The sequence below is a fragment of the Camelus ferus genome, chromosome 21, assembly GCF_009834535.1.
Source record: "Camelus ferus isolate YT-003-E chromosome 21, BCGSAC_Cfer_1.0, whole genome shotgun sequence".
Taxonomy (NCBI): domain Eukaryota; kingdom Metazoa; phylum Chordata; class Mammalia; order Artiodactyla; family Camelidae; genus Camelus; species Camelus ferus.
Genome location: NC_045716.1, coordinates 13098707 through 13387064, shown reverse-complemented (window position 1 = coordinate 13387064; position 288358 = coordinate 13098707). Strand labels below are relative to the sequence as shown.

General features: G+C 39.4%; 4 protein-coding genes and 2 non-coding genes across 17 annotated transcripts; 1 reads left to right on the top strand and 5 right to left on the bottom strand.

Annotated features, from left to right (window-relative positions):
- Window positions 1-5626: 5626 nt before the first annotated feature.
- Window positions 5627-72231, bottom strand: ADCY10 (adenylate cyclase 10). The gene is made up of 32 exons (XM_006193970.3): window positions 72084-72231; window positions 71300-71404; window positions 69241-69279; window positions 68893-69036; window positions 66944-67149; window positions 64977-65073; window positions 61535-61623; window positions 58941-59132; window positions 56721-56839; window positions 55629-55705; window positions 53617-53806; window positions 51169-51224; window positions 47138-47291; window positions 44838-45030; window positions 44214-44300; window positions 40257-40531; window positions 38515-38651; window positions 35020-35148; window positions 33554-33832; window positions 33127-33417; window positions 26125-26194; window positions 25624-25855; window positions 23408-23515; window positions 22720-22901; window positions 19612-19768; window positions 17041-17245; window positions 16866-16962; window positions 16247-16362; window positions 15308-15425; window positions 13190-13385; window positions 6716-6904; window positions 5627-6140 (listed from the first exon to the last, which is right to left on the bottom strand). Exons 1-32 carry the CDS (start codon window positions 72229-72231, stop codon window positions 5979-5981), a joined length of 4839 nt encoding a protein of 1612 aa, XP_006194032.2. The 3' UTR covers window positions 5627-5978.
- Window positions 39558-39630, bottom strand: TRNAA-UGC. The gene has a single exon. It is a non-coding gene; the product is annotated as a tRNA-Ala (tRNA).
- Window positions 72232-81852: 9621 nt separating the features above from the next.
- On the bottom strand, window positions 81853-100913 carry MPC2 (mitochondrial pyruvate carrier 2). Its single transcript, XM_032463801.1, has 5 exons — window positions 100502-100913; window positions 90943-90983; window positions 84434-84518; window positions 83929-84040; window positions 81853-82170 (listed from the first exon to the last, which is right to left on the bottom strand). The coding sequence occupies exons 1-5, from the start codon at window positions 100608-100610 to the stop codon at window positions 82134-82136; spliced, it is 384 nt and encodes a 127-aa protein (XP_032319692.1). The 5' UTR covers window positions 100611-100913; the 3' UTR covers window positions 81853-82133.
- Window positions 85195-85266, bottom strand: TRNAV-AAC. Its single transcript has one exon. It is a non-coding gene; the product is annotated as a tRNA-Val (tRNA).
- A 549-nt stretch (window positions 100914-101462) lies between the features above and the next one.
- DCAF6 (DDB1 and CUL4 associated factor 6) lies at window positions 101463-219393 on the top strand. Of its 7 annotated transcripts, none has more exons than XM_032463789.1 (22): window positions 101474-101791; window positions 118495-118556; window positions 129907-129999; window positions 138793-138978; window positions 143808-143921; window positions 145278-145413; window positions 147055-147269; window positions 153433-153526; window positions 154831-154950; window positions 156841-157101; window positions 166088-166258; window positions 173301-173360; window positions 186029-186146; window positions 190688-190803; window positions 191949-192032; window positions 192262-192589; window positions 197658-197699; window positions 208938-209076; window positions 210188-210344; window positions 210955-211043; window positions 212951-213056; window positions 218929-219391. In XM_032463789.1, the coding sequence occupies exons 1-22, from the start codon at window positions 101695-101697 to the stop codon at window positions 218991-218993; spliced, it is 2853 nt and encodes a 950-aa protein (XP_032319680.1). In that variant the 5' UTR covers window positions 101474-101694; the 3' UTR covers window positions 218994-219391. The 7 variants fall into 7 exon arrangements, with proteins under 7 accessions (XP_032319683.1, XP_032319680.1, XP_032319679.1 ...); XM_032463788.1 differs by having other exon boundaries at window positions 191946-192032; XM_032463791.1 differs by lacking the exon at window positions 166088-166258 and having other exon boundaries at window positions 101475-101791; window positions 191946-192032.
- GPR161 (G protein-coupled receptor 161) lies at window positions 219112-271204 on the bottom strand. Of its 6 annotated transcripts, XM_032463799.1 has the most exons (8): window positions 269351-269815; window positions 268698-268822; window positions 255638-255794; window positions 244932-245349; window positions 238466-239190; window positions 231920-232024; window positions 229169-229288; window positions 219112-227245 (listed from the first exon to the last, which is right to left on the bottom strand). In XM_032463799.1, exons 4-8 carry the CDS (start codon window positions 245303-245305, stop codon window positions 226980-226982), a joined length of 1590 nt encoding a protein of 529 aa, XP_032319690.1. In that variant the 5' UTR covers window positions 245306-245349; window positions 255638-255794; window positions 268698-268822; window positions 269351-269815; the 3' UTR covers window positions 219112-226979. The 6 variants fall into 6 exon arrangements, with proteins under 6 accessions (XP_032319690.1, XP_006194036.3, XP_032319686.1 ...); XM_006193974.3 differs by lacking the exons at window positions 255638-255794; window positions 269351-269815 and adding an exon at window positions 271087-271204; XM_032463795.1 differs by lacking the exons at window positions 255638-255794; window positions 269351-269815 and adding an exon at window positions 270487-270770.
- Between the last annotated feature and the right edge of the window lie 17154 nt (window positions 271205-288358).

Genomic DNA, 288358 nt, shown 5'->3' with positions numbered 1-288358 from the left:
TCTCAGACAGCAGGCTGAGCTCATGATTTAATGTTGGCTAATTGAGGTGGAGTAAGAGAGAAAAAAGCCCAAGGGGGAAAAGTGAAGTAAACCTAGGAGCCGAGCTAGCACTTGGCTGGAAATAACCGGCCTCCTTCCATGTCCTCTCTAAAAAAATAACCATAAAAGAAAGTGAAAGATTTGGGTTCGTTGTAAATTTTCTATTTCAATGCATTTCAGGCTTTTAGATTATGACTCTTCCAGGGCCACCTGTCAGGCCTCCTCCTCCCTGTCAGCCTGCTTGCATTAAAGTCATTGCAAATGCAATCCCTTCCTGTAGAGGCAAAGGCCTGGTAAAGCAACCGAGCTGCTGTATGACCGGGGCATTAGACTAACATCTGCTTGGTTATGAAGCACTAGTTTGACATCCTGGAATCACATTAACTGGAGAAATACATATTGGCAAGAGGTTCAGCCTAAGTGGCCTGCTATAGTTTCTCTTATATATTAGTAATTCCCCTTTGATCCAAGCTGGTATTATTTTCTGCCATACTAATATCCCAGTTCAAGCTTCAGTGGATCTGTTTTCGCATTTTAAGGTTAAAGCCTTTATTGTACTGTCCTATTATAATAGCCACTGGCCGCATGCAGCCATTAATTTAATTAAAATTAAATTTAAAATTCAGATCTTCACGCTAACCCCATTTCAAGCACTCCGTAGCTATGTGTGGCAGTGGACCGTGCAGATAGAATATTTCCCTCATCACAGGAAGTTCTGTTGGACAGCAACAGTGTAGACCAGGCAGGAGTTGTCAAACTTTTGGATAGTTGTGCCAGGTTACACACACACATGCTCACAGCATCTCCCCACACCCTTCTGAGGCATGGTGGGTAGGGAAGGGGCTACACCTCCCAGTGGTGGTCCTGGTGGTCGCTAGTCTCGGGCGGGTAGATAGAGTTACACTCCGTCACTCTCTCAGTCAACCTTTATTACCTACTGTGTCCCCTACACTGAGGGTGTGTAGGATGCAACTGTGAACAAGACAGAACATGCTGTAGCCTTCTAATGCTTGGCCCTATGCCAAGTGGGATACCAAGATGATGGGAGACAGAATCCCTGCCTTTGATGAGCTCAGAGAGGAGACAGCCCCACACCAACAGGTCCAGGCAGTATAGTGGGAGCAGCTCGGAGGAGGAAGGAGAAATAGCTGGGGAATAACAGGGAGAAACGAATGCACCTAACCCAGTGGTCAGGGAGAAGGTGCACTGGGGCAGAAGCATTTGAAAGCAAGATGGGAGAAGCCCACATGACTCTGGGAAAGACCATGCCGGTCGGAGGGACCAGCCCAAATCTTCAGGGTGGAAGAGACTGAGGCCGCTGTGATTGCAGCATTGGATTTGGTGGGGAGCCAGGCCTTGAAAGCCTTCCACTCCAGGCTAAGAAACTGGGATGTTGTCCTGAAGGCAAACAGGACTTTCAGCAGAGGAGCAACAGATGGGGATTTGCAGTTCGGCTAGCTTAGCCTGCCAGCTGGTGGAGGAGGGACGTCTGAAAGTGAGCGGCCAGTGAATGACGTGGCTGCTGCCAAGCTCAGGCGGAGAGGACCGACCTGGGTTTTCAGCAGTGGTGGGGATGGAGACCAAGCGGAGGGGTCTGAGAAGTGTTAGGAAGAATGGTAAAGGGCATTGGCAGAAAATGATGGGCTGGGGGATTAAAGAGAGAGGAATCCTGCTGAGCAGTGACTGGTACCGTCAACAGAGATGGCAAACTGGGCCACGAGTAGGTGATCCGAAGGGGAGGCGGGGTTGAACGGTTGGAGCTGGGGAGGGCTGGGGTGAATATGATAGGCTGGATAGTCCAGGAAGCACGCAAGTGCTTGAAGGGTCCCAGTCCTTAGCTTACAGGACCTCTATCTATGTGTTTGTTCCTTTCGAACAGCCTCCTTGAAAAGCCAATCTCTGATTTTTTTTTTTTTTTACCTCCTTTGATATCTTTCAAGTCAGAGCCCTTATCTCTATCTCCACTGTCCCTTCTTTATTGCAGGACATCCTATTCCAAGCTTGCAACAGCAACCATCTCCCAGCCTTCATCTTGGCCCAATTTACTTCCAATCCATTCTCAACAAGAGAGGATGGTCTTTCTAAACAGAAATGTGGTCCATGCACTTCCTCAGTAAAACCATTCAGTGACTCCTATGTCACTGGCAGGATAAGGTCTCTGGCCCTAAACCGCCTGGCCCTCAAGGCCTTTAATGATCCAGATCCTACTGTCCCCATGTCCTCATGCACACGCCTCCCCTCACCTACCAGAGTTCTGTCCAGACCACATGGGAGAAGCCGGGCTCTCCATGGCCTCCAAACTTCTCCGGCACTGAATACCAGGTCCCACCATGGAAAGTCGTCACCTGGCTAAATCCTATTTCCTCTTCCCGGAAGCTTTCGAGAAACTTCTAAAGCCACATGAGGGTGCATACCTCTAGATTTGCTCTCTGGCTAACCCTGTGCAATGTCCTCCATAGCTCTGCATTTTAATTGTCTGTTTGTCCCTTCAGCCCCATTCTGAGTGCTTTACCTGAATTAACTCATACCTACCTTACAAGGTAAACACTATCATCGTCCCCATCTTACAAACAAGGGAACTGAGACACAGAGAGGTTAAAGAACTTGCCCAGGGACACAAATCTAGCATCTGGTAGTATGGAGATCCAATCCAGGGAGGCCTCAGGTCTGTAACTGTGTAAAGAAAAGAAAAACATTCCCTGCCATTCATTCCTGTTCTTCAAGGACTAAGCCATTAGCCATTGCAGTCGCCCATCAACAGTGAGCCTGGGAGGAACTGAGGATGGAGGAAAACAGGAAGCACTCTGTGCTTTGGTTTCTGGCCCTGGATGGTTAAGAAACATATTTATAGAAAAGTTTCAAAGACCCCCAGATTCTTGCATCTTCCCATACATAGAAAAGCACTAAAATCATTAATTTGAAATGTCTGTTCTTTGTGATTAGCAGTAATCTTTTTATGTTTGACCACATGTTTTTTTTTTCCCGCAGGAAAAAAGTTCTTATATGTCCTGGCTCCTCCCTTACCTCTCTGTAACAATTTCTCAGAGCTATCTGAGAGGCTGTCTCCTGCAATGCAGTCCTCGGTAAGACACTGAACAAACTTAACTCACAGCTCTTATGTTTTTTCCAACATATTAGGGGTGGGGTGGGGTAATTGGCTTTATTTATTTAGTGTGTGTGTTTTAAAAATCGACACCTATAACTACTTTGCAGACTGTTTCTTATTCATTGTTGTAACCCTAGTACAAAGCCTGGCTAGTACAGGTGGATAATTAATTTTTGTTCATATAGTTTATTTGTTCCATTAAGTATTAGGTTCCTGCTTTTAAGAGTGCCTGTAAGAATTAACTTGAGATGATCAAATGAAACTATTCTTTAATTCACTAATGCACACTTTCTGAGCACTTACTACATGTCCAGGCACTGATCTTGAGATACAGAATGAGGAAGGAGGCTCTGCCCTCTAGGAGTTCATAGACTTGGGGAGGAGAGTTAGTTCAAAGGCTTATGCTGAAAGAAAGAAAGAAAGAGAGGGAGGGAGGAGGGGAGGAAGAGAGAGGAAAGAAAGAAAGGAAGGAAGGAAGGAAGGAAGGAAGGAAGGAAAGAGAGAGCAGAAAAGAAAAAAAGAAAAAAAGATCATCACTTCTCCATCACTCTCTGTTCCTGAAAGCTTCATGAATTATCTGCCTTCTCCTAAAAAGAATTCTAGCCAGAATCTACTTTCTCAGTGATGTTCTTGACAATGCTAGAAGCTTCCTGTAGGTAATGAGGGGAGTTGCTGTGGAGGCTGATGCGGTTCTAAGCACTGAGGCTGTGGGTCTGAAGACAAAAACCTGCAGAGCTTGACCAGAAACTCTTTCTTCAGCACAGCCATAGCCAAGAGCTGGTGCCGCCACCTGCTGGCCACAGAGATGCACCCAGGCCCCGCCGGCGGATAGGAGACTGAATGGCAGCCTGATGGGGCAGGAAGGGAACCTGTCACTACCCGCTGAGCTTAGAGGTGAGGACACCGACAAAAAGGTCCCATAACTGGTTTGTTTTGTAGTTGGGGCCCGAAGCCAAGTTCAGGATTCCCGTAAAGCCTGATGCCCGCTCCTCTGGATTCAGACCCATGGAATGTAAAATCTTTAAATTTCAGTTTGGCCTTTTTCCTCCTGCTTCCTCTGTTCTCTCTCTTTGCTCAGTCCTTGGGGAACGACCTCACTGCACTTCCAGTAACAGCCTGTCCTCCCGATGCCTACCTCCTCCCAGTCTGAGCTTTGGCTTGGTCGGAAGCCAATAAAGTGACGTGAAAGAACTTTCTGAAGTTTTGGAGGATGGAGGATCGTGGACACAGCCCAGCCCCCAGCGGTCTCACTGGAGGACTCCATCTGGGAGGAGCTAGGAGTGCAAGTGGGAGGGTCTGCCCGGGAAGGGGGTGTGGGCTGGGGGTCTGGAGGCAGCTCCTCACTTCCAGGACAGCGCCGCCTCTGGAGAGCGGACCCCCAGGCCCTTGGCCTACATCTCCTAGGAGCCCCATGTCACACACCTCTCTGCTAAAGGCCAAGCGTTGCTCACACTTGTCTCCTCGTGTGCACACCCACTCTCTTACACACTCACCCATTTGCACCCTGCTTGCACTCTACTCACACCCAGAAGGGACAGTGTAACCGAAATGACTTCAGGGGCAGTTCAGCCAAGCTTCTGCGATGCCTGAGTTTTGTATGTGTTACTCTCTTCACCATGTTCCGTTCGCTGTGTCCACACCTCTATTACATGATTCCAGTGAAATACGGACTAAGTAAGGTTTAGTTGTGTGTCTGTTTCCTCTCTGGACCTACGGGCCTACCAAGGTCCAGAATTGCGGCTTTTATGTCTTTGTATCTCAATCTCTGGTACCTCATCAATGCCTGATACATGGTGATTAGTCAAAAAAAAAAAAAATGTTAATTGAATGAGTAAATAAGTGAATGAATAAGACGAATGATATACAAAATAATGAAGGTAATTAGAAAGCAAGGAGTTTTTTATGTAGCACATGGAACAAGTATGCAAATTCCAGGATGACAGCTTTGAAGGAGACAATATTTACATGAAGTTTAATATATGATGTGTTTATGTTTAAAATCAGTCATCTGTCCTGGGTAAAGAAGTTGCGGTGAGTGGTATTCCACTGTCTATATATTTATATACATATAATGCAGAGAGGGGCTGAATCTAACATGTTCCACTTGCATCCTCAGAATCACAAAATACCTACAAAAACTGTTCTTTCTGCCAATGAAGAGAGACAGTAACTGCAGGTGGCTCTGGGGGCAGCTTCTCCAACATCTGGGAAATGAAGTTGCATGCTATCACTTTGCTAAATACAGAAATATATAAACTCTCAGCATGCAAAAGATACCTACATGAAAATTACTAATATTTTCATTTTTTAAAAGTTTATTTCCATAGATATTTGATGCATGTGGTTACAAGGGCTTTGGAGGCTGCAGTCAAGCAAGATGAAGATGTGTCTTTTCAAATCTTGCCCTTAGGGACCATGATGAGAATTTGCTATTTGTAATCTCGGGCTACATACAAAAGATTGAACAACTGGACATTTAAAAATAGCCATTTTCAGTTTAATAGATTAACTAGAAGGGCATCAGTTGTACGATGTACCATTTTGATATTAATATTTTTTGATCTGATACAATTTTGCATGGGCAGAAATCAACAGGTTAAGTGAGAACAACATGAAAGGCAAAGGGAATTTGTGTAAAGCTGAGAAAGTAGAGCATGGACACTGCTGACCCTTTCCGACCCTCCGGAAAGAGGAGAAACCATGTCTGGTTCTGTGTCTGGAACTGAAGGGAGTATGTAAGGACCCAGAGGATGCTGGCTACAGAGACAGGTTAATAACAGATCATCTCAAGAGAAGGAGTCTTACTAAAATCTTTGCTCTCTTTCACGAAACGTTAGAAAGGATTGTCCAGGATATTAACTCGCATCAGGAATTTGTTTTTTTGAATATCCTGCATGTTGACCTTGCCTGATACAACTTTTTCCCATGAGGGGAGATTCAAGACTGTTTGAAGCCACTGGTCTTCGGTTAACTCAGAGCTTGAGTACCACCATTCCTGAGAGGAGAGACAGAGAACACAGAATTCATCAGTGCTCTTCACCTTGCGTGGTCAAGAGTGGTCCAATACCATAAGTGGACAGATGTCCTTGAGCGTTTAAAACCAGGGGAACCCACAGACAAGAAAAGAACTTTGTTGCCCAAACCAGGATACTGACACATGACTCTAAATAAACACATAAAGTGTACATCCATTCACTAATTCTGCAAATACTGAGTAGAAGGCACTGTGTGAGGGACTAAGTGGTTTCTGCCTTTTAAGAGTTCACATTTTCAAGAGGAGACGAGACACGCACACGAATGTAACACACAGTGGAAAGCGGTGAGGGCCACAAGAAGGCAGAGATCCTGCTAAAGGGGGTTTGGAGGAGGAGGCGATCCCACGGAAACTCAAGGAGGAGGGGAGGTGTGACTACCCGACCTATGGACATGTCATCCCTTTCAGTAAGAGCCCAGAAGGGCCCACGATGGCCTCCCACATCAGGTGAAACCCAGCAGGCAGTGGGCTTCTGGGGCTCCTTGGCCTCCCCCGCGAGCACCCGCTTCCCCAGCTTGCTGGCTGATGGTACATACTTTGCTCATGTTCAGCCAGCATTTCTCCAGCACATTCCCCTGTGTTTCACAGAGCTGTAAGGCTGTGCTCAGGAAGAGGTTGCAGTTCTGCCCATCCCCCATCAGTATGCAGACATAGGCCATCAGGTGGTAAAGCCTTGGGTAGAAGACAGGCCCGGTGGTGTTTTGAGCCATCAGACTCTCCAAGTTCTAAAGAAAAAGCAACACATCAGAATCAGAAAGGGGACCCTGACTGCAGAGATTTTTAACTTCTCAGATGATCTGGGGTCATTTCAAACATATAAGCAACCAAGTGAAAAAAGCATATGACAGAGACATACATAGAAAGTAGTGGAGACTAGATGGTGAAGGTCAGGTGGAGTAGCCCCCTGGTCTACCCAGACCAAGAATGTGATATGGGTGGGCTCATTAACCCTTCTCGGTAATTACCTTTTTTTTTTTTTTTTTTTTTTTTTGGAAAGCCCTAATTAAAGAATTGTTCTTCCCTGCTGGTGACATTTGCTAGCTTGGGTCTTTAGCTAATGATACATCTACCTGTCCTTCGGGGGTCACTACTCTGCAGCTGAGTTCCTGTTCCTTGTGTTGACACACTCCACCATTCTAAATCAACATGTGCACTTAACAGTGTTATTTAAGATTTAATAAGTATTGTATCAACATTCATGGGATGAAGAGGGATGGGAGCTGGTGAGACAGGGGTTTTACTTATCAGGCCTGTGGTATGCATATTTGTCAAAGAGCTGCACACAAAAAGGAAAGAAACTTTTCACAGAGACACTTACAATGTCCTTATACGTTTCCTCGGGAATGAGAGAAAAGCCAAGGGCTTTCTAGACTGTTCAGGGCTCAACCTCCTGGCCCCAGGTAAACCTGCCTTAATCTGTCTCCTTCAGCAATCACTTTTAAAAAATGAAACTGAATCCCCCTAAAACTGAGTCCCCCTGCTGAGTTCATGGTCACCCTCTCTATCCCAAACTTCATTCTCTTGCTTGTCCTGCCCCCTGTTCCCCTCAGGATTGGGGAGTATCAAAGAAAGTTGGGGGTGGGGTTGAAACCAAGCAGGACCCTCCCACGTACAGAAGCCCATGTGCATCCCCGTTTCTTGTTTGTAGAAAAAGGCTTTGGTCTCCTAGGCTTTCTCTGAGTTCCAAAGAGCAGACTCAAGCAGTTACTAATTACAGAGGTGAGAGAATGCAGAAAAGCAGTCAAGAAACCACAGTTCAGTGATAAAACTAGTTTCTAGTTCCACCTGAAGGGATATAGATACAATCTGATGCAGATCTTTGAGTTGTTCTACAGGAACTAAGACCCTGCCCAGGTAGAGGATGGTGACTACATGCTGACCACAAGTGCATAGACCCCAGACTGGTCAGAAGGTTGATGATTAAGATTCCCCGAAACACCACCCTGTTACCTCATCACTAGCCAATCCAAAGAAAGTCATGCACCCCACCGGCCCTCACTCCAAATGTTACCTTAAAAAATCCCTCCCTGAAAGCCACTGGGGGAGTTCAGGAGTTCTGAACATGAGCTGCCCGTTCTCCTTGCAAGGCCCTACAATAAACACTGTACATTCCTTCACCACAACCTGGTGTCAGTAAATTGGCTTTGCTGCATGGCGGGTAAGTGGACCCAAATTCGATGTGGTAACAACAACAAAAAAAATTTTTTTCTTTTGATTACCAAAGCAATATAAGTTAATTTCCAAAATGTAAGGAATTATACTTCAACTGTAAAAAAAATGTAGAGACTGGAAATGGGAGGAAAAAAGGAGAAAGAAACAAAACTCCCAGAATTTAGGGAAATAATGAGGATTGGAAAAAAAAAAAAAAAAAAAGAACCACTCATAACCCTAACACCTAAAAAAGAAATACTTTTGGCTTTTGGATACACACTCTCCCACTTTTTAATTTCTCTGCTGTGGGCAGGGAATATTGCCCACCACCCCAGCTCTACAAGAACCAAGCCATTAGCCACTGCAGCCACCCACCAGACGCATACTGGCCCTAGACAGTTAAGATGCATATCTAAGGAATAAATTCAGTGAACCTAGATCCTTGCCTCTTCCATACATAGAAAAGCGCTAAAATCATTAACTTGAGATGTCTGTTCTTTGTGATTAGCATAGGGTCCACAGACATCTGGCAGATCCTTGCTCTAAGACCCCTCAAACATCCAGTGCTGCCCTTTAAAGGTAACAAAGAACGTTCCTTTCTTAATACCTACCTGCCTTAGCTGAACTAACTACTCTAGACAATGATCAACTTCACAATGACCGGAAACCAAGCCACCAGGGGTGGTCACAACCCCCTACCAAAATCCCTAGCCCTACCCTTTCACGACATCCTCCCTTCCCTGTTACTTCAACATCAGCCTGATCACGCACCCGCACCCTGTGACCCTCTTCGTGCCGATGTCATGTAAGCACAAGGATTTAAAGGTCACCCTCTCTTATAAAAGACCTCAGCAGCCTACCGTTGGAGTGCACAGATATCTCTCGCCAGTGGCCCACTGTTGCCTATAGCAGCACACTTAATAAACTCCTTTTCTATTTTCATCCTTTGTCTTTGGTAAATTCTTTTACCATCTGTGCACTGACCCACCAAATCCCAGGACAATTAGTTATCTTCTGGCGTTTTCCCCAGCAAAAATCTCCTCCATATCCTGGCTCCTCCCTTACTTCTTCAGAGCAGTTACTCAAGAGTTAATCTGAGAGGCTGTCCTCTGGGCTAGAGCTGTGGTCCTCGGTAAGACCCCCAAATAAAACTTAACTTGCAGGTTTTAGGTTGTGACACTGCCTGTCACTTACACACACACACTCACACTCTCGTGCTCATACCCACCGTAAATGGGGTCATACTCATCACCCATAGGATAACATTTTTTTCCCATTTAGCATCATGTTATGAACATTTTCCAATGACATGATTATTTTTTATGAGGTTTCATAAATTCAAATGCTGACAGAAGCCAGGCAAGTAACATAAACAAGAGGCTGAATGTGACAAGATAAGAAACAGAGGGGATTATGTCATACTGGAGGGGGCATGCCCTGTCACCCCTTGTTAATTCCAGCCAATAGCTGACCTTTAGGATTGGGGCCTGGAGTCACCAGATGCTCCAATTTTTAAAAGAAGAGTCAGAAATTCAGATTTTTTAATGTGAAAATATCCCAATATTTAAACATACCATTTCTGACTTAACCAGTATTTTTGAAGGGCATATAGTTTTTATTTTCCTTTAGTTTTTTTTTTCTAATACTATAAACCTGAGATGAACATCTTTATAGATAAATTTTTGTTTGCCATCTGGTTATTTCTTTAGGGTAATTACTAGGAGAAGAATTACATGATGTGCAAAATTTGAAGATGCTTATGCATTTTGCCAGAGTGCTCTCTAGAAACTTTACGAGAGTCCTTCAGAGCATGAATGTGACATCTCTCATATCTTTGCTAATTTGATGGTTAACAAAACAATGCCTTATTCTTTTATTGCACTTACTTCAATATCATAGAAATGAAATTGAAATGTTGAACTTTCCTGACAAACCTATTACGTGTTTATCTTGTCTATCATTATTTATTCAGGAAATTAAACATCTCTGTGCATCCAGGCAGGACCTCGTGGGGCCTTCCCAGAACAGACCCCTCCCTCCATGTCCTCTGCCTTCCCCTTGTTTGTAGGAAAGCTGTAGTTTCCCAGGGCTCCCCTGAGTCCCAAAAGCCTGGCTGTAGAATTAATGATTGAGAGGATGTGAACACACAGTGACAAAAATGGCAGTTGGGCCAGGAGAACTGGTAAGAATTTAAACAATAAATCAGCCATGTGGCAGTCACAGAATCATTAGTTCCTCTGTGAAGTACCTAGATAACAGTATCTGATGCACATTTCCTGAGTTGCTTCACAGATGCTAAAACCCCCACCAAATGGAAGATGTTAACTACTTGATGATCAGGAGCACGTATCCTCCCCACCCCCATCTCCTGGAGCCTGAGGATTGATCACGTTGACCCCTGCGACACCGCCCTGTTACCTCACCATCAGCCAATCAGAGAACGGTGCACGAGCTGATCACATACCCTGTGACTCCCCTCTCTCACCTGGCATTTAAAAATGCTTTCCTGAAACCCATCGGGGAACTGGGGTCTTTTGAGCACTGGCTGCCCTGGACTCCTTGTCTGGCACCTTACGCTGAACACTGCACTGCCCTTCACCACAACCCGTGTCAGTAGATTGCCTTTACTGCACACGGGCAAGCGGACCCAAGTTTGGTTCGGTAACGTGTACAAGGCACTGTTCTGTGTACTGTGCAAGATACCAAGTCTGATTTTGTGTTCTTGTATTCTTTTGATTCTCCACTCCCACCACTCCCTCCCATTCCCGGGCTTCCCACCCCCACCCGCTTCTGGAATTCAAATCACACGTTCCTTGAGTACAGTGTCTTACTCATCTTTGTTGTAATCCCAATAGCACGTATTGTGTTTTTCACCTGTACTGTCTTTGGGAGAGGTGAGTTTTATCACTTTACTACTCATTAAATAAAGAGGCGCTTTCTTTTAACTGCCAGCTAATCTATCTACCTAGATTTTCATATACCAGTTTGTCCAAAAGTGTGGTACCCCTTTACTAGACCTCAATCAATATTTAAAAGTGATGATGACAGTCAAACTCACTTGTCATATGTAACAGGCCTGGTATTTGAAAGAAGAGAATGTTGGAATCAATTAAACCATATTTAAGATGACAAAAAAAAAAAATCTGCTTTTTTTCTGAACAACAGAAAGTGAGGCGTGTTTTAAGTCCCTCATAAGTCATTTTCTTAAGGAAAGACCTTTGCTCTATCAAATTACATGAAATAAACTCCATAATACGTAATAATCACATAAAACAAAATGACATTTTATGCCACCAAGCAATTTCCGTCTTCTGAGTGAGAGCCAGCAGAATGCTTTATGAATCAGAAATATAAAGACAAGTTCTATGCCAACGAGCACATACCTCCAGGCAGTGACGACAATGAACTTGTGTGTTTTGGGGGCAGGGAGGTAAGCTGCTGTGAGCAAGCCGCAGGAAGAGGTGCTGAGGCTGAGCGTGGTGGGAGAGTGGTAGAGAGTAGGCTCCCACCTGGGCAAACTGAGGGCTTTTCTACCCAGCGGGAGTGAAAAGGACCCACCCCATAACAATGCCTCAGACAATTAAATGAGCTGCTACACGTCACTGGGCCCAAGATGCCTTGTTTCGAAACATTTTAACAGCTCTGAAACAGGGATGTGCCTTAAAATCGTCAGCACCTGGATTCTGCCAACAACCTGAAGGAACTTAGAAGCAGGTTCTTCCCTAGATCATGAGAACGTAGCTCAGCTGACACCTTGATTTTATCCTTGTTAAGATCCTAAGGGGGAGGGCATAGCTCAACTGGTAGAGTGCATGCTTAGCATGCAGGAGGTCCTGGGTTCAATCCCCATGACCTCTTCCAAGAATAAATAAACAAACCTAATCACCCACTTCCCGCAAAAACAAAGACCCCAAGCAGAGCGCTCAGCCAAGCCTGTCCAGACTTCTGACCTGCTAAACCGTGAGATAGGAAGTGATGCTGTTCAAGCTGTTTGTGGTGCTTGGAGACACAGCAATAGAAAATGAATACACCTGCACTCAGCCTTTAACAGGACAAGGCAAACAGGCACCAAGGCGACCAGAGAGGTCCAGCCCTTCATTCTCTCGGGGTGGGGGGGGGGGGTTGCCCATGCTGGGCTATGAGCTCTGGGAGGCAGGCACCAGGATTAATTTGCTTTCCCTTGTACCCCAGCACCTAGTACCTGGTGCTTACTATCTAGCAGTTGAATATTTAAAATTTCTGTGCACAGAAGACTTCTCTTCCAAGATATTTATCTCAGCAACAGCAGCAAAGTACTACAGAAAAGTTCTATCTAAGAATACCTTGGCAAGATCATCTAACAGTACATCTACAAGATAAAATACTATGCTTCCTTTTAACTAACGGTGTAGAAAGCAATTTAACAACAGGAGGTTATTCATAAATACGTCTCATTTAGTAGCAAGTTTAAAAAATGGAAATGCATGCACACACGTAGAAGAAAACTTGAAAAATGATTCCTCAATATGTAAAAAGTGGTTAGTAACCTCTAATGGAAAATAATCTGAGAAAGGAATATGTATGTATGTATGTATGTATATGTATAACTGAATCACTTTGCTGTACACCTGAAACTGACACAACACTGTAATAATCAGACTTCAGCCAAAGAAAAGGGAGAGAGAGAAAAAAATATGTAAAAAGTGGTTGTCTCTGAGTAGTAAGGTTATGGGCAATTTATATTTTCTTCTAATTTGGGGGAGAGAGTTGCACTATAAGCGTGTATAACTTCTGTCATCAGAGAAAATAACTGTCAGAGGCGGTAGAGAAAAATCCACATGAGGAGTGACTTATCCTGGGGACCAGAGAATAGGCCTTACCTTGAGTATGTCGACTCCAATGTCCTGAGCATTCTCAGATTGTTCTTCAATTTGCTTTTGAAGGTAGAGAACTTGCCCTTCCATGTACCTACAGATGCTGACGCAGTAAAGAGCTGTGGGGGTTCTTCTTGACACGAGACTTTTGGCTCTATTGGAAAAGACCTGAAAGTTGTCCCATTCCTGAAGTCTGGCATACCTGTACCACCACAGAAGAGTAAGAAAAATCAGTAGCATCCTTGGAATGGGCTGGATTTCTGAAATGGGTCTCTCTGGAGGTACCTGTGCCTCTGGAAGCCTGCCACTGACCAATTCAGGGAAAATAAATAGTTTTTTGATGATTTGATGTGAATAGAATTGGGGGGAACACTTGGGCAATGTTAGCCATCATTTATTCAACTCTTTGGACTCTTTAAAATGTGAAGCAGATCAGACACTTGGAGCTATTCACTCTGAGGCTTGAAGAAATTGCTCTGATTCCAAAGAGAGAGCACCTAGGCTACACTAGACTACTCAAAGTGTGGGCCACTGCCTGGTGTCCTCAGTGTCATCTGAGTGCTCTTGAGAAATGCAAACTCTCTGGTCAAATCCAGATCTACTGAATGAGACAGACTCTGGGGATGGGGCCAGGAAACTGAGTTAATAAACTCCGCAGAGGATTCCTACGCCCATCAAATGCGACCAGCATTGGCCTGGGCCACAGCTGTTGAGAGAACTCCTCTGGTGAGATAGAGCGGAATAAGAAATGAGGACGCATTTTGGACTTTACATCCCTTGAACTTTTAACTCACACGGGCAAGTTAATTTGACATTGAACTTTACTTTCTTTTGACTTTAACTGGCAAGGGCAGTTTGAGGACTTTCATTTCTCCCAATGAATTTTATAGTAAGAGGAGATTTCTGTTCAAATTTGGAACTGCTCTAGTTTGCAGGACTTTATATTGGAATGTTTTCATATTGTCATTGAATCTTAGCACAAAATCTCTAAATACTGGACAACACAGTTGCCTGTACAATTTGAGGTGTGAAGTAGAAGAGGGAATGACTTAAGTCCTTCAATTAATGTTCTGGAGCCTGACTCCTGACCTACTTCCTTGAAGCTGAGGCCCCAGCTGCAGGCTTATTGAGTTAAAAATGTAACAGGGTAAAGATGCCAACACCTTGATCTTGAACATCTCAGCCTCCAGAACTATGAGAAAACAAACTTCTGTTGTATAAGATACCCGGTCTATGGGACGTTGTGATGTACACCAGAAATTGACACAGTGTAACTGACTGTACTTCAATTAAAAAAGAAAGACAGAAAGAAAAAATTTAACAGGTTAGAGAGATTCAGCCTCAAGCTTAATGGGTTCGTGAGGTACAGGAGGCCTGCTTCTCCCACCCTCCTGAAGTTCCCCTCTATGTGAGGTAGCTCCACGGGGGCAAAGCACCTCATCTCTTTCCCAGTCTTGCTCCCTCCCCCAACGATGAGGAGTGACTCAGTGACTTGGATGATGACTTTGGGGGAGGAATTAGGCAGCTGCACCTTGGTAGCTATCCCTCTTCTTCACTTTGAGAGCCAGAGAGACCAACAGAGGGCATGGCACTGCCTGCCTTGAGGGGGCTGGGATGGGGATGGAGTTTCCTAGAACTGCCTGCTGCTGATGGGTAAATCTAATCCTGGGATTCAATATTAGGAAGCCCACCTGCCTGCAGATCTAAGCCATATCCTACAGCATCAGCTTAATCACCAATGATTATGATTAGATCTTGGGGGAGGGGGCAAGTAGTGCTAATTATGAGTCTCCCTCAAACCCCAGCACTTCTCAGAAGCAAGGACTCCTTTTTCTTATTCATCGCTGTATTACCTCAACATGATACACATGTAATAAATGCTTGTTGCACTGAATACAATGGAAGTGGGATGGCTTTTCTGGCCTTGGTTGAGAGGGATGAACTAGGTGACCCTTAAGGTGTCTTTCAGTGTAAATCCACTCTGTCACCTTCAGTCTGCCTCACGTATAAATTTAAATTACTTTTCCTTTCTTTTCTTTTAAAAAAAAAAAATCTCAGGAGATTCAACATTTCAGGATTCAACATTTCCAAGTTTGGGGACTTGGGGTTGTAACACATTGTTACCAGATAGCAACACACGAGTAAAGTCCCAGGAGGATTCCACTCTGAAACTTGAGGATCCTGTTGTCTTCATTTTGATATACGAATTCCAAACATTCTTCAAATGTCCTATAAACAAAGCCTGAAAAAGAGAGAAACAGGAGAGCCTGGCTGGTGGATGGAGGAGAATTTTCCACCGTCTCTGATGACTTTATGTATCCAAAGGGTCCCCTGGATTACATCAACCAGGTGACTGCACTGCCCTGTGTTGGCGGAGTCCCTGCTTTTGTGGAAGCTGACACATGTACGATAGAATGCCACAGTATTAACTGAGCAGGAGTGGGCTTTAAACCAACCCTCCCTGCCTGAGACTGAGGAATCAGCCTCAGTGCAGGCTGGGACTTCGTCTTCCCACCCATACTTCCCTCATTGGCAGTGATACCTGCATCCCCTTTGAAAATACCTGTCGGAAAAAGAATGCTCAGGTTGGCCCCTCTGGTTTATTATGTACCCTGAAGCCTTCCTACCCGGTGTCACCTGAAAGTTACCAGGGAAGAATTTGTTGTCCAAATCACCAGCAGCTACCAGTGCCTGGAACCCTCACATTAGCAGCCCAAACCTTCATTTTAAAGCATGAAGTCTCCAAGTCTATCCTGCTAAAAATTAAATTAAAAAAAAAGTAGAAGGCACATACTGACAATATCAGTCAGTGTCTCTTGTGTGCAAATTAATCTGACACTTTTCTAACTGGCAGCTTAAATTCTAAATTCTCCTCCTTGCTGGTCCCTTAAAATCCTTGCACCTTCTAGACAGCTTCCTGAGCTCCAAACACCAGGCTCTTCCCCCTTCCCTGTCCTAGCCAGAAACCCAGTGGTCTCAAAGCCCCCACCCTGATAGTTGCCACCCCACACCTACACAAGTGTCATGCCCTCAGTTTCTTATCAATTCCAAGGCCGCGCTCACCAGAATAAAGCATGATGTCCAGGCAGATGAAATAGAAAAAGGCCTTGCTGAAAATGTGCTCTTCTGCTACAGAAAGATCCCACAGCCACCCCAGCACCTGGATCAGCTGCTTGTATCTACGGGAAAGGAAAAGTGGTGGGATTAAAACGTGGTGTGCGGGAGGTGAGGAAGTCCAGTCCTGGTCTCAGTCCTGCCCAGTGATTCGGGACCAAACGCAATCAGTTAAACAGACTTCAAACCCACTCCTAAATCTCAAATGGGCAATTTGTTCAAACTTTTCTTTCACAGACTTCTCTATCAGAGTGACCGCAGTCAGGCCATGTTGGCCTGGGTCTCTGGTCTTGGTTGCTGTCCTCGGGGCATTTGCCTTCCCTGTGAGACCGTTCCCTTTCTGTCACCTGTGACGGAGGCCTGATTTCCGCAGTGGGGGTGACTGTCTGACTTTCCTCCAGTCACTGGACCAGAGCGGTGGTTTCCAAAGGATGACGGTCATCAGTTACATCAGCTTAGGGTAAACTGTGCTCCCTCCCCCACTCGATGCCAGGGTGAAGTGAACCCAGAACATTCCACTAATATGGCTTTCTTTCCCTAATTTTGGAACACACCTTAAGATAAATACCTGTTTTTCAAGAATAAGGATTTACTAAGCCAGCAGAGGACCAGACAGTGTTTGCTGGGATTCTGAAGCAATGCCCACATCTTGTGGGCTCGAGAGCCTGGGAAGAAAACAATGCCAGTCTATTTCTGGGCATTACTTGCGTTTGCACGTCCCTTCTTGACCAGCCAGCCCTTACCTAAGTCAATGGCCAAGTCCAAGTCACCCATTAGGAGCTTGATGTAGCTAAGCGCATGGGCCACGTAGGTCACAATTTCAATGCTCTTGCGTTTCTCGGGGAGGTTGAAGATGTGCTCGATGGCCATGATCTCATATTTGAACCATGTGCCCTGGTAGCCAGCCAGATGGTGGTGCAGCGAATAGTCCAGGTAGGCCTTAATGATCTGAAATGGCAGCAGTGAGAGAAGGAGAGCAGGGCAAGACTGGGATGGAACCCAAAGCAGAAAGTCCAGGATATCATCCAACGCCTGCCAGTAAACAGGGATTTACGAAGCTTGGAAATGGAGCTGGACATTTGACCAAACCATGGGCCTCGACACAGAAATTAAGTTGAGTTTCTGCCACCTATTTAATGCATGATCCAGGACAAGCTCAATGGCCCCTTTTGCCCTCAGAGCATCCTTAAACAAAACAGAAGAATTTTAACTTGGAGGAAAAATAAAAGCAATATGTGGATATATGACTGCATAGCAAAAAGCCTGGAAGGATTCACTCCAAACTGTAAATAGCAGTTACATATTTGCTGGGGTTGAAGGAGAGATTTAAGAAGAGAAACTTTGCTTTTTACTGCATGTATTTCTGTGATGTTTAATTTGTTATAACAGCATGTGTTACTTTTGTTATTTAATAGCAAAGGAAGGTTGGTTTGGTTTTGTTTGATTTAAAACTATATATAAGGACTAATTCTAAACCTAATTGGGAGATTCAAGAGAAGTTGGTTACTCAAACAACTCTTTAAAATGATAAAGTTGCTTGGGGAAGGATGAAGGGAAAACAGTTCTTGCTAAAGTGACAGTTCATTATAAAAAACAAAAACAAAAATAGAATACATAGAAACTGCAAACAGGAGAAATACAGAATCCCTCATGGTAGAATGGTGGGGGAGGCATTTTGGAGAAGGGAACTTTTTTCTTGAAATTCCTCACATCGCAGAAAAGAAACAGTCCGAAAATTCTGTGTTATAGGCAAGTCTGTGGGTGCTTGTTAAACCACAGAGTGAATCTCAAGGAATTCCTTTATTCCTTGATTAAAACATGTTTCAGATAACCCTACCAGGAGGGAAGGAATTGTGGTGGAAGACAGGATCATTGGGCAAATGAAAAATCAGAGCTGAAATGAAGCCTAGTTCTTCTGGTATTTGGACCAAGAGAATTGAACCCAACTGAACTGCTTCACTTTATGAGAAAAATATAAAGCTCAGAGTTCTATGATTTGCCAGTGGTCACACCACATATAGGTGGAGTCCTAGAAACTTCCCTCTGGGCACTCATTCTGGTTCTTTCTCTAGGGAAGCATTTTCCCCAGCTCTTCTGACCTCAGTTACAGCCCTCTTGTTAACAAGTATCTTTTGATTCACTTTCCAATTGTGACTTTTCCATTTTAGTCTCCCTTGCGCCCCCCAACTCCATCACATTTTTAGGAGACAGCCCCAAGGGTGGAGGAGGAGTAAACCATTTCATTCAATAAATATTTGTCGAGTACCTACTATGTATTAGACACCATTCTAGGAACTCAGGGTGTAAACGAGAAAACAGGAACCCCCTTGGGGTCCCTGAGACCCTTTCAAAAACTACACAAAGAAAGCAAAGCTAGTTTCATGACATCAAGCGATTATTTGTGTCAGGAAAAAGACTGAAAGATCTTGAAATGGGCCAAAACAAACCAAAAAATTCAGTGGGTGTCCTGTCTAGCTCACTCATCAAGGTTGTCTCTGCCTTTCATTGTCTTTGGGCTGCTTTACAATTCTGCATGCAGTAGAAACCATAATAATGTAAATTATTCTTTTTCATAGAAACATAAGTGTTCAGTAGAATAGATTCTTGCCCTGTGACTAGTTATGCATCCATTCATAAATCAAATTCTCCTTGGGACCAGCTGTAACATCTTACTAGTTCTCTCACTAATTTTAATGAGCTCAGTAAAATCAGTTGACGTGTTCTTTTTGTATTTGTGTGAGTCATGATTTTATCTTTTTAAAAAGAATTATCCTTTTACCTTTTCCTTTTTCACCCTCATTGTCTCAGAAGTACAATAAGGAGTCTTCCAGGGGAGAATTAAGTACAAGGGAGTGAAGGTAGGAGCAGATGGAGAATCCAGCTGTCTTCTGTGAAGTCAGACACTAAGATATTTGCAAAAATGAAGTACATACAATTCTCACTAAATTTTTTGTTTGGGGAAAATGAGGTTTTTTTTTTTTTTTTTTCAATGAAGATGTTTATTATATTGATATGTAATGGGTTTATTTTCTTTAACAAATTATTTTTTTATTATCTAGTTTTTGTTTTTTATATGATAGTATCAATAGCTACAACCCATAGAAATAAAAGCCATGTGAGGTCCGCAATCATTAAGAGCATAAAGGGATCCTGGGACCAAAATGTTTGAGAACTGAAGGCTCGGCAGAACCAGCCAGCCAGGAAGGCTTTTATTAAATCTTCATGGTTTTGAATTTCCACTGGCTTTCACTAACTAGGCTTTTCTCTTCAAATGAGATTCAGAAATGTAAAAAGCAGCTACAAAAACACCCTACCTGGAAGTCATCTTGAGTTTCCAGTGCAGTGTTCACTTGCATCATAGCTGCCAAGTGGCTATAATACTTGTAGTGAAAAAAGTAATTTAAGCTATAGATCTGCCACAGCAAGGAGAAGCAGGTGGTTTGCTGGTAAAGTTGCGCCAGCCTCTTCTTCCTATTAGAGTATACACAGGGGACATGAAAAGAAGGTATTGTCACCAGCATGCTTGAGGAGAACGCAGGTGCAGAGTTCTCACTACTGGCTTGGGCATCAAAACAGGCTTGAGTTTGAGGTCTGTTTCCTTTATATGGAAATTAACATGTACGTTAATTTTTATGATGCACATTTTCTCCACTGCACAGTGGGGACCATAATACCTACTTTGTGATGATGAATTAAGATAATCTATGTAAATCACCTGTCCCCTGTCAGGTCATTGCCATTTAAATGAAGTTATTTTAAAAAGCACATTTATATCCTTCATCACATTTGATTCTGACGACAACCCTGTAAGAAGGGAAGGAATAATTAACCCCAATTTACATAAACGGAAGGTGAGACTCAGACGGGTTAAGTAATTAACTCAAAGTCACACAGCTAGAATGTGGTGGTGCCAGGACTCCAGCCCTGTCCACCTCCAGCCTGGCCAGTCCAGCGTGTGGTTTCCTGCATTACACATTGTTGTCAGGAGCTAGGGTCTCAGCTCAAAAAAGGAAATGAGCATTTTAAACAACTCCAGTCTGCTGTGGTCTGAATGCATTTTCCCCCTCCAAATTTATATGTTGAATTCTAACTCTCAAAAGTGATGGTAATAGTAGGCGGGGTCTTGAGAACATAATTAGAACATGAGGGTGGAAACTTCATGAATGGGATTAGTGCTCTTATAAAAGAGATTCATTCCACAGAGTTCCCTGGACTCTTTTCACCATGTGTGGATACAAAGTCTGTGACCCCGAAGAGGGCCCTCCCTCCCCCAATCATGCTGGTGCTCAGGCTTCCAGCCTTTCAGAACTGTAAGCAATAAACTTAGCTGTTTATAAGCCACTCAGTCTGCGGTGTTTTCTTCTAGAGCCCAAAGAGACTACATTCCAATGATGGAATGGGACGTCACAGGGGATGGTGAGCTTCCTGTGCTGGAAGTATTCAAGGGGACGATGGCTGAGCACCTACCAAAAATGCTCGGGGTCTTGGTCTCAGCCTCAACAAGTCATTTAACTGATAATGCAGCCCTGAATCCTCTCTACTGGTGATAAAAATGGAATCCTGAACTGATTGCAATATTAGTGATTTAACAAAGCCAAGAAAACAAAATATCATTAGAAATAGCTATGAGGGGTGGGGCATACCTCAGGGGTAGAGTGTGTGCCTAGCATGCATGACGTCCTGGGTTCACTATTAAAAATAAATAAACCTAATTCCCTGCCCCCCACCAAAAACCAACTGAAAAAATCAAGAAATGGCTATCAAATGTAGATTTTGAATAAAGATGAGAAGAAAGAGATATCCTAGAGTTAAGAATAATTCCAAGTACTTTAGACACTTATGACACATATTCTGTTGTGGTAATTTTTTTTTTTTAAGATTCTAAAGGAAACATGGAGAAGGTAAAACCCCTTATAATATAGGGAGTTCATGAAGTTGTAGAAACTCTGACATTAAATATTCTTTCCTATTAGCCTCATTCTTGAGATGAGAACCTTTTGATCTGAGAGTAATTTTAAGCCAATAGTTCTGTAGTTTCTTTCTCATGTATCACTTTTTCACCTTCTCCCTTTGTGAGGGTACTTCTTATTCCTTTTACAAAGTGTGGTTGTAAATTAGGCTTGTCAGATTTAGGGATGCCCAGTTAAATCTGAATTTCAAACAATGAATAATTCTTCTGGAATGCATATGTCCTAAATATTTTGTGTGATATAATGTACACTAAAAAAAGAAAATCATTCATTGTTGATCTGAACTTCAAATTTAACTAGGCCTCCTGTATTTCACCTGGCCATCCTTGGAGTTGTAATCCAAACTCCAATTGTCTCTTACCTCTCAGAGAGATCACTCCTGAACCTCTCCCCTTTCCTCCCCATCCTGGTGTCTCCCGAGGCAGCAGGCTTAGATTCCTGGGAGCCTGTCCCCGGTCCACAAAGGAGCTCAGCTCCACCTCATTTCCACCCTAGGCTCCCCCACAGTCAAGGGAATGCTTTTGGGAAACTGGGGAAGGCCATTTTTCATGGGGTTGCAAATGAATTGCAGCAACTTGCTTAAAGAAATAGATGTTTGTGTCTCAGGCAGAACCTGTAGGAATATTGCTGCTGGCCTCTCCCAAGATGGAAGAGATTTCTTCTGCCAGCTCTCCAGATCCCCAGTTAGGTGGCCTCTCCCTTGGTATGAATTGCTAGGTAGGTAGAATATATTTTAAAAACTTTTACTGTCGGAAATTGCAAACATGCATACACAGTAAAACAAAAATATAATGAACCACATGCACCCAGCACTCAGCTTCAACAACTATCAACATTCTTACTGCACCCAGTCCTTATACTCACTGCTTCCCTCCCCCACCCCACCTCATTATTTTTTCTGTTGTTCTTTTATAGATAAAAAATTTACATACATTGAAAAGTACAAGTCCCTAATGGTATTATCTTGACCGATGGATACCGACCACCATTTAACCCATATATCCTAAGAGACACAAAAATGGGTGGGCCGTTTTGTCTTTTGGCAGATGTCTTGAGGGCCTGCCATTTTTCTTTGGGGCTAGGGACCATACCCAGGGTTTCAGCACCTAATTGAAAGAGGGCTTGTGATTGAGGCTCTAGGAACAGGTGGTGCAGATTCCCACTGGAACATGGATGGCCAGAGGGGTTAGTGGGTGAGATGAGTAGGAAGGGGCTTGGAGCTCACCTTGAAAGGGGCTCCCTGAAGTTTTTGTCCCCTGAACTCCACTTGGCAATAGCTATCTGTTAAGTTGTTCTGAGGTAACCCAGCCCTGGCCTGGGAGCCCCGCCCCTACTTACTCCCTCCCCTACCCGTGAGCCACAAGGAGTCCTTGCGCCCCCTAGAGGCCCAGACTTTGGGGACTGACTGTTGGACTACGCGTGGTGAGATGAGACACTCAGCTTCCTCCTTACCCTGGAGGTGAGCTCTCTTGGGCCTGCTGATTCTTATTGATATAATGAAAGTGTCTGTTTTTCTCAACATGTGTCTGGAGAAACAAGGAAATTAAATTGTAAGGAAAGATTCGATTGAGGAGCTTCAGGGCCTTCCTTAGCATCTTCTTGGCAATCACCATCTGGCCCATGTTGAAACAGACCTACAAGGAGAAGAAAGGGGAAGAGAGGAAAAGAAGAAAAGCAGTGATTCCAGACTTGGTTGGTATGTTCCAAAATCACGTAGTTTTGGAATCTTAACAACAAAAAAGGTCATTTAAGGCCCAGGAACAAAATCCCCCTGTGCCTAGCACAATCGTAAATATTTATTGGATGTATACATGAAAAATGTTTAAATGGCTATGATTTAGCATCCTCCTTGTTCATCATCCTACCCCTAAGGAAATGTCTATCCATTCATGTCCATTTTGGGAGGTTGATAGAAAAATATTTCATAAAGATGTCAAGCAAGAGGATAAGGAAGATCTTGCTGTTGGCAAATGATGGTGAGGAGGTTTGAGTCCTGGGGCTTGGGGTTCTGGAGTCTTGGAAAGGATGTGTGGCAGAGGATGGGCGGAGGATGCAGAAAGTATAGGGATGACTTCTACTTCTTGTATGTAAAGCCTCAATGGTAAATAACAGAGTAATCATGTTTTTAATGGTTTCTTACCTGACCTTTGAGGGTATAAAAGGTAGCTGACTCAAAAGTCTTACTCCAAGATTTTTCCTTCTTGAGAGTTTTCAGCATCCTCTCTCCCTCATTCAAATATATGTAAGCCTGCAACCAGCACAAGGAGTAGAAGGTGTTGAGTCAGCAGGGATCTGGACCACAGAGGGGCCATTGCCCCAGTCTCTACTGAAGGAAGAGAAGCAGGACGACTCCAGCTCCCACCTCCACCTCTCTACCTTCAGCTCCTGATTATAAAGGGCCTTCAAGCTCTAGACAGAGGTGACAGGGAAAGTTCCCACTGAAGATGTAGGCCACCTTCATGCCCATCTTGGTCCACTGAATCTCTCACGCTAGAGGATGAATCTAGAAATCTCTCCCTTTCCTCATGTTGTCACAGAAGTCACCTCTCCTGAAGCTTTCTCCAAGGCAATTTCCTCCTTAAAGTAATTCCACCCCCAACCTCCCTACTTCCAACACTGTACTCACAGCCCCTGAGAACATCCCCACATCTATGGGAAGCCAGCCTCTACCTTTGGAGTGCGTTATGAACCACCCCATTTCCTTTGCCAGGGCCATCTTTGGGAGGTGGAAGAGGAAGGTAAGGCCCCGGGCAGCCTTCCTCACTTCATCTTCAACGTTCTGTGACATCGTGAGGAGTGTCTTGGTAATTGGGAACACCAAGGTAAGGTCAGAATTGAAGAGTAAAATAAGGTGAGGCAGTCTAGCACAGCCTAACGAGTATGTGTGGGAGGCAGAGAGAAGGAGACATGAGTTGGCCACCAGCGCTGGTCCTACCAGATTTGTTTCAGTGGGAGAGGCATGTTTTGGGACCTTTTACTGGGGCTCTGCTTCCAATCATTGTCTTCCTGATCATTCACCACCCCCTTCAGAGCGAGATGGGGGTATGCAGAGGTACAGCAAGTTGCCCTCCAAGGCTACTTAAACCTTCTTCTCCTGGGACCCGCTGGCCACATCACTCCTTTCTTCACATGTGTGTATAAAGTATGCACGGGAGACTTTCATCCTTTTGGGGGAGGGGGCGGATAATTAGGTTTACTTACTTATTTATTTATTTTTAATAGTGGTGCTGGGGATTGAACCCAGGACCTCCTGCATGCTAAGCATGCGCTCTACCACTGAGCTATACCCTCCCCCAGCTCCAAGGAGACTTTCATTCTTAACACAAAGACTTGAAAGAACCAGGGCTTACTGACATTTTTAATGGTTTTATTTCAAAATTTTATATAAATCTAAGGTGCGAGGGTTGATTAGGCTTTTGTGATCAACAGCAACTGTAAACTATGGAACCACCAGTGCAGGAATGAAGGATGGTGGTCCTGGCTACCCAGGTGTGCGAAGCTCTTCCTGAAGCTGGCTGGAGTCAGATGAAGCGAGGCCCAGAAAGGCATCTCCTCAAGTGAGTTTCATGGAAGCTTAGTCCAGCCAGCTGCTCTATGAAAAGTGATCTAACGTCAAATACATTTGAGAGAAACACTGGCCCAGTCCTAGCCCGACCTTCTGGGAGATTTCTATGTACCTCAGCATGTGAAGGCCCTGAGATACCTGTAGTACAGAAACCTATTTAGCTTTATTCAGCTCAGCACTTCCCAACTTACTTACCAATTAATTATTTTTATTTCATTATATGTATCAAATCCCCCCCATTTCTGAGGGCATGTTGCCCTGGAAACCTATTTACAATTATCCTGGAGAAACTTTCACTAGTGCTTCAGTGGCCTAAAGGGATGTATAATAATTTAGCACAAATTACACGAAGACCAGAGTGAGTGAGCACCTTTGGGGATCACTAGGTTAAATCCAGATCTGTGCTTATTCAAAGACCTATGGGAATTTGTGCTCACAGGTATCTGGGAAAGACAGAGGGCAAATGTTGCTGGGATATTTCTGAGAAAGACTCCACTGAAACTGAAGAGCTGAGGCCAGGGATCCCATATTGGTAGACAATTCACAGCAAGTTTCTAAAGGTGGCAATATTTTAAATGATGTATAATGGTAGTTTTGCAGTTTGTTCTGACTTTCTTTTCTCAGTCTCAGGTCATTTCCCTTCTGAGCAATTTGATTTTCAGAGGAAAGGGGTGTGCTGGTAGGAATCAAGAACATGAAGCTATAAAAAAAGCACACTAGAGCTTCTCTGCTGGCTCTGGGGTCTGAACGTTGTTTCAACGGTGAAGGGAATCTGGGTAGAAACAGCTTACCATATAATTATCACCCAAGATGAGATAAGCAGATGCGATTTCTAGGAAGTAATACAAGGCTTTGTTGTTTTCTCCCAAAGCCAGAAAATGGTGAGCCAGAGGAATGATGACAATCTCCACGATCTCCTCACACTGGCAGTTTTCCAGAGGAGTGATGTCTTCCTCAGACGTCCTCATTCTTGTTATAACAATGTCAAAGAAAGTCAAGATCTTTTCTCTTACTTCTTCAAAACTGTCCAAATGCAGAAATAAATAGGGGTAATAACTTGTAGATATAGTATAGCTTTTGCTATGAAAAGATCTTCAAAAACAAATAAAAGAGCAAGATAAGAAAACCTAATGTAGGTAACTACTGAAGAAACTCACCATGCCTACCCTCCGGCATAGCCCACTTGTACCTAAAAGGCCCAAAGGACTGACCAGACAAATGAGTCTAACAGTGTTCTTACTTAATGCCAACTATTCATGCTCCACCCCCTAAATAATTATCGGTGCATGTACCTGGGATTTCCAGAAAATCCTTCAGATTTCTTAAGAGTCTCTATTCTGGAAAAGGTGATCTCCTCTTCAGCTGGAAAACAGACACACAAATGAGTTGTATAGGTCATTGGCTGAGATGTCTGGTATTCACCAAGGATTCCTTGTTTTTTTTTTAAATGGAGGCACCAGACATTGAACCTACGGTCTTGTGCATGGTAAGCATGCATGCTACCATTGAGCTATACCCACCCCCCAACAGGGATTCCTGTTCCCCTTCCATGATAAAGTTGTTGCCCAGCCAAGATCTACATTTCCCATTCCCCACTGCATCTTAGGTAAAGCCACGTGTTTAGTTTAAAAAAAAATGGGATTCAATCAGAAGTAATATATGTCACCTCTGAACTGAGGCGGTTATATATCTTCACCTTTTCCTTCCAAGAAAACAAATCACTTGTGGGGACCTACGGGATAGGAGCAAATCCACAAAATGGGAGGAGCCCGGGTCCCTGAATGACTGTGTACAGGGCCATTTGTCAAAACTCTCACTGCATCATGACATGGGCAGGAAAACGCGATCATCCTATTGTGTTAGCCACTCAGATGCTGGGGTTTGTTATAGATGGTAATACTATCCTAACTAATTTACCCTGCAATAACTCAAACTATGAATTAATGATGCTGAAGAAAGTGACGTCAGCTTCTAATGGCGAAATACAGACATTTAAATGTAACATCCCCAAAAAGCTAACTTAAGGGCAGAGAGCTTTGAATTTAAAAGCTTCAGTCTATCTAGACTTCAATAGGTTAGAAAATTCCATAATGATCTTAAGACAGAAAACAAATGAGGATTGTCGAATCTAGCCACTTCTCTATTCGGGGAGAAGGAAGAACCCTGGAGAGAGGAAGGGACTTGTCTCAGATAATATATCTATTAGTGATGAAGTAGGACCAGAACCTAGGTCTCCTGACTCCAAGGGGAATATATTACTCCACAGGTCCTCTAATTCATAAAGTGCAGTTTGAGCATTTTGTTATCACCATCTTCTGAAAGCCTTCTGTGCCCTTGCCCCATAGAATTAGTGCCTCAACTCATGTGTGCCCACTGACCCCATGCAGACCTCTATCACAGTCCTTTATCACACTGCATAAGGATTAATTTGCCCACCTCCCCTAGTCTGTAGTCTAGTTCATCTCTAGTGACTACAAGTTGAATAAATTGAATTATGCCTTTAATCTCCTGCTCCTCTAAAACTCATCTTGTCAGGCTTATCGTTGACAACCAAATCGCCAAATCCAAAGGTTACATCTCTGTCCACATCTTATTACACTCCTTGGCATCATTTACTATATATAAGGGACCATTCCCTCGTCTACCAGCTTTCCTAACACCCATTCCCTTGGTTCCCTCTCTCACTGGCTGCCTACTTTGCCGGCTCCTAATCCTCTATCAACACTTCAATTGTTGGTAAGCCTCAGTTTGACTGTGGGCTCCCTTCTCCATCCAGTTTCTCCCTAGGTAATTTCATCTGCCTGTGACTTTAAATTCTATTCATATGCCAATAACTTTAGGTTTTACATTTCTAAGACCTGACATCCACCCTTAACTACAGACTCACATATCCAAGTGCCTCCTTGGCAACCGCCACTTGGATGCCCAATTTCAAAATTAACACGATCTAGACGGAACTCCTGAATCTCTCTTCCGTAAACCTATATCCACCAACACTTCCCCTAGCTTAGTAAGCGTATATATCCATTTTCTCAAGGCAAAAAAAACTAGGCAATGTCCTTGATTCTTTTCTTTCCTTCATTCCTATCCCCATCTGGTCCATCAGAAAGTCTCACTGACTCTACCCCAAAGCATACCTCGATCCATCTTCTGTCCATCTTTATAGCACCACCCTAGCCCATTACCAAATTTTATCTAGACGAGTGTGAAAAACTGCTCTCCCTTCTATTCCCATCCTCTTCAATCTGTTTTCTATTGAGAAGATAGAATAAGTTTTTAAAAAAACATGATTCAGATCTCTATGGTGGAAACTTGTTTTTTTTATCTCAACCTCCATTATCCTTTTTCTCCTTAGTAAGAGAGTTCAATTTTACTCATGGCAGCTACATTTTCCAGCCTTCCTTGCAACTGGATATAGCCATGAGACAAAGTATTGATCACTGACCTATAAGAGGAAGTATTGGGTAGGAATCTAGAAAATTTCTGAAAAAAGAATTTTTTTAATTTCATTTTTTGGTTTATTTTCTTCTCCTTCTAGTGTTAGATGTGAACATGATGGCTGGAGCTCCAGCAGCCATTTTGGACCAAGGGTCTTTGATGATCATGAAGCCTCCATACAGTCCCAGTGATGAGACATAGAGAGGATTTTACATACAGAGAAATCAATTTAGCAAATTTAATAATAAATTTAAGCCACTCTAGCTTGGTTCTTGTTATATGTAGCCAATGCTAATTCTAATCAATACTTTCCCCATGTATTCTAATCCATTTAGAATAAAATTCAGACTATTTCTCCAGGCCTACAAGCCCTGATGCTTTTATTAATGAATTTGTTTATTGACTATCAGCCTCCATTAAAATTCAAATATATAAGAACAGACACGTGTCTACCATTTTCATCACTATATCCCCAGTGCCTTGATCACTTCCTGACACGTAGAAGATATTCTATAAATATTTGCTGAATAAATGTATGTTTGTTGAAAAAAATCAATTAGTAAAAACAAAATTCTATTCCTCCTTTAACACCTTATATAAAAATATATATATATTTTTTACATTTCAAATTGTAGTAGTGATAGAATGAGATTCTGAGAAAAACAATGTTGGTTAAATAAAGCAAATAAAGTCAGGGTATACAAGATATAGTTTTTGTCATTAGATCATGTATCCGTTGGGAGAATCATATTATTTTTAGCTCTCCATTTTCTTCATTTATGAAGGAAATATTAAAAATTCCTTCTTCAAATAGGATCTGTAAACACCAAAAGAAAAGAAATATGCAAAATTCTTATAGGTTCTCAGAAGAAAGAAGAAAAGTAGATACTACTTGCTCACCTTGTGGTTTCAAAGACTCAGAAATAAGACTTAAAGGTGAAAAGCTAACCTCTTTTGTTTATCTCCTGACCTCCAAGACCAGGACATTTTACCCATTAAAAAGAGAATAAAATAATTTTTAATTAAGGTACAGATTGGAAGGGGTCAATTCCTGTCTCAGGGTCGTTACACTGGCTGTCCCCTCTGCCTAGAATGCTCTTCCCCAGCCATCCATCCAGCAGCATCTCTCACTTCCTTTGTCCCGCCTTCCACTGAGGGCTATCCTCATGGCACTGCATGCTGAATCCCCCTTGCCCTACCCAATAACTCTTTTCTCATTTTCTCTTTGGGATCACTTACACATACTACAGAATTTACTTCTTTGTTAGGTTTTTTTCTCCATTGTCTACTTCTCCCCAGCAGAATGCTGTTTTGTTCCCTGGTGTATCTCAGGTGCCTAGAGCAATGTCTGGCACATGTCAGAAACCCAATAAATACTTGCTGAACGAGTCAATGAAACGTGGGGTGAGAAGGCATGTCCAGAAGATAAAGGAATGAAAGAAGTGGTCACTGAAGACATAGGTGGAGAAAGTGGGAGGAAGGAGCCCAGGAGGGAGCCTGTGGGCTACAGATCCTTCGAATGGACCAAGACTCAGACAATAAGTTTTCAGAAAGGATGTGAGGATTGAGAGAGAATTGAAAAGGGAATCAACTTCCTCACTATCTGATTCATATCTAATGCTGTGTCCCTGAACTTTTTACAATTATGTCCTGTTCCAATATTACCGAAAAGCATATCCCACACTTTGGGAGATTCAGGGGTAAAGGACAGAGTGTCCAACCAAGATTGAAGTAGGATCTTATAAGGAAGACATTGCAAAAAGAAAAGTTTCCCAAAAAACAGTTTCCTAGAAACTCCAAGAAAAATAAGCTTTTGTTAAGAAATCTATTTACAGTATATTACTTGGTTCTCTAAAGGACAGCATTTACACAGTCTTAATGCAAACACTTGATTGATTTATCTAAGGTAGTACTATAACAATATTAGGGGAGAGGTGCCGAAGAGTGGTATAACAGCGTTACATTCTCATCTACCATGGCAAGACTAAAACAGATAATGTCACAATTTGAATTTGTAAAAAGCAGCGTAACACACCACTTAGTATGTGGAGGTAATGACCAGAAAGAACAGCTAAGTTAAAAATGTTCGCCCCAGAGAAAAACTCCCAAAGGTATGCATGGCAGTCAGCCATGGGATTATTGCTTTTATGGCAGAACTTTCAGGAACTCTAAAAATGTCTCTATTTAAAGATATCGAGTTGATAGCCTTTTAAACAGGTGAAAAATTCTGATAAGGGAAATAATAGGGTCCTGGCCTCACTCAGGTGGAGGTGCTAAGGGAAGGGTGTCAGCAGACATGACTCAGAGACATCTGGTCACGTGGGCTCCAGAGCGAAGCTGTTAAAGTACATTGGAGAACCCAAAATAGTGAGTTGGTTTCTCTGATGGCCCTAGCCAGCCTGCTTAAGATCACCCAACTGCTCAGACTGACCCGTCTGCTAGCTGTCAGCTGATTTTACCCCTCACCAAATAAATCAAACCATGTATAATATTATACGTGTATTTTATACATAGATATGTATTTTATACATATATGTGTGTATGTATTTTATACATAATTATATGTGTATTTTATACATAATTTAATATGTATTTTACATCACATATATTATTATATATAAAGTAAGTTTCATGAATCCCACACAGTCTGGAATATCCTTTCCCTTTCCTCTTATCTCTGGCAGTCTACTCTCTACTGTTAATGCTTTCATTGGTGCTTTGGCTATGGCCCTGTGTTGGATCCTTCACTGAAGCTCCCTTGATCTAGGCATGCAGCCTCTTTCGCCCTCTACTGCCTGCCTTCTTAGTCCCTGTATTTTAATTTTAGCAGGCCATTTCTTGGGGTCTTCTCACACTCCCAAGGGTACTTTTGAGAACAACTTAAAATGGCTCCAGGCTGGCTTTTTCTCCCAGGTGAGTTATATCTGCTCTATGGGAAATCCTCACACATCCTTTCCCGAACTCAGGGAGGGCAGCCACAGGCCCCTTTAGCCATCTTAGGCATGAGACCTTCGGTGTCCTCTAACCCATTCCAAGGAAGACACCTTCCTAGGGTTGAGGTATGAAGGAAGCCATCCACTTGAGGAGTGTACACAGTACCTCTTCAGTTCTTGCCAAATCACCCCACACATCCTGGCCCGCTCCACACTCTTCCTCATTGTTATGTCTTGAATGTGGATGAAGGATCCCAGATTATAACTGATTCTGTATATCCAGCCATTTCCCTCACTTTGGATTACAACATCCATCACATCTTGGTGCTTGGTATGAATTTCAGTTTCAGTATCATGTTACACGTATACTACTAAAAGTATAATGATGATAATGTGTTTCCAAATTCGGAAAAACATAATACATGAGGGGAATTGTAATAAATACTAGCAGTAAACACTGGGCTCAGCCACGTGTCCAATCCCCTTACTTCTTCCCTGCCCCAGGGGAACGACTGCTGAAGTCTCACTACTTTTCTGCCCAAGCCCTCAAGGACTTGAAAGCTTCACGTATAGACTCTCTGTATATATAGGCTCTATAAGGCTCTGAATTTAAAGCCTGGTTTCTCTTTTTTAAAAAGGGAGATTGGCAAGTGTTAGTGTAGTGTCAACGACAGGCTTACACCACAGTACAAAGCTCCTTTCTCCCTGATCAAGCACGGGGTCACCTTCCTCACTCGCTGATTCATACCTAATGCTCAACTATGGACCTCTTCCAATCTCCTTGGCCAGTATTACCTGGAAATCCAGTCCTGCACTTTGGAAAGCTCAAGTGTGACAGGCAGGGCATGAGCTAAGGGGTTAGACTGACCTGGGACTGAATAAAGTCTATTACTCATTCTGTGGCATTGGGCAAGGTATTTAATCTTCCAGAACCTCAATTTTCTTATCGATAAAATGAAAATAACCCTCCACCTTGGAGGGTTGATAAGAGAATGAAGGGAGAAGGCAGGTAAAATAGAGAATAAGTGAGAATAAATATTTGGTACCTACTATGTGCCAGGCACTTAACATACATTTCTGCCAAATTTTTAATATCCTTACAATACAGGAGGCCTCTACTTGCAGCCTCTACTTCCCCGACCAGATTTAGCCATAATCACCGAGGCCCTGTGACTAGGGCAGGCAGCTCCCTGGCCACCCACAAATGAGGGCTGGAGTTGGCATCGCTGCCCTAAGTCTGGCACCCACTGTGCCCACCGGTGAGTCCCTGGGCCCTTACACCCCTGAACCCTCTGTTGTGTTGTCCCAGATCTTGTGGCCGGTCTGTGCTATCGGTTTGTAACTTTTTTACTTGGGTCTCAGATTGTCTTGAATCTCTAACCTGAACCCAAGCCCTCTTTTCTGGGGCCCTGGCCTGCTTAGTACCTGCCTAATTCTCTTCCACCCACACTCTCTTTCCACTGGAACCTTGTTTCAAACAAGACTGACTGAGCAACAACATTCTTACCTGCCAAGAATCACCCCTCCCTCTTGGGTCTTACTCTTCTTCCCAGTTCATGATGTCAGACCGCACTCCCCACCCCTGACCCTCCGTGGATTCCATCCCTTGGTGTGAAGTTAGGTCTGTTTTATCTCTTTGGACATTTTAATTTGAGCTCTGGTCACACCACATGTTTCCAGAATCCTCATCCCCAAATCCTCCCTGACAGTCTCAGAGGGTGACTGGTTCTGCCCACCCAGCTGCACATTACTCCCCAATCTCCTCCAGCCTCGGGGATCTATGCTGCTGAAGGCCCACCGCCCACGGTGCCTGTGCCCTCAGGGGACTTGAAACCCTCATGGTCCAGACCCACTTGTTCTAGGTCTTAAGTCTCCACATTCCCCAGGAATAGTTAGGACTAATTAGGAATGAAGTAAATTTACTTTGAAATCCATGGAACCTAGCCATCTTCCTGATGGTATCCAAGTCCAAGGTGTTGAGCCGGATGTCCACCGTGAAGTGGTGAAAGGGGACAAAGTCCCCACTACGGCAGTGGTCACACCTGTGGGCATTTTCCTCTAGGAAGCGGGCACATTTCAAGTGCATGGCTTTCTTCTGGTCCTTCAGCCACAGCTCGTAGGCTGTCTTCTGCATCATTGGCCTGCAGAATCGAATGATGTGGCACTCAATCACCTCGCTCTCCAGCTCCCGAAGCTCCTCCTCCTCACCAAGGGCTGGAGAGGACAGAGAGGGGTTTTCAGGCAGGCCGTGGCCAACAAGTCAGCCCCCGCTACAAAACACAGATCCGTTCTTTTCTCGAGATGTGCCTTTAACTAAAAGAAATAGGGGTCACTTCCAGGCTCTACTCACCCATTCCTTCAGTGGGCCTCAGAGAGAGGGAGCGATAATTCACCTCAAAAGAAGTTGCGTTCTGCTTTAGGGCCACCTGGAGCTCCTTGCGATTCCGGAAGCAATCGAAGACATTGGATTCCACGAGGGTTGCCAGGGCGTTGATCATCACCTTCATGTTCCAACAAGGGAGAATCTCAAACAACAACTCAGTAGTGAAGGTCAGGCCAGTGATGGCAGCACATCTCACCAACATCTGGTGGGATAGGCTCATGCTATCCAGCTGGACCAGAGAGATTTCTGCAGGTGGAAACCAGTCATCCATCTTTATCATAAGCATTCTAGAGATGGACAGCTGGCCTGCTCTACAGCTCTAGTTCACAGAACAGTACCCAGCCAAGCTAAGCCAAAAGAAGTGTTTGCTTAGTACCTACTTCACAGAAAGCACTTGCACTGGGAGCACAAAAGATGGAGACACTATGACCTAAAAATACACGTGTCCCATTGGCCAGGCAACAAGACTGATTTCAAGGTGTTCTGCTTTTGTGTTAAAGTGTGACAAGGGTGTGTGAGGAGAGGAGAGGCCACAGTGGTCAAAAGGAGTAGGGCCTGCCATCCACGTTCTGTGCTGACTTCTCCAGCTGGTCACCCTCTGTCTTATTCACTGGCTACTCTTTCTCCTGGAAGCTCCTAGCCGTTGCTTCTCTCTATCTGCCCCAGGGACTCATTCATTCTTGTGACACCCCACTACCATCTCTATGCTCATGACCAAGTGTCAGAGAGTTCCTAGCTCCGATTCCATCTTCTCATCTAAGCTCAAGTATCGTAGCTCACGTGGCTTCCTGGACATCTTGACCAGGATGTCCTCCTATCACATCACCCTCATCGGGGACACAATATGAACTTCTCAGCTTGTCTGCAGAACACAGCAGGAACCAAGCGAGTCCACTTTGCTACTTGAGTAGACATAGTGAGTGAAACACACATGATGCTCTTTTGAAGACTGAGAACTTGAGGTTTCTACATCATCCTTCTACTAAACATTTGATAGCATGGATTGGAGCTGAATGCATACTAGAACATTACTTGAAATTCATTTTTCTTGAAATGAATAATAATAGTACATCTCTGATATAAATTCTGTTTGTCATTTCTTATAGAAGTAGATAGCAGAAAAGACATCAGTGTTAGATTTTCTCTCTCATTATTTGATTTCTGTTTAATTGAAAATGTACTATACCTCATTCTTTCATGCAGTTGAATACAACTTTGTTCAAATCAGACTCCAGAATACGCCCAGGGGGAAGGTGGCTCCTACTTAGAAGCAGAAAAGCCAAGCCTACGATGGAGACTTCCCACCATCTGGGCAACATAAAACAGACAACAAGCCATGCCTATCTGCCTTTCTCCTTTGTTGGAGGCATCCTAGAGAAAGCAAAGGGGGATCTAGGTCCTGGAAAATGAACATCGGGTCAGATTTTCTTTACCTTTTAACGACGCTGGTGGTGACAAGTTTTTCAATCTGACATCACTGGTGAGGTTACAGACTTCTTCATTTCCCTTATTATAACCAAAAGCAAGCATTTTAAATTCCTCTGTTGGCATGGCAAAATTCCCTAGAGGGCGATAAAAGGGAAGAAAAGTTGAGAGCCATTGCCCTATTATTGTCTCCATTTTCCAAAAACCTTAAGTTAGGTCTCACACAAAAAAGAGCAGGCAGAGATGTCTGCTGGCTCCTCAAATATTCTGGAATACTGTGTTTTAAAGAAAACTGATGTATGAAAATCTAAATTTACTCAAAAAATGTTTTTTCTCTCCCTCCCTCCAGGAAAGAGAGGATTGATAATAACTACTGGATGCCTTCCACAATACATGCAGTTTTACAAAAATTTGATTTGAAGATTATCAGGATGTATCTTATAGTATATAGTAACATATACTTGTATGCACATTGAAATACCCACACTCAGATGCAGATACATTTTGAGGGAGACCGTACTCTCCATGTGTGGTTATTGTCAGAAAGAGATATTAATAATGGTAAAGTCTGAATAGTAAGCTTGCCTCGTAGTTTTTTCTCCTTGTACTCCAAAATGCATCACTTATTTGTCCCTTCAGTCATTCATTAACACCTGAGTTGAAAGACACTGTGATAGGTGATGTGGATGAGAGCGAACATAACTAAGCTCCTGACCTCCTGGAAAGATAAGGTGTATCTACAAAGAGCTAGACTGCCAGGCAGTAAACAAGTGTCACATCAGTAGGCACAGACAGTGAGTGCTGGAGCGCTCAAGTCAACCCAGTACAGACTTTTTATGCACCATAACCTGTGAAGGCTATAAACGTGGCTAATGCATGCTTCCAGCCCTCACGGATCTTCAAATTTATGGAGACAGATATTTAAGTAACTGATCATAATACAGGAAAAGCAACCTAAGAGCTAAAGAGCAAAGAGGAATAGAGGAGAAAGAACAATGAATTCAGTCTTGGTGGATTTAGCAAGGCTTCCTGGAGGAGGAAGCATTTTGATGGAACCTTAAAGGATGAAGGGATATTCCAAGTGGAAAATAGAGGGATGACCAATGCACAGAGCACTCTGCAAGTTAGGGAAGTGTAATGAGATCAGTGTGGCTAGTCTATGGCCATACCACCCTGAACGTGCCCAATCTCGTCTGATCTCGGAAGCTAAGCAGAGTCGGGCCTGGTTAGCACTTGGATGGGAGACCAGTGTGGCTAAACCAGTGTATGGTGTGCTGGAGTGCTACTATGGGACATATATTTGGAGAGAGAGTTTGGGAGCAGAGTATGGAGGGCATTTAACATCACACTATGAAGTTTGGACTTTATTCCACAACAATGGGGAAATACACCAGGTTTCTGAAGAGAGGACAGTGGTTATCCATCCAATTACTTTTAGAAAGCTAATACTGTAAGTAGCATATAGGAGAGGTGAGAGAATGGGAGAGGGAAAACGGTAAGAAACTATAACAATGGAATATCACGAAGTGACAATGGACAGACAGGTCTAGGCAAGTGGTGGTTCAAGGAATACTAACAATGTTGAGAAAAAGGGGCCCAGGCAAGATAGTGATGGAGGTGAGAGAGACATGAATGTTGCCAATAACCAAGCTGGGAAATATAGGAGGAGATGCAGTCTGTTATATCCTTTGTTCTCTCTCCAGGTACATTATTTTTTCTGAAGCACTTCATTTGGTAAGTGGTAAGTTGCATAATTCTTGCCTTTTTACTCCCAAATACTTTACTCTGAAATTCCCCAGAATAATGACATTCTCTTACATCACTGGAGAATAATTATCAGCTTCAGAAAATTTAACATTGATACAATAATTTATTGTCCAGATTTCAGTTTTGTCAACTGATTCAATAATGTTCTTTAGCAGTATTTTTTGGTTTTTTGTGTGTGTGTGTGTGTTTTTTTTTTTTTTTTTTTTGGTAAGCAACACAGATGTCTTCCAACAGATGAATAGTTAAACAATCTGTGGTTTATCCACACTATGGAAGCCTACTCAGCAACTAATAAGAACAAACTATTGATAAACACAACAACCTGAATAGTCTCCAGTGAGTTATGCTGAGTGAAAAAAAAAAATCTCTCAAAAGATTACATAAACTGTATCATTACACTTATAAAAATTATTAAAATGACAAAATTATAGAAATGGAGAACAGATTAGTGACTACCAGGGTTAAGAAGGAAGTAGAGATGGGAGAGAAGTTGAGGGGGGCAACATGAGGGATCCCTGTGGTGACAGAAATGTTCTGTGTCTTGACTGTATCAATATTATATGCTGGTGGTGATATTACACTGTAATTTTATTGATGTTACTACTGGGGACAATTGGGGAAAGGGTACATAGAATCTCTCTATGTTACTTGTTACAATGGCATGTAAATTTATGATCATCTCAAAAAGTTCAATTAAAAAAAAAACCCAATGAGGCAGCGAAGTCTTATTGTATTCCGTCACTTCATTTATACTCCAAGAGGTCCGTAAAATGCTTACTGTGATGTTAGACACAGAGAAGATGCTCAGTAAATGCTTGTTGAATAAATAAATAAAAAATGATTTGAGTTCCTTTACCCCCCATTTTATAGCAGATACCTGGCAATAAAGGTCATGACTAATCCCCAAATATCAGCTATTAAATGGCATATGTGGAACTGAAACTCCAGATCCCTAACTTCAAGTTCAAATTTTTCTTTTGGTTACATCTTTATACTCTCTCTTTTCATGAAAGAGATGCTATCCCTTAAACCTTCACATCTCCTTTGTGTCAAAACATAGCGTCTTTCTTCTTTTGTTTTTGGCTAGCATATGAATTTTTCTTCCCATTACTGCTACCTCCCTAAACAACCAGGACATCCACCACAGACATTTTCTTATCATTCCTGTTAGCCTTAGTCCTCTGAGGCTCAGCTTGCATCCTTACCCCATTCTCCAACCCCCACCCTCTCCCTTCACTCAAACCATTTTCCTAAAAATTCCACTTGGCCTCTTTGACACATTGTCTCAGAGTTCATCCTTCTGGATGTCTGTAGCATGAGAGCCTGGCTGACAACTCACTTTGAGCTAATAATTTTATCTCTGGAAAACAAGTTATCCTTTTTCCCAGGTAACATCTAAATCCCCTTTTGGTTCTGATCCTGGGCTTTAAGATTCTCCAGTGTTCTTTCATTTCTATCACAGGTCTACATTCTTTCTCCCAGCTCAGTGAGTCCAGGCAATGTCAAGTTCCCTCACAATCTGGTAAGGCCCACACTCCAGTGATGTAAGAGAACATCATTATGCTGGGGAATTTTTCAGAGTAAAGTATTTGGGAGGCTGGTAATCTTACCAAGTCCAACATACTCTGTCTCCCCAAACCCTCTGACCCTTACAGGAAGCAGCCTGTGGAAAAGCCCACCCTTGCCACCCTCTCTGTAGACGACATAGGGAGAAGGACCATCACTATGAGACTTACTGAACAGGTTATTCCAGGTCACATTTATCTTCTCCTCAGACTCCACTGCTTGGAAAACGAGTACCCTGTGATGGTCGAGATTTTTAAGCAACTCTTCGCAGTAAAATGGAATCCCACAGCTCCCCTCCACCAGGTACCTGGAGTGAAGACAAGGCAACCTGTTTATGATTAAGAACCATCTTTAAGGAAGAAAAAATATTTGAGTCTTCTCAATCACTTGAAAATAACTGCCTCTCTTTCTCCATTTGTTTTGGTTTGTTTTCCATTTTTAGGGATTGGTTTTTTCCCCTTTTTCTTTCATTTAAAAAATTACATAAAACATTGAAATCTTTCCAAAGTCAGAATTATGCAGGAAGGTACATCCGCAGTCTTGTTTCCCTTCCTCATCTTATAAGTAACCATTTAAATAAGTTTCTGGTTTATCTTTTTAATGTTTCCTTTGAAAACTACAGAACATGCACACACATATTTCAAGCCCTTCCTTTGATAAAAGACAGCATGTTACACATACTGCACACGAGGCCACCCCTTGTTTCTTCACTCCACACTGTATCCTGATCACCCCTCCACATCAGCAAATCTTTCTCATTTCTTTTTACAGCTATGTAGGACTCCATCCTGTGGATACATCCTAGTTTATTCTAACTATTCCTTTAGAGATAGACATTGGGATAATTTTCAGTCTTTTATTTGTATAAACCATGCCTCAGTAGAAACTTTGTCCATATGTCACTTCACATTTCTGTCAATATATCTTTGAGATATACTCCTAGAACTGGGAAGACTAGATCAAAAGGTAAATGCATATGTATGCATATACATATATAATAAATGTATACACATATAATAAACATATACATATTAAATAAATAAGTAAATAAATACAGAGAGAAACAGACAAAGGGAGAGAGAATGCCAAATTTTTGCCTAGAGTTATTATATATATATGTATGTACATATATATTATATATTAGTATTTATATTAGTGTATATATTAGTTTTCTTTTGGAGGGAGGTAATTAGGTTTATTTATTTATTTTTAGAGGAGGTACTGGGGATTGAACCCAGGACCTCATGCATGCAAAGCATGTGCTCTACCACTTGAGTTACACCCCCCACCTTGCCTAGAGTTATTTTAAATGAGACTTTGTCCAAGACATCTCTCTTCCAGAGGCAAGGCAACCAACCTCATTAGAAAGAACAGATACAGATACCAAGGTGGGTTGCAAACAGCCAGTTACGGAAGAGGCGCTGTCGTGTGGTTAAGGGGACCGCTGTCAAGACCCAAGTCGAGGAGTCCCTGAGAAGCTCAGAAAGCCCTGACTTCACCATTCCCCACGACAGAGAACACCAAGACCACATTATCGCCAGCTGAGTAAGTCCCTGCTTAGTTGCCGGGTGTGGTCTTTAATGTGTACCGGTTTGCCTTTCGTGTCACTTCCCCATGTCACTTGCCCTTGGTCACTGTGGGTAAGAGTGGGTGTACCCATACCCAGTGTGATGAAAGGGAAACAAATCTGGTGTCACCCAGCAAAGCTGGGGATGGGGTAACGGGGACACGACAAGGAAAAGGGGAGCAGCATCCACTCCACCAAGTGTGCTCTGTGGTCCCTTTGAAAGGCGGACACCGGCACGAATACCAAGATGGGTGCTTTCAGACACATCTTAAGGAATCTGATGAAGTCTGGACCTGGGGAATGAATGCAGCTGTCAAGACCTCAGGACAGAAATAGGTCACTCACGTGTCCAGCTCTTTGGGGATGCCCCGGACGTTGAGGTCCAGGCAGACCTTGTTGCGGATGTCCTTGGGCTGCATGGCCCCCAGGGTGACGTAGGTGGTGTTCCTGTTCTTCATGATGGCGCTGGCAGCCGCACAGGGTATGTCGATGAAGGGAGACAGGGACATGATGATGAAGACAGGAACAGACCGGATAAGCTTCTCCATGAAGGCCCAGGAAGCCGGATCGATAAACTGGCCGTCGTCAATGATAAAAATAATCCTTTCCTCTTTCACTGTCTGGGCCAGGTGGAGAAACAGAAAGAACAATGCTGTAGGAATTTGAGTTTTTATACACGTGTGTGGGTGTGCACAGTGTAGCCACTGAGTTCGGTGGTGCTAAGTTAAATCTTGTCTTTCCAACAATTTTGTGCTAATTCAGATTCTGCTAACTTGGACTCAGTGGCAATTGGGACGGAACTGGCTGGAATGGACTCTCAACTTGGTCAAGCCTCTGTGTAAAGGTAACGGCTGTGTAGAGGATAGAAGGGGTTGCAGCCCAGGCAAACACCACGACCTGAAAATAACTGACATGCGCTACAAGTCATTGGAAATGTCTAATAGACATTTATTCAGCCAAGACCTATACAGCCCGTACTTCTCAAGCACCCCCTGGGCTGGGTCCTGGACACAGAGAACTGAGGGAAACGGACCTGGTGCTCGCCCTGCCGGCAGTTGACACTACTCTAGCTTGAACTATGGCATATGTTACACTTAAAAATAGATCATGTGTCCTTTTTCTTGTGTAGGCTACCCTTCCCTAGCTGGTCTGAATTATTCATTTACTTGTTAAGCATTTATCGTGCATCTTTTAGGGTGCTGTTCAAAGTGCTGGGGATACAGTATTAATCAAAATAGAGAGCTTACATTTTAGTGTGAGCCCCCGCATTTTCACCGTGTGAAGTGTCTAAGTGGAGAAAAACCTTCCCCACTCTTACTGCTGCAGACTGCTCTTGGCTTCTTCTGGTTCCCTCTGAGAAGAGACTAGGTTAACCCACTCTTTCCCTCTATATGTTCTTTATAAACCAAAGCAGCACAGGCTGCTTGCAAATTTCAAATTTCAGAAGACACTCATTATACAGCATTCTAGTCTGCCTTGTCACCTACACACGTCTCCTCTTACGGCCCCGTTCTGTCACCAGGTCGTTAGCTCTCCACCGACCCTGAGAACATTTTAACGAACAGGGATTAGCATCCCATTGTTTTGTTTGGCTTGGTATTTGATTAATGTCTTTAAAACCACGGGGCAGACAGAAATGTGAGTTTTTGTCATATCGTGGCCTCGTCCATGAAGTATTTGTGAATTAAGGAGAGGAAAGCAGGAACCAAAAACCTCACATGAATTCAATAATGCATCATTTGGCCCCAGCTTCTTCACATTTAAAATTAGGAGACGGAATCGGGTCCTCTCTGATGTGAATAAAAGCCAGCATTTACACTGAACCGACTATGTTCCCAGCACGGTGCTCTCTTTGATAAATGACTTCATTTAATTTTCATAACATACAGGAGGTGGCACTATTGAATCTATTTACTGAGCAAATTTAGACGCAGAGGTGTTAAGCAACTCGCCCAAGGTCATATGGATAGTAAACAGTCTAAAGATCGCTGTCATAGCACAAAGTCAAAGCACGGCTTTAGTCATGGTTTCCAACTAGATTGTTAGCTGTGGAACTCACTAAACATAGGCCCAAAACAAGCCCTTTTAAATTAGGAGTAGAACTCATAAATCCATACATTGTGAGGAGCTTCCCGGATACTTGTGGCGCAAACAGTCCAAAGCCTGATGTTTATTTATTTTTGTTTGTTTGTTTGTTTTAATGGAGGTCCTAGGGATTGAACCCAGGACCTCGTGCATGCGAAGTACGAGCTCTCCCACTGAGCTAGTTCCCACCCCCCACAAAGCCTGATATTTAGAAGCTGTTGATACTGCCTCGCTTATTTGCCCGAAGTGGAGAAGGAGGAGAAAGTTGTATTATAAACTTATTACAATGCCACCGGCTTGAATTGTTTATTTATTATGGGCCAGACACTCTGCTGGTCAAGAGTGATACAAGAATGAGTAAGAGGCTCCCTCTCCTTAAGAAGCTCACAATCTCCTGAGGGGGAGAGACAAGTGAGTAAGGAATTGCAATCCAGTACGGTAAATTTAATGAGAAGTATGTTCAAAGTGTTACAGAAGCACAGTGGAAGAGGAATTAGTCATGCCTTGTGATCTGGGGGAGTTATCACTAAAGAGGTGACATTGAAGGATGAGTAGCATTTCTCTGGGTCAAAAAAAAAAAAAGTCCTTTGTCTTTTATCTCATTAGCATCAAGAATTATTTGGATAGTATAAAGCATGAGTTGGAGCAATGTGCTTATACTCTGGCAGTTACACGGAGGATGAATTAGAGTGGAAAGGGTGAGGCACAGAGATGGTAGGAGGCACAGGGATTAGCTAGAAAGCTATGGAAACAGTCCAGGAAGAGAAACTGTCTGAACTACCGCAGGGAACAGAGGACAGGGAGGTTCCATAGGTGGCCTGAGGTAGACACAGGAGGACTTGGCAACTGAGCAGATGCAGTAGATGTGGCAACTGGTGCGGAAGGGAGCAAAGATAACTTTAAATGATGCGTGAATAAGTCTGCTACTAACTGCATCAAGGATCAGGGTGAGGAAGACAGAGCTTTGGAGTAAGAAAAAAAAAGAATTTAGTACTAAACACTAAACTGAGTGTGAGTCACCGTATCTAAGTGGAATACACAGGAGGTTCTTGGAAATACAGTTCTGGTGCTCAAAGAGCTCTCTAGCTGGGGAATGGAATATAAATTTGGTGATCATCAACATACAGCGGACAGTCATGAGATCACTCAGAGAGAGAGTTAACACTGGTTGAGTGTTTCTGAGGAAGGAGGCTCGATGCTAAGTGTTTTACGCATAATCTAGTCATTTAAATTTTACAAACCTCTGAGCTGGGTACTATTATTTCCTCATTTTGTAGAAGATAAAAGCACAGACAGGTTGAGTCACTTGACCACGGTTACCCAGGTAGCAAGTGACAGGAGTAAGGGTTCAAACCTCGGTTGACTGACTACAGAGCCTACAAACACAGTCAGTTTGATATTCTGCATCTCATACAGCACGAGAAAAGGGGTGGAGGCTGGTTTTAGGGAGAGGCCAAGCTCCCAGCAGTACTATTACAAGTCTCAAAAAACAAAAAAAGATATTTAAAAAAAAAAAAAAAAGAGTCTCCTTTCAAGCATAATTAAATTCTAAACAGCAAAGAAGCTTGAGGTTGGGAAGTGAGAGAGGTGATGAGGCGGACTCACGGACCTGGGTTAATTAACAACAAGGGAGAGGAAGTGCACAGCTGATGGAAAGGCTGGACATTTCTCTTACCCCAAGGCTGGCGCCTTAAAATCCGAGGACATACCCCAGTATCTCTTCCTTTGTTTTTTTCGCTGAAGTTTCTGCTAACTGCTTTTTGTTTCAGGGCTGAGCTCTGAGGAAGGAGCCTATAGCAGGAAATAATTACCACCACCACTGGCCAAGCCTCCTAACAAAAGACCCCACAGCTGGACCTGGACCTGGCCAGAGCTGTCTCTACCGGCCACCTTGGCTGACGGCTCCCCGCTCCTTTCTCAGCTCCGGCACTTTCTTTCCACTTCCCCCTTCTGAGCAATAAAGCGGCTGTTCACTTCATCCCTCTGCCTCTCCTGCGTGCATTCTTTCCCAGCTGGCGGCATGGACCCACACTTTGGTGGGCTTCCTGATTTAGGGGTCCCTCTATCCACTAACAGAAGGATGGAGGGAAAGGAAACACTTTAGGCTAAAGCTTTCACATACTTTAAAGCTTCCTGCCGTTGGACTGAGGCCACCCAGCTTTGTGGTGAGATGCCCAGTTTCCTCCTCCCCATTATTTGACCCATAGATGCTCTTACTCGCTCCAAGATCTTCATAAACAGTGCTTCCAACTGCTTTTGTTTTCTTGAGGTGCTCATCTTGGAAACCTCTCGTGAAATGGGGAACTGTATAAAGAATTATGAGAATATTGAGTGTGGGAAAGTAGCAAAGGGAACCACTAGTTGTATGAATTTGGGCAAATCACTGTACTGTCCTGTGTCTTAAAATCTTCATGTGTTAGATAGTCCATAACATGCCTTCCAGCTCTAATACTCCATGTCATTGAATCTAATAGACACAGGAAAGGAAGGGCACAGTCTCATCTTTGTATTGACAGTTACACGTGGGAGCAGGGTGACTTTGTGCTCTGGACTAGCTAGGATAGTGTGGCTATGATGGAAAGGTGAGGAAAAAATGGGTCAGCAGGTGACTATTTGGGTTTTCTTGCATCTGGTATTTCTGGACACCTCCAATATATCTCAGGAAGGTGCATGCTCATTCCAGGAGGATTGGGGGCCATTTCCTTAACACCTGGATGCTCCAGATGAGGAAAGAAAAGGATAATAAAGGCCAAAGAGACGCAAAGTCATAAAGGATCAGGGAGGAGTGGCCACACTTGCCCCTTCACTATTTCTTGCAGAAGTCTAATGCTAGCTAGTTACCTGCACATGGAAGATGTCATTAAGAAGACAATGGAACTTTTCATCCAACAGTGCCTTGACTTTATTTTGAAGGTTAGTCTGTCGTTCTTTATAATGTTTACAGGTATCCAGACCTAGTACATTGGCCATGAGTATCTGGATGGTATTAAAATTTTGATGGAAGCTGATCTTAGTCAACCCAATAGCAATAGTCCTGTTTGTAAGAAAGTCAAGAATCAGAAGAGCATTTTAAAATATATTTTTTGAAAACAATAAAGCTTGAAGGAAAGCTCTGACCCTTCATATTTGGTTATCATGACAGATTTCCTGAGCTGTCTGGAAGCTGTTCTTTATTTGTGCTTCAGATATTCTCCCTTATTCCACTACATCCCTAAACCCTGACAGTTTAACGTAACTATCCCCTCTTCTTTAGTCCTGCCCCCACCGCCTTGGTTCAGGCCCTCACACTCTCACCTAAACTGCCAAAGAGCACGGTATTATCCCTGCCTGGCGCCATGACTCTCTGAAAGCATCACCTTTACAGAAGCCTGGAGCGTCCAGATAGATGCAAATCTTCTCTCCTACGTAAGATTTTCAATGCTCCTGTTGCCTACACGTTAAGTTTAGATTCCTTTCTGTGACATGTAAGACTTTCCAAGGCCTCGTTATGTCATTTATTGCTACTCTCTGCCCGCAGTCTATCCTTCACCACCAACAAACTGGTGAGAGTTCCCTGCATACCCAGTTCTTTCTTCTACGTCTTTGTTTTTGCTGCCTCTTCAGCCTGGGGTGTTACTACTTCTTGTAATTCCTCCTAATCCCTCATTTCCTGTTCGTCCATAAATCTCAGCTCAGGGGTGACCTCCTGGAACTATTCCCTGATGCCCCAAGGTTGGGTTACATGCCCGTCTTTCTCTTAGCTTCCTACAATACGCAGTTGCATGCTTCTGTCATTGTCCTCGCTACATTCTATTTTTACTGTTCTCTCTCTCTCCTGCTCTTTTGTGAGAGCTCTTTGAGTGCAGGGATCAGTTATTATTCATCTTCAAAGCTTTGGAATTTGTTGTGGGTTAATTTATGCTCCCCTCCCCAAATGCGTATGTTGAAGTGAACTTATTTGGGAATAGGGTCATTGCAGATGTAATTAGGTAAGTTAGGATGAGGTCTTAGTGGAGTAGGGTGGGTCCCTTCTCCAGTATGACTGTGTCTTTATAAGAAGGGGAAATTTGAACATAGACAGCACACAGAGAGAATGTCATGTAAAGATGAAGGCGAAGATTGGGGTGATGCTTCTACAAGCCAATGCGCCAACAATTGCCAGCAAGCCACTAGAAGCTAGGAAGGAGGCACAGAACATATCATCCCTCAGCTGTCAAAAAAACCAGCATTGCAACATCTTGATCTTGGACTTCTACCCTCCTGTACACAAAGACAATATACTTCTGTTGTTTAAGCCACCTAGTGTGTGGTACTTTGTCCTGGCAGCTCTAGCAAACCCATGCAGTTCTTGGTTCTGGAACATAGTAGGTACTCAATAAGCGATGCAATAAATGAAGAAATGAGTGTCTTCTGGTTGTCTTGAGTTATCCCCTCAGCAATGTTAAAGATATTTTAAAACTAGTCTTTCTCGGGCCTGACATTAAAAAAGAGTAGAAACACAGCTAAAAATAATGTAAAGTTAATAAGAATTTTCCCCTTAAAGCCTTTAGGTTCGATGGTGAAAGGATGTGAGAGACCACTGCCATTGTCTTGGCATCATCACTGTTATTGAGTACAATACTGTTCACCTCCATGAGCTGGGTTGTCCCAAAGGGAGCCCGCATGACACCCATTACATGAAAAGAGACAGACAGCATGAGGTAAGTGTGTTAGCCCTGACTTCCAGAGGAAAGTCCAGAGGCCTTTTACTCTCTAACCATACTCTCAGGGCTGAATGGTTTGAACTGGTGATGCCCTGTCGACTACACAAATAATCTAATGTGTGTTCTGCAGACTCCATCTAGCCTTGGACTCAACATCTAAACCAGTCATTCTCAAACTGCCTGCATATTAGAAAACTTTACAATATCAATATCCAAGCCCCTCCTGGCATAAAATCAAGATCTCCAGGGGTCAGCTCAGCTTCTCATTTTCTCAGTTCAGTAGGTCTATCATTAATTATTTAGCACAAGAGACATGACACCCAATAATAACTGATAGATTGTGAACAGACTACATAAGGCAATTTACATAAAGGAGAGGAGCATTAAAACGAGTGAAACTCTTCGGAATATCGGGATTCTCTGGGCTCACAAAAAAATGCTCATTTGCAAGACACTCACCTGTGGTTCTCACCTTGGGCCAGGTACTCAATTTCCACAAGTATCTGGCTTTTTCCATAGCCCGATAATCCTTCGTACATCAGGACCCGGCTGCAGTTAGACATCAAAAATTCCTTCATAGAACACATGAAGTATTTGATCTCCTTATCACGTCCTGTTATTTTTAGTTTTTAAAAAGGGAGCAAACCCAATCAACATAAAACAGAGACACCAAAAAAAGCACCTAGTGATACTGCTTCTAAGGACACCCCGGGGGTTTCCAAGGCGTTGTTCATGCAGCTTCTTTAGGTCCTGTGCACTTTACATTTTTAAAAAAATCTTTCTTTAGAACTTTTCAGTTAACAATGTGGTTTTACAGATTTTTTTATCCCCACAAGCTGTGAGGGAAAGTATTCTTATAATGCTCATTATGACGTCCATTTAATTTTAGTGCAGAAAACTGAGATCTGCTTAGATTACAGAACCAGGAATTAAACCATGGCTATCTGACACTAATGTTTGTTTTCTTTTCTTTTTTCTCTTTTTCTGTAACACACTAGAGGTAACTAGAGATTATTACACTAAGAAATAAACTTATTGAAGTTCGGGTTCCTATGTTCAACAATATGGATGAAATATTTTTATCTCCAATTCTGTGAAAGAAACTTGCTCTTTGCAAATGAGAAATTATACTTATCCCAGGGCTACTAGAAGCATTATCAGTGGAGAGGAAAATTCAATTTGCTTTAAAAAAAAATCATGTATAGATTAATTCTACCCTAAGAACAACCTAAATTCTTGGTAAAAATAAATTGTAGTTTTTTTTCTGATTATAAAACTAACACATGCTCACTGTAGAAAATATAGAACACTTAGAAAAGGAAAAGAAGAAAATTAAAGTCACATTGGGTTCCAGCCCCATCAGTCTTATGTTTCTTATGTGTTTTTAAGTATGTGTAACAGGATACCCTGACTGAAATCTGAAATTCAGCCTACAATCTTTGAAACCTGGTGGGCAGGAAGGAAATGACAAATTTCTGTCCAAAAAGCTGGAGACCCAGTGGGGCTGACTTTTCTTTCTTTGCTGGGGAGGTCACTGAGGAGGGCCCATCTGGTTACCCATTGATCAAGTAAACACACACCCAACTGTTATCTAAAACACTGAAAACCACTACCTTGAGTGTAGATGTTTCATACAGGGAAGCTAAGTGTTTACTTGGTAATGGGAATTTCTGGCTACGATCTAGTGGGAACTACTCTATACACCATATTGCTTATTTCAGGGGAAACATTCCCTTTCTGAAAATGCATTCGAATTTCAGTTTTGTGAGATGGGTAGGGTTTTTCTTTGGTCTGAGGCTCACATAGGAACTCAGAAGATAAGGCCCAGAAGGCCACACAGCAGAATCTTCTAGCTTTTTGTGTTCTGTTTGTATAGAGTACATACAGGTAAGAACTTAGGGACTGCCTTTTTAGCTGGATTCTGAAGTGAAGCTAACTCAACTTGAACTACATGTATGTTGTCTCTATTTAAACAAGACCCTAATATCTGAGGCTGTTGTATGCATTTTTGACCCTAAAAAAGAAAACACCTTTTTTCATTTTAGTTTTGTTGTCAGCAAATAAAATTTCATTTACAGGAGCTCTTGTAATAGAAGGGTATTTCCCATACTCCTAACCTCCAACAGTCTGTTTTTGGTTATAGCTTTAAGGAAAGATATGTGGACCTGGTTTTTCCTTACAGTGGTGAACTCAAGGCAAAAAGGCAACTAGACTAGACTGAGAAATATATTGCATAGTATACCACCGTGCTCTAATATGACTATCACAGTGAGTCCTCAATCTTGTAGAAAGGGGGTTAGGACTTCCATTTACTGTCAATCATTATCACAACAAACATACCCCAGGATGGAAAGGAAGGCCTCAGAGGACAGTGAGAATGGGCATTCCTTCTCCTTCCTAGCCTTCAGGAGTTTGGGCATCTGGACTTATAAGGAGTGACAAGCCTACAGGCTCTGCGAACTACCTGAACACAGAGAAAGTGGGGCGTTGCTTTTGGCCCAGGTGCTCTTGCCGTTCTGGAACTGTTGCCATCTTTAGACTCTGGTGACATCGAGATGCTGTCCTAATATTCCCCCAAAGTTTGAGGCAGAGCATCCTCTGAATTGTGCTAACACAGTTATGACCAGGATTTAAATCCAGAATGACACTTTTTGGGATGTTCAGGTCTAACAGAAGGAAGCTACAAGTGTTACTAGAAATGACTGCCTTCAGAATCCACAAGCTAATCTTCATTGAATCTCTTCTCTCAGAGGGTGTAACCCTCCCTCATTTTATGTCTACTTCCCTGTCTCGTCTTGAGTTAGCTTTTTTATGATAGGGTCCCTATCAGTCGCTATCACCAAGAATCACAAAAACATCACTGCCAAGTGGATCGTAGATCTAATGTAAAAGGTAAAACAAAATTTCTGGAAGAGATTCTGGAAACATATCTTCATGACTTTTGGGTGAGGAAAGATTTCTTAAACAGTATAGAAAAGCACTAACTATAAAAGAAAAGATTGGTAAATTGGATTTCATTAAAATAAAAAATTCTGTTCATTAAAGACATCACTAGTGGAGTCAAAAGGCCAGCATAGAATGGGAGAAGCTACATATAGCAGAAACCAATGACAGTGGACCTATTTTCAGAATACATAAATAATTCCAAAAGATCTATACAAAATGCAATCCAATTGAAAAGTAGGCCAAAGATTTGTACAGACACTTTATAAAAGATGATTTCCAAATGGCCAGTAAACATTTGAAAAAAGAGCTCAACCACACCAGGGAAACACAGATGGAAACCACAATGAGATACCACTATAAACCCAACAGAATGGGTCAGAATATAACCAAATACAACCATTTTGGAAAACTGGCATCATCTACCAAAATTGTACTCTTTGCCTATATATATATATACACACTCAACAGCAGAAATGCATAACTTTGTTCACCATAAGACTTGCACAAGAATCCTTATAGCATTATTCATAGGAATAATAACTTGAAACGATTCAAATGTACAAAAACATAATGAATATATTGTTGTATATTTATAAAATGGAATACAATCATCCCTTGGTATCCACAGGGGATTGGTTCCAGGACCCCAGGGGATACCCAAGTCCACGGATGCTTAAATCCCTTATATAAAATGGTGTAGTATTTGCATATGACCTACACATAGCCTCTTGTATACTTTAAATCACCTCTAGATTAATCATAACATGGAATACAATGTAAATGCAATGTAAAATAGTTGCCAGTGTGTGGTAAATTCAAGTTCTTCCTTTTGGAATTTTCTGGAAATTCAAATATATATATATATATATTTCTTTTACAAAGAGGTGCTGGGAATTGAACCCTGGACCTTGTGCATGCTAAGCATGTGCTCTACCACTGAGCTATACCCACCTCCACTTAAAAAATATTTTTGATCTGTGGTTGTTTGAATCCATGGATACTTGACCCTGCAGATACAGAGGGCCAACTGTACTACATAGCAATGAAAATGATGTATAGCTACATTCAACAACACGAATGAATTTCATAAAATACTATTGATTTAAAAAGACTTATGTAATTACACAATGTATGATTTCATCTATATACATTTTAAAAACAGACCTAACTAATTTAGTGTATAAGAAGTCTTTGGGTAAGAGGGACAGTATAGCTCAGTGGAAGTGTGTGTGCTTAGCATGCACGAGGTCCTGGGTTCAATCCCTAGTACCTCCACTAATAAATAAATAATAAATAAATAATCCTAATTACCCGCTCCCCAAAAAAATAAAATTAAAAAAATAAAGAAGTCTTTGGGTAAAGAGAGGGCTAACTCATGTGACGTTTTGCAGAATACTGCTATTTTTCTATTCCTCAGCCTGGATGGTGGTTATATGTCCATTTTGTGATAATTCATTAAGCTGAAGACTTATCATGGGGGTACTTTTCTGAATGTTTTGTTGTAGTTCAATAAAGAAGTTTAAAAATCAAGGCCCACTACCTACCCAGCAAAGGGTAGCCCTCATTTCTGTTGCAGATGAGGTATGCCATCCCAAACATGCTGAAGAGAAGAGAAGACAAGACATTAGCATCAAAACAGGGAAACACTGAGAGACAGAGGGACTAGTTTTTAGTTCCCAGAAAGCCTCCTTTTCAATCTCTAACAAGAGTCTATTTTCTGAGTCAGGGATGCAGTTACCAAAAGGAAGGGAAAGGAGAAGTTCCTTTCTGGTGACAGAGTCTCCAAACAACCTATGTTGTGGCCTTTACCAGAGAGCCTGGTACCTTGTTCAATAAATTCTTGTTGAGTCTGCGTTGGTAGAACTGACCTCCCTCTCGGGAAGCCACACACTCAACAGGGGACCCAATAAAATTAGATGTGATACATTGTCTCACATCCTGGGAAGATTCCACCAACTGCTTAAAAAATAAAGCTCATGTTCTGGGGGTGGCCCAGTCTCAAGTGTTTTACATGTATCGTTTCCATTACTCCTGACAAAAAACCTTATTAAGAAGGTATTATTAATATTATTATGTCCATTTTACAAATGAGAAAATTGAAATACAGAGAGTTAGGGTTGCCCAAGATTCCCATGGCTAGTGGTGACAGAGGATACAGACAGAGTCAGTATCTAAAGCTAGGCCAGGGGCATATGCTTGCCTACTGTCAACCAGCATCTCTTGAAGGGGCCTTTTTAGACACATGGACCACTCCCTTGTCTATACTATCATCCTACTTTGTTACACCTCTGTTATAGCACATACTGAAGTCTCCCATGTAATACACAGCAAATTGTATGTATGCTGGTCTTGCCCATTAGATTTCAGGACAGGAACCAGGCCGTGTTCATATTTGCATGTATACTCCCACAGTCTCTTATTTGCAGAGACAGTATAGAGAAACCATAGTGAGGGCAGACTTTGGACTCAGATAGTCCTGGCTTTCTGTGGTAGATTGAGGGCCCCACTTCTTCACCCCTACTTGTATCTGTGCCCTTTGTTAACATACCTTGGCAGCGCCCTCCCACTCTGACTCAGCCTTGTGAATGTTTTGGTCAATGGGATGTTAGCAAACATGATATAGAGGCTTTAAAAAAGCTTGGGCATTAGACTTGCTCTCTCTTGCTCTTCTGATATTGCCACGACTCCATGCCTGGGCTAGCCTGATATAAGATGAGACACACAGAGTCAAACTGTCCCAGTTATGTCAGCCCAGATTCTCAGTTATCCCACCTGAGGTCATTCTGGATCAGCCAACAACCTGCTGAACCCCAGGCCTAGTCAAGATCAGTCGAACCCCATATATTTGAGAGATAAGGAAGCATATATTGTCATATACCACTGAGGTTTTGTGATTGACTATAATGTAGCATTATTGTGGCATTTTGTACCTTGGCTCCATTGCTTACCAGATTTATGACCCAGGACAAGTCATTTAACATCTCTGAGTCTCAGTTTTGAAATTTATAAAATGGAGTTAATAATAATTTCTACCTCATATACTTGATATGGATGTAAAAGTGCCTAATATTTAATAAGGGCTCACAAGAATTCTTATCCATTCATTTATTCAAACAGCTTTTTATTGATGGTCTACACATGCCAAGAACAGTGCTGAGCCCTGGGAATACAAAGGTGAATAATAAAGACTCCTTGAACCAATGACAGCCCTGATTCTGTTATCTGACCCCTTTAAGACCTAGATTCTAGCTTGTTAATATAAGGAATAATACCTTTTCAATTTCCATCCACCATCCATTTATTCATCACTATGGATGCCTACCAAGCACTGGGAATATCAGAATGGCGAGAAATAATCACTCTCTCAAAAAGCTCCCAGTGTAGGAAGTGAAAAGCACATCCAGGCAGTGGTTGTGATGAGTGCTATGAGTGCTATGAGTGCTCTGGTAGAGACATGTGCTACAGAGCTATGCAGAGGAGGGAAGACTGAACTGTCTGAATGGGGGTTAGGTAGTTCCAGAAGCAGCTTCAGAGGGGAATAGATCCTTGAGCTGGATTTCCAAATATGACCCTGGTGTCCTCAGTAGACTGGGGATGGAATGACTGAAAGGGAGGGTAAGCCCCTCAGATACCCCAGAGGAAGGGGCACTGGAGGAGATGAGGTTGGAAAGGCAGGTGGTTACCTTGTATGTCACTGCAGGGAATTTGAACATTATCATGAAAATGACTGGGAGATTCTGAAGGACTTTAAGCCCTAAAGTAAGAGACCAAGTTGGGTTTTCAGGGGATGTATTTCAGTAAACACCTAGAGGAGGTGTTTTAGCCTTACCAACACCTGACCGCATAGTTGACATGATCTATAGTTAATGGTTGGTGACTGGCCCTATCTGGGTCCAAACAGATCCTCAAATGAGGGGATCTCTCATTTTGCTATCATAGTTCTCCCACTTCTTTACTAAAAAATTACTGCAAGATCAATGCCCCACACTCACACTTTCTCATTAAGGCCCAAACACTGATACACTGGTCCAGAATCTGCAACACCTTTCATGACTTTTTTTGGAAGCTCTTTAAAAAAGTAGGCTGGTAGGTTGCTGCCATTGTAGGTGACGGAGTCACAGGTCACGATTCCCGGGTAGTACATCATCATCCTGGCAGCTATGTTGACTTTCTGACCAATGACTATAGGAGGAGGGAGAGAGAAAGGCAAAGAGCAGGTAGAAAACAGCCATTGAACTGAGTGTAATCTGAGGCAGACTGTCCCCAAATGGCATTGTCACCCTTTACTCCTTTTGCAATCTCACCTTCTACTACCCAGATTGAGCCAATGGCTATTTTAAAATATACAGGGAGTATAAACAAGTTTATACTGTACAGCACAGGAAAATATATTCAAGATCTTGTAGTAGCTCACAGGGAAAAAGAATATGAAAATGAATGTATGTATATTCATGTATGACTGAAAAATTGTGCTGTACACCAGAAATTGACACAACATTGTAAACTGACTATAACTCAATAAAAAATATTAAAATATACAGGGAGTAACTCAATCAGCCATTCATAAAGTTGCTACCTCATCTGGGAAGATAAGAGGATGTTCTGCTCAGGGAAGAAGGGCCTTGAATATGCAGAAGATTCTGTTAAGTGGGATGGTCACAGGCCTGAGGGCTCTCGGGTGAGGTATACCGGGTGGGCTGCTATAAGACGGACAAGCATGAGCTTGAGCCTGTAACACTGACCTCCAAATGAGGCACAAAACTGGGTCTGCATGTTCCTATGCATGAACTTTCGTTTGGTGATTTCTTAAGAGTGAGTAAATGTGGCTGGAAGGGGAGGGTGTGGAAGATTGGTTTAGGGGATATTTTAAGAGATAAACTACAGTGCAAGGACTCTGAAGCCAGGCTGTGCAGGTTTGATCTTTAGCTCTACTTCTAACTACTAAGTGCAAAGTACTTGGGCAAATTACTTGAACTCTTTCATGCCTCAGTTTTCCGATCTGTTAAATGGGGTTGATAACAGTGGGTAGTTTATAATGATTAATGAGTTAATACACTTTGAACAGTGCTGGGATGCTAGTAAGTCCTCAGTTAATACTACTAATCAGGCATTAAATGTTCAACTTTAACATAAACTTGAATACTTTTGATTAAGATATTCCTTTTTAAAAAAAACTGTTTATTATGGGGAAATTTGACCAAACAATAACATATGGTATTATGAATCTCCATATACCCATCTGCCAATCCCAAAAGCTACTACCCATGGCCAGTCCTGCCCCTCCTCAATGCCATGCACTGTCCACCCTGTATTATTATTTAGAAAAAAAATTTTTGGAGGGGGGAGGTAATTAGGTTTACTTATTTATTTTTAGAGGAGGTACTGGGGATTGAACCCAGGACCTTGTATATGCTGAGCATGTGCTCTACCACTTGAGCTATACCCTCCCCTCAACCCTGTATCATTTTGAAGAAAATCTCAGACATTGTGTCATTTCAGACATAACTATTATAGTAACTTGGATGTACCCAGTATTTTAGATGTATTATTTGTGAACATTTAAGGCCCCAATAATTGGGTTAAAGAGAAAAGCAGTGAAATCTTGTGATAATATCTACTCACTATTTTCTTTTGAGATTAGTGCTATTTATCAGTAATGCCAATAGTCATAATTTTTAATAAGTAGTCCTAACCTATCCGAGGAATTAAGAAGAGTAACTGTTTAATGTTAACAGGAAGTTATTATAAAGGCTCATTGTTCCACGAGCTCATGGCCTCCCACCGCTCCCCTCTAATGACTGCATATTTTTTATAGTCAGTCATAGCCCCAAAAATACACACTCTGCAATCACTGAGCTGTCAAGGGGCAAAGCTACATGGCTTAGTTCCATCTGGAAGACTATCAGCTTTCTGAGGGCAAACGTCTCGCGTATTTTCGTCCTTTTTCCCTCACAGCCCAGTGGCAAGGCTGAAGGAGAAACAGAGATAAGCTAGCTCGGCCCACCTGTGTACTCATGCCTCACAGAGTGTCCAACGATTCCACAGAAGACGATCCCGCTGGCCACGCCGATGGAAACAGTGCTGGCTCGGGGGTTGTGGGGAAAGAGATAAAGATAATGAGCACAGAGAAGGCGGGGAGTGTTGGGGCATGGTGACCAACAGGGTGGGGAGGGGCAGGAAGGGATTTGCAAGAAATAACTCTCTTCCCTTTGTAGTTAGTTTAGGGCAATGGTACATGGCCTGGAGGTGTAAAGGCGGGAGCGGTGGAGACACAGAACTAAGTTCTTAGAGGTGATAACTCAGTCCATTTTTCTGCTATTATTAAGTATTCGTCTGAGCTATTTTTCAGGAAGATTACCCCGTCACCCCAATGGACTTTCAACATAGAGTGACTGTGGTTGTAAACAATTTAACTATCTTTTTTGATTTTTAAAAAGAACAAAGTCATTATTTTGAAGGGAAGTAACTCAGGTATAATGTGTGGCATCAAAAGTTAACTTTGCTAATACAGGAAGACAGCTGCATGCATACACAACTAGGGGCTGAGAAGGTGGACTGTTTAGGGCTAGGGTGGCACCTGTCAGAGCAGACCAGAGTAGGCAGCAAGTCAGGGTCACTGGGGTGCTCAGGCTCGGGGACAGCCAGGGTTGAGGACGGTAAACCTGTCTCAACTGTTTTACTCAGTGGACCATCTTGAGGTCAGATCAATATATAAATTTCCAACCCAAGGACTCACTCTATCTCTCAGTTCTTAAAAATCAACTCAGGTCTCCAACATGGTGTTGGGAGTGCGACCTCTACCAAGAAGTAAGTCTGAAGTGTGGAGAGACAACCCATTTAGGTTATATCACAGACCTGGTACATTTTGACTTTTTAGGAGTGTCCTTTCCCCACCTGGGCTTTACCATCCCCCATCTTATGGCATCAGGTTGGGTTTGCTCACCCTACCTGTACATTAGGTGAATAACGAATGCAGACAGAAGGGTACTCAGTCAAGGACAGCCCTCTCCTGCCTTCCTCTTCCCTGCCCCTTGTCCTGTCTCCCTGTATCCTACGACAGGGTCAGGGACCCGATGCAGTCAGGATCATTACTCACTGGATTTTGTGGACCTGAGAGCAGAAGTCAAATATATCCACAGCACTTTCCAAGGCATGTGTGACCTCATCAGGTGCCTTTTCCCCAGGGAAACCAAAGACACAGAGGAAGGAGCAGCCCTGTGAGGGAGAGAGTCAGCAAACACTGCTGCTGGACAGTCAGCTTTAAACGGGACCAGTTAGAAGGCCCAGTGGAAGGTGAGCAACAATTTTCACTTTCTGAGACAAATTTCATCATGATTTCTCTCACACCAATTTAATTTTAGTAAACTTCATGTAACTTGTAGTGTATCATGAGCAGTAGGGTTTGAACCCGAGAAGGGCTTGTTTGGCTCCAGACACGTGGGTTGTACTGAGCTTATCTGTATTCACCCTCCTGTCTGCTCTGCCTGCGGCCAAGGTCTTAGGCTGCAAGATACTAAGTTTAAGAAGCAGCTCGGGTAGTGGAAAAATCACCAGCTCTGGAATCAGAAAATCTCAGGCTACTTCACAAGTGTAGAAACTTGCACAAGGCAATTATACTCTATCAACTGCAGCTTATCAACCTGAAAATGGGTATAACTTAGACTTCCTGAAGTTTGGCTACTAAAAGGATTAACATTATACATCTATATGTCTATACATATAACTTATAAACTCTGCAGTTCTTTTCAGATATTATTATTATTCATTATTCTCGGGGATAAAGGCTTAAGCTGGAGGTGGTTTTTCTTTGCATAAAGCTAACTCTTTCGGGTAGAGATTAAACACTAAAGCTTGGCACTTTTACTATCAGTCACTTTAAAAATGACCTCAGTCAGATGCCATTTTCTGTAAGAAAAGGGCAAAATAAATTAAAGCCAATGGGTTAAAAATTTGAGCCTATATATGTTATATCCTGATGAAATGCAAAAGAACAGCAAAACGCCTCAATTTCCTCAACCCTCTCTGAAAAGAAAGTGACCAAGTGTCATATCCTAATTGGCCCTGGGCTCTGTGGTGACATGAGGGGGAAGCCCTGATTCCAGGTCTGCGAAGAGACAGAGGGCAGCCCTTTGGGGCACCATTGGGTCTGCTTTGCCTGGAAATCTGACCTGCAGGTGTGGCCAGGTGAGTATCTGACTCGCTCTGGCAGTGAGGCCAGCCGCTCTCATCTGCTGAGTGCTGACTGTGAACGAGGCATCGCAACAAGTGCTTCACACATAAATGTTTTAAAACCTCCAGCAATCATTTGAGGCAAATACTGTCCCTATTTAAATATCCCTATTATGATTCATGAATAATCCAAGTCTCAGAGAAGTTCAATGACTTGCTAAGGTCACACAGCTGGGAATTGTTGGACCCAAGAATTGTCCCTCCATGAACTGCCTGGAGTGTCTGCAAGACACTAAAGACTGTTCCCTTAGGTTCTGTGCTCTTTTCTGATGAGACTCGTGGATGAATATGGAAGACGGTACTGGAGCACACTGGGCTGGAGGTCCCCACTCCCTCAGAACAATAAATGCTTATTGAGTGAATGAGTGTGGGGCAGTAATTAAGAGCAGAGAGATACAAAAACACCTGAGATGGGGAACCAAGTCTCACTAACACTTCTGTGATAATTTATCACATCACTTTTCTCTGAACTGATTAAGAGCAGATTGAGAACACCGGAAGCCAGAGGGGAACCCCCGCCCCCCTGCTCCGACCCCAAGTTCCCATGACACTGATAGGGGAACTGGGAGTATAGATATAGCAGGTGGGGATTAAAAGAAATTACAGCTTCAGAGGTATGACGATTACTAGAAACCTGACCTAAAATCTCTGGGAGTTTCATTATACACTGGATTGAAGATATATGTGTAGTGAAAGCTCGCTGGGCATAGTGGTTAAGAGCACAGACTAGGAAGGCAGACTACCTGGGTTTGAATCCCAGCCCACCACTGACTGAGCAAAACTTAATCTCATCCTGTCTCAGTAGCCTTAGCTCTACCTCAACATCCTCATCTGTAAAATGGGGACAACAACAGTACCTACCTCTCAGAGTAGTCATGGGGAAAAATGAGTAATACACGTGAAGTGTTAAGAACAATGCCTGGCACTTATGTTCCGTATCCACCATGTAAGCCGTTATTGTAACTACAAATAAAGACTGACAGTTCCAGGTTGAAGGTGCCTATTCCCTCCCTCTCCCAAGTGTCAGTGGACGTGAATGCTAACCTTAAATTATTGGTAGGTCCCCACACTGTTAGTTCACATTTACCTTGTCAAACATGAAGACTTTGTTGATTTGGCCTCGGAAGACCCTCAGGACAGAGTTAATGTGCACACAAGCATCCTGGATGGCTGAGCCTATGACTTCTGCTTTGTCTTGGTCCTTAAACATCAGGTTTACAAACATAATCGTCACCGGGCGAAGCTCAGACAAATAACCCCGAAGCTGTTTGTCATCAATCTGCAGAGTAGAGGGATGCTTTCCTTAACACAGGTCCTCAGAGGTGGATCTTTCCTTCCCACATCACCCCCACACCCCAAATATCACTAAGAGGGAAGTAGCCTTTTGAGATTCTCTAGTGAAGCTGAAGTTATCAGAAGTTGGGAGGTACGACACAGTAGAGCCACCTGAAAGCCAAACAGATCGAAATGGAATGGACTCTCAAAATCTCTTCCAAAGGGCACTTGTGCACTTGCTAATTTTGGGCCAGCCGCCACTCCCTTGCCCCAACTGCCAGCTCCCTCATGCCAATATAAGCCATCACAATAAAAGAAAAGACTACTGTTCCTTTTGGCTCTCTTACAATTTAACAATAAGAACAGCCAGGCTATGTAATTCAACCTTATGTTTTCAGAGCCAGGTCCCTTCCGGAATATTTTCATATTCTATCCAACTTTATCCTCAAATGAAATAAAATCAGCATTATTATCCCCATTTTACTAACTAGATGACTGAGGCATGGAGAAATAACACCATTTTCCCAAGTCCCATGGTATTCTTAGCAAACCATTGGTTTGGTTGTTCTTGGCAAACAAGAACGCAAATCTAGACTTCTTGTCCAGCAGTCCCTTGACAACACTGCCCTGCCTCTCTGGGGTGGTATATTTCACTCAGCTCCCCTCTTCCCTCCAAGTCTATCCACAGCAGGCACAGAAAAATGAAAGGAAAGGAGAGTGTTCCCAAATCATCCCTGCCTATATCACCAGGCCTGAATTTTGTTAAATTAAGTACGTAGCAAACCAATGGGGGAGAATCGTTGCAATTTTTTTCTCCCCCAGATAGCACAAAAGTGTCAGATTCTCCACTGACAAGATGAAACACATCTTCTAGATGAAAGAAGAAATTGTGTATAGAGAATCTTGCAACCATGCTTCTTAACTGGCTGGGATAGTTAGTCCTGGTTTCATGTAATTTTAGTCTTTTCATAGAAGATGATGTAATAATTTCTAACTAACCAATGTAATAATTTTCTTTGATTTTTCAAATGAATTTCTTAAATAAGTAATTGATATTAAACATAAATCATTAAATATTAAATACGTTAAAATAATTAATCAATTAATTAATTTAAAACTATTCTATCAGGCCACGTGTTCTCAGTTTTGGCTTAGAAAGTACAACCATGGTATCTCTAAGGATCTCTGTTCTTTAGGTGCAAGGGCAGACCTTGGGAAAGCTGTAAAAGATTTGTCTTTTGCCTCCTTTCAGCCCCCTTAGCTGTATTTCTTCACCCGGTGTTCATCATTCCTACCCACAATTTTCACAGTGACTCACGGAGTCTCTCTTGCGTCCCATTCCTGTGGACCTCGCTCTCAGGTGGCTACAACTGAAGACGCATAATGTGTTATAGCCCTTGAAGGGAGGGGAAGAGGTGTGGCTCTCTGGAGCTTCAAAACTCTTGAAGAGTCGAACAACTGCAGGTACCAGAGGTAGTGTTTCTAAACTGGGCTGAAGGCAGAGGGGTGCATTCTGATAGCTCCTCAACCCACGCTGCGAAGGCAGCTGCCCACTGATCAGGCTGCTCCTTCAAAGATTTCCTCCGGGACACAACTGCATTTTGATGGGATTAAGGATTAAAACAGGCATATATTAGGGGAGTGTATAGCATGTGCAAAAAATGCAGGGTTCCAGGGAACAGGGTTCAAATCCATTTCTTACTTTACAACCTCAGGAAAGTTCCTGGTGTCCTTCTGGGTCTCAGTTTTCTCATATATAAAGGATGAAGGATTGTGCAGATATAAAGGGTATATCTACCAAGGATTGTGAAGAATAAATACATGAAACAGCAGAATGTCTGGCATATATACAGTGAGTGCTAAGAAACAGTTATAATTTGCAAGGATTAAAGCATTTGAGAGAGCCGAGATCTAAGCCTAGATCTAAAAAGGGGAAACTTTGGGGGCTTGGAGGTAGTTCTGAGAGTTCTAATTATCTGTATTCACTCTCAAAGCTTAAGATTTAATTAATGCAAATGACTTAAAGAAACATTGTACCAATGCTTATTCACTTGATGTCTTTCTGCTATGCAGCATGTAGAAAGGGTAACCATATATTTTTATATGCTTGTGATGGTTTCAGTTTGCCCAGCTGTATAAGGCAACACAGCTCTGGTTTATGCCTATTGTTACAGTGTAATTATGAATAATGCCCCCTTTAACTCTTAAAAGTATCCTGATTTATGGTTTAAAAAAAACAAGTATCCTGATTTAAACAAATTTTTTTGTCACCTACACATGGTGTATGTCAGCCCCACCTCTTTTTATTTCAATAAAACATTTTACAAGCTACTGGCTTTCTTGATCTTAACACCTGTCCAAGATCCCTGACAGCCCCAAAGGCAATAGATTAAGTTACAAAGATACCTGCTTCAATATGCTTTCCATCACATACTTTTGTAGGGACAGCTCCAGTTCCGGATCCGACTCCAACATGCATGCAAGTCTCAGGAGGTCTGAGAGGGCAGAAGGAAGGGAAGGCTTAGAAAGGGAAGCCTGGCTCTGCAGTGCTACAGAGAGAAGACACGCCCAGCCCCCACTCCCTTGGGCAGTGGTCTTCACCGTTCAGTCAGGAAACCCTGGGATACCCAGTGGCCAAATAGGACCAAGGGATATCCAATGAGAAGTTCCTAGAAGTTTCAGGTTTCCCAAAATTCGGTTGCATGTAGCTCAAAACCCTGCTCTCACTGTCATCACACTTCAGAACTTAAGGAGGTTTTCATCTCTATACTTGAACTAAAAGTATTGCCACAGGTGATGGGAAGGGACAGATAAGGGGATGACAACAGAGGACAATGGTGACAGAATGCAGGGGAGGATAGAGTTGAAAGAACAGCAGGAGGAAGATTCAGGAGACTGGCTTCTGATCCCAGGTTTATACCCACTCACAGTGTAACCCTGGACCTGTCACTTCATTGCCCTGATTGGCTCCTATTTCCTCATCTGGGAAAAAAGCACCGGGGTTTCATTATCTCTACAGTTCTCTTCACTATAATGGTTGATAGTTCCATACTCTAGTATAGACTGATAGGAGGTGGTAAGAATGAGCTTGAAGAAATCAAAAAATAAGGGAGAAAGAAATGATGATATGCTTTCAGCAGAGAATGGAATAATGATAATGTTAAAAAAAATTAGATGAAAAGTAAAAAAGGAGTCTGCAAGGGATGTAAATTAAGAAGCACATTTAATTTTAAAGTGTTTATTGAATATATTCCAAACCTAGTATATTTAAAAAGCCATGCTAGGCACTCCATGGGGATAAAAAAGTGATTAGAGACTTCAGCTTTTTCCTGGAAGCACTTATTTATGGACATTCAACTATAATATGTATGGAAAAGTTAAATAGAAAAAACTCAGGCCAAATGGGCTAAGAGATTATAAAGACCAGAGAGATTCAGAGGAAGCAGTGGTCTAGCCAAACTGGTTTAATCAGAAAAGGGTTCACAGGAGAACTAGGAATTTAACTGAATCTTGAATGACTAATGGCTTTTTACTAGAAGGACTGAGGAGGGCATGCCTAGCAGAGGGAACCAAGTAGGTCAAAGTCAAGAATGAGCAGAGTATGTTAAAGAACTAGAGAAGACTCCAGCCTGGCTGGAATCCCATGTGAGAACTGGAGATTAAGAAGAAATGACAGTGAGCAGAATGTGGAGAGAGGCAAAGAGTTCAGGAAAAGAGCAGGCATTGTAAAGGCCTGGGCCATGATGGTGGCAATGGGTATGGAGACAAATAATACAGAAGTTGGCTGGTCTTTTTGTTTCTAGGACCTGAGAGTAGCTTCTAAATCTTTGGAATTTCCCAGGTCATAGGATTGTCTCTGCTATTCATGGTGGGCCCTTTGGATCACATCTGAATTTATGCTAATGAGATGACTCAGGAAAGAGGCTGATCTTTCTGGAAAGACCAAGCATGTGCTAAGAGGGCTGGGGCTTTGAGCCAAGTGATAAGAGCCTGACCTCCAGACTTCTGAGGAGGGGAAGGGGGCTGGAGATTTCAATGATCCAATCAACACGCCTACTTAATAAAACTCCAATAAAAACTCTGGACTCCCAAAGCTTGGGTGAGGTTCCCTGGTTGGTAATCATACCTTGATGTGCAGGGAGAGTGGTGTGTCCTAAGGATACAGAAGTTTTATGTTCCCAAACATGAACCCTCTCCCAGACCTCACCCTATGTGTCTTTTTATTGCTGGTCCTAATTTGTATCCTTTACAATAAAACCATAATCATAAACATAGCACTTCCCTGAACACCATGTGTCATTATAGTGAATTATTGAACATGAGGGCATTGTGGGAACCCTTGGATATGTAGCCAGTTGGTCAGAAGTGCAGGTGGCCTGGTGATCCCAGAATTTGTGGCTGGTGTCTGAAGTAAGGGGAATCTTGTGAAGGACTCCACCTGTCTGCACTAACCCCAGGTAGTTAGCACCAGAACTGCAGTGTGGTATTGTGCTCCAAATAAGGCCTGAAGAAGCCCTTTGTTGAAGGCACCATTAAGATCCAGGAGATGGGATGGGGTACAGCTCGAGGAGTGTCAGTAGATTTTCTCCATGTTTGGTGCTTTAGGGTTCTCGTTCTTTCCTGGTCAATTTTCCTACAGTTCCCCTCAGCCTCCCTCCCACTCCATTACCCACTGCAGTTTTGTAAAACTACAGTCTACTATTTGTGATGTTCAAAATACTCAGGACCTATACATAAATGATGAGAAAGAATGTTTCAAAGATGTTTCTGAAGTTTCTAGTTTGGATGAAGATAAGTAGAGAAAGATAAGTAGCATAGAATTTAGACATTATTGAAATAAATTTCTAGGCCCAAGATGGAGCTGCTCCCTGCCCTGGGTGCTATGTCAGCAAACCAAGATCTAGATAACTTTAGTGTCCCTGTAAATGCTCTGTTTAACCAGAAATGCAACAGTTCAGCCAGCCAATCCCCAAAGGCCAAGCCAACTCTGGGCCTTCTCACCCCAAACAAGGTTGACCATGAGGTCCCAGTCAGTCAGATGTTTTCTATTTGTCTCTTCTTTGTTCTTTTTCTTTATCCTGTAAAATCTTCTTGCCTTAGGTTTGCTTTTATTACCTAAAGCGTCTTCTTTAATAATTTTTTTAACAACATGTTAAGGTTGGAGTGCCTGTTTGACATCCAGTAAAGATGGCAGTTTTTTATGAGTCTAGAATTTAGAACCAAAGTCTGGCCTGAATTCTGGCAGTTAAGGCTGGGACTTGGGTGAGGCAAGCAACTTGCAAGACCTTGAAAGCTGTGTTGCCTTAAATTTCATTCTCTGGGTTCCTGTTTCCTTCGGTAAATTGACGGTCATTAGTGACCTCGACATAAACAGTCTCAGTAGACGGGAAGAGAAGTGGACAGAAGCTAGATGTCAGAAGTTCAAGCCTGACAAGTTAGGGGAACACATCCCCCACCCCCAACCCAGGAGCAGGAAGTCAGTGCTTACTGGGTGAATAAATAAGTGAGAGGCTAGAAGAAGCAGCACGGACAGATTACTCTTCTAAGAGTAATGGTGGTGAAGGTTAGGATGAAAGAGCAGGGTTCACAGGATTTTTAGTTTTTCCTTTCACGATGAGGGAAATTTGCAGATGTTTGGAAGATGAAGGAAAGGGGTCACTGCCAACGGAGAGGAAAAGGAGGGTTGTACCTAGAATGGCTGTTGTGGCGAATGGGAAGGGGGTCCCCTTTATGTGCTCCTGAGCTGTACTCAGGAGACCAGCCATTTGTAACAGAGCCCTTGGCATTGGTACGAGACCCTAATGACCACTGGTAGAAGCAAAGGCTCTTATCCATGGAGGGTACTTACTTTTGTGGTTACCAGAAGGATAATAATCCATGAAAGTCATACACTTTGTGAAAAATTCATCAAAGTTAAATGTAGAGGGTGGTTTTAAGAAATTAACCTAAGTGGAAAAAAAAAAAAAAAGAGAGAAGTTTTTGGTTTTTCTGAGGGCTGTGTGATCCTTTGAATGTAATTTCTCAGCAGAAAGGGCAGGGAGTATGCTTTTGAATATCCAGGACATGATAAACAGAGATTGGCATAGTTAAATAATGAAGATCTTTCATTTCGTGTGATTACATTAAAAATCTCTCCAATTAGTTGTTAAGATCTCAATCTTCAGTATATACAGAGAGAGCCATTCCAGGGCTAACCTGTATAATCTTCTTCTAGTACTCTTAGAACATCTTCTTTTTTCCTTTGTAACATTTTAATTAAAATAAAAGTTGGTTAAACTGTACACCATTTCTTTCTTATAAGTGTAAAAAGACAAAGGGGGCTGATGCCCAAAAGGATATTAGGAGCATCACCAATACATCACCAATAATAAGATTCACATCAAGATCATGAACCCCATCATGTGATACACAGATAATAGTACAACCTCATTTCTGTGATATTCTTGCCTCCAAAAATGGATAAACTTAGTTCAGTCAAGAGAAAATACCAGGCAAAGCCAAATGAAGGGACACTCACCAAAATAACTGATTAACACTCTTCTTAAGTGTCGAGGTCATAAAAGACATGAAAAAACTGAAGAACTCTTGTTACAGATTGCAGGAGACTAAGTAAAAATTTTAAAATGCAATGTGAGATCAGGATAGAATCCTGGAATACTTCACTGAGGACATTATTGGGAAAACTGGTGAAATTCAAATAAGGCCTTGAATTAGAGTGAATAGTGTTGTACTAATGTTAATTTTCTGGTTTTGACTATTGCACTCTGGATATGAAAAATGTTAATATTTGGGGAAGTTGGGTAAGGGGTATATGGAAACACTGTATTATGTCTGAACTTTCCTGTGAATCTAAAATTAATTTAAAAATGAAAACAATCTTGAGGGGGGAATAGCTCAGTGGGAGAGTGCATGCCTAGCATACATGAGGTCCTGGGTTCAATCCCCAGCACTTCCATTAAAATAAATATACAAGCCCAATTATCTCCCTTCAACAAAATTCAAAAATAAAAATAAATTTTAAATTTTTAAAAAATGTTAAGAAGTTTTAAAGGAATGATAGAAGAAAATTGGAAACCGGACAATGCTGCCAGCCAGCTAGGTCAAGTAGTCGGGGATTGAATGACTCAAAGAGCGAGTGGCTATGAGGGATGTAGCCTGATGCATAGTGCATGGTGTGGGGGTGCCTCTCATCTTTGCTCCCAACTACATGGATTCGCCATCTTTTCTTTCCATCTGCCAAGCATTCCCGTTCCTGGTTCAGCTGGCAGCACAGCTCTCCTCCTCTTTCTCTAGTTGGCTATCTCCCAAGGACCCAGTTCTGCTTATAGTCAATCTTCGGCTTAACCACAGTGTTTTCTACTAGGCAAGGCCATGGGGAAAGTCTGTCTTCCCTCATTAACCTTTGCTGCCCCCGCTCACCTCCAATCCTCCCTCGCCCTGAGTTAGGAGGGTGTGGAGTAGAGCACGTGAGGGCCAAAGGCAGCCCTCAAAACGGCAACCGTCTGCTCCGGGGGAACAGCCAGGAGACTTTTCCTTTCATTAAGCAAGGGCACTAGTCCCTCCGGAGGCCTCCATACCAAATTCCACACCCTTAATCACCTCAGAGAAGCCTGACCACTTCCTCTTGAACGCACCAGCCTCGCTCCTCCCAGAGGCGGCGTCCTGGACCAATACGGTGTAAACCTAACCCAGCCGGACCGCATCCCAGTCTCCGGCCCAGCACCCTCCTGACAGCAGCCTCCCCAGTGGCTTTTCTGAGGCGGCCCAGGGCACAGACTGGCGGAACTCTCCGCCAGTGGCCGCATCACGACCTACCTTCACTGCTCTCTGATCTGGAATCCTCTCAATTTCAATCATGCTCCTGTCGCACAGCTGCCAGCAGTTTGGTGACAGGATGACGTCATTCATCTGCGCCATGTTCTGTGCGAGGCGCACGTCATCCACCGCCTGCCCAGTCACCAGAAAGTAGTTTCGAGATTCGTCTCCAAAGACCAACATGGTGATGTGGCCGGCGGCCAGTCCTGGTGAGAAGGCAAGCGGTGAGTGCACGAGAAGGTCTGGCTTATTCCCCAGCAGCGTGGGTTCCTTGAAAAATCAGAACTTGAGCATCTCAGCAAAATCTAGTTTCTAAAATTTCAGGAGACTTCAAAGAATGCCTCTTCTGGGAAAGCTCCTCCCAAAGCTAGAAAGTTTCTACCTTTCGGCGACATTTAGCTCCCTAGATGGCCCTATTGGCCCCCAAAGTTATTTTACCTTTTCTTCGATTTATGTATACTTAAGGGCAATGGAGGACAACTTTAATAATTCTTATTTGGGAAGGATTTGCATCTTATCAGAGACTGAGGTTTTAGCTAAAAAGAACCCCTTAGGGTGGAATTTCACGCAAAAGCCAGAGAAGAAAAGGCGGGGGAGAGGCTCGGGCATTTTGACGGTCAAGTATCCTATCCCAACAATGTTGGGAGCTGAAGGTTTTTGTACCGAAGCAACAGAAGACAGAATGGTGTAAAACAGAACATGTGTATGAAATGTATGTATAAATGAACTATATGTGACACACAGTTCTTTTAAGTGACTATAATTAACATAATCAAAGTTTGTTTTTAAACTTTTCTCTCCACCGTGCTGATTTGTCAAGGCTGACTTGCCCTGATATATGCATGTGGCTTGTTTCCCCTCTGAAGCACACTGATGCTTAGGGTTTTTAAAAGAAAGGTACTGGCACCAGTTTTCTAACAGCCAGTCAGCATGCACTTTTAAATGGTCTCCATCACTTTCAAGAAGGATGAACACATCAACTCTCTGGGGTGTTAACTTGGAAAAAATACCCAGTATTATAACAACTTGGATTTTTTTTCCAACAGAAGATTTAACATATTTGGAAATTCTGAATAACCTAAAGAAAACAGAGAAACAGTTAATTGGATAACCTCTGATCTTTTCATCACCTCTGATACTCGAGAATTCTAAGTTTACAAAGTTTAGGCAGGAGCTAACACCAAAGGCACCAGCTGTGACTCATTTACACCTCTCAGCATCTCATTCTCCACCTGTGAAATGGACCCCGGGATGCCTATACTTCAGGACTGTGGTGAAGGGGAAATGAGACGGTGTGTGTAATGTCTGCAACACAATATGCACAATCTGGGAATCTGTGTGATGGTTATGATATGTGTGAATTTAGGAAGCTCTCTATTACATGGTGCTGTGCTGTAGGCTGACCCTTTAAGCGTTTCTGGCACATAATTCTTATGAAGTGAGGGATAACCAGCCTCACGACATTGCTGAATCTACGTACTCACAAGCTACTCCCTGTTGTGCTTAATGATACACACCATTGACAGCAGCAAGACCTAATAATAATAACAGCAATAGTCATGATAAAGACTATTTTGTGGAGGGGTTACTGTGTGCCAGGTAGTATACTAACCACTTAAATTTACTTTTTCTAAGAGCCTATGAAGTAGATACTAGGATTTAGCTCAAATTCTCTTTTTTTCAATGGAGGTACTGGGGATTGAACCCAGGACCTCATGCATGCACACTCTACCACTGAGCTATACCCTTCCCCTACCCCCCTGAATTCTCTTAACTGGCAAGTGAAGGAACCGAAACTCACATTCTGGTTAGCCTAATTCCAAAGCTCAAGACATGAAGGTGGGTCTGAGGTACCACATTCCACTGTTTCCTCTTTAGGAGAGAGATGCCTCAGGAGTCAGGTCCCATATCCAGACTGCTGTAGCATCTCTTCCTTCACAAAAGCTTACCTATCTTGACTCGTACATCCAGATCTTCTTCAGACTCCTGGGTCTCAAACAATCCATGGATCTCCAGGCTACATTTAATTACCACAGTGATAATATTTTTCAGTTGCCTCCTCTCCACCTTCCACAGGGCTAGCAATGCATCACCTTGAAGAGACAGACACACCAGGGGCTCCTGACCTGCCCTGGGGAATCAGTCTATTTTGTATGAAATCTGTGCAGAAACTTACTCTTCAAACATCCCTCCATCCTGTGTGCTGGCCACTGCTCTCCCTGAGGTGCTTCCTCTGTCAGAGGACAGGCATCTCGGCACTCCTTTCTTACCCCTGCCGTCTCAGAAAGCCCCCGTACCTGCAAATTTTAAGATGTCTCCTCCAAAAATCAACACTTCTGAGAGAAAAAAAAAAAAAAAGAAAAGAAGGTAAAATCAATTGCTGGTTTGTTACTTATTTTTTTTAATTATATAAGTTTCAGGTGTACAGTGTCACTTTTCTGGATGTCTTATTTTAATTCTTATTTTTTGTTGACGTGTAGTCGAGTTACAGTATTAGTGTCAGATATACAGAGAAGTGATTCAGTTATACATACATATATATTTCTCATTTCTTAAAGCTAATAAAAAGAATTCAGCAGATCAAGAGGAACAATTCAGAAAATAGACTTATAATAAAGCTGTCATCTCAGACAAGTCACTTAAACCCATTTAAGTCTGTTTCCTCAATTGTAAAATGAACAGTGAACTAGGTTATGTACGTGCTCTGTTTCTGTGAATGGGAAAAGACAGGAGAGAAGCAGGTGGGATTTCTGATGAGGCCTGAGGACAGCTACCCTACTCCCATGATAGTGGAATGTTCTTTACTGATCAGAGTATGTTATGAGCGGGGGCTTCAGTGAGCATGGGTGAGTGGATGAGTGACAGGACTCCATGAGAACTGAAAATCAGAAAATTGGAAAACTACAACTATGGTCAACCTGGGTTTTGTTTGTCACCAACTTGCATTTAGTTTATTTAGGCTTTATGGCATAAATGGACATTTTTTCCCTCTTATTTTTGCATCATTGCAAATTTGTTGAGCACTGTTCTGCTGAGTGCAATGCAAAAAGGAATTAGATGCAGTTTCTGCTTTTAACGAGGATTAAAATTTTGTGTAGTAGGCGATATTAAGATATTACCAGGGAACTCACAGCCTGATAATAGACTAGACCTAGAATTTACCTTAATAGAGTGGAAAGAATCCTTTTTTCATGGATAGTTTCAAATTGATAATGCAAACAAGATGGTAGGTAGAGGTTGAAAAGGAGACCAAAGTTTTCAGTTGGCAGTTAAGTGCTTCAGAATCCATTATTAGGACACAAATTACTGATATGTTAATTATAAATCACTCATCTATTCATACAATATTCTCTTCTTTTAAAAGTGTTCTCTTAGTGACTACATTTGAATTATACTGATGCTCGCTTTCTTGACTTACTGAATACAACTCAAAGTATTACTATTACAGTTTTATTTTTAATTAAAAAATACTTTATTGGTAAACAATGCTAACTATTATCTGATAATGCAGGGTTGCCACAAATTTTCAATTTGTAAAAACTGCACTATCTGGGAAGCACAATAAAGCAAACTGCAATAAAATGAGGTACACCTGTATATAAAAATATATATAGACTCCCCAGCAGCCCGGGAGACATTACCATACTGAGTGATTCAGCTAGTGGGGAGGGTATAGCTCAAGTGGTAGAGCACATGCTTAGCATGCAGGAGGTCCTGGGTTCAATCCCCGAATTACCTCCCCCCCATAAAAAAATTTTAAAAAATGAAATCAAGTAACTAATAAAAAGAATTGCAACTTTGTTCTTTCATCACATTTCATATCCATTTTTTGTTTGTTTTCCTTTGTTTTTTGCTCTGTTTTTTTTTAACACCTTTATTGTATAATTCCTGTACAGTAAACTACACGTATTTCAGATGTACAATTTGATGAATTTTGATAGATGTATACACCTATGAAACCACCACCACAATCAAGACAGCTAACATTTCCACCTCTCCCCAGGAGGTACAAATTTTGAACTCCTGATTTATCCCTTTCCACCCCCTTTACCGCCTGGTAACCGTAAGCTTCTTTATATTGGTGAGTCTGTTTCTCTTTTGAATTACAGCTCTTTGAAAAGTAGTCTCTGATTCAGTCTTGTAATGAATGCAAAACTAATCCCTCAAATAGTCTGTATTAGGGAGGTTTGATTACCTTCCTTCACTTGTACTGTATTTCCAAAAAGACTGCTGCCATACACATTGCATGGGGAACATGAGTGTTAAGCAGCAGTACTCTATCAGATTATAATGGACAAATACAGAAAAACAGTGAACTGGAATATGCATAAGCCAGAAAGCTCTGGGGACACTTACTCTCCACTATTGCACTTATGTAGTGGTTGAGGATCTCCACCAACTGCTCAGCCCCTCGGTCCATGTACATGGCTGTGCTGAACTTCTCAGTCATTGCAGTAAAACCTGGAACAAATATGCAGCTAGTTTCCGTGGGTGCTTGGAGGAACCAAACAGCTAAGAGACGAGGACCACACTGGCAAGCAGCGGGACTCCACTTTTAAGAACTGGCTGGATTTCTTTTTAATGATCTTTGTGACTGGTCAAGTGTCAGAGATGGGGCCTCTTCTATCTGCGTTTATTATTTTAGGGGTCAAGGAAAGGCACCAGATACCTTTTCCCTCCAAATTTCTCAACTTAGTACAGGGATGACTGCAGTTTCTTTAACTGGGTACAGAACTTCTAGTTCATGGTAATGAAAACACACAAAATTCAAAGACTTCTGAAGAGGTGGCAAGTTTGCTGTCTCCAGAGAGACCGTTTCCTGAGGTCAGTTTTACCTGGGGGGGTGTGGGGCTTGGGAGTGTTGAGTCAGTAAAGTTGGGACAGGGACACTGAAGCCTGAAGTTCTAGGCCTGGGACTCGGGCATCTTAAAGATTTGCCCATGACTGGACATGCTGGGTAAGGGAAGACGAGAGCCAGGTCCACAGGTTATCCCTGCTCCCTCCTGTTTTCTCAGTAGGAACATCTGCGGGAACAGCACAACACCTCAAAAATGCCACCCCCACTCTGCCATCAAGCTCTGCATGTGGTTCCAACGTGAGCCTGTCGTTCACCCACGTTAAACATCCCTTGTGCGCTTGCCTGAAATATCAACAAACATCAAGACGCCATCAAAATAATCCACAGACGGTCGCTCTGGAGAGAAGTCTCCATAGACAATGAGGTCCGGTAAATGCGCTGCTATTTTGACGATGGCTCGGTCCTGTGACGCTTCTCTTCGAGTGTTCATGCTCAAGGCAAATGTTCAGGCTTTTATGGTCACAGCACACAGTCCCCAAATAGACCTTCTAAAAAGCAAAGCTGAGAATGGAGGCAATCTGACTTATATCCAGGCACTCACTTTCCTATTTCTTTTTCTCCATTTGCCTTGTCTCACCTGTGGACTACTTATTTGAGTGACTGAGTGGTGAAAATGGGTGGGCTGTTGAGTTATACTTCAAAAGGGTCAGTTTTCTATACAGAGGAGAACCCCTCGCACTCCAGGCCTCCACCCCTGAACAGCTGTTATATCAATGAGCACCCCTACAAACAGCATGGGGGGGAAGGGGGTAGCTGAACAGGTCCATCCATTTGCACGAAGAGCCTCTCAGGGTGCTAGTGCTGTGGTAGAGGGGCCCACGGCACTAATTCCTCAGACCAGGCCCCTTTTCCTTCTCTCCTCATGTTTCCTCCTTCCCTCCCCCTCTATTGACATCTCATCTTTTCTCTCCTTTTTGAAAATTAAAAAAGTATAAATGTAAATTTATGTGTGAATATTTATGTAAAGGTGAGTAGCAAAGTGGAGTATTATATATAAGTAAGAGAGTAAGGGAATTAGGATCTAGTTCTAAAGAAAGAGAGGGAAAGAATTCAAGTGTGTGTATGTGTGTGTGTGTGTGTGTGTGTGGAAGGCTTTAAACTGTAAGTGGAATGTTGGAATTTTAATTTGTTACGTAGTTCATTTTGAGAAAACTAGGATTTACTAAGGCCTTTAGCTGCTGGAGCTAATGAGACACTCATGCCTGAATGTTGTCAAGACCATGCTCTACCACCCTGAACAGGAGTAGCATCTTGATTATTTTCAGAGCAATCCAAGTACCTGGAATAGGTGACAGAATTAAAAACAAAAAAGGGGGAACTGATACTCACCAACAGGGAGGAACTGGTTAGTAATTTCAACCAGACACAGGTCATGTTGGGGTACATGAGAGAATTAGAAGGAAAAAGTGAGATGATGAACATATCTTAGACTTCAGGGAAGCTTTTTTTTTTTTAAATCAGGGAAAACAGTATATTGGTATAGTTAACAAACTTTAAAATGGATAGAAACTTCTAAAAATGGGCACTAAATATTAGGTTTCATATAACCTTTAAAAGGAAAACCTTGGTAAACTCAAATATTAAGAAGCGAACAAAAGGTAGAAAGAAAAGCATATAACTAAGGTTAAAAAAAAGAGTATCATTAAACCACAGCATATGCCAGGAACAGACAATAGGTATCAAGTACATCCAATAAATAATTTCAGATAGTGAGTTTGATAAGCGGTATATGAACTTCTAAGAAGGATGAATGCCCAGAATGAGCTGAGACGTAGGAAAAATGTTGAAGTTAAGAAAACCTGGAGGGAGTTTTAGACTTTATTGAAAGCAAGGTAATTTAGATGAACAAGGATGAAGCTTGACTATGATGTAATACACAGCTCTTCTTTTGTTTCTACCTTCTCCACTATGGAGAACTGAAAATACGACAAATATTGGTAAGAAAGAATTGAAGTCCGTGCTAAGAAAGTAGTGAAAAAGCCATTTAAATTCAAGTAGCTATCCCCAGATAACCTACATCCACTGAAATATATAGAAAGAACTCACAGATGTGATATCAGTAATCTCAAAAAATAATGGAGAATGAGAAATGGGCTAGAAAACTAGGGACAGGTATATTCTCTTCTGAATTTCAAAAGATGAGCCTACATGTGGATTCCAGAAGACACAGTCTGGTAAACATGATGAATCAGTCTATATAAGCTAGATTTTGCTTCATTAACAAATATCTCCAGCAGGGGGAGGATATAACTCAGTAGTAGAGTGTGCATTAGGTCCCAGGTTCAATCTTAGTACCTCCATTAAAAATAAGTAAATAAAATAAAACTTAATTATCTCCCCCCACAAAGGGAAAAAAAAACCCAAAATAGCTCCAACATCTCAGTGTCTTGAAATAATAAAGGCCTATTTTTGTTCATTTCTTGCTCATGCTACATGTTCATTGTAGGTTGGCTGAGGCCCTACTCCACTGTTGCCTTGACTTTGGGACCCAGGCTGGGATATTCTGGTTGCCAAGGCACTGGGAAAAGGGGGCAGACTCATTCTTTTTTTTTTTTTTTTTTTTTTTTTGTATAAAAAAAAATTTATTTTACAATGTCATATTTTTTAAACTGAAGTATAGGTGATGTACAATATTACATGTTATAGGTATACAATATAGTAATTCATAATTTTTAGAGGTTATACTCCATTTATAGTTATAAAATATTGGCTATATTCCCCATGTTGTACAATACATCCTTGTAGCTTATTTTATACCTGATAGTTTGTACCTCTTAATCCTCCACCTCCATCTTGCCCCTCCCCGTTCTCTCTCCCCACCGGTAACCACTAGTTCCTTCTTTACCTCTGTGAGTCTGTTTCTTCTCTATTATATTCACTAGTTTGCTGTATTTTTTTAGATTCCACATGTAAGTGATATCTTACAGTATTTGTCTTTCTCTGTCTGGAGGGCAGACTCATTCTTAAAGTGTCCTCCCAGAAGTGACATATTTCACTTCCACTCAAATGACATTGGCCGAAGCAAGCTATGGGACACATCTAAGTTTACCTAAGTGGAAAGGTGCAATCCTACCATGTGTGCAGCGGGAGAGAGCTGGAATACTTATTGAGTTATCATACTTGGTAATATGCGAGCTCTTATATGAGTCAAAATGAATTTAGAGCCAAGCACAAACTGGCCTTATTTTCTCTTTTGAAGATTTACTAAACTTTTAAATCAAGGGAATGCTATAGACAAAGTATATCTTGACTTCAATAAGGCATTTGGCCGAACTTCTCACATCTTTGTGGGTAAGATACAAATTATAGAAGTGATGAAAATATAGTTAGCTGGTTAACAATTAGACCTAAAGGATTTGTGTTCTAGTGCCCACTCAGAGGGAAGCCTCCATGGGTGTGCTAGAGGACTCAGATAAAGATATAGTTGGAAGGAGAGCTAATGTACTGAATGATAGAATCAGGATGTTAAAATCTTAATCGACTGAAATAACAATGAAATTTCGGATGAATAAATGCAAAGTGTGCTGTATTTAGAATTTTAACAAAATCAAATGTATAAGCATATGGTGTGAAAAACTAGATTTAACTGCAAACTCAGTGCTAACTTCTAAAAAACTTATTTATTGAAGCATAACGTATGTGCAGAAAAATGCAAAATTCCTAAGTGTATAGCTTGATGAATTATAAAGTGAACAAATCCATGTAGTTTCTACTTATATCAAGAAAGAACATGACCAGCACTACAAAAGCCCCTTTTACATGCCATCTCCCAGTCACTCCCCCATTTCTTCCCAAAGGTAACCTGTCTTCTAATTTCTAACATCAAAGATCACCTTTACCTTATTTTTTAACTTTATGTAAATGGAATCAATATTATATATATTCTTTTCTTTTTTTCTCAAATATTCGTGATGTTCATCCATGTTGTGTGTATATCAAGAATCGTTCATTTGAAGGCGAGGGTATAGCTTAGTGGCAGAGCATGTGCTTAGCATGCATGAGGTTCTGGATTCAATCCCCAGGACCTCCATTAAAAAAAATTCATTTTCAGTGCTGTATAGTATTTCATCACTAGATTATACACAAAGTATTTATCTATTCTACTATTGACCTATGGGTTGTTTCCAGTTTTAGGCTATTAGGAATAATGCTGCTAAGAACATTCTTGCTTGTGTGTGTTGGTGAACATATATATGCATTTCATACATATGCTTGGGCATATATCTTGGAGTGGAATTGCTGGGTCATAGGAGAGATACACACACACACACACACACACACCCAAAATGGTTGTACCAACTTACACCCCACAAGCAAAAATGAGAGGCAGAAACTTCATATCCCACCTAAGACTTGCTATTGTCAGTCTTTTAAAATTTTGGCCATGTTGGTAGGTGAGTGGTAATATAGGTAGTTTTGTTTCCTTGGTGGTATTAAGGAACTTAAGCACTTTTCATATGTTAATTGGCCATTTGGATGCAATGCAAATCTTAAGGTATGTAAACAGTGTTCAAATCTGATCCAGAGTGTTGGGTTTAGCTCTGCTCACTTTATTTGAACTGAAATGTGAAGGTTGTGGAGTAACTAGAAAACATAGGTCCCTGTTCAAAGTCTAATTTTGATCCCTGCATTTAACAAAAGAATTCCCCTACTTTTTGCTTCAGGTAGGGATTTAGTTTAGCTAAGCAAGAAGAAAGTTCACAGAAGGGTTGAAGAGGGAAAGGAAAGTTTCTTTTTTCTTTTTCTTCAGTGGAGGGAGCTAGTTAATCAAATAGGCTGAGCTTAATGTGATTTCTGTAGGAATGGGTGCTCTGAAGAGGCTTCAACAGATGTGCTTGGGCAGATGTGAACAGAGACAGGACTGAGCAGAGGTGAGCAGGGGGAGGCTCTATTTCTCCCTCTCCTGGCCCTGTTCATTGACTATCTTAACTTTTTTCTCCTTGGTTACTGCTTATAACACTGTCAGATTTAGCAAATAAAAATATAGGGCATCTAGTTTAATTTGAATTTTAAATAAATAGTGAATACTTTTTTAGTTTAAATATATTCCAAATATTGCATTTTATCATTTACCAGTCCTTTCAGTCTTGACAGCACCATACCCTCCTCATGTGCACAGGACAGACTGTTTTGCTTTGGTTTTAACACCATGGGAAATGGGTTAGATTTATTTATTTTTTTCCTCCAAAAGGATCAAGTAGGATCGACAGCTGGCAATCACGGGGAGGCAAACTCAAACAATGTGAGGATGAACGTTCCCTAGGAATTAGGAAACCCGTCTTAGGAAGGACTGGCTTTCCTTATGAGAGGTTGTTATGTCTATTGGCTCTGTAAGGTTGCAGAGGTGATTCCTGTCTTTAGTGGAAAGATGACTTAGACGACTGCTAAGATTCCATTGTTTTAAATAAGGTGATTTGAAGATTTGGACAGATTTTTCTAAGTTTATGATTACTAGGCAAGGAAAGTAGATGCATTTGGAGATTAAGATGACAAATGGAGAAGGGAAACTAGAATAACAAAATTGTTCATGGGCTGAAGAGGCAAAGCTATCTAAAATGAAAACCTGGTAGAGCTTTTCTCATGAAGACCCATAAGAAGACAATCGAAATTTTCTGTGTTTGAAGACTTAGTGTTCTGCTTTAAGTTTTGCAGTGTCAGAAAATGGTTAGTGATATGGCACATCCCACACTGTAACTATAATTCATTAAGACTTTTTATGTGAAGCGTTTTACAGGCTTGCTTAATTTAATCCTCAAAACAGCACTGTGGTGTGGGGTAGGCCTCATGCCCATTTTATAAATACAGAAACTGCAGCTTGGATGAATCTGCCTTAGGTTACCCAGATGGAAAGCCCAGGCCTCTGGAATTTAGCAAAGTCCAAGTCCATGTTCTTTCTATTAGACCATGGTACATCCCATGTGTATATATTTTATGACACTTGGGGGATGTTTATGACCTAGAGAAAATACATATTTAATTTCAGAGCACTTTCAATGCATATTGATGATAAAGCCTCATCAATTATTTGGCCAATTCAATCACAGTCAAGAATAGAGCTTGTGGAGAGTGGGCACTAAGAGAGCATCTAGGGATGAGGATACATGACAGAGTGAAAGAGCATGGCCCCAAAGACAGACCAAGACAGACCTTCCTGAGTGAAGGAGAGTGTCTGGCTTTATTCTGCTTAAAGAAAACACCACCGTTTCCCTAAATGAAAACAAAACTAAAGATCAATTATATATATGATTGTTTCTCTAAATATCTTTTTAAGAAACCTCTAATACATTTCAGTTTTCATCCAATTTTTCATCAATATGTAAAATCAGGTTTTACATATATCCAAAGGAGATACTCTGAACTTAAAGGGATGTTATCTGTCAGGAAAGCTTGTCAGACCACTCTAGCCAAGGCAATTTTTCCTCTGAGCCAGCAGGGCACTTACTGTCTATAAACTTACATGCCTTATTATCTATTTAAAAATCCTTGATTATCTATTGATCTGCTCATATTACGTCTTCCTCTGAATTGTAAGCTCCTCTATGTTAGAGTCACGTTCTACATATTTATCTTTGCTTTCTCCACAGCATTTTCCTAGAGCCCCATCCCATGGTAGGCATTTGCTATTTGATGACTGATAAGGTTATCATCTGAGAAGTTGCAGAAGAGAAGTAAATAGATAGTAAGCTAGAAAAATAGGGCATCTAGGATAAATGTGATAACATTTAAGCCTTCAGGCTTCTAACCTCGCTTAAAGGACTGATATACTTAAGTTGAACCTCCATTCCCAGCCCAAGGATTTCCCACTCCTCTCTAAGCTCCCACACCTGTCTTCTTCCCCAAGGGTTGCCCTCATCTTTAGCTCTGCAACCATTCTTCCTACTCAGACTCCTACTGCCACGTACCTCCTTTCTCCAGGGTTGAGGAGGAGCGAGAGCCTAGATCAGGGACTAGCTCTTTCAGGAGCGCAGAAAACAGGAAAGGGGACTGGGTGACATTATTCTGAAGACAGCAAAAGTGCCATGTCTGTCTAGAGCTGAACATAAAATGACAGTTTTGTCTAAAAGCCGTTTTGCTGGCCACACCCTCATCAGAAGCTCATTGTTTCACGGGCACTGACTGCTTCTGATTGGCTGGCACTGCCCTCCCCTCCCCCACCAGCCAGTGGCCTATAGCTGGTACCTGTACTGCTTCAGGTTCTCCTGACTGGATGTTTGGGTCAAGGGTCAGGGAGACTGATTGATCCCAAAGTCATTTTCACAACTCTTTCCCTGACTACGTGGAGGGTGGTTGAAATTAGGCAGTTGTTGGTAGGTGATTATTGTAAAGGCAAGTATCTCCTGAGTAAACACCCAGTTTTGGTCAATAATGATTGTGACTTTTACCAGGACAATGAAATTTACCAGTTATAATACGTATCTTCAGAGATTTCTGTGAGATTAATTTTTGACCCATCCTTTCCTACTGATCAAGTACATACTTCTGATCAAATTCATCCCAAAGATGACTTGCAGTCCAATGTGGCACTGGATCTGTCTCTTCATCCAATGGACACTGGCAAAATGTGTTTTAAGAGGATGGCACATTTTCTAACAGCTTAAATCGAGTTTTGATTTTCTAGCTGTTCTTATGTATATCACAACTACAATTAATATTTGGTGACACATTTGTAAAACCTGAATTTTAAAAAGCTGAGCTGAAAAAACAAGCATTCTCAAGGTCCAGCCCTATAATTAAATTTACTCTGTGTTTCAAAATGTTGTAAAACATAGTTGTCTTAAGGGAGGAAAAAAAGAGAGGCTCATTTAATTATGTTTGCTGAGTAAATTTTCTGGTGCCATGGAAACCAGTCTTAATATTATTGGAATCATAGTTCATATAATTAAACAGACCCCTTAGAGAGAAAGCCAGTCTTAATAAATACCAGTACTTTCTATTTCTATTCCTTTATCTAAAAAAGCTCCAGTAGAAACTGTTTTGCTTTATAGAGAGGAATCTGGGCTTTGAGGTCAATCCTTGTTAAGATTCAACCTTTCACCATCATTTTAACAACTTAAAAAACAATCTGTTTACGATGGAGAAACAACAGTATTGATGTACTTTGAATCAATGTTTCTTTGAAATGAATGCCAAGCCACAAAACAGATTAGGTTAAGAATTTATCTCTTACGGAGCCTTTTCTATCCCTGTTTCTGGCCCACCACCCCAAGCAGCTTGTTTTCTGCTTTAACCTGTGAAAGGCCGTGAGAGTTCCAATAGTTATTACTTCAGAAGATGTGCAAATAGGTTAATATACTATATCCTTTTTGCAGCTAAAACTCCTTTGTCTAAGAAAGTACTTTTCAGGTCTATCTTCAATTAACTTTACCATTTTCTGAAGCTTTCTACCTTTTATTTGACACCCATCATGGACCAGGAGCTGTGTTAAAACATTATCTCAATTATCTTTAGAACAATCCTGTTAAGTAAGTACTATTATTATCCCCATTTTACTCTTGAAAATCCTAAAGCTCAGAAACAAACATTAACAAGGTCTCATAGTTAATATGTGGCAGAGTTGAGCTGAAACACAGGCCTGTCAGACCTGGCATTGAGAAAATTTACCCAATGAAGTGATCAATAAGGATTTGTTAGAAAATTTGATATAGAATTCAGCTCTACTGGACTGATAAAGTGATTTTTACCACTGTGAAGGGTTCTTTTATGGAGTTGAGTAGCTCCATGGATAGGAAGGACTTCTAGTATACAGATTCTACCTTCTAAGTTATTGAGAGCAGTTGTGAAATTGATCACCGGCAGCGAGAGTTTTCAATTGGATACATGTTGGAGTCTTTTATTTTTAAGATTCAATAATGGGATGGATGAAAGTTTTTGGGCAGAAAGGAAGCATGAGACGGTCTGTCAGTGGAGCTTCTGAGAACCAAGAAGACTGTGTGTGACTGCTACATCTAAATGCTACAATGAATCTGACTGACAGTGGGGCTTAGGAGAACCAACATAGGAAAGAACAGGTTTTAATGAAAAGGATGTGAAACACCAACTCAACATATACACTTTAATAAACTTTTTTGCTTATGCCATATTTCATAATGGATGTGCTTCTAAATGCTTAACTCTGAGAAACACATGCACACGTGCTCACATTGGTCTGCAAACTAACTGAACAGTATGGCTTGAAAAGAGAAAGCAATAATAATCTGACCTTTTGGGACTTGTTCACTTTTGCCTGTGTCAAATTCTCTAATCCTTCCTCCTCAAAGACGGACTATGCTGAAGGCATAAAAGATAAAGTGCAAGGTTTTCAATTGCTTAATAATTGCCAAATTTTCATCAGTTGTTGTATATTATTATTCAAAAGTTTCTTTTTGTCACTTCTTCATATTTAGAAATAATTTGTTTTATGATTCCTCTGCCTACATTCCTAAACAGGCCTGGTTTTACTAGGATTTTCAGAAGAAAGCTCAGTACTCCAAACGGGAGTTCAAAGCAAATAGGCTGTGATTATTTCTAGTATGGAGTGATCTATGCCTAGTGTCTCCTCATAATGGGGACAAAGGCCACAAACATTTATAGGAAGCCGACTGAGTTCCCAGGCACTCTGCCGGACACTTTCTTAATTTGCCCATAGTCAGATTACAAGTCACAAGACGTGTGATTCAAATTCAGTTCTGCCCGACTCAAGAGTTTTTCTATCATATTATTTCAGGTATTAGATGTATTTTAAAATTTTACAAATCCTTTCTTACTCTGTAGCTGTAAAAGAATTTCATACAATATCCCGCCCAAAAAATTCTTCACAAGATTTTTCATTTCAAGTTACAATATTTTAAAATAGTTTGAGGTTATGTTGCTAGCCATTTAATCATTTCTTATTCTCTTTAACTCTATTTCCTTTCACTTTTAGCTACTTCATCACCTTTCACCATACAACAGATTATTTAACCTTCCAACTATCTTTTGACTCACTGGAATGTATATGTGTGTGTGTGTATGTATGTATATATACACACACACACACACATTTTGGCTGACAAGAACAGAAGGAGGCAAGTGGTATGTATGAGCAAGTATGATTTATTATGGACAAAGAGTAGAAAAATGTTACTAATATCCATAGATAAATTCCTTAAGTCATATGTGAAGAGGCAGTATTATTAAAAGTTTGCTTTATTTTTTCTGTTGAATCACATACTAGCTCCTAATTACAATTAGATTCGTCTTATGCCTTCCAAACATTAGCACAGTTAGCATCACCTTATCAATAACCGAATAATAAATCAAACTAGGTCCCAGTGGTTATGTCCACATCTAGATTGTCAGGGTGATCAGGAACTCTTATTTGTTTGCATTAGCTTTTAATTCTTGGTTATATCTATAAAGAAAACAGAAAGAAAAATAATCATGAATCACAAAGATAAATTTATAATAAGAAGGGAATGGAAAGCATATTCCTTCCATCCCTTCTTTCTCACTAGTCAAGAAGCTATACAGTTGTAAATACAATCTTCCCAGGGGCTTGTAGGTGGAAACAAGCAGGTGGGAAAGCAACCTAAGGACTTTATTTGCATCTGGCTTCCAACTGCCAGTTAACAACTTAGCTGATACACAGTTTCCCACACATAAATATTATTTTAATGAATATTTTCTTTCTTGAACTATTATAAGAATATGACAAACATGTGGACATATGTGTAAAATTTAGCAAAATGTGGTTGTCTAGAACTTTTTATTTTATACTCACAAAGCATCTTTCCTGAGAATAAAATCAGTTGGGAATGGGATCCTGTCTAATCACTAAAAATAAAATATAATTCTGTAATGCAGGTAGCCTACTGGGTCAGCAGGTTGTAACACTTAAATTTATTGAAGCTAAGAACAGTTTCTTCAATTCTCACTAATTGAAAGAAGAATTAACCACAAAGCCACAGTCTTTCCCTTCTACAATACTCCGGGCCTCATTTACTACTCTTCCTATCTGAAAATAGAGTGGAAAATTGAATAAGCACAAGAAGGAACTTATTCTACGAAGCCTACCATGCCTTCCAGACTGCTCAAAAGGTCCCTGATTTCAAATATTCAATAGTGTTGTCCAGGGATTCCAACATTTATATTTCTAACTAAATCTCCCAATCTGCTATTGTAATGGAAAGGCCAAAAATCCTTTTGTTAAACCATATCTGAATTTCTGATAGTAGAAATGTGGCACTTAGTCTTCTAATAGCTCTACTATCATGAGTTAATATAAGGTTAAAATGAGATGGCAGATGAGAACAGTACTCTGTGAATAAAATCATTTTACAAATTTAAGTTTATACTGATATAAGTAAGCCCTAAAAATGGTTGTAAGGCATACTGTAGAGTGAGTTATATACTGATCCATCCATTATGTGCTAGATTATTATGAAAGGATTACATTATAAAGCTACCAGTAAAGCTAGGAATGGTAAAGATGAATGAAATTAAAATGTATTATACTCTGCAGAACAGAATGCTTTCCGAAAGGAAGGAAAATTATAACTCAGTGTTTTCTATTTATTGAGATAATTCAATTTTTTTAGCCAAAGAAAGTTGTTATTCATGATACTGTTTTGTAATTTAGAAATGTTCTATGATTCAAACAAAGTTAGAGCCTTCATCTAAGATCATTGCAAGTGTTAACCAGTCACTGACAAATAAAATTAACTACTAAATAAATAGTTTAAAAAATTTCCAATGCTCACAGAACCCTTATTTTCCAATGAAAATGGGAGCCCCACTCTAAACATCAAATTACACAGCTATACACTTAACTCCCACTTTATTATATATAATTGAAAGTAAGTGATATAAGGTTCATGTGGAAAATTACCTAATGAGCCATAAACTGTTTTTGTTGTCCTAATAAAAGAGACTTTATGAAAGAGCTGTGCATCAAGATAACATACAGATTTAAAACCTAGGTAACACATTGCTTAACACTTTTAACTTGAACCCCCAGACTTTCTAGAAATGTTAAATTTCTGCTTCAAGCACATCCAGACTTAGCATTACATGTGAATTAAAAACAACAACAACAGTATTGCCAGCTGGGTAGCCTCTGAGGCATATATACATATATATATATTATATATTATACTTATAGTAAGCTTACCTCCAAATACGAAAGAGCTGAGAGGCTCCTGCTGTACCGACAAAGAAATTAACAGCAAACAGACTCCAGTTTTTTGGAATAATTACAAGTGAATATCTTGACCAAATAAACCCTGTTGAAACAAAAAAAAATTTTTTAAACCATAGGTGCACCTGCAATGTCTTATCTGAACATTTAATATTAGAGTAAAATAATTATAACTAAAACTATGACAACATAAAGTAGGATAAAGGACCAAGAAATGCTATACTCTGAGTCTTTAATAAAGTTGCTATAATTCAGTGCTACACATAATTCTCAGTTCTCACGTAGGGAAATTTTATAACCCTCCTCTGCCTTCTCCATCTATAATGCAGTAACTTCCTAGAGATAAATAACAATGTTAATTTCTTTGTGTGTGAGTGTATGTACATATACTTCAAACATTAAACCATTAAATAAATTGGTGTAAAACAAAACAATTGAATGCCCTATACAGAGCACAGAATATAGTCATTTAATTTACCTGTTGCCATCAAAACAGCCGATTGAGCTGTGCTGAGTTTTTCTGCAGGTCTGGCCATGTCAGCCAATCCAGCACACACCAAGCCCTGGAAATACACATTAACATGTAGAAAGAAAAAAAAGCATCTTGAATGTGTAGTAATAGTTCTTAACTTTAAATAAAACAAAAACTATTTCAGAGATTTTCACATGACCGTAGATATGATTTTAGTATCCATGCATTAGGAAAATGTATGTCATGACGAAAAGGTACAATGAATTCAGAAATGCTTTTTGAATTAATTTATATTTTGTTAATCACATTAAGCAGCCTCATATATTTGAAAATCAGGAGTGTGTGTCTATGTGTGCATATACATATATATATACACACACACATATATATATACTTGTTCTACAAATGTATTTGTATTTTTGTTCTAAAGTGATACTTCTTTCACATGAGTTTACATATTCTTTAAACATGTTGGGGACTACTGGTCTGGAAGATGCCTGAAAGGTATTTGTATAAATTCCCCCTTTCATGTTTTTGGTCAGTGTTCTTCTTCTTCTTCTTTTTTTTTTTTTTAAAGTAGAAGTATCAGAAAAGCTCTGTTACAATTCTAGTTTCTTGGTTAGATAATTTTTCTTTAATGTCAAAGTATACATGGTCATTTCTACTGCTATAGTTTAAAGTCTTTTATAGAATCATTCCACTAATACCCTACAATCAGCATCACTCAGAAGTTTAGTAATGAGTCTTTTTTTTTCTTTCCTTTTTGATGGAGGTACTGGGGATTGAAGCCAGGACCTCATGCATGTTAAGCATGCGCTCTACCACTGAGCTATACCCTCCCCCTTGAGTCTTCACTAGAATATGAGTTATGCTACTCTATTGCAGAGATAAGAATATGTAATGATATTTGTTGATGAAAAATTCACACGCAAAATAAGAGAGACTAGTACACAGCTCTAGATGCACGTCACTCAGTCAGCAATTCCTGAGATTCTGCCTTATTTGCTTCACCTCTCCTCTTCCCTTTCTCCTTCTTTCTTTAAGTACTTTAAATCAAATCCTAAATATGTTATTAGAAAACATGTGTTTAAGAAATTTATTTTCAGGTTTTATTGAGTTCCCAAAAGATGCTCTTGCATGAAAAATATAAATCAGCAAAGAGGTTTTTCTCCTAAATAGAACAAATGCATTCTTGTGAATTTATATACAAATTTAAACCAAATCCAAATGGCTTAATAAGATCAGTAGTTCAAGAAAGCGATGACTCTGGTTTAAAAAGGGGCAAATTGGTAAACATAGGAGTGTAAGTAGGGGTAAATTATGATCAACACTACTTTTCTTGTTAACTTTTCCCCACAGTCCCGTGATTTTCTTCTCAAATGCTTCCTAATCATCCCTCCTACATTCTTCTTCCAGGTCCCAAAGCACATTTTCTCTGTTGCATGTTTGTTCTACTTCTGCAGGGTGGAATACTGCCATTATAGAGGGGAAGAAAGGGACTGACTTCTGCCATTATTCTACTGGGCCCACATATTATACTGTGGCTTGTCAAATAGACTCATGATGGCTATAGGTTATGGTGTATTATCTGCTTTCGGAAAGGGCCATGGTTTTATTTATGCTCACAGTCTGTTTTATTTTTCTAGGACATGTTAGTGTTAGGGATTGTTCTCTCCCACAAACGTCTTGAGCTCCTTTTCACATATTTTCTTTCTTTCTTTTTTTAAAACATTTGGACATATCTGCTTTATTATCTTCTCTCTTTATATGTATATATATTTTTCTGACCTGTTTACAAAGAAGTTGTAGATATCATACCCTTTGACCCCCTAATATTTTAGTGTGCAGTAGAGTTCATAGTTAAATTTTGACAGCTGTCCCCAAATGTCCTTTAAAATAGGTTTTTTTCTTGTCCAGAGTACAGTTAGGTCAGGATAATACACTGCATATTTGGTTGCTATGCCTCTTTAATCTGTTTTTTTAAATTAAAGTATAGTTGATTTACAGTATTATATTAGTTTCCCACATTTCTAAAAAATCCCTTTCTATTTCTACACCATTCTAACCTTACGTAAATTATTTTAGAAAATCTTACTGTGAATCTAATCTCTGCCATTAACTAGGTGTGTGACTTTGGTCAAGTTACATAACGCTTTGTCTTAAATTTTTCATGTATAAAATGAGATTATTAATAGCTACCCTTGCAAAAGTGATACATGATTAAATGAGATAATATGCTTTAAAAATATTAGCGCAGTGCCTGGAAAATATCATTATTAACAACAAGAAATAGTAGCTTACATCTTTAGAGCAGGAGAGATAAAGGAATATTATTAGTCTCTTTCTAGAAGTAATCCTTTTTTGCATTACTAGCCTCAAAGGCAGAAGGTCCGTGTTCTCTCTTTATTATGAACTTTATTCAAATAATAGAACTGTAGAGCCAGAGAGTAGTTAGAGTATACCACAAGATTATGTAAAATACTCCCTAACAAAGAAAGTACCAATTATAGATAGATTCACAGTGACTATATTTTGAAGGGGGCAATGGAAGTAACAGCCTAGGCTTTGGAGTCAAATTAGACCTGAGGGTTCAAACCCTGACTCTATCACTTACTAACAACAGTTCTAGTTCTTTGAACCTCAGTACCTTTATTAGGAAAATGGTGATAACATTCATATCTCAGACTTTTTTCTGATAAAGATTAAATATGAGATAATAAATTAAATAACCTAATACAAACAGTTTGGCATCAAGTAGATTCAAGTTAGCTCTCTTTCCAACAATTAAAAACTGGTTTTCAAATATGTGAACCCCAGGTTTGTGATTCTTTCTGGCATCTGGTTATTTCTACTGGGTGGAGTAAATACTCATCAGATAGAATAAAACACTTATTCCTTCTTTCATTCCAATATTTTCTCCTTTACTAAAAAAAAAAAAAAAGTCGTATGACACCTTTAGAGGAGTGTTAAAAAAAATACCACTACGGAATATTCCAATTCCAAAATGCTTAGAGATGGCAAGGTCCTCAAAATTTTAAACTGTGAATTAGACTATGTAAATAGTTCCAGCTGGAAAAGCAAGTAGATAGGTATTAAAAATCTGCATAGATAATCTTGAAATAGTTTGACTTATTCCTAAGGAGAAGAGAACATAGAATTAGCTACAACAAATTGTATATTGTTTAAGAGTTAAATATAATCCAGTCTGTGGAAAAAGATTGTGAACAAAAAGAAAAGAAGCTCTCTTAACTGACTTTCACGTAATAGTTTCCCCAGGTTAGTCAATGATCTCCATTCCTTCTGTAAACAAGCTAACATGTCATGGCTAGTGGGCTATTTATTCTGTGTTGCACACATGTATTTTTGCTCCTATCAGTTGAGTTATATTTTTACCAAGTCACTGTGTTTGTCCTCAAACCTGTTTATGCTAACTTTACTTGTTAATGTAATTTACCTAACTAAATGAACTATTAGGCAAACAGGTGAAATACAAAAAGAGGGTTGTTATTTCTATGAAAACTAAAGTGACTACTTGGGAGGACTGAATAAAGGCAAGTTTTAAAACTTGCTGTCAAATTTGATGTAAACAAGACAGAAATAAAAAGATTGGAGAGGGGGAGCCATAAAAATCTTAGCAGGTTTCTATTTTCATACTATTATGAAAGTGTCTACAGACTTGCTCTGCTTTAAAGAAAACTAAACCAAAATTATATAGGATGCACTATGATATAATTCATTCATCCAAGAGAGAAATGTGGAACTCAAAATCAGTGGATCTATACACAAACAAAAGCTTTGGCCTTATAGTAGATAGCAGACAAATGAATATATATTTATATTCTTTAAGTTAAAACATTCAAGGGTATGTAGTATTGTTTTGTAGAATTATCCATGTTGGTCTTTATGATTAATTATTTGATTTCAACGGAAGTAGCTAACCAGGATTCTACCACAATTAAACATCTGAAGAACTCTAGTCTAAAATTCTTAATGTGGAACTTAACGTGGCTGGCAGCAGCAACTGTTAAGTGTCAGGTATAGACTACCATAGATTATTTATTATCAAATGCTCTGGGAAAGGAAAGTATATTAACATGTACATAAAAAAATTTCTAACAAGAGAAGTCTCCCTATCAGAGAACAAGACAGAGAAGTTTCTACTGCTGTGCTGTCATCAGGAGATTATGTATGATTTCAACATGAACTTAAAATAGATTTTTTAAAGAGACGGTCGAGAAAGCACTTATGAGTATATAATACCATCAATGTTTCAAAACACTCATGGACCAGATCAAAGAAACAAAGCTATTGGCAAAATTAATAAACCTCTAAATTGTGGGACCTCCAAATTTACTGCAAATACATTAAATCATTCTTACTCTTTTCATAATGGTGCTAGAAACAATACTTCAGCAATCAATTCCACTTCATAGCTATAGAATTTTAAGTATTGGTAAAGAAAGAAGATGAAGGAAATAGTAATATATCTTTTATAGTATTTTAAAAAATCACTATTTTTGAATGCTTAGAGTGTGAGCAGAATCATTAAAGATGATATGTTGAAACTTCTTTTTTAAACTGGTGGGATCTTTTCTCAATATATAACTCTAAAAAGAGAACTGCTCCCTAGTTCTCTGTAAAATATGGCTCCCAACCACTAATTTACTCTAATCTTGTCATTTTATAGTTGAGACAAAAGGGCAGAAATTGAACTTGCCTCAGGTCATAAAATTGAGGGACAGCTAATTCCAGCTCTAACATTCTCAAGTACTTGGATTTATAACTGAGTTTCTGAATTCTTCTAACGACTTAAAACAATACATGTAAGAGAATTAAAATGGCCTACAACCCAGGAACAAAAACCAACTTGATTAAAAAAATGGGCAAAGGGCTTAAATAGATATTTCTCCAAAGAAGATGTAAAAATGGTCAATAAGCACATGAAAAGATGTTCAGCATAACTAATCATATTAGTGAAATGCACATCAAAACTACAGGGGGACACCACTTCACACCCATTAGGATGTCTATCGTAAAACAACAATAACAACAAAAGTAACAAGTGTTGGCAGGGATGTGGAGAAATTGGAACCCTTGTGAATTGCTGGTGGGAATGTAAAACAGTGCCACTGCTGTGGAATATAGTACAGCAGTTCATCAGAAGATTAAATATGGAATTACCACATGATCCAACAATTCCACTCGTAGGTATAGACCCAAAAGAACTGAAAGCAGGGTCTGGAACAGATATTGCATACCACTGTTCATAGCAACACTGTTAACAATAGCCAAAAGGTGAAGCAACCCAAGTGTCCATCAAAAGATGACTGGATAAACAAAATGTGATATATACATACAGCAAAATATTATTCAGACTTAAAAAGGACAGAAATTCTGACATATACTACAACATGGATGAACCTTGAGGATGTTATGCGAAGTGAAATTAGCCAGACATAAAAGGGCACATATTGTATGATTCCACTTACATAGGGTAACTAGAGTAGTCAAATTCATAGAGACAGAAAGCAGAATGGTGGTTGCCAGGGGCAGGGGGGAGGGAGTAATGAGGAGCTATTGTTTAATGGGTTCAGAGTTTTAGTTTTGCAAGATAGAAAGAGTTCTACAAATTGGTTGCACAGTGGTGTGAACGTATTCAAAAACTACAACAAATGGTTAAGATGGTAAATTTTATTACAACCGAAAAAAAAAAAAAAACCCTCCCAAAAAAGCCTGCAGACCAGTAGTTTTTAAACTTTAGAAGGCATCAGAATCACCTGGAGGGTTTATTAAAATACAAATTACTAGGCTCCATCCCCAGTTTCAGATTTAGTAAATCTGTGATGGGGCCTGAAAATCTGCATTTCTAACTTGTTCCTTCCTGGGTGATGCTAGTGCTGCAGGTCTCAGGATGACATTCTGAGAAGCACTGCGTTAAGCCAACACTGGCCCTTCCAACATAAAATCAGTGATTTGTTACTAACAGCCACCACAATTATTTCTTTTCAGCTTAGTGAGAACTTTAGGAACGGAAGCTGGCATTTGGTAAAAGCACTGGTCTTGGGGTTAGAAACCCTAGATTCTACCATTTACTAAATGTTTATGTATACCCTTGGATAAATGCTTCTACTTTTTGAGACTAACTTTCTTTGCCTCTATTTTAGTGTTAACTAAGTTCTTATACTAAATTGATAATAAAAGTCAATTTAGGGGGTTCTAATTAGTTTAATGTTTTACATAGTCACAAAATTTTAGAATGAAGTTTCATGGTCCTAGGGCCCACAATTACAAGCTTTTTGATAACAAATAAGTTCCCAAAAGGTTTCTTATGTACAGAGTTCATAAAAACTAAAGTAGGCAATGTGCTTTATGCAGTGAAAATGATACATCTGAGAGCATTTGTATGAAATTATTTCAAGGCATACTGTGAACATTTGAAAGTACGTCGATCAAATTAATAAGCTCCTTTTAAAGAATACCAATTTAAGCAGCTTCTGCAAAAACTCAAGACTTACCCATTTCATAATTGGAGCCCAGAAAAATACTGTTTTGGGACCTGAAGAAAAAAAAAAAGAAAAATTCAGCAATAAACCAACTATTTTCTACATGCCTTTTAATAATCATTACCACATTTCAAAAACCTTGAGATTTATCAATCTATTTGTAATAACTTTTACTATGCTTTCTGCATACTTTGTATTTAATATTTAGAAAGTCACCACAGTATCAATCTTTCCTACAAGTCGTTTTGATCTCCCTGCCAATTATTTGTATTTTTGCGACCTATTAAATTAGCTAAAGTATAATGGAGATGGCTTTGGAACCATTCTCAGTGCTTTGCCTTGAATGTGGAACATATTGTTACTTCACATTCGGATAATCTTCAGGTTGGAGCAATTACAAATTATCGAATTTTTGTATACAAGGCTCAGAGGATATTTATATATTCAGTAATTCTATTAATATTTATTATAGATGACATGTCACCATATATATTCTAGTAAAAGTTCTTGTAAAAATTCTGTACATTCTAGTACAAAATTCATAAACCTAATTTTAAGGGTCACATCAGAAAAGGGAAGAACTAGATTTGTAAGTTCCTTAAATAGTAGGGTCGTTGTTTTAGTTATCCTGGTACCCATCTGCCTTGTGCAAAACGTTAAATAAATGTTTGTAGCATTGAAATCAATTCTGGTTTCTTAGATAACCTAGAATTTGAGAAGCATGATGTTTCAGAGCTGGAAGGAAACTCAGAGATGATCTAATCCAAATTCTTCATTTTACCAATAAGGCTCAGAGAAGTTCCAAGACCTACCCAAGTCATGCAGCTAGTAAGCAGCAGAACGGTGACTGACTGGAACATAAAAGTCTTTTGACTCTTAAACTAGTGCTCTTTAACCACATAACATAACTCTGCCCACTTTTAACTCTTCCAAATCATATGTCCAGGGGATACAGTGACAGGAAAGAAACAGATTTTGTCTATGGTAAGTTAAAAACTAAATCCAATACATATCAGAGCACTTAGTATGGTGTGTATGCTCTCAACACACTAAATCATCAAAATACATTTACTTCTTAACACAAAAATTAACCAATTTCATGTAAGACAACAGTGATTTTTAAGCAAATTCAAAATTTAAAAAATCCTATTATATTTGTGATTATGATTTCTGCCTTAATCCACTTTACTTTGTAAGAATAAATTATTTATTTTTATGGATCACAAAAATCACATCTAAAATGGCAAAATCACCCAAACATAACATATTATTTCTCTTCATCTGCTCCCAGTAATATTTCTCAAGAGCACCAGCAGGTAAAGATTCATTTATCCGTTTTCCCTTCTAGTACAAGAGGGAAAATCACTGTCATTAATACTAAAGAAATGTTTCTGTTCACATATGCATAAGTAACATTTAAAAGTTAAAACTGACTTAAACCTATTACTTAGAAACAAAACAAGAGAAAGATAGTGAAGTTGAAAAACCAGGGAGTGAGTTAAGATCCAGTGTGGTTCTCAGCTTAATTGTTGCAGGGAAGACCATTCATTTGTTTACCTATAATAATTACTGCACGCTTTACAGTTTGTCAGGCACTGGGGATATTTTGGTAAATAAAATACACTGCTGGCTTCTAATGACCTAAGCACAGGAAGGTTGTTTAAGTAAAATCATATCTGGAAGCTATATAAAAACATTTTAAGGAATCTTAACTCTCGAGTGCTTTTATCAAAGCTGCTCCAGTTTCACATGTAGGTAACACCACCACCACAAAGTGAAAACGAATCCAGTGGTAACACTCCTTTTTGGGGTGCATTTTGGCTGAACTAACATCAAAAGTAGTTGGTTAATCCTAACAATAAGGAGAGAAATTTGAAAAATGTAAAAAAAAAAAAAAAAAAAAGTAAAAATGGCATCTTCTCCCTCTAGCTTTTTCCTTACCGAGTAGTTCTAGGCAGGCGTCACACAGCTAGTGTTAACTATGGCTCACTTTTAGCATCATTAAGTGATGGCAATGTTACACATTTAGGACTATCCCCACTCTTTAACATAGTCCTTGGTATTTTTTTACCCCTCTCAAACGAATCCATATTGTTCTTATAGCTAAACTCATTAATTCAATGCGATTTTAAAACAGTGGGATTTAAGAATCTATCAGCATGTACCACTAATAATATTCTACTGTAGTTAGTTGTATTATCTGCTTACCTATCAAAAGTATAACTTCCTTGAGGCTTGTACCCCTATCACCTAGTAGATGCTGAATAAAAAGAAGAGTTAGTGTATATAAACATCGAATCACCATGTTGTATACCTGAAACTAATATAATACTGTATGACAACTAGTATTTAAAAAAAAGGAGAAAAAGTTAGCTAGCACAGATGGAAGCAGTTTATATTAACTGGAATTTAGACTCTAATGTATAAGTATGTACCCACATGTAAATAGAAAACATATGTGTGTGTGTGTGTGTTATACTTATGCAAACAACTGAAAAATTCTTTAAAATCATAAGTTGTTTTTATCAGCCTCATACTTACATATTGATAAGTCTGGCTTATACATTAGAATTTTTAAATAACTTTACTGATTTCCTAGAACATTTAAACCTAATCCTAAAATCCTTCTGCAATCTGTCTTATTTTCTTTTCAAGAGCTGGATACCATCTTTAGACTAATAATCTTGAAACGGTAGAATGTAATGGCACAGGCTCTGTCTTTTCTTGTGGCCAAAACAATTACAACACTAAGCTTCATTTTCTCACATATATGCAAGAGCTAGTCATTTTCATGTTTTACCATGTACCTTCAAGTTTTCCGTATTTTAAGTTGCAGAGCAAATCTGGAGATAATGCTGAAAGGGATGCTGGGAGAATTAAATCTATTGAGGAATTCAAAATTTTGGTGTTCTTATAACTGAGTGCAAATCTATCTATATTTAATTTCTGGGACTTTTTATCCAAGTCCCTAAACTTTGTACTGTTCTGATAGCAGCCACCATTACACCTAGAACTCTAGCCACATAATGATTCTGTCTTCCCAATATTTGAACAAGATATGGAAACAATTTTCTTTCTTTGTTTAAGATTAGGTTGGGATTTCTAATAAAGAATAACAAATAATAAAAAATGTTTAATAAGGAACTAAAGAAATAGATAACATGAAGACATTGAGTTTCAGAATAAAATTTCTAATCCTAATTTAATGAAATTTTAGCTCAGGTCACTGGTTCTCAACTAGGGGTGAATTTTGTCCCCCAGGGGACACTTAGCAATGATTAGAGACATTTTTAGTTGTCACAACTGTAGTGGTGGTGCTGTTGTTACCCACACCTACTAGGTAGAGGCCAGGCATGCTGTTAAACATCCTACCATGCAAAGGACAGTCCCTCACAACAAACAATCATCCAGCCCCCAAAATGTCAGCACTGCAGGATTAAGAAACCCTGGCTTAGGTGGACAAACTAGGCAAACATGCAGCTAGTTTCAAGCTGTTTTATGGCTCTAAACCTTACTTTGTAACTGTCCCCTCCCAACAGTCTGCCTTGTCTTCATCTGGCTAACTCCTACTATCTTTCAAAAACTCATTGTGTGTTTCATCTCCTCAAAGAAGCCTTCTTTGACATCTCCGGGTTAGATTAAATGCTCCTTGTCTGAACTCCCAAAGCAGACTGTCTATTCTATTGTTTTCTGCACTTAACAAAATGATCTATTTGTGTATCTGTCATTTTAATCAGACAAGGTGTTGAAGACAAGGCCTGTTTCTTAGTTTTCCTTGACAAATAATATTTTTGAACAGAATTGAATTGGATTAACCATATCCAGGAGAGGTACTAATCAGAGATATTTAAACTTTAGGTCTGACCCAGATTTGCCTTGACACTGCTTCACCCTCAAGGCTAGAATTTCTATTTACCCTTCTCCAGGGACATCAGGTTCCCTTTACATCAGGGCTGTACTAGACTTTCACTTATTAGTTACTCTACTCTTAAACTGTGGCACTCCCCTTTTGGGCTCCTGAAAATTCTTCCCATGAGTCTGATGCCATAATGCACTGATCTATAAGCCAATCTTTCCAAACTCTTCTGGTTATTTTATTTAGCTTGAGTTTCTGAGATTCCTATCATCACATTCTTTGTCATATCTTGGGGTCATATGCAGTATCAGTTACTAAGTTTATTTTTTTATCCCTGCATGAAGCTTGGCTTCATCACTCAAGGGTAAGTTGACACATAGTTTTAGTCTCTGGCTTTGAACTCCTGAGTGGATTCTTCTCTTTCTATTTCAGAAATGATGCTTCCTCTTCTACCATTCCAAAACCTGTTTCCTGAGCAATGCTTCTAGGTTCTGGTTTCTTTACAAGCTTAAATAGTTGATCCTTCAGGGTTAATGAACAGTCAAGCTTTTCAGTAGATTTGCCTGGTAACTAATTTACTCAACTGCCTTCAGCTAGGTGATAGTTTTAAAATATTAACTGCCCTTTCCCAACGCAACCGAACCAAACAAAAACTTTCAAACATGAACTATGGTTGCTAGAATGCGGGCCAAGAGAGTTATAAATATTTTAGTTAATGAATAATTTTAAACCATAAAACAAAGCCTAAATTAGTTTAACAACTGCTAAGTGCTGAATTTAAAAATATCAGTAGCACATATATATTAATAAGACATTCTAAATTTCTAGTTTTTCTGGGATATCAGAGGATGCTGATAAATGACAAAAATAATTAGAGTTGGATATCTATATATGAAAACAAGTAGTGGTTTCTTCATTGTTAAAAAAAGGATAAAATAGCTAGTAATACCCATGATCATGCAAAGATTAACAAAAAATTTTAAGGAAAACTTAATTGACTCTTCAAGTTTATCTTAGCTAATCACTTTCTACCTTAAAAGTAAGTCAAACAAATGTAGACGTGTATGAATTTAGGTACAGAGGCTATCTTCCTGAAAACAGCAATCAATCAATAATGGAAATGATGATGAGGAAACATTCCAACTTATTTTGACATTTCTAAAAGAAAGTGTTGACAAAACAAGGTATTTGACAATAGGTATCACTCCAACATGGAGAATACAATGTCAAGTTGTGTTTTGAGACCTGGGAAAAACAGGTTTATGTTCTACAATGACAAAGCTATTCTCACTGGAGGAAGTAAAAACATGAAGTCATTAAATCATCATAATACCTGAAGTGACTATAACACCTTAAAATCAAGATAAGCATAAATATAGAGTATTTAGCTAACATACATTATGATGAATAAAAAAACTTGATTAGGCAGAAATTGAGTTGTTGAAAACATACTTAATAAAAATCACCTCTTAAGAAATTTAATTTCAAGTCCAAGATGAGGGAAATGCATCCCCATCAGATATAAATGTACCATCTTTTAGACAAAGAATAACTAAGAACACAGTTTCATTTTGTTTCTTAGAAGTCCACTCTCGAAAGTTGAGAAAGGCCTCAAATGCTGACTATTTAAGACTACGATCTATACTGTAGAACAAATTTATGGCTACCAAAGGGAAGAGAAAAGGGGGAGGAACAAATAAGGAATATGGAATTTACACATACAAAGTACTATACATAAAATAGATAAGCAACAAGGATTTATTATAAAACTATGAACGATTTTCAAGCATAACAAAAAATACAAAGAATAATTTTCTTTTGTGTCTGATTTTTAAAGTGAAACTGATGTTTTTTAAAGTTCAAACTTTCATGGAAGAATTTGAAAAATTCTGCAAGGGAACATCACAAGCAAATATGTAAGAGACACACATTTTCAAACAAATTAACAAGTCTAGTCACCTTGATGAACTTTGACAAACATATTGATAAGATAATGACATAAATTTACTTCCTAATTTCCTTATCTGAGAGGAGTTATTGTTAATGAAATATTTCATAAATTCTTCCCAGAAAGTACGTCATTTACTGTATGTATGTTTCTCTCCCTAGGGAAAGACTTCCTTCTTGGAACAGAATAACTTCTACATAAATGCAAATATGTACACATACAAATATTGAACTGAGGTGCTCACTGTATCTCAATGGAAAAAATAAAATTCTTACTGAATACTTTCCACTACCCCTCTTATCCCTTTCATACCATTTCTTTATGGTTTGTTACTTCTCAACATCCCTCAACTTTCCTCTAAAATGCCTTATATCAAGCAAGTCCACCTGTTTGCTATCATGTAACCAACTACTTACAAATCCTTAGAACTTGTAAAGGTTACTCTTTGACACAGATATTGACTGTCAAAAAGTACTCATTTTTATTTGTAAAGGTAGTTCTGATTTCACACTAAAAACATTATGGGGCTACCGTTTTAGAGCCATATCATCTTTGTATCTTCTCTAAGGCCTTGGAAGGAGCTCACTCAAATTATTTTAAGTTTAGTTAACACTCATTACCTCACCTAGTTAGAAATTGTTTTTCCTGTCATGAGAGCTTTTAAGATATACTCTCTTAGCAGCTTTCAAATATAAAATACATGTTTTTAACTATAGTTATCATGCTGTACATTACATGCCCCAAATTTATTTGTCTTGTAACTGCAAGTTCGTACTTTTCGACCACCTTCTAGGATAGTTTTTAAACTCTTTAGAGCTGTGGCCTCTTACTTTTGAACACACTGCCCCATCAGAAAAAAAATTTGAGCATACATCCCCTATATATGTAGTTTATATATATATGTATATCTATATATATAGATGTATAGATGTTGACTCCATGGAATTCAGTTGTGTACACATTTTCCTTGATTTACGATGGGGTTACATCCCGATAAACCACTGAAGGTTGCAAGTATCATAAATTGAAAATTTATTTAATATACCTAACCTACTGAAATATCAGAGCTCAGCCTAGCTTACCTTTAACACACTCAGAACATTTACATTAGCCTACATCATCTAATACAAAGCTTATTTTATAAGAAACTGTTGAACATCATATAATTTACTGAATACTGTACTGAAAGTGAAAAACATAATGGCTATATGGATGCAGAATGGCAGTAGGTTATCAGTTGTTCACCCACTTGATTGCACAGTTGACTGGGAGTTGTGGCCTGTTGCCACTGCCTAGCATCCTGGGAGCAATGTCCCACATATCAATGGCCCAGGAAAAAATCAAACACTTTTACAGTTATGAGGTGGTGTGAGGAATGACGTATCTTATGAGAATTGAACTTGCTAGGACACATATTTGGCTAGAACTGTATTCTTACTCTACAGAAGTAGGTCATTATGTGCCAGAGAAAATATGTAGATAAATGGATGATGAAGGTCACAGGTCTATATATATAATGCAATACTCTAATATATATTTATATGAAGACATATTCTGTCTTCTCACCTGTCTAGACATACTTGTCAATGATAAAATTAAATCTCAAAAATTTAGAATCTATCTTTGCATATTATTGTAAAAACCTCCATTATATGCATCTAGTCTAATGTTTAAAATGATTCAGTAACATACTATTACGTAAAACAGTATGCAAAAACCTTGACTATTCACTCTGATAACTCTTGGAATAATAATCAGTGTTTCACCAGATTTATTCAATGCTAAGGAATCAACAGTTACATTTTTCCTGTTTCTTCACTTCTACATTGGTGTGCCTACAACTTTTTAATCACAACTAATTTTGCAGTGATAGGTATTCTAACTGCATTTTGGTGAAAACCTTAGATGGGAGGAAACTAACACTAACATGTGTTGAGTGTCTAAGGCGCAGCTACTGCTACATATTTTACAGACATTATATTACTTAATTTTCACAATAACCCTTAAATGGTGATAATTATTATCCCCATTTTATAGATTAAAGCTTAGGGTATTTAAAGTCAAGGTCACACAGCCAAGATTCAAATCCAGGTTAGTCTGGCTTCAAAGCCTATGCTCCCTCCACTACACTGAACAAAGGGTTATAATAACTGAGAGTCCAAGAGTATCCAGATAAAATGCACGGTCTACAAATCAATCTACAAGCCAAAGATAACTCCACTTCATTCTGAAAGTTGAATAAAGTATTACAAATAATAATTATAAGTAGTTAAAGCAAAGGCTGTGGAAAAGATCACAGTAAAATTACTCTCCAATTCTCTTTTAAAGTGGTTTAAAATTGCTCTTCCTCTACCCTGCCTTTATCCTATAGCCCAAACACAAAGCTTAAGAGGGTAGGGTTGACTCCACAGATTTCAGTTGTCTGAAAGCCCATATTATTACAGAAGCATTGCCTAACCCTCCCTCCTGAGAAATCTCTGCCACGAAACACAGCACAATTCCAAAAAACCGTGTGATAAAAAATTAAAAGGCAACTAAACTAAACTTCTTCATAGAAAATCTCTCCTTAAAGATCAATTTTATCATGGGTATGATAATACAATAAATAATATTATACTAAAGTATAATTCAAAAATACAGTTCATTAAATATCAAACTCGAAATCAGATTTATTAACCATCTCAGACTCCCAAGAGCTGCTTCACAGTCAGATATGGAGGGAAATGGACAACCTTCCTAATGACACCAACTGCAGAGATAGATTTAACTATGTAGGAAAAAAGGGACACTTAGGGGCTTGCACTTCAATCTTTCCATTCATAAGAAAACTTCTCCTTTGCTAAGTCTTAGGCTTAAAACTGACTTCTGAATATATCGGTTTTAGTTCCTAGTCAAGTAAGTATTATCACTAACCATTTTATAGAAAAGGTAACAGAATTCTAGACCTTGAATAAAGAGTTGGAGGAACTGGGATCATCCAGTTTCTTTTAGAATTATTTTTTTCAACCACACGAACATTGTTCTCCAATAGATTCAAGAGAGCTAACATTTACTGGGCATCTATGAAGAATCAAACACATATGTTATCTTTTACTCTTACATGGATCACATTTTACAGAAACTAAGATCTAGGATTTCACCCAAGGTCACAACTACAGAAAGCGGCAGAGCAGAATTAAATCCAGGTCTGTACACACAGAAAGGTCCAGGGAGAGTTTAGTTAGTAGTAATTTCATAAATCAGTAAAGACTAAAACAAACTAGACCCATGGGACGAGGAATGACACTGACTCAGAAACTCGGTAACGCATCTGCAGGCCTGTCAGCTGGAGCTGAAGGAAGTATGACCTTTACTCCAAACCCTCCGGTGCGGTAAGACAGCTCTGCTCTGCATGGGTCAATATACAACTACTCACGGAGGGAAAGAGGAGAGAATGAGGTTTCGTGGTGGCCCAGGCCCTTTCGTGGTCGCAAAAATGGAGAAGGGTCAAACCCTGAGGCACGGTCCGGGTCTGAGTGGTGCCTAAGGCATGGGGCGCAACAAAGTCGCAAAGGGGGCTGATTTGAAAATTCCGAGTTTATGATAGATGTTGGAAAAGAAAAAGCGAAAAGCAGGGAGGATGGGAAGGTACAAGGATTCACTTGAAGGTAAGGGGTTGGGGCTGTGGGTGATGTCTCCAGCGGCAGAGTTGTCAGTGGGCCTCTAAACGTCTGCTTTAGAGGGACAGGGGGGGAAGGTCTCGGTGGGAGCCACTCTGGGTTCATTACCTGCCGGGTGGTTGTACAACGGCCTCAACTTCTCAGGCAGCAGGAGCTCCACTCTGTCGAGGACCCGGTGGTAGGTGGCCCGCAGGCCCCGGGCGCCGGCGGCTGACATTTCTGCCGCCTGACCGTGAGCAGCCGGGTGGGAGAGTGGCCGCGTGCTCGTCCCTGGCTGATAATGAAGGGCAACTCCTCACCTTCCTCGGACACAACGCCTCACGTCCTCCTCTCCCCCAGGGTGCCCTTCCTGTGGCTCAGGCTGCCCCCCAGTACACCACCCCAGGGCCCGCGACCAGAGAAGGTTGAGGGGGCGGAGACTCTGCGTTGGCCCGCCCCGGGCCCGCCTCCTGACCTCCCGCTGCCGAGACTGGAGGAGGAGTCATGGAAACAGGTGCCAAAAGGATTGCCTCACCAAATCTACCCAGCGTCCTCTCGGCAGTGCGCTTGCGCAACCGGAGCTGCCCACGGTGATTGGCCCGCCCAGGGGCGCGGGCGGGGTCCAGCGCAAGCCTCCAATTTCTCTTTCCTGCCCTGGAGGCCATATTGAAGAAGGGAAAGTGAAGCGGCACCGGCTCTAATCCCATTTCACTTTGATTAAGGAGGCCCCTAGTTAAAATGGGCTTTTCGGGCCTTCCGTTTCCCGACTAAAGATGACGTCGCATAACTATCTTGCTTCCTTTGGAATGAGACTCGTGAGCCAGAGACTTCCGATCTTAGCAGCTTCTTTTTCTAATCCTCATTTATCCATAGAATATTAAGGATTTGGCTAGACTGGTCCGAACTCACTTTTCCAGGGTAAGGGCAGCCATGGCGCACAGCGGCTTCAGGCCCCAGGGTGGTCGTCTTCTCGCGAGATAGGCTTGGAAGGGAGGGTGTCGAGAACGAGGAGAGGGAGGAGTCGAGGCCACCTCCGCCTCCTCCTGTTGGAGGGGGGCCGAGGGAGGGGACTGTTGCTGATAACTGGATGTTCTGGGTAGTCTGAGGAGGAGAGTATGAAGCGAGCTCCGGCCCGGGTGCGGCCGGGCTTCGGGGGCGAAGGCGCTGCCGCCGCCGCCGCCGCCGCCATCTAACTGGCTGCGCCTGCGAGGCCCAGCGCGCGGATGGTGCCGGTGCGGCTCGGGTGTTGATTCGCGTGTTCCCTCCCCCTTCTCCCCTCCCCCACGCGGTGGTCTCCCCTTCTCCCCCGGCCCGGCAGAGCCATGTCTCGGGGTGGCTCCTGCCCACACCTGTTGTGGGACGTGAGGAAAAGGTCCCTCGGGCTGGAGGACCCGTCCCGGCTGCGGAGCCGCTACCTGGGTGAGCGGGGGCCCCGGGGCGGAGGCGCTGAGGTCGCCGCCCAGAGGTGGGGGAGGGGGCCGCGCCGAGGGGGCTGTTGATGGTGGGACAGCGCCCGGAGAGGGGCGCCCAGGAGACTCTGGGGTGCTGGGTAGACCTCGGCCGACGGACCCCGCCCCCGTGTCCTCCCACGGCCAAAACCCTGTTTGCCTGCTGCCTGCCTGCCAGCCGCCGCCCTTGATGGGGTTTCCTCGGGGGGCCGGACCGGGGGCGGTCGGTACTGGCCAGGAAAGGTTTTGGGGTCGCTTTTGGAGTGGGACTCAGGCAGAGACTTGTCGATCCTCCCGGAGCTGCCGCGTTTGGAGCAAAAGTTGGCGCTTTCGCTCTTCGACGCTCTCCCCGCTCAGGCGAAGGACCTAAGTTTGTGTTGACTGCCCCTCCTCTTAAGTCGCCCAAGGGTTTAGGCGGCGGCGGCGACGCGTTGACCACCCTCGGGGACTTCATGCTCCCAACAGACTCGGTGTAAACTGTTCTGCGGCTCCGAGCCAGAGCCTCGGAGTGATAGCTGAGCTCTCCCCACCCCCGCGCGCTCTCCCAGTTGGACTCTGCTGTTCAGTCGTTTTGACCGCTTTAAGGAGGTGTAGGGTTTCACGTTCCCATTCCTACCCCTGTGAAACGCACTTGGCATTTACTGTTTCTTAGTTAAGCTTTCTAAAAACAACCTTCGGTACTTGAGGGAACAGTATTCCACTTTTTTCGTTTTGGATAAAGTGGATTTGTGAGGATTCTGGGTCACGCCTGAGCCAGTATCTTAAAGTGGATAGATTTCCTAAGGATTTTTGTTTGTTTCTTTGTCTTTTCATTACTCTTTATTCTTTTTTTTTTTTCAACTTTGAAGATAAGACGTCATAAGTTTTTTTTTTCTTTCCAGTTTTGTCACTTTTTGCTAAATATTTGTTAATGTCATTTGGTTTTGACTTAAAATCAATAAAAATGAAGTCTGGTTACACCTACCAGTTCTGGTGTGTGAATTATTTGAGAGAAATTAGCATTTTTTCCCCTTTACTCTTGTTTTTTGGTGTCTCAGTGACATTCTCCTTGTAAAAAAATAATGAAGCAAAAATCCTTGTGATTCCTCCCATTCAATTTCACGTACACACCCTTAGAGAGGTAACAGTGTTAACCTGTTTACGAAATATTCCTCCAGAACTTTTTCTTTGAATTCTTATTATCACATATGCACACATAGAAATGCTGTAGGGCTGTGTATGTGTGTGATCTATGTATATGGTATCATATTGTAAACATCGTTTTGGCAACGTGCTTTTTTTTGCCTTATATCTTGGAGATCTTTCTTTGGCAGTAAAAATAGATCTAGTCAGTCTTTTAAACTATTGCATAGTGTTAAACAGTAAAAAGGTATCATAATCGACTCAACCTCTCCCCCCCTCCTTTTTTTCCTGGTGGTTTGCTGTTACTGACAGCATTACAGTGAACATCCTTGTCTGTGTTTTTTGTGCATTGTTCTAGGATAGGTACCTAGAGTGATGATTAATCAGTTAAAAATTAAATTTCAATAGACAGTGTTCTTTTAAACCGTTAACCTAAAAAGATGAGGAGTATTTCTTTGAATATTTACTTGATGAGAAAGAAATTAATTTTAGCTTAATAAAGCAAACTATAATACTGTGTTCTGCATGAATGAATTTTTATTTGGTCTTTTATCTCAATCAGTTGGAGCATTTAAATAAGTAGTACTTATATGTAGGGTTATATATGAATGTTTCCTTCTGGTTCAGTTAATTTAGCTGTATCTATGATAGGGTCGAAGTATAATAAAACCAAACATTTTCTTTTTCCCTTCCTCTTCTAACTCCCTAATGGAAGTGAAGTTTGTGTGTTGAGTAGAGGGAATTAAAGAGTAAAGTCCATTGTCTTTAGCAGAAAGCCAAAATTATGTTTAAATATATTTCAAATAAATGTATATTCATACAGGGAATTCCTTATCTTAAATAATATTTTAAATGTGCTAATAATATATACTTTATAATTAGCACATTCTTGGAACAACTTCCTTTAAAAGTGGTGTTGTAAGTATTTGAAAATAGCTTGTGAAATAATTTCTTGGTCTTAGGAGACCTTCTTTACACCTTTCGTTTATCCAACTGTGCCATACTTCAGTGGTAATCTTGGCTTAACATTCAGGAAACAGCAAAATCCATATTAGCAGTGCCTGAATTAATGAGATTTTAAAAAATGGTATTTTGAAGTACTCTTATAAACCTTTTAGAAAAGTGCAAAAGTTTTAATAGGTAAGTAGATTCCTTTTTTTGGAGACTGCAAAATTTAAACATTTTGATTGTTTACAGTATTTTTCTAATCTATTTCCATTATTTGTATTTCTAATGAGGAATTACTTTTAAATAATAGTAAAATTGGGTTAGAAGGAATTGACATTTTTCTTCTAACATGTGCATTTCAAATTATGTAACCATGGCATCTCTTTCCAAGAGTAGTCAAGCTTTACAGGTGATTTTATTTAAATTGGGTTATCTCTTTTCTCCCATCAAGGAAAATTACAGTTCACAAAACATCCTTTTATGTTGTTGGAATGAAGATAAGTAATTTGTTATATGTTATTTAGAAGAAAAATATGTGTATGTTTACTTTTAGCCCCCAAATTCACAAAATTCACCTGAACCAATAGGGTTGTTTTATCTAGCATGGATTCAGCGGCTAGGCCAGGGATTGTAATCTTCATGAGCCTGATCTAAATTTCATTGGAGGATTTGTTTTTTTAAAGAGTAGTTGTCACAAAGTCCAGAGTCAGAGACACCTGTAGGTTTAAATGTTTCAGAGTTCCTCAAGATACTGTACACTAGCTATGGAGTAGTGCTTTTGAAATTCAGTCATTGTTATAATAATTTATTAACCACGCATATTTCATTACAGTTTTATGGAGATAAACATTTCTTATAAGAGAAAATACCATTTCTGTACATTTCTTCTTTCTATTCCTATCTGTCCCATTTTAGACTGACTTACCTACAATTTGAATTTACACTTTCTAACCTTTCTAAGTTAAAAGACAGTTAAAACAACAAAAAAAGCAATTTAAGGGAAATTTTCAAGGGGATTGTTTGCTATAATGTATAATATGTTTAATATAAAGTGTTTAAATTATGATTAGGCAGTGTCTTGGCTTGGGATGCTATAACAAAATGGGTGGCTTATAAACAACAAATTTATTTTTCAGCTTTGGGGGCTGGGAGGCTGAGATAAGAGTGCTTATGTGGTGAGGTTCTGAGTCTGGTGAGAGCCTGCTTCCTGGTTCATAGTCATCTTTTTTCACTGTAACCTCACATGCAGAAGGGTTAAGCTAATTCTCTGGGGTCTCTTTTATAAGGGCACTAATCCGAGCCTAATCACCTCCCAAAGATTCCACCTCCTAATACTATTACCTTGGGAGTTAGGGTTTCAATAGGAATCTGTTGGGGGAGGGGGCGGAAACAGGAACTTTCAGGCTATACCACTAAGCCAGTGACAACTTTATAGTGGAGATTGAAATCTCTTTTTGTAAGGGGATTAGGAAGTCTATGTTCTTTGAATATGTTTAGAGTCTCAGTATCTATTGAAATGGATAATTTTGCATTTAGATTAGTCTTTAGCATATCCTGAACATTCAGACTTATGAAATTCTTCATAAGGTGTTGCCAAGATGTATTTTATGAGGGTCGGTAAATTTTGACTTTTGCCTCCTTTTTAGCTACTAGGGAAAAGTTAGTGAAATATTTGTGTTTTGTTTCTTTAGTCTTAAAATCTCAATGAAAGCTGAAAAATGTCTGATTTTAATAGTGAATAATGACAGTCAAATATGACAAATATATGTAATAGAACATGTGGACAATTCCTGAAGATAAGACCACCAAAGTCATATTATCAATTGTAACAACTGCAGACAATTGAACAGCTCTACTGTGGATTTATTTCATTCCTTCCTGGTATAGGATGAAAGTGCTTAAAAGAGGAGCTTCTGGTAGCATAGGACTTATATTACAGGTCAGTGTTTTTCAAGTGTTTTGACCATGAGCCACAGTAAAAATACATTTACATGAATGGCAACTTGTGGTACACACACAAAACTAAAAGATTCCCCAAATGGTATTTAGCGTTACTAGGGGTGGTGCATTCTATTTTCTGTTCCATATCATGTTGTTAAAAATGTTGGTGTTGACCCAGTAGAATATCCACTGAGTGTTGACTTGAGGTTTGCAAAGCAGTTTTAGATGGTGGGGTGGGTTCCCCAAGTACTTGCAGAAGATTAAAAACTTTTGTGTGTGTGTGTGTGTGATATTGTGATGGCTAAGAAAGAAGATGTAAATAATGAAACTTTTGGTTTATACTTTGGGAAAAATAACGAGGATAGGACTTTAAAATTCTCATTTCATGATTACATGTGTAATACCTACAATGGGATTGCTGAGTTGTATGGTAAGTCTGTTTAACTTCATAAGAAACTGCCAGACTTTTCCAAAGTCATTATACCATACTGCGTTCTGATCAGCAGTTTCAGAGTTCCAGTTGTTTCACATTCTCATCAGCACTTGGCATTATGAGTCTTCCTAATTTTAGCCTTTCTAGTAGACATATAGGTATAATGATATCATTATTATTTTTTTGCATTCAGTTTAATCCTCATTATTAGTGATGTTGAGTATATTTTCATGGCTTATTTGCCATCCATATAATTTGGTTAAATGTTCAGATTTACCTTAATACTGAGAGGATTTTTTATATATTCTTGATAGAAGTCTTTAATCAGATAGGTATTTTGCAAATATTTTCTTCCAGTTTGTGTCTTGTCTTTTCCTTAACAATGTCTTATAGTTCATGCTTCTTGTGTCCTATTTAAGAATCTTTACCTAATTCAAGGTCATAGAGATTTATACTTCGCTTTTTTTGTAGAAGTTTTCTATTTTTAACTCTTACATTTAGGCCTGTGAAAAGTTGTGAATTAAATGTAATAAATGCTGTGAGGTAAGGGTCAAGTTTCATTTCTTTTCATATGAATGTAGTTGATCCAGCATCATTTGTGAAAAGTCTGTCCTTTCCCCTTTGTTTAAAATCAGTTATATGTGATAAGTTTCTACCAAGTTCTGATAATCTCTGTGGGTCTTTATGCCAGTACTTCAGGTCTTTATAGTGAATATTGAAATCAACTAGTGTGATATTTTGAACTTGGTTCTTTTTTTTTTTTTTTCCCAAAATTATTTTGGCTATTCTAGGTCATTTTCATTTTTTAAATTCCAAAATTAGCTTGTCAGTTTCTACCAAAAAACCTGTGGCTTTGCTTGGTATGGTGTTGAATCTATACATTGTTTCAGGGAAAACTGTAGTCTTTACAGTATTGAATCTGCCAATTCATGTTGGTGGCTTTTCTCTTCATTTTTTTTTTTTTTTGATACTCTTTCATTTCTCTCAGCAGTGTTTTATATTTTTCTGTGTACAAATATAAATATTTTGTTATTTTCCCCATATATTTAATATGTTAAAAAATAAAATTCTATTAAGTTTTAAATATTATTTTAGATAGTATTATTTTATGTTTATAAGTAATATCAAATTGTTCATTATGTGTATGTACAAATACAGTTGTTTTTAATTGGCCTTACATCCTGCAACATTTACTCAGTCTACTCATTAGTTCTTATAAGCATTTCTTTTTTGCAGATTTTTTGGGATTTTATGTAGATGACTGTATCACTGCATATTAAGACACTGTTATTTTTTATTTTTTTACCCATGTGATTTTTTCCTCCATTTTCCATTTTCTTGCTTAATGGCACTGGTCAGGATTCCAGTAGAATCTTGAAAAAAAGGAGTAAGAGTGAACATTGTTGCCTCATTCCTGATCCTGGAAAACATTCAGCCTTTTACTGTTAAATGTGTTGTTGATTGTAGGTTTTTATAAATAGCCTTTGAAGAAATCCCTTTCTGTTCTTAAATTGCTGAGAGTGTTTATCATGACTAGCTTTTAAATTTTGTCAAGGTTTTTTTTCTGCATCTGTTGAGTTGACTGATTTCTCTTTCATTGATTATATGATATATTAACATATAGATTGATTTTTAGATGTTGATTCAATTCCTGTGCTAAATTATACTTTATATATTGCTGGCTTCACTTTTTTTTAAGAATTTTGTATTTTTGTTCATTAAGGATATTAGCCTATAGTTTTCTTGTTATATTTTTGCCTGTTTTTGGTATCAGGATAATGCTGGCCTCATAAATGAGTTGGATATGTTCTTCTCTTTTTCTGAAGAGTTTATGTAGAATTGAAATGATCTTTTCCTTGAATGTTTGATAGGTTTCATCATTAAAGCCATATGAACTTCAGGTTTTCTTTGTAGGAAGATTTTGTTTTGTTTGGTACCTTACCTTTTAATTTGAGATATGGGTATATGACTAACTGTTCACTTGTTGACAGATAATTGTATTATTTACAGTTTTTGACTGTTAAGTCTAGAATTGTTATGAACATCCATATACAGGTTTTTGTATGAACATAAATTTTCATCTCTGGAATAAATGTCCAAGAATTGTAGTTACTGTGATGTATGATAAGCACATTGTTTACTTTTGTAAGAAGCTGCCGTACTTTTTTGTAGTATGGCTGAACCGTTTTATGTTCCCATCACCCATGTGTGAGTAATCCAGTTTCTCTGCATCATCACCACTACTTGGTGTCACCACTGTTTTTTATTTTAGTATTTCTAGAAAGTATATAGTAATGATTCATGGTTTAAAATTATTAATTTTCCTAATGGCTAATGTTGAGCATCTTTTTATGGGTGTTTTTTTTAACTGTTTTATATTTTTCCTTTTTTAAATGTAATTGAAGTATTTTAAATTGAAGTATCAATTTTTAATTGATGTATTTACTGGACCTACAACACTGTGTTAGTTTCAGGTGTTCAACACAGTGATTTGATATTTCTATACATTACAAAATAATCATCACAATAAGTCTGTTACTGTCTGTCACCGTACAAGGTTATTATTGTCTCTGTCCCATGCTGTATATTTCATTGATGTGATTCACTTATTTTGTAATTGGAAGTCTCCCTATGCCATCTCTGTTTTATCCATTCATCTGTTGATGGACAGTTAGATTGCTTCCATTTCTTAACTACTGTAAAGAATGCTGCAATGAACATAGAGGTGCATGTATCATTTTGAATTAGTGGTTTTATTTTCTTTGGGAAAATACTCAGAAGTAGAACTGCTGGTTAGTATGATAGATTTCTTTTTAGTTTTTTGAGGAATCTCCATACTGTTTTCCACAGTGGCTGCCCCAATTTGCATTACCACCACATCCTCACCGACACTTAAAAAAAACTTTCTTTTTATGTTTATTTATTTTTTAAAGTTTTTTTGGTTGTGGGAGGTAATTAGGTTTATTTACTTATTTATTTTTAGAGGAGGTATTGGGGATTGAACCTAGGACCTCATGCACGCTAAGCGTGCACTCTATCACTTGGTCTATACCCTTCCCTCCTTACCCACACTTTTTATTTGTTGTCTTTTTTTATAATAGCTATTCTGACAGGTGTGAAGTAATATCTCATTTGATTTGTATTACCCTGATGTTTAGTAACATTGAGCATCTCTTCATGTATGTGTGGGCCATCTGTTTGTCTTCCTTGGAAAAGTGTCTATTCAAGTCTTTTGCCTGGTTTTTAATCATATTTTTTTTATGTGGAGTTACATGAGTTCTTTGTATATTTTGGATATTAACCTCTTATCAGGTATATTGTTGGCAAAAATCTCCCATTCAGTTGGTAGCCTTTTCCTCTTCTTGATAGTTTCCTTTGCTTTGCAAAAGCTTTCTAGTTTGATATAGTCCCATTCGTTTATTTTTGCTTTTGTTTTCCTTGTTGAGGAGACATACCCCCCCCAGAATTACTAAGACTGATGTCTAAGAGCATACTGCCTATGTTTTCTTCTAGAAGTTTTATGGTTTCAGGTCTTACATCTAAGTCTATAATTCATTTTGAGTTTTTGTGTATGGTGTGAGAAACTTTGTTCAGTTTGATACTTTTGCATGTAGCTGTTTATTTTCCCAGCACCACTTATTGCAGAGGCTATTTTTTCCTCAGAGGCTATTCTTGCCTGCTTTGTAATAGATTAACTGACCATATACCTGTTGGTTCATTTCTGTGTTTTCTATTTTGTTCTACAGATCTGTGGGTCTGTTTTTATGCTGGTAAAAAAACTTACTGTTTGATTACTTTCACTATGTAGTATAGTTTGAAATTGGTGCATGTGATACCTCCAGCTTTGTTCTTACTAAGGCTTGTTTTGGTTATTTGGGTATTTTGTGTTTCCATATAGATTTTAGAGTTATTCTAGTTCTGTGAAAAATGCCATTGGTATTTTGATAGGGATTGCATTGAATCTGTAGGTTGCCTTGAGTAGTATGGTCATTTTAATAATATTAATTCATCCAATCCATGAATACAATATATCTTTCCAATTGTGTCATCTACAGTTCTTTTTATCAATGTTTTATAGTTTTCCGAGTCTCTTGCCTCCTTGGTTAGATTTATTCCTAAGTATTTTATTCTTTTTGATACAATTGTAAATAAGATAGTTTTCTTAATTTCTCTTTCTGGTAGTTCATTGTTAGTGTATAGAAACAACAGATTTCTATATATTAATTTTTTATCCTGTAACTTTACAGAATTCATTTATTCTGATAGTTTTTGGTGGTATCTTTAGGATTTTCTATATATAGTATGTCACCTACAAACAGTGACGATTTGACTTCTCCTTTCCAATTTAGTTTCCTTTTATTTCTTTTTCTTGTCTGATTGCTATGGCTGGGACTTCCAATATTATGTCAAATAAAAGTGTTGAGGGTGGGCGTCCTTGTCTTTTTCCTGATCTTAGGGGGGAAATGCTTTTAGCATCTCACTGTTGAGTATGGTGTTAGCTGTGGGCCTGTCAATAAAGTGGTCCTTTATTATGTTGAAATATGTTCCTTTATACCCAGTTTGTTGAGTTTTTATCATAAATGGATATTTTGTCAAAAGCTTTTTATGCATCTATGGAGATGATCATATGATTTTTAGTCTTCAGTGTGTTAATGTGGTGTATCACACTGATTGAATTGCAGATACTGAACCATCCTTGCATCCCTGGGATAAATCCTGTTTGATCATGGTATATGAAACTTACACTGTATTGTTGAATTTGGCTTGATAATATTTTGTTGAGGATTTTTACTTGTGTGTTCATCAGTGATATTGGCCTGAAATTTTCTCTTGTGGTGTCTTTGTCTGGTTTTGGTATCAGAGTGATGCTGGCTTCATAACATGAGTTTAGAAGTCCTTCCATTCTCTTCATTTTTTTCGAATCATTTGAAAAGGATAGGTATTAGGTCTTCTGTAAATGGTAGAATTTATCTGTGAAGCTGTCTGGTCCTAGACTTTTGTTTGTTCTTAGATTTTTGGTTACTGACTCATTTCCTCTACTGATAATTGGTCTGTTAATGGTTTCTGTTTCTTCCTGATTCAGTCTTGGGAGATTGGACATTTCTAGAAATTTGTCTGTTTCTTTAAGGTTGTCCATTTTATTGGCATGTAATTGTTTATAGTAATCTCTTATGATTCTTTATATTTCTCCTTTTTCATTTCTGATTTTATTGATTTGAGTTCTTTTTCTTGATGTGTGCAGCTACAAGTTTATCAAATTTATTTTAGTCTTTTCAAAGAACCAGCTCTTAGTTTTATTGATCTGTTCTATTTTTTAGCCTTATTTCATTTATTTTGCTCTTATCTTTATTATTATTATTTTTTGTGTGTGTGGGTGGGTCTTGTTTGTTCTTATTCTTGTGGCTTTAGATGTAAGGTTAGGTTGATTAAAATTTTTCTTGTTTCCTAAGCTAGACTTGTATCATTATACTTCCCTCTTAAAACTGCTTTTATTGAGTTCTTCAGATTTTGGATCATTGTGTTTCCATTTTCATTTGATTATTTTTTTATTTTGATTTTGTCTTTGATTTCTTCAGTGGTCCATTGGTTATTTAGTAGCATATTTAGCCTCCATGTGTTTGTGGTTTTTGCAGTTTTTTTTTAAAATAGTTGATTTCTAGTCTCATAATTACTGTTGATTCCTTCTAGTGTATTTTTTATTTCAGATTTTGTGTTCTTCAGCTCTGGTTCTTCTTTGTATTTTCTAACTCTTTGGTAAGCTTCTCATGTGTTCATCCATTCTTCACCAGACTTTGTTGAGCATCTTTGTGGTCATTACCTTGAACTCTTTATCAGGTAGACTGCTTAACTCCAATTCACTTAGTTTTTCTTCTGGGGTTTTATTTTGTTCCTTCCATTGGAACGTATTCCTCTGTTTCCTCATTTTGCCTAATTATGTGTTTATGTATTGGATAGGTTTCTAATATTTCCTAATCTTGGAGAAGTGGCTAATGTAGGAGATATCTTACAGGCTGAAAAGCACACTCCTGTGATCTAGCGGTGCCCCCATGTGGGCTGTATGGGTCCTTCTGTTGTAGTGGGACTGACTACTATGGCATGCCAATAGGTGGGCTGGCTTCCATGCCAGGTGTCCGCCAGGCCCTGCAAAGTGCAGAGGCTTCTAGCTGCTTATTTTGGGGGCTGGGTCCTTGTGTGGCTGGCTGTATGGCACAGGAGTCCCAGGCTGTTGCTGGCCTGCTAGCAGGTAGGGCTGGGTCCCATTGCTGCTGGCTGTAGGTGTTTGGAGGGTTTCTGCCATGTTTTGTATTTTCAGTGATGTGTCTTTTTGTGTCTCCTGCTCATTTGCTATTTGGGTTATTATTATTTTTCACTATTGTGTTTTGAGACTTGTTTGTATAGTTAAAATACTGGTCCTTTGTCAGATATACAGTTTGCAGGTACCTTTTCCCAGTCTGTAGTTTGTCTTTTTCTTGTCTTCACAGTCTTTTGCAGAGTAAATTTAACTTTGGTGAGGTTCAATTTACTAAGTTATTTCTTTCATGAATTATGCTTTTGATGTCATGTCTAAATAGTCTTAACCTGTCCCTAGGTCCTGAAGATTATCTCCGATGTTTTTTTTTTCTCCCTAAAGTTTTATAGTTTTACATTTAAGTCCAGGGTCCATTTTGTGTTAATTTTTGCGTGACGTATATGATTTAGTTTGAAGTTCTTTTTTCTGCTTATGGATGTCCACTTTCTCTAGCAACATTTGTTTAAAAAACTGTATTTGCCCCATTGAATTGCCTTTCCACCTTTATTAAATATCAGTTGGGCATGTTTGTGTGTATCTGATTGAGTGTTCTCTATTCTCTTTCACTGATTTGTGTATCTATCCCTCTGTAAATACCATACTGTTTTGCTTATTGTAGGTACATAGTAAGTTTTTACATCAGATTGAGTGACTGCCCCCCTCATTCTTTTTCAGAATAGTTTTAGCTCTTCTAGGTCTTTTGCCTTTTTATATGAATTTTAAAGAGTAAGCTTGTCCGTATCTCCAAAATACCTTGCTGGGATTTTGATAGGAATTGAGTTGGACGTACACACGGGTTTGGGAAGAACTGACATCTTTGCATTGTTGAGTCTTCTGATCCATAAGCATGATAGATCACTCCATTTATTTAGTTCTTTAGTTTCTTTTATCAGCATTTTGTAATTATCAGGATGCAAGTCCTAAACATGTTTTGTTATATTTGTGTCTAAATATTTTGTTTTCTTTTGAGCTGTTATAGATGGATGTGTTTAAGTTCAACTTCTACATGTTCATTGTTAGTATGTAACAGTGCGATTTTTTGTGTTGATTTTATATCCTGCGACCTTGCTGAACTCACTTTCTCAGAGGTTTTTGGGTATAATTCTAGGAGATATTCTGTATGGAAAATCATATCATCTTTGTATTGGGACTGTTTTATTTCTTCCTTTGTAATCTGTATATCTTTTTTTTTTCTTTCTTACTTTATCCCATTGGCTAAAACTTCCAGTACTGTGTTTAATGCAGTGGTGAGAGTGCACATCATTGTATTGTTCCTGATTTTAAATGGAGTGTGTTCAGTCTTTCATCATCAAGTATGGTATAAGTTTTAGGTCTTTTATTGGTACTTTTTATCAGATTGAGGAAATTTCCTTCTGTTCCTAGTTTGCTGAAAGTGTTTATCATGAATGAGTCTACTCAGAGAAGCAGAACAACCAGGAAATACACAAACATACATACACACAAAGATGTGTTACTGGTGTGTTTGATTTTATGTAATTGCGGGAACTCGTTAAACTGTCTTTGTAAAGTTATTCTCTTCATGTCCTTTGATGGGGCTTGACACCCTCAGGACAGACAGTTGGGAAAGGATGATGATAAATTATGGGTTGGAAAGAAAAGCTTGAACCCATGAAAACATAGAATCTCTGCCAGTTCTCACTGCCTCTAACCTTATAGATGCAGATGTTCTGTAGGAGAAACTGGCAGCCTTTGTCATGGACCTAAACACAATTTGACCTAGTATTACAGGAAGCTAGAAGAGGATCCTTGGGTAGGCAGGACGGTTACAGGCCTAGTTGCTACCCATTCCAACGAAGGGAGCCAGCCAAGTAACCATGTATATAAGCAACGTAAGCATCTGCTTTCTCAGCATAAAAATTAGTATGTTGCCTACCAACCCCCACCCCCCTCCCACCAATCTTGTGTAAAAATGACTGGTGATTCAAGTAACAGAAAACATACATGGAAGAAATTCTGGGAAATGTGGTTCAATGTTGACACATTTTAAAGCCATCACACTTCTTGCTTGTTGTTCATTGTAAGGCTCTTGGTAGGGATGGGAGGGGGATTCCAGACCCTTCCCCAAGGACAGGCAGTTTGTACTTCTTTCACTTCCTCAAGGCAGTTGCCTTTGCCTGAAATAGATGTGAGGATTTCCTGACGCTCTTAAAGCCAGTCGACCTTTGCTGAGGCTCTTTTTAGCTAGGATTTCCCCAGTGGCATAAAGCTTTTGTTTCCTAAGAGAGAAAGACCTGAAAAGTGACTGGAGGTTTTTTCCCAAGTCCTTCCAGACAGATAAGATACTCTCTCAGGCCTCCTGCCATTTTCAGTGTTTCTTATGAATGCTTGGAGGAAGCTAGTGGAAAAGAGCTGGTGACTGAATATAGGATCCCAGAGATTAGTATACTAAACTGTCTCTCTCGCCTACAATTGGCCTTTAAGCATTCCTTTGAGTTTTTACTGTTTTCTTCTTGTACATTTTGGTAGCAGTCACCTATTTGTCCAGTGCTTTGTCAGAGGTGAAACAGTCCTATGTTCTGTCTCCTCAGAGTTTGTCACCCTATAATTTTTAGTTCTCCTGGTTATCTAGTAAGAATGTCATGAAAGACAAAAATTATTTCAAGGAGACAAGTTAGCTGTGACAGATAATACTATGAGGTCATGAAAAATGTGTCTTGAAAGAGACCATTGGATTTATTGATACCCCACAATTTCTGAGAACAAAACCAATCAATAGGAGGGGTAAAACAGACAGTGCAGGAAAAGGAAGACCTGACAGTGAGCTAGAGAAGGCAGTGTATGTAGATGACTGAGAAGTTTGTCATTCAAAAGAAGTAGCTCACAGGGGCAGTAGAGTCAAGTCAAGTAAAAAATTCTATTAAAGTGCTGTTCCATCTTTTTTCTCTGTATCACTATCTTTATTCTTTTTTCTTAACCAGCTGAAGTTACCACAACTCCATAATGAAGTCATTTAAGAAAAACCATTTTCTCTCAGACAGCATTAACCTTGAACAATCCCACCTATGCGTAAAGAGAGAACTAATATTAAGTGTCTATAGTATCTCAGACACATCTATGAGTTTTACACGTGCTAATTCATTTACTTCTGACAACAGACCTGTGAAGTTATTCTCATCAAATATAAAGCTTTTACAGATGTGGAACTGAGGCCCTAAAAGGTTAAATTTTGCCCAGCATGTGTATAGTATTTTCCAAGTTAGATATTTAAACCTAACATTTCTTGTTCCAAGCATCTCATAGTCTAATAATAAAATGAAAATAAATAAGTTACAAAGATGTTTAGTAAGTTAAAAGTCATTAAAAATGAGCAGTACGTCTATTGCCAGTGAAAGATGTTCACCTTGTTTTATTAAGTGGAAACGTATTAAAGAACAGAGTCAATATTATGATCCTATTCATTTATTCACTAATTCAGCAAATGTGTATTGGATACCTACTTCGTTCTAGGCACTGTTCTGGGCACTTAGGATATTTGGCTGAACAAAAGAATGTTCCTCTTCACGCAACTGAACAATCTATTAATATAGAATACAATGTAAAAGTAGAGATGGAATTATATGAGGCAGCTTAGGCTGCAAGGAAGATGTGAGTAGGAAGCTGCAATGATAGGTAAATTCATCCATGACAAGTGTGTGCTTGTTGGGAGAAAATTCTCTATGGCTCTTTTGCATTTCTTCACATCTTGTGAGCAGAGGCACTGGCTGCTTTGTTCTGGACAATCTTTTCAAGGATATTTATTTAGGGAAGCACCTTGAGAGCTGTAGTATCTCCCTCTGGAGCAGAGGGCAGCTTCATTTATTGTCCAGAATAATAATGTCTTCCTTTGGGACAAAGGTTAGGCAGGTTTGCCTGATAAAAGATTTGGGTTCCTTCAATTCAGGGTTTCCCAGCTGTGATTCAAACCCTCTGCCTGTGCAGTATTCACCCAGGCCCCTGTGTGTTGCCCTATGGGAACTGGGGGACAAGGGGAACCAGTGTGAACCTGAAGCTTATTCTGTAGAAAAATCCTTTGCCTCTGACTTGGGAGTCTTGTGTCTTCTGCCAGCATCCATGAAATGGTGGCAGGTAACTTGTTAGCTTGGAAATAGTCCAGATTCTTCACAGTTGTTGATAATAGGTATGAGTTTATTTTTATTTTAATTTGAGAGGGATCAATTTTTTTTAACTTACAGTTCTTCTTTTATGCTAGCTTTCAGCTTCTATTTCTTGGTGTAGTACATTTAATTCCTAGAAGGGTAGAGGAAGTTTACACTAGTTTGTTCTATAAGCACATTTTATGGGACATGTGGACAATGCAATCTTTTTGATCTTCTAAGTCACATACAGAAATACCATTCAGGAGCTGTAACGTGTCTGTCATGTCTCAGTGCATGCTTTTATGTACAAGTTCATATATGAGTTCTTGCTTGAAGAACTCACTTTGTGTTCTATCCTTTTGTGTCCCATCACCATTTTCTTTAGATGGAAATGGCTAGAGCCATGTTTTCAAAACCAGATTTTAAAAATTTGGAAAAAAAAGTTTTTAGTACTTTTTATTTTAACATTTTAAAGAATTTAAATATCTGTCACGTTATTAATTTTAATACTTTATTTCTTAACTCTTAATTTCTAACTCAGTAGGATTACCAAGCCTGCTGTTAGCCAACAGGAAGATTTTTTTTTTTTAACATTTTATCTATTTACCACAGTTAGCATCTTTTTAAAACTGAAAACCGGATTTGAGAAGTTAATTATATAAGTACAACCTAGTTCATGAAACTGCTTTGCTGAATTTCTGTAGGTTGTTTTATTCTAATAAGTTTAGAAACCATAGAGCCCCCACTCTTCTGCACTTACCTCCCCACCCCCAGTCCTGACACACACACACACACACACACACACACACACACACACACACACACACACACACACAGAGTCTTTAAACCATATGTTCATCCTTCATCTAGCCTTCTCACCAGTTATAAGTAAGGACAAAGGAAACAATTTCAAGAATATCTTGGTCTTCACTTTGAATGCAGAACAGAAAAATCTGTCCCTTATGACAGTATACAGAGAGCATAGTCACATTTAATTTTGAGATCTCATCAGCCTGATGACTTAGCTAATTATCATTCTTTGTCATATATTCAGCTTTCTTTCATTACAGCTTCTGAATAAACAAAGCTTTTTGTTCCATTTTTGGTAAAGATGATTCATTTCTTAAAGGGAAACATTTCTCTTTTTCAAAGAAGGAATTTATTCTATTTTTGAAGTATTGTAACTTCTGCTATTGATAGACATTTAGGCTGATTTTATTTTTTTGCTGCCAAATTTCATCATTGTGAAATGAACTTTCAAATATTTTAACATTTCTGAAATTGAGATGTGTTTAAAAATAGGTGGCATCTTATAAAAACACTGTTTGCCACCCTGTTTAAAATTGAAAACTCTATCCCCCACCTCCAGTCTTCTCTTATCCTCCTCTTTGCTTTATCTTTCTATATAGCACTTTCACAGTTACATATTGTTTATTGTCTTTCATTAACCTAGAGGCAGGGATCTTTTTCTGTTTTGTTTTATCATTGTATGCCTAGCTCTTAGAACACCACCTGGAATGCAGTTAGTATGCAATATATTTGTTGAATGAATAGATAAATTGAAGGGAACATATGAGTGTTTACTGTGGTCCAGATACTATGCTAAGTCCTTTCTGTTCTTGAATCACTTAATCCTTACAATAATCACATGAGGTAGGTAGATACTGTAGTGAGGAAACCAGGGCTAAGGAGGTTAATTTGCCCATTGTCACTCAGCTTGTAAATGAAGGTGTTGAAATTAGAGCTTGAATCTACCTCATGCCAATTCCTAAACTCTTAAAATATTACACTTTCCTAAGCAATAACTTGTATGATTTATTAGTTCATTCTTTCTTTTTAAACAGGAAGAAGAGAATTTATCCAAAGATTAAAACTTGAAGCAACCCTGAATGTGCATGATGGCTGTGTAAGTAACAGTTAATTCTCAACTATGGAAGACTTTATTTATTTGAAGTATAGTTGGTTACAGTGAGTCAATTTCTGGTATACAGCATAATGCCCCAGTCATGCATATATATATAATACATATATGTATTTGTTTTTATATTCTTTTTTACTAAAGGTTATTACAAGATATTGAATATAGTTCCCTGTGCTATACAGAAGAAATTTGTTTATCTATTTTTATATATAATGGTTAACATTTGCAAATCACATTTCATTCTTTTTTATGGCTGAGTAGTATTCCATTGTATAAATGTATCACAACTTCTTTATTCTGTCATCTGTCGATGGATATTTAGGTTGCTTCCTTGTATTGGCTATTGTAAATAGTGCTGCTATGAACATTGGGGTGCATGTGTCTTTAACTATGAAGGACTTCAATACTAAGCGTGGAGATGTTTGAGGAAATGCCCCAATACTCCCAGAAGAGATTGTGACTAACTATAATAAAATTGGGGAATAAAATTTTACATTAAAACATAAAAGTATATTTTGAATTTAGGAAAGTATATGGGAGTTTTTCTAAAGAATGATGAGTTTTCTGATATCAAAAGACTTCCATCTCTTTCACGTTACTGATACTGCTTTTGTGAAGGTCACTAGTGCTCCTATCTCCAAAGGTAGGATCACTTCTCAGAAACTTTAGACATTGGTTGAACACATCTTTTTTGAAATATTTTTTCTCTTGTTTTTTGGTAATGCCATACTCTTGATTTTCTTTCTATCTCACTGACTCGTTGGGTATTCATCTCTCAGCTGGCTCCTCCTCAAATGTTGGATATACCAACACTCTGTCCTGGCTCCTCCTCCCCTATTTTCTGTTTACTTTTCTGAGTGATTCTGTTTGGTCCCATGGCCAAAAACACCATGCCTTCCAACTTCCCACTTCTTCCCAGAACTCCAGATTCATATATCTAACTCTCTACTTTAACATTCCCAGTTGTGTGTCAAATAGCACCCCAAATTTAATAGGGGCCAAAATAGAACCTTTTTTCTTTTTAATTTTTGTTATGAAAACTTCAAGCATGCTTTTTATATATACTGAGCACTTGGATTTAGCAATTATCAAGATTTTGGCACATTTTCTTTTTCCATTTCAATTTCCTTCTTTTCCCCCTCCTTTCCGAGGTATTTTAAAGCAAATCCCAGATACGATACCATTTCACCCCTATGTATAACCTAAAAGCAGTGGACATTTTCTTTTGTAATCAAAATGTCATTGTATAATTTAACAAGATTGGCAGTATATTTTTAGTATCATCTAAGACACAGTCCATAATCAAATTGCCCTCATTCTTTAAAAATGTCTTTTTGTAGCTGTTTGTTCAAAAGAGGATCCAAACAAAGTCCATACCTTGACTGCTGTACCTCTTAAATCTCAATTAATCTAGAGCAGTCTTCCCCTTTTTTGTCCCTGCCATTGACTTGTTACAGAAACTGAGTCAGTTTTCCTTTATATTGTCCCACATGGTAGATAGTGGTTTATTTTCTTGTGATGGCATTTAACTTGGTTCTATATCCTCTGTGTTTCCTTTTCGTGGAAGTTACTTCTAGAGGTTTGATTAGATTCAGATTCAACTTCTGTGGCAGGAATGTTTACAGGTGAGGCTGTGTGCTTCATATTTTATAGCCTAAAGAGGCACACAGTATTTGATTGTCCTACTTTTGGTTATTGATCACAGGATTCAGGTGGCTTAACCAAATACTTGATTTTCTCCCCTAAATCTGTAACCTTCTACATTTCAATAAATGGCACATCATTCATCCAGCTGTCTATTATATAAGCTGAAAATTTTCATGTTTGATATCCCTCTTACCCTCAACTTCTTCATCCAGTCTGTTCACTAATAAATTCGACCTCCAGAATACATCTGGAGTCCATCCACTTCTATCTTTGTGCTGTGACCTAATTTAAGCTTGCCTGGGCTACTGCAGTGTCCTCTTACTTGGTCTCCTTTATTTCACTTTATTCTACTTAAGTCTCCTAATTATTCCACTAATTCATTGAACACACAGATCCTAGATTGTGCGTATCGATCAGGTCATATTAGTTCTTTTATATTATTTCCTCCTTTTCCCCCCTTAAATTGTAAGATTTAGAGTATGATTGACAAAGGCAGAAGAATTGAGAAACATTTTTATGAAACAAGCCCTATGGTCTGAGTTTCCTAGGCTTTTTTTTTTTATTTTTATGAAAGTATGATGGGTTTACAATGTTGTGTTTGCTAGGCTGGTTTTTGAGACAATGGACAAGGCTAGTAATTACTGAAAATCAAAGTGTATTCATTTACACTTATAAAGATACATTATTCCTGTTACATTGGGGTACCCTGTTTCATTAGAAGAAGGTTATCTCAACTCTAGTTTTAAACATTTTTTTTTTCTTTTAAAGAAATTAAGATACCAAGACAAAAAAAAAATCTCTGCAGTTGAAGGCCAATGAAATCTGTATTCTAATAAACACTTCAGGTGATTTTGATCTAGGTGACCCGTGGATCATACTTTGAAAAACACTGCTATAGCTGCTAATTGAAAATACGAGACTAGAAAGAGCACACAGAAAGAAACTGTAAAGTGAAACGAGCATCTAGGCCTTAGCTTTAAGGAATCCAACATTTAAAACTCAAGTAAAGAGGGAAAAAGTGTTTATAGTCCTATCCCCCAAACTTACCTTTTTCCTGTCCACATTATGGAATTACAATTATGCTGTAAATACAGTTTAAGTATATGTTATTTATTTTAAAACTTAAACTATTCCTGAGGGAAAAGGATAACAATAATATATGTTCATGGTTAAAAATGGATCATGACAAAAAGTAACAGACATGGCCTGCATTCCCTATTCCTTTCGTATTTTCCTAAGCACCTTCTTTTAATTGTTCTTTATTTCAGATTTTCTGGGTTTTTTTTTTCATATTTCTATGTGATATTCATATACTGGTCTTTCTTGAACTGTCAGTTTTGGACATTGTCTACTGATTTCCTGCTATGATAGAAGAGGATTTAACTAATTTATATAACTTTCTAAGATTTTTGGCTTCTCAGAAATTTTGTTACTGTTTTCAGTCTCTTCAGTTATCACTTTAACTTCAAAACACAAAGATCTTTTTGTTTTTCTGTCATTTGTAGGCAGTATTTCTTGAATCGTCATTTGTAAAATAGTGACATTTAATGCTTTCACCCTCCCTTCCACCGTCTTGTCTCTTTCTGTTTCACGCCTCTTTCAGCTGCATGTGCTTTTATATTGTCAGCATCGATTGCATTTACCTCATATTCTGTAGCCATTGTTATCTTCCGAAATTTGTCTATGTATTAATTCTAAGAGTGAAAATTCAGCAAACAATGTTAGTAAGTCTTATTTGTACATAGGTACTTTTCTTAGCTTTTGTTAGACTCTTCCTTCACGACAAGGAGAGGGTAGAAAGAAAATTCATGAAGAAAATTATGTAATATATCATCTGTGTTATAGATGAGCACGCTCAGCTGCTCAGAACTCTCTAGTGGGTTTCCAGCTTCCTTACAGTAAAGAAAAAAGGCTTTGTTGCTTCTGAGGCCCTACAGATTTGACACTAGCTTTCTGCTCCATTTCACTCCTTACTGTGTTCTCCGTTACACATATTTGTTTCAGTCACACTCACCTTTTTGCTGTTCCTTTAAATACGCCCAGTACACCTCGGACATATACTTTGTATTCTGCTTAGAACTTTCTTCCCCCATCTTGTGAACTTACCTCCTCATTTCATTTAGCTCTGAGTGTTACCTTTCAGAGACACTTTCCCTGTCCACCCCGATAGCTCCCCATTCCTGATCAGTATCTTTTTCTTTCTTTTGTTTTCTTCCCATAGTGCGTCTCACTAGTGTGTATAGTTATATACATTTACTTATTTGTTCATAGTCTGCACACCTGCCTCCCTCTACCCCAGCACTCTGGACCCAAAAAATACTCTTCATAAATTTATTTTCTTTCAGCGTCAAGAGGAGTGCCTAGCACATATTTGGTACCTATGAAGTGTTTATTGAAGAGGCAAAGCATGTGTTAGGTTTTATGTTCTTCTTTAAGGACCTAAGGCCAAATCTTTATCCCTACCCAAAGAGGAATTTTCTAGTATGGATTTCACATGGATCTCTCATAATGCACAATTGCCTTTATGGTATTCTCAAGTTTTTATAAGCTGTGCATTTTCTGTCTTCCCATTTTTGAATTTACTTTCAGGTTTTACTGATTATATTCTTAAATATTTTCCTAAGGATGAGTGGAAAGTAAACTTTTCGAACAAGCTTACAGATATCTTTTCTGCTTTCATACGATTTTTAAAAATTTTGATCTTATTTTTATTTTGCATTTAAGTTCTTAAATACGTAATGCCTTCTCATGGTACAAAAATAAATTATATAATAAATTTCCTGTCTATAAATCCTTTTCCTGTCTACCTCATTTCTTTCTGCTCCCTGATACACATAACCACTTATTTTAGTTTCATGGGTATTCTTCTGTATTTTTTCCTATCTTTGTTAAGATATAATTTACGTTTATCAGTGTTTAAGTTTAATGTGTAAATTGTGACTGTTTAATACACATATGTATTGCAAAATGATTGCCACAGTAAGATTAGTTGACACATTTATCACGTCACATAATTGCCATTTTTTTGCTGTGATAGTGTTGAGAACATTTAAGATTTACTCTTTCAGCATCTTTCAAGTTTACAGCACACTGTTAACTATAACCACCATGCTGTACATTAGATGCCAGAATTTACTCATCTTATAACTGGAAGTCTGTACTTTTTTAACAAAATCTCGTTTCTTCTATCTTCCAACCTCTGGCAACAACCAATCTACTCTTTGTTTCTATCAGTTGGGCAGTTTTAGATCCCATGTGTAAGTGATATCATACAGTGTTTGTCATTTTTTATCTGGCCCTTAGGGTTCATCCATGTTATTCAAATAGCTGGATTTCCTTCATTTTTTTATGGCTGAATAATGCTCCGTTGTGTGTGTATGTAAATATATCACATTTTCTTTATTCGTTCATCCACTGACAAACACGTAGGTTCTTTTCATGTCTTGGCTGTTGTAAATAATGATGGCAGTGAACGTGGAGTGCTACAGATATCTTTTCAAGATAGGATTTCATTTCCTTCAGATACATACCGAGGAATGGGATAGCTGGATCATATGGTAGTTCTAGTTTAAATTTGTTGAGGAACCCTTTCATAATGTTTCCCATAGTTAACTGTACTAATTTCCATTCCCAACAACAGTGCACAAGGGTTACTTTTCTCCACATCCTTACCAGCAAACATTATACCTTGTATTTTTGACAATAACCATTCTGATAAACATGAGATGATATCCTATTGTGGTTTTGATTTGTATTTTCCTGATGATTAGTGATACTGAGCACCTTTTCATGTACTTTTTGGCCATTTATATGTCTTTGGAAAAATGTCTCTTCAGGTCCTTTGCCCATTTTTTATTCGGATTATTCAATTCTTTATTTTTGAATTGTATGAGTGTCTTATATATTTTGGATATTAACCCTTTTTCAAATATATGGTTTGCATATATTTTTCTTCTCTTTATAGATTGCCTCTTAATTTTGTTCTTTTGCTGTACAGAGCTTTTGCATTTGATGTAGTATCACTTGTTGATTTTTGCTTTTGTTGCTTGTGCTTTTGGCATTGTGTCCAAAAAATCATTGCTGAGGTCAAGGTCAAGGAGCTTTTTACTATGGTTTTTTCTAGGAGTTTTACTGCTTCAGGTCTTACATTAATCTATTTTGCATTAATTTTGTTTCTTTTGCATGTGAACTTCCAGTTTTCCCACTGTTTATTGAAGAGACTGTTCTTTCCCCCATTGAGGACTCTGCTCCTTTGTTGTAAATTAATTGACCATATATACATGGGTTATTTTCTAGGCTCTCTGTTCTGTTTCGTTGATCTAGGTGTCTCTTTTTAAGCCAATACCATACTGTTTTCATTAACGTAGCTTTGTAGTATAGTTTGAAGTAAAGAAATTTGATGCCTTCAGCTTTGTTTTTCTTTTTCAAGATTGATGTGGCTGTTTTGGGTCTTTGTGATTCCATGCAAATTTTATGATTTTTTTCTTTTTTCTGTGATAAATGTTACTGGAATTTTGATAGGGATTGCTTTGAATCTATAGGTGGCTTTTGGGTAGTATGGCCATTTTAATATTAACTCTTCTGATACATGAACATGTATATCTTTCCATTTATTTGTGTCTTCAGTGTTTCTCATCTTTATTGTATAGATTCCAGTGCATAGATCTTACACCTCCTTGGTTAAATTTATTCCTAAGTATTTTATTGTTTTTGATGCTATTGTAAATGGAATTATTTTCTTTATTTCTTTCTCAGATAATTCATTGTTAGTGTATAGAAGTGTGACTGTTTTTTGTTTGTTGATTTTATATCTTGAAACTACTGAATCCATTTATTAATGCTAACAATTTTTTTGCTGGAGTCTTTGGGATTTTCTGTATATAAGATCGGGTTATCTGCAAATGTAGACAGTTATACTTCTTCATTTCCAATTTGGATGCCTTTCTTTTTCCTGTCTGATTTTTCTGGCTGGTACTTATAGCACTGTGTTGAATAAAAGTGATGAGAGTGGGCATCCTTGTCTTTTTCCTGATCTTAGAGGAGAATCTTTCAATCTTTCACTGTTGAGTATGTCAGCTGTGGGTTTGTCATATGAGCCTTTATTATATTGAAGTGTGTTCCTTCTGTACCTAATTTGTTGAGAATCTTTATCATGAAAGATAATTGAATTTTGTCAAAAGCTACTTCTGATCTATTGAAATGATCATATGATTTTTCATTCTGTTAATGTAGTGTATTACATTTATTAATTTGTTTATATTGACCCATCCTTGCATCCCAGGAATTAAATCCCACTTGGTTATGATGTATGAGCCTTTTAATGTGCTTTTGATTTAGATTTGGTAGTATTTTGCTGAGAATTTTTGCCTCTGAATTCATCAGGAATGTTGGGCTGTAGTTCTTTTTTTTGTAGAATCCTTATCTAGCCTGGGTATCAGAGTAAAACTTGCCTCAGAAAGTGAGTTTGTGAGTGTTCTTGTCTCTTCAGTTTTTTGAAAGAGTTTGAGAAGGATTGATATTAATAATTTATGTATTTTATTTGATTGATTAATTGATTGTGGTTGGGGGATTTTGATTACTGATTCAATATCTACCTGTTACTGGTCTATTCAGGTTTTCTGTTTTTCATGATTCAGTCTTGGTAGGTTATGTTTCTAGGAATTTTATCTATTTCTTCTAATTTGTTGTGTATAATTGTTCATAGTAGTCTCTTATGATTCTTTGTATTTCTTTACTATCAGTTGTAATGTCTTCTCTTTCACTTATAATTTAATTTGAGTCTTTTCTTTTTTCCTTATTAAGTCTAGCTAAAGGTTTGTCAGTTTTGTTTGTCTTTTCAAAAAAATCCCCCAAACCAACTCTTAGCTTCATTGATCTTTTCTGTTGTTTTCCTATTCTCTATGTCATTTCAGTTTTTTCTTATCTCCTTCCTTATGCTAACTTTGAGCTTAGTTTGGTTTTCTTTTTTAGTTCCTTAATGTGTGAAGTTGTGTTGTTCTTTTGAGATCTTTCTTTCTTTGTTTTCTTTAAAAAGATTTTTTTTGAGGGGAAGAGGCAGTAGTTAGGTTTATTTATGTGTTTTAATGACGGTTCTGGGGCTTGAACCCAGGACCTCATGAATGCTAGGCAAGTACTCTACCCACTGAGCTATACGCAACTCCTATTTTTGTTTTTCTTGATAAGGCATTTATTGCTATAAACTTCCCACTTATACCTGCTTTTGCTGCATCCCATATATTTTGTTTTCACTTTCACTTGTCTCAAGATGTTTTTAAATTTTTTTTTCTTTGACTCTCTGGTTGTCCAGGAGTGTGTTATTTAATTTCCACATGTTGGTGAAATTTCCTGTTTTCCTCCTGCTGATTTCTATTTTCACACCACTGTGTTGAGAAAAGATACTTGGTATGATTTAATTCTTTTAAAGTTTGCTGATACTTGTTTTGTGGTCTAACATGATTTATTCGGGAGAATGTTCCATGTGCACTTGAGAATGTCTGTTCTGCTGCCATTGGACGGAATATTCCATGTGTATTTGTTAAATTCATTTGACCTACAGTGTAGTTCAAGTCTAATGTTTCCTTATTTATTTCATTATAAGCAATGGATAATAATATATCCATTGTTTAAAGTAGGATGTTGCAGTTTGCTGCTACTATATATATTTTTTCCTTTAGACCTGATGTGGTCATTCTTCAGATTTTGGTATCCACTAGTGGTCCTGGAATTAATCCTCACGGATACTGAGGGAATATGGTATTCATCTGTAGCCCTCAAACTTCCTAAACTCATTCGTTAGTTCTAGCCCTCCCCCTTTTTTTAAGATTCTATAGGATATTCTACATAAAAAATCATGTGATCTGAGAATAAAGATGGTTTTACTTCTTATCCTGTCTGGACTCCTTTTATTTCTTTTTCTTGCCTTGTTACAATGTCTAGTACTATAGACAGTGTTGAACAAAAGTGATGAGAACAGACAGCCTTGTCTTGTTCTGATCTTAGAGGGAAGGCATCCAATCTCTTATTATTAAATATGATGGTAGCTATGGGTTTTTCATAGATATTCACTGTCAGGTTGAAAAAGTTCCTTTCTACTTTGCTGAGAGCTATTATGAATTATTGTTGGATTTTTTCCAAATGTCTCTTCTGCATTTATTGCAATGATCGTATGATTTTGTTTTTTTGTTTGTTAATATCATGAATTATGTTAATTAATATTTGAGTGTCAAACCATTCTTGCATTCCAGAGATAAAACTCGTATTTTGTTTTATTCAATCTATTAAAATTTTGTTTGAGAATTTTTGTGTGTATGTTAAGGATACTAGTCCATAGTTTTCTCATATGAGTTGTGAACTATGTTGTCTTTTTTATTTTCTTAAAGACTTGGTACATAATTTTCATTATTTATTTTTTTAAATGTTTGGCAAAATTCACTAGGGAAACAATCTGGGCCTGGAGTTTTCTTTGTTGAAACTTCTAACTACAATTCCTTAATAAAAATAGACTATATACAGAGTAAATTTTGTTTAGTATGTGTGTTTCAAGGATTTTGTCAGCTCTTTAATTGTTGAATTTATTGGATAAAGTCATACACAGTATTTCTTTATATGTTTAAATATTTGTAGAGTGAGTAGTTAATGATATCACCTCTCTGATTCCTGTTGCTGGTAATATGCTCCCCTTCCCCTTTTATTCTTGTTTAGTCTGGCTAGAGGTTCATTAATTTTATCTTCTCAAAGCACTAGCTTCTGGTTTCATTAATTTTCTGTGTTTTCCTATTTTCTATTAACGTTGATTTCTGCGTTTATATTCATTATTTCCAGTCTTCTTTTGACTTTTGATTTCATTGGTCATCCCTTCATAGCTTTTTAAGTGGAAGCTGAAGTGACTTATAAGATCTTTCTTTTTTAATATAGGTGTTTTTGTGTTATAAATTTCCTTCCAAGTACTGTGTTAGCTGCAGCCCATAAATTGAGAAATGTTGTGCTTTTACTTTCATTCAGTTCAAAATACTTTGTAATTTATTTTGTAATTTCTTCTTTGACCATGTATTGTTTTGTAGTTTTTAAATATTTCTTTGTGTTACTGATTTATAATTTAATTTCTTTTTTTAAAATTCCATTTTGGACAGGGAACATATTTTGTAATCTTTTAAGTATATTGAGATTTGTTTAATGGCCCACAAATATGTGTCTTCTATATTGATAATTATTTCATGTTTACTTAAAAAGGATGTATATTCTGATACTTCTTGGTTGCTTTGGATGTAAATCTGGTCCATGTTACTCCATCTTAACTGAAAGTGAAAGTCAGTAATTCTATTTTTTAAACAATTTAGATGTAGTTCACATTCCATAAAATTCACCTATTTTAAGTGTGCGATTGAGTGCTTTTTTTTTTTTTACTGTATTCATAAAGTTGTATAGCTTTCACCACTATCTAATTTCAGTATATTTTGATCATCCAAAAAAGAAAGTCCATGCTAATTATCAGGTGCTCCCATTACCCCTCCACTTAGCTGTTGGCAGTCACTAATCTGCTTTCTGTCTCCATAGATAAGCTTATTCTGGACTTTTTATGTAAATTTATCATATAGTATGTGGCCCTTCAGACTGACTTCTTTCACTTAGCATAATGTTTTTAAGATTCATCCATGTTGCAGCATTATTATTTTGTTTTCTGGCTAAATAATACTTCATTGTGTGGATATTTTGTTATGAGTGAATGGATTAGTCACGTTTTATTTATTCATTAGTTGGTAAATATTTGGGTTGCTTCCGTTTTTGGCTACTATCACTAATGCTGCTGTGGACTTTTGTGTACAAGTTTTTCTGTGACATGTTTTTGATTCTCTTGAGTATATATCTTGTGGAATTATTGGCTCATAGGATAACTTTTTCAAGTTTTGAGGTACTGCTAAACTGTTTTAGAAATAACTGTATTATGTTGCATTCCTATCAGCAGTGTTTCAAGGTTCCAGTTTCTTGACATTCTCTCTAACTTTTGTTACATTCTGTTTTTTTAAAATTATAGCCATTTTAATGGATGTGAAGTGGTAATTCATTGTGGTTTTAGTTTTCATGAAGAGTGACACTGATGTTTCCTTCAAAGAGTTTTTAGGGTTTTTGCTGTTACATTGAGATCTTTGATCATTTTCAGTTAATTTTTGTACATGTGTGAAGTAGGGATCCAAAGTCATTCTTTTGCTTTTGTATATCCAGTTGTCTGGAAAAGATTTCTTGGAAAGATTATTCTTTCTCCATTGAATGATGATGTCTTGGACCCCTTTTCAAAAATTACCTGACCATAAATATAAGGGTTTCTTTCTGGACTCAATTCCATTCCACTGATTTATATGTCTATGATCATGACAGTACCACACAGCCTTGATTGCTATAGCTCTGTAGTGAGTTTTTCTAATAGTTCCTTTTTGGGTAACTTGGTGTATGTTTCTGGATATAAAGTGGACTAATTAAAATAAATTTAAACAGAGCTTAAAGACTCATACATTTCACAACATTGTGTTTGCTAAATGGCACTCAGTATTTATTTTCAGTAAGTAAAGTGGTAAATATGATTTACCATAGAAATAACCTCATTAGTGATGTAAATTTTGAACCATCAGTTAGAAGATGGCATACTTGTTTTTATTTTCAGTTTGCTTAAATTTCTTTTCTGCTTTCTTTTTAGGTTAATACAATCTGTTGGAATGAGACTGGAGAATATATTTTATCTGGCTCAGATGACACCAAGTTAGTAATTAGTAATCCTTACAGCAGAAAGGTAAAGTGGTTTTAAAAATCTGTAACTTAATGAGAGAAAAAAGTCAAGAAACTAGAAATTAAGAAATAGTAAATGCCCATAGAGTGAGCGTTTGTAAAGAATATCCTTAATTTGCTAAAGTTTGTTATATAATTTGGAAATTATCACATGCAGATTCCTTAGTTTCTTTAGGAGAACATTAAGATTTCATTCAGCCTTTTGATTCTAGAAAATTTGAATATACTTCATTCTACCCACATGGATAAAATTACCAAAACAATTGGCATTATCTCAAGAAACCATTCTTTACGGGGAAAAAGACTATGATTTTTTTTCTTTTATGCTCACAGAATCTAATCTTCATCCAAGCAGTTTAAGAAACTGGATTTTATCAGTTTACAAACACTGGCTAGGTTCTAAGGAAATGCTTCATAACATCCAGTTCAGTAAACTGAGATATATTGAGTTTTAATCAGGATTATGTTCAGATTTTTGTTGGCTCTTATTCTGACTTTATGTATAAGAGTATGTATACAGTTATTTTTATATGAGTGAGAACATGGTAGATTGGCAGACCAATGACATGTGTAGTATTAGAAATCTTACAGAATTCACGCATTTTTTAATTTTTCCACATTTAAACAGTTAAGATATTTAAATAAATGTTTGTGGTTCTTCAGCCTAATTAGAAGTTTGTATCAAGGCTATCCTTGATTAAAGGACAGGCTCTAGTTTTATTCCAGAGATAACTTTGCTTAATTGTTCTGACTTAGTAGAGGGAAACTTGGTATTTCCAAATCCTGCTTGTCTTAGCTCTGCAACTACTCAGACAACCTTCTTCTTAAAATAGAGAACATTTCCTGGAATAATGTATATGTGGAATGCTTTTCGATCATCACTATCAGAATTTTAATGCTTATAGTATTTAAATCACTCATCTAGATACCAATAGAATAATTTTTTTGTTTGTTTTTGAAAAGATGCAGAGCTTCACTCTTTTTTTAAAAAATTGTGGCAAAATATACATAACATAAAATAAAGCAATTAACCATTTTTAAGAGTTCAGTTAGTGACATTAAGTATATTCATATTGTTGTGATACTATCACCACCATCCAGCTACAAGACGTCTTATCTTGCAAAACTGAAACTCTGTACCCAGTAAACAGTAGTTCCTCATCCTTCCTTCCTCCAGCCCCTGACAGCCTTCATTCTGCTTTCTGTCTGTATGGATTTGTCTACTCTAGGTACCTCATATAAGTGTTTATACAGTATCTGTCCTTTTGTGAATGGCCTATTTTACTTAGCTTAATGTCCTTAAGATTCATTCATGTGCAGCATGTGTCAGAATTTAGTTCCTTTTTAAGGCTGACAAATATTCCATTGTATGTATATACCGCATTTGGTTTGTCCATTCAACCGTCAGTAGGCATTTGGTGGAAGTAGCCCAAGGGCTTGCTCTTCCTCATTTCCAGTTTGAGAAATGATTAGTCAAATAATACTTTAAAAGATTTTAAGTAGAACAAGGCTTTATACTTCCACATAGTGGTTTTAATAGATCCAAAATTGCTGTCATATAGGAATATTTTTTGTTTTAAAACATTGATGATTCATTACATAGGAAAATAAAGTTTTTTGATCTTGAGTCAGATATTACCTGTTTTTATAGGTTTACTCTATTTTAGATCCTATGAGTTCATGGGAAAATTAATTTATTGTATATAAAAGTTTGGAAACTTTTTTTAAAAATAGGTTTAAGTGGTTGGCAGTGTTTCTTATTAATGGCATTCTGTCTTATTTGTATATGTCACAGATCTCAAATATATAAAAAAGATCAGTTTCTTTTTCCAAACATTACAAGCTAGTGGGGAAAGGGTGTAGCTCAAGTGGTGGAGCACTTGCGTGGCACCCAAGAGGTCAGGGGTTCAATCTCCAGCACCTCCTAAAAAAGAAAAAAAAAAAAAAAAAAAGAAATTACAGGCTAGTTTATTTGGACCAATCCTCCCACTAAAAACAACTAAAAAATGCTTCATTAAATATTTTTTTAAAATTATCCTAAAAGTAAAAGATAACTATCTTGATAGTAAGGAATTATCAGGCGAAAATGGAAGGGAAAAGGTGAATCCAGAGAAGTAAGTATGAAAGCCACTTTTTTCCTAAAGATATTTGTTAGTCTTAGCATATATAAACTTTAGTTTGATGGCCTTGAAGATCAAGGTAAACAGAAACAAAATTCAGTATCCAGATAAGGTGTGGATTCCTATGAGAGACTTTACACAATATGCTAGGACCCCCAAAGGGCCTCCTCCTCAAGGTATAGATGAAATAGAAGGAAGTTAGCCCTCAAGAAGCCTTGGGACATCTTCTGTAAAAGAAATCTTGAGTGTATAGTGTATGTAAAGTTTTTCTTGATTGGGATTCATCCAGCTACCTGTAGTTCTCAGAGCGTAAATTGTTTTTGTTTCTTTCTTCTGTGCTTTGCTGGTACTCTTCTCTCTTCATGGGATGCTCTGCTTTCCTGTGCACCTCCTACCTACTTGGCAAGTTTAATTTCATCCTTCAAGCCTCAGCTCTTATATACAATACATTCCTAGTTCCCTAAGCAGATGTAGGCACTCCTTCCTCTGTGTTCTCGTATTTTGTGGATAATTCAGTTATTACATTATATTATGTTTGTTTGCCTGTTGCTCATCATTAGGCTTGGGGACAGTAACCATTTCTTTTTCCTTTTTGTTTCCTCAACACTTAGTAATATTTCCTGTCATGTCGTAGGTGCCCAATAAATACTAGTAAAAGAAAGGCAAAGAGTTTCTGTTTCCAATGCCTTAGACAGGGGTATGGATTGGGTTTGGAGAGTGGTGAGTTTTATCAAGAAACTAAAGAACCAGTATCTTCTATCCAGATACTCTTGGACTAAGCTTGAAGTTTTGGAAGTGTTGTATATAACATGATGCAGGAGGAAAAAGATACCTGCTTGGTCAGCTAGATTAGTCAAAGTAACCTGGTGATTAGCAAAGTGATAAATGTTACAACTAGTTCACTTTCACATTTATTACTAGTTGAAGTTAGCAGTGAGTTACTCTGCCAACTTTTGCTTCTTTAGGCCGTTCTTCTTAGATGTTTTCTGAATAAGTAAGTATTGACCCAAGGAAAGCACAAGTAGACAATAAATCCAGCTATCAAAAATTACAGCTTATTGCAAGTGTACATTATTTAAAAAAAATCAACCTTATATACCTCCAGTAGTATGCATATCTGTATTGGTTGTATAGATTTATTTCTGTAATTAAAAACAAATTCTGACCTTTGTTGAAATTACTGAGTGTATATATTTGAGTACTGGTTCTTCCAACAATTATCTATTAATAAATTAAGGAAAGAGTGGTACAAAATGAAGTTAACATGATGTGCAGGGGATAGATAGTGGGTTTGATAGGCTATATTAAGGAGTTTACATTTTAGTGTAATTGGAATAGCCAACCATTGGAGTGTTTTAACCATGCAAGTGATATGATTTGCCTTTTTAAAGGTAGCTCTGGCTGCTGTTTGAAGAGTAGAGTTTGAATCCGATCAGAAGAAGTAGGCGATAAAAGGCCATTGATGTAATCTAGGTGGGAAGGGATGATGGTTTATGCAAAGATAATGGCATTAAAAGTGGTAAGAAGTAATTTGGAATGTATCTTGGATGTGGATTTGTTGCTAGATTTTATGTAATGAATGAGAGAGAGAAAAATGAAGGATGATTCTGTAGTTTTTGACTTGATAAACAGTGTGGGTGGATATTGATGTCATTGGGGTGGGGAACACTAGAAAGGGAGTGTGTTTGGAGAGGGACATCTGAAATCAAGAGATTCGTTCAGAGGGAAAGGACTTTAGTTATTTACTAATTACCTTAATAAAGTAGTTACTCTGATTAATAAATTCTTTTCAGTTTTTGAGTAATATGTAATATACCAATACATATATTAGTGTATTGAGTGAGGTTCCTGCTTTCGTTTCTGAAGCTATACACGTACCTGTTGAATGGAGATAAATCACAAATTGTTGAGAATAATATCTCCTGAGTGCGACTAAAGCAAACTCAAAGGCCTATCAGACTAAGAAACCAATACATACTTTGTATGTAATGACTTATATATAGTTAGCTACTTGGTAAATCATGCTGAATATCTAGCAGAGTTAAAGAGGATGATTCTATCTTGTTTAAAGGCTTTACATTAATTATTTCCTATGTTATTTCTTGTACCTTAATCTGCCAGATCTCAGGGTCTTATACTTGGAGAGGGGAATGAAAAATTTTAAAACACTTATCAATTTTTATTCTCCCTTGACTTTCTTGATGTAGGTGCAGAGACTTTCCAGTTTTTAAATGTGACCTCAATTATATATGCATTTATAAGATTTACAGTGGAGTAGTTTATAGTTTTTAACAAATCCTTATTTTGTTCATAACCTTGTAACCTAGGTCTTAGATAAAAAGAGGTAACTTAAATACTTAAGGTGGTCAAGATAAATAGCTGCCAATATTTACACCAGATTTACGTTCTGATTTGGTGTAGTACTCTCAGTTTTGAATTTACAGTTAGTGTTATACAGTATAATGCTCGCTTAAAACCAAACCCAAAATAAAGTTGAAATGTATTTCATTAAATTTGTTTTAAAGTTTAAAAACTTATGAAATAGTTGAAAAAAAGTGCAATGAACATCCAGAGATTTCAAAAAAAATCATTTTAGAGTAAGTTGGAGGCATCATGCGCTTCATTCATAAATAATTTGACGTCTCTCTACTAAGAATAAGAGAACATTATCCCACATAATTATAATGCAGTTACCATGCTCAAGAAATGTAGTATTTACTATAGAGTTGATTCTCATTTCTTACAGATTCTGTATTTGGAAATTCACCTGTTCATTAAATTTATTTTTAACCCCCAAAATCAATACTTCTGCTTTCCTGATTATTTGTGGCCACGTACATACATGTGCAGTGTGGCAAAAAATTTGAGTTGCAGAACACATGTATTGATTCTCACATTCCTAGCTCAGATCAAATTGACACTCAGACTTCTTGTTTCAGATTGCCTACTATAACCATACTGTACCCTTTTTGTGATATATTTAGTGCCACACTTTTTGCATTTTAATGCTTTTTTTTTTGGTGATTTCATTAAAGTGACCCCCAGGTTTCATGCTGAAGTACTATCTGGGGTTTCCAAGGACAAGAAGACTGGGATGTGCTTTATGGAGAAGATATGTTAGATAAGCTTCATTTAAGCATGAGTTAACAGTGCTGTTGATTAAATAAGGTTTCTTTAAACAGAAACATGTAAAACAAAGATTGGTTTATGAAAATGTTGTGACCAGAGGCTCACAGGAACATAACCCTGCATTGCCCTAGGAGTAGTGATTCAGCACTTTTTCAATGGTGACTAATTCAGTGTTTGTGGTGACTTCATAGAACAGAACTACCACAAGTAATGAGAATCAGCTGTATGCTATTATCATATATAGGTATATAATATGATAATATGATTTTGTATTGTTGACTGAAAAAACTACACAACTTAAAAGTTGAGAATTATGTTTTATTCGGTGGACATGCTGAGGACTTAAGTCCAGGAGACCATCTCTCTGATAGCTCTAAGGGACTGTTATAAAGAGGTAGAGGAGAAGCCAGGATATAAAGGAGTTTTTGCAAAAAAAACCCCCAAAAAACCACAAAACAAAACCCAGGTACTTGGAACATCAAAAGATTACTGCTGATTATCCCTACAGGATTTTATCTCATTAATTTCAGTCCATTCTTTCAGCCTGTTGAGAATCTCTTTCAGCCTTGATTGTCGTATGTTAACTCCCCAGACATCTCAAGTTAATGAATTTAGCCCTTTTCTGTCTATGGAAAGATGCAAGAATCTGGGCTTATTGAAATTGTTCCCTTGGTATGCCCCTTAGCTATCCAGGGCCAGTATCCTGTTTTTCTCTATCCTGAATCCCCTCAGGGAGCACCATTCAGGATGGCTGCAGAGGCTGATGACTTGATGGCAGGAAGCCTGTTTATCTCCATTCTGAGTTCCCCTTAGGGTGCACCGTTGAGGGTTGCTGCAGTAGCTGTTGGCTGCAACATCTTTTGTTTACTTATATGAGAAGCGACATTCTTTGTCCACCGTATATTTTTTATATACACACATACATAATACATGTGTGTATGTACATGTATAGTCCTTTTTCAAATTTTCCCATTTGTTTCAATAATGTTCTTTATCACTGCCATGCCTCTTTCAATCCAGCAGCACACATTTCATTTAGTTGTCATATTTCCTTAGTCTCTTTTAGAACGGTTCACCTAGCTTTTTGGTCTTTCATGAATTGATATATTAGTTGCTTTATTGTTGTATTGACTTATTAGTCCAGCTGTTTTATAGAATGTCCCTCCATTGGGATTTGTCTGATTGTTCACGAGTAGCTTAAAATTAAACAGTTTTGCTAAGAATTTTCCGCAGGTGACTCTGTGGGACATGATACTACCTTGTCTCCCAGTTGGTGATGTTAAGCTTGGTCTTTCCATTCTGTGGGTACATTTACCCTTTGTGATTAATAAGCTGTCTGTGGAGTAGTGTCTTAAGACTGTGCTAATATTCTCTCCCATAACAGTATTTCATACAGTGGTTTCAGTATTTATTGATTCTTGCCTTAATTAGTTGTTATAAAATGGTTACAAGTAGTGATTCTTGATTCCGTCATTTTACATTTAATTGTCATTATTCTGTAAGAGCATTTTCTTTGTATTTACTACCTTTTTGAAAAAGTTACTATGAGATTATAGGTTTTTATTTTTATTCAGTATATTATAATCTATCACTAATACTCTTTTGGATGCTCGAATTGCCCATTTGGATGCTCATTTCCTCAGTGAGACATTTAAAGTCAACTAAAGCAACTTTGTGTTTATGTTTTGACATATTCCTTTCTTTTTTCTTTTTTTTTTTTAGCACATTTAAAAAAAGCACACCAGATATTTCCATTGCATTAAATTCCCATTGTATATACATTGTGGGGGTGTACCATCATTTATTCAACCAGTCTCTTGTGTTTTGCTATTATAAATAACTTGGTAAATAACTGTGCCCCCCTTTTTTTTTTTTTGGTATTGTTGGAGGGTAAATTCCTTCAGGGTAAATTCCTAGAAATAGATTTGTCTGGTCAAAAGGTTAACCCATATGTGGTTTTGTGAGGTATTACTAAATTCCTCTCCATTGGGTCTTGCACCATTTAACACTCCCACCAGAATTGTTTAAAGAGCCTATTTCTCCATGGGCTCACTTGTATTTATCAAGGTTTTGAGGTTCTTTTTGCCAATCTGAAAAGTGAGAATTAGTAGTACCTCAATATAGTTTCAATTTACATTTCCTTTATGAATAAAGTTGGATGCTTTTTCACATTTTTAAGGGCCATTTGTATATCTGTGGACTATCTTTTCAAATCTTTTGCCCATTTAAAAAAAATCAGGTTGTTTCTTTCCCCTCTCAATTTTTAAGCACTATTGGGGGATTTGGTCCTTAACTGCAATATATGTTACAAATATTAAAATGTTTTATTTTAAACTTTATTTCTATCACAGGAATTCTGGTTTTTTAAATTATTAAGTAATTAGATGTAAAGACTTCTGGTGTATCTGTTGCTGGGTAGATGTAACTGGTGTCCAGATTCTTGTCCCATCCCAGAAAGAATTCAGAGACAAGACACAGAGGTTAAGAAAGTAAAATGAGGATTTATTAAGAGATAGTACACTGTCAAGGGGAGAGCAAACAGGCTCAGGTGAGCAGCTGCCCTGAGTATTTTTTGGCAAGTTGATTACATAGAGTGTAAAAATGAATGGGTGGAATATTCATTGGGGAGGGAAGAGTTTGGGGTTGTATTCCCTGATATTTATCCCAACTCCACCTTCCCAAAGGGAGGAGCGATTTTTGTGCTTATTTAGTCTGGATTGGAAGTGTCCTGGCATCGGTGCATGTTGGTTACTTCTCATCGGCCAGGCTAATTTTACTGTAATGAGGGCATAATGAGCAAAAGGTTACATCGGACACTAGAGATTCCTGCCTTTTCCCACCTTTCTTTGTTGGCCTCTAGGCTACTCATCACCCCAAAAGGCATGACCACTTATCAGCCCAGAGGTTCCAGCTTTTCTTTCTCTGCCCAGGGACCTCTGGTGCTTACATGATGTATGGTTTCCTGCATTTGGCCTGAGCCCCTCCTTTCCTCCCAGTTCCTGCCATTTGGTCTACATCCCTCTTCCTCTGCTCATATCTAGCTATCTGCCTGCTGTAACATATCCTCATCTGTACCATTTTATTACTTTATTAATTAATTTAAAATTTTAATTATATTTAATTTATAACTTTAATTTATTATATAAATATGATTCATTTAATTTCAGTTTATTTTTATTTCTTCACCTTGAAAAGAAATAATAATAATCTAGTAAACAGTTTCAAAATTCAGTCAAGATAGTTTTTTCACATTTACTGAGAGTTTATGAGGCAGATACACCAAATAGGTGGAAATATGCATATTTAATTGTCAAGGCACTATTCTTATTGATGAAACTTAATCGTCTTCACATCTCAGAGGGGAAAAAAGAAAATATGTGAAATTCTGATTTCATTTTTTCTAATTGTAGTACTTTGAAATCAAATGAGTTTTTATTGAGATGAGAATATTAATGATAATTTATTCCTGGCTTTGATTGTATTAAATATGAATATTTCTTTCAGTCAAATAATAAATTACTAAGAACTGCTTTTTCTGTGTGTTTCAGGTTTTGACAACAATTCGTTCAGGGCACCGAGCAAATATATTTAGTGCAAAGTTCTTACCGTGCACAAATGATAAGCAGATTGTATCTTGCTCTGGAGATGGGGTAATATTTTATACCAACATTGAACAAGATGCAGAAACCAACAGACAGTGCCAATTTACGTGCCATTATGGAACTACCTATGAGGTACAGTATTACTGTGATTTTATATATATGGCATATATGTAAGTGTGTATGTTGTGTGTAAGTGTGTATGTATGTATAAGTAGATGTGTGTATGTACATATGCGTAGATTTGTGTGTGTGTACACATTCATGCATATATAGGTAGAGAAATTACCGACAGACTGTCTAGATTTCAGTAAAGTATTTGAGAAAATGTATCTTGATAGGCTTGTGAATGAAGTTAAGAAATAAGATGTCAGTAATAGTAATAGGGTTTGTAATTCCTTGAGCAGCTGTACTCTAAGCAAATGGGTATCAGCTTTTAAAGATGCTTCTGTTCTTGTGCTACAGGGCTGTGTATTAGGCTTTAACCTCATGCGTGTTTTCTCAGTGTCTTGCATACAGTCATTGACGGTATGCTTATCAAATGTTCACATGTTAGCAGGAATCCCTAGTACACTAGACAAAAGAATCCAGTTCCTAAAGGATTTTAATATTAATATGCTCAAGCCCTGAGCTAAATTATTAAATGAGGTGAAATGAATTTAACACTCAATTATACTGCTTTACTTGATTCAGAAAAATTGCTTACTTTTCAGAATGCTCTTTTAGGATCTTTTCACTTTATTTCTTTGTATCAGATTATTCATTGGTTTCCCATTATTTGTATTAATATGGTATATCTTTTTCCATTAATTGAATTTCAGTCCTTCTGTATCCTCATGCTATGGTGTGTACTTATAAAAATAGTGTTCTTTAGCTGGATTTTTTTTTCTTACCCATTTCTTTCAATGTTGGCTTTTAACTGGATATTTGAGTCAATTTATGTTTATTGCGAGTGTTGACATATTTGGCTCTATCTATATATTCTCCCACTTTTTTTTTCAATGGAGCTACTGGGGATTGAACCCAGGACTTCTTGCGTGCTAAGCATGTGCTCTAACCACCGAGCTATTTCCCTTTCCCCTATATATGTCTTATTACAAGTTTTCTATTTAAAAATTTTTTCCTCTGTTAATTTTCCCTCTTCTTTTTGCCTTCCTTTTGAATTACTTGAAGGTTTTGCTTTTGGCCCATTTTGTTTCTGCTACTTGCAAGGAAGATAGACGTTCATGTTTTATAAGAATGTCTAAAGTCTAGTCAGTAAATACCTTGCCCTTCTCCTGAGTGTGTACCTTAGCACATTATAATCTCTTTATCCCTTGTCTAATTTTATGTGCTTATATAGTTATATCCTGTTTTTCCCCTCATGAATTAAAATATTATAATTGTTTTATTAGTTAGTGTTTGTTCAGATTTACTACATGTTTACCAGTACTTTTGGCTCTTCCGTCACAGATTTTCCATGTGGGATCATTTTGTACCTAAAGTACATTCTTCACCAGTTCCTTTAAGTGAGAGTTTGTTGATCTAAAACAATTTTAGTTCCCTATTTTGGTTTTCTTTCATTCCTTTCTTCCTTTTTCATCCTGTTCCAGAAAGTCTTTTTTATGTTAGTTTTTCAAAAGTAATTTTACTAGATATAGACCTCTAGACTGATAGTTATTTTATTTCAGATGATATCTCACTGTATTCTGACCTTACTTTTGAAGTTGAGAATCATCAGTCTAATTGTGATTCCTTTGCAGTTAAATTGTCTGTCTTCTTTGACTATTTTTAATTGTTTTTCTTTGCTTTTTTTCCCTTCAATAATATCACAACAGTGTATCTAGGTGGGGATTTCCTTTTTATTTTTCATACTTGTAATTTATTGATGTTCTTGGTATCATAGTAAACCTGCTTTCACAGAATAAGTTTGGAAGTGTTCCCTCTTTTTCAGTTTTTTGGAAGAATTTGAGGAGGGGTGTACAATTTTAAATGTAGGTAAAGTTCCCCAATGAAGCAGTCTGGTTCTGGGCTTTTCTTTCTTGGAATATTTTTGATTACTGATTCAATCTCCTTACTCTAGTATAGGTTTGTTCAAATTATTTATTCATTTATTTATTATTTCATCTTGATAAATTGTATGTTTCTATAAATTGATTCATTTCTTCTAGGTTATTCCATATGTTGTTGAATTTAGAGTAGTCTCTTCAAGATCCTTTATTTCTGTGGTCTACCTTGTAATGTCTCCTCTTTTATTTCTGATTTTTGTTGAGTCATTTTTCTTTTTGTCTGTTAGTCAAGGTAAGGGTTTGTTGATTTTGATGCCCTGTTTATGAAACAGATTAGTTTTATTAATATTTTTTCCTTCTCCATATCCTTTATTTCTGCTCTCGTATTTATTATTTCTTTCCTCCGTTAACTTTGGCTTTAGTTTTATTTTTTTTAAGTTCTTTGAGGTATGAAGTTAGGTTGTTGATCTGAAATTTTTCTTCTTTTCCAGTGTAGGTATTTACCACTATCAACTTCCCACTTAGTACTGTACCATTTACATTTAAGGTAGTTACTGATAGGAAATTACTCACTCATACTATTTTATTAATTTTTTTCTGTGTGTCCTGCGATTATTTGGTCACTCTTTTCCTTTTGTGTTGTTTTCGTGTTTTGTTGATTTTTTTTTTTATAGTGACATGCTTTGATTCCTTTCTCATTTTCTTTTGTAATTTTTTATAGGGTTGTTTTTTTTTTTTTCACTATGGTTACCATGAGAATTACATAAAACATAGTTGTAACAATCTGTCTTGAACCGATGACTTAAATCACATACCAAAACTTTATTCCTTTATATCTATTCCCCACTTTGTTACCAGTGTCAGAGATAACATCTTTCTATATTTTGTATTCATTAACATATGTATTAGAATAATTTTTAATGCTTTTATTTTTAAAATTCTAATACTCAAAAGTGATTTATGCACTACCATTACAGTGTTATAGATTTCTGTATTTGTCTATATATTTACCTTTACCACAAGCTTTTTATTTTCATATGCTTGTGTGTTGCTGTCTAGTGTCTTTCGTTTCAACTTAAAGGACTTCAGCAGATCTTGCGAGACAGATCTTGTGGTGATAAATTTCCTCAGCTTTTGTTTTTCTAGAAAAGTTTTTATTTCTTCTTCATTTTTAAAGGGCAGTTTTGGTGAATATAATACTTTTGGTTTGCAGGTTTTTTCTTTCAGCACTTTGAATATATTACCCCACTCCCCTCTGGCCCTGTAATTTTTCTGTTGAGAAGTCCAGTGATCTAATGGGAGCTTCTTTGTATGTAATGATTCACATTTCTCTTGCTGCTTTCAGCATTCACTGTATGTTTGACTTTTGGTTTTTTGGGGGGTGGCTAATTAGTATTTATTTATTTATTTAATGGAAATACTGGGGACTGAACCCAGGACCTTGTGAATGCTAAGCATGCACTCTAAACACTGAGCTATACCCTCCTTCCACCCACTCTGTCTTCAACTTTTGACAAGTTGTTTATAGTATGTCTTTGATTTGGGCCTCTTTGGGTTCATCCTAGTTTGAGTCCTCTGAGCTTCCTGAATTTGGATATTCATTTTCTTCCTCAGGTTTGGGAGATTTTCAGCCATTATTTTTTCAAATGGGCTGTCTACCCACTCTCTGCCTCTCTCTTCTTCTGGAACTCCCATAATGGGAATATTGTTCATCTTGTTAGTATCCTGTAAATCTTCTTCAGAAATAAGAAAGATATTTCTGTGGGTATAGAATTCCAGTTTGACAGTTTTTTTTTTTCCACTTTAAAGATGTTACTCCATTGGTTTCTGGCAAGAAATCTTCTGTTCTCATTTTTAATCACTGGTTTTATGTAATTTGTTTTTCTTATTGCTTTAGTATTTACTTATATATATAAGAATATATCACAATTCCTATTCTTATTCTCATTGGTTACTTAGGTTGTTTCAGGTCTTCAGGCTAATATAATATGGATCATGCTGCTATGAACATTCTAGTACACATCTTTAGGTGCCTTTATGCAGGCATTTATCTGTAGTGGAATTGCTGGGTCATGGAAGAAGCATATGATCAGATTCAGTAGATAACTGACACATGGTTTTTCTAAGTGATTATACTGTTTTACACTCTTATCAGCAATTTGTGAGAGCTCCAGTTGCTCCATATTCTCATCGACTTTTAATATTATTAAGTCTCTTTCACTTTGGTCATTGTGGTGATGTATAGTAATGTTTACTTAGGATTATAATTTGTATTTCATTAATGACTAATGAATCTGAGCACCTTTTCATGTATACAAAGTTTTAAAACATAGGACTGTATCTTCCATTGTTTATGCATACATAAAAACCTAAATGGGAATGCTAAATACCCGATTTTGGTAGTTTCTATTTCTAGGGACACAGGAGCTGGGTAGTTTGTTGGGCAGGGAGGTTCACTGAGGGCCTTAACTTACAGTATTATTGCTAAACCAGAAGTGAATACAGGAATATCTAAAAATGTTTCAGTTTAAGTGCTTAAATCAATTCAGCATCACATACTTTTCATAAACATTATCAGAGAAGAAAATTTTATAATATGTTTCTAATACAAGTGTAAATTCACATCCAGAAAACATAAAAATTTGGCTTTGAATAATTTGAACAAGTTTCCTGTGATATAATTTTTCTTGTTAGGTTGTTAGGAGTTTTTAATTTTAAAGAACTTTCTGTCTGAAGGTACATTAATTTCAAACTCCAAAGTAGTGAGTCATATTAATTCAGCAGTTACTTCTTGCTTATTTCTATATGTATTGTACTGTTTTGCATCATAGTTGGTTGGGTAAGTCATAAATAATTAAAATAAATGGTTCTCAGTTGCTTTTGCCCTAATCATTTTATGATATAACAGCAATGTTTTTCAAAGCCATCTGTTTAAATGTTCAATAACATTTCCTATACTTTTGTTTTCATCTTCAGATTATGACTGTACCTAATGACCCGTATACTTTTCTCTCTTGTGGTGAAGATGGAACTGTTAGGTGGTTTGATACACGCATCAAAACTAGCTGCACAAAAGAAGATTGCAAAGATGTAAGATTCAAGTTTTTTGTACAAATGACAAATTAAGATTGTAATTAAAATTGGTTAGTAAGTTATCTCTGGGTTATAAAATTATGGGTAAATTTAAAATTTTTGTTTGGTAAAATCTTTAGTTAAGCATTTATTTTATAATAAAAAATTAAAATTAAAATATTAATAGTGAAATTAGGGAGCTTATGTTTAAATTTTACATTTCAAATATATTTATTAAAATTTATATAATTGTTTGGTATATACCATAGCATTATAAAAATTTCAAGTATTTATCAAAGTATTCCATTTGCTTACAGAGACAATTTTGGCTTACCAATAACAGTGATAAAAGCATATAGTAATTTAGTGTCTTCTTTTTATTTTTACCCTGCCCTTTAAACCAAGAATTATATGTTATCTTTTCTTTTAAATTATTAGATACCATTCTGTCAACATGTTCATTCTGACTTAGCTCACTTCTCCAAATGTAGAGATTGACTATCAATTTTGTATTTTTTAAATACTATTTGAAACTTGGAAAAGACCTGAGAAATCTGTCAGTGTAATGGCCCCAGGCAACTAACCCCAAATCTTATTTAGAGATGGTAGCTTTTGTCTTGAATCATTTTGGAGTAGTCAGTGAAATAAGAAAATATTGTTAAATACATTTTTACTGAGAGTTACCAAAAAGAAAAAGAATTGCAAATAATCAAGTAAAGTGTTTAGTAATTAAACCAGTTACTATTGTTAACATGCTTTAGGTGGAGAAAAGATTATTTTATACACTGAAACAGAAAAGAAAAAAGAATACAAATTAAAAATATTTTAAAATCAGTTTATATGTATATACACCCACACACACACACACACACTACACACACATATATAACTAGGAAAGCATTGAACTAAAGGCAGAAATAAGTTTAAAATATCAGATTGTATATTAGGGGCATTTGGTATACCTGTTTCTTGGTGAATAATAGGTACTAACGTTTGTTAGGTCACATTTTTTAAAGCTGTGTTTTAGTGTACAGTGTAGACGGATTTAATTGTGCTTTTATAACCAAAAATGCCATAAAAATATGGAATAAAACCAAGCTAAAAAAATGAAGTACTGTTAAATTTTTCCGTAATAAAACTTTTGATTTCTTTTATGTACAAATAGAGGCAGAGTATTAAGAAAAACTAGTAACTAGAGTAATTCTTAAATACTAAAATCTTAGAATTATGAAAGGCATTTGATGAATACATTGAATATAATAGGAGAAGTGTTCTGAGGCCAAAAATTAAATAAATAAAATTTAACGTAAATGTAATTTGAATACTGAGCTATACTGAAAACAGTAAAAACGGGTATCCTTTTATCTTTTGTAGGATATTTTAATTAACTGCCGACGTGCCGCTACATCTGTAGCCATTTGTCCACCAATACCATATTATCTTGCCGTTGGTTGTTCTGATAGCTCAGTACGAATATATGATCGGCGAATGCTGGGCACAAGAGCTACAGGTAAAAAGACATGTACTAGAGAAAACATGACATTCTGTCAGTTCATAGAATAAACATGACATTGCAGTTTTAAAATTTCATTAGTTTGTCATAAAATTTAATAAACAGAATATATTTGAGTACTATGGATTATTATAAAAAATAGCATTTCACCAAGTTTTTGTGACACTATCATGGTGATATTTTTGTAGTTTATCACTTTAAAAAGTTGTAACACTTGATATATTAGTTTCCTGGGGCTGTCATAACAATTACCACAAATTGGGTGGCCTGAAATAACCGAAACTTATTCTCTCGCGTTTCTGGAGGCTAAGTGTCTGAAATCAAGGTGTTGCAAAGTTGTGTTCTGTGGAGGCTGTCAGGGAGTACGTGTTGCTTGCTTCTCTCCTAGGTTCTGGTGGTTGCTGACAATCTTTACCATCCCTTGGCTTTTAAATGTATCACTCCAATCTCTGCTTCTGTGTGTACATGCCATTCTCTCCTGTGTGCCTGTGTCCGCATTTCCCCCTTCTTATAAGGACACTGGTCATATTGGATTTAAGGCCCACCCTGATCCAGTATGACCTCATTTTGATAATTACATCTGCAAAGACCCTATTACCAGTGAAGATCACGTTCTGTGGTTCTTGGTGGACATGAATTTTCAGGGGACACTCTTCAACCCACATTTGGGTTTTCCTAATTTCTCTTTGCCATCTTTTCAATCAAGAAGATAATAGTAAATATGGAGGAGAGAAAAGTTAGGGAAGAACAGTGACTTGTGTGTGTATTCATGTATAGAATATTCACATATTTTATGTTGTTGAAAGTAAAAGTGGACTTGCCCAGAGAGTAACAATGCTGATCTCAGTGTCAATTTGTGTCCAGTGAAAATGAACATAGATTACTGAAATGGGAAAACTAGATGGGATCTTTTTTCTTTTTTCAAACTGTGATTGAGGAGTCTTTGTCTATTTGGACATACACATTTAGGAGGAACAGTGGTAATGTAATATGAATACCTCATTGTGCAGAATTACACAGCTTTGTGAGAGTCTTCGAGTTTGGCGTTCCTGGGCCTGCAGGGTGTAAAGTGCCACTTATACGTCTCCCTGTCGTACTGTATTGATGGCCACGAAAATTAGTTAAAGTTGGAGTGGTATCCCCACTCTGTTGTCTGATAAGAGGAAAATCCCACGACAACCAAAAATCTTTTAAAGACATAAAGTAAAAGGAATACCATATTAAAAAGTATACTGTACTGTTTTATCCAGTATACTGCTAAACCTCAGCTTTCCTATTTATATTATAAAAATTGTATTACCTTAATTTGGGAAATTTTTAAAAGATTATTTAGTGTGACTATAATCAAAATCATTTTAATCAGTTAAATAACTCATGTTCAATAAAACACTTACGTAATCTGGAATTTTTGACAATCATGAATTCTTTTTTGAAGACATGTAATCTTTATACCATATTCTTTTCTGTTTTGTTGAAAAACCTGACTATTGAATAAAGAATCTCTTCCAGGAATAGAATTTGATAACTTGGATTTATATTGTTGCGTTAAATCACATATTTCATAATTCAGATTAAGAGTTTTTAAAGTGTTTTTCTTGGAAAACATGAATTTTAAACAATTCCTATTTTCTTATTCAGGGAATTATGCAGGTCGAGGAACTACTGGAATGGTTGCCCGTTTTATCCCTTCCCATCTTAATAACAAGTCCTGCAGGGTGACATCTCTGTGTTACAGTGAAGATGGTCAAGAGATTCTTGTTAGTTACTCTTCCGATTACATATATCTTTTTGACCCAAAAGATGATACAGCACGAGAACTTAAAACTCCTTCTGCAGAAGAAAGAAGAGAAGAAGTAAGTTTACTCAAAACTATGTTCTTTGTTCATTCCAGAAAACATTAATTCAGTAACTCCTGGTGCCTGAAGGACTTCAAAAAATAGTTAATTTTTGAGGCATTTACAGTCTAGGGAGCAAGGATATGAAACATACACAAAAGAACAGGGGCTAATAAATAATTAAGAATAAGATGCTAGATGAAAAGTATTGTGAAATATTTTTAAAGAAAAAATACTTAATGGCAAAATGTTTCTCCAAGTTTATGGATGCATAGCAGCCAGTAAGAAATAGTAAGAGTTGTAACAGTTGCAGAAAAGGCAATTAAAATAATAAAAAAAGTTATGTATGAACTTCTAGGAGAATAAATGTTTATGTTCGTGCAACAATGGGAGCTTTACCTGTTACCTATTACTTACTATTCATATGTGGACAGCAGTTCTTCCTCTCTTCTGCCTCTTTCACAGTTACGAACTAGTGACATGTAATATTATCCCTAGGTACATTTTATAAAATAACATATGAGTGAGTGAGAAAAAGATAAGTCAAAGTGTGCATATGTGTGTGTGTGTACACATACACACACACACACATACACACAGAATTGGGAGAGGAGAGGATTGCTGTGCACATATGAATAGTAGATGGTAATAAGTGAAACTCCTATTGGTGCATGAACATAAACATTTAATCTCCTGGAAATTTACACATCACATTATATATATATTTTTTATATATATATACACATCATCTAATATATACACATATACATATATACGTACATATATATACATATATATATTTATACATCACATTATAAATATATTGTATATTGAAAACTATGTGAAAGAATTAATTCCCTAAAATAACTTTATAATAGTGAACCTGGTTTCTGCTTTTCATTTTCTTATTTATGAAAAGCAAAAACCAGAAATAATATGTACTTGACAGTGTACAGCAGTAGAAAAATGTTTGCTTTCACCTGTTAAGCTTCTTTCCCCAACATGTTTCTCACTTTGGCTTTTTCATTTTATAATGCCCTATGTTCAATCACTCTATTCTTTTGATTATAAATGTCTTTTGAAATTAACCATGACTTTTTATTAACTATCAGTGAGTTTTTGGTATTGGCCCAACTCCTATTAATGAATACTTTTTAAAAGTGCTAAAGAAAACAGCTTTTGTAATTCCTGTGAGGGGCAAGATTAAATCCAGTTATTTTACTTGCAGGTTGAGAGGACTATAAAATTAGAACAAAATCAAGATTACTTTATAAATGTATATAGGGATTTTAAATGTGGCACTGTGTTCATGTGAATTAGGAAACTGATGAAGAAGAGTTTGTGATGGCTAATGAACACTATTTTTGAGTTAATTGGTCTGATTGAAAATATGATATCTGCACTGTCATTTTGTTGTTGCTATGTAACTTCCTCCTGATAATGTGCTTCAGTAAAGTTACAGTCAAACTTTGTGACTGTTACATAATGAAAGAGTTGGAAATGCAGAAACATTTTAAGTGGGCCAACTATCTTTTATACCATAGAACACTTAGCCAAAAGATGTTTATGTAATCAGAGTGAATGAGGCTGAGTCATGAACAGTTGGTTTTTTCCTGAACATGTTTTTCTCAGTATTCTTTGTTGAATTAACTAAGTTAAGAAGAGTAATTCTGAAAATGGATTGAAATTACAAAAATAAATTCTGTGTTTTGTAAGAAACCCAACAACTCATAGGTCTATACATCTGAAGAAATTAATAATCTTTCTTCTTAATCCCACTATCTTTTCATTCAGTATTTTATGCTAAATCCTTGACAGTAATGTTCAGACAAACTCATCTCAACTCACCACATACTTGTCGGGTGCCTGCTGTGCACTATACTATATGTTATACTAAACTTTAGAAATTCAAGGATGACTGTGATGAAGACATGACCTCTCAGGAGTTTACAGTTTAGTGAAAGTAGAGATATAAATAAATATGTGAAACTTAAAATCATAGAATTGTGTGTAAGAATTATGTTCTATATAAGTAGATCAAAGGAAGGAATAATTGTTTTTTATTGGGAACGTAAGAAACGCTTGAGCAGCATTTTAAACTATGAATAGAAGTTGAATATTTGCTTTTTTCTTCTGTTTTCATAATATATTTATATTTTCTTAATTTGTAGGGGGCCTTTTTTTATTTCCTATATCCTCTAACAATTTCTTTTTTACTTTATCCTTTATTTAGGATATTCTTTTGTCTTTTTCAATTTTTCCACTTCTCATTTGCCTTTATTTTTATATTCCTTTTTTCTTTTTATTGTCTTTTCTTTTCCTTTTTCTCTCATATCTTTCTGACATTTTTCACACCTACCCACCCCATTATTGGACTTCTTTGTTGAATCCAATCTTTAATTTTCTCCTGGTCTCCATAATTTGCCCCTGAAGGTTATACAGGTATCCCCTGCTTTTTGAAAGTTTGCTTCTGTACTACTTTGCTTTTACTAAAGACTTATATTAATACCCACTTTTGCTAACTGAAAGAACTCCAAAGAGGATTTTCGCTTTTACAGAAAAAAAATGTTAAAAGCGAAAATAGCATTCAGCGTTTGTTTTGTAGCGCGCACCCTGAGCAGCAAGTGGCACCGCCAAGCTCCTTTCCTGGGAACTACACTCTGCATCTCAGCATCCAGGCATCATAGCTTTGAATTGTGTCTGTGAGCATCTTTGCTTTATCTTGATTTGTTTGTGCATCTATTAGCAAGATGTGGCCTAAGGTAATTGCTTCTTTGCTTTACTCCATTTCAGCTTATGAAAGATTCCATAGGAATGCTCTGCTCTCAGATCGCAGGGGAAACCTGTATCCAAAATCTCTAGTGCTTCTTCCTACCCTGCCGCTACTACCCTGATCCAAGGCAGCAGCATCTCTCTTCCTAGATTATTAACAGTAGCTTTCTAACCAGTCCCCCTGCTTTCACATCCGCCCCCTCCAGTCCTTTAGCTACACAGTAGCCAAAGTCATCCTTTAAAACATGAGTCATATCATGCCATTGCTCTGATCCACACTCCAAGTGGCTCCCCACCTCACTCAGAACAAAACTGAGGTCCTCACAGTGACTTCAGGATCTTTGTTCATCTGGTTCTTACTACTTCTACTGCTCTTTCCTTTGTTTGTTCTGCTCTAGCCACCACATCTACTTACTTACTTACTCAGCAGGCTGAGCATGCTTCTACCTTATGGCTTGGCATTTACTCGGCCTGAAGTGGCCTCCCCCCACATCTAGATTTCTTTCCCTTCGTCTCTTACAGGGCTTTGCCCATGTCACCGTCTCTGTGAGGCCTTACCTCACCACCTAATTTAAAATTGTAACCCTTTATTCTCTGGTACTACCTATCTCCCTTTTCTACTTTATTTTTTCTGTAACACTTACCATTTTCTTTGTATATTTTACTTTTTTACTTACTGTATTCTGTAAACGTTGTGACACCGGGATTTTTGTATGTTTTGTCCATTGATCTTTTCCCAGTACCTAGGGTAGTGCCTGACACAGGTGCTAAAAAAAATGTTTATTGACTGACTGAGTGAATACTGTACCGTTTTCAAGATTCTGGACTAATTATTTTGCAGATCTCAGAAAGTCAAACTTGGGGCGGTTTTAACTTGAAGATCTTGTTCCAAAAGTAGTTGCTGAAGTTATAACATAAGTTCTTATTTGTATAATATAAAAATTTCTCTCTCGTAATCCTGGAACATGGGCTCTAGTTTGTTATTCTAAATAAAGTTTATATATAGAGTGCAGCCCTCTCTTTTTGGAAATGACTGTTTGTCCGAGATTGTGAACAGCTGCCACATTAGGCATCCTCTAATCTTGTGATTATTCCCTGTCACACTTGTGACCTCTGTAGATTTTGTTACTCTCAGTTGCTCTTAACCGTACTTACACATAATATATAACTTGTGTGGTTTTTTTTTTTCCCCTGTTTCCTTTGCTGAGGATGTAGAAGTTTTTTCCCCATTCTCCCTGTTGCTTGGTATGATTTCCAGGAGAAAATAGAAAATTTGCAGCGAAGCTGTCACCAAGTTTCTAACAAAACCTGCTTAATTGTGAGGAGGAAAGAAAAAAAAAAATCAATGAATGTCATGTTAAAAAAATAAAAGGGAGTGACCCACTTGAATGAGAGAAAATGTTTGCAAATCTTATATCTGATTTATGATTTAGAATCTAGTATCCAGAATATATGAAGAACAGTTCCAGTTCAACAATAAAAAGACAAATATACTAATTTAAAAGTTGGTGAAGGATTTGAATAGACATTTCTCCAAAGAAGAAATGGCCAGTAAGCACATAAAGAGATGCTCAGCATCACCAGTCATCAGGGAAATGCTGATCAGAACCATAGTGAGGTACCACTTCACACTTACTAGGCTAAAATAAAAAAGTCAAGACAAGTGTTGATGAAAATGTGGTGAAATTGGAGCCCTCATACATTGGTTGGCATAAAATGGTGTGAATGCTTTGAAAAATAGTTTGGCAGTTCCTCAAAAGTGAAACACAGAGTTGTCATATGATTCAGCAATTCCACTCGTAGATATATACCCAAGAAAACTGAAAACATATGCCCTTATTAAAAATGTGCACATATGTTCACAGCAGTGTTAGCCACAATAGCAAAAACTGAGAACACTTCAGTGTTCATTAACTGGTGAGTGAATAAACAAAATGTTTATATCCAAAAAATGAAGTATTATTGAGCCATAAAGGAAATGAAATACTGATATATACTGCAGTGTGGATGAACCTTGAAAATATTATGCTAAGTGAAAGCAGCCAGACAAAAAGGCCACATACTGTACATTATTGTGTTTGTATGAGGTGTCCAGAATAAACATATCCATAGAGACAGAAAATAGATGAGTGGTTGTCGGGAGGGGAGTAGAGGGGGAAGTGGGGTGGAAGTGGGGAGTGACTGCTGATAGGTAGAGGGTTTCTCTATAAGGTAATGAAAATGTTCTGGATTGGTGTGATACCAGCAGTTGCCCAGCTTTGTGAATATACACACTGATTTGTATACTTTAAAAGGATAAATGTTAGGTGAATTATATCTCAATAAAAAGATGTTAAAAATTTAAAAGTTAAAGGGAATGACTGAGTCAGATGCCACAGACTTGAAATAAAATAAGCTCTGAAAGGTGCCATTTGAGTCGGACATTGTTGATCATTTTATCATTGATCAGTGAACTTAGCAAGTGATCATTCATTGGTGACAGTGGTGAGAATGAGTTCAGTGGGAAACATAAGATTGATGTCAGTGAACTGAGGGAGGAAAGTGGTACATAAAGATAGAAAGAATGCAGACTTTTTAAAAGAAACTTGACAGTAAAGCTTCAGAAGGCATGAGAAAAGAGTGTAATTAGAAGTATGAAGCTGAGGTGTTTTGTTTATTAAAAATGATAGGATATTCAGAATTTATGAGGAAAAACCGGGAGAGAAGACATGAATGTAGGTATGGGAAAGAGAGAGTAATTGTTGAAGCAACATGCTTGAGGAGTTGAGAGAATGAAATAAAGAGCACAGATGGAGGTTAGGCTTAAAATAAATGATACGTCCTCTGAGAAAGGTTGGAAGAAATTAAGAAGTTATAGATTAGATATAGGTAAGTTTGTAGAATGCCGCTGAATAAATTGATGTCATTTCTGTAGAACCAACTTTATTTTCTCTGAGGTAAGAGGAAAAGTTACCAGCTGAGAATAAGGGCAATAGAGTAGAGTAGAGACACTGAGGTGAGTAATGTGGGGTTGGAATAGATGTTGGGGGAGAACTGGAGAGTAAATTGTCAATAGTCATAAAATAATGATAACTCCTATTGCTAGTTAAGTATGTTGGTACTTTACCTAGACTGTATTATCATCATAATAGAAAATCGAGGCTCAATGTGGTTAGATAACTTTCCTCTTGTCAATTGGAAAGTGATACAGGTGGGATTAGAAGTCACATATACAGGATTTCAAAGCTGCATTCAGACCCTTCAGATGGAAGGTAAGAAGTATAGGCTGCCAGTATCAATGGATGTTTACGGCTGTCTTTCACGTTGTGATTTCGCATCTCAATAAGGAAAGTGAGAAGATGGAAAGAATCTGTTGGGCTTACAGTGTGCTTTAAGAATTGAGCAAGTGCGTTCTCTCCTCATCTGTTAGTTACGACAGCCTCCAGTTAAGCGTTTGAGACTTCGTGGTGACTGGTCAGACACTGGACCCCGAGCAAGGCCTGAGAGTGAACGAGAACGAGATGGTAATTGTCCTTTGGTCAGCTTTTAAAAAATACGATATTTAAAAATTAGTATTTTAACTTGTTTCCTTTTTTTTCACTATTATTAAGTGGTGCTGCAACAAATGTCTTTATACCTATATATCTTAGCATACTGTGCAAGTGTTCCTTAGGATAAATTCCTCTATGTGGAATGTCTGGGTCACTGGATAAATGTCTTTTAATTTTGATAGTTATCTTATTACCCTCCAAAAAAAATGCACTACTTTGCATTCCTACTGAAAGTATAAGAATGTTCATCGCCACATAAAACATTGGGTATTATCAAACTTCTTAATTTTTGCTTTTGTATTTGATTTAAAGAGAAATGAAAACTCTCAGTTTCCAACCTGAGAGTTTTATAAGAGCACATAAATTTTTTTTTTCCCCTGTCAGATGCCTGTGACAAGCATAAGAAACGACTACCTTGGTAGCTTTAAGATGGCACATTTAAAATAGAATTAATCTGTGTGATTTTAATAATTGAGTCTATAGCCAAAATCTTACTCTGATGATTTCTGAAATCTTTTAGGGTCAAAAGAATATTTCCTAATATATTATTCTTGTAATTATTTGACATTATAGTTTAAAATATAAAGCTATATTCTATAAAGGCAATAAAGTGTACAATAAATTCTGTTTTCACAAAAAATTCAAGAGCAAATTATTTCCATTTTAAATTACATGATAGTAGAAGACAGTTGTCACAGTTTCAGTTTGATGTAATACTTAATTTGAAATGCTCTTAAGAAAAATCTCATATTTAAAGGAAAAAAAGAGGGGAGGGAAGAGATAAAACACTTTCTGATTTCAGTTAATTTCAAATATATGGAATTTGCAGTAAATGATGATGAAAATAAATTCAGTTTAGGGAAATTTAAGTAAGAGGGCAAACTGTCAGGTTAAGGAAATTTAAGTTGGAGGGCAAACTTTTAACCTCTTTAGCTTAGAATTCATGAGCCTTTCCTAGCCATGTACTCTTGGAACTAAAGGTGTGAGTTGGGCTCAGGGTGGGATTGTGGAAGTACCTAAGAATTGGCAAAGATGTAGGAGATGTTCTTGAGGAACTCAAAATACAGATGGAGAGTCATTCATATAAATATAAATTATAAAATGTGATGATAGCTCTAGTAGATATATATATATATATACATACATTCTTATAATTTATTTAGGCAATTTGATTTTTTAAAATTGCTTTCATTTTAAAGGCCGTCAAATCTAGGTTTGTGCATTAATGAAAGATCCTGATTTATTACTAAATTCACCGATAAAACGTGTTTTCATAGGAGAGCAGAGTCCCAATGTGTCATTGATGCAGAGGATGTCTGACATGTTATCAAGGTGGTTTGAAGAAGCAAGCGAAGTTGCACAAAGCAATAGAGGAAGAGGAAGATCTCGACCCAGAGGTAGTCTTTCTTATTAAAGCCATCAGAAAGATGGCAAAAACTCTTTACTGAAGTCAGTTTTATTTATATCAACTAATGTATGCCATGTTTTATATCTTCAGTAATCACGAGGTTCTTACTGTATTGTGTGAAATAGTAGAGGATGAAGGGTATTTGGTGTAATTTGTTCCTTCAGATTCCACTAGACCTTGCCTTCATTTTTTGCTTTTCTCAAAAAAAGCAAGTCTGATAATCCCCGTTGTAAGTTCTTTCTGTCTGTACTCTGTGAATGGAAATGGATGAAACTCTGTAGATGAGTAAGTTTTGTATAATTGAATAGTTTCTCCTTTTGTTTACTTATATGCAATATTTATTAATTCCTGTTTCTGGTGTTAGCTGGCCTGTTTCCATATTTTGTTTCACTACTTTCCAGTTTTCTGGTCTTTGGCAAGTTACTTATCTTTGTCAAAAATGAGGAGTATAAAAATTAACTCCTAAATGTTTTATATCCTAAAATGAAAAATTCTGTTGAATTTCATCCATAAATGGTTCTTACTAAGTTCTTACTGTAAACTTAAAAAAAAATTCTTGGACTGTGTATTTGCATAAGAGTTATCAAATTTGTGCTTAAATTTAAACTAAGAAATATTTAAATCAAGATGATTAAAAGAAAAAGTTTTATATTCTGTGATAGTTGCATCTTGCAAGACATGAACTTGGTTAGTTCATTCTGTCTTTGTTTTAATGAAATCTAGATTTGAAGCAAAATCAGGGAAAAATTTTTAATGCTTATTAAATATTCTTAATACCTTTGCCGATAGCATAAGGCCTGGTATCACACGTAGTAGACATTCAAGCCTTTTAAAATCATGACTGTGAAATAAAGCTATTTGCAGCAACATGGATGGACCTAAATGGTCATATTAAGTTAAGTCAGAGAGAAAGTCAAATATCATATGATATCACTTATATGTGGAATCTAAAGAAATGATACAAATGAACCTATTTACAAACCAGAAGTAGACTTACAGACATAGAAAAAAAACTATGGTTACCAAAGGAGAAAGGGGTGTGGGGAGGGATAAATTAGGAGTCTGGGATTAACATACGCACATTAGTATATATAAAATAGATAAACAACAAGGACCTACTATACAGCACAAGGAACTATATTCAATAGCTTGTAATAACTTATAATGAAAAAGCATCTGAAAAAGAAAATATATATGTATACATATAGTGGAATCATTTTGTTATACACCTGAAACTAACACAACATTGCAAATTAATTATACTTCAATTAAATAAATAAATACATTTAAAAAATCAAAAAACTAAAAAATAAAATCATGACTGGATCATGTTAGTTTAGTGGTTAAAACATTAATGCTAATGAAATGGGAATCAGGAACTAAATCCTATTCTGGCCTATTTGTAGCTTTACTCTTGTTGTAAAATTTTTGTTAAATATTTTACCAGGGACATTATGTTATAGAATAGAAATATATCAAAATAAATCTATTATCCTATTATCTAGCTGTTTAATCAGAATCACCGTCTTCCAACTTAAGGGACTAAATATTATTTATAGGCCTCTCACAAGCTGTTACTTAGCTTTATCAAAGTCAAGCTACCACATTGAGCATTTTGCTTGAAAGATTTATTATTTTAATAAGAATGTGCTGTAGATAGATTTTACCCCTATTAATTAGCCTCTTCGGGCAAGTGGACCAAACCACCAGTGGGTGCTTTTGATATCCTGAAATGATTTGTTTCTCTCTGTGTATATATTTGTGTGTGTACATGTGTACACTCAAGTGCACATGTATTTCTTGAACATATCTCTTTAGAGTAGTTGGTTCTGGAAAGCATTTAGTTTTTGAATTTGCATCAACATGTGTTTTTTTGAAGGTGGAACGAGTCAGTCCGATGTTTCAACTCTTCCTACTGTCCCATCAAGCACTGATTTGGAAGTGGGCGAAGCTGCTATGGAAGTAGATACTCCAGCTGAACAGTTTCTTCAACCTTCTACATCCTCTGCGACGTCAGCTCAGGTTCCTTCAGCATCATCTTCTACAGATAGCCCTCATTCCACTTCTTTGCTGTCTTCTCCAGACAGTGAACAAAAGCAGTCTGGTGAGGCATCTGGACACCAAACACATCATCAGTCTGGTGAGGATGTCACTCTTTAAATAGGCTATGGTTCGTCTGATGATTTCTGATAGAAAACTTCTTTATGGGCTATTTTGAAAGATACTAAATCACATCAACTTGTTCTTGCTGGAATAAGTGATCAGAATGATGTGCCATATGTGAATGTGTAACTTAAAAACAATTCAAGTGTGCCTAACTTGCATGAATTTTAACAAATAGCAGAAATTTTCGGTTTACAGAAGACAATTCTTTAAAAACTGTAGGTAGTGTTTTGACATAGTTTAATGCACTTAACAATTATTTTTTTATAGACCATTACAGACCAAAATACCTTTCTTAGACTTACTTGGTTGTGAGTCTGTATTAAAGTGATAGTGAAAATATAGCCCTGATTATGATTAGTTCCATTGTATCTGTATTTTTGACTATTTTTCCTCAAATCAAGAAATACTTCTAATACATTCTGTGTGGTGCATTTTATGTGGTCTCTTGTAACAATATATAAAATTTACCAAAAGAATTATTTCTCTTATATTTATATGAAAAAGAATAGTTCTAATAAAACCTTGTCTTTTTGGTATTTGATGTTAGTGAAAAACATTCAACTCCTAAATTCTGTTAAAATACTGTTTTCCTCTCACTATAATAACTCCGTATATTCAAACCCGCCCCCGCCCTCAACTATGGAATGTACTAGAATTACATCAGTAATTTTTGGCGGTTATGTCTGTAGTTTACTTGGCATTTTAACTATATATATGTAATTATAATAACCATTAAGATGTTTATTCATATTTTTCTTTGGGTTTTTCTAAGAAAGTATTTTACTCAATATATAATCAAAAATACTAGCAACTAAAGATACAGCTGGCAGGCCTAAGCTAAAGCCTATAAAAAAATTCCTAACAGCTTAACGGCCGAGCTATCACTTTATTCTGGCTTCTCTGAAATCAGATGCCAGATCACCAAAGATGGGGAGTTTTAAATTAAGCACTCTTTTATCAGAATATCCCATTTTTGATAATTCATTTTCAGTTTCTATGGGAATAGAAGCCAGAGTCAGTTATGTGATTGTTAATACTTGTGTACAGTTTACCTATAATAATAAGCTAAAGATGAACTATAAAATTAGGTTTTCCACACTCTAGTTGACACAGTTAGCATTTCAATGAATGGGAAAAAATATTTTGAGGAGTTTGGGATATAGGGACAGAATTGGTTAAAAGTTTGCTTTTCAAAGCAGGTAAAATTGGTAAAAGAAAAAAAAGAATTTTTAAAGTGGTAACATTCTTGGAAATAGTCTTAAAGATTTTGGTCAATTGTAAGTTTGATCACAACTTAGTAAGAAGATTCCCTAGCTGATATTCACATTCCACTGACTCTTAACTTGTTCCAGTTGTTTCTTAAACACATTTCTGAGTATACTTAGTTTGGAGTTTCATTTTTCCTTTTTGTTATAGATACTGAACACATTTTAATACTACATTTCAAGTTACTAAATCCTTTTTAATATTTGATGTAAGTATTAAACACTATAGTCATGGAATCATTGAAATAGAAAAAAAACTATTTGTGATGATCATGCAATATTGTTTGAACATTACTTGGCACTTTTGCCTATCAATTTTTCAAAGTAAGGAAAGAATTATAAAAAGAATCTTGGTTAAGTAAACTATGGAAAATGGGAATAGTTCTGTGTTAACAAGATAGTATTGCTATTGAGAAAAATGATTTGATGTCAGATGTAACATCTAAAGATTATGTCTGCAATTGTTTTGACAATAGAAACAGGCCTTTTATTATCCCAGAGTTTAGCATTTTAACAGTAAGGACTTAATGCTTTTTTTGTTTAGTTTAGTTTTGGTTTTTCTCCCCAGTCTTTTATTCACTTCTAAGTCCAGATGGGTTTGTGGGTAGTAGGAATTGTCCATGTAGATGGGAGTGTCATCTTAGAGCCATGGTTTCTATTATGGCCTTGCATAGAGAGAGAGAAAATGACAAAGTATGCTTCTTGCCTTGCTGTGGATACCTCTTTATGTAAATGTTTGTGTCTTTCCTTCATTTCCTTTGCATTTCCTCTGTGACTTTTGCTGGGGTGAAAGAGAGGGACAATGTGTGAAGACTTTCCTGGCAAAATTTCATCTCTAATTGAACCTCGTTATTTGCCTTTTCGTAGTCTGCAACTGAGTCACTGAATGATTGTGAAGAAATTAAAGACCACAGATTACATTGGGTGCTTAACATGTTGTCTTAGAGCAATCTTTCAGCGCTGTTGCTCAACTAGACAAAATATCTTTTTCATACCTTCATGTCTCTCAAACTTTTAGCACCACCCTTTACCTTCATCCTGCTCCTAGCCGTTAACCTTCTTTTATTCACAGTGGGGGAAACAAAGCATTTACTTTGCTACTTTTGTCACATTGTGACAGAAGCAGTCACATTTTGGGAAGAAATGTGTCTGCTAAAAAAGGCTAGCCAGTGTAGTTCCCATCTCTTTCCAACTTCTCAAGGACTTTACTCCTTCTGTTGCATCTTTATTACTGCCTTTTCTACTGAATTTTTCCTTTCTACCTCAGACATGCTCTATTATTATCTTCTATCTTAAAAAAATTTTCTCTGAACTGTTCCACATTCCTCTCTGGACTTATGTCTTTGCTCCTTTTATAGTCAGAGTCTTCAAAAGAGTTGCTTACATATAACATCTCCATTTTCTTAACATCTTCCACTTATTTATCAACCAACTCAAATCTGCCTTCCAACTTCCTTTCCACCAGAACTTTTTGTCAAGTTTCCAGTGACTTCCATTTTGCCAGATTTAAAGTATACTTCTCTGTTGGTATCTTATAGATATTTTTAACCTGATTGCATTTAACATAGTCTGTCATTTTTTTCTTGAAATACTTTCCTTTCTTGGCATTCATGACACTGCTTTTGCCTGCTTACTCTCATTACCGACTGTGACTAGTTTTCAGTAGCCATTGTTGATGTTTCTTATCCCATTTACTTCTGAATGTTTTAGTAGAACCCCTTAATCCATGCTCTCTTCTCTACCTCCCTGGTTAATCACATCAATTCCCATATCATTTACTATCTCCTCTAAGTTGGTGATTCCCAAATGTGTGTCAACAATCTGATCTTCGACCCTGAGTTACAGACTCCTGTGTCCAACTGCTTATGACACTTCTTTTTGGTTATTTGTGGATATCTTAAGTTTAAGGTGTCCAAACAAACTTAACCTATCCTCCCACCCTTCCCATCTCACTAATCTCTTTTATCCTAGTCATTTTATATCTCAGTAAATTATAATTACTGCCCGTTTCCTAATTTTAACAACCTGTCAGTTATTGATTCCTTGCTTTTCTTCATGTCCCACGTCCAGTTTATCAGCAAGTCCTGTTGCATCTGTATCTAAATACGTTCTCTTCTTTCCATCTTGCATCATTATTGTCCACTAGTTGATCTCCACTTACTGCTGCTCCCTTACAATTTATTCTCCATGCAGCAGCCAGGATGAGTATTTTAAAATGTGAAATCAGATTATATAACTTTGCTGTCTAAAAACTCCTCAAAGACTTCTAGTTGCGTTTTGAAATATAACTACAAAAGAAAAAACCTCAAACTCCTAACTGTGGACCTGAAAGAACCTACATGGCCTGGCTTTTGCCTACCTCTCTAGCCTCATTTCATACCATTTTCTCAGTTCCTAATGGTCATTATGCTCCAGCTGTACTGGTTTCCTTTCAGTTCCTTGAATGTGCCAGGTTTTCTTCCGCCTCTGTCTTTCTAATGCTGAACCTTTGTGCTGTTCTCTGTGCCTGAGAAGCTCTTCCCCTGGTTTCTCCTTTTTTTTGGTTCTCAGCTCAAATGTTACCCAAGGGAGGTCTTTTATAACTACCCTAGCTACATTTATCTTTCCTTCCTACCCTCCCTAAAATTTTATTCTCTTTTTTTTTTATAGCCCCGTTTACTTCCTGAAAAGCAGTTATTAAAATGTGTAATTATTTTGTTTATTTTTTATTGATTCACTTATGCCTTATTTTCTGTTACTAGAATGTGCTCTCATACAGACAGAGACATTATCTGTCTTGTTCTATGTAAGCCTCTTTTCCCTCCCAACAGAAGTCACTCGTTAAAGATATTGTTAAAATTATTATCTTTAAGCTAGCCATAAGCTATGTAGAGTATATTTAGCTATATTATGGTCTTTATAATTTCAGTCCCACTTCATTTATTCTAGATGTTTCTAGTAGGCTCCCCAAGTTTGATGTTATTTAGGGAAGATGCTCTGAATGGATATCCAGTCATTTATCGGTTTTGGATCCATTGTTTACCCTTGGCTGTCCCAACCACATAAGACTGAATAGATACTTTTTCTTACTTTGTTCTAGAAATATTTTAAGGTAACTTACAGAAACACTTTTAAAAAATCATTCCGATAAATGATGAAATCAGGATAAGCAGAAATATGGGTAGGAAAAAAAATAAAATGGAGTGGCAGTGAGGTGAATATATGAAATGCATACCTGAAGAATACTGTGTCTAGAGGGGGCCACAGAGTTGGCTCTGGGTTTTGTATTTGAATTAGGAAGATAAATATAGTCAAGTGGAATTTGAGGTCAGCTGGTAGATCTTTTTTCAAAATTTTGACTTCTTCACCCTTTGTATTCTTGAATTTTATTCTAATTCGCATAGTCACACCATTTGAAACCATTTCTATATACATAAATCAGAATCTGATTAGACATTTTGATTCTTACATTATACGTGGTCTTTTCTTGACTATTTAACAAAAGACTGTGCTTTTGAAAATATCATTGTGAGGTATCTATTTAAAAACCAGAGAAGAATGACTATGAGCTGAAACTATATAGGTTAAAATGAAATCTTCATAATTTTATTTGTACAAAGCATTTCAAAGTAACTATAAAACATTTTTTCTTTCTCAGTAGTGCCTATCAGACATCACTTTTAGTTGCTTCTCAAACTAAACCTGGAAATGTCTTCATTTCATGTGTTGTTTATAATTTTTTCCCATGGTTAGGAGCTTCTTACAATGAGAGAGTGTTAAATGATGGAGTCATTCCAGTGTGTTACAGTTTAATTACCTCCTTTGGTTTTATTGTAATCTAAATAAAAGTATATGATTAGAGAAGGTGGTTTCTTTGGATTGGATGGGGATATCAGTACATACAGAATTCAGTTTTGGGGGGTGCTTACCTTGAGAAGTAAGTCACCTTAAGAATCGATGTGTTTCTAATTAATGACCACTCAGACCATGAGAACTGAAGTTTTTTAAGTTAGTATATCATACGGCTTATGTGTGGATTCCTGCTTATTTACAAATTACTGTTGTCTGCTCAGATTTACACATTTATTTAGGTCTATTCAGATTCTTTCTAGCCATATTGAGCTCTGTGTAATCGCTGGGGAAGTAAGAACTCTGTTGTGTAGTATAAAGGGGATCAGGGTCTAGTCAGATGAGGTATAGACCATTTATAGATTAGAAACAACGAGAAGTATTAGGTTAATAACCACTTTGGGGAAACTAAAGAAGAGATAAGAAGAACTTGGAAGTCAGTAAAGGAGTGACCATTTCTTGGAGAAGAAAATACGCAGTGATTCCCTTGGGCAAAGGAGCGAGTTGAGAATGGAGGACAGTTGGGAGTAGGGGACAGTGGATAGCAAGCAGATAAAGTACCACCAAATTAGACATAAAAATAACCCCGTGTCCAAGACAGAAGACCCTGTGTTTTGGAGGAGAGGCAGGACTTGATGTTAGAAGCAAGTGGACCTTTGTTGGGTCAACTGCAGTTTATGGTTTTTTTTATAACAGTGGGAATAAATCATTTTGGAGACTAGCCTGGATTCTTTCGGAGGAAAACAAGGATAGGGTTAGTAGTTGTTTGAAGAGATGAAAGTACAAACTTCCCAAGAAGTTAGCAGTTCTTGACTCACTGTTGAAGATTTTTTTGTTATTGTTTTAAAAAATTTAACCCAAAGACATTCATTGTATTCGCCTTCCATTTTGGCTAATGTTGACAAAAACGAATTCTCTAAGCATTTATTCATATTATAAATTATATATGCTTGTTTATACATTTTTAAAGGATGTAATGTGTATGTATCTTACCTGCCTTTAATATTTCAAACTGCTAGTAGTGTTTGTTTAGTCTGGTATGTCTGGTGGGAATTTTTAATTCAGTATTTGCCTTTCCCAGTAGATGTGTGATGACTTCTTTCCCTGTCCTCATTTTTTTTTTTTTAACTCATGGGGAAAAGCCACATACAACCAGCCTTATAAGTAAGCAGACAAATTCTTTAAAAGGCAGTGGAAGTGTTAAATTAGTTGTTCATGACATTATCGTAACTAAATCATGATTTTCAAAGTCATAGGGCATCACTGCTTGTACTTAGAGCCTGCTGCATCACCTGGTGGGTCTTGGATGGAGACTCATACCCCCATAAACGTTGGGCAGCACAAGAGAGGGTTTGGAAAGACAATGAAGTTGAGTGTATTTTTGTTATTTTTTAAAAATTTTCTTAGCAAAACTTGACATATCTGTAATCGCTCTCTTTATGGTAATTTGCTTTGAAGTGTAAAATGACAAACTTTATGGCTGCATAATAATGCTTTACTTTATGTTGCTAAAAGTGTTACTGCTGTCCTGACAATAAATATGGTATACCCATATACCTAAGAAGGAGGCACAGTGCTATTGAACATCGCAGTTTGTTAGTGAACACTGTACTGCTTGGTACAAGAGAATTTTCTAGGAGGAACTAGCAATGAGAGACTTTGATACTTGGATTATTAAATCTTAACTACCAATTGAATAAAATTCTTTATAAGTAGAGGCCGTGGTATCAAGATGTTAGTATCTCTGGCATGATTGATTCTGAAACAATGAACCAAATTTTGTACCCTTGTAACCTGTGTAAAAGAGGTTCTGTAAGTTCTTTGGTAGTTTGTGCAATTTGCTGTCAGCGTAGTTTGTGCAATTTGCTGTCAGTGTCACAGAGAAATTCCATGTGATCCCTCCATTGAATCTACGACCATCAAATCTCTCTGCCTCCCCTTTGATTATAGTGGATGAAATTTGTATGCACCTATGCAAAAGCAATTCCTCCTCTTATCCACTATTACTGATGGTCTACACAAGGACATCATGCTTGGATTTGCCCACTTCTTTTCAAGCATCATCTTTCTTCCTCCTTCCACTTAAACATTGTCCATCAGCATACGAGCATAGGTGTTATCTCCCAAACTAAAACAAACAAGCCTCTTAGGACTCTTTATTCTCCTATCAATAAATCATCTGATTTCTCTGTTCCCCATTATTAGCAAGACTTCTGGGGAAAGTATATATACTTTGTCTCTCTACTTCATTACCTCTCCTTTCTCTTGAACCTGTTTCAGTCAGGTTTTGGCCCCTGTGATTTTGCTGAAACGACTCTTGTCAAGGTCTTCCTTGTGATTAGTTCTCGGCCAGTATCTTTTTCATCGTATCAGCAGCATTTAACACAACTGCTTGCTTTATTCTTCTTGACACACGTTCACCACTGAGCCTGCAGAACTCTGCTCACTCAGTTCTCCGGCCTCCTCATTGGCTTGACCTTCTTCTTCCTATTCCTCCTTCTCTTAAACACTGTAGTATTCCAGAGTTCAGTTCTTAGACTTCTTTATTATCACTCTCTAGCTGGCTTAAAGTAACGTCGCCAGTGATACCCAGATTTACTGGTGAATTTTAGGCCGTTACAGTTGACTGGTCCCTACTCAGTTTCTTCACTTGGATACCTGTTAGTTCTTTTCTTCCCTGTAGTACTCCTTGCTCTTTCTCCATTCTTCCCCGTTGTGATCAATGGCAGCTCCATTTTTCCTGTTACCTACACCAAAACCTTTGGAATCACTCTACATCCAAACCGCTAGCAAATTCTTCTGCCGTTACCTGTAATATGTATCCCACGTCCAGGTACACCTCCCCCTCTGAGCACTTGTACTTGCTCTTTCCTCCCCCTGGAACACTCTTCCTTGAGATATCCATGTGGATTACTCCCTCACATCCTTGAAGTCTTTGTTCAAAAATCATCTTACGAGGTGAAGCCTTCCCTAATGACCATACATAGAACAACCCCCTCACTATCTCCATCACCCTTACCTTACCCTGCCCAGTTTACTTCGTAGCAGTTATCCCCACTTGACACATACGAACGCATACATGTGTATTACATACGTGTGTGTTTGTATTCACTGATACCCATTTTCCTCTCAGAATATAAACTCCACATGAGTAGAGACTATTTTGTTCAATGTTTTATTTATCCCCAGAGCCTAAAACAGTGCCTCATACATCGTAGGCACTCAGTCTCTACAGAATTTCATGTTACACTATTTCTACTTTTTATCTATGACCACTGCTTCAGATAAAGTTCAAGAATATATTGAAGATTATTTAAATATTTTTCAGCTTAAAAAAAAAGTAAATGATAATTCTAACGTAAAAAGAAACATTTTAGCTGAAAAATATGTAACTTTTCTCTTTAAAGGGCTCTACTAATTACAAGAATGATTTCCAAATGCATAACTTTTTTACAATTTTAACTATTTGATTGAAATTAGTAAAGTAGTTTTTGTGTATAGATTAGATGAGTTAACTGATATTTTTCAGTTTTTCTTAGTATTTTAAAAAGATGAAATTAGGAAGGAATGTTCACTTTTAAATGCTTTGCTTGTGGAAGACTATTTTCATTCTGTTTAATTACTTAAATATTATTAGATAACTCTATGTGTCTTAACTCATCATAGTTAAACAGAAGCCCTTGGGTGTGTACATGTGTATAGTTTGTCATAATTTAATGATTAGTTTTTTATGAGTAATTTGTTTTCAGTATTCCTTTGTGAGACCTATGTTTTATTTATACCCTTCTCTCTTTAATGTATAATCAAATTCTTACTGTTACCTGTTTTGTTACTGTCTTTTCACCTTTCTTTTCCTATCTGTGTCAGAATTTCTGAGGGGGCCTGAGATAGCTTTGCTCCGTAAGCGCCTGCAACAACTGAGGCTTAAGAGGGCTGAGCAGCAGAGGCAGCAGGAGCTGGCTGCGCGATCCCAGCAGCAGCCTTCCACTTCTGATCAGTCTTCTCATGAGGGCGCTTCACAGGACCCTCATGCTTCAGGTTGTTAATGTCAAGTGTCCTTAAGCAGCTGGTCAAGTTGGTTTTTTTTTTTAACACTGCTGCTGTGTGATAAGATGCTTCCCTTTTCCCCATTCAAAGAGAGCTGATGCGCTTGCAGCTTTTCCCTCCCTGTCTTGCACATGGTGAAATTTAGCATCACATGGCTAGAGGAGCGGATTGGCAGCAGTACTTGCTAGAGAGATGAATATAAAATAGTCCATTATTTTATTTGTAAAATTTTAGAGAGGGGCAAATGTTTTATAGCTAATGAGCTACTAGCTAATGATCTAGTGAATTTAGAGCCTGCATTGATATTTCTATTGAAATTTCCTGTATGCTGAAATATCTTTGCTTGACTCCCAGCGCTTTTTTTTTTTTTTTTTTGCTTTGAAAGTTAACCAGTATTTCTAGTCCCATATAAACCCAGTAATGCTACATTTTAGAATTACAATGTTGTTTGGCCATACTAGCATGCTGACTCAATCATTCCCTTCTGTAATTATTTAAAAAATTCCAATTATTTTCTTAACTTATTCCTCCTACACATAATCAACTTTCTGATATGTAGGGATCAAAAATACTTTCAGTCTTATGTTTCTGTTTTTATGCTGTAAAACTCTGATATGACAGTAATAATCTGTGCCACTCTCTTTTCCCTCAAGTATTTTAATGGCCCAGTTTTTTATGGCCAAAAAGCTCATGATGCTCAATAAACATTTGTTGAAAGAATTAGTGAAACATATACCATAAAATAATCTGTCAGCTTAATTCTTTCAAGATGGATAGTAGGTCATGTATATCTTGTACTATAGACAGTATACCAGGTGCTGTAAACCTTTATTTAGGAACTAGGTTGTCTCTAGGTTCTCATACTAATGAGATTATAGTATTTTAATATACTTTATTTTGCCACACTAAGTGATGAATTGTAAATTAATCACTTTGTGAACTGTGATTAAGTTACTTGCAATTAATTGGGATATTGGTAGAACTGAACAGCTTCCACTTTATAAATATCTGTTCCACTAAGTGCTGTGGTAACAAAAGCACGTTATATAATATCCTGGTGAAATAAAATAGATTTAAGTAGTTGTAACATAGGTGTGACGTTTGGAACAGATTGTGGACCTGATTTTTTAGTGTTGTATTAATAGAGGGAATACTGGTCAAGCAAAGGTGTCTCTGACTTTTTTTTTTAAATGTACAAAAATCTTTTAATAATAAGACATTTTTGCTATGATTTTGTGGTATGTATAAAACTCTAGCTCTGAGGTTTTAAGAGTAAAAATATGCAACATGAAAAGGAAGATAAAATGTCCCTACATGTATAAATATTTCTAAAATGCTGAAATTTAGCAGATAGCAAGCCAAGTATTAAAGTGAATTGAGTATAAAACAAAACTGCCTACATTATCGGTGGAGAAATGTACATTGTGAACTGGAGGAAAATATTGTAACACTCAGTCTTTATATCTAGTTCATCAGTTTGAATTGAAGCAAGTTCTTTTTAGGATCAGGAAGCTTTAGGGTGATTATATGGTCTCTGAAGTAACATGCTGTTTTCCCAACTCCAAGCATCGTTCTTATTAAATAGGATCTAGTTTGCTAATCAGTCCATTTGTGGTCATCTTTAAAAAGCCATAGTTGAGTAGACATCTTGCCAGTTTGGAAGTTGAGAAACCTGTTATCCTTATATTGCTATTAAACAACATGCTTGAGCCCCTGTGGCTGCCCACGTGGACCAGTGTTAGAGGCCCTTAGCGCTATCACTCAGTGTATGCTGCTCTCTTCACCTACAGGGTGAAGTTCTTCACCCGTGTCATATGCTTTCAGCATAGCATTCGCATGAGGCCCTGGTAAAGCGAACCTGTGATGTGCCCTGGGTTCATTTGTCAGAGTTCCTTTTATCCTATCTGTCCTCCCATGTCGGGAACACTATTTGGTAATTCAGACCTTTAAGAACAGTTATATAATGTGTTGTTAGTTTACTACAAAGGACAACTAATAAAGTGTATCTGTGTTGTTCATTTAGTTAATTTTGGATATGAAGAGAGATGAGTTGCCTTAATGCAAAATTCTTTATTTCAGAACACACAAATTATAAAAATACAGAATAGGAATTGAGTTCATGAAATTCAACAGGGAGATAGGTTTTATTTGAATAACAATTAGCAAAATATTTTCTTAGACTTCATGATGTATAAGTATAATTTAGTGTATGTGTATATTGGACATTAATTGATCCATTCTCTCATGCTAGATGTTACTACTAAAATCATCAGTACAGACAACACCAAAATTAACATTTAGATTTTAACTTTTTGACAATAGAAGAATGTGCAATTCTCATGAAACATTTATGATATGTTTACAATATTATCAGTAAGTGATGATACTGTCAATAAATGATATTTCTACTGTATTCGCACCTATTTAAACCTTTTAGTCACAGGATACTCAAAGGAGATATTAATGTGATTTGGAAACCAAGAAATTTTAACACGTGTAGAATTTCTGAATGATTACAGTGTCTGGCAGATATTTCATTCTCTTTTCAAAATACAGGACTCATGAGAAGTTTTTTTGAAAGGCTAAGTGTAAGATGAATCTACAATTCTTAATTTTTGTAGGAAAATGGGATTAAACTGTCAAGCCATTTTGTAGAAATAATCAACATTTTAATGGAAAGGGGCCTAATGCGAGTATTTCTTGGCAACTGAAAACTAAAACATCATTCCAAGGCACCAAATGGTGACACCTTCAGTTTCAAAGCGCTATTTAAAATAAGCTATATAAGATAGATGTTAAGATATGTTTAGACAGTGGTCCTCCTCCCTTTTTTTTTTCAGCTATGAAATCAGAATGTCATGGGGAAGTTCTAGTATAAAATGTAAAAGTGACACTGTTGTGATTTAACACAGAGATTAGAAATGACAACCTACCTGCTTATCCTTCTTGCCACCCCCAAGCCATCTCTGCTCTGAAGCACACTTTGAAAAACCACTGCTCTAAAAGATTTTTTGACACCTGTAAATGATAATTCTTTATAGCTAATTTCCAAAATTTTTATTTTTCAAAGTCAGTATATAGTACTTTAAAATATTTTCACTTTAGTTTAAAATAAAGTGCATTTTTTTCTAGGCTTTTAGGAAATACATCACAACTCATTCATAGCCTTTCAATAATTTTTTTTTTAAATCATAAAGAGATGAATTTGCCTTCATCAGATTATTGCCTGGGTATTAGACTGGCTGAGTTCTTGTCCCTGGGCCTCTGACCTTGGGCAGGTCATTTGGCTGCTTTATGCCTCAAGTTTCCCAATTATTGATTTATTTAGATAGCGTGGCCTGCCATAATTTATAGAAATGGTGTAAGGATGGGGTACAGAATACTGTATTAAGTTTTTGTACTCCTAATTAAAGTAGAACACATAATAATGTGCTATCTTAATTATAGTAACTTTAACATAACTACCTCAAAATGTCCTCAGATACAGCCATGTAAAGTTGAGAGCATTTAGGGTTTTGAATGAGCTGTATGTATCTTTACCAGATGAATGCCGTAAGCAGCTATGGCAGAGGCATTCAGCATATGGCTGATTTTAAACCCAACTCTTTTTTTCCATTTCAGGTCCCCTGAAGTCATGGGTTGCTGGCTCCTGCTCAGAGTGACGACACCCTGTGGAGTCTGCTGGTACTGGCCCAACCACCACAGAGCCCCACTGGAGCATGGAGCCAGCCTAGAGAGGGTGTCAGGTAGGAACTGTTTTTTCACTTTATGGCACGGTTTTGCCGATTGGAAAAGAAAAAAGTAATTTTTATACCCCAAAAGGGTATAAAACATTGGTGAATATATTTTGAAAAAGGGCTTTTCAAAACTGAGCCATATTGGAAAAAATCAGCATTTACCGGGTCCCGCACAAGCAAGCTCTGTACAAGATCACAGTTCCCCCACAGGTCACGTGCGGCACCTCTCAAATGTATGTGTTTGACCCATGTTTTTAGTGTTTATAACATAAGCAGTTAGTAAATTAGATGCAATGTTGGCCTAGTTCTGCAGTTACTCCTTAACTACTTTGAATGACAGAGTCCTGAGCAAAATGATGATGAGTCTCTTAGAACTTTAAACATGGAAATATGCTCTGTTTTTTTCAGAACAGCTTCCTAACACTGTTTTTCATTTAATACCATGTTTCTGAAAATCAAGGAAGTAATAATAACATTAAATGACCCTTTCCTGTGTGCTGCCTAAGTAGTTTACATGGATTATCTCATTAAATCTTCATAAGAACAATATGTGGTAGATAGCATAATTATCCCCATTTTATAGGTGGAGAAACTGAGGCTTAGAGACATTAAATAACTTGCCCATGGTTATAGTATCACTGAGTGGAAAAGCCAGATTTGAACTCAGGGAACCTGGTTAAAGAGTCCTTGTTTCTTACCTATTGGACTATAATTCCTTATTTTTCTCCGCACTTGAAAGATGTCCAGGGGCTAAAGAATTTTCTCAAAGCTAAAACACAAATTGTTTTTGAAATATACAGTAATTATCCATGAGACACCTTGAGCTGAGTACTGAATGAGCTTTTTGTTTAAAGTTTATTTCTACTTTAAAAATAATAATAAACACTCCCAAAAAGCCAACCGGCCATCTTGGATTTTGTAATAAATTGTCATTGGGCCATATGATCAGATTTTGATTTTGTGATAGTGTTTTCTAGAAGATATTTCACAGAGAGATGGAGTAGAGTATGCAGACAACTGAAGCAATCAGCAGTGAATTAATACTTGATTTTTTATTATTAGATATTCTGATAATTACTGTGCTAATATTTGCAAGTATTCCTGTAAGTTACAAGTTGTGGGTATTGTATTTATGAATATCTAATAATATAAAAACATTTTACTTCAAATGTTTATGTGACAGGAGAATTATCCTTCCAAAAAACAGTTGCATGGTACCCAAGATTAAAAATAGAATAGAAGCAATGATCAAGAATGATTTCTTCTAAAAACTGGTCTTCAGCATGGGAAGAGTGACAAATAATTCCTCACATATATGCAATATCTGTGACAGATTGTAAAAAGGAAGCCCTTTTAGTTTAATATTATCTTTGTGTCTTAGCCTAAACTTCACTTACATTTTAAATATTCCAAGAGTTTGAAAATACACAACTTTGTGGAGATGATAGCATTCTAAATACTTTATCAGTGTGTGTGTTTTTTTTAGAGACTTAACTACTTCCTAAATTTTATTTTAAAACTTCTGTAAAATGCACTTTATTTTATAAGCTTTGTATGTTCCATAATATTTATGAAAAAATTAAGTATTTGAATGATTGCTTGGAGAACTGATAGTTTCCTGAGGGGTCTTAATTATAAAATGAGGGTGCACAATGAAATGTATAACAAATCCAAAGGGATAAAAAATATTTCATAAGAGACTTTCTAGGAGGATTTTCCAATATTTATTTCACTCTGACTCACATTTTTTTTTTTTTTAACTTTAAAGAATATAATTTTGTTTTTCTTTAAAGACCAACTTATCTGTTCTTCAGAGAGAACATAGGTGGGACTATTGTATACTTTCTTTTTTGTGTAGTACAGACTTGTTGAACTGTATGTTCTGATTAAGAGGCAATAAGTAAGAATAAGTAAAAGCTATTATTTAAGTAATAATCCTGCTTTATCGAAATCTAGTACTACAAAAATCTGTGAGCAAACTGATTATCTCAGAAGGTAGACAACTTAAAATGGATACAAGTAGTCCCAGTAGCAGGATTCAAACTTTTAAATATACAAGTGGAAGCAATCAAGTGGTATAAAATTGCTAAGAATCAAGGCTATGTTAGAAAACTCTTAGGTATTGAGTTAAAAACACTCTCAACTCAACATATTTACCTTGGGAGGAATAGTGTGCCATTAGGAATAGAAACTGGTGACAAGACAAAAGTGCAGAGTTTTTGTTGTATTAACAACATTTGCTAAGAACTAGAGCATAAGATATTATTAGAAACTAAGAATTATTCTTACATTTAGTGGAGAGCTATGCTTGCCATCCACATTTTCGCCTTTCCAGTAGCTCCACTGAGACACTGGAACCCAAGCCAGGAAGAGTAGCCGCCTCCTCCTGTTCCCCAGTGCCTTTCTTAGTTACCAGCTCCCTAGGATGACCAGGAAGGAAGGAGAAGTTTTAGGCCTAAAAATGTTGTGCCTTGTCCCATGTCACATAGCTAATTATTGTCAAAACCAGGGTTAGAATCCATTTTATCATGCTGCGTTCTTTTATACCATAGAACCTATCCATCAAACAAGTTCTTGCACAGAAACTCAGTATATCAAAAGGATAAAAATAAAATGCTCTATTTGGAGCCAAGGTGGAAAGCATGAAGCTCAGACCATATGCCTTCTCCTTGCCTCTCTTTGCCTTTTCTCACCAGGCACCTAAAGAAACCATCACAGTACAGTTTTAATATGCACAACATACCATAGAATTTTCAAAGTTATCTATGTTTGTGTAATGGTAATTACATCATTGAATATTTCTCTTGTAAACCATTTTCTTTGTCTAATGTCTTCACTTGAGCTCCTTTTTCAGCTCAGGATAACATCTAGCAAAAAGTGTAGCAAGCATCTCATTTCATGCTTTGAATCCTCCAATCCAAAATGAAAGCCGTCTTAAGGAGCTGGAGAGGGGGTTTGAGAAGGACCAGGCCATCTTCTGTTTAGTGGAGGACATACCCCGTTTTAATTTTATCCCACCTTGCACCTTGTGCCTGTGTTAAATGAATTTGATAAAAGGTATTTGCATGAAAGTAGAAGAATATTTTTGTCAGCTCATTCTCAAAGTGGCTAAATGCTTGCTGGAATAACATTTTAAGCACACGGCCCTGCTTACTCACTGCTTGGGAAACACACCACAGTACTTACTTATATTCCCTACCCTTATACATTTGTTTCTTACGCTTAGAGATGATCATGACATTGCTGTGCAGTTTTCTGCTGCTTACTTTTAAGTTGAAATCTCATTTTTGTTTCAGATTCTCCTTCTTCTGTGGTTAACAAACAGCTCGGATCCATGTCACTTGACGAGCAACAGGGTGCGTGCAACAGGAGATGCGCTATGCCCATCCATCCATAGTTTTATTGCAATGCATAAGCCAAGCTCTCTCTCACTTTTTCATAGCATTTCATTTTGGTTATGATCTGATAGTCAGTGTTTTGCGGGCTAAATTACCTTAGGTGGTATTGTGTACAAAGGGCTTCCTTGGCCTATGCAGATGATTTCCTGTGTAAGCTAATTTCTACCTTTGGCCCTTTATGCCAACTTTGAAATATCTTCCTGTAACAATATTATAATGGATATAAAATAGTCCATTTTTTTTATTCTAGCTATCACAAAATTATGATGTAGAACTGTGGATGTGAGATTAGCATATTACCTAGTGGCTAATTTAGAAGAGATTATTTAAACATAGAAATGTTCTATATTGCTACATTGCTATAGTAATAATACTTGGTTTTATGTCTCACTTATCTGGTGGCTAAAGTCCTGATAGCTTTAACTTGAAGGAATACAGTCACGAATGCAGAGATGAGCTCCAAAGCTCCCAGTCAGAGGGGAAAATGCTTCCACTCCCAGTTGCACTTACTGAAGTAGGAGAGGTACAGAGCTGACCTGGAAGCCATGAGCAGAGGCTGGTGAGACAGATTTGACAAATATTTTCCAAAAAGTTGAGAAAGAATAACTTAGCGCTAGAGCCATGAGCTTTAGTTGGCTGAAAGTTTACATATGCAGGATGATTCGTTTGTCAACAGTATTGGGGAAATGAAATATTGCCGAAGTACCTATTTAGTGTGAAATAGATCAAATTTTAACTATTCATCTTGGAGAATTATTCAGAAACTAATTGTGAAGCAAATTAGAAAACTCCTTCTGTACTTCTGATCTTAAATTATTCTTTATAGGCCTGAGATGATAAGTATTGCTATAGGTTTTTCTACTCTTGAGAATGAATGAATGAATTGGTAAATGAATTTGAGAACTAAGAATTAAGCATGTTTTATCTTTATACATTTATTGTAGCGGTATTAACAGTGAAGAATAATTACTTTAAGGTGCAAAACACAACTGTAGCATTATATTATAATATATTGTGCTACTGTTTAAAACTACTCTCTAATCAAATCATCTTTTTTTGGTAAGATTATATGAATGTAAATACTACCAGAGAGGTTGTAGCCAGATTCATATTTTATTTAACCTTACAGGATAATTACCATAGAATTGTATTGATTATTATATTTAATTTAAGTTGGTACTTAATTTACGTAGGATATAGGATATGATAGAAAGGGACAAATAAAGGGTAACTCCGAGATTTTTGGCATCAATGCCTGGGTAAATGATGATGCCATGTACTAAGGTAGACTAAGTTCAGAGGCAGAAATTAAGAGGTTCTTTATTTTTTTGGCCATGTAAAGTATGCTGTGCCTTTTAGTCATTTAAGTGGAGACATTATATAAAAGGTCAGCTATTGAGTGGGTGTGGCAGAAGCTGAGTGATGATCGGCCGTCATCAGTATAATTTTGTAGTAAGTTCTCTGAGCAGAAATGTTCTAGTGATAGTGTATCCAGATGAATTAAATCCTGAACTTTTACATGTCTTTTTGTTCAGTGGGGTTTTTTAAAGTACTGGAGACTTATACATTCCAGGCTTATATTACCTAAAGATAACTTCTACTATAAAAGTTAACAGAAACTTTCCACCACCATCCTGCTCACGTGGACTAACTATGCAATAACCTCTTAACTGGTCTCCTCACATCCACTCAGGCTATAGTCTGTTCTCTACCAACATACAGAGTGAACTTTTTAAAATGTAAATCTAATCATGTCATTCATCTGCCTAAAACTTTAAAACTGTGTTTCCCTTTGCCTTTTGAAATAAATCTAAATACATACCTTGGCTTGCAGAGTCCATATGACCTGGCCCCTTCCCTCACTCACTAAGCTCTTGCCAGTTAGGCCTTCTTTCAGTTACTCTAATAATTCTTTCAGAGCTCCTTTCCCTCTCAAATCTCTTATATATGCTATTCTCGCCACCAAAAATGCTTTTCAGCAGCTTCTACTCATCAAATCTCACTTAGATATTATTGCTTTCCCAAAAGTAGTATGACATTCTAACCTGAAGTAGTTCTCCCCTCTTTTCCTCGTTGTGACGTGCTATTTTCCTTTGCTGCACTTGTCAAAATTGTAATCAGACATTTATTTAAGGGATTGTTTGTTTTTTGCCTGTCTTTCTCCATATTCTCTAAATGTTTTTTCATTCACTATAATATTTTCAGTGCCTAACACCATATGTGTTTTCATTAAACAGTAAATATTTGTTGAATGAGTGAGTGAATTGATTCTTTAAGCAGTGGGATGCTATAGAATTTATTCCACCTTAGGAGAAACATGACCAGATTTATGTCTGAGATCATTTTGGCAGCACTGTAGGTGGTTGATTGGAAGTAAGTAAAATTGAAAACAGCAAGGCCATGTGAGAAGCTATTGCAGTAGGCCAGGTGAGAGATGATGAGGGATCCAGTCCAAGGTGACAGCAGTGGGAAATGAGAAGAATGGACAGATTTTCTAAGAGATAGAATTGATAGGACTTTGAGACTGATTAGTTTAAATGAGAAACTGATACCCAGGTGATATCAAGAGATAGGGTTATATAGATAGTCATATAGATAAACCCAACATAGGAATTTCAGGAGAAACAGCTGGTTATAGTGGGGAACAGATACATGAGATTTTCTTGATATGTTGAGTTTGAAGTACCTTTAGATACCCAGATGGAGAAATCTCATAGACATTTGGGTGGATATATGATTCTGGAAGTCACCAGAGAAGTCTGAGGTGGAGGTTAAAAATTAGGAATCATCAATTTACAGGTAACAGTTGAAACTATGAGATTGGATGAGACTGTCTAGGGAAAAGGGATAAAGTGAAAAGAGCAAAGTGTACACCACAAGGAGCAAGCAGAGAAAAGGATCTGGCTAAGGAGACAGAAGAGGAATGATCAGAGAAATAGACAGGGCAGGAAGAATGCCACATCCAAAGCCAGAGGAAAAGAAAAGTTCAGGGAGGAACTGGTTAGTAGTGCATTGTGGAGCAATGATGCCAGCTATGGGAAGGACAGAGAAATGTTTTTGAATTTGGTAGTATGTGGGTTAATGATGGCTTTGGCACTGCAGTTCCGTGATATGTGGAGGCAGAAGCCAGACAGTGGTGGTTTGAGGAGGAAGATTAAAAAAGAAAGAAGTGGAGACATTGGTATGACTCTTTCAATAGGCTCAATCAAGGATGAAAATATAGAGGAATGCTAATGCCTGGGAGGGGGTTGTAATTTTAAAACTGTGAATATGTTTATAAAATAAGACTCTGTAGAAGAGATTAAAGGTATAGGGGATAGTTGATTCCCCCAGATATGCTATTATTTCAAGTTTTAACCTTTGTTTTCCGTTTTACCCTGTAGAATGGAAAAAGTAGGACATTTAATAAGCTTTTTTTCTGAATAGATTGCTAATGATTATTTTAAGCATATTTTAAGTTTCTTTTTCATACTTAAAGAGACACTCAAGTATTTTTAAATTGTTAATTCAGCTTTATACTTTCCTGACAGTATTCATCTTCCAGGTGTCCAGGCCCTTTTACATGTTGCTTAATATAATTTCCCGTAGTAGTTACAGGTTTCTAGCTTTATTGGGGGGGATTAACAGGATAAAAATTTTTAAGTTATAGTTAACTTGTTTCACTGAAAACATTTTTTTTCAGTAATTATATATACATTATTGAACTGGTTGCTTGTAATCAGTGTTTTTGCTTATTTATCTTGAATTTTTAACAAAAGCACAACATTTGATAAACAAATACATTTAGTCTAAACCATCCAGATCATGAATGCAGCTGCCTGGTTGCCTTGATAGTTTTTATTTTATCAAAAAAATTTTTAAAGAAATAAAGTAATAGGGAAATAAGTGTACAGCACGCACATTGTTTTTATCTTGTTATGAAGTACTTCCCACTGTTCTTCAGATTTAGGGCTCTGTATACAGAGTTGTCAAACCCTTCTGTGCTAATTAGAAACTATTTGAATAGCTACAGTGATACCTGTCATGTTTCGTCTGAACAATGTATTTTAATGAATTGTGGTTTTCCTTTTATTTGTATCTCAGTATTATAACTACTGTACTGTAAGGGAAAAAAATCCTTTTCTGACATGTATTTCTCTTACTATTACTAAAACTAGTATTTAGGCCAGAAATTTCTCCTTATTTTGTTAAAACAGTAACAACAACAAAAGAAACATATGATCTTAAGATTAAATTTTGGGGAGGGTATAAGAAAATAATTTTGCCTGAGTTTTAAATTTTGGTCATGACTAAAGCAAGTTGCTTTATATTCCTTACATTGATAGTCATTAACTGAAAGTTGATAATGCTGTTAAGTTTGAAACTTAACACCTGTGGGCAGCTGGGCATCTGTCAGGCACTCATTTTCTAGTCTAGATTTAAAGAAATAAAAATGCTAATTTGTAGGTTTTAGAAACATAAATGCTAATTATCCACTATATTATTTTATATAAGCCAAACCTCTTTTAATGTTAATGAAATGTTTGTACAGAAAGAGACTTGTAGATGATCAGAAACGAGTGAAACAGATTTTAATAATGCTATTAGGGTAGACTGGGAGTGGAAAAATTGGACCTATCATGCATTAAGTATTATTCCCTTAAAATTATACCATCACCAAGTTGAAATTTTATTTTAGTAATATCATCTTGACAATATTATATCAAGCAATATTTTAAATTGCCATTATATGTATTTTGGCAACTCTAGTTTTTATTAAATAAATATCTGATGATTGAAGCCTACTGTATTAATGGGAAGTATAAGTTTGATATTCATCACATGAAAATATATCTGTAAATACTATGCTTTAAATTCTAGGGAAAAATTAGTGAAATTAGACTTCATTCTGGATTTTTCGTATTCCTTAGAACTAATAATCACTTAGATACTTAGGATGAAGTAGTTAGTCCCCCTTTCCCCAACTACTTAGTGTAGATTCTTGCAATTAGTGATGTATTTGAACTTTTGGGAGTTAAACACTACTTAATTTTTATTGCATATGCTCACTTGGCTCTCCTCTCCTGTTAACCAGATCAATATCTATATTTCCAGTTAAATTGTTTTCTGACTCAAAATTGTCTATGATAAAATAGCTGACATTTATTGATTTTTTTTTTTGTATGTGAATAGCTGAATGAATTTTACATGTGTTATATTTCATGTGTTGTAATTTAATGAGGTGAATGCTATTATGATCCTCATTTTATTGATGAAGAAACCAAGACTCCAAGAAATAGGTAAAAACAAGTGAAACAAGGAGGGTGGAGCCATATTTGTATGTCTGTTTCATTAATTCAACTAATATTTAAATGCTTGTTTACCTTGTGGCAAATACTGGGCCCGGCACCAGGATGCATGAATGAATGAAGGTAGTGCTCCCTGTTTGTGGAACATAGATTTGATTAACAGTGATAATAATAATAATAATAATAATAATAATAATAATAATAATAATAGATAATAATAGATTAACCATAACAACAACACACTTAAATTGCACTTCCTTTGCACTAGACATTACTCTGAACAGTTTTTATATGTTGATTTACTTAATCCGCATCACAACCTTACACAGCAGGTACCATTATTATCCTCATTTTCAGATGAGGAAACGGAGGATGAAGAGAGTTTAAGAAACTTGTCTAAGGCCACACACTGTATATCTGTGTTAGAAATGTGATTCAAATCCAAGCAGCCTGGCTCCAGTGTCTGTGATCATAACCACTAAGCTTTGCCTCATCTAACAGTTGATTAAAAAAATGAATATCAGTCTTATGAGTGTTATAAAAGATGAAGTAAGGTTCAGTGGGGAACATATGAGAGTGAGTGTGTATCTCTTCTGCTAGGGGGCCTTATAAAGAAGGCATTCCTGAGGATGAGACATTTTAGCTATCATCTGAAAGTGAGTATGAGTAAGTTAGGTCAAGGAGAAGGGAGTAAAGGGGAGCATGACCAGCATGTGCAGAGGCTCTGAGATAATCACATTAGAATGACTAGAAGAATCCCAGTGTGGCTGGAGTGTGCTATAACTTCAAAAGATTGGTAGAGTCCAGACTGAGAAGGACCTGTTGGGCATTTAAAGGTTCTAGATTTTATTTTAAGAGCAATAGGAAGCTAATGAAGGATTTAAAATAGGAAATATGGCCTGATCTGGCTCGTTCTGAATAGAGTATGAAGAATTGACTAGAGACTTAAGTCACTTAGGAGGTTCTCCTGGAAATAAGGATTTTTAACCTGATGACAGAAGTAAGGTAGATATGTGAAGAGATTCAAGAAATACTTAGGGTGTAATCAGGATTTGATGATATATAGAATGAGGCAAGGGATTGAAGAGGAGTCCAGAGTATAAATTGCAGTAACAACTCCAGAGTTTCTGTATGAGGATGATTTAGCAATGGCAGTCTGACTGGAGGGAGCAGGGCCAGAGTGTGTCTTAAACTTGCTTGTATATAGTAAATGCAATCTTTTGACTTAGATTTTATACATTTATTTGTGGTGATTTAGGGGAGGTAATGATAGAGATTAGCAGGTGACATTCCTAGTGCTGCAAGGGTAACTCCCTAGTTTTGACTGAGTACAATTGAGTGGATACTTCCTGAAATAGGTAACCCTGGAAGAGGAGTAAGATAGGGGAGAGGATGTGTAGAAGGAGGTGGAGAGCACAACCTTAGTTTTGAATATGTTGAGTATGAGTTGTCTGTGTGAGGCATCCAAGTGGGAAAGTCTACTGGGCCGTTGATTGTATGGTTATGCTGCTTAGCAGAGATGCCAGAGCTAGAGAGGTAAATTGGAGAGTTCTGTGTGTACAGATGATCACTGACACCAGGAAAGTAGATGAAATCAACTAGGACAAAGTTAAAAGTGAGACATCTAAAATGTCAAAACAAAAAAAAAAAGTCAGAAAAAATTCCAGAATTAAAGATTTTTCTAGAGGAGTGCTGATAAGGGAGACAAAGAAGTAACAACTACATAAAGAGGCAGAGGGCAAAGTAGGACAGTGTGGTGTCAGAGATCAAGAGAAGAGAAATTTTCAAATACAAGAGAGTTAACTGGTGCAAAGAGGGCAAGTAAATGGGCTCTAAGAAAAAAAAAATTCTCCACTAAATTAATCAGTCATTAGTGTGAGCAATTTCCCTGGATTGATAAAGACAGGAAGAAGGTTAAGTAGAAGAAGAAATGGAAATGAGAAGTAAGGAAAGCATTTCAGAACAAGCAAGGAGGATAGTAACTGAAAGGGAAAGCGGTCGAAGAGCGTGTGCGCCTAAGCTGTCGACCTCATTTCTTCCCTTTTCATCTAGAAGTCACATTTTGTCATGTTAATTAATCTGTTTAATCAGTATATGACAGACAGGTTTGATTTTTTTTTTTTTTTTGAAAGAGACTATAACTGAGGAAACAGTCAAGGAAAAAGAAATACTGGATGAGAATTTTGGCAGGGTTTATGTGCCACATAGGGTAGGCGTCTTTACTTAGTGTCTTTTAGTTATTTTCTTCCTGTTTGTTCTCCCTCAAAATGAAAGTGAAATAGGAATAGAAGACTTTTATGAACAGAGGGATGTAAGACTAACAGTTCTAAAGTGAGAAAAGCAAGCCGAGTAAGTAACTGCTGCATTTCAACCTATAAATTGAAAATATCAGAGGGAACATGGAATCAGGCACAGTCTGAATCTTTGTGTATCCTGATCTCATGTTTATGTTCCATTCACATTTCTATGTTATGTCAAGAAAAAAAGATCTTTGGTTAAAGTTTTTGCTATTGATACAGAGGTTGAGTTTTGATTGTCAAGAAGAAAACTTGACTAGAATATTATTTCCAAAAGATTATATAGGAGAGATTTCTTAGTAAATATCAGTACTAAAGCTGCGCTTTGTTTGGTTATGACTTTCATAAGTAGTTAACTTTTATATAAAGTGAGATTGCGCTAGTTAGAACACTAGATTTTAGAATAAAACGCCTTACGTCACAGACACCTACGTGATGGGTGGGTGTTCTTTGTTGAGAATCTACTCCTAGAAACAGTTTCTACACTTCGAATCAGAATATACCTCCTTATACAAATAATTGGGAGAACTGGGTATCTGATAGTCTGAGGTTTATAGAAAAATGACAGATTCCTGACCTATAAAAATGGAAATTTTGCATTGGTCTAGAAACTATACTTAAGAAATTTGTCCTTTTCTTCTACGTATGCCAAGTAAGTTACGGTGCAAACCTTGGGCAGACAGTTGAGCTTTATCATTGATGTGTCAACATTTTTTCAGAAGATTTTATCATATATTTTGTTTCCTTTTAGATTTGATTTTTACTTTAAACATTTGGCACAATGGAATGAAAAATGTTGACAAGTTCGTTACATAACAGAAAATCCCTTGGGTAAAAACTGTGTCACTTCTGTATGATCCAGAGGTTTTCTGAGCTACTATAGGTGATTCATGAATGATTATAGAGTTGTAATAGTGACCAAGCAGCAGAGAAAATGTTGGGCATAGTAGTTCTAAACAAACTACTGTGGCCATATTCTACTTAATTATCTTCGTTTTGATTATTTTGTTGAAATTTGTACGTAGGATTGGTATCCAAGCATATCCTAGCTAAAAGTCCAAACATCCATATCTCTAGTTACATGATATACAAACCTAGTTACCAAGATAGCATTTTTGTCTACTTTGGTCATTTTTTTTTAGAATCACAAATGATTATAATTTCATAGTTGAAATGAACAGATTAAATTGCTTGAAAACACATGCATTACCCAAAAAAAAAGTTTGTTTACGGTTCTTACTGTGAAAGACTTAGAGGATACATAGTTAAATAAAGCTCAGAGAAGTTGCTTTCAAATTATATTCCAGCCCAGTCTGAGATTTTTTTTTTTTTTTCTGACCCAGTGCACTAATCTGAAAGGGCTCTTTCTGGGAAGGATTTTTAAAATTTGGTTTCCAGAGTCCCATGTTATTGACTATTCACTTCTACCTCTGAAAAATGAAGTCTTTTACAGTATATTGTCTTGATTTTTATGAGGCTGTTACTATGCTTATGAAACATGTGTTTTAAATAGGTGGTAGTTTGCTTGGATAGAGACCACATTTAGCTACTGACATCATCATTTGTTTTTAATAATTATCATTATGACTGTGACTGTGAAGGGCCATCTAAAAACTTAGCAGTGTAGAACAAGTTAAAAGTGATTTCTTTTTTTCCCACTACACTGCCCTTGTGCTGAATGCACTGCAGATAATTTTATTCTTCTGTAGTGTTTTTGAGAAAGAAGAAACAGTTCAACCTCTTAAGTGCCCAGGAAAAAGATCCAGCCTGAATTTCCAATACTCTTATGCCAAACTGACAATTTGGGCTACCAGAACTTTTATCAGTTATATTAAAGTTGTTGATACGAATTACACATCATTTCTGAGTAATAACAACAACAGTTGATATTTCTTAATTAAAATATTTATTTAGGCAGTCTTATTTACTACTGTGTATTCAAGTTATTTCCAAGACAGTATAGTAAGTAGGAACTTCATATAGAAAGAAACTTAGGTAACTAGAGAAAAAAAAATCTAACTCATTATCAGCTTCATCATCTGTAAAATGGAGATAATAATACATGCTACAAAGGTTTAACAAAGGACACTTGTATATCCTCAGACACAGTACTGCTAATGAATTTTAGTTATTTTGATGGTGCTTTCTGTATAAAGCCAATAGGTTTGGTGAAGTTCTAAACCCTAAGGCTCTTAAATTAAAATCTCTCCTTGTTAAGCAAAATATTATTTCTGTAATGTATTTTTGTGCATTATGTAAGTAAGACTTTGAATAATGCAGTTTTTTAGAATATGCTTGCTGATTTAACTTTGAACACATCGAGCAAGTTAGGGGAAATTAAAATGGTTACAAATATGTTTTTTTCAAATGAAGTAATAAAACAAATTTAGTTTTTTAGTTCTTTGAAGTAGATTTTTGGTAGACCTTTTTATCTTAAAATATGCATTTTGTCAGAAATAAATTGTCAATCTACTAGTAAGCTAGGGATCTACATTTTCTGAGAAAATTTGACTTGATAGGTTTTATATGATTGACAAGAGGAGTATTAAACGAGGAAGAGTAGACTGGAACAGGGGTAGGAAATGAATTTTAAGCCTTGGCTATATACTCCCATTACTAGTTCAGTTGAAGAAACTAGGTTCGCGCTGTGCAGTGTTTTCTGCCAGAGACACTGTGTGCCGGTCTGGTCTACAAGGAGATAACCAGACTCGGGGGTCTGAAGTTTTTGTAGCTGGCAGAAATAGAGTGATGGGCTGTTTTAGTCCAGGCTGGTGACTTCATTAACAACCGAACCGATTCTCTCAGCTGTAGGCATTTTATAAATTAAATGAATACAACTGTGTTTCACGTGATTTGCAATATGTAGATTATATTCAGAGAGATTAAATAATAACTTGGTAATAGATAACACAGGAAGAAGGCTTTCATTAACATTGAGCATCTCAGGAAGCTTCTTGCTTTTGGAGCTTGGTAGCTATTTTCTACACCATTTTCACCTCTTTTGTTTACTCTTTTCCTGAAGTCATGGTTTGCAAGTATCTGTAGCTGTCTCTAATTTTACTCAAAACAGAAGTTTTGATATAGCATTTAAATGGTTTCTTAAAACTTACAGTTCTTTAAGCAAGGCAGAGCTAAGAAATTCCTACAATTCTTACACCTGCTTTTGTTTTCTATTCCTTCTTTGCTTTAAAAGAAAAATAAATAGCAAAGCACTTTATAAAATGTTGTGAGAGATAATGAAAGAAGGGTCCCCAGATCTACCTAGTTTCCTTGATCATTCAGTCTCTCAGCTGTCTGTCTGCACCAATTCCAGATGCCTGCAGATGACTGTGGTTTTGGCAGCAGTGGGGCAAACATTTCAGCAACATAACTAAAGGGAAAATCATATGTGGATAAATGGCTAACAGCAAATTTTTCAAAGATTGTCAAGGGGAGGACAGATGTTTTAGAAGCCCTGCTCTTGATAATTTTATGTAAGCTAAAGATCTGTTAATTCAGTTATTTTATCAGAATGCCATTTGGTAAAATACCTTCTCTAACACATTGAGTGTAAACTGAATCTTTGAAAGTTGTAACGAGTTGTTAATTTTTTTTCCAGCTGCTGTTTATATCAAGGACATAGTCGTAACAAAGTAGTACAAAAACAAAGTGATTTTACCATTTGGTAGCCCAGTTTTATAATTGGTTCACACTTTAATATTATAGGAGAGGATTTCTTATGAATTAGAAGTGAAGACGTAAGAATTGATACTCCTTAGTTTCATGGGCTTGGCGTCTCATCTCTTGAAGAGAATCTTTTTTCCTTTCTACTACAGATCTGTATTTTAAATCTTGTGAATTGTCATCTCACAGGATAAAAGCTAGAACAGAGATTCTGTCAGATTCTCTTTTAATAAGTGCTACAGAGGAATGCAAAAAGATATGTCCTTCATTGCAATATAAAGTGGACCTAATAACCAAAAAGCCTGAGTAATTTTGATTTTATTAAGTTTTTATTGCTTTTGTTGTTACTGTTTTCAAGACGGAAAACTTGTTCTTAGTATTATATCAAGTCCTTGAACTTGTATGAGGAACGCAATTGTGTCACAGAAGAGTTTTCTTTCTGCAAGCAACTGGCAGAAATACTGCATGTTTGATTATATAGCAATTTTTATTCCCCATACATTTTTATGTTCCCTCAAGCTGTTATTCATCATAAAAAGAAAAAAAATTAATTTTGTCTTTGAAATGTAGGTGCTCTTTTTTGGGAGAAGGGGGAGAGGTGACTTTAAAGTGGTCTGTATCAATTTCTGTAGAGGTTCTTGATTGTATTTGCCATTTTACAAAGATTTTATATGTTGAGATAGATATATATTGTGAACATCACCGATAGACTTGTGAAATTGCCATTTCCATAATTTAGAAAACAAATTCCTTACAGGATTAGTCAGGGGGAGAAGATGAAATATACCAAAATATATGAATTTTAGAAACTAACAGAGCACAGTAAATTTTCTTCTCCCCAACCTTCCCAACAGAGTACAGGCTATAATCCCTCCCTAGATTATCTGTCTATGAATTTGAAAGAAGAGAAAGAATTTACTAGCATTTAATTGCAGCAAAGTTCTTCCTGACAACTTCTTTTGGAGCCCTTGCATCTTCTCAGTGTTTCTAAAGGAGCCAGTGGTAGTTATTCTTGATGCTCTAGCAACTGAAGAATAAAATCCTGAGCATTCCATTAAATAAAAGTACCAGCTTATAAAGTATGTCATTGCATGTTAATATTCTTTGATTCCCTAACAACAAATATGGTTCTCAGGTGTGTGTGATTTCCGTCTGAATCAAAGGGAGTCATGTACACAAAGTTAAAATTTGATGCAGTGCCACTTTGAAATATAGTGTTTCTATAACACTTGCTTTTAAACTTTAAGTGAGAACCACAATAGATGTGAGAAAGAATTATGACAAGGACAGTCTAATTTAAATTTTATCAATTTTAGGAAATGTCATCTTTTTATTGGTTTCAGAGACTTTTTTCAAATGTTTTAAACACAATTTTCAGATAACAATAATGAAAAGCTGAGCCCCAAACCAGGGACAGGTGAACCAGTTTTAAGTTTGCACTACAGCACAGAAGGAACAACTACAAGCACAATAAAACTGAACTTTACAGATGAATGGTAAGTTAATATTTTTGTAAAGATGTTCTTAGCCATTGTATAGGATTGTATTAGATATTATTTTTAGCATTTCATCATCTATATCTTTTGTTTTGCAATAATACATTGGTTCTCAAACTTCAGTGTGCCTCAGAATCACTTGGAGAGCTTGTTAAACCACAGATTACTAGACGCCACACTCAGAGTTTGAGGTGGGTCAGAGAATTTGCATTTCTAAAAACTTCCAGGTGATACTGACGTTGCTGGTCCTGAGATATTTCTTCTGATAGAAAATGCAAAAGATAAAATTAATCACCTATAGACCATTAGTGCAAAAATAATAAACCTATAGGAGCCTTTTGCAGTCTTGGTTCTATGTATAAAGTGTGTGTATGTGTATACATACATATATATTTTGGGTTTGAGTTTTAAAACATGATTTTAATCATACTGATGTATTAAATTCTCCCCTGCATTTATTTGCGTTAACTTTATAATAAGTATTCCCACATTACTGCTTAGTGTTCGTATCTATTACTTTACCAGCTCTATCATAGATTCCATCAAGTGGATGTACCGTAGTTTTACTTAACCATTACCCTTTAATTGGGCAGTGAATTTCTTTCTTTATTCTTGCCGAGTAAGATTATAATGAATATCTTTGTTTATAAATTTTTCCTACCATTAAGATGATCGATTTGAGATATTTCTACAGAAATGAACTATATCTAGGTCAAAAGATATTACAGAATTATTTCAAAAAGATCTTCTGTCATTACATTTCTCTCAGCAGCATATGACAGTACACATTTTGCTGTCTCCAGGCCAATGTTCAATATCAATATGTTCACTTATTTTTAACTTATATATTTGATTTTTTAAATAATTTTAATTTAATTGATTATTAGTGAGGTTGAACTTTAACGGTTGTATAGATTCTCTTTAATGACATTTCTGATTATATTTTTTGCTTGTTAATCTAGTTAAATCTTACATTTAAAAAAAATCTAGTTATGTGAGCTTCTTATATTTTTTCCCACTGTCTTATCACCTTTTGCACAAGACAGTATCCAAACTTTTGTATTTAAATTTATTACTATTATTATATTAATATTACTTATATAGACAATATAATCTTAATATATAATTAATTATATATTAATATAATTATGTGATTACATGTGGTGATTATATTAATCATTTAATAACCAATATATTAATTATCTTATATAATTAATATATTATCATATTAACATATTTAATTGTATATTAATATTACACAATATATAATATATTGTATATAAATAATATATAATATAGTTATATATTTTTATTAATATATAATTAATTATATGTTAACATATGATATTTATTCCAATTCACTGGTTTCCATTTGTGTTTATGTGTGTATGTATTTTCTAATAAAATCTTTGATTAAATAGAATTTTCAAATATTATTGAATATCTTCTGTGTTCCAAAATCTGTTCTAGACTCTGGGAATAAATACATCAATGAAAAAAAACAGACAAAAAATCTCTGCCCTGTTGGAGCTTACATTCTGAGTGGGGGAGACAAGACAATAAACGTGATAAGTGAATTGTGTAGTACGTTAGATGGTAGTAAGTGCTATGGAAGAAAATAGAGCAGGTAAGGATGTTTGGGAGATTTAGGGAAAGGGTAGGCATCATTGAGAAGATGACATTTGGACAGAAAATTTGAAGAGTAGGGAGTGAGCTATGCATATATCTGGGGGGAGAGCATTCTAGGCAGAGAAGAAGCCAGTGCAGTGGCTTTGAAGCAGGAGCAGACTTAGTATGTTCAAGAATCTTTAAAAAAAACAGTGTAGCTGGAGTGGAGTGACCAAAGGAAAGACAAGTAGCAAATAAGATCAGCCAGGTAAATGAGGAGGAGCTTTAAAAGACTAAAGGATATCTTTGGTTGCTGTGTAGAGAATAGGCCTTAGGTAGAAGCCAGGAGACCAGTTAAAAGGCTTTGGCAGTAAGCAAGGTGAGAGGTATTAGAGCAGGATAGGAACAGTGGAGGTAGTAAGAAGAGATTGGAATCTAGATATGTATTTGAAGGTACAGTCAGTAGAATTTCTTTATGAACGCTAGTGTTTGATCTCAGCTTTCAAAAATCATATCTATGTCCCCTTTTCTTAAAACATAATTTAAGGTCACAGAAGATTGTCATACTTACTTACTCTTTGTCTTTTCTATTCTCATGTTTCTGTACAAAAGGGGCTGATTTCTTATAAAGAATCTCATCTGAGCATTTTTAAGCAAAAATCTTTAGTCCCACTCTTCTTTTGAATGCTACTTTCCTTCTTAAAAAACTGACCAGGAATTATATTCTCTCATTCATTAGTTTCTTATTTCTTTATCAAAAAAGTAAGTAGCTTTTTTTCTGATTATGAACGTATTTGGTATTCACTGTAAAAAAAAAAAAAATTCAAAAAAGTATCCAGTCTTTATCATCTCTGCCAGTATGGTGTCTTGCTTTTATTTTAGTTTCTTTGATGACAGAGAAAGCAATAGAGCACACTGACCAAGAGCCTGGACTCTGAACCTAACTAGCTGTTGAACCTCTTTAAATCTCAGTTCTCTCATCTGAAAATGGCCATATTTAATAGAACATACTTAAAAGATTTGTTGGGAAGATTTAATGAGATCATGCAGAAAGAATACATAGCACTTAGCACATTGACTGGCACATGGTAGGCTTTAAATAATTGTTAGCTAAATCATCATCTCTTGCAAATTGCCTTTCAAATCTTTTGCCCAGTTTTCTACTGTGGTGTTTTATCTTTTCTGATTGATTTATAAGAGCTATTTATTGTAGACTTAAGGTGAGGGTAATACCATTTGTCTTTCATTTGTTACAGATATTTTCCCCAGTTTGTTGTTTGTCTTTCAGTTCACTTATGACAGTTTGCTTTATGGTTTCAGCCTTGTGAGCTCGTGCTCCTTGTCTTTCCTGGGATTAGGAGGAAAGTTTCTTCTTATTTTCCTCTTATAGTTCTGTGATTTTATATCGAGAATACATGTTGGATCCTTCTACAATTTATTTTACCATAAAGTATGATGTAGAGCTTATAGCTTAGTTTTTTCCACATGGCTTTCCCTTTGTCCCAGTGCCATTTATTGAACAATCTAGTCATTTATCTGTGATTTAAAATGCCATATTAACACATGCTAAATGTATTTACTTGGTTACTTTGTCTTTTCCACTAATGGCTCTCTATTCCAACATCAATACCATAATTTTTAATTATCATAACTATTATACATGGAGCATTTTGTTTAATCCTATATCATAGCTTTCTCAACGGAAAAAAAAAATATTTATATATCACATTGGCTTCTCTTTACCAGAATTGCTATATATATATTTCTTTCTGATTAAAAAGAAATACACGCTCATTTAAAAAAAAAATCAGAATCTAGAGAAAAGTATGAAAAAAATCACTTGCAATAATCCTCCTGAGATGACCCTTAAAGTTGATGAATACCCTTTCTGCCATTTTTCTCTGCGTATAATCCCATGTAGGTATATATTCTTTTAAAAAATATCATATTATCTATGGATGCCCTTTTAAAAAATTTAAATTGACTTCTGTAATTAGTCTAAAAGTGTTTTTTAAAAATTTTGGCAAAAATTCCATGATAATTAGTTGTTTATTGAGTCACTGCTATTTGTCTATAATTAATGTTTTTAAGTTACTGTAACTGTTAAGTTTCTTTTTCTTGTTTGCATTTATTCTGAATTTAAGAAACTGTTGCATCTCTGTGAATTTAATTTTAATCTTAGTCAGATTGTTACACATTTTCCTCTATTTTCTCCCCCACTCAATCCTTTTTATGCATATGTCATGATTTGTCACAGAATGTTCATTGAAAATTATTTATTTAAATCTGCCTAGTATTCTGCTCTAGCCAAAAATTCTAACAGAATTATGATCATCATCAGGTAGGTATTAAAACTAAAACAAAAAACATTATTCTATCCTTCTGCAAAGCCATGGTGTATATCGAATATGTCAACCACCCACCATATTTGAACAACAACCTAGAACTGGCAATTATCTACAGAGGGCAGTTCAAAGACCAAAGAAATTTCTAGTCCTCTTTTCAAGTATTAATTTAAAAGTAGCCTAGAACAACAATGTCTAAAAGAGCATGTGATCAAAGTCTGTAAAGCCATTAAGGATTTGAATATGGTGAACCATCTGTAGTTAAGGACATGAAGAGAGATTATATAGTTAAGTTAAAATTCAATAGAATTGTAGAAATATATACCAGATCATAGAAGCATGAAAGCTGTGAAGAAGTGGTCCTTTTTTATTTTTTGATCTCTTTTTTAAGATTAAAGTGGATTAAAATAATCACCTTAATTTTTTAAAGTGATGTTTTGCGAATAGTATTAGAATGATAAATACCGTATTTTATTTGTAAGTCTGAATTTTGTCATCCGTTTCTCTAGCTGTAACATGTAAAAATTATCCTAAAAATTCATGCTTGTTAACTTTTTGGTGGGGCCACTTCTTTTGTTCGGATGACAGGAGCAGCACTGCCTCAAGCTCTAGAGGCAATGGGAGCCACTCCAAATCTGAGGATCAGGAGGAACCCTCAGTCCCCCAGACCTCAGTGCAACCACCAGAAGGAGAGAATGAAACACGTAAGGTGTTATTTTGCTTTTGTCATTACAGAACCCCAGTGTTGGATGTTTACCTATTTTTATGTTACCTCAATGCTGCAGTTTTGTTTCTTGTTTTTAATACATTACTTTTGCCTCAGTAGTCCAGTTACTGCTATTGATAAACAAATAGCACATGGAAAAGGTAGGGACCTTAAGCATTTAAGATGGGGAGTCACAGTGAAGCACAGTTCCCCCTGTGGACACACTGGCCAGGATAACCAGTGGTCATCAAACTGAACATATGTGAGATATAAATATTTGAATTGTCTTGACCATTTTTATACCTGGCAGTGAAATGTAGAGTATCTGTCTTGATTTTTTCAGAGTACAGTGGTTTATAGAGGGGGAAGAAAAGGAATAAAATCTAAAGAGGTTATGAGTGAATCTTATATCATACCCTTTCCTAGACTATATTTATGTGTTCATTATATGAAATTTAGGGGCCAACACAGCCTAATACACAGTAAATTTTCAATAAATACTTGATAAGTGAAGGAATAAATAAATATTTTTCATTAAATGAGTAGATACCTCAGAATAACAGAATTTACAAGAATTAAATACGCGTAAGACAACTGCCTACTAAGCAAATGTCCTGTTAGTAACAAAAAAGACCAATCCTTTGTGGGTCTTGGAATTAAATTCTGGAAATAAGTATTGTCAGTGGCCAAACAGAATTTATGGTGGGTCAACTTTACTATTTGTTCATTATAGTTCAAATTAGACCAAATGCATGATAAAAGGGCAGAAAAATACTCAGTTTTAAATTTAGGTTTTGTGAAGTTTGGGGAAAAAAAGTGAGATGGAGGAATGTCAGTTGTAAGGGATGATCTGAAGCAGATACTCTTCACATAGAGTTCATGAAGGTCCATGACTGGCTTTGGGATGAGGCAAAGGACAGAATTTCACATCCATCCCTGATAGTGTCCATATAATTTTGTGTGTACATACATAGTATTTGCATTATACTGAGGAGAGGGATAACTGAGTATCAAAAGTTTCTATGACCCAAAAAGGGGTAAGAACAACTTATACATAGGAAAGCTGGAGTATTAAATTGGTGTTTATTTTTCTAAAAAAAAAAAAATTAGGATTTAGTAATAATTTGGTTTAATTCCCAGAAGCTCCTGAAGACTCATCAGAGGATGTGACAACATCTCAGGAAGGTACATCTGCAGAAAACACAGTTCAAAACCATGTAGATAGAGGTGAGTTGTCTTGTTCTCTTTAGATAATTCCTTCATATAGGAAAATACCAAGCCTCAATCTGTATTGGTCCCTCCAGAGTTAGAGGCCATTTCCAGGTAGATGTAGAATTTTCTGCTCCATATAGGGGAATAGACTTTATATTAGGAAATGTCTACATCAGCTTTGAAGTTAGATTAAATAATTAATGTTGCCCACATGACCAGCTGTTACTGCTTTATTTTCTGACAGCACAATCAGATAAGTTTACTTCTGAGCCATTGGATTCTGGCTCAGGAGAAAGGAATGACTTGAATCTTGATAGCCCTTGTGGGGTTCCAGAAGAATCCATTTTGTCTGAAAAAGGCAAGGAACCAGGGACTTCGGATCCAACTAGCGCTGAAAGTGCCACCAGTCAAAGTACCAGCAATCCTGAGCCTCAGTTGCAAACAGAAGCCATCGGGCCTTTGGCTCATGAGGAAACATTGTCCAGGGACTCTGCTCTCCAGGACACAGATGACAGTGACGATGACCCAGTCCTTATCCCAGGTGCAAGGTATCGAGCAGGACCTGGCGATAGGTTGGTAAATTTTTAATTAACATGAACTATAAAAATACAATGCACAAGGCTTTGTTTGTGAAATCACATAAAGAAGTCTCTCCATTTTTGACAGTTACTTCCTCTAAGGGTTTCTCAGTCATATAAACTCCCATAATTTTCTAAACTATAAATGATTTCACATATTACATTCTTTAAGCAAACTGTACATTAAGAGGGGAATAAAAAGTCTCATTGTTCTGAATCTTCAGTACTAAAGCTTGGGCCTCAATTTACAGATCAAGAGAAAGGAATGTTGAGAATGACCAACAGGTTATTTATGAAGTTAGGGTTATATTTAGTTGCCAGATTACCCTCTACACATCCTGGCCTTTATTGGTTTTGGAGTTGTTTTTTTTTTAATATTCAGTTTTCCTGCTTTTCTGTTGACCCTGGGTTAGGGTGTGTGATAGTAGTTCTCTTTTTGAGAATATTATGTTTTTCTCTGATTTCTACTAAACTTAGTAACTCAATTTCAAAAATAAAAAATCACACCAAGTAACAAATATTGTAACTACAATAAAGAATTAATTTGCTAACATGTTCATATACTTTTTCCATTTTTCATTTTATGTGTTCATAAGGATATATTTATTTTTCAGTTGATAAAGTAAATCTTTTAAAGTGTATTGCATTCCATACTTTTCTAAAACTATTTCTATAATTAGTGCCATCATATTTCATTGTATGTTTTGTCCTCTTCCAGAGAATCAAATTTTATTTTTAAAATCTTAGCTTACATAGGCATGAAGAACCATTTCACATATTTCTGTGTTCAATGTACTGCTATTTATAAAATATTCTGACAATTCTGTCAAGTGAAAAATATAATAAAAAGATTAATTTGCCATTAAAGAATAGCAATGTTGTATAATGATCAAGAGCATAATGACTTGGATTCTGGTTTTAAACTTACCCGCTGTTTCCTCATTTAATTTAATGTCTCTTTAAGGTTTGGTTTCCTTATCTATACAACAGGCTTATGATTATCTAGAATTACTGTCAGAATTTTTTAAAAAAATCAATCACAAGGCCTGTCTCAAACTGAAAGCACTGAATAAGTGATAGCTATATTACACAATCAAGGTATTCCATGCGGCTATGTAGACTTAAAAAGCAATTACACAGACAATACTTCAGTGAAAAAAACAATATATATATGTATATATATTTATTTAAAAAATCAGTTACAGTAAGAATGGCCCTAGGGGTAAAGACTGACAAAGCAGAATTCCTGAACGTTACAGCTTGCAGTTCAGTAAAACTGCCTTTTCTTAACTATGAAGTCATATTTGGTCAAAGTGTTTACTTTGCAATGACTCCATTTTTAAATGTAGAGGAAGTAAATCTTTTTCCTATATTTGTATTTAGAGATTAATCAAGCATCTTCTCTTTACCTGCCTCACATTAGTCTTCAGTTTTCTTAGTTTATATTTTAGGCAGGTAAAACTTAGTTTCATTTCTTTCCATACCCAAAGGGAGTCCTTAGAATATTTTACCACTTGATGTCTGCAGGTAAGGTTGGCGAGCACAGCACAATTTGAAAATCAACTCAGTGGTTTCTAAAGCACAGGGTGAAGAGCTAGAGTCTATAATCATTTTAAGTTTGTACATTTATGGCTTTCTAATTATGTAAGCAAACATATGTCCTTATTTTTTTCTGTACTTATGTAGCTAAAAATGATACTAAGGTCATGACTGAAAATAAAATTTAAGCATCCATTTTCTAGTGAAATGTACCATATTACTTATCAGGTCAATTTTTTTTTTTAAATAAGAAATTATATATTTTTAATAGATATTAGGACACTTGCAAAAAATCCTAATTATTTAGCATCTTCTATTCAGGCTAATTCTAACACTTTCCCCTAGTATTCTTTATGGCTGAGGAAATAGGTGCTAAGCAGGGATTTTGTATATTCTAGACCTAAGGAGATTTTTTTTTTTTAACACAGTAAATGAGAAAGGAGGATTTGGAGAGAGAGTTGGTCCTAGATTATCCAAAATGTCTTGCAACTTATTGTCCTTAGTTTGGATATATTACCAGATACTATAGTATCTTTCTATTGAGTATTAGCATTTACTTATCATTTTCATAATACTTAAATGATGTATATGTTTTAGGGGTTCTCCTGGGGTTTAGATCGGCCACAAAATTCTCACCTAATAGCCTCATTGACCCAAGAAACCCAGGTGCTGAACTAGACTAGCAGAATCTTTTAGAGGAGAAATGATCAGAGACAGCAGCCTGAAAATGACCCCACCTCATGCATGTCTCTTGAATTCATAGTCTCCTGGTTAGATCCAGATTTGAAACCACCTCTGGGTCTACATTTGCTTCTGTACTTTTTTGTAAACTACATATTATTTAATATTCTATATATTCAGTTTAAGTATTTAGCCTTAGTTTGTCCTATTATTTTGTTTTATTTTATAGGACATAGTGGTAAACTTACTAAAGAGTAACAGACAAACAATAAGATTCTTCCCTTTGAGAAAGTTAATTTTTTGAAGAAGAGAGGACAGATACACAAGCCTTCATGAGACCATGGAAAACAGTTTTAATAAACATATGAAATTAAATCCAGTATTCTGTATGTATACAGTTGAACATACTGAGATAATGCTCAAGTGACTATAGTGACTATTTCACAATTAAATCAGTTTTTCTTGGAAATTTACATTACTCTTTCCTAGCTACTTATAAAAAATTTGTAAATAGTGAAAAATCTTCCTTCTGACTTTTCTCTAAATAATTCTGATAGTTCCTAACTTCTGTGGCACCACCTTGATTAAATCTTGAACTGCCTATATAAAGTGTACTTCTCATTTCTGCACCTTGCCAAGAGCTCTTCATCCTTGACACAGTTGCTCATTTATCTTCTGAATTTGGAGGAAAAGGCATGTTAACTTTTATTCTAAAGAGAAAGTTTAAGAAATTTTGCTTCTTAAGAATATGAAAAGAATCATTTACCAGCTTATAAGTAGGCATATGATTTTTGAGAATTTCTATTTCCAAGAGGACAAAGAATTAACAAAGTTCCTTTGTAAAAATCTACCATTTGGTTCTTAGAATCTGACGATACATATCACACCCAGATGAAATGCCCAACTAAGAGGTTGCATGTCTTAAAGATCCCCCCTTGCTGCCATTTGAGAAACCCAGTCAAGATTAGTTTGGTTATGGCAGAAAAATGGTACCAAAATTTAAAATGGTTGAAGTATGTACTTAGATCTGTAGTTTATACGGAGAATTACATCGTGGATCTCATAATTTTTTAAATGAAACCTAAAAGGTTTATACCTAAGGCATTTTTGACACACATTTAATAAAAATGTCAAAACAGTTCTTTGCAATGCAAAGTAATGATTTTTCATAAAGATTTGCATTCTTATAATATGGTTAAATAAATATAACCCAGGTTTTCACTTTGGGGCTAAGATCAAGCATGACAAGGAAATGTCTTAGAAAATAAAGCCCTTAACAACTAACGTAGATATTTTTAAATGGAATGCTCTTCTCATTAACTATAGCTGGTCTCAGTATAAATATAACTGGGACTCTCTATAGCAGAGGTCAGCAGACTTTGTCCTAAAAGGCCAGATAGTAAATATTTTAGGTTTTGCTGACCAAAGAGGCAAAATGGAGGCTATTATGTAGGCACTTATATAACCATTTAAAATGTAACCGTGTACAAATGTAAAAATTGTTCTTCACCGATGGGCCATTATAAAAATAGGCAGCTGGCCAGATTTGGCCCAAGAGTCATAGTTTGCTGATCCCTGCTTAACAGCAAATCAGTCTTACAGAGAGAAACCAAGCTACAGTCTAAGGTAAAATGCCTCTACTCACAGATAACCAGAGTTTAAAACAATAAAATCTATAAATCACCACGTATTTGGTCCCCTTCAACTTTGTCTACAGCAGGAACACAAAACATTAGATGGAAACTAAATTGAGGAGAGAAAGAAACATACTTTCTAATATGGTATTAAAAAAACAATAAATAAAAGATGTATGTGTATCCCTTGGTGGTTTTATATATTGGATTTTGAAACATAAACAAGTGCCCTTGGGATGAAAGGAAAGTGGTCAGGTTTTTCATTTCGATGGTCTTAATATAAACTGTTTTCACAGTGCCAAATCCATCTTACAGTGAACGGTATGATGTCCTGGTGGATTGCTCCTCTTGCCAAACCCAAGAGGTTTTTTGCTCTTTAAAAAAAGGCAAGCATCTAAGTAAGCTTCCTGAAGAAGTCCTCAAATGATCTTGAATTGTTTTTATAGACTCAATTAAGATGTTCTAAAGATTTTTTTCTGTAAAGATTAAAATATTAACCCTGTATCATCTATTAATCACTTGTTAAAAGTATTTCTTGTTTGCATAGAAATTTGGTTTCCATTTACCTATTCTGGGCTCTGTGGAGCACGACCTTCATTTTTAAAGCCAAAATTCTTTGCGTACTGTAAATTTGCCACCATCTATTTAGTCATCATTATAATCACTGTTTCAGCATTTCTAATGATTCAGGTTTATTCTCAATTAAAATTGCAGAGAAAAAAAGTAATCATAGAGAAAGAACTGAACTCCTAGGGAGTTAAAAGCTCTGCTGTTCTTTACTTTCCTGTTACACAGTCTTACAGTTAGGACAAGTGAGTCAGCTCAGGGATTAATTATTTAGTTCCCAAAGAGCAGCTCAGCCCCCGGGAGCTAATGTAGGTGGTCCAGTGAATGGTATTGATAATATGAGTCTGCATTTCCCTACATTCTGTAACAGGGTTAGGCTCTAATCTGTTTAAAACATAAAAGGGATTAAGTGTACCATCTTCTCTCTAATCTGTCTTCAGTGAGTGTTTCTGTTTCCTTAATTTCCCCATACACATTTATTTGAATGACATATTGTCACATAATACCCTAACATAACAAAGGGAAACAAAAGTTTTTTAAATTTAGATGATTGACGGTAAAAGTGGTGACCTTAATGCTTTAAATATTTGGTTCTTTGAAGTCTTTGTGAGTGACTTTAGTTGTTGTGTTCCCTTCACTAGATTTAATATCAGAGGAACAACAATAGGTGATAGAATAATGAGGTAATTCAGTATGTTCCTTCATTATTTTATTTTTGCCAGGTCCTCTCTTTCCACAGCTAACCACCTTTCCTATTAACAGTTAATACTTCTTTGAACTTACTGAACTCTAAGTGCTAAGCATTATAAAGCGGGTTGCTTTTCACAAACTATATTTAGCTGCATGCACTGCATGGGAATAGAATGAAAAGAGATTTCCTGTGTGCAGACGTAATTGATGTTCACTTCACATGTGTCATATGATAAAGTAACTAGAATCTGAAATGCTGTACTTTACATATTAGTTAATTGCTTTGAATATTTTGTTGAAGAATGCAACTTCTGTTTTTTAAAACCTTATTGGGGATAACAGCAGCTTTTCTGTATTGGTCAAGTATACTTTTCCTTGAGATCAGTAACAAAAAATGGACTTGTGTCTAATTCTGTGCATAGGTTTAAGATTCTGATTTTTGTTTTAAAGAAAGCAGTTTTCTCCTAAGTAGCTTAGTAATTTAAGAATATCACACATTAAATGATACATAACTATATAACTTTCAAACACTTCTGTCATTTGAAGACTAACAATGGAGTACATTTTAAAATGTAACTTTAAAGTGAATCTCAGTTTCATTAATTGACCCAAAACCTGGTTTACTGACAAAATCAGTCTTGTACCGAATTCTAGTGGCACGTGTCATTTGTTTTCTAAAACAAAGTGGGATATAAAACATAATATAGAGCAACAATCAGAAGTGTAAGATTGGTGGAGTTACTGATGGGGAATACAGAAATGATGAAATAAGCCAGAAAATATTGTAGATGTATAGAAATTCCTGGTTAAGGCCCATTCTCATGAGGATTCCCATATAAAAGTCTCAAAATTGTTTTTGCTTTTGTGTTGGTATTTTTAGACGTTTTAACATTCAGGTGTATTTGAAGTAACTCTCTGCAAAGTAGTTTATTGCTAGTTATCGCTTAGTAGTTAAATGATAGTAAAATGTAATTTGTTTCAAGGCTTTTTAATTTTCTGATCTATACCTTGTATCCCAAGCACCCAAAGCCAATTTCTGCTTGTACAGTGAAGATTGCAACTTGAAAGTACCATGTTGCTCTAAATGAGTGACAGAAAAGCCAAAACATGGAAGTGACAGCACTCTGTGTTATGTCTGTTGCCAAGAATTGCTCATACTCTCTGCATCAGCCATATTTGGAGTGTCGTTATGCCTCTGTATCTTTACTTGCTCTGTGCCCTCTCACTGAAATGACCTCCAGTTACCATCACCATCACTGTCATTTTGGACACTTCATCTTTCAACATTCATCTTAAGCTGCTTTGTGTTTTTTTTTTTTTTTTTTTTTGATTTCCTGACCTATACATTGCATAATCCCAAGTAGGACTGCACATTTCGTCTGTGTGCCCTTATATACATCTGTTATACTACTTAAAACACTTAGTTGCATATGTGTATGTATGTAAGCACCTTTATGGCCAGCATAATACATCAATGTATACATAAATAAAAGTTGGCAAAGAAGACACCTTTTTATCAAAAACTCTAGTGAACTAAATTTTTGTTCATACTTCTTTAGATGATCTGGCTCATTCTTTTCTTCCTCTGCTTCCTAAAATTTGAAATAAGTGAAAAACTATGAATTAAAACAGTTTTAGGAGTCTGACAACCTTCCCACACATTTGATAACTTGCTAGAAGGACTCACAGAACTTAAGAGTCACTTGTAATCATGGCTATAGTTTATTACAAGGGAAGAAGACACGTCAGACAGAGTCCGAAAGAATCTAGGCATAAGTTTCCAACATTCTCCCTTCCAGCACAATGTGCTCCTTCTTTCAGCAATCAAATGCAGTAACACTTATGTAGTGTTTCTGCCTTGAGAGCCTGCTTTAAGACTCAAAATCCAGCATTTTTATTGGAGGCGGGTCATATAGACACCCTCTGCACCCAACCACAACTTCCTGAATTCTAGACCCTGAAGGAAAGTAGGTGTTCACTGTAAATTGTATTATTTGTACAGACTGTCTAGACAAACAGGTATATCAGGGTTCAGCATTCCAGGCAGGCAGAACAATGTAGGAAACATTCCAAAAGTCAAGTTCACAGACACCAGCCAAGGGCCAGCCTTGGAACGGACCCTTCTAAAGACAGGAGCATCAGGCCTGCTACCCTTTACCTTTATTTACTAATACATTTGAGGCAAAGAATCCTGCCCTCCCCGCCACCACCACACACCCACAAAAGGAGTAGAAACAGCAAGATACTCTCTAGCAACCGATCCACCTCTCATTTCAGATACTTGTAAAGATACATGTTGAAATGACTGAAATTCCAACCCAGAGACCTTTCTTGTTAATAGATGATGTAGTAACATTACCATGGCTTTTACTACAAACAAGTGCTTTAAAGCACTTCTTAAAATATTATTTAAAAAAAAAACAGATAATATATATTTTCTAAATTCTTATTCATAGATTCATTTGGATAACAAACTTCTTTAAGTTAATAATTTAAAGGTAAATTTGAGCTTAACTCTGAATAATCACAAATTCTAAATTTGGAGATCAAATCAATAAGGTTTGCTTTTCTGAAAACCACTAATTGAATGTAAGAAAAATATATACATAGTATAAATTTAAAATTTATGATTTTTGGACTTGGTATTCTGGTATTCAGAGCTAAAATGAGCATGGTCAGTGAGGTATAAATAAATAGAATTTAACTTATTCTTTGATTTTAATATCTCTTGCCTGGAGAATGTTTCTTTGACACCTGTCCATAGCAACATTGGTACCTGTACCATAGTTTTACAGCTATTCTGAAAATAGAGACATAGAAATGTAATAATTATTGCAGAAACTCTCCTGTTGCAGGGGGTAGGGGAGGAGATGGGGGTTGAGAATAGCATCCTTATAGTTCTAAAAACATTATTTTGATCTTTGAATGAAAAAAATAAATCCCTAGTTTTGTAAAATAAATGCAAACTCAACTTATTTTAAGATGGAAGAATTTAATTATGAAATCGGGAAGATGGAGATGACTGTTGGCCCAAGGTTTTCTGATCCTCTACAGTGACATCACAAAATTTGGGAAGTATACTGCATTGTCTGTACCTCTTTTTGAAATTCATAAACCACATTTGTATAATAAAGCCTCAGAGAAAACTTACAGCAAGGAAGTATTTTTAGCTCTGTTTATTTATTTTTTTTTCCACATTTATTTAAACACAAACCTATTTTGCGAAACACCTATGAAAATCCCACCATTTGGAAAATATTCTTCCAGATCACTCCAATTTACATTCTAAATTGTGTGTATGGGGTTCTTTAGGTACCTAGACCAGGAGACGCTTGGACTTCCTTTTAGCATTTCACTCCTACATAGTAAAGAATTTCATTCTACAGGTTAATTCAAAATTCACCTGCTGTAATTCTAGCATAGTAATTCTTTATGTCCTATCCTTAGCATAGTATCCTTTTATATTAACCTCCTTTGGCTACTGAATTACCCTTTAAGTCATTTAATTCCAAGTTCAATAAATCAGTTCTCTCTTAATCTTTGATTAAGCCATTTTTTCTAAAATTTCTTTTTTCTCCTATTTTAATAATACCAATAGTATCAATTAATATGTACCACTCTAGCTATATGCAGTGGTGTTTTATAAAAGGATTTTTTTTTACCATGTTGAAAACAATAGGCAAAGTAATTCACTTTATATTTTTAGTGCTGTTTAAGAATTTCTCCGTGTATTTTAGCCTAGTGTACTAAATATGCCAATTTTGTGGGGTTTTTTTTAAGTTAAGGGTTATAGACCTTCTGGTAGCCATAACTCTCTAATTTAAGCTTGGAGTCATCTTGAGAAATTTTGCTGACCATTTTATAAATAGAGTTTTTTAGAACATGCAGTATTTAAAATATAGACTCTCAGGGAAGAGGAAGGGATCAGAAATATCAAGTCAGGAATCTGTGAACCATGAGAAGTCAGCATTACCTGATGGAGTTTCCTGTAGATCATCATGAGGAGTCAAGAGGTAGTTCATCAGCACTAAGCAGTCACGAGGGACTTTGTCAGTGATGGAAGGAGAAGAGTAGCTGGGTTAAGATTATTACAGCAAAGAAGAGTGATGTGACGGGCAGTTAACAGAAGGACTTAATAGGAAGTGAGGCAGCTGGATGAGAAATGTTGAGTGCAGTGAGAATTCAGGAGAGCTTCTACTGCATGAGGTACAAAAATGGCCAAAGGGGAGCCCACTAGCATTTTGTTAGTGCCTTCATCAAAAGGACAGCGGCCTTAATGACTCAAAGGCAAAGAAGGTATCCCCATGCCACAGAGTCCAGTTGCTGGCTCTAATACCCTCTGGTGATGTCTTCAGGGGAGCAGAGCATCACAAGGACATTCCCTTTCTTTTCATACACAAAAAGGAAAAGGGGGACTAAGGTCATGGGGACGCACAAGGGCAGGTGGCTTCATCAAACTCTCCTTTAAGGCCTTAAAGGCTATGTTGTCCAGTTTTCCCCATAAAATTGGGTCACAGTTGCTATTGTTAAGGAAACATGTGTAAGTTTGGCCATAAGAGAGAAATTTGGAGTCCAGTTTCAGCAATAATCAACCAGCCCAAGAAAACTTTACAGTTGGTGCTTATACCTAGATCTAGACACTCTTTACTGCATGTGTCTGACCTTTGTTATTTTCCTTCTCTCTAAAGAACTTCTATTAACATTTCTTGCAACACAAGTCTCCTGACAACAAATACCCTCAATTTTCGTTAGAGAGTCTATTCCTCATTCACTTTAGAAGGCTAATTTCATAGGGTATAAAATTATAGGTTGGTGATTTTTCTTCTCTCAACATTTTAATTATTTCATTCTGTTCTCTTTTTGCTTCTTGGTTTCTGAGGAGAAGTTGGATGTGGTTCTTATCCTATTCCTTTAAAGATAAGATTTTTTTCCCTCTGGCTTCTTTCAGGATTTTTTCTTTATCTTTGATTTTTGTATTTTGAAAATGGTATGTCAAGGTGGAGCTCTTTTTTTGGCATTTATCCTGCATGGTGTTCTCTGAGCCTCCTGGATCTGTGGTTTGGTGTCTGACATTAATTGACATTAATTTGAGGAAATTCTTAGTCATTATTTTTTCAAATATTTCTTTTGTTCCTTTCTTTCTTCTCTCTTTGGTACTCCCATTATGCCTATTTTGTGGTTAGCCTACAGTCCTTGGATGTTCTGTTCTTTTCAGTCTTTGCTTCTTTGCTTTTTGGTTTTAAAGGATTCTGTTGATATATCCTTTAGCTCAAAGATTGTTTTCTCAGCCGTGTCTAGTCTACCAATAAGCCCGTCAAAGGCATTCTTCATTTCTGTTACAGTATTTTTCATCTCTCTCATTATTGTTTCTTTCTTAGGGTTTTCATCTCTCTGTTTATGTCACCCATCTGTTCTTACATGCTATCTACTTTATCCATTAGAGCCCTTAGCATATTAATCATAGTTGTTTTAAATTCCTGGTCTGATAATTTCAACATCCCTGCTATATCTGGTTCTAAAAGCATCAACAACAAGCGTTCTGTCTCTTCAGATTGTTTTTGCCTTTTGGTATGCCTTATAATTTCTTTTTTCTTAGCTGAATATGATGTACTAGGTGAAAGGAACTGCTGTAAACAGACCTTTAGTAACGTGGTGAGGTGTGGTGGGGAGGGGAAGCATTCTGTGGTCCTATGATTAGGTCTCGGTCTTTTAGTGAACCTGTGTCTCTAGACTGTGAATTTTATAAGTGTTTGTCAGGGTTTTTCCTCTCCCCTTAGGTGGAACAGGATAGTTAAAGTGGACTGGAGTTGAGCATTTCACTTCCCAGGTTAGTTAGGCTCTGAATACCCCAGCAAGTTAGGCTCTGGTTTCCCATGAGGGCAGACCTTGTTAAGAACAGAGTACTCTGACATATTTCAAAATTGTTCCCTTTCCCCGTTGGAAACCTGAGGGGATTTTTCTTCAGTATTTACTGTGGCATCTGGTTTGGCTCCTAGAAGTAAATCTCAAAATACTGTAGGGGACCCCCTACGACTGGGTGCCCCTGGAGTTTTTAACTTTCAGAGTTACCTGCAGCGAGTCTCCAGCTGTTTGTCAGTCACAGTTCAGCTACCCCAAGACTCTGGTAAGCATGACTCCCTGTTGCCTATTTGTCTCTCTAATCTTGGGGACAGTGGTTTGCCCTGTGTCCTCTCCTCTCTTAGGGATCCAAGAAGAGTTGTTTTTTTCAGTCCGTTCAGTAGTTCCAAGTGGGAACTTCCAAGCTCCTTGCATGTGGAACCAGATTAACGCTCTTTATATTCATTCCTGAGATAAACCTAACTTGTTTGTGATATATTATCTTTTGGATATGTTGTTGGATTTATTTTGTTTATATTTTGTGAAGGACTTTTGCATCTGTATTCTGAATGAATTTCCTTTCCTTTGGTCTCATGACCCCCCCCTTTTTTTTTTTTTTTTTTTTTTTTGGTAAAAAGATACATTAGCCTCAGAGAATGAACAGAAAAATGTTTCCTCTTTTTCTTTTCTCTGGCAGAGTTTGAATGATCCTTTCTCTGAAAAGTAAACTACTTAATAAAACCATCTGGAGCTGGTATTTTCTTTGGGCTATGGTTTTTCAGTATTATTTCAGTTCTTTAACACCTATAGGACTATTTGAACTATCTCTTCTTTAGTCAGTTTTAAGTGATTTTTTTCAACTTGTCAGTTCATATAAATTTTCAAGTTTATTATAATATTTTTGTTGTCTTTTAAATTCCTGCTGTCTTTAGTCATAGCCACCTTTTTATTCATAGCATTATTTTGAACCCCCTTAATTTTTTTCTCCATAATCATGGCAGAATTCTATATTCTTTTATGTTATTCTTTTCGAAGAAACAACTTTTGTCTTTGTTGATTCTCTCACATTGTTAACCTCTTTGTTTTATATTTCTGCTCTTTTCTCTTTTCATTATTTCCTTCTGTTTTATTTGAGATTCTCTTGTGGTTCTCTTTCTAACTTCTTTAGTTGTATACATTCAGTCTTTTTTCATTACTATCTAAATTGTGGTCAGAGAACATGGTTGGTTTAGAGTGACACTTTGAAATTTGTAGAAACTGGCTTTGTAGTCTTGTACATGATAAATTTATAAGCATATCATGTGTGCTTGAAAAGTTTATTACCCTAATTTTTAATGTAGCATTTTATATGTGACTGTTAGATCAAGACTGTTAATTGTGTTGTTCACATTCTGTATTTTTTGTTTATTTGCCAGCTTGACTTACAAAATAATGAGAGAGCTATATTGAAATTATTACTTTAATGGTGTATTTGTCTAATTCTCGTAGTTCTGTCATTTTCCTTTTTAATGCATTTTGAGGCTTTTTATTGGATGCATGTATGTTAAATTGTTATATCTTGCTGGTAAACTGAACGTACTACATATGTAGTAATCTTTTCTACCTTTAATGTTATTTTTTATCTTAGTCTATCTTGTCTGATACTACTGTACCTATGCCACCTTTCATTTGATTAGTGTTTGCGCATTATACTTTTATTCGAAAACTTTCCTTGTCCTCATACTTTAGATGTGTCTTAGACAATTTCTTTTTTCTTCATTGGTGAACTTAGTCTATTTAAATGTATTATTATCATGGTTATTTTTGGATTGGTTTCCAACTTTTTACTTCTAATTATCCAGTTTTACCTATCCTCTAAACTTTCCTGTCATTTTTAGGATTAAATTGTTTATCTTTTAAAAAAATTTTTTGCTTTTTTCTTTATTTCTTCTTCACATTGGGTTGGAATGTATACTGTTTTCTACTATCATTTTATTGTTTACTTCTGAAATTTTTCATGTTTATTTAACTTTATAATGTCTTCTATGATTTTTAAATTGTATGCCAAGTTAGTATAAGCTATAATAAAAGAATTAATAACTAATATTCTCAAAAACAACTTTGCAAATAGTAGGCTTTTAATAAATGTTTGTTGATTGGTGTTCTTCATATGTATGTGTCATTTTAATTTGATTAAATTTGCAAAGTAATAAGCTACAAATTTATTATTTTCAATGTTCTATATTCTTTTGGTATTTCTTATGATATATCCTCTAGGAAAGTTCTTTCTATGTATTCATTCTAAGTTTACTCATTTCTTTAGAACTGTTCACTGAGTTGGACATTACCTGTTTATAAGTATGGCATCTACTGTCATTTTTATCATCTGTGTACTTGAAGCTTTTCCTCTGCGTTAGATGATTTTTTTTACAGACGGTTAGTGGTAGGTGCTCTGTTCTTTGCTGTAAGCTGTACAATACTCACTGCATAACTTGAGATCTAGGTTTGAAAATTATTCTTTATTAAGATGGTTGAACCAAACATTAAGCAGTAAATTAGACCATATTCTAGGGCAAACTTTTAAGTGAAATGAACCCTTATGATTTGTTGCCATCCTCACTAATTCTTAATTATTATCACCTTATTACTCAGCTTGAATTTTGCCTGCACATCTTGTTTTAAATGATTTGAGCTTCCGTCCAGTTCTTAATTTGTCATATAGTTTCTTTTCCCCTTTATAGGTCCTAAGGCCTTCCACAAGGTTACTTCTGTTTCCTCTACTACCTGATACTCTACTTTTTTAGCAAGAGTTTTTTTGTTATTGGCTTCTTGTTAACCACATATGTTTAACTGATTGAGTGTTCTTTTCTCTTTTCTTCCAGTTTAGAAAATAAAGCTCCAACCATATTAATTATGTTTCTTTTGAGAGCACTAGGACTATCAACCATTATCACTTCTCAATCAGAAAAAGATAGTAAGAGTAAACTAACATGTCAGCTTTCTGTCTGGAGGTTTCTAACAAAATCTAACTTAAAATTTTATATGTAGACCCTCTTTTTAAGGTATACATAGCACAGGATAAAGTTTTAAAACTTTTTAAATAAGCTTATAGAATTTATAACATACCATTTTATGAAAAAGAAAATACCTTTTTTAGTGTGGCCATTTTGATAATGTTGATTCTTCCAATCGAAGAGCACAAGATATCTTCCCATTTCTTTGTATCATCTTCAGTTTCCTTCATCAATGTTTTATAGTTTTCAGAGAAAAAAGTATATTTTTATTATAAAAGTAAGACTACATAATTGTTACATAATTTAAAAAAATGTTATTAACAATTTGGTGTCTGGTTTTCTAGAGTCTTTCTATACATATATATTATTTTCCCCTGTGAATTATTTTTTAACGTATGTTTTAGATTCAGTAGTATGATGCTGACATTTTTCATGTTCTTGCTTGTGGATTTCTTAACCTTTTTAATGGTAGTTTAAGTATTCCAATGTATGGATGTACCAATAATTTATTTAACCTACCCATTTTTTATGTAAGCATTTCAGTTCTTCCCAGTGTTTCTCAAAGTAATGCAGTGAATGTGTGTGTGTGTATGTGTGTGTATATACACACGTATGTATATATTTGCATATTTGTTTTTCTATAGCATATAGTTTTTAAAGGTAAAATTGCATCAAAGCAAATACATATTTAAAGTTTTAGTAGATATTTAATTTCTCCTCAAAAATATACTGTACTGGAACACTAATACATTGCTAATAGGACTATAAATTGCTGTAATCACTTTGCAAAATTATTTGGGAGTATCTGTGAAAGTTGACCATACACACAGACTGTGGTCCAGCAATTCCACTCCTGAATTTATACCCAACAGAATTATGAACATACGTTTGCCAAAGCACTAGTTCAGTGATCAAAATCTGTAAACAACCCAATGTCCACCAATAGTTGAATGGATAAATAAATTACAATGTATTTGTACAAAGTAGTACTCTGTAGCAAGAGGATGATGGTACTACAGCTAAGTTAAACAACATGGCTGGGTCTTACAAACACTAGTTGAACTAAAGAAGCTAAACAAAATATTTACCACATGATTCCAATTAATTAATGTTTACAAACAGGCAAAATTAATCCATGTTAGAAGTCAGAATGGTGGTTTCCTATAAGGGGAGTGTAATGATGGAAAGGCAGCACTGAGAGACTTCTGGAATTCTTTTCATGCTCTGCTTCTCAATACTGGTGCTAGTTACGTGGGCCTGTTTTGTTTGTGAAAATGCCTTAAGTTACACATTTATGATTTAATACTTTCCTGGATAGGTGTTCTACTTTAATGAGAAGTTTACAACAAGAGAGTGCACTTTTTTATATATAAAACCACTTTCCAACTCCTACCAGTAGTGCCCGTTTTCCTGTACTCTGGCCACTCTGATAGACATACAAATTTTTTTTAATCTAAAAGACATACCAAGAGATCTGTTTATTTTTATTTTATTAGTGAGGCTGAGCATCTTTCTGTATATTTATTAACTGTTTCTTCTGTAATTTCCCTGTTCATGTCTTTTACCTGTTTTTCTATTATAGTGTTGATTTTTCATACTGACTTTTACATATTATATATATTTTAGATTTTTTGGTCTATTATATATCAAAATATGATATTTTAAATAACAAGTTCAACCTAAAAACTTAAGTGGTAAGGAAAGTTTCTTCTAATAATTAAATCAGTCTTAAAAAGAGTCTGTTGTTCATCAGTCTCCAGCTTTGTGACCAACTTAGTTCTTAGCGTAGTAAGATCTGCCTCATTAGCTCCAAATCTGTACTGTAATACGGAGTTCATACAGAATAGGTTCTATTTGAAGAGCCTTGCTATTATTCATTTATATTCTTTTTCTTGACTAGTCTGTTCTTTGTTGAAAGCATCTTTAAACAAAATCTCAGAACTTAAGTTTATCCACTGCAATTATAGTTATCCTCAGTTTCTTTTGGTTTCTCTTTATGCCTTTACATTTCCTAATACAGAGAGGAGAATAATAATTGAACAGGATTTGTTTTATTTGTAGTAAACTGCATATTAATTGTGTCTGTATTATGTTGTTATAAAACAGCCCTTTAAAAACCAGTGTGCCGCATGCTGTTTCCTTTACTCTCTCAACCAGTACCAGATTTCTCAGTGATCTCTCAACTAAAACATTTTGTTTTAGTAACTCAACTAGTCTGATGTAGTCTCACTGTTGTGTCTGCCTCTTTTGATGCTTTTGGTTGGGGATGCCTTATTGAGATAATGTTTAGTATATATATTTTCTAGACTTTACTGTATTTTAACGTTGCTCATGTTCATTCTGTAGTGGCCTGTGAATGTTTACTTATTTTTGTTTTTTCTTTTAATATGTAATTCATAGACGCTCTGCTGTTGCCCGCATTCAGGAGTTCTTCAGGCGGAGAAAAGAAAGGAAAGAAATGGAAGAATTGGATACTTTGAACATTAGAAGGCCACTAGTAAAGATGGTTTATAAGGGCCATCGCAACTCCAGGACAATGGTACCAGATGCTCATGGCATTTTGGGGAAGAATTGCTATTTCATAATACGAATTTTTTTTTCCATAATGATTATTTTCATACCTGCTAGTGTGAATCTAATACAACATTACTGCACCTTCACCATGATTTCTTACCCAAACATAGTTCTTTTAGTCCTATAATATATTGTGAAAGACCTTTTTTTTTTTTTACAAGAAATCTCTACTCTGAGGAAATACTGTAGAATTTTAAAACTTTTAGCTTGTGCAAGTAACCCTTGCTTCTTTTTTGCTCTCACATTTGTCTACTTTCCTAGTAATTTTTTTTTAGCTCATATTAGTACCCTTTTTTGGTTTGGGAGGGAAGGATTTTGATAAATGAAATCCAGGTTCATTGCAGAATATAGTCAGATTACTTTGTTTATAATTCTTTTTTTTAAGATTGACAAGTAAAGATTGATTTTAGTCACTTTGTGCAGTCTCTCTGCACTTTAATTTCCTCATCTATGAAATAAGAATAGACCAGATGATCTCTAATGTCCAATTTTTATAATCCAGAAGTCTACACACCCAAGGCAATAGTAATTATTTACTAAGACGATCTTGTGAGATGATTAATATAACTGTTACTCTGAATCATTCATATCTAGAAAATGCTGTTCTTATATATTTACTGAAGTATCAGTTTTAATCTGTTTTCTTTAGAGTTGAGATTTTAAAAAGTACCTGCAGGGTGGGGAAATAATTAGCTCTCTATGGATACCATTGGCAGTAACAATTTTAATCATTCTGGAAAGAATACTCATTAATAGAAGTAATCAACTTATATTTCTTGTACTTTGCTGATTAAAATTTTGGATGAAAATAATTAGTGGTAGGAATAAAAAAAATAGAAGATAACTAAGTATAATAGTAGTTCCAAGTACCAGCAAGCTGGCTCCTCCTCTCTTTTGTTTTGCCAAAGATGTGCCATTCCACAGTGGATCCCATGTACTTTTCCCAGGAACGGTTCAGTCTAGCAAGTCATACGCACTTCTAAGCCAACTGATTTTTTTAAACTTGAGAATACAATAAATCTTTTAAAATAACTTCGATTTGAAGTCTCTTATAATTTCCTCTTTTAAACCCTTAGATAAAAGAAGCCAATTTCTGGGGTGCTAATTTTGTAATGAGTGGTTCTGACTGTGGCCACATCTTCATCTGGGATCGTCACACTGCTGAGCATTTAATGCTTCTGGAAGCTGATAATCATGTGGTAAACTGCCTGCAGCCACATCCGTTTGACCCAAGTAAGATGACCTTCTGTAAGGCACGGGCCAGGAATCACTACTTTGGTTAATCAGCTTCAACTTTTTTCTAGTTGTTAATATAAGAATAATCTAAGTTATCCTAGCAGGTAGGCACTAGGGTCAAGTATTGCTCTCCTTGGGTTTAAAACAAAAAAACACTTATAACCTGCTTTTGGCAGAAAATATGGGGAAATAGGTTAAAGAGTTTATTCTTCTAATAGTTCTTCTGAGTTTTATCAGCTGTAAGAGTTTTGGCAGGTGGAACCGCGAAGCCTTTTAGTCTTCACATATCAGAATTAATTTACCAGAACAAAGGAACATTGGCTTGTTCTTGCCTTTCATTTGAAATTGCTCATGTTTCTCATCAAAGAGCAATATAAGAAGGAAATTCAAGTGATTTCAATATGGTCTTAAAATTATGTTCTAGGGTAACTTTTATGGAGTCTTCAAAATAATATTCTCAGTTAACAATTAAATGTATCAGTACAGTTTCCTTTCCAGGTCAGTTTTGCTGTACATATATACATGCATGCATATATTACATTATACACTGACATGAATGAATGGCATGTGTGTAAGCTTTATATTAATATGGACATTTTATTTCTAGTTCTAGCCTCATCTGGCATAGATTATGACATAAAGATCTGGTCACCATTAGAAGAGTCAAGGATTTTTAACCGAAAACTTGCTGATGAAGTAAGATTTTTATTATGCTTATTATAGATCATATTTCACTTTATTTCTAAAACACTGTCTTAAGAAGAATCAAAGCAGCTCAATTCATTATTAGTTGGTAACGTAAAACAAGTCAGTGCATTTAATGAAGTCAAATTTTAAGAAAAAGAAAAATTAAGAAAAAAATGCCTATAATATTAGAGAGGTAAAAATAGAAGTATGATTTTGATGATTAGAATATTGATAATTGGTAATAACAGGTTGTGTATTGTAGTTTAAGAAAAATAGGTTGACTATGTGTGCTTCTTGCAATGAAGAATCATTTTAAAAAGCCTCTGTCCTTTAAGGAAATAGTTTTACTATAGCTGTTCTCCATATCATAGCCAAATTGGTAGTGGAATAAATGATTGCAGAATCTTTTCCTTTATGATTATATCTTAAGATTTCCTCAGCTTCTTGTTAAATTAGTAGTTTTCAAACCGAGTCCTCTGAAGCTCTAGGTTTCCTATAAGATTGGGAGTGGGAAGATGGATGATACCACAATTAAACTCTGGGCATTTCCTCACCAACTTCAACCAGGGTTTTCATTTGTGGGTTTCCATGTAAGATTTCTTATGAAAATAAGGGTCCTTTGCATTAATCAGCTATTAACCAATTATTGAGCTTTTGTGAGGAGCTCAGTGCAACTCGGGTTGATGCTACACCCTCTTAAAACAATAAAATAGGGATTCATTGCTAAAAATACTAGTGAGTTGGGAAACTGGTCCTCTAGACCAAGGTTGACAGGTCACAGCACGATTCCCACATATACTTTCACTCATTTAATAGGCATTTATAAAACACTTGGTGTATGTCAGGCACAGTGCTGAATTTAAAAAGACAAACCCTGCCCTCAGAACTTAAAGACTAATGGGGAAAATTGACATAAAAACAACTGGAATATAGTATGGTCAGTGTCAGAGATGTACACGTAGCGTTTTGGAAGCCTGTAGAAGGGAGCAGCTGTGCCTGCAAATGGAGTAGATGGGATGGGAAAGCCTTCACAGAGGAAATGAGAATTTTGCCAGACAGACAAGGAGCAAAGGAACATTTGAGACAGAAGGATCAGCATGTTCAAGCTCCCTAAAGGTAAATGAACCATTAGTGGGCTGAAACCTAGAGGACACACAAGAAAGTAGCTCAGTCGGACTAAAAAGCTAGGTTGGGGCAAGAGGGTAAAGGGCCCTGGGGGACACCGTAATGAGTTGAAAATGTAATACCATTGATCAGATCAGCATCCTCCTCTTCCTCTCATGTTTTCCTTTCTTCCTTCCTTCTTTTTTTTTCCTTTGCTATGGTCTTTGCTTTTCCTCTTTCTTTTTTCCTTTGCCCATGATTATACATTAGATAATCCCTAGGTGTTCATGGGTGTTCGTTTAGTCCTATTGTTGGTACTTAAGACACAGTTCACTGGTAACTCTTGTCCAAAGGTTTATTTTTCAAGATGACTTTGCTTCAGTCAAGGGAACGTTTCCTCGAGGGATCCAAGTGACCCAGGGATTGTAATTTAACAGTACTCTGTCACTGAGAGCATCAGTTCTGCTAGAGGGGAGAATAAGTGGACACAAAGGGGACTGCTCTGGGAAACACATCACAAGTAAAATTAAACCAAAATCTTGAATGTTTCGAGCAGCATCAAAGTTTGACCTTGTCTTTCTGCCAGTTGAAAGAGTAGTGTTCTTTGATAGATCTTACTCTGTCAAATGCAAGTTAAAGTAATTATTTGGCATTGAGCAGCCTTAAGGTGGAAATATTAAGGTATAAATGTATATGAAGAATGAAGTAATTCCTCCTAGAACCTGCGGATTTTTTACTGGTTGTCCTAATCTTCAAGGAAAAGGTATAGTTACTCTATGATCTTTGACTTGGTTATTTAACTTGCCTCGTAGGTTATCACTCGAAATGAGCTCATGCTGGAAGAGACTAGAAATACCATTACAGTTCCAGCCTCTTTCATGCTGAGGATGTTGGCTTCACTGAATCATATCCGAGCTGGTAAGAACTGTCAGTGTACTATCAAAATCATTAATATATTTGAAAAACATTGTTGTTTAAGATCTGCTTTAAAGAAATCTGTATAATTTCCTTAAATCACAAATGAAGGCAGCTTAACTTCTGAAATGGGAGTACGGTGAACTCTTGATCTTAGTAATTTGTATCCCCACGAGCCAAATTTATTGAAAAGTGTCAAAATGGAAAGATGAAGTCCGTTGAAAACTTTTATCAGTTGTGCTTTTCTTCTCAGAGTGGAAGATCATACCATAAACCTTAAGATATGTTATACTAAGTACCCTTTAATGGTAGGTTTGGTCAAAATCAATCATAGTCCAGACAAAAATAAATGTCGTGTGCTACTACAAAGGTTGAAACCAGTACCTCGGTATGTTTTTTCAGTTTTTTTGTTTGTTTTAGACAATTAACTGTGGGGTTCAGTGCCACAGACAAAATGCACATATTACAATTAATATTCAGGAAGGAGTGGAATAACCTGTGTTCGTAACAATAGAAAATATCCAGTATCCATTACAGATAAAATGCTTATCCTGCTTCACTGATAACCACACATTCCTTCATATGTTGGGTATTTAATAATAATAACCACCACCATTTATAGAGCACCTATGATGTATCAGACAGCATACCAGTCATCTCACAGATTTATCCTCACTTAGCTCCAACCCTTTACAAAGCAGATTATTTGTAATAACTTACCCCGGGTCACACAACCGATAAATGATAAAGCTTGAAATTTGAAACTAGCTTCCAAGCTCTTACTCCCCTTTGACCTACAGACTTCATTGCAGGAATACAGTCAAGTCATGAATAAAGCATGCAGTCCTCTGACCCTCTCTTGAATGGGGTGGGCACATCAAACTCTTCCCACCTCAGAATCTTTATAATCGCGCTGTCCCCTCCCATCCTCAGTCCGTTAGGGTAACTTCTGCTGATCCCTCAGGTCTGTGTAAGTGGGGGTTACTCATCACTTCCTCAGAGAGTGGGGAAGGGAGAGGTGAGGATTCCAGGCAGAGTGAAGATACACAGCTTTTTTCAAGGTCCTAAAGGAGAGAGACTGTGTAGTACATCTGAAGAATTGAAAGAAGCCCGTTCTGTCTGTAATTAAAAGTTACAGAGAAAATAGCCCTCAAACTGTAAATGTTAACAGTTACAAAAAAGAGTGAAAATTTCAGATGGTCAAAGCAAAACAAAAAATAAACTTAAAACATAAAAGGAAAATGTTAGTAATCCAACAAAATATTTTTGCAATACTTCTTTGAGATGTTAGTTATTAATCACTAACATCTTTGGATCTATTTTCTTCAATAACAGTCAGTAACCCTTAAGTTTAATTGATTTGGATTTCAGATTTGAGGAGGCAGCATTATATAGAACAAAAAAAATTTGCTATTTATGACAACTAAAATTTTCTTGTTCTTATGACGAGTTCATCTATTGAATGGCTCTTCCTGAGTTTTCCTGTAGGAAACGAATTCTTTTATTTCTGCAAGAATCTGTTTTAAATAGGTGCTAATGTGGCAGTGGTTTGTTAGCTAATAGTTATGATCATCCTTCTTTGATTTTAGAGTTAGATAGATGTTTTATAATATAAAGATTCTCTTCTAATTTTTTTTTTTTTGCCAGCCATCAAAAAGAGACAATTTCTAGTTGCTTTATCAACTTAACTCACCCTCTTGCTTCTCTAATATAAAAAAGACTAGATAGGAAAGGGTACCCTAGGATTTGTATTTCTGCTGCTTTTATCCTTAAGATACCTAGTTATTTGATGGGTCAGACAACTCTTTCCTTTCCTTCCCTTCATTATCCTGTACTCCAAGTACAATAGTGTATGCATATTCAAGGAGAATTACTTTGGTCCCAAGAAGCACAAGCTAGCCACAAAATACTTCAGCCCTTTCATTCTAGGAAAGTCCAGCAAATAGATACGAGAGAGCTCCTTCCTTCTAAAGCTGTGATTTTTAATGAGAGGTGCACTTCACATCCCCTTTTTAAAACTCTAAATACCTAGTTCCTATCCATTAAAGATTCAGATTCATTTTACCTGAATGGGGCTTGAGCCTCTGCATTTTAAAAAAGCAATGAAAATTATTCTCGTGAATGCTGTGCTGAAGACTTTCCGTCTAGGCAGCTTCTTGAGGTAGGAAGGCAGTTCTGAGATCCCTGGAAGCCTTGATAGGCTTTGGAGAGGTGGTGACTTGGTGTGTGAACCATTCTAAACTCTGTAGAATATGTTAGGATCTGATCAGTTTACTCCTCTCCTTAAAATTCCCCAGTGCCTCCCCATGTTCTTGGGACAGAGTCCAAATGTGTTAACATGATTTATGAAAGCCTGAAGCACCCCTTCGTACCCCTGGCCCTTGGCACGTGGGGATCTAGACAGCCGTAGTGTTCTCCGTGGATCTGGGGAGCCTCACATCATAGTGATGAGCTCACAGTCACTTACCAGGTCATGCACAGACTCACTCCATCAGTAAATTACGGCAGCTTTACTCCAGAATATAATCCATATCCATCCATTCTTGGTCCCCCTGCTTCCACTCTTGCCTGCACACAGTTTGACATGGGCCAGCAAACTTTTTCTTTAAATGGCCAGATAGTAAACAGGCTTTGTGGGCCATGTGGTTTCTGTTGCAACTACTCATCTCGGACATTGTTGTGCAAAAGCCGCCACAGATAATGTGCAGATGAAGGGGTGTAATTCTGTTCTAATAAAACTTTATTTACAGAAATAGGCTGTGGGTGGATTTGACCATGAGCCACAGTTCGCTGACTCCTTTTTAAAGACATAAATGAGGGGTCTGCCATGTGGTGCGGGGAGCTGTGTTTAGTACCTTGTGGTAACCTGTAGTGGAGGGCAGTCTGAAGGAGAATGTACGTGTGTATGTAACTGGATCGCTTTGCTGTTCACCTGAAACTAGCACAACATTGAATCAACTATACTTCTATAAAAATAAATTTTTAAAAAAGAAATTTAAAATCCCATAAATTAGGTTATGTCACCCCTGCTTAAAATCCTCAGGGGCTCCCCACTGCTCTTAAAATAAGACCCAGACTCATACCCTGGTCTGCAAGGTCCTGCATGACCTAGACCTGCCAGCCTCTCAGTTGACGCATTCATTCCCCCGGCTCACTGCGTCTCAGCACACCGGCTGCTGCTTTTCTCTTCCTTACTCATCCAGCTGGTTAGCATATCTAGGACCTTTTCAGTGGCTGTTTCCTCTGCCTAAAAAGACGCTGTCCCCCAGCTTCACTAATAATCGAACATACAGTTGGAGTCTTGGCCTTAGTCACCCAGTGTGAAGTTGCCTCATGTGCCTTCTCACACCCTCCCTCTCATTCAGTCACTCTCCGGTCAACTCAGAGCAGAGACGTAGTCTGTCTTGTTCATAGCTGGGTATCTCGCTCCTGGAACAGTGCCCAGCACATTATAGTTGCTCAGTAAATGTTTGGTGAATGAATGGGTGAGTGAATGAACTAGTATCATCAGATCTCTAGCTATTGAGTCTTGTATTGATTCTGTATTTTAAAGTAAATAATTTTGTAAAGGTTAGCCTGGGAAACTGTTTTTGTGGAACACAGGTTTCCTTTGGAAAATTTTTTTCATGTCTCCCTCATCTCCCTCCCTACCCCCACCCACAGCAAAGTAAGTATCTCTTCATATCTTATCTTCCCCACCAAAAATAATTCCTTGAAGAAATATTTTTAACAGAGAATAAAAGGACCTTTTTTTTTTTTTCTCTTTACAAATGTAAACCTTATTTACAAAAGCAGTTTGGTGTTGTCTACTTTTGAAAACAGTGGATAGAGAAGCGATCCTTATTTCTAGTTTTAATTTAAAAGAACACAGTGTTCCTCAGTCCTCCTTGGTCTATAATTGCCAGCCAGAGATTTGTTTTAAAGGGTTGAACTGCTTTGCAATTTTACTACCTCAGTAGTACTTTGTGGACAAAAGACTTCATTTATTTTTAGAAACTGGGTTTGTATTCTGAGATGACTCTGCAATTAAAAGAGAAGGATTTGAGAAAAGAACAAATGTTCTGCTCTCTTCCTCATTCCAGAAGCCACTGTCCATGATCCTGTGACCTGTGTAAGAGACCCTTAGCCCTCACTTGACTCTCTTGCTTGCTTTAGACTCTGCAGAATTCTAATGTCTGATGTCAACTCTCTGATTTAAAGGCTGTGGTATTTCTTCTGAACCCTTCATTTCCCTGTCTTCATTCATAGTGTGACAACCAGAAAGAACCTGGGTAGCCCTACACATTTTGAAAAAGGCTAATTCTGCTTCCTCGTGCTCCACTAATAGGACAGAATAGGTTTGTTGAAAGTAGTCAGTCATATCCTGTTCATGATAATCTAGTTAAACAGAAAACTTCATGTGTTGTTCTCCCATGAAAATATATCACACAATAAAAACAGTGTAATCTCTTTTACAGTAATATCCCTTAGGTGCTTTTTATTGGAGACAAAGTCTTCCACTGTGTTTCGAGTCCTTAATGATCTGTGAAGGTCTATTATAATCTTATTGTTCATGTATTTTACACATGTGAATTGAACACTTTTAATAATAGCTAAAATTTGTATGAGGCAGGTTACAAATCGTATACACACACATTATATCATTAGTTTGACATTGCAATGGAGTCAGCATAGAGGGGATTTAATCTAACTCACTTGGAGAGTTAAACATAGTCCCTTCTGTATACTGGTGTTGCTGACTTAGAATCCAGTGGAAGTGTGTAAGCCTCTGCAGATAACAGAATTTTAGCATTCAGTCTTCTCTTGCTGTTGACGGTGGGACTGAGCTGTTTCCCATATAGCTAACCTTTTTCTCCCCCCAGCTTACCTTGGAGAAATGTTTGTGGCAGAAAGGGTTCCATCCTAGAGGTGGTCGTGATAGGATACTGTTGCCTTCTTTATATACCTCAATGTAATATATTATGTATCATAAGTTTTTATAGTAAAATGTATATTCCTTTATTTGATAAACATTCATTGAGCATCTTATACTAGGCCCTGAGGATATAAGATAAAAAGAAACAGCTCCTACCTTCCCAGGAGCTCACAGTCTAGTCTGCAAGGAGATACGCAGGCAAACTATTAGAGTCATCGTTCTACGGTACCTGTGAACCATTCTGGAGTGTGGAGGAAGGAGTTCATTCTGCAGGTTGGGTTTTGAAAAAGTCTGGGGAAAGCGTCACAAAGGGCATAATAGTTGGCAGCACCGAGATGAGTAAGCGGAACCTTCCGAGCTGAGAACTGGGCGAAAGCGCCCAAGCAGCGTGGCAGCAAGTGTAACCTTGAAGCCCGAGCGCGCGCCATGCTGGCTCCCAGGCTGCAGCGGCACCCTCGCCTGAGTGTCGGGCTGGACAAGCTCCCTGGGGCAGAGGCTCTGTCTTTTTTCGTCACTGTTGTATCCTGGGACAGATACTTAGTTTTAAAAATCTTTTTATAAACAGAAGTATACAGATCCTTAAGAAGGCCCCCAGATTCTCACACAGCGTCCCTCTCACTCCCCTTGGTGACACCTGACACACCTCCTTGGGCTCCTAGACACCAAGGAACACAGTTTGGAAACCACTGCAGTAGACCACAATATATCAAGATCTTTAGGGTCATTTCTTTTCAATTTTTATATCTCTAGAATGACATGCACATTCAAAGTTAATGGTGCTATGTTTTGTATTTGTCTCTAGAGGCAAAAAAAAAAAAAAATCAGCTGTGAACTGGTTTTTACAGGACGATGTGTTGAATTACATACGTTCTAATCAGTCTGAAATAAAAAGGCATTGAAAATTATTTTAATTGTAATAGTAAAGATACTATGTTTTTGTCTCATATCTGTGTTTTCCAGACCGGTTGGAGGGTGACAGATCAGAAGGCTCTGGTCAGGAGAATGAAAACGAGGATGAGGAATAATCAGCTCCTACCGGCAAGCACTTAGATGTTCTGAAATTTGTATAAGACATTTATTATATTTTTTTCTTTACAAAGCTTTAGTGCAATTTTAAGGTTATGGTTTTTTGGAGTTTTTCCCTTTTTTTGGGATAACCTAACATTGGTTTGGAATGATTGTGTGCATGAATTTGGGAGCGTGTGTCAAACAAAACTAGCAAAATGTTTCAAAAACCTTTTGCCATGTATGAGGAGTGCTAGAAAATGCAAAGTGCAATATTTTCCCTAACCTTCAGATGTGGGAGCTTGGATCAATGTTGAAGAGTAATTTTCATTATAGTGAAAATGTTGGTTCAAATAAATTTCTACACTTGCCATTTGCATGTTTGTTGCTTTCTAATTAAAGAAGTTGGTTGTTTTAAGATATCCTGAAATGGCCTTTTTATTTAATGCCTTGCCACTTTGACCCACGTTTTCCAAATCTTTTCTCGTAACATCAGATCGTCTTTCTCTATTCTTGTCTAGATTTAACAACCTTTTTTTGTTTTGTTTTGACTTCCGTGTGACAGACTCACAAAGAAGAGCTTTTTTCATTTCTCCTTCCAGAGTACTTTATCTCCAACCTTAGCTTCATCTCTCATGACTTGGTTGTACCTTATTAACCAAGTACAGGAGTCAGGCTTCCAGCAAAAATCACAGCATCCTGGATAGCTCACATACATATTAGCACAAGCTAGTTCTGAGCGCTCTGGCTTCTGACCCTCCTGTCTCCAACTTCTAAGATCTCAACTGAAGGTTGTTGACCATCCAGTCCTCTAATTCCTGGTCTTCCTCATCTCTGGTGTCCACCTTCACTCAAATTAAGCCATGTACACCCAGGCCTGTGTTCTATAGGTTACGACCTGAAGCTGCTCCTGCAGACTTACCCCTTCAGACATCCTCCCTCCCGTCCCCTAAGCTGCCATGCTGCTCTCTCTGGGCCCTGAATAGACTCAGGTGTGGCCAAGCGAAGCACCCCTCTCCCGTGTGGACACCAGGGACCGCTCCTCCCCAGAAGATGGCTGCAAGCCCAGGGACACCTGCTGCTGAGAGAAGACAAGCTGGGCTTTTGGATAGAGGAAACGTGGCTCTGTAGTTGGCTCAGTAACACCGGACTATGCTAAATGGCCAAAGGGGAAGGAGTTAGAGGCTGGGCCAAACAGGGCAACTGCATGATTTCTGAAAAGTGCCAGGGTCTTAGTTTCTCGTTCCCAAATAGTTATGTGACCTGCTCAAGCCATCTGACCTCTCTGGGCTTGTTTCTTCCTCCCTAAAATGGCGGTAACCTTACCTGCACCACCTGTGTCCCAGGAGCTGTGTTAGGATCACACGAAACCATGGAGGTTGAAAGGCTTCACAGAATAACTGAAAAGACCACCGCAGCACACAGTATGGCATTATTTCATCCACTGTAATAAAACAGGAACAGGGCTGTGCTAGAGACAAGTGCTGGAAAACTGGCTGATGGAGGACTCTGTGGGGTCAAGGAGTAACTCCTTGGCAGGAAAAACAAGAAAATCAAAATGGCATTTGTCCACCCTGGTGCAGGATGCTGATAGTGGGGGAGGCTGTGCAGCTGAGGGTGGGCGATCCTGAACTTTTTGCTCAATTTTGCTGGGAACCTAAAACTACTCTAAAGCTAATTTTTTTTTAATTTGGAGCTATAGTCAATAGGTTACTATAATGAAAAGGTGTGTGTATAATTGAATCACTTGTGCTGTACACCGGCGATTAATACAACGCTGTAAATCGACTACACTTCAATTAAAAACAAAATTTTTTTAAAGTAACATTTGTCCAGAGAATTAGGCCCCCTACTTTTAGTGATTTTGCGGTTTTGGTGGTGTTATGTTGCAAAGGAGCAGGACAAGTCAGACTGGCAGTCAAGGAGGCAGCGGAGAGAAAACCTACAGAGGCGGAGTTGACACACCCCGGCCGCTTCTGTGATTCCACGTGTGTTGCCATGGGGGTGAGGGGAACCCCAGTAAGTTAGACTCTGGACCCTAGTGCCCACTTCCCCACTTAGAGAAAGGAGTATGACTTTAGTGGAGCAGGTGCAGGGTCAGATAAAGGTGGTGGACTTTGCTGCCTGAGGTGGTTCCTAGTCTAATAATCTACCACCTGCCCTCTGACTTTGGTTATGGGATGGCCATATGGAGACAGCACTGCTAGTCATCAAACCTTTAAAACCTTTGGGTTAAGAGTGTTGTGTATTTCTTGATCATGCTGGATGTCATTTAACAATGTTCCATGAATCTAATTGTCTTGGGGAAACTTATGAAAAACACCACGGATAAAGGTACCCAGGGGACTCTGGAATAGACATCCCCACCCCCCAATTCTGCAATAATCGGCGTCTTCCTGCTGTCTCCCTTTTAGCCCACGGGAAGGGAGGCTGGAGGCAGGGATATGTCTGTGGAAGACGGGTAAGGAGTCAAGGGGGAGACACCCAGAAGTCTGCAGGCCACGACTTCAAGTACAGATTCACAATTCCCACAGTTATACACATATCCCAAACAGCTACTTAATCAGGTACAAGAAAACTATTCTAAGTATTTTACTTGTTTATAAATATTGATGTATAATAATCCTAAGCATTTTTCTTACTTTTAACAGACATCATCTAAAAACTTCAAGCAAAATATGTTTCAGGATTAGCTTGTCTTTATTTTGCTTTGAAGGTTGGTTTTTAACCACTTTTGCATCTGGGGCTCCATTATCAGAACACAGCAGAGAACTCTGTCCCTCGAGCAGATCTGCACCACTGACTGAGAGCTATTTCCAGGCACTCTCAGCAGGGCCTCCCCTGCCCAGACCTGCGCTCCTCCCTGGGGCTGCCTTCTCTGGGAGGGGTGGACTCGCCTATGATAAGTGATAGTTCAAAATGGCTGCATCAAAAGGAAAAACAGAAGTGGCCTCTAATTCCTAAGCCACTAATACTGCTCAGGAAAATGCTTTCCGAGGGAAATGAACCCAGCTTTGCATGTTATGTTCTCCTAAAAGTAACACTGAGCAGAACTGTGCTCCTGGTAATCAGATGCAGATTTGAGTTTGTGCTTTGAATTCTTTACAGTGAATCCAACCAGTCATTTTCTTTAGGGTTGCAGAGTTCTGTTTTGTTTTGTTTTTAGGTCTGGCAAGCAGACATTCCAACCTCCCAGGCTCCTTGGTTTACAATAGTTCCTTCTACCCACCTAATACAGCCTTGCTGACCCATTCTTCCAATGACGGTGACTGTGAACTAACCCGCACTCCTCCCCCTCGGGGTGCAAAGCCGGCTCTTTCCTGCTCTCAGTCACAGGCCAAGAGCTGGCACTTGGCCCTGAGTCAGGAAATTCCCTTTACTTCTCAAGGCCTCCTTGGATTCTGCGTATATCCCTCCCGAACCCAGGCCAGTCTGTCTCTGTCCCCTCTTGGGGTCACAGCCATTTTTCCTTTGCTTCAGAGTGAAAGTTGTGACTGCCCCTCTCTCTCCCACTGGCGTCACCGGGGTTCTGGGTACACTGGGTGGCAGCATGGACCCCTGCCCCGCGCTGCCTCTTTCCTCAGGGCTCACAGGGTCAGAGAGTCTGTGAACCCAAGAGCCACAGCCACACAGTCACTGTCACTGCACCTTAGAACCCAGGTCACATCTCGGGGAGGGCATCCCTTCCGGGCTATAAGGGAGGTGAAGGCTGAGCTTGTTCTTTGATCCCAGAGCCACCCAGCCACGAGGCTCCATCGTCTCTGACAGCTAGGAACAGGAAAGCTCAGGTTCGCTCCTTCAGATCTCCCGAACTCCAGGTGCTACGTAGCCTTTCCTCCCTCCTCGCTGTTGCCTTCTCCCTTCTCACAACATCCCTTTCCCAAAAGATCCTTCCGTCCTGTACAGCAAGCATGACGATTCCCATGGCAACAATCTTCAACACCTCCTATCCAGGGTAACAGTTATCTTTCCAAGAGTCTCACTTCCCATCATAGCCCTGGAAAGCAAGAATAACACACCCACCCACAGGGTGAGAAGAAACAGCAGCGGCCCTGCGTCAGGTACTGTGCTGGATGCTTTACTCCACATAACACCTGGGAGGGAGGCCCCCCGGCTTCTGTGTCCTCACAGAAGCAGACTACAAAGTTCATTTTCTAGATGAGAAAACTGCAAGGCTGAGTAACCAGCCCAAGGACACCTCACTACTAAGCAGCAATGTGGGATCTGAACCCAGAACTCACCATGCCAAAGCCTGCACTATCTACTGTATCACTGTCGCACTGACTGCAGTAAGATAAAGCATTTGAAGGTGCCTAATGCCAAGTGCGTGACAGGCGCTCAGATATCTCAGCAGGCACACAGTAGGCACTCAATACATGCTAGTTCCCCGCCTCACCCTTCTGTAACCACATCACGCCCACAGTACCTTCCAGACTGGAGAGCCGGGGCTCAAGGCTGAACCCTTCTTGTGAGTGTTTCCTGTGGTCCATCCAGAGACCTGTCTCTAATCTGCAAATTTATCAAGGACCAACTGTCAGGACAGGAGGATACTCATAGTATTAACTCCGAACGGCAGGAAGATCTCTCATTGTATGAAGGCACTCTCCCCACTGTCCCATCCCACAGACCACCCTGGCCTGTTGCAAATACTTGAGCTGGGCTCGCCAGTCGCTCAGTACACAGCAGCTCCTTAAATGAGGATCAAAGAACATTAGCACAGATGGGCTTCATCCTACATTCTTCAGTCCCTCTTAGACACCAGCGGTTTGCTTAAGCTCACACAGCTGCGGTGCCTGCAACCCTGAATGGGGTCACACGTGGAAGCAAGCTAGCTGGGTGGTCCTTTCAAGGCTGAGGACTGCAGAGGACACAAGGACTGAGAGGAAGAGCTCTACGCCAGAAGCAAACGGAGCCTTCGGTTTACCCTTAGCTCTTTGCTTTCAGGAACTGCCAGTAGCATCACAGCCATGCTGCTGCCACCTATCGCCCAAGGCCCTGAACTCCAGTCCTGGTGCGTCTGGCCTGGGAAACGGCTAGGGGTTGAGCTGTGTGCTCTGGAGTGTGCTGGGTCACAAACCTGGTATGGGGGCACAGCACGGGGACCTGGTCAAACGGCAATCTCAATGAAAGAAACAGAGATGGGAAAAAGTCCTAAACGTGGTCCTGTCAACACCAGAAGATGCAGGAATAAGGTTTTTAAGTAAATAAATAGCCAAATGTCCCACCGGGCACTGTCCAGGTGGCCTCAGGCAGGCCTCTGGCTGCCAGCGCACAGAATACAGCTGATGGACCTGGGTTCAGCGGGGGCAGTTGGGGTTTTGACCTTCTGCACTAAGGACAAGTGTCCTCAAAAATGCCTCTCAGAAACCTCAGAATATATGAGGATTATCTCTGCTTCTTCTCCCCATTCACCTCCTTCTTGCACGCTCTCTCTCAAGCTGAATCAGGAAAAACCTGAATTCCCGAATATGCAAAATATGGTTCCAGCCGCCAGATACCCTCCAAGGCTTGGCTCAAACTGTCACCTCCTGCATGGAGCGGTCCCGAACTCCTCGAGTTGGAATTATTCACCTCCCTCTGGAGCCCACAGTTCTACAATCATTACTCGATTTTGCTATTTACTAGCCTCAGTCTCCCCCAGGTCTCTTCCTCCATTAGAGTGAAAACGCTTCAGTGTTACTGCTCACAGAGCCCCGCCTGGGGCCTTGCGCATGCTGGCCGTGCAGTGTCTGGTAGATGACTTTAGGAAAGGGGAAACGCAGTGCATGCTTTTGTGAAGTGCAGTATTTCTAGATGAGCTTGGGGTAAATTCTAGTGTATCCCAGCTAGTCTGGGGTCAGCTGGTGGGGACCTGGGGGTCTCCAGACTCTCCCTAGAGCCCAGCCAAGTACAGTGCAGGGGAAGCACTCTCCAATGCATGGGTCCCAAGCCACTTTATGGCACTCAAAAAGGCCTAATGGGTTGGGGGGGGAGCATCCCGGGTTATTCCAATCTAGAGGTAAAGATCTCTCTTCCCTGTTCCACCTCAGTGCATACTAGGCACTCAGGAATGTGGCCCCTTTAGAAGCTAGACAAGTGCTAAGAAAAGTTATACAGAGAAAACATAAAATGCCCTCGGATTTAGGAATGCCACCCCGTGGTGAGAGCAGAGTCTGATCGACCTGCACATCTCATAAACAGAACCCACGACTGAAACCGCCCCCTGCTCCTCCGGAAAAGCCATCTGCTCCTTCCCACGCCCATTCGGAACCCAGACCAGCACCTGGCACCCAGCTGACCCACAAAAGTTGCTGATGAGTTTGATCAGCATAAAGGTAGCAAGGCCCCCAGGGCTCAGGAAAGGTCTTTTGTAAATTGCAGGCCAGAGGACCAGCCAACCACTCGTTCTGCCTCACCGAGAGCTAGCTAGACCCCAGAGCAACACCGCAAAGCTAATTCACTTTGGGGAACGGCTGCCTCACTGCAGATGCAGCCAGATATCCTCGGAATCCGCCGTCTGCTGACCAGCTAGAATTCTGAAGGTGGAGAAAAGCCCTGCACTCGGATGATTTCATCACCCAGGCTGGAGGAGGGGCACAGGTGTATCAAGTCACCACAGCTGCTACTCCAAGCTCACACTTCAATTGCAGGCCCAGTTCAAAGGGGAGGGGTGGTCTAACCATTTGAATCACAACCCTGCGGCCCCACTTCCACCTCTAAGAAGGTGGCCTCCTTCCCCATTTATCCATCCTGCCAGTTGGCATTCTTTCAGGACCATGCTCTCAACAGACAAGTCGCATAAGCCCGCACACCCAGGCCGGCAGTGCTTCACAGCTCATTAGGAGCCACGCTCAAAAGCTGTGCAAATGCTGGTCCATGGGCCACTATTCTTTCCTACCCCTAGCTTACAAATTCAGAGAACATCAAAGATCCAAGTTAGAAATGATCCTGGCCATCAGTCAATCCAACTGCCTGCTCCCTTAGCTCATTTTCCAGGTGGCCTACAGGTGACCAGAAGTCCCAAATGACACGTGTTAAGGTGAGGTGGAGCCCAGCCAGGAGGCAGATTGCTGACTCCAGGTCCAGCGTTCTTCCTAGTCTTATCTTGTCTTGAGCTTCCCTGGGCAGGGACAGAGTAGCTGCTGCTCTTGGCAGTGTTCCCCGTGCAATCGGAGGCCGGCCAATCTAACTGGGCAGTCACACATCACAAACAGAATCCACGCCATGAGGTTTTCCTATGTGAAGGGTTCCCTCCAGAGACAACAGCCTCCATTGCCTCGGTCAGCCTCTGTAAGATCGTGGTGTGTCCTAACCAAATGGACTGCTTTTTGTAATTCTGGAAATGAAACATCTGGTATCTGCTCCTTCCTCCTGTCTTTTACAGTGGTTTCTCCCTTATTTTGAAATAATAAGGAATCAGTCAATAGGAAGCTGGGCACAATGGGCCCCATCCTCAGCCATAGCCGCCCCAGGCCTGTCGCCCCTGCCAGTGGCCCAGCACAAGCAGGTGGTTCCACTGGAGGTGAGGTCATAACCAGGACGCGAGGTATAGGAATGCAATCTGGGGGTCCTCCCCGGTTCCCATCAGGGGACCATTTATAGTGTAGAACAGACGGCCCTCCGTGGCCCGCGTCAATCATGCAGAAGAGGTGCCGTCCTCCGAGTGCACAGGGAAGGGCTCACCTCCTTGGGCCCCGGGACTGCGCATGGCTGGACTCCCAGGACACAGGCTATGGAGAAGAGGAAATGACCCACAGGGCGGTCTTCCAAGCCATGGTCTCCAGCCCCTCTCTGCCCACCTCCCCAAAGTCCCAGCCACGTCTGCTTTGCTTTGTGCTCTCCACGCCTCCAGTCCCAGCCCTGGGACCGACGGGAAGCCCAGGTGTGGTCTCACAACAGACACTGAAGTCACTGACAGACATTGTTTTCAGTGTTTTTTTCTGATGGCTGCACACCAGAGGCTGCTCCCAGGGCCTCGGCACGCACGGTAACGGGCCTCCCTCCAGGGACGGTCCACCCGGAGGCCCTCATCTCTGTTGTGCAGCTAGAACGTTGCCCTCTTCGATGCTCTGCAGCTGCAGCCTCTGACCGGCCAGGGTCCTGCTGCCTCGGCGGCCCCCGAAGCCAGCCCCCGGGACGGTCCGTGCGGCCAGCAAGACCCCGGGCAAAGCCTCCTCCCCAAATAAGTTCATCTTGGCCTCGGCCTCTATGGCTCTGGCCAGGCTGGCCGCGTAACTGTCCAAGGACTTGTGCACTTCGGCTCTCACGTGAAGAACAGGGTTCCTGGCAGCTTCTGAGAGAGAAGGCAGGCAGAAAGAAGGTTAGCCGAGGGGCCAGCACCAACGGCGACCCCGGGGTCGGCCTGCTGTGGCCTCCCTGCCCCAGGGAGGGGAGGCAAACAAGGTGAAAGGGTGGGTTCTGTTGTCGGAGTCCCAAGGCTACCCTCCTTGACTCCTCTGCCTCCTATCTGGGGAATCTTAGAAATTCTTTAATCCAACCTCAGTTTTCTCATCTGTAAAGAGACAATCAGCCCACCCCTTACTTAGCAGAGCTACTGTGATAAATAGTTCTTCCTAAGGTGCCTAGTCTATGTGTGGCTCCTAGAAAAGGCTTGATAAATACTTTTCTGTTAATTATATTCAGATTTTTACAGAGTTCCCTGATCTTTCAGCTCCCTGGAGCAAGCAATAGCTACGGTTACAAGCTTCCCCAAACCTGACTGTGTCTCTTTTCTCTCCGCACTTGCTCAGAGGTTCCCCGAAGCCATGGAGAACCTCGGGACTGGACGAACATGAGAGGGTCAGGTGCCCGCCCCCCAGGATTAGGACCTGACAACCAGCGTGCACAGAAGAGAGGGAGGAATGTGGGTCTTGCTTTCACACCCAGGGCTTCACTACTGTCAACCTCACTGCCTACTTTTCTCCTGGCATTTGGGTGGAACAGCCCATCCCCTCCTCCCCACATTTCCTGGAGCACGTAACTTCCAGTCCACTCCCCGAGAGGGAGGGAGCGGACGAGCCATGTGGTCTCACACGTGTCCGCTCTCCTCCCCGCCTGCAGAGAAGGCGTCGTCAGAGTGGCCGTCCCCCAGCAAGTAGGCCTGATGGGGAAGCCTGGTGCAATGTGGGCTGGCCAGGCCGGGGAGGGCCTCGACCCATTTTGTTTAATACGGGAGTGATATATGATAAAGCCCACGAGGCTTCTGGTCCAAGCTCCATTCCGGACTCCACTTTGCCAGTAAAGCGAATGATTTGGTATCTGCCTTGCTGACAATCCATCTGGAATCAGGGAGGGTGGTGGAGGAGACAGGACTCGTTACGACCCTAAGGGCCCATATCCATTCTCGTCCTCAGCATTTCTGGAGAACACGGATCTTAAAGTCCCTGGACTCCTCCACCACGTCCCACCCAGCAAGGCCAGCGCCTGTCCTCACACGGTGGGATTCCCACGAAGAGATTCTTGCATCTGTGGGCAGCCTGGATGGCTCCTCTGTCCCCTTCCAATCAGCATGTCTAGATAGGAAACTAGACCTCAAGTTTGAGAGGCAACAAGAGTGCTGGGGTAGAGTTCAGAACAGGTGAAATTGAAAAATGTAGGGACCAGACTATGGCAGGCCTCCTTCCTCTCCAAGACCCACACGCCCCCATCAGTTTCAGGGGCAAAGGAGGCTCGAGACGGCAGCCTTCACCTGTGGTGCACGCACTGCACCATTATTTCCATTCTCCACCTGGGGAGGCTGAGGCTTAGAGAGGGCAAGTCCAGACTCAGAAGCACACATCATCCATAAAGGAAGGAAGCTACGGACAGCTCAGAAACTGTGTTATCGGGTCAGGCAACAACCCGAGGGAGGGGAAGGGCATGTGGGCAGTCCGTGTCTCTGTGGGCCACTGCCTGTTTGTGTCTGTGTGTGTGTGTATGTGCATATGTGTGTATGTATGTGTGCACATGTGTCTGTAGGCTACTGCTTGTGAGGGCGTATGTGTGGGTGTGTGTGAATGTGTCTGCAGGCCACTGCTCACACAACCTCAGATGCTGCTTGCTCTGAGAGCTGGGAAGCCTAAGGACTCAAGTGACACTTGCAGGGTCAGGAGCGACCCGGGGGCCAGGGAAGGTGGGAGCCCTGGTGTGTTGGGGATGGGGACAGGCTGAGCCAAGGAGTCTTCCTAAGATCCTCTCGTCTCCCCTGTTTTCCTGAAACCATCAGCCAGACACCAACCTCTGATCTGCTCCACTTCATCCTCGAAGGTCACCGAGCTCCTCCTCTTGGGTGGGCAAGTGCAGTGGGAGGGCGGGGTCTCCTCAGACGGGTAGTCCCCCAGCAGCATCACATCTGTGCCTGAAACCAAGGGCAGACTGTGCACCCATAATGGCAACACCAAGTCCTTCTCGTCGCCTTCCTTGCCCACTCTCAACACCTCTTGCACCTCTGTCTCCCGTTCACTCAAACCCACGGTCAGGTGCAATCAACTGCCCTGCAGCATTTGCCCAAGAAACACTCCATCATCCCATTTCAGGGAGTCTGCAGCCAGCCAGCCATCGGGGCTGCGTCAGACACACCCCAAATGTTACCTGGGTAACAGCAATGTTACCCAGGATGACGGGTTAGGTGCAACTCAAAAGGACTGGCTGGGTTGGCCAGCCCTGGAATAGAGGAAGGGGATGCCGGCTGAGCGGAGGAGGGGCTTTGTGTTCTGAGTGATCCTTCCTACAGTCTGAATTTTTATCATCGCAGTTGAAATATACTAAACAAACATTTAAAACCTGGAAAGGTAAAGTTCTTTGAGGATCAAAAAAGGATTGGAAATATGTCCCCCAAAAATTCGGGGGGAAAGGGAGAGGCAGGAAGTCCTAATAGAGACAGTAGGGCACACAGGCGGGGGAGGGAGGAGGGCTGAGCGGGACCCTGGCCTGACACGGGGGCGATGCCAGGACCAGCCCTGTTCTGTCTTAGTCTCCAGCCTGCAGTCCTTCAAGGCCTTGAAGTTCAGGAGATGAGGATATTCAGGGGAGCCTAGAGCTCCTCACGTGTGCCTTCAGAACAACCTGCAAAGGCATGTCCCTCTAGAAGGCACTGGAACCCGATGGCCAAGCACCAGGGTCCCAAAGCCAGGCAGATCTGGGGTCACAGGCAGCTTATTTAATCCCCCGGCATCCTTCCTCGTCTCTAAGACGGGGATGGTAATTCCACCTACCTCCCAGAGCTGCCGTGGGGATTATGAGTTGAGAGGTGTGAAGACGTGACACTGTGTGGCTCACAGCAGGTGAGGAATCAGCAGATGTCACCCCTCACGAGCATGCGGCTAAGTGGCGGGGCTGAAACTCATGCTCCGCCTGCATGATCCCAGAGTCCAAGCCCTGTCTCCCGCCTGCAACACTGTCTTCCTCCTTTTGCCTGGTCACCTCCTACTCACTCTCGAGGTTCTCTCACAGCTTCCTCAGAGCAGCTCTTTGAATGCCCCTTGACCCAAGTTCTCCCCAACAGGGAGCACGTGCCACTCCCTGTTACGGGTCCTGCAGCACTCGGCTTCCCCTTCCACAGCGCTCACCACAGGTAGGACCTCTTCTAAAGCAGAATTAGTGACGTATCATTCACACACCACACAATTCACCCATTTAAAGTGCAGGGGATGGCCGCCTGCCCGCCAGACCGGAAGCGCCATGAGGGCATGTCCCAGCATCCCTAGGACCTAGCATGGTGTCTGCTCAAAGCAGGGGCTTAGCAAGTAAGTATCTGCTAAATGATGAGTGCCGCCCCGCCTCTGGAGCCCTGCTGGTTGTCCGAGAAGGGAAGAGACCCTGAGGATGGACAGACCTCCCTGTCTGTGACCACAAGTCACACGAGGGACTTGGGTTTACAAGGGAGGGTGTGAGAAGGGTCAACACTCTGGGCTGCGGGTAGAGGGCACATTCTCAGGGAATGTTCTGCCTCTAAGGAAGTGCTCCTTGACCCCCATCTGGGTGCCTGCCCACAGCTCCCCCAGAGCTCCATGACACAGTCTCAGGTGAGGAAATAGGGGTCAAGGCGGAGAGGACTTTCCAAGAGGCCCCAGTCGCAGAGATGGAGGAGCACAGAGCCAGATGCCCACTGCCAGCCTGCGGCTTCCAGGTCCAGGATTTGGCACCATCAGGCCCAGCACCTCGATGGCCGCCAGCCCCAGCATGGGTACCCGATGATGGGGCCCTTTGTCAGTGATGTGGAGCTATGAATGACCGATGGAAGGATGCCGCCAGTCCCTGCCCATGTGCCCCTCCCCAGGGCCTTGCGAGGTATCCCAGTCACACACTGACAAGCACGGGATGTGGCACTCGGCTCCCCGGAGCTGCCAGGAGCAGACTGTGACATCACAGAGCCCGCTGCTCGGGGAGGAGCCCTGGGTCAGCAGGAGCCTCTGGGAGCAGCTGCAGGGAAGGTCTGGAGGATGCTGGTGGAACCATTTCCTCCGGGAGACCGAGCTCTTCACAGGCAGGCCGCAGGGCATGTAAAACGATGCTGACAAGGCACCCGACCTCGTGGGAAGTGCCCTTGACGGAAGGACGGCTGCCCTCAGCTCACAAATGGGGCAACTGCAGGGTTACAGAGGAGACTGAGCAGCTTGCCTGAGATAACACAGCTCCTAAAAAGCCAACTCGAGACTGAAAACCAGACAGGCTGACTCTGGAGCCTGCACTAGCCAGTGGCTACTAGAATTCAAGTAACAATTCACAATCATTTAGCATTTTAACTTTTCAAAGGCTTTCACTTAACTTGAATTTCACAACAGTCCTGCATGGCAAAGAGAACAGGAGTTGAGATCCCCATTGGCTAGAGGAGGAAACAGGCACAGAAAGGCTGGGGGAGAAAAAAGCATAACTGGAAACCAGACGCTTGACTCTCGCCCTCCGCGTCCCAGGAGGCATCCCTCCCACCAGCTCCAACCCGGCATCGCGGAAACCGACAGGTGAGAGGCTGAGACAGCACGAGGCTTACCTGAGTCCTGAGAGCAGCTGAAGCCGGTGTCCCCAGTGCTGCTGCTGTTCCCCAGGGGCTGCCCGCCTGCCATGAGCGCCGTGAGGTGTGGGGACAGGCCCAGGTCTGAAAGGCAAGGTCGGTACTGACTGCACAATCCACGTCTCGTTGTGGCGGCCAGGGAGGTCCTCAGGGACCCCACCTCCTGCTCTCCTGGCCGCTCTGTTCTCCTTGCAAAGTGCGCTCCCTCTCAGCTCACTGAGGACAGGAAGCCTTCGGCTGCCTTCCCCTACTTTGCCCCTTGTTCTATCCCTATCCCGAGGAGTCTGAGACAGGATTCACTGGGTCCCCACAAAGGGGAAGCTCTCATGACAAATGCCAAACACCAACAAGGCAGGTGGGAGAGGGAAGGAGGTGAACATCCAGGTAAACGTGGAATGTGGGTGCACGTGTGGCTCCTGGGATCCCACCTGAATGCCAAAAGGGATTTTTTTTAAAAAGGCTTGAAGCCCCCAAGGGGAGAGAACGTCTGGAAGCTGGAAGGTGGATGGATGGGTGTGGGCAAGAAACTGATCCAGGAAAGAGCTGAGGTTGGTGGCTGGGGAAGTCTGGCAGGAGGCCCCCAAAAGCTCAGGAAGTGGAGGCCCGAGAGTCTCTGCAGGCAGGTGATGCTCGATGGAGAGTCTCTAAAGGAAGCAGTGGGTCCCCTCCACTACTCTTCTCAGTCCAGGCTCCAGGCACCTGCCCCCCAAGTTGGCAGGAGAGCAGAGGGGTGAACTGGGGGGCTCTGGCCTTAGAGACACCAGACACAGCTGAGGCAACATGGGAAAAACCGAGGGAACAAGAGCCTGTACATTTAACAGTGGGACCCCGCCCCATCACCTCACCCGGTCCGGGCAGGAGACCAGAGACCTTGGCCCTGGGGAAATTCAACCAGCCGCAGAGAAGAGCCCTGCAAAGCCTGAGAGCTGGCCACCCTATGGGATGGCCCAGCCCGAGCCCCTCACAGTCCACATGATGGCTTCCCAGGGCTGCACCGTTAACCATTGGGACCGCGCAGATCCCCAGACATTTAAGGAAAGGCACTAAGCAGAGATGGGTGAATAAAAAAGAAAGAAAGCAAAAGCCAAAAAAAAAAAAAAAGAAAAAAAAAGCAGATCTCACAGGAGACAGTGCAGGGAGGTTAAGAACACAAACAGAATTCTAATTATGTGTCCTCAGAAAGTTGAGAAAGTAATGAATCCACGAACAAAAGAGCTGGAGGCCATGAAGACCGTGGAGGTAATGAAAAGGCGCCCTCAGCAATCAGAAAAACAGCACAAAACGTCAAACTCCGCCGATCTCACGAGGAAGACCCACTGCTAGCAGATGTGGTGACCCGCCACGAAGGACCACGGCGCCCCCCGCGGCATGCTGGCACCCAGGAGAGGCCTGCCTCCAGAACCTCCAGCCCAATCGTTCTGGGGAGTGGGGAGACAGAGCACACGGTCTCCTTCTCCTCTGGAGCCAAGGACATGGTGGTGGTGGGGGGCAGGGCAGCCCGTGTGCTCAGAGCAGGCTGCTCTCCCAACCTCCCCTCCAAGAAATGGAGGGATCACATTTCTGCAAGGAGCCTTTTCCTTTCCCGCTGTTTGGTGTAGGGGGTAAGGTCTTGGCCTCAGAATATGACTATGTCTCAGCAGGAAGCCCGGCCTGGGAGGGGGGCCCATCAGGGACCTTCCACTGCCAACTGGAATGGCTGAGGCCATAGTGGGTTCTGGACACCATCTCTGAGGCTGCGGTGAAAGCCAGGCACAAGTCCTGGTCTCCAGCAGAAGGAGGAATCACTGGGGCCAGACCAATGCGGCCCGGCTAAGAAATCTGGAAATAGGGTGGCCAGGTGGCAACTCTTATCTCTGTTTATCCAGCATTCACCACTGGAGAGGGTTGTAGGTACCCTCAGTTTTTTTCCCATAAAACAACACATCTATTGGGCTGGGGCCAATCCAACACTTTTAAAAAAAATTTTTTTTAAAAGAAAAAGGCACAAAGGGACAGGCCCAGAGATCAGATCAGAAGCCTGGGGTGGCCAGAGGAGGCACAAGTGCCTTTTACAGGCTAAAAGAGCAGGAGTGCAATTCTGGGGTAAAACTGGCTCTTTGAAGTAACCAGGAGACCTCTAGGTGGCACCAGGAAGGGAACTTGGAAAAGCAAGGCGGGAAAATTCAAAGGCCCCTGTGTTGCCCTCCCTACTCCCTCCAGACCTCACACAGACTGAGGCATTTCCTCTGAGTAAATGGGAGCCAGTGTCCTTCTCTCCAGAAGATAACTGGAAAGGTTCTATCCTGTTCCAGGAGCTTCGAGCATCAGGTGAGTGCAGCGTTTGAAGAGGCCGCCCTCCAAGCCTGGCTGGGGTAGAACCTGGACTGTCTGCCCAGCTGGGCCAGCTGGTGGCAGAGTTACTGGCCCGGTCCCCTGAAGGTCCCTTTTTTGCTCAGATCGCCTGTGGTTACCTGTCAGCTTTGGATTTGTAGTCTGGCCTCCCAGGACCAAACGTTGGCATTCAGCTCACCTTTCAGCCCTAGAATCAATGTCGACAATGCCAGGGTTTACCTGCCACCAGGAGGTGGCATTGCCTGGCAACCCCCAGGTAGCCCAGAGATCTCCATGCCCAGGTGAGCCCCGTGGGAAGCTGCTAATGAGACCTCACAAGCAGAAGGTATCCTGGTGGCCCGGAGACAGCTGGCACCCAGGGAAAACCTAAGCTACTGCACTTCTTCAGTTTGGGGCTAACAGAATGAAAAAACCCAAATCCATGGTTTATGGCTAAAATCTATGAATGAAATAAACAGCGTGTGTGTAAAACTCCTGGCCTCTTGGAGTCAGCTGGGAAGCACCAGGTATGTGTGGAATGCCACTGGCCTGTGCTCACAAGCACTGATGGGAAAGTTTGTAATTCCATGTACTGAATCCTTTGGTGAAAACTGTCCAGGTGCCCATGCAAATGGCGAGGAACGAAACCGAGACAGGGCCTCCAAGCCTTTTCTTATTGGTTTTGGAACGAATCCTTCTTACCCCGTGATAACGGGAGAGCATGTGCGTTCTCTGAGGGTGAGAGGGGTGGCCGGAAGCAGGCTGGGGGCCAGGAAAGGCGGGGTTTAGGTGTCTGCTGCAGATCCAAGTCATGCCCACAGAGGGTGTCAGACCGGGACCCCGTGAGCCCTGGCTCAGCCACAGGGAGCAAGGACGTGAAGTGGAGGCCAGGGTTCTCCCTCCTGATCAGAGATGCAGTGGGCACTCCTGGCATGACAGGGGCAGGGTGCAGAGCTGGGGTGGGCACTGCATTCTCTTCCCAAGACTTGCTGAGGGTGCTGCCTGCCTCAGGCAGTCAGGACTTTTGGGGAAGAAACAACAGGGACCATGCGGCTCCCATTCAAGGGAAAGGGCAACAGCTCGGAACCCATCAGTCCACGTGCTCTTCAGTCCAAAAACATCCCACAAAACTGCATGCGGAGACCGCTCTCGCTGCCTCGGACTTGCCAACCCAACCACAGCTGGTGTTTTCCGTCTGTTCTCACAGCCTCACGAACTCTTCTGGGATAATCCCACGTGGCTCGCATGGAAAATCTTGGCGCCAAAAGCAGATGTTTCTTTCTGTTCTATCTACCCTCTCCTTCATTCTCTTTCCTCATTCTTAACTTCACTGGAGTCGAAAACCTTTACTATTTCTTGGCCTAGAAGAGAAGTGATTTCACAAAATCTGAACAAATTAGTTAATCAGTGAAATAAAACCAAACCCTGAACGTCCTCCTCCTGGCTCACAAGTCACACTTGGAAACACAGTCTTGCCAAGTGGTTGGGGATGGGCATTTCAGTAGTTAAAATCCTGGGATACTGAGAGGTTCTTTTTTCTCTCACAGTCAAAATAAAAAGCCCCAGAATTCCTTCATTTATCAAGAAGGAACACATCAGTCCACGAGATAAATCAGTGATGTTGGTTTGTTGACCTGCCACACGGAAAAGATCTATCATCGCCACCGATGAGCATCCACGATAATTAAGAGTTGCTATTGCTTTCCGCCCCCTTGAGAGGGAAGGGGGAAGGCTTCTCCGCTTCCTGAAGAGGGAAAATTAACTTGAGCAGTTTGAGTTGCCCAAAGTCATCCAGCAAGAGATTAGAAATGCAGCTTGAACTGGCTCTTTCCATAAATATGATCTGATTAGTGCCCTCAAAGTATCCCTTTCCAGGTGAAGGTCTCCCTCAAACAACACAGTTGCAACTGCGGAGGCAAGAGCCACCAACGCACGCTGCGCACGGTGCGTGCAGGCGGAAGGGGAAACAGAGAAGCCGCACAGCCTTGAACTATCTCCTCTGCTGTATTTGTTAATTACAATGGAAAAAGTGGTGACTTTACAGCGGGGAAACCTGGCCGACACCACCTCAACTGTGTGGACTGAACGTATTCTCCCAAGATTCATAAACTGAAGCCCTAACCTCCAATGTTACCGTATTCAGAGGTGGGTCCTTTGGGAAGTAATTAGGTTTAGAAGAGGTGATAAAGGGTGGGGTCCTGATAAGAGACTGGAGAGCTTGCTCTCGGTCCCTCTCCCAAACCTTTCACCACGGGAGGACACAGCAAGAAGACAGCCAGGAAGAGGGTCCTCACCAGAACCCCACCACGCTGCCACCCTGATCTCAGATGTCCAGCCTCCTGAACTGTGGAAAAAAATGAATGTCTGCGGTTTAAGCCATCCAACCTATGGTATCTTGTTACAGCAGCCCAGGCTAAGATATCAACCAAGAGATCAAGGGTAAAATTAGCTAGTAATATACTGACGCTTGGCCCCTAATATGATCACCTCACCCTCTCCCACCCCACAAGCCTGCCAAAAATGTACCACCTCATTCTAACCTTGGGAGCACACCAGCTCCACCCAAATGGAGGGGCCGTCTACAAAGCCCCTCACGGGACTCTACAAGGGCGTCAATATCATGGGAGCCAAGGAAAGAACAAAGACCTGTCAAAGACTGAAGGAGACAAAGGATCACGTGATGACTGAATACAACGTGGGATCCTGAGCTGGATCCTGGACCAGAAAATAAGACATCAGTGGAAAAATGGGTGGAATCTGAATCAAGTCTGTAGTTGAGTTAATAGCATTGCATCCATGGCAATGTCTTAGGTTTGACAACTGCTATGGTCAGGCAAGACGATAACACTAGGAGAAGCTGGTGGGTGGGAATTCTCTGCACTGTTTCCCCAACTCTTCTCTGCACCTAAAATTATTTCAAAATAAAAAGGTTAAAAAAAAATCTACCCCTGAGTAGAGTAATTCCTCTGGGTCCCATAAAAGGTGATGGGGTTGTGTCCAGAAACTGTTAGCTCCAAAATCAATTATCGGATGGCGGAGCAGCTTTACACATACAAGACAGTGATGTTCCAATGAGGGAGTGGAGGTTTGGCATCGCCACATCCTGAATTACTACGGACAACACGAGGACACCACTGACCTATGAGCAAAGGCCCAAGGGCGTTATGCTCAGGAAGAGCAGCTGAGGAGGGCAGCGAGTGCTTTAAAGAGGAACCTGCCTTAAAGGAAAAATACTAAAAATAGAGCTACCATATTATCCAGCAATCCTACTCCTGGGCATGTATCCAGAGGAAGCTACTTCGAAAAGATACATGCACCCCAATGTTCATAGCAGCAATATTCACAATAACCAAGATATAAAAACAGCCTAAATAATTTACATCAACAGATGACTGGATAAAGAAGATGTGGCATATTTATACAATGGAATACTACTCGGCCATGAAAGAGAAAGACATAATGCCATTTAGAGCAACATGGATGGACCTAGAGATGATCACACTAAGTGAAGTAAGTCAGAGAAAGACAAATGTAGCATGATATCACTTACATGTGGGATCTAAAAGAATGGCACAAATGAACTTATTTACAAAACAGAAAGAGACCTTACATAGAAAACAAATTATGGTTACTGGGGGGAAAAGGTGGGGGAGGGATAAATCAGGAGTTTGGGATTTGCAGATGTTAACTACGATATATTAAATAGATAAACAACGAGGTCCTACTGTTCAGCACAGGGAACTATATTCAGTATCTTATAATAACAGATAGTGGTAAAGAATGTATGTATATATATAACTCAGTCACTATGCTGTACACCAGAAACCAGCACAACATTATCAATCAACAATACTTCAACTGAAAAAAAAAAAACACTGAAAGGAAAGGACTGGCCAAGAGGAGAAGGTAGTTTCGTCCAATGCTTGGGTTCTTTCTCTCTAGACAGAAGTAACTATGCCCTTGAGGTCCATGGGCCATGGCCAGGGCCCCAGGACACTGATTTCTGAATTCCGGTGTCCCTTGTCCTGAACTGCTGAGCTCAAGAAATCTGCTTGGGAATCACAGTAGACACTCTGGGATGTTCCTTCCCCAAAGGAAAGCCCTGAAGCGGTCAGCCTGAGATTTCACCCGTCAACCGGCCAGAGCGCCAGAGAGGACCGCACGCTACACCTGCCTGAGGGTGGGCATCCCTTCCCTGACAAGTTCCCAAGTTACCTGTGATCCTGTTGGAAATGCTGAAGAGCCTGGAAGTCCTGTGCCGCTGCACAAACGGTTCCCGGTAATACCGATCCCCAAAGCACATGCCCAGTAGTTCCTTGCGAACCGTCTTGTTCCAGAGTCCATAGATCAGGGGGTGGCAGATGGCACTGGTAAAGGACAGCCACGTGGCCCAGGTCTCCAGGGTCGGAGAGACATAGTTCTTCCCCCAGAGGGCCTCAGAGGTGATGACAACCATGTAGGGGCCCCAGGTGACCATGAAGGCACCAATGACCACCAGGATGGTGATGAGGGCTTTGCATTGGTTGGCCGAATAGACCACACCCTGAAAGGCGTTCTTCCTACTGCCTGAGGAGGAGGTGGAGGTGCTGGAGTTCTTCCTCCCGTTCCTCTGCGCGTCCTCCTCCACGATGACCACGGTGCCACAGTGCACCTTGCGTGCCTTGACCCTGGCCACGCGGAAGATGAAACCATAGCACACCAGCATGACCAGGAAGGGGAACAGGGCACACCAGATCTGCCAGAAGGCGGTATAGCCAGGCTCCCGGTGCCACGCAGCCACACACATCCACTTGAACTCGTCAAACTCCACCGATGACCAGCCAAACAGAGGCGGCAGGCAGCCGATGAAGGAGTGAAGCCAAATGTAGGCAAGTGCCATGACGGCTCGGTTGCCCGTGATCTTCATGGGGTACATCATGGGGTACAGGACAGCATAGTAGCTAGGAAGAGGAGGGAGGGAGGTGAGAGAGGAGTCAAAATAGAGGAGACACAGCAGGATGGGCACCCACTGCTTTCCCAGGTAGGGAGCACTGCTGAATTTCTTTTGCCCAACCCAGCCATGGGGTGAATGCTTCCAAAAGTGGCACCTCTCCCAACTCTCCCCAGACGAGTCACAGACTGGCCGTGCTGCCTAGCCCAGTGGGACCCTTCGTCAGAGAAGGGCTGGGCACCAAGAAGGACACACAGCTCAGGCGGTCCCATTTCCGAGCACCATGCCAGAGCCCATTCCTACTTGGGGGCGTGGCTAGTCCTGAGGCATCAACAGGCATTCTAAGGGATCGTACATCAAGCCAGATCACTTCTGTGTTTCTGACATTAAGCCCTTTGGGTCAGTTTTCAAAGGGTCACCAGAAACCAGACTAACATCTAAGGATCCTGGGGTACATTCGTTCAAAGAACACAGACGGGCGGCCTGCTACATGCCAAGCACTGTGCTATGAACCGGAAATACAGGGGAGACAGACACCTAAGCAGAGCATGAGACTCTGGCTGGAAAGGGCCACATGTAATCCTCATGACAATGGTTTGAAGCGGTTTTACATTTTACAGATGAGGACATTAAAGCAGAGAAAGGATAAATAATCTGCCCCAGATAAGGAAGGGGAAGAAACAAGATAAAAACCCAGGCAAGCTGACTCTCCAGTCCCCAACACACATGCCAGCAATTCCCTGCAAACCATCTTGTTCCAGAGTCCAGAGGCCAGGGGTGGTTCCTAAGCCCTCAGCCCTGCAGAGCGACTGATTCACACTGGCCACTCCGATCCAGAGTGCAGGCTTAGAGCAGACTTCCTGGAGGAGACGGCACACAGCCCCAGGTCTTCGAAGATCAGAGGCACTGGCCCAGGAGAAGCAGAGGCAGGAAGCCAGCCTTGGCGAGGCGTGGAGACAGAAGTGAGCAGCAACTCAGCGGGGAAGCCACTCGCAGCTCCATCAGGCAGACACGGGGTGAAGGTGGAGCGGGGAGTGGAGCTGGGCTTGGGGCGGGCCAGGCCTTGCAGGCCAGCTGAGGGCGGACCCTTTAACTGGAATGGGTGGGAGGACGTAGACCATGGGGCTGAGAGTAAACTACCACCCTCCTGCCCCAGACGTTTCATCCAAGGGAAACATTGTTTAATGACAGGCTTATGCATGAGGGCAAAATGTGGAGGGACAGGGGTACAGGCAGGACATGAGGGGATGAGCGTGGCTGTGAGCCTCACACATCACCTGTGAAACCACCTCCTCCACTGGGACCTTCCTGAGTCACCCCTGGGCACAACTAACTAACTTTATCTATCTATCTATCTATCTGTCTATCTACCTACCTATCTAATGGAGTACTGGGGATTGAACCCAGGACCTTGTGGATGCAAGGCATGCACTCTACCACTGAGCTATACTCACCCCAACCCCCGACCACCACTCTTTTTTAGACACTAGCCCAAGCATGACCATTGGTCCCAAAAGAGGCTTTCATGATGTTACATGTAACTCAAAAGCTGTAATGCCGTAGGGGCTCCAATGCTCTCCTGCCACAAGACCAACCAGTAGGAAAATGACCCCTGTTTTTAATAAGATGCTTTCACTAAAAACACAGACAAATACAGCCACCTTGCAGTGAACAGGTCAACTTACACTGAAAAGTGCTGGGACGGCACCAGTGATTTTCTTCACTATAACTAACCACCCCATAGTTCCAGGTACTTTCATTTTCTGATACAATACACTACTTTTGGAGCTGGAGTTTCATCCCCCTACAATGTGGAATGAAAACATGGGAAATATTTTAAAAGGACCTGAAGCCCTGGCAATTTCAAGGCTAAACTAGAAATGACATGTTGGACTTACTCACAGTGAAAATCTTCCCAGACTGAATGATGCTCCCCCCCCGCACGTGTCTCCCCACGGCTGGTTTAGGACACTGACATCTCAGGGGTGAATGTCACTCCAATCAGCTATTCTTCCTATGCTCTGCCTTTGCTCTCTCTTCATGGGTCTACAAGATGGGCTCTTTTGGCTCATCTGCCAAGGAATTTGATGGATTTCTCTAGCTAAGGTCCTTAACTGGGCACACGCGACAATGTCTGGTGACATTCTGAGTTGTTACAACTGGGCAGGTGCTACTGGCATCTAGTGAGTAGAGGCCAGGGACACTGCTCAACATCCTACACAGGACGGCTCAGCACAACAAATTATCATCTGGTCCAGAATGTCAATCGTGCTGCGGTTGAGAGACCCTGAGCTAAACTAACTGGTTGTTGGATGTGACTGACACCTGACTTGGCAGTACTGTGGAATGAGTGGTTAAGAGCCCAGCTTTCAGCATTTCAGAGCTCGGTGAGTTACTTACCAGCCATGTGGACTTGGGTGAGTTTGCAAAATCTCACCTTGCTCATCTGCAAAATGGGGCTGTTAGGGTTGTTGTGAGGATGAGCCGGGACAAATGTTAATGCACTGCCTGGCAAGTGACTAGCACGTAACACACTTTAGTTAAGGTCATGACTTCTGCCCGTGTTCTTCTCCGCTATGACTTTCTTAATGACGGTCCAACTTTCTTCCACTCCCATTCTCTCTCGTATTCCTCTTAGTCCTCTCTCCTCACTTATCTTTTACTACTGTGTCTCCCTCCCTCCCTCCCTCCCTCTCTCCCTGCCCCCTCCACCTCTCTGTCTCTCTCACACACACAAACACACACACACACACACACAAAGTTGCATCTTTGGGTTTCCAACACAGACGGTAAATAAGTGACCTCCAAAATTAATAACATCAAGTAAAATTAACTCCCCAATATTCAGGGGGCAAGAGAAGGAGTGTATGATATCCTAGTCAAATGGGGATCATCTGTATGAACATGTCCAAACTAACTGGTCCAGCCAATTTGTATTTTAGGCCACACAAATGACCAATAATAAAAAAAATTTGCATTTGCCAGGAAAACAGTTGAAGACACCAAATTTTACAGTAGTCTATATATTGTAGTCATAAAGATCTGGCCTAAGCACTGTGAATCCCCCTGGTGCTTGTAGGTGGAAATGAACTGTCTTCCTAAGATAACCAGGGCTTCGTGTGACTTGTCATCACAGGGAGGCAGAGTCCTTTCTCGCTCGACTCACGGCTCTGTCACTGGGTGACCCTGGGGCCAGGCTGTGGCCTGGGGCACCTGGATTAAAGCTCTAATGGGACGACTGTGGTGCAATCTGTTGATACGTGTCACTTCTTCCCTTTCCAGTCACTTCCCCTGGTCACCAGCTGTGTCACACACGCCACGCTCTGCCTTGCTCCCTCCCCTGCGTTCTCACAGGCCTTATGCACACATCATACGGTCCTAAAATCATCTGACCGCAAGTCTAGCCCCTCTTCGCCATGAATTCCTCAGCGTGTCTACTCATCTTCTTCAGCTGTGTATTCCTAGCACCACCCACCGTGACAGGCATATACTAGGTGCTTAATAACTGCTTACCAAATGAATAAATGGAAGCTGCTTCATCAGTTGGAAGGGCCCTTGCAGTCCTATTCACTGTTAAGGCTTAGCCCAAATGCCACCTCTTCCCTGGAGCACTCCTGGTCCCTCCATCAGAGGCAGTGACGGGGCAGTTACAGTGCCTCTTTCTGCTTTGTGTTCACATCAGTACCCAGCGGTCAGCCTCTGCCACGAAACTGTGAACTCCTGGTGGGCAGGCCTGTGTCCTGTTCATGCTGTATCCTACCACTGGGGGACTTAGCACAGGGCCTTTCACAGAGCAGACACCCAGCAAATATTCCAGTGTGAAAGAATAAGGCATTGAACGAGGTAAATTTTCTCTCAGATGATGCGGTTGATGGCATGACGTGAGGATCTGTCTAGTTTGCTGGTGAAAAATCTCACTCTCGCTTATCCAGAACCCAGATCCCAGCAAGCAATTTACAGCCTCCGAGAGCTGCCACGGCAGACAGCTGGCAGTTTCCTGAGCATCCCTGCGTAGACAGCTCTGTGACAGGTAATTCTGTGACAACCAGGTCCCCTGCTCTGCTGAGCTGTTAGCCCCAACTCCACATTCCATAGGACCCAGGAAGGGATATTCAAAAAGTAGTGATTAAAAAAAAAAAAAAAAAGAAATTAAAACAATGGTGAGATCTCATCCCATTTCACTGCCGACAAACTTCCAATTCTGCTTTTAATGCTATATCAGTCTTGATAGGAGGCTGACAGATAGCTGTGGAGCACAAATCTGTACAACCTTCTGAAGGGTGAGCTGCCTTCCGTACATCAAGAATCTTAGAAAGTGTGTTTACTCTGACCAAAAATATTCCGCATACATACATCTTCCTCAAAAGTGCTATATTAAATAGTAAGCAATAGAGGGATATTAAAAATAAACTATAGAACATCCAGAGGATGGAAAACTGTGTAACCATTAAAAAAAAAATCACATTCTCAAGGGATATCTGCAAGTGGAAAAAATGCTCATAATCACTTTAGTGAAAAATCAGGTCATAAAACCACATGTGCCATGAGCCTAAATGTTCTAAATTTACTGAATGCAGCCAAAAATCACTGAGGGCAAATATACTACAAAACATAGACAGTGATGGCTTCTGATCGGTGGGATTAGGGCTAATTTTTTATTTTACTTTTTATACTTTGAGCATTATTTTTATCGTTGGGGGAGAAAAAGATACTAGGAGAAGCCACCCGATGAGCCCTGAGCACGGCTCCTCCACTCTGCGCGCCCCCCAGCTGCAGAGCGAGGGGAGGCCTGCACCCCTGGCGGGCAACCCAGCTGCCACTCACCAGCTCAAAGCCTGACAATCCCGTGGGAGCCTGGGGACGTGTGCCCCCCCAGTGGTGACAGCCCCGGCCAGCCCCCTCTGTGATTTCCCCAACGCCGCTGCTAGCTTCCTCCCAATCCTGTAAATCACACAGAACCCGAATCTACCCTCTCTGCCCTCGTGAAGTCGAACCCTTGCCTGGAATGAATGAAGCGACCATCCACAAAATCCTCATAAACAAAAGGACTCAAGGGCTTGGAAACTCGCTGTCAAAGCCAGCAGGACTTGCACACCTACTCTGACAGCCCAACGCGGGAACCTGGAAGAACGTGCTAGACGGAGCAAGGGGCGTCAGCGGCGCACTTTCTCAGTGTTTGGCCAGCGAGACCGCACAAAGGGACCGCCCAGATTTTTACAATCACACACTGTCTCTCCCGGATGCCACCGTCTCCATTCCCTGGGGTGTCTGCCTTCCCCTGCTCTCCCTCCACCCAGGACTGAGCTGATTCTAAGGCCCCCACACTGTGGAGGACGAGAGCGTTTCTTCTCCCGCCTCCCCTGGTCCAGCTCTGGCCCATCCCGAAGCAACAGACAGCAGGCGGCACTTCGGGAAAGACCCGGACCTGACACCTCCTCGGCATGTCACCCTCCTCAGCTGCTGTTTCTCATCTACCAACTGAGAGGCAGAGGTTTCTAGAAAATTTTTTTTAAAGCATTAGAATCTCTTATAAAAAATAAGACTACATGCAAGTTAGATGAGATGCAAGCTCTGGTTGAAGGGAAGGGAGATGAGGCAGCTCTCTGTCTGCTCGCACTCCCCAGCAGAGGCCCCCGACACCCACCCGAGGAACTAAGACACTTTGAAAGTCACAGCCCACGCGATCTCTCAGGTTCCCCCTTTGCCCACACTCCTAAGTTCTTCAATTCTCTAAGGGTGAGGCGAGCTTACCGGTCGACAGCAATGACCCCGAGGGTGAGCATGCTGGCCGAGCTGATCAGCAGGTAGAGGAGGGCGGAGAAGTTGCACCAGACCACGCCAAAGATCCATTCCCTCCGGATGGAGCTGGTCACCACGAAAGGCAGCACCAACACAGACAGCAGGAAGTTGGACAGGGTCAGGCTGAAGACGAACTTGTTGCTGAGGGTGAGGAGGTAGGACTTTCTGTACAATGTGACCACGATGATCAGGTTGCCCAGGAAGACGAAAATGGTGATGATAATGATGGCGATGAACTCAGTGATGCCGCCACCCCCGGGGCCGCCCTCCTCCTCAGTGAGATTACTCAGCTCCTTCCTGTGGCCGAGGGAGGAGTTGAGGCTCATGGTCAGTGCACCTCGGCGTGGGGTGGGCACAGCATGCTGGACGACTGGAAAGACAGGGGGAAACCAGGGAACAGGAAAATATTCATCAAATCACAGCCTATGCACTTCCCAGAAGAGCAGCCGAGGCCCCTGGTCATCCAGCCAGTCCAGAAACTCCCAGCTGGTCTTCCCCATGCAAGCTCTACAAGAGTGGCCAGTTTTCTACAACCAACTTGCTGTGTGATTCGCTGTGTCCCCTTAAAGGATGTGCTCCTCCAGTCTAACCACCATCCCCGCCAAGGCCAGTACATCAAAACCTTTAATGTACTTAAGAATCACCGGCAGCACCAGCTTGAAGAGCTGATTCTTGGCCTCCACCCTTAAAGAGCCTGGTCCCAGAGAACTGAGATACAGCCTAGGAATGTGCATTTGGACAAGCCTGGGGCAGGTGATTCTGTTACATGTAGTCCATGTGGACTGCTGCTTTTGAACCCCTGCAACTCGGGGTGGACCCTGGGCCAGCATCAGCATCACCTGGAGCTACTAGAGATGCAGAATCTCAGGCCCACTCTCCGAATGACCAAACCAGAATCCACACTTTAATCCATCCTCGGTTGACTCATGTGGCCATTAAAGTTGGACAATACGATTATCGTAGGAATTATTCTGAGATCCCCAAGCAGGGTTTAAATGAGTATAATTTACAGAGACGTTGCTATTGCTCTCATCAGACAAGGCGAGGGAAGGCGAGGAGCTGACACTAATGATAAACAGGGAAGCGGAGGCTCAGTTTGAGGTCTTCACCCACAAACACCATCCTGGACACGGTCCAGTCCCAGCTCTCAGGACGCTGGCTCCGGATCTTGGCTAAAACTCAAAGTTGACATATTTTCACATTAAATCCTACAGATGAGTGTTTCTCCAAAATTTTCATCTATTTTAATCAGCCAAAAAAATCCCACAGATCCCTTTCCCCACCTGCTCTTATTCCCAACAAAGAAAAGACACCAGGAAGGAAGGAAGAACTGCGTTCCACGAGCCAGACAGCAAGCAGCCTGGTGCCTACACACAGCAGGAGAGCCTTCCCCATGGCCCCACTGCCTGTCCCGACACCTCTGTCCAAACCCTTTAGGCTGGTCGGTCAGGAAGGCGGCCCACCCCCTTCCCAGCAGTGCTGAAGGCCAGTTAGAAAGTCTCCCTTTACAGCGAGCCTGATCGCTGTGGGTCCTGACCACAGATCCCGGCATGTCAGTTTAAGCTGCACCAAATAATGCTAATCCCGCCTCCCCTTGACAGCCTTTAAAGACTTCACCAATTACTTACTTCCTTTTCTCCAGATTAAACCTCCCAGGTTCCTGATATAACTTCCAGATTCTTCCCTAACTCAAACTCCCTGCTTTAGCCTTGCTCAGGGATGTCGATGATCTCTTGATCTGTGGTCCCCGAAACTGAACGTACCACTCTGGATGTGGTCTGATGTCGAGTACAAAGGGGCAATTTTCTCCAGGATCAGGATAATCTTCTGCTACTATTGACTCCAACAGTGCATTTTCTTTAGCAGCCATATTATCATCCTGCTGGGCTTATATACATGTGTGGTCAATTAAAGCCCAAAGTTTATACACATATGAATTTCTGTGAAGGCAGGTGTCCCCAGTCTTGAACTGATGGGATTAATGTTTTTAAGCCTAAATACAAAACATTATTTCTACCAAGTTTTACTTTGTGCATTTTGGCCCATATTTCCAGGCTGCTAAAATATTCTGAATTTTGATTCAGTTGTGTAATATGTTAGGTACTCCAGTTTTGTGCAATAAATATACCTTAAATGTATGCCGTCTATGTCTGTGGCTTTGTAAGGTTATTTCTGGGTTTTGTCTTTATTTTTTCAGTTCTGAATTTTGTCCAGTCTTTTTTTTCCCTCCCTTCATATAGTTTTTTTTTTAATTGATGTATAGTCGATTTACGTTACTGTGTTAGTTTCTGGTGTATGGCACAGTGACTCAGCTGTACATATATATATTCCTTTTCATATTCTTTTTCACTATAGGCTATTACAAAGGTATTGAAGGTAGTTCCCTGTGCTGAATTTTATTCACTCTTCTAAGTAAATTATTAACTCATATCTCAAAACAACAGTCCTACATAAGCATGTTATACTGAGCTGCACAAGTGCTAACACCATGGTAAAGAAAACATATTCTAAGTCTATAGATAAATGACAAAATGGGGGAAAATACTTAGAACATGATAACATAAAAGAAGGGTTAATCATTCTAATTTACAAAAAAAATCCTAAAAAACAGAAAGAGATGAAAAAAGAAAAGTGGGTAAAAGATGTTCTAAAAAATTGTAACTATGTGATGACGGATGTTAACTAAACTTACAGTGGTAAATCATTTCTCAACATATACATATATCAAACCATTATGTTGTACATCTGAAACTTACACAATGTTATGTACCAATAAAACTGGAAAAAAAAAGACAAAGAGAGAGTTCACAGAAAAAGAGAAACCGATTGTACTGAAACATATGGAATGATGCCCCATTTCATTCAAAATAAGAGAAATGCACATCAAAACTACACTGAGATACCACTTCTTTCTTTCAGGCCAGTAACAATTAAAAAGCTCGGCGGCACTCTCTGCTGGTGAGGCTGTGAGGAAGCAGGCATTCTTCCATTCTGCACACCGGCACGGGGAACGCCAAGTGTAGTAGCCCTGGGGAGGGGGATTTGGCAACACCTAACAAAACCACATATGCACATACTCTTTGACCAAGAGATTCCATTTCTAGTATTCACCCTGAAGATACAAGTTCGTAATATAAAGTAATAGATGCACAGGTTATTTCATTCACTGAGGCACCAGTTAGTTTAAAAAAGGAAATATGCGAAAGAAGGGGGTAAATCAGAACACATATAAATATACATAAATATGTTTACTTACGCAAAAAGAAAAACAGGAAAGATCACCAGAAACTAAGATACAGATAGAAGTAGATTTCTCTAAGTAATTTTTCACAATTTTGATTTTTGAATCATGTAAATGTTTTATATACTAAAAAAATTAAAGATGTATGCAACAAGTAAATACAAAATTGATTGCAAACAGAAAAAAAAAATAAGCCAAACTATATATTAGATTGATAACGTAATCATACAGAGAAAAGAATTACATCAAGGAGTTTTTAAATACAGTATTTTTGCCTATTAAACTCTCAATGGTATATATTGTATGGACAAAAGAGGATTCCTTAATAGGTTAAATGTTGTTAACGATGTTAACAATTGCTTTGGATGTAGAGAATGAGTGTACATGCTGATGCTGGGAAGCACATTTCTAACTGTGGAAGAAAGGAGAAACAAATTATGGAATAGGGAGAGGTGAGGAAGAACCCTGTGCTGTTAGCTTGGTTAGTGGATAGATTAGTGTGAAATCACTATTCAAATATAAATATAAAAACAGGTTCAAGGAAAGTCTTGTTCAGAAAGATTAAGAAATTGAAAACATAAAACGGCAAGTGAGAGGATGAACAGGAAGTACTTTATAAGGTATAATTACTTCACCCAAGCAAAGCATAGTTTCCCACTTACTATCATAGGAATCATCTCTGGCAGTGTGGTGGGCTCAGCTGACGTGAACACCTTTTCTTTTCCAAATTCATAGAAATGCTGGTTAAATACGATACAAAATCAAAAAAAAAAAAAAAAAAAAAAAAAAGCCAAACTTGAAAAAAGAAAGGGAGAGTCACAGGGAACAGAAACAGAAAGAAAAGTTGAGAGCCAGAGTTACAATCTCACACCTGTGGCCAGTAGGGGATTAGATCTAGTTCAAGACTCCTAGGGCTGAGGTTTTCTATGTGGGAGGATGACTTTGGGCCCCACAAGGCAGAGGACTGGAACCAACACCCAGCATCATGGGTTCTAGAGGGACTGCCTCCTTCATAAAACAGGGATTAGAAAAACTCCTCCCACTGGCAAAGGGAAACTGACAAAAACAGTCACTTATCTGAGGCTCTGGGTGGAGCATTAAAGACTTTTTTTCATGAGAAATCAAATACTGAGGCATGTGCCACGCTGATGAGGGTACCAAATATATAAACTCCACATGGTGCAGAAATGTAAGCTAATAAATCCATGTAAAAATTAATGCTGGCAGAATTAAACACAAACAGCTCTGTATTGAATTTCCACATTCATAAAAGGAACAAACATTTAATGAAAGTGAGTGCATAGTGTTTGCCATGAGGGAGAATCAACAAAACAAAAACCATGAGAATCAATGTTCCAAGAAGTCGAATTAATAGAAAAAATATAAACAAAACCATAAAATAAATACAATTAAAAGCTGTAAAAGAAAAAGCAGTAGAAGCCATATTGAAAAAACAAGATACCATGAAAAAATAATTGTGAAAAAGAGCCAAACAGAAATTCGAGAAGTTAAAATTTTAGCTGTCAAAATTAAATACTCAACAGATATGCTGAACAGCAGATTTAGCTAAAGAGAAAGATGGCGAACTGGAAGACAGCTCTGAGGAAATTAACCAGGAAACAATCAAAAAGATTAAGAAAATGAAAACATGAAATAAAAGTCAAGATACATGAAGGACAGGATAAGAAGATCCAACACATGTTCAACAAAAGTGGCTGCAGGAGAGATTACAGGAATGGGGCAGCAGATCCTGCTGGGTGCCTACCTAGCAGCCATTGTCAGTGTTCTCCCTTACTAGCAGACCTGACTTTGGTTTGGTGTCCAGTCCTCCTCCCAGTGACACAGAGAAGGCTGATCCAATCCCTAGTTCTGAGAGCTAGGTCTTGAGTGGTTTAAACTAATCATTGTATTCCCTTTCTCTTTGCAATTCTGGCAGTATTAGTCAGGAGGCGAAGCTGGGAGGTACAGTGGGTTTCTGGGAAAAGCTGCTTTGATCTCAGAGATACCAGAAGAAAACACTTTTCTTAACAGCCTGAATGGCCAAGACAGCACAGGGCCGTGGCAGCCATCTTCAGGTCATTAGAGGTGCTGGGCCAGCATGCTGAGCAGAGCTAAGTTCCAAGGCTGGATCCCTGAGCTGCTGAATTAACAAATCCTGACGTCAGCTTTGTCCTGGCTTCTGGTTAAGTGGAGGCACACATTGGCAAAACTTGTTTTTAAAGCTATTTTCAGTTAGGTTTCTGTTACTTGAGTCAAAAGCATCTAACTTACATTAAGGTGGGCCTACACTGTCTACATTAAGGTTGATGCAGTATTTAGAGGTACAGTTAAACATTTTCCATTATTAGAGGAAGACACAAGGCCTCAGAACAAAAGAGCATATCAAGTTCTCAGGATAAATCAGAAGACGTCAACACCAAGGCACATCACAACGAAAAATGACAAACACCAAGATACAGAGACAACGGTAAAAGCAAGTTTTCCCATAAAGCAACAATTCGATAAACAGCCGACTCTTCTTTTGAAGAAAAGAGAAAATAGAAGGCAGAAAGAGTGTAACGATCTCTTTGAAATGCTAAGGAAAGGAATTCTTGCCCTAAAACTCTATAATATCATTCAAAAGAGAGCACAAAATTTTTAGGCAAACAGAGACTGAAGGTTTACTAATGTCTCCTTACTGAATGATCCACTTAAATTTACGCTTCATGAAGGGAATTGAATCCAGAAATAAGGGGTAGGGTATAAGAATCAACTGTTAGAAAAGAAAATGGTAAATACAGGAAAGAATCTCAATCAGGACTGCAAAAAAAAAAAATGAAATTTAACATTAAAAAATTCAACAACACATTTTATAAAAATAGCTAACTTGGGAGCTCTGAAAACAAGATGAAAATAAAACACTAAGCAAAATGGAAGTTCTTAAAGGTGTGTTTTTCCAAGTTAGCTTGTACTCAGGGCAGAGACTTGGCTATGGCTGTTTTCCCAGCACCTGGAAGAGTGCCTGGCACGTAGTAGGTAACTCAATAATTATTTGTTGGATGAACGATTAGCCTTCGAAACTTCGTCATTATTAAGTATGTGTTAACATTACAAAGGGAGCCACTAAGAGGAGAAAAATAGGATGCAAAATGTCTAATCCAAAAGACAGAAAAGAAAGGGAATGAAGAATGACTCGACCTGGCTACCTTCCAGAGGCCCTGGTAGCAGGCACACCAGTGAGGTGCAGAATCAGAGAGCCCAGGGTGGGCCACCGGCCTTGAGGTCCTCTGGTCCGACTCTCCCCAGGAGGCAGTGGGGGAACAGGGGCCAAAGAGCTGCCCACCCCGGGAAATCCAAAACCCCAGCCTCTGCCAGGAGGCCTGGAGAGGGGAAGGCACAAGCCCCAGCAAATCCCCCAGGGGTGCACTTTAACAAGAGAGAGGATTTGGAATGTCCCAGCCAGTGAAGGCTTCCTGGCAGGCGGCCAGCTTACTCAGGGACCCAACAAGCCAGGGCCCATTGAATGGAAGCAAATGCGAGTGTGACTCACATTACCATTCTCCTGGCCAGTTCTGCTGCCAGACATGAAGGTGTTTCAGACTCCCACACTCACTGCATCCTGCCTTGACCGAAGAACTCACCCTGTGCTGCAACTCCAGGAAACAACGCAACTGGAATACGACTGGGGTCTGAATACTGGTATCGGAAATGACGCCCAGGAAGGAGAGCCAGCCCTCTGGGACAGGTCACCGGGGAAGGCTGAAGGTGTCCTTGGCCTCCTTCTTGAAAACAACCTTCTCTTCTTGCCACAGACCATACTCTGGACCCATGGACCCAAGTATCATGGAGTCTCTTCATATGGAAATGGAGTAAAGCTTTTCACACCCACACCCCCACCCCAGAGTGCAGTCTCTTTGGGATCAGCTCTGTGACCAAGGCCACAAGCCGCTACAAGGAAAAGGAAGCCTCACTCACCTCTTCAGTGTCTCTTTCAAAAGGGCCAGCAAAGGGCCAGCCTGAGAGCCCACAGACCACAGGCCCAGGCCCGGGCGGGTGCTGTGAGGCCATGCTGGTCAGAAGGAGGCAGGACTTTTGGCATCTCTCTAACCAGAGGCGCTGGACACAGGATATACCTGACCTCTCCAAAAGTCTTCTCTGGAGGAAATTGTTTCTTTTAGCATAAAGCTTTCTTCTTATAGTCTTAAATATACCCAACCGGGCCAGTGGTTGACTTTCTCCTCCATGGCTTTTTTCCTTTTCTTTTGATACATATTTGTAGCACCTTTGGTGGATTCTTTTGTCTGTTTGTTTTTGGTGGGGAGGAAATTAGGTTTGTTTGTTTGTTTGTTTTAATGGCGGTACCAAGAATTGGACCCAGGACCCTGTGCACGCTAAGCATGCACTCTACCACTGGGCTATCCCCTCCCCCAACTGTGGCCGCCCATTTTTATGAAGAGTTGAGCAACCTAAAAGCTGGACCACCCGATGTCTTCTTCTAAAGAAATTAAATGCCAACAGGTAGGTACATAAGATATTCAAATAAACAACCCTCCAGGCGAGGAAATACTCCTAAACACCACTTCAAACAAGCGCAGGTGAGGTCACTGTCAGGTTATTTTGGCCACATTCTCAGGGGCTCTTCATCTCAGCACCTCAAAGCACTTCATACACATCAATCACCAGCTGGAGCAGCTGAGGGGGTGGAGTTGGGAAGCGCCTAATAACCACCTTCTTTTGCACTAGGGTACATGAGATAGACAGGGAACCTCCGTCTCCTTCCCACCCACAGACCAGAACACACAACTCGCTGAGAGCCTGAAGGAGCTCACAGGATCCCTGGTCTCCGTCCCCGCAGTCCCTCCATCCTTCCCTGGCACTCACATGAAAGTGGTTCCAAAAACGTGTAACTCCAGAGGGACACCAGTGCCCAGCCAGCCCAGGATCTGTTACAATGCACAGTGCTTTGTTCTTGTCCCCACGAGGGCACCAGAAACCTAGGAACGTCCTAGTTTAAAACCTCTCACTTCACCTGTGAAGCAGGTCTGAGCCCTGGTCTGTTTGGGAACATACCTCAGAGGAAGGAAAAGAAGCCAGAGTCTTCTGACCCCAATGACCTAATGGTCCTTGTCTGAATTCTTGGTTTGCTGGTGGGGGAGACTCGACGTTGGTCCCTCCACATGTACACTATCAACCTGAGGCCCTCACCACCCTCCGCAACTTCCTTCTGTGGGGACTGGAAGCCTGGAGGCCGGAGCTCTTCATTGACCATGACCCTGTCCACAAGGGCGTCAACAGTGACTGTGAAATGTCTTCCCAAAACCAAGTTTTTGCTCCTCAGCATAGACATTTCCCAAGGCTCGGTCCTTGATCCATTCCTTTCTCCCTGTGCCCTTGAGAATCTTACCCATTTCCAAAGTGTTGTCTGATTAACTAAAAATAATCAGAATTGCCAAAACAGTGAGCAACACACAACAGAATTTTACATCCACCATCTTGTTTCATCTTCCGAATAACTTTTAGAGGTAGGAATTACTCTTCTCCTGGTTCAGAGGCAGCACAACAAATGGTTAAGGGCATGGACTCGAACTAGAGAGCCTGGGTTCAAATCCCAGCTTAACTACTTCCTGTGAGTCACTGGCTCCGTTACGTTGACATGTTGCGCAACCTCTCTGGGCATCAGCTTTTCCCTTTGTCAAATGGGGACAGGACTCCTGCTCAGGAGTACCTACCTCTAGGGTTGGTGGGCAAAATCAACAAGTTAATATTTGTACAGTGCTTAGAAGAGAGTTTGGTAGCACATAAGTGTTTGTTAAATCAATAAAATGGGGAATCTGAGGCTAGGAAGGTTAAGTGCCTAGTTCAAGAGGACATTAGGCAGTAGCTCTCCAACTTGGTCCACGGCTTGTGTGGCTACCTTTTGTCCATCCACTCACCACCATAGCAGTGAAGATGCCACCTGATGTGGCCTCACCCACATTCCAGGCTTCTCACCCGCTCACATGGTCATGTACCTTCTGCTCCAGCCCGCTGTGCTATGTGCTCCTATTGCCGACTTGCTCTGGCTTCTGCCTATCCTCTCCTCACAATACTCTGTTTGTGAGATGAATGAATACAGATTTGCAAAGTCTAAAATATGTTATTGATCAATTGGCCTAATAACTGTACTGAAAGAGGGAAAGAAAGAAACAAGTAAGTGGGTGAGGGGAAATTGAGGCTTGAGAGCAATACAAAAATATACAAAGTCACAACACTGGATTTGGCAATGATTTCTTGGGTATGACACCAAAGGCACAGGCAGAAAAGAAAAACACAGACAAATTGGACTTAATGAAAGTTTTTAAAATCTGTACATCCAAAGACCCCAGAACAAAAAGGGAAGAGAAAAAAAAAAAAAAAAAAGACTCCATGGACAGAGCAGAAAGGCAACCCACGGATTGGGAGAAAATAATTGCAAATCAGATATCCAATTTCCGATTAAGAGTTAATATTCAGAATAAATTGAGAACTTCCTAAAATTCGACAACAGTAACAAACAACCCGTGTCCAAAAAAGATACACAAATGGCTAATAAGCACATGAAAAGATGCTCCCCATCATTAGGAAAAGCAAATCGAAAACACAATGCGATACCACCTCATACTCATTAGGATGGCTACTGTCCAAAACAAAAAACAAAACCCAGAAACTAAGAACAAGTGTTGGCGAGGATGTGGAGAAACTGGAACCCTTGTGCACTCTTGGTGGGAATGTAGAATGGTGCAGCCATTGTGGAAAACAATATGGCAGTTCCCCCCAAAATTAAATAGAATTGCCATATGATCTAGCAATTCTGCTTCTGGTTATATACCCAAAATATCCTAAAAGTAAGATATAAAAAAGATATTTTTACACCGTGTTCATAGCGGCATTATTCACAGTAGCCAGTGAGAAAGCAGCCCAAGTGTCCGTTGACTGATGAATAGATAAGCAGACTATGGTATATCCACATAATAGAATATAATTCAGCCCTAAAAAGGAAGGAAATTCTGACATATGTTATAGCATGGATGAACCTTGAGGATATTATAGTAAGAGAAACAAGCCAGCCACATATTGTATAATTCCACTTATATGAGGTACTTAAGAGTAGTCAAAATCACAGAGATGGGAAGTGGAATGGAGGTTGCCAGGACCTGGTGGGAGGGGAAAAGGGGAGTTGTTTAATGGGTTTAGGATTGCAAGACAGAGAGAGTTCTGGAGATGGATGGTGATGATTGCACCACATGAATGTACTTAATACCACTGAACCATGCACTTAAAAATGGCTCAGATGGTAAATTTTATGTTAGGTGTATTTTACAGCAATAAAAAAAGTTGGAAAAAATATACCAGGGTACCTTCTCTTTAATTCCTCTCCCCACGGGGTTTGGAGAGTCATGAAATGAAAGAAGTCCGTTACCTTCACGGAGTCTCGCCCACTGATGGAGTAGAGACAAGCCTCAGACAGCACGTACAGTAACCTCCTCCTGCAGCCAAAGAGGACATGCAGGCTCTTCCTGCTCTGGATTATTTCTCACCAGGAACTAGTCCGGCAGTGACTTTCAAGGTGAAAACCACTGGGGAAAAAAAAAAAAAAAGATTCACCATGCTACACCGTCCCCAGATTCCATGGTAAAGCAAAACTCAACTATTTTCTCCTCCAACTCCTCTGGTGCAGTTTTTGTTGTGCGTGTCAGAGAACGTGAGGAACACTCAGGACTCGGCCAAGCTGGACTCTGAGCACGGACAGTCCATTGAATTTTTCCAGTGGGCCACTGGCCTTGCTTCCAGGCCTCCCCCAGCAATACTGAAAGTGGCCATCATCACCCTCAGGTTTCCCGGTCAACACAGAAGGGGAGGGGCCAGCCTCCCAGAAAATCCATAAACCACCAGCTGCAGTCATGATGAAGACAGCTCACTCAGGGGACAGTCTTAAGCCCCAACAGGAAAGCACTTGAGGAAAAGGGGGAGAGAGCAGGGGCAGGTTGATCACAGCTCTCTGGGGATGTCTTAGCGCCCTGAAGATCGGGCAGGATCTTCCGATAGAAATAGCCTTCCCAACCACACACAAGACAGCGATCTTTCCTTTGCCAGCGGCTGGATACCCAGCTGGGACCATGTGACTCCCTTGGATGGGAGAAGAGCAGAAACGCCAGCTCTCCCAGGGCAGGCTCAGGAAAGCTCCCCCTCCACCCCTGACACTGGCCCCCAGCCAGCCTGCCTGGAACTGGGATCTCAGCAGATCCCAGAGGCAGAACTGGGTTAGACCAAGTCAGACCCGCCCAGGGCTGTTCTAAGTCTACCTGATGCTTCTGCCAGAAGTGGCCATGGTGATTCACAGAGCAATTGGGCTGGTTAGGAGCCCCTGCTCAGGCAGAGAGAAGCCAACGCCACTCCCCAGAGCTCCAGACTGGCTACTCGACATCCCCACTTGGATATCATGGGCATCAACAAGCCTAAAGTGTCCAAAAACAGATTTCAAATCCTCTGCCTCTCAAAGGTGCTCTTCCCACATTCTCTGCCTTGTGTTGTGGTACCTCCATCCTTCCAGGTACTCAGACCCTGAACTCTGGAACCACACCCTGACTTCTCACTTTCTCTCACATCTCCTATCTGGTCTACTAGCAAATCTACTGGCTCTACTTTTGAAATGTATCTGGAATTCAACTACGTCTTACTATCTCTGCTACCATCCACTATGGTGCAGGCTACATTATGTCTTCTATTAAAATGCTTCCTCAGGAGTCTACCATTGCCCCCAACTCTCAACACAGCAGCGAGGGTAAGCCTGTTAAAACAGAGGTCAAAATACATGAACAAGACAGTGCTTTACTCAAAACCCTAAAAGGATTCCCATATCGCTCAGAGTAAGCCCTGCAGCTTCCTACATGATCTGGCTCCCCAGTACTGCTCCAACCTCATAGTAAAAATTACTCTTCACTCCCATTCCAATGATACCAACCTCCTCACTATTTCTCAAACACATTAAGCATGTGTCCACCTCAGGGCCTTTGCACTTGCTGTTTCCTGTGCCTAGAATGCTTTTCCCCCAGGTATCTTTGTAGGGCGCTCGCTCACTTTCTTCAGGTCTTTAAAAGTCACCTTTTCAGCAAGGCCTTCCCAATCCACACCACCTAACATTTTATACCCCTCTCTAATACTTCACGGCCCCATTCCCTTCTTTACTTTTTCTTCTTATCACACATGTGTATACCTATTTATTTATCTTGGTAATGTCCTTCTCTCCCATAGGCTCCATGAGAGTGAGAAATTTTTGGTCTGTACATTTTGGGGTCATCATCTAGAACAGTGCCTGGCAAATAGTAGGTGCCCATTACATGTGATAAATAAGTGAAAATGTGAATTAACAATAGGACATTGGACATTTTGGCCTACTAGGCATTTCTGGACTTCAGAGAATTATTTTTACAGATGTATCGCACACTTTTCACTATCCAGTCAATACCCATTCTCCCCTTTCCCCTATCAGCAGAACCCTGACTTGATGTGGGGCACCAAATGTGCCAAGAAAAATTAACTCGCTCACTTGCACAGAGCTTGGGTGGCCATGAGACCCAGTTCCAGTCACTAGAAGTCTACATGGTGACAGAAAGCTATCTGTTTCCTGATAAAAAGAGACAGACTCAGCTGTGGCTTCTGCCCTTTCTCTTGACTGGAACCCAGACCCAGTGCTTGAAGGTGAAGTAGCCATCTTTTGACCATGTGGCTGGGAGTCCCATGCAATGCAGAGCAGAAAGACTGAATCATCTACTGAGTTGTGAAGCCACTGTGCCCAGCCATGGCTAGTCAACACCTTACTGGTTATGTCCTTGGAGTAGAGGTTCCTTTATATGCTGCAAAAGCAATCCTAACTTGATACATAGGTCGTTTTCCCCCCAAAATGTTGTTTGTTAATATTTGGATGTAAAGCCCAGCAGTGTCGCCCTATCTGATGTGGTCTAGGGTTTCCAAGCCAGTGAGAGAAGAGATGCTGAGAAAGGCACATTGTGCTTTGCATGAGTATTATGGTGCAATCCAATTGCTGGTAAGGCTTGGTGCCACAGGGTCTCCACTTATCCACCCGTTCCCTTCTCCCATATACCCCTGTCCAACTCCCCTTGACCCCAAGGTGCAAACAACCCCATTACCCTGACTTGTTCACCCTTTCGCATGGTACCTCGATACAGAATCAAAAATTCTAGTCATTAGAGAGGTGATCCAGTAACAACGTCCCCTCCAAAAATGCGCTAAAGCCCAAGCTAATCCTTCGAAATGCCTCATTCTGGATAGGCAAGTTTTAGAAATTGGTGGCGTTTTATCTTCTTAAAACATCAACACTCTTTGTTTAAGACCTTCAGACAAAATTTCATGAAAATCTATCACACATTTTTCTATCTTTTAAAACAAAGTACACAAAACATAATGATTTTCATGATGACCCAAGGTCACTGAATACCAAGATAAACGGAAGTCGGACCTCAGAGATCAATGTTAATGTAACTGCTGTCTTTAGAAACCTTCGGGGAAGGCTGTTAAGCTCCCAGTCAGTCAGCTGGTGGGTCAGCCCTGTGAGCCTTTGTTACATGATCTGAACACAGCGATTCCCTCAAGTTGGATAAGGGTAATATTATTTCCTCTTACACCACACGTGCCTGGCATATTCTGTTTCCTTTTGAAACTTCCTCTGCAACTTATTTCCACCTTTGCTGCCGCTTTCCCTGTACAGAGTATACTTACGTGTAGTTTCCCTTGTCAAGCTCATGAAAGGTCTCGGTAAAGTAGGAGTTGATACGCTGAGGGAGGGCGTCAGTGCAAAGATCTCCAGGTATGTAAGGCTTCTGGCAGACGGATGTCATTTCCTCCTGCACCTTTGGGCAGGGTTGATTTTCTACTTCTCATCACTTTGCCAGGTAAGTGACAGGCTAACTGTATTTATATGGCTCAGGTAAGTAACTGTGGCGTGCTCCAGGAAGACAAGGATCCTTGAAACAGCTCAGAGAGCTCTCCATCTACCTTTGATATTTTTTAAAGCAGTAAGAGGGAAACTGTTGAATTTAAAAGCAAGATTGTTGAGTCCTGCCGGATTTTATATCACCAGAAAGCCAACTACATAAGCGCAGACAAATATGTTTTATACTGAAGGACTGACTTTAGAATTTTCCAAAAGGCTAAGTCTAGAAAATACAAATTTCTTGAAGAGACTCTATTTGCAGAAGATATTTGCACAGGCCTGCAAGGTAACAAGGTACAGTATTACTATTTCTTGGCTATCTTACTTCCCTCTTGTTTTTATTTCCTCTGTAATTATCGTATCGCTCATAAGTCAGGCATTCTTAAACTCCGGGTAGCAGTTACTGTCTGCAGACCAAATAAATGACATCATGCACATCCGTAAACTATTATTCTTCAGACATCTATATGTGCCATTGTGGTCAATAAAATTTAGATTTACTTCTTACACTCATTGAATCACAGCTACTTTTTGCAATTAAGCATTTCCTTCAACTGAAACGATCCTGAAAGGGCAGGTGGACCCACACAGCCTGGCAGAGCATGGCAACCACTACCATGAGCCCAGGCCACCTACCCTGATGGACACCTATATGAATGATGTCCAGCTTAAGGTCCAGCTTAGGAGCAAAATTTTCGGGAAACCTTTCTGGAACATTCCATCTCCACAGTGACCCTTACCACCCCTTATATCTGCAGCTTTTTTTTATATTATAGTTATCTTTTCAGATACGTGTGTTTTGGCACACGTTTTCATTTTGCATAAGGATGTTTTCCCCTCTAGGTGGCTTCTAAATTCTTCCTCAGTTTTCCCTTTGAATTCCAATAGTACTTTGCACGTGGGAGAAAATAAATACCTTCTATGTACTCTACTCCTTAATATCTACTTCAATCTGATGTTCAACAGAAAACATATTTTCTGGAATCTTGACGGAACCTAGGTTTGAATTTCATGTGACTGTGTGCTTGCCTTCTACCTCTCTGAGCCTCAGTTTCTCCAAGGAATGAGAGTGGAATTAACTTACTTCATGACTATCAAGAGAAGTGTCTGAAGGAATGTGCGTGAAATGTGTGTGACAGCAGAGTGGCTGTCAGAAGATAAACTCCAAAATGTTTAAGAAAGTTATTGAAGACATGAAAGGAAAACTTCATTCTTTTTTTTCCCCTTCAAATTTTAATTAAAACCAAGAGGTTTCATTTGAGCACTTAGGTGGGTCAGACAGAGCACGGAAAGGATGCACTGGAAGAGACTGTAAAATGGAAGCATCTCTGACTCCATTTGGGGCTCAGGGCCCTGTTCAGTCACTGCAGGAAAGTGTTCAGCTCATTGGCTGCGGCAACCAAGAAGGCAGGTGCTGGAGCCAAGTCATGGTCGCAGGCACCCAGGTGACTGGCTGATGGAGAGACGTGTGATACTAATGGACCTCTATCTGTGATGAGAGGGGCTATGTTCCATGCCCACAAGCCCTACCCTGAAAGAGCAAATCTCATCTTTTAAAGCTCAAGAGAGAATTAATAGGGCTGGGAGGGTCTGAAAATGTCCCATCAGAAGACTTTGGATAACAACTGAATTCAGTCACTACCCCAATATTCTACATCATTGGTTCTCAGGGAGGGGAGATTTTGCCTTCACTCTCACCCTAGGGGACATCTGGCAATTTCTAGGCACACCTTTGGTTGTCACATTTCAAGGACTGCTACTGGCATCTAAGGCCAAAGATGCTGATAAACATCCCATAATGCACAGGGCAGCCTCCCCCAACCCTGACAAAGAATTATCCAGCCCAAGAATAAATAATGCCATTTATAGCAACATGGATGGACCTGGAGATGGTCATTCTAAGTGAAGTTAAGTTAGAGAAAGAAAAATACCATATGATATTGCTTATATGTGAAATCTTAAAAAAAAAAAAAAAAAAAGGACACAAATGAACTTATCTACAAAACAGAAACAGACTCACATACATCTCAAAAATGTTCTCCTAGGGCAGTCTACCCAAGCAATAGAAATAAAAGCAAGAATAAACAAATGGGACCTAATGAAACTTACAAGCTTATGCATAGCAAAGGAAACCACAAACAAAACAAAACGACAACCTACAGAACGGGAGAAAATTTTTGCAAAAGATGAAACAGACAAAGGCTTGATCTCCAGAATATATAAGCAGCTCATACGACTTTATAAGAAAAAAACAAACAGCCCAATCCAAAAATGGGCAGAAGACCTAAACAAGCAATTTTCCAAGGAAGAAATACAAATGATCAATAGGCATATGAAAAAATGCTCAATATCACTAATTATCAGAGAAATGCAAATCAAAACTACAATGAGGTATCACCTCACACCAGCCAGAATGGCCATCATTCAAAAGTCCACAAATGACAAATGCTGGAGAGGCTGTGGAGAAAAGGGAACGCTTCCACACTGCTGGTGGGAATGCAGGTTGGTGCAGCCACTGTGGAAAACGGTATGGAGATTCCTCAAAAGACTAGGAATAGATTTACCATATGACCCAGGAATCCTGCTCCTGGGTGTATATCCAGAAGGAATCCTACTTCAAAAAGACACCTGCACCCCAATGTTCATGGCAGCACTATTTACAATAGCCAAGACATGGAAACAGCCTAAATGTCCATCAACAGATGACTGGATAAAGAAGATGTGGTATACTTATACAATGGAATACTATTCAGCCATAAAAAACATAAAGCCATTTGCAGCAACATGGATGTTATTGGAGAATGTTATTCTAAGTGAAGTAAGCCAGAAAGAGAAAGAAAAATACCATATGAGATCACTCATATGTGGAATCTAAAAAAAAAAAAAAAAAAAAAGAACATAAATACAAAACAGAAACAGACTCATAGACATAGAAACTTGTGGTTGCCAAGGGGAAGGGGGTTGGGAAGGGACAGACTGGGATTTTAAAATGCAGAATAGATAAACAAGATTATACTGTATAGCACAGGGAAATATATACAAGATCTTGTGGTAGCTCACAGTGAAAAAGAACATGACAATGAAAACATATATGTTCATATATAACTGAAAAATTGTGCTCTACACTGGAAATTGACACAACATTGTAAACTGACTATAAGTCAATTAAAAAAAATGTTAAAAAAAAAAAAAAAAAAAACAGAAACAGACTCCACAGACATAGAGAACAAACTTACCGTTACCAGAGGGTAAACGGGGTGGGAAGAGATAAATTGGGAATTGGAAATTTGCATTTCTTGGGGAGTGATGGAAATGTTAGCTGTCTTGATTGTGGTGGTGGTTTCATTGGTGTATACATCTATCAAAATTCATCAAATTGTACATCTGAACTATGTGTAGTTTACTGTACAGGAATCATACCACAATAAAGGTGTTAAAAAAAAAAAAAAAAGAATTATCCAGCCTAATATGTCAGTGGTGCTGAGGTTGAGAAATCCTGCTCCATAGGAGTAACTGGGTTCATTCTATTTTTTACGATATATACTCAAAAGATCAAGAAAAATAAAAACAACTCTCTCTATAAACAAACTCACTCACATGATCAAAGAAGACAAAGAGAGACAGAAGCTGTGCTGAGAATAAGACTGAGATAATTACTTCTAGCGCAAGAAAAACAATGATTACTATGCTTATTGATTTTGCCCTTAATTATTTGTTTTGCTAATTATCCTCACAGAGCCCAGCAAACTAATTAAGCTCACATTGCTAAAACTGAGAATATTAAAAATAAATGGCTTAAAGTGGTATTCCTTCTGAATATACTTTTTTCTGATGACCATATCTGAGGCAGTTGCCATCATGCACAGCCGTGAGAAATAGGGGACGTCCCCTCCCTCCCTCACCACACTGCCACTGGTGCCAGGACACTCCTAACTTCCTCCTCATTCCTCACTCAGCTACCCCTGAAAAAATGTTTACCAAACACCCATTTGGAGCCAAGCTCTACTCTGCAGCTGGGACACAGCGCTGATCAAGATGCCAAAATCTCTCCTCTCCTGGAGCTGATGTTCAGGGGGAAGGGAACACAGACAGCCAACAAATAAACAATAAGTAGTAGAAACTTCCAGTTAATAAGATAAAGAAATACTAGGGATGTAGTGCTCAACCTGATAAATATAATTAACACTGCCGTATGTTATATATGAAAGCTGTTAAGAGAGTAAATCCTGAGTTCTCATTACAAGGTTAAAAAGTTTTTTTCTATTTCTTTAAATTTGAATCTCTAAGCGATGATGGATGTTCACTAATATTGTGATAATCATTACATGAAGTATGCAAGTCAAATCGTTACGCTGCACACCGTAAACTTACACAGTGCTGTATGTCAATTATACCTCAATAAACCTGGGGGAAAAAATGAAAGATATAATTTGATAGAAATAAATAAAAATCTAAAAAAGCAAACAATAAATACATAAGGTAATTTCAGGGAGTGGCCGGTGCTATGAAGTAAAGTAAAACAAAAAATGTTTAAAAAAAAAAAAAAAAAGTAAAGGGAGAAGGAATGGATGGGCAGGTGGGAGTGAGGAGTCAGCAGAGTCTCTCCAAGGAGCTGACATTCGAGCAGAAACCAAAAAATGATGCAAGGGAATTTCAGGTCGAGGGAAGAGCCCCTGCAAAGGCCCTGAGACAGAATGAGCTTGGCTGGTTTAGGGACTAGCAAGGAAGCTGGAAAGGAGTGAGGGAAGAGGAGAAGGGCAGGCTATGGAGATGGTCAGGAGTGTGGACTAGATTCCAGGTGGAACCGAAGGCCTTGGAGTGATGCATCTGACTCCTATCTTAGAAGGGTTACTCTCCTGCTGGATGAACAGACCACAGGGACGAAGCTGGGAGGCAGGGATACCAGTCAGGAGGCTGCTGCTCTAGCCCAGGTGAGGGATGATGCCTTGGACCAGGGCTTTGGTAACAGAGGTGGTGAGAAGTGATCAGATTCATTCATCTCCAACATGTTAAGAGCAAAAACAGGCTTCAGAAGCAACTCATTCTAATTGTGTTATTTTAGAGATGATGGAATTGAGGCCCTCCTCCCCCCAAAAAGGAAATGAGGCCCAAAGAAATGAAGTGAGTTACACATAGTCATATACCTAATTTATTAACAGACCCAAGTTTCTTGATTGCCATCACTACACCTCTGCCCTTACCTGGCCATCCCCAGGCCTGGGTGAGGACTGCAGAAGCAGGTAAGAATATGAACCCTCTAGATGGTAGTCCCAGCCAAGTCTAAAATAAATGACCACCTTTGCTGAGGGCAAGGTCACCAATGATCTCGTAGCCAAATCCAATGGGCCCTTCCTTGGGGTCGCTCCCGCATCTGACCTTTGACAACTTTTTTTTTTTTTCCCAGGAGACTCCCTCTTCCCTTGGCTCCCCTGATCCAGCTCTCTCCTGCCTCTCGCTCTCTTCATTCCCAACCTGTCCCTTATATCTTCTCTCTACCTGTAATCATCCTGCCCTGTGAGTGTTACTTTTTCCCAAGACGCCATCTGGAGCATTACTTCTTCCGTTCTCATCTACAGAGGAAATGGATGGTTTCCCTTCCTTACATCTCTTCCCCTTGCTCTGTAGTTGCCCCAAAATTTCCTCTAAAGAGTCATCCTTTTTATCCTCCAAGCCCATGTGTCTTCACGGATGTGATGCACCATTGATGTCTCGTCATTGGCATATGCCAACACCCTCTGACCCGATCACTTTACGAGACGTAACGGGACTGTTGCTGGGATAGCGGGGAGAAAGACAGCTCCCCTCTCCATTGGATTTGAACCTGCAGATTCCCCTAGCCATCAAGAGGGGAGTGCACGAGATAAGGGGAAGTAAGAAAATGAATCCTGATGAATCATTTGAACTCTGAACCTGTATGAAGCCAAATACACTCTTGAGCTTTTTAATGACATGAGCCAGTAACTTTCCTTTTTTTACGCCAATCTGAATTATATTACCTACCACTCTGCAAAGGAAAGAGCCCTATCTGATACGTCGTCTCTCTCTGTATGCTCCCGCCCTATAGTCACCTGAACAATGATGACTCCCAAACCTCCATCTAGAGCCAAGACCACTCCTGGGGGCTCCAGATTCATATCCACCCACCTAGTAGACATTTTCTTCCATATGTCACACCCAGGCACCTCAGCTATAACATGTGCAAGACAGAATTCACCATCTCTACTTCTATCATCGCAATATGCTATCTTCATGCTTTTTTCTATTCTAGGAAAAAACACCACCACCCACCCAAATCACTCAAGACAGAAACCCAGGACATCCTAGACCACTCTTGCCAGATAATCCTGATGGGGCTAAGGCCCTGAATGTCACTTTCTGACTGTGTGACCTTGGGTAGATTAATGAGCACATTTGAGCTTTGGATTTCCATATTGAATTGCCTGGATCTAATGAGATTATGTATGTAAAGAAATATATGTTGGTTGGTTTGATTCCTATCACAGGCATCTAGTGCACCACTAAATTTTTAATTGAAGTGTAGTCAATTTACAATGTTGTGTCAATTTCTGATGTACAGCCTAGTGATTCAGTTATATACATACACATGTGTCAGTGTGTGTGCACGTATGTGTGTGTATGTATTCCTTGCACCACTAAATTCTAATTCAAAACTTCATCCTCACTGCCATTACCCCAGCTCAGAGCCTCTCCATCTTTCCCCTGGATGATCACCAGACATTTCTATCACACCTTCTTGCCTTTGATCTCACCCTCACTCCAATCTGTCCTCCCCACTGCTGTCCCCCACACAAACCTGATCATGCTATGTCAGTTTTTGGCACCTTGGGAATCTATTCCCTTGTAGGATCCTCCACTTCAGCTATCCTGAATAAACCATGGTTCTCCAAGTATGTATTGCTGTTCTCCAATTCCATGATTTTGCATGTGACAATGCTTCCATTGTCCAGAATGCCCTTTCTCTCTCTTATCCAGGTAGAAGAGCACATCCTTACGACTTGGGGAAAAAAGTCGCTATAAAAGTGAAAGAGAAGACACATATTACGTTGGCTAAAGAGGCTCACAGGCAAATTCAAATCTTGTCCCTCTGGTGTTAGGGAGGAGGGAAACTGAAGAAAAAAGATACAGCAACTTAAAATATTTTAGATCGGGCGGAGGATATAGCTCAAGTGGTAGACCGCCTGCTTAGCATGCATGAGGCCCTGGGTTCAATCCCCAGTACCTCCTTTAAAAAATAAATAAACAAGCAAACCTAATTATATACTCCCCCCCAAATTCTTTTTTTAATTAAAATATTTTAGATGAATAAAAGCAAAGAAAGAATGGAGAGGAAAGAAAAGTTTTAGGAAAACTTAATCTTGAGATAGGAGAGGACTTCCTAAATAAGACAGAAAACTTGAAGCCATAGAGAAAACTACATAAACATTAAACACTCCTGCACAGTCAAAGGTTCAATAAGCAAAGCTGGGGAAGACATAAAAGGCAAGATATTTGATTTATTAACAAGAAAAGGTTTAAATTCCAGAATGTAGGAAGATTCTCACAAACTGATGAAATCACAAACAATTCAATGGAAAAATCGTTAAAGGATTTGATTTGAGGGAGTGTAAACTGATTAAGCTTTTTTATTGTTTTTTTAAGGGTAGACTTGGAAGACCACCAGCATTTAAAATGCACAGAACTTTTACATGGAATGGTCTCCAAGATATAGGTCAAATTTTTAAAATTTGAGAATGGGGTATTTAGTATGATACCATATTTATTTTTTACAGAGAGAAAACAGAAGACACATTTTATTTGCCTATAGATGCACAGACCATCTCCAGAAGAATACACAAAAACTGGAAAAATTAGTTGTACCCAAAAAGGGAAATAGAGCGCTAGGGCAGGAGGGAGGTGTGACCTTTTACAGCCTTTGAATGTTTTGCTTTATGAATACTGCCTATCTCCAAATATAGTACCCCAGATACTACCTGTTCCCAAACAAGTAAACTTAAGTAAATAAATAAATTCAATCTCTTTTTCTGCACAATCTCCAGATCCCAAAAAACAAAAGGAATTCTGCTTAAATGTTTAATATACATTGTCTTTGACCCCCACCAACTCCACTTATAACTTTCCTCCAGAAATATTCTACTAGTACACAGAGACTTACATACACAGATGTTCACTATAGCATTGTTTATAATAGACAAAACTGAAAACAATCTAGAACTCCAGCAGCAAGAGAATGTTTAAATGAGTTATGGCTAATCTATACTATGAAATACTATGTAGTCATTAAAAAGAATGAAGTGTATCTATGTTATTGATATTGGAAGACATCTGAGTCTCACTGTTAAAAAAAATCAGTCACCGAGCATATAATTACATATGGTCCTCATTTATGTATTTTTAAATATATCCAATATATTAAGGTTGGTCCTAAAATTGGAAATGCAAACAATACTGTGTTTTATAATATAATGTCAATAAGCTCTGTATTATATATTCATATTCCCCTATATTTCCAGACTCGGTGAGCATATATTTCTGCATTGAAAAAGGCTTGGAAAACAATATATGTACCATGGTTACCTCTCAGAGAGGGAGTGGAGGTGAGGTAGGAGGAACTTTATTTTCCTATACATTTCTATATTTAAAAAGTATTTTATAATATGTCACATTTTTGAAGAATTATTACATTCCAGGCATAGTTTCCATTTTTTACCCAAGGTCACAGGTTTGTAAGTGGCAGGGCTGGGTGCAGGCTCTCTGACATTAACCAGTGCTCTTAACACAGTGTGATGTCACTCCTCTTACTTGAGTATAAATCAAATACAAGCCCCAATCAAATGTACCTCCATGCTTTACCACAGGCCACACTGAAAACCCTTTCCTTTATGCTCCCAGTGTTTCCTGAACATATCTACCATGAATGCCATCCTCTGCCCTGCTGGGCACATAAACTGGCCAAAGAAACAGATAAAAGCTAGTGGTAAGCACTCTTGGTGCAGAACTAGAATCAGAGATGAGTTTAGTACTGCCTGAATGAAGTATTAAGTCATTAGGTCAATCCTTCCTCCAAAGTCCAGGTAGCACTGATAGCTATCCACAACTCTGCTGATGTTTTTTGTTCTCACGGAAAAACCGCGAGAAGACACTCCTTCTCCGCTCCAGTCATGCTTTATTACATCTCAAAATGACAACAAATACTTCCTAAGCTTGCAAGCTGGCAGTCTGCAGGCCACAACCAGCCTGCACACATAATTTGGTTGCCCTGCACATTTTGAAAAATGTTTTAAATTAGTTGCCAACTTTAAAAACATGGAGCTTTCTTCCATAAAAATTTGCAACTTTCCCCAAAATTCAGATCAGGCAATGTACTGGAACTTTGTCACACCTGCTGCTGTTTCTTCAAGGGAAGGCATGCTCTACACACAGCACCCCCCAATCAGCCCTCTGGCCAGTCCCCCTCCACGCAGGCTTCCTGACTGACCCTAGCAGCAGAGTTTACATCACAGAACTGTACCTCCTTTGGTCGACATTTAGGTCAGTCCCAGCTCAGCCCATTCTGCCTTCCGTGGAACTCAGACAAAGAACTCCGCCCTTCTGATCACACGGCGGCCTCCTTTCTCAGACTCCCACTGCACAGGGCTGCAATACAAAGAGAATGATTTGACTACCTGAGGCTTGAATTTAGTTTCTAAATGTCAGGCCGGCCTCCTGGTGAGAAGTCCCTCTTCTTCCTGTCATGGCAGTGGAGCTGTAGGGCAGAGAAAAGTCCTGACGGAGTTCAAGGGCCCATCTATGTGATGGAGCCCCCGTGAAAAGCACTGCGGAGTCAGAACACCTGAGTTCAATCTTGACTCCTTACTTGCTGAGCGGAGTACTTCACCTCTCTTGAGTCTCATGTTCCTCACCTGTAAAACGGGTTAATAAGACTTCACAGGGCTGTGATGTGAATGAAATTGAAAAGTGTGTATCAAAGCGCTTGGAAGCATCTTGTAAGTGTAACATGAGGGTAGACTAGGACAGGACAGGAGGGGCGCTGTGGAAGAAGTGACCAAAATGGGTGGCTGAATCCCTCAAAGAGAGCTGGATGAAGAGCCCCTGTCTGTGGGACCTGAGGCCCCTCCTCCCTCCTCTCTCTGCTCTGCGGGCCTGGAAAACGCCTTTCCTCACCTGTCTCAGTGGCCGCAGTAAGAGGGGTTATAAGGGAAAGCCACCTGGTATTTCTCGACGCAGTAGCTCTCTCAAGCTCATTTCCAGGTCCAGGTCACAGGAGAAGAGGCTGAGCTGAATCCTCCCTGGCTGGATGAGGAGGGGGCACAGTGATGCCCATTCCTCCCCCCACCCCCCGACACCGAGATAGGCCCTCCTGGTGTTATCATTATCCCCATCCGACACATCAACGAACTAAAATCCTTCCCTCCAAAACCACACCACCCTCCCAGGGAGAAGAATCAAATGACTTGCTCTTGAAAGCACTTGGCAAAACGCATGAAAAGTACAATAACGAACAAAAATAGCCCCAAAGATGTGAGATAAAGTGATGCCAAAGCTCCGCTGTGTGGTTATTGGGGAGCAGACCCCTCCAAAGCACCCCCAGGACATCCCAGTTAAAAAACAGACATTCTCATCCCGCATGCCTTTGTCAAAAGGTTGCAAGGGGTTTAAGCTCTGGGCCAGAAGGCGGGCCAAGTTCCCCCAAAGCTAACCAAATCTCCCGCTTGCAGATCTGAGGGGCAGAGATGCCCACCCCGCCGCGCCAAGGTGGGCCCGGCGGCTTGTGTGCGCATCTTCCGCCCAGGCTCCAGACAGCGCCCGGAGCCCCGACTGGGAGGATGCAGCTTACCTGGTCCTCATGGATTTCCGCTGAGGGTCGAGGCCGCTTGGCCCCACACATTTGTCCCCGTAAAGCCCTTTGGCCCCAGGGGGCACGACCCCTCTCAGCCGGATCCCAGGCACGCACCGATGTCCTCCCTGCCCGGGGGTCTCGGAAGGGGGATTCGGGCGGCGCCGGAGAAGCGAGGCAGGCTAGTGGGAAGGGTCTCTCTGAAGCCCCCAGCCGCAGGGCAGGGGCGCGCCCCCAAGATCTTCCCACAAAGAACGCCGGCTCCCCGAAGCAAGGCGGAGTGCGGCCGGGAGGACAGCCCCCTACCTCCAACGGGGGCGCCGAGAGAAGAAAAGCCCCGTGGGGGCGGGGAGGGGTGGGGGAAGGGGTCGCGGAGACCCTGCCCCGCCCGCGCCCTCCAGCCCCGCACAATGAACTCGGCCCCGCTCCATCCCGGCCGGCCCCCTTCCCCGCCGGTGCTCACCCGGGAGCCGCCGCCGCCGCCGCCGCCGCCGCAGCTCAGGGCCCGGCCGGGCCGTCTCCCCGCCTCGGCGGCCGCCGCCGCCGCTTCCTTCCTCCCGGCCGCGCTCGGGAATCGGAGGTTTCGGGTTTCAGCCCGCCGAGCCCCGCTTCGCTCCTCCCGCCGCCCCGCCACCAGCACGCGGACCCGGGCCGGGCGCAGGCCAAGTAACTTTGCGGCGCTCGCGCCCCTCCTCCGCCCGCGCCGCCCGCCCCTGCTCCGCGGCCCCTCGGTCTGCAGGCGCCCCCTCCGGTCCCCCCGGGCCCCGCAAGGCCCCGCCCGGGCCCCGCGCGCCGCCGCCCCTCCCCGTCTGGGCGCCGCCGCTTCCCATCCCTCACGCCCCTTCCTTCGCGTCTGCCCTCCCTCCCGGCCACTTTTCCATTTCTTCCCACGATCGGCCTCAGCTGCTGCTCTTTGTCTCGCCCCTAGCCTCTCGGCTCGCACCACTTTTCTCCTGGAAACCTTTGTGGTCCCTCCTCGGGCCTTCTCAGATCCCATCCTCCGTCCCAGTTCCAGCCGTTGGGACATCCCCTTTTTCCATCTCTCTCTCTCCATCACACTTACACTTTCGGATTCTTCCCGTAGACTCCGCACAGTCCTATTCTCCTGCTCCTCCAATCTCGCCCTTGGACTCCTCCAGGTATCGCCTTTTCTGCTCATCTTTCATTCATCCAGCCAACGTGTGCGAGCGTCTGCCTGGTGCCTGGCACTGTCCTGCGCCCTGGGAATATCACAGTGAATCAACCTCGAAGCCAGCCTTTGAGGAACCCACAGCACTTGGGAGTGGGAGGGTGGATGTAAACAGATCTTTACAATGCTACTCCACTCTCCCGCTGAACCAACTGGCTGGGGAGTAAGAATTACAATACACAGACCGGGACGCTGCCGATTCAAAGGACAGAACAAGTTCATTCTCATAATGTCTGTCTCCTTCCTCCCTCCCCACGTTCTTTACCGACTCTAGCCTCCTCCGTTTTCTTTGCAGCAGTCTTAATAAGAGGATGAAAAGTTGAAGCAAAAAGTCAAACTGGGAGGGAGAGAGGAAGAGGTGAGAAACAGGGAGCAAAAAAGTCGGGTGAAAAGGTATAAAGCCAAGGTCACCAAACTCCAGCAAAAACTGATGCTTTACCCAGAGTAGGATTCAAATTCCTCTGAAATCCGTGTGCATGATAAATGCATTACTTATTCCCTTGTCTGCAGATTGGCACTGTGGGAGCTGCTTCTTTATTATTATTAGGCCACCGAGGTACTATTTAGAACGATAATTTACTATCCAGCACCTGCCAAACACCCTGCTTGTCTTCAGGGACAAATAGGAGTAATAGGGACACAAAGAGTAAATGGATGCCTTAATATTCCTAAGGGACAGATGCTTTATTTGGTTCAACACTAGAAGCAGAAACTCCTTTCAGAGTCTAGGTCACCAGCCAGCCAGATGCTTGAAGGAGCTTAAAACAGTGAGCTCTCAAAAATATTTTAGACTTTTACTTTGAAATCCCTGTTTATTTTATTTTATTTTTTAAATTTGCATTGACTCAGACACTGGCTAAGCTTTGTGACCCTGGGGAAGTTATTTAACCTTTCTGCAGCTCAGCTTATTCATATATAAAGTAGGCATCTGCATACCTGCCTGTCTGTAGAGTTAAAAAAACAAAATGAGATAATGTCAGTAAATCACCTAACACCACAGAACCTGAGAGCTAAACTCTTGGGAATGCTGATATTCAAGAAAGGCCTGGTCATATATGCCATAGACTGGCATGAAGAGAATGAGAATCAAAACAATTATGGTTCTTTCAGCTTCTTATCCACTCATGATGCAAAAGATGTCCTTCTCAGACTTATTCTATTTCATTTTGAACTCTTCAACTGAAAACATCTTTTTTTCTCCTGCTGCTCATTATCACATATATTATTTATCTCAAAGGTTTTTCTTCCCAGAGCTCATAAGCTCACAACTTACTGTGCATTCAAAGCTAGAAATTGCTGCCAACAAATGTATTCTTTCAATTGCTCTCTTAAGATTTTTTTCTTCTCCTAGAGCTAATAATGAGCTGTGAGCAGCATTTAGTCAAACACAGAGAAAACATAGAAAAAAAATATTATTAAAGTAATTATTTCACTGTCTGTCACCACATGGGTGACAGTCCTGTGAAAAACATGATATTGATTTTGTGCAAGGATTGATTTTTTTAGTTTTCAAAAAATGAGAGAAAGATAAATAATAATTTTCCTCTCCCAAACCAGTTTCATAAGTCATCCCCTTTGGCGTCCCCACCGAAGATTAAGATAATGAGAGACCTTATCCTAGCAAATCTGAAATGCTGATTGAAGAATCTACATACAATGAGACCGAAAGATATAAAATATCTTAAATTCAGCAGTCCATGTAAAACTAGTGAAAGCAAAAATGAGAAGTATGCTGTCTGTTCCGCATGGACTATTACTCCCCTACTCTCCACACACTGAATCCTTCTGAACCTTCACATCTCAGCTTAAATGGCTCCTCCTCCAAGAAGTCCTTCCTGACCAGTCTAGAAGGGGTTCTCCAACATCAGCTGTGTCTCAAGCTCCAATATAAAATGTATCCCAATTTATTACATATATTTTTCTATTTATTTATTTATAGTATGCCTCCATTCACAGACACAGATTTCATGAGAGCAGACACTCTGTTTTATTCACCTCTATAGGACAGAGCCTAACCTGATAAAACTTTTAAAATAAATTAATGAAAAAAAAAATAAAATATGTCTTCAGGGGCCTCTGGTTCTCAGATTTTGGGATATTTAAGTATCCCTTGAAGGCTTCTTAGATACATGAAAATCACAAGTGATTGAAGAGAAGTTTGATATGTTGGATTTCATCAAAATTAAGAACTTTTTAGCTTCCTGGGACACCATCAAGAAAACGAAAAGACAAGTCACAGAATGACATAACTTATTTGCAAATCATATATCTGATAAAGGACACATGAAGAACTTCCCCAACTCAAAAATAAAAAGGTAAACAACCCATTTTTTAAATGGGCAAAAGCTCTGAGCATACATGTCTCCAAAGAAGATCTATCAATGGCCAATAAACACATGAAAACCTGCTGGACACCATTAGTCACTAGGGCAATGCATGTCAAAACAACCAGCTTCCACTGCACGCCCACTAAGATGGTTATAATGAGAAAGACAGTAACAAGTGTTGGGGAAGATGTGGAGAAATCAGAACCTTTGTGCACTGCTGGTGGCAAAGTCAAATGATGCAACCACTATAGAAAACAGTTTGGCAAAATGTTGAACTTCAAGTTACCATATGACCCAGTAATTTCACTTCTAGGTATCTAACCAAGAGAAATAAAAACGTGCACCCACACAAAAACCTGCATATGAATGTTCATAGCAGCATTATTCATAATAGCCAAGAAGTGGAAGCAACGCAAATGTCCATCAATGGATGGATAGACAAAATGTGGTCTATCCACCCAGGGGACTATGATTCAGCCATTAAAAGGGATGAAGTGCTGACAGGCTACAATGTGGATGAACCTTGAAAGCATTATCTGCGCTGAATGAAAGAAACCAGACACAAAAGGCCACATATTGTATGACTCCATTTATATGAAGTATCTGGAACAGTCAATCTAAAGGGACAGGTTAGTGACTGCCGAGGGCTGGGGCTGGAGTGGTATGGGAGGGACTGCTAATGGGGTACAAGATATCTTTTGGAGATGATGGAAATGTTCTAAAATTAGATTATGGCAACAGTTGCATAACTGGAGATATATTAGAAAACAGTGAATTCTACATTTTAAGTGGATGACCTTTAGGGTATGTAAACTATGTCTCAATAAAGCTCTTTTCAAATAAAAAGAATCTCTTGGGAAGTTTGTTGAGCTGCTGAGTTTCCAGCCACATTCCCAGAGACACTGACTCTTTAGCAGTTGTGGGTAGCTGCTGTCTGCTGTTCAGCACCCATTCCCTCTCCAGCAGGCAGTGTATGCGCAAATTTCCTTAGGGGAAACGTGCTTCCCCTTGGGAATCAGCGATGGGAATTTGCATAGGGTTGACTTCTCCCCCAGCTCCAGGGGTGGACTCTGACTGTCAGCATTTCCCAACCTTCTCAACCACATGGTTAGTAGGGGTGGAGCTTGAGTAGGGTAGTCAGAGAAAGTGTCATTGAGAAGTTGTCTTTTGAGAAAAGACTTGAAGGCAGTGAGGGAGTCAGCCAAGTAGACATCTGAGGAGAAGTGATTCAGGCCTGGAGAAGAGCCTGTGCAAAGGCCCTGAGGAGGCAACATATTTAGGTTATCAAAGGGACAGTGAGACTAGTGTGTATTGAGAAGCATGAGTAAGAGGTAGAGAAATAGAATGTGAGTTCAGAGAGGAAATAAGAGGCCAGATGGTGCAGGGTCTTACGGATCCTTTGGCTATTCTCTGGTTGAGGAAATTATGGGTGGAAGAGTGACGTGGTCAGTCTCTACTATTATTACTATTAAGAATATCATCTTAAAGTTTCAAAATTCTGTACAGAGGTAGATTATGTTATCACAAGTTTCATTTCAGAATACTAAAAGATTGTTATCAAATATATGTTATTTTTTTAAAAGGGTGTGTTAGACTTGAGAAATGTTCCTCCAACAAATATGGCAGGTCAGGTCTGGGGTAGGACTCCAGAATTCTGCATCATGTCAAATGCCCCCAGCTGGTCCTTATACACATGGCTGGGACTCATATATTCGAGGACAAGCCTTCAAACCTACAGCTCAGTTCTTTCTTCTTTTGTGATATCTTGTATGTAAACAGATTTCTCTTCTGCCTTCACATTGGGCATGCTTCCAGAAAATGTTGGGAGAGTCTTCCAAGGAAGACATGGACACAAAATGACTGATAAAATAGCTCTAGCAAGCTAAAAACCGTGGATAAGGAGGAGGGAGCAAATGTTCCCACAAACTGATTTCATGGAGGGTGGGTTGTGCTCTGGGTTGTGTCCACCCGCGAGTGAAACCGTCCACAATTCTGTGGGCTGCAGACCTCACTTGCAACCACCTCATCTTGCAACATCTGCTCTGTGTTTGTGTGTGTGTATAGGATGGCAAAAGAGAAGGAAGGGGAATCTGTCCAAAATTACAGGAGATACGGGCATTTGAAAATTTCAATAGAAAACTTTTTGCTTTTAGGATTATCTGTGTAAAATGGTTGGTTAAAACCAGGCAACGTTTTCAAAGATGGCCTCCATAGATGTGCAGATATTCAGACCTAACAAATATGTATTGGACTCCTGCTATGTTCCAGTTTCCATACTGGGCATTTTATTTGCAGTATTTCATAGTTCCCATGATGACTTATAAGCTTCTAGTTGACAGAGACCTCTAGTCATCAAATTCAAAAGTGAGAACTTCATTTCTGTAATCAGTTCTTTCTTCCACCCCCACCAAAACATTTTATGTAACTTCCCTCTGCCTCAGTATCCATATCTGTAAACTGGGAGCATGGTTGTACTTACCTCACTAGATCCTTGTGAAGATTAAGTGACACAATGAATGAAAATCTCACACTTAGTAAGTGTGCCATACATGCAGGTGTACCGTACCCCCGCCACACACACACACACTGCTGTGGACTGAATGTGTTCCCCTCAAAATTCATATGCTGGAGCCTAATCCCCGATGATGGTATTTGGAGGTGGGACTTTTGAGAGATGATTAGGTCATGGGGATGGAGCCCTCATGAATCGGATTAGTGCCCTTAGAAGAAGAAACACAAGAGATCTTGCTTCTTTCTCTCTGCTCTATACCTTGTGAAGATATAAAAAGGTAGCCATCTGCAAACCAGAAAGCAGATCCTCACCAGACACAAGATCTTCTGGCACCTTGACCTTGGACTTCCCAGTTGCTCAATGAGGACTATGTAAGCTGTGTTTCACTCTGCTGCCTCTGCAGCCTTGCCATACTTCAGTCAGACCTGTACCTGCAGGGGCTGTCTCTGGGTGCAGTAGAACAGGGAAGCACGAGTGCGGTCATCCAAAGACCTTTCAGTCTCAAATTAGTTTAGTAAATGGTAAAGAATGGTCTCTGGTTAATATATATATTATATAGTTTCAAAATAGATGGGCCTTCTCTAGTACTACCTTTATTAAATGATAATATAAAATTACTTATTTTCTTAAATTATCCGTTCATCAGTAGTATTATTTGCAAATGACTTTAAAAATAATTTCTTTATGTATAGATAAAAGTAAACCGGGACAATCTCTTTCCCAAATATCTCAAATCTCAAGTTAAAAATTGGCAACATTTTGCTAAAACTTTAGGTAACAACCATCTCCACAAACCAATGACGCCATTATTGAAAACTATCTTAGCTGTCCATGCAGTGGAATACATGAAACAATTAAAAATAATGAAATAGATTTATCTGTGCTGACATAGAAGGTTGCCCACAATATACTAAATGAAAAAGTTCCAGAAAAGTATATGAGTAGTATGATCCCATTTTTGTAAACATATATACATCTGTGTACATGTTTGCACAAGCACTAAAATAAGTCCAGGAGAGTATATACCTGTTGATCTTAAAAATGAAACAGTGGATTATTTTACCAGCAAAAATAGGTTTATTCAGGAATAGCAGAGAATTACAATTTGGGACAAGCAAGCCACAGCAAATGAACAGGAGAGTCTAACAGACAATGGGGAAGAATGCTTATTTAATAGAAGAAAAGGAAGTTGGGAGGGGTGGTTTTGAATGAAAGTCCATTGGAGGGTGAAGGTATAGCTCAAGTGGTAGAGCTAATGCTTAGCATGCATGAGGTCCTGGGTTCAATCCCTAGTACCTCCACTGAAAAACCAAATAAATAAATAAACCTAATTACCTCCCTCTGCAAAAAAAAAAAAAAAGAAAAAAAAAGAAAGAAAAAAGAAGTCCATTGGAGAAAAGTGAGAGTTCAAGGTGATGTCCGTTTCTCATTGGCTGAATTACGGGGGTAGTTGATTTCTTAGGAGGTGCAATGTTCATCTTTTCCTGTTGGGACCTGTGCATAATTCTTCCCTGTTGATGATTCTTCTGTCTGTAATTGACAATTCTTCCTGTTACTGAGGTGGAGTGGTTCTGCCCGAGAGCTCCCTCTTCTGGCCGCCTGACTTCATTTTAGAGCCGTTTCCCTTTATTGGTTTTCACCCACCAAACCGGAAACTGATTACATCCGGATGTGTGACAGCGGAAGCAGGCACTTTCGCTTTTTACTTTTGACACTTTCTGTATTGAATTCTTTACAGAAATTATATATCGTTTCATTATTTTAAATGTATAATTTCAAAACAAAAATGCAGTTAAACGTTTGATAAATATATCCAGATACACACACTAAGGTGTATTGTCATCTACAGCAAGTATTTGCTGAGCACATTTCATATACTCTTGAGATACATCTGTGAGCAAAACGGACAAGGTGTCCTGCCCTCAAGGAGTTTGCATTCTAACAAAAATTAGCGCAGGATGAGGAGGAATTGGATGCAGGGGATAAGGGTAGTTTTCAACATTAAATAGGGTGATCAGAGTAAGGCTTATAAAGAATCTGATACTTGAGCAAAGACCTGAAAGAGGTGATGGAGTTGATCATTCGGATGTCTGAGGAAGTGCATTCTAGACAGGTGGATCAGCTAGGGCAAAGAATCTTGCATCTTCTAAGGAACGAGGGTTATTGCAGATATAATTAGTTAAGATGATGATGAGGTCCTGCTGGAGCAGAGTGGGTCTCAATTCAATATGACTGTCATCCTTTGAATGTCTTCCTTAGACTGCCTTGCATCTTCAAGGAATAGCAAGTAAGCTGGGGTGTCTGGAGCAGGGGGAGCAAGCCAGGGGAGCAGTAGTAGATGGGGTCAGACAGGTAAGAGAGAAGAGGGCATTCATATGGGGCCTCATTGGCCATGGTGAGGACTTTGGCTTTTACTGGGAGTAGAGTTGGGACATATTTGAGCAGAGGATGACGGCGTCTTGGACCACGATGCTATCAGGGAAGGAGACGAGAAAGAGTCAGATTCTGTCTTTGTTTCATAAGCAGAGGTAATAGGAGTTCCTTACATGATGACCATGGGGTATAAGAAAAAAAAAAAGAAGCATGAGGGTTGACCCCAGGGCTACTGCCCTGAGCAGCAGGAAGGATGGAGTTGCCCTCTGCTGAGACAGGGAAGCCTGGAGGTGGAGGTGAGTGATGGAGGTTGGAAATTCAGTGCGGACACATGAAGTTTGAGATGTCTATTGGTTATCCAAGTGGGGACGTGAAGTAAACAGTTGAAAAGAAGTGTGAGCTCCAGACATGAATCTCAGAATCTTCAGCATGGAGATGGTTTTTCGAGCTATGAGTCTGGGTGTGTTCATCTCCTAGGGCTGCTATAATAAAATGCCATAAACTGGGTGGCTTAAAACAAAAGCAGTTGAGTTTAAAACAATCATAGTTTTAAAGGTTAGGCATCCCGGAACAAAACGTCAGTAGGGACATGCTCTCTTTGACACCCCTACAGGAGGATCCTTCCTGGCCTCTTCCTAGCTTCTGGGGGTCTGCTCGCTCCTTGGTGCTCCTTGGCTTCAAGCTGAAGCACTTCAATCCGTACTCCATCCTCACATGGTACTCTCCTGCTGTGTGCCTCCATCTCTGTGTCTCTTCTCCTCTTCAAAAGACAACTGTCAAAGGAAAAAAAAAAAGACAACTGTCATATTGAATTAAGGACCCACCCTACTCCAGCAGGACCTCATCTTCATCTTAACTAATTACATCTCCAATAACCCTGGTACCAAATAAGGTCACGTTCTGAGGTACTGGGTTTAAGGCTTCAACATTACCCTTTGTTGGGACAAAGTTCAACCCATAACACTGAGGACCATATCACCAAGAGAGTGAGTGAAGACAGAGAAGGGGACCCAGGACTGAGCCCTGGCGCACTGCAACCTTGAGGGATTGAGAAAACGAAGGCCGGTTAAAGGAGGCTGAGGCATGAGGTGTCCTGGACGCCAAGGGGAGAAAGCACGTCTCGGAGGAGGGAGAAGTCAGCCGCTCACGGGTTGAGGACAAAAAGGCTTGAGAATCTTTGCACCTCGTAGAGGTTTCTCTTGACCTTGATGGGTGCATTTCGGAGGAGTGTGTGGGCCAAAGCTGATCGCTGCTGTAGGAGAGAGAGGGGAGAATTGGTGGAGAAATGCCCTTGAGTGGAGGAGGAACCCGGTGCCTAAGGGGGGGTTGGCGCAGGCAGTGGCGGGGGCAGGTTATACGTGAGGTAAGAAGTTTAGGGTCCATGAAGTGCTGAGAGGTCTATGATTCTGATAAGGTGGGCTGCAACAAGCCAGCCCGCACTCTTGTGAGATTAGGCATTACCTGGGCTATTAGTTTGTTAGGGCAGACATGCCCAGTAAAGAATGTGCTTTATCTGTTGAGGGACCACAGGCAGACATCAGAGAGCCCAGGAATGGGTGTCATTGGACTTTGAAGAATGTCAGTTGGCCCCACAGATACAAAGTATTTCATCAAATCCAAGATGTTGCTGACAGTAAGATACATTATGATTTCAGAGATGTTAGAAGGTGGAAAATACTTTTAAAACTGTGGCTTAAAACACACATGATGAAACATATCCATATGTCCCAATATATATATATATGTGTGTGTGTGTATGTATGTTTGTATGTATGTACATATACTGATATACATACAGTCCAATACACACACACACTATACATATACCCCAGCTCCATCCTAAGCCAAGTTTCTGGACCCCTTCACTAAGGATACCCTGTGACCCCCTTGAACTCCCTGATTTAAGGCCTGCCTAGGTCTTTCGGTTCATTCAAACAGATTTCCACCATATTGCTAAGTGAAATTGTTTTTTTCTACCATACAATTTATTAGCTTTCTTAAGGAAGTCACTATTACGATGTTATCAGTCATCACTCAGGCTATGACTGGAGTGGAAACCGTGGATTCCCAGGGCAGTGAGTGGCCTTCCAGTCCCTGCCAGAAAGTCCTTGGCAACCATTCAAGACAACCAGGATTAACTGTTTCCGCCCTCTTCAGTTTGGCTCCCCTTGAATATGAAGGATTCTGCCAGCCTCAACTCTGGTGGTCCACCTAGCTATGGGAGGCAGAGGTGGGGGAGTCAAAAACCTGGATCTCCTGGTCCCCAAATCTGGGTTCCAGCCAGACCTAGGTCTCCCATTGACAAAATGCAAACTTGAGTAATTCCGTTCTTTCCTCAGCTCAGTTTTCTCCAGTTCAGTATGGAGATAGTAATAACCTACATGAGGGTTTTCCTGAGAGTCAAATGTCATGTACAAGTGGTTTGAAACCTGAAAACTCTGGGGTTAGACAGCCTGGGCTGAAGAACCATCACTTAGTGACTGAGTATCTTTGGGCAAGTTACTCCCTTTTGCTCTCCCTCAGTCTGAGTTTCCTCCCTTGAAAAATGAGTATGATAACAGGACCTATTTCATACATTTGTGATGAGGATTAAATGATATAATGCTTGTAAAATGCCTAGAATTTAGCAAGCTCTAGTTAAGGCTCTATTAGTTAAATTTAGCTATTATCATCCATTTTATTATTACTATTATTATCATTGCTATATTAGAATCTGTCTTAAACTGGAATGTACTGAATAGGAATATAAAAGATTATAATAATTTTCACCATTATAATGACTCTCCCCAGAAAATAGCATATATGGAAAAGTTTTTGCATGGGAGATGATTTAAGAGTTTGTGTGTACATGAAGTAAGCCAGGAAGAGAAAGAAAAATACCATATGATATCACTGATACGTGGAATCTAAAAAAAAAAAAAAAAGACAAGTATATTTATTTGCAAAACAGAAACAGACTCACAGACATAGAAAACAAACTGGGGGGAAGTGGGTGGGAAGGGATAAACTGGGAGTTCGAGATTTGCAGATACTAACTACTATATGTAAAATAGATACACAAGTTTCTACTGTTCAGGCAACTATATTCAATATCATGTAGTAACCTATAAGGAACAAGAATATGAAAACCAATATATTTATGTATATGGATGACTGAACTATTATGCTGTACAGAAATTGACACAACACTGTAAACTGACTATACTTTAAAAAAAAAAATTTGTGTAAAGGGGAAATCCTAGATGGATCAGAGATGTAAACATCAACAATCAAATCCAAATAACTTCTAGAAAAAAATAAGAATTAATTCCTCTATAAGTGGGAAAAACTTTCCTAACTATGACATCATTTCCAGAAGCAATAATAATAAAAAACATAAATTTGACTACAGAATTACAAAAAATTTTTCTGAAAAATCACCATAAGCAAAGTCAAAGGAAAAAAATGATAAACTGGGAAAAAAATATTTGCAACTTAATGTCACAAAGGAATATGTGACAATTAGGATCCTGGCAGGAAACAGAATTCACTCCCAAATGGCTCAAATAAAGATATATTAATTAAGAGATTACATGCAGAGCTATGGGCAGGGTTAAGGAAACAGCTAGGGTTGTGACCTTCCCAGAGACAAGTAGCATCAGAATGTCCTTAGCTCCCCTAGAGCTAAAGAGACAGGGGAGGAAATAATGTTATCACAGCCCACTAGGAGCCAAACTATTGAGAAAGAACTGCTCCTGAGAGCTTTATCAGGAGAGGTGTAGTCACTGCGGAACCAGGAAGACAAAGGGGAAAACAGCTCAGCCTCTCTCTCATCCCACCCTTTATTCTTCTGCCTGTATCTCCCATTGGCCACACTCAACCAGAAACTGCTATCAAGGGAGTCTGGGTGATGGAATATGTAAAGGTCAGCCTCCCAGGGGAACATCCAGATAGCTGGCTGGGATGTGGCAAACAGACAGTAACCAGCACAGGCTAGTATTTCTAACATGTGAAGAGCTGTTAAATATTCAGAAGCAAAATACCAAGCACTTAATTAAAAATGGGCCCATGATGAAGACAGGTCACAGAAGAAGAAATGTGAAGTGCCCCATATTCATATCAAAAGATGCTCAGTTTTACCCCTAATAACTGAAATGCAAATTAAAACTACTTTTGGACCAAGTGTTGACGAGGACGTGAAGCAACCAGTACTCACACACACTGCTGTTGGGAGCGTAAACTGGTACAACTGACTTTGCAAAAATGCATACCATTGTCTGCTAACCCTAAGCATACATACCTTATGACTTGGCAATCCCACTTCTAGCAAAAATGTGTACATATGTTCACAAAAGACATGTATTGGAATGTTCATAGCAGCATTGTTAATAGTAGCCCCAAACTAGAAACTACCTAAGGGCCGATTAATAACAGTATGCACAGTAAATTATAAAATATTTACACAATGGAATACTACACAGTGGTAAGAATGAATGACTTCCAACCTCACATAACTGTTGGGTGAAATATAAAATGCACAACCTGAGAACTGTAAGTTTTAGTTTTATTTGGCGACCTTACTGAGAACTATAGCCAAGAAGGCAGCTCCTTAATAGCTCTGAGGAACTGGGGAGAAGCCAGTACTTATGAATTTTTTGGCTGGGAAATACATGGAGTCAAGCATACATCTTGGTAAAAGATACTGTTAATCACAAGAAGGGGGAGTGGGGAAGGTATAGCTCAGTGGTATAGTCTACAAACCATTATGGAATGGCCACCAAGATATATTGTTAAGCTAAAAAAGCAAGGTGCAGGATTATTTATTATATGTTTTCTTTTGTGTGAGAAAGGGAAAGAATATGAATATATAGGTATTTGCTTATATTTTTAAAACTATTTTTTAAATGGAAGAACAAATCCACAGCTAATAAAAAAGGTGGTTTCCAATAAAGAAAAGGGAGAAGCAGGTAAAGGAAACAGAGAAGAAAGCAGTATTTCTGGAAATGTTATGGTTGTGGAATTTTGACTTTGAAACTAAGTATCTTACAAAATTGAAGAAAGCTAACAAAAAGAAGAAAAGAAACTAACCCATAAAAACTGAAGAAAAACGTAAAAAAAATTTCAAGTTGGTGGCATAAAAACTTGATTAGTTTTCTAGCGCTGCATAACAGATTACCACACATTTAACAGCTTAAAAACAACTATTTTTTGTCTCACAGTTTAGGAAGAAGCCTACATAAGCTCAGCTGGGTTCTCTGCTCAGGGGCCCATAATGCCAAAATCAAGGTGTTGGCCAAGCTGGGTTCTTATCAGAGGCTCTGGGAGAGAATCTACTCCAAGCTCATTCAGGTTGCTAGCAGAATTCAGTTCCTTGTCATTGTGGGACTGAGGTCCCCACTTCCTTGTGGGCTGTCATTCAAGGGCTCTCTCTGCTTCTAGAGGATGCAGGCAGCCTCTGTCTTCAAATCAGCCGAAGCATGTCAAGTCCTCTTCACACTCTGATTCTCTCTGGCTTCCCCTTAAGTCCCCTTTCAGCCACACAGAGCTCATTGCTTTTCAGGGCTCATATGATTAGGTCAGACCTAACTGGATAATATCCCTATTTTTAAGTCCAGTGTGCCCTATAACATAACATAGCATAACATAATCACAAGCTTGATAGCTCGTCATTCTTACAGGTCCAGGGATTAAGGTGGGACGTCTTCGTGAAGCCATCTTCCTTTGAATTCTGCCACAACAAAAAAGAGAAAGAGTTTCAAGTCAGCTTAGAGTATAGTATTTTGACTGTACTTCCTTAGTGGAATGTTCTAAAGACAAAAAGAATTATGTAAAAATGTTTTAATTTCATTCAGTCCTTTTATGTCAGTGGTAATTTGGTATTGTTGTTTGAAACAATTATACCTATTATGTAGGAAAAAGCAAATAATTACATTCATGTTGTTGGAACTGAGATTTTTGTGATGAGAAAGAGATCAAGCAAAAAATTGAAGAGGTTAAGCAAAAACCTTCAAAGAGTAATTTGAATTGGAAATGTCAGTATGAATTCATGAGTTTTCCTCTTAAAAAGTCTATTTTCTAACTCAATCCACTCAAAAGGCATAAAGAAATGACAGCCCAGAGGCAGTGAGCACTTTCGTAGCAATGAATACCCCTAGCAACCAGATGTGGTCTCAAAATACTATTTCTCATTAAAAGGAACTAAGATTCTGCAGAAATAGCTTATTGTTCTGGACCAGGAAATGTATAAAATATGGAATATCTTCTCGAACAGGAAAAGAAAAAATATCTCAAAGACCTGTGAAATCATTTCAAAAAGATACAAGAACCAATCTAAATGGACAATTTGAGCACCAGAAAGAATAATGATTGCAATGGATTAGAACATATACAACACAGGAAAGCTTTTGAGTTTATAGTTATTTAAAAAAAAATCTATTGGTCACCATTGGTGATCACTAGGTAACCAACTCATTTCTCTGAAAAATTAATAAATGAAAGGAAGAAATCAAACATTTATTTCACCTTTCTTATAAGAATTACATTTCAGTGTAACCAAAGAGTACGTGATGGAAAGTTCTTGATAGTAAAATTCCAGCAAATAAATGCACAAGAAAGAACAGAATTTTAAAGTCACCGTTTTTCAACACTTAATGAAATGATGGTTTTTTCATTATTTCAATGAATGCCAATAATGATAACAATCATCAATGGATACTAAAATCATTAGGTGAATGGTTGATGGACAATTGGTCAATATTACTATCACACACAAAAAAATGGGATGCAATAATAAGTGCACAGCACCATCCAGAAATTCTTGCATAAATGTTACAATGGGGGAAGGATTATGAGAAGGAGGAAAAAAGGGGCCAAAAAATGGCTATGCTAAGCTTTAAGCAATAATTACTGGCTTAGCTGACTGCCAGCTGAGAAAAAAGACCCAGTGGAATAGGAGACAAAGTCAGGAATATTACCAATGCTTTTCCACCTACCTTACAATTTTTTCCTTGAGTAGATTTTTGTCTCCACTGTTTATTGTCAGCTTGTTGCAGTGCTAATTTCGAGTTGCCTCTTAGCAATTGGCTTTGGCCAGCAATGGAATATAAATCCAGAGTACATGGAAAGTATCTTGTCAGATTAAAATGTTAGTCCTTGAGGACCAGTCCACTGCAGGGTGGAGAAAATAATTTTTCTTTCAATAAAAATCTGAACCACCTGAGAAGGCAAAGATGTGTTTTATTATGGAAATTTAATTTGCTGAGTTTTAGAACTCAATATCCATTGAGTTGCTAGCATATTAAATGCATACCTTTCTATTCTTATTATCACTGTCATTCAAATATATATATATATCTCACCTCATGCATGGCCCTTTGATGGAAAAATTATGATGTAAATGGCAGTCCTCAGGTTAGGAGTCAAAAGACAAGGGTTCTGATCCTAACCCTATCCCCAAACTGCTGATAGTCGTGACTCCGCAGTGAAATGGGCATTAGGAGTCAAGTCAGAAGCCAGCAAGGGAAGAGGTTGAAGAGACCAAGACTTTGAGTACTGACAGTCACAGAATCCTCTAAGAAGTCTAAAGAAACACCTGTGAGGCTGGTGTGGGAGGACCAGAGATCTTCCCCTGGACCAGTGGAGGGAGAGTTGGAGGTCAGGGTGGCTGCTGAGGAAAATCTCCCCAGGGAGGAAAGGCAGGAGCTGGGAGAATCCTGCCCAGGTCATGCCAAGAGAGATGACTAAGAGTTAAGTGTTGGAAAGCAGTGAGGTTCCTGCTAACCCTCACATCATGGCCAATTTAATTTTATCTTTGGTTTGTTTCTGAAGATGGGGAAGGAGAGGGTAAAGGCTATGCCCTGTCAGCTGTCTCAGTCGAGACAGCTAAGACTAGGTTTGGTCAACTTAAACTCAGAAACTACATTTGCTGTTTGGAGTATCTTTCTTTATTTCTTTTTATTTTCCCTTGGTTTGTTGGGGGATAGTCTTTTGAAGATACCCATGACGCTTGTTTCTATTTAAAAAGTTGGAAAAGTGGTAAGACATTTTTCTCTTCCCTCAGGCCAGGGGAGCAGAGGGCCCCTAGTGGCCAATGCTGGAGCTGCAGCAACCCCAGCCCAAGACCTGGTGGGCCTGGGAGGTGGATCTGATGTGTGCAAATTAGAAAGGGACGACGTTTGGAGGGGCAGGGGGAGAGGGAAGGGGAGAGAAAGGATAGGGAGAGAGGGAAGGAGGGAGACTGGGAGACAGGGAGGGTCTGGGAGGGAGAAACTGGGAAGAGAGATTGGGAGGGAGCGTTAGGAGGACCAGAGTAAAGAACAAAAAAGAGAACAAAAGAAAAGAATGAAGACATACCAATATAGGCTTCTAAAACATATGGTATATTCAATATTTCCTTTTAGTAAACAAATATTTTTAATAATCGCCACTGTGATGCTGAGGTGGGAAGCCCCATAAAAAAGACTGGCAGGATCCCCAGGCAGGGCCACTACTATCTTGCATCTGGTTTCTTGGCCCAGAGGCTCTATCTCACTTTTTGCCTCTGAAAGGGCTTACTTCTAGGAAAGTGGAACTTAGCCCTAAAATTCTATTGGTTCCCTGAGCTCACTTCTGATTGGTTATTTCCTTCACCCCTGATTGGTCCATTTCCCTAACTTATGATTGGTCCATTTGTAGTATTTCATTTGCATGGAGCTCACTCCTGATTGGTTATTTCTCTCCCTCCTGATTGGTCCATTTCTACAAAGTTTGTTTCTCATTAGTCAACTTTTGTTATACCTTATTTGCATATGATGTTGTGAAGTGTAAACTGGCAGCCTATAAAATCCTGTGTAAAACTACAGACGACTCCAGAGCTTGGAGTGTTAACTCCTCGCCGCCTACTGGTATAATAAACCTGAGTTCTCCAACTCTCTGAGTGCTGCTTGGTCTCTTGCCCAGATCCAGGTTGCTGTCACAACTGAGCTGTAACACTAAGCTGTAACACGTTTTTCTGCAACATTTCAATGATTTGTTCATCTACCTTACCTAGAAAGTTTTTAAAAATTTGAGGTCCTTTGTAAAGGGGAATCCCCACTGAATGGCTTTCCTGACTCCTGCCCCTTATTCCTTTCTTGTGTAAATCCCGCAATGAGGTGAACCTGTGACTCTCAAGTCCTAGTACCTATTAAAGTATGCAGAGAGACTACTAAATGGAAGTGGGTGTCCTCAGACTAGCATCTGAAACCAGGGCCCTCGTATAATGCTGGTAAAAGTGTGCATTTGTATAACAATTCGAAAAGCAATCTGGCAATATCTATTAAATTAAAATAAATATATGCCTTTTGACTCAGAAATCTTACTTCTAGGAATCTATAGAAATAAAAGCACCAGGACAGGAGACTATACATACACATGAAAGAAAGTTTATTACACTGTTGTATATTGTGGCAAAAAATGTAATGCCCATGCATAGAGGAAAGGCTGAACAAACTGTAGAAGAGTCATGTTATGGATTATATTATTAAACAAGAAAGTGTTACAGTGATATCAACTGATCTGGAAGGACTTCCACAATTTATACTGTTAAAAAAAAAAAGCCAAAATAATAAGTAAAAATATATATTTGATAAGAGTATAGAAGTGTATAAAACTATATATAGTAAGAAGCATATAAAACAATCAATGGCCAATCCCCCAATACTTGTACTATTGTATGATTGTGTAACTATGAAGAAACGTATGGGAAATACACACTAGGCTGCAATTGTTTTTGTTCGTGGAGAGGGGTGAGCATGGGTATTGTAAGGGAAAAAAAGAACAAGATTATAGAAATATATTTATGTTTGTGTATGAAATCAAATATACAAAGTTGATATATTTACATATAATATAGAAAGTATGTAGAGTATCTTAAAACAGCAGTATAATGGCAATTGAAAATGTAGACTGTAAAATTCACTTTATGACATCATGGTAA

Coding starts and splice junctions, on each gene's coding strand:
- GPR161 (XM_006193974.3), bottom strand. Junction 232,025..238,465: donor CATTTCCAACAGGATCACAG/GTAACTTGGGAA, acceptor CTTGCCTTTCAG/ACCTGGGCCTGTCCCCACAC. Junction 229,289..231,919: donor CAGCTGCTCTCAGGACTCAG/GTAAGCCTCGTG, acceptor CCTTGGTTTCAG/GCACAGATGTGATGCTGCTG.
- ADCY10 (XM_006193970.3), bottom strand. CDS start 72,231: ATGAACACTCGAAGAGAAGCGTCACAGGACCGAGCCATCGTCAAAATA. Junction 56,840..58,940: donor AAGTCTTCATGTTTGACAAG/GTAAATGTGAAC, acceptor TCTCCCTCACAG/GGCTGCTCCTTCCTCTGTGT. Junction 26,195..33,126: donor TAGGTTCCATGGATTTCAAA/GTAAATTTACTT, acceptor TCTGTTTTCCAG/CTGAAGAGGAGATCACCTTT.
- MPC2 (XM_032463801.1), bottom strand. CDS start 100,610: ATGTCAGCCGCCGGCGCCCGGGGCCTGCGGGCCACCTACCACCGGGTC. Junction 84,041..84,433: donor GGCTGTTTTGATGGCAACAG/GTAAATTAAATG, acceptor TTGTTTCAACAG/GGTTTATTTGGTCAAGATAT. Junction 82,171..83,928: donor CAGCTCTTTCGTATTTGGAG/GTAAGCTTACTA, acceptor TTTTCTTTATAG/ATATAACCAAGAATTAAAAG.
- DCAF6 (XM_032463788.1), top strand. CDS start 101,695: ATGTCTCGGGGTGGCTCCTGCCCACACCTGTTGTGGGACGTGAGGAAA. Junction 210,345..210,954: donor GCCACATCCGTTTGACCCAA/GTAAGATGACCT, acceptor TTTTATTTCTAG/TTCTAGCCTCATCTGGCATA. Junction 211,044..212,950: donor ACCGAAAACTTGCTGATGAA/GTAAGATTTTTA, acceptor CTTGCCTCGTAG/GTTATCACTCGAAATGAGCT.